Source organism: Platalea leucorodia (genome assembly GCF_965183815.1).
Source record: "Platalea leucorodia genome assembly, chromosome: 11".
NCBI lineage: Eukaryota > Metazoa > Chordata > Aves > Pelecaniformes > Threskiornithidae > Platalea > Platalea leucorodia.
Genome location: NC_138833.1, coordinates 24,198,603 through 24,486,960, shown reverse-complemented (window position 1 = coordinate 24,486,960; position 288,358 = coordinate 24,198,603). Strand labels below are relative to the sequence as shown.

The 288,358-nt window shown below is 44.2% G+C and overlaps 6 protein-coding genes across 18 annotated transcripts; 3 read left to right on the top strand and 3 right to left on the bottom strand.

Moving 5' to 3' along the window:
• Nucleotides 1-24,652: 24,652 nt before the first annotated feature.
• Nucleotides 24,653-31,961, top strand: IL12B (interleukin 12B; the record flags this gene model as incomplete). Its single annotated transcript, XM_082323686.1, has 6 exons — nt 24,653-24,734; nt 26,708-26,989; nt 28,157-28,274; nt 29,311-29,504; nt 30,326-30,471; nt 31,836-31,961. 6 exons carry the CDS (start codon nt 24,653-24,655, stop codon nt 31,959-31,961), a joined length of 948 nt encoding a protein of 315 aa, XP_082179812.1.
• A 9,772-nt stretch (nt 31,962-41,733) lies between these two features.
• LOC309596273 (ovomucoid-like) lies at nt 41,734-46,867 on the top strand (the record flags this gene model as incomplete). The annotated part of the gene is made up of 4 exons (XM_082324227.1): nt 41,734-41,838; nt 43,975-43,994; nt 46,176-46,303; nt 46,822-46,867. Exons 1-4 carry the CDS (start codon nt 41,775-41,777, stop codon nt 46,865-46,867), a joined length of 258 nt encoding a protein of 85 aa, XP_082180353.1. The 5' UTR covers nt 41,734-41,774.
• A 13,299-nt stretch (nt 46,868-60,166) lies between these two features.
• On the top strand, nt 60,167-111,708 carry FBXO38 (F-box protein 38). 13 transcript variants are annotated; one of them, XR_014229469.1, is made up of 34 exons: nt 60,167-60,264; nt 62,891-63,076; nt 63,962-64,095; nt 65,219-65,382; nt 65,760-65,925; nt 66,274-66,411; nt 66,719-66,856; nt 67,286-67,379; nt 67,806-67,936; nt 68,257-68,427; nt 68,683-68,825; nt 69,700-69,922; nt 70,618-70,737; nt 71,835-72,014; nt 73,841-74,560; nt 77,640-77,740; nt 79,429-79,531; nt 80,601-80,767; nt 81,973-82,118; nt 82,951-83,054; nt 83,324-83,437; nt 84,773-85,093; nt 86,368-86,521; nt 88,075-89,524; nt 95,724-96,032; nt 97,693-97,896; nt 99,753-99,890; nt 100,801-100,957; nt 101,697-101,736; nt 103,346-104,116; nt 105,118-105,339; nt 105,842-106,010; nt 110,600-110,725; nt 111,053-111,708. XR_014229469.1 is itself a non-coding variant. In XM_082324287.1 (22 exons), exons 2-22 carry the CDS (start codon nt 62,949-62,951, stop codon nt 84,949-84,951), a joined length of 3,564 nt encoding a protein of 1,187 aa, XP_082180413.1. In that variant the 5' UTR covers nt 60,167-60,264; nt 62,891-62,948; the 3' UTR covers nt 84,952-85,395. The 13 variants fall into 13 exon arrangements, 1 of the variants encoding a protein (XP_082180413.1); XR_014229476.1 differs by lacking the exon at nt 97,693-97,896 and having other exon boundaries at nt 88,075-89,032; nt 89,426-89,524; nt 111,053-111,705; XR_014229477.1 differs by lacking the exon at nt 97,693-97,896 and having other exon boundaries at nt 88,075-88,204; nt 88,790-89,524; nt 111,053-111,703.
• Nucleotides 96,736-194,124, bottom strand: HTR4 (5-hydroxytryptamine receptor 4). The gene is made up of 6 exons (XM_082324288.1): nt 194,053-194,124; nt 171,436-171,561; nt 170,249-170,449; nt 155,396-155,549; nt 152,799-153,367; nt 96,736-97,122 (listed from the first exon to the last, which is right to left on the bottom strand). The coding sequence occupies exons 1-6, from the start codon at nt 194,076-194,078 to the stop codon at nt 97,035-97,037; spliced, it is 1,164 nt and encodes a 387-aa protein (XP_082180414.1). The 5' UTR covers nt 194,079-194,124; the 3' UTR covers nt 96,736-97,034.
• Nucleotides 194,125-260,469: 66,345 nt separating this feature from the next.
• LOC309596238 (sulfate transporter-like) lies at nt 260,470-268,645 on the bottom strand. Its single transcript, XM_082324090.1, is given in 4 exon segments — nt 260,470-261,141; nt 261,143-261,246; nt 261,303-261,691; nt 261,694-268,645. Coding segments are annotated over 4 exon segments (1,260 nt in total). The 5' UTR covers nt 261,815-268,645; the 3' UTR covers nt 260,470-260,495.
• A 79-nt stretch (nt 268,646-268,724) lies between these two features.
• On the bottom strand, nt 268,725-286,423 carry LOC309596308 (sulfate transporter-like). Its single transcript, XM_082324351.1, has 6 exons — nt 286,339-286,423; nt 285,468-285,580; nt 285,228-285,275; nt 284,452-284,508; nt 279,439-280,092; nt 268,725-277,108 (listed from the first exon to the last, which is right to left on the bottom strand). The coding sequence occupies exons 3-6, from the start codon at nt 285,255-285,257 to the stop codon at nt 275,603-275,605; spliced, it is 2,247 nt and encodes a 748-aa protein (XP_082180477.1). The 5' UTR covers nt 285,258-285,275; nt 285,468-285,580; nt 286,339-286,423; the 3' UTR covers nt 268,725-275,602.
• Nucleotides 286,424-288,358: the final 1,935 nt, after the last annotated feature.

Below are 288,358 nucleotides of genomic sequence, written 5' to 3'. Positions count from 1 at the left end.
TCACATTTAATTTGCCTAACAGGTAGCATTATGTCACTGAGTAGTAGGAGAAAAAGTGTGATGCAGAGACCTGTGTAACTCTTAGTATAGACTACTGTGTGCCCTTTGCAGGGTTGTCCAAAGCGAATTCACTTGTTCAGGACAGGTTCCTGATTTTTGTTACACCAGTTTAATTTGCATTAGTTCTCTTGTTCTGAGGCTGGGCAAGCTTTCAGCTTGAACAATTCTTCATTTCCCATAATCAGATCTTTTTGTAAAAACCATCAGCAAGATTTGGTTTTGATATTATCTTATGTCACTGCTTACTTGCATTGGTCATATGGACTTTGTTGGCACACCAGAAGTGAGACTTGTAGTAACATTGGAAAATACATTAGTTGCCCAATTTGAATGTCACAAATACATTTGAAGTTTCTTACTCCAGCAGTCTGATGCCAGCAGCAGTCTCAAAAATGTTGATGAAGTCTGGGTTTAGTGAAAATGCTCACAAAGTTCAAATAAACTGCAGTTTCTGTTGGGCTCTTTTGAAAATCACTGAGCTTTGAGAATCAGGATCTGGTTTAAACACTGCAGATGACTCCTTGATAAAAAAGAGTGTGAACTAAAGCCTAGAATTAAACACAAGGAAAGGTTAAAGTTGGGTATAAAATGAAAACTGGAATGTATAAACTCTAGTCAGCATACATGATTCAAGTCAAGCATTTCATGCAACTTTATTTTTATTACCTTCAAAGCAGAAGAAGTTCTGCTGAAATGCACTTGAGGGAAGTGAGCATGAATGGAATGAAAAGGGATAAGATTTGATGTGGTTGGGAATTTCAGAAATTCATCAGTAAGTCTGGAGAATGAAACTCAGCTTGTCTGTGATGAGAAGGATGTGGAGGAGAGTGAGTAATAGGAACTAGCAGGTAAGGAAGGCAGCTGGAGCACTGCAGAGGAGAGAGGATGGGGACAGGGTGGAGAGTGTGGGGCAGAAGGCCGAGAGGGAATGATGCCAACCGTGGTCAACAGTTGTTAGAGCAGGTTCTTGGCAGAAGTAAACAAGGGACTTGGGGCTTCTGGCGCTGAATGTGACTCTACTGCCAGCAAACAGGGACAAAACCTATGACTCAAAGTGTGCGCCTCGTCCCATCCTGCTTGTGCAGATGATGGCCCTCCCTAGCTCTCGCCATGTCTGTCTTTACCTTGTTTGTGAGTGTCCAAAGGCTCCTGATGACCTATACAGTGGCAACATGACATAACACAGTGGGACTTCTGTATTTCCAGTTTGGTTTTGTTTTTTTGTAAGTACTGAAAAGTACTGACAGAATAGCTACAAAAAAAAATACTAAAATTGCAAGTCAATTACCAAGATATGTGTAAAAGCCCAAAAGAGTAACTTCCATTAGAAGGGTGGTGGTGTGGATACGGGAGGGGATGAAAAATCAAACACCTCTACAGCTGATGTAAGTGCTGCATAATAAACTTGTATCCGAGCATCTGTACTCTTCTGTCAAATCAGAAATTCTATTGAAAGAATAATCTTCAATTCTATTGAAAGAATAATCTTCATAGTTTATTCCAATGTTTTATTTTGCCAACAGCTAAGCACTGATTAGTATTTTTGAGATGTGTCCATTTAGCTTTTCTTATTTGGCAGTACCTGGAGTATGAAATTAAAATCCTCCTTGTTTGTATTTAATCTCCACTGAGCAATCTGAAATTCTTTAATTCCTATTGCCATTTCACAAGTCACACCTGTAAATACCAGGAGTGAAATCCTGACCCAGTGAAATGAACACTTTTTTTTTTTCATTCTGAGTTTAATATTCTGTTATTTAAATGGAACAGAGATATAACTTCAGTTCTTAAGCACCTAGAAACCATCAGCCAAATCCTGAGTTCAAAAAAAAAGTCAGTGTAAAGTCACCATTCATAGTTACAGGACTGTGTATTGACATGAAAAATATGTGGCACAAGAACTGATTGGCTGATGTCCAATATAACATGGTAGGATTTTATGTCAAAGAAAAGCATTAGAAATTCATATTTGAAAAATTCTCCTCAGAAAATCAGCTGCTTTATTGTTATTTTTAATTATGACACTGATTTTTCAGTGTGAGATTTTTTTTCTACGTAGAATATGGTAACTAAAACTCTAAAGAGCAACTGGTCAGCAGGACAAGATACGTACAAAATATTGGTATAGTGCCGTGGTTTAACCCCAGCCAGCAGCTAAGCACCACGCAGCCGCTCGCTCACTCCCCACCAGTGGGATGGGGGAGAGAATCGGAAGGGTAAAAGGGAGAAAACTCGTGGGTTGAGATAAGAACAGTTTAATAATTGAAGTAAAATAAATTAGAACAGTTAAATAAGCAAAACAAAAACCGTGCACGCAAACAAAGCAAAACAAGGAATTCATTCACTACCTCCCATCAGCAGGCAGGTGTTCAGCCATCCCCAGGAAAGCAGGGCTCCATCACGCGTAACGGTTACTTGGGAAGACAAACGCCATCGCGCCTAATGCCCTGCCCCTGCCCCTGCCCCTGCCCCTGCCCCTGCCCCTGCCCCTGCCCCTGCCCCTGCCCCTGCCCCTGCCCCTGCCCCTGCCCCTGCCCCTGCCCCTGCCCCTGCCCCTGCCCCTGCCCCTTCCTTCTTCTTCCCCCAGCTTATATACTGAGCATGACGTCATATGGTATGGAATAGCCCTTGGGCCAGTCTGGGCCAGCACTCCCCCTGGCTGTGCCCCCTCCCAGCTTCTTGTGCCCCCGGCAGAGCAGGGGAAGCTGAAAAGTCCTTGACCAGTGTGAGCGCCACTTAGCACCTATTTAGAGACAGCTTAGCCCTACTTAGCAAGAACCAAAGCATCAGCGTATCATCGACATTGTTCTCATCCTAAACCCAAAACACAGCCCCATACCGGCTACCAAAACGAAAATTAACTCTATCCCAGCTGAAACCAGAACATATAGTTAAAGAGAATTAGCATGTTCTGCGCTTTAAGGATGCTATCTCTTTAAATCTATTTACGTTGTCAGAAGGTGCTTGGGTTTCAGTGTTGTTTTTAAATAATACATAAGGTTTTTTTTGTAAGCAATGTTTAGTTTTTCCACTGAATTTTGAGTATGGCCTTCAGACCCACTAAAGAGATACAAATGAGACGCCACACAACCCTATTCCACGGGCAGGAGATAGTGACAACATGGTATCACTGCTGAGTTTCAGCACGTGAGTTTGCATCAGAGCTCACAGGTTCTTTCCCTAACATACAGAGAAATGAAGTTTGTAGAGCTGCGCTTACAGAGACAGGTAAAACCCTTCTCTGCCAACTTGCGGGCAGGCACACTTCCCCTGCCAGATGACTTTTGAAGATATTAATCACTGAAATCACAGGTTTTCTGGTCTTTATGTTTCACTGGATCAAATTACCCTCCTGTCTCCCGTGAATGTGTTTTCTTCCCTTTATTCACTGAATCTAAAGGTCTTGAAATTTCTTGCTTTCTCTCCATCCTCCAGCTGGAAGCTACGTGGAGATACCCCTCACTCCATCAGCTGGCCCACTGTGACAGCAGTGTCCATGGCTCAGTTTTCATGCTCTTGGGGTATGATCCTCTACAGACCTGTTACTTCTGGCTCTGGAGGTGATTTGGAAGTTGAAACACCGCTGACTCAAGTAAGAAAACCTGGCAAATTTCTCATACTTTTTCCCGTATGACAAAATTTCTGTCTGTCTGTGAGAGACGTGGCAGGTATATCAGAGGAACAGTTCAGGGCGAGAATTTCCAAGTTTCTTTGAGCTCTTCCTTTAGTTTGGGCGTTTGCATCACATAGACTTTATCAGAGATATTGGAGGGCAGGGGAAAACCTGTGTGTGCACACGCCTGTGTGTGCATGTGTGAACCCACCACTTTGCTCCTAAGTGTAACAACTGTGCTGCTCTTGATACTTGCATGACTGCTACGACAGCTCACTTTCCTGTGACAATAAGGAACCAGTTTCAGGCTTCTGGGTTTTGAGGTCAAGTTAAGTCTTACAGACAGTTCTGGGGGAAGTACTACAACAAATGCAGACTTACGTCTTCTTTGAAAGGCTTACTATTTTATTACATAATAAAGAGCTCCACTTCTGACTCATCATATTGTCTTATTTCCCCTAATATGTAAATGAAACCACAGAGTTGTTTTGACTGGAGCTGGTTATTACATCCCTAGATAACCAGTCAGCAACTGGAAGCTTTGCTAAAGCTGATGAGGCTATGCAAATTAGTGACTGCGTACTCCACCTCTGGCTGCTCTCAGAAGGAAACAGAAAAGTTTTTAACATAACAAAACTGTCCTAGTATTTCAAAACTGAAAATCAGAACTGTTGAGGGAGAGAAATTGTGAATGCATGAGAAAAAGTCACTATTTTGAAATAACATTCAGTGCATTGCAATGACTTCAAGTAACATACAGGTAGTCCTGAATGACTGGTTTTAATCTGAAGTGCTTTTATCTTGTGGTGAGTGAGAAGGTGGACATGAGCAGCACAAACCTATAGTATGCTCCTAGAGGAATTTGCAGTGAATACTCACAGTACTCTCGGTGGACAGAGATGCAATGTAACAACGGTTATTTCAAAATAATGACTTTTTTCTCATGCGGTGAAGGGGGAGGCTGTGGTCCCCACGTATTAGCTGAAGCATACGAAGGATACCGTTGGAGTGTCCCGCACCTTGCGATGAATGCACATGGGACACCCACATCCAGCCAGCATTGCTATCTGCTTCTGCAGTGAATGCCTCCTTAGACTTGCTCTCTCTATTGTTTTTTTGGGTTGTTTGTTTGGTTGGTTTTTTTTTCCTTTGACATGATTCGGCTTTGTTGGGCTTGATAAAACTCTTTGTAAGGAAAAGATTTCCTTTACTTTCTAAGGCAGAGAAATCACTGTCAGTGAAAACAGCCAACTTCTTGCAAGACAAGAGTTTCCAAGAAAGACAAAATGAATCAGAGGAACTAGCAGTTCACTCTGTCATTAGGTGGCTGTTTTCATATAGAGCCTTTTTCACTGAAGAGTGTGGAATACTCTGCCCTGTGAAAATGTCAAGTCAATGAGAAAAAAACAGGGAAAAAAAGGAGTCTGAGGGCTGCTTCTGTTTAGTAAATGTATGTCAGCCAAAGTCGTCGTTAGCCTATGCAAAAAGATCCAGAAAAAAGGTAAAATCTGTGCTTGCTCTGACTAAACCAATAGGCCTGGTGAGAAAGAAGCAGTGGCTGTTCTCAGAACTGTTACCTTGATGTTTCCTGCCAAGAAATCCCAAAGCCCTGATTAGATCTGTAGTGATACAGATGGGAAGACAAGCCTCTGCCTTTATGTGATTGCAACTGTGCTGGGGACTCCTACATGTTCTGCACCGAGAGATCAGAAACAGGGAGGACTGACTCCTGCTGGCGCGATGCAAGGTGGTGCCCGGGAGAGCAGTGCTGATGACGGGGTCTCATGCAAACAAATCCACAACGCTGTACACCATGAAGACCCCACACAGGTCCCTCATGCAGCAACATGTGTTTATTACTGCCACCTTTTACACTTCCAAGCCATAGACATCTTTCAGCTATTTCTTACTAAGAAAATGTTGGAATTACCTGGGAAATGTCCTGGCGTTCCTGTTTCCCTCTATGGTTTCACCACAATACTTAAATCTTTAACAGGTTTGTAAAAAAAACAAAGTGCACCCCAAACAATTTTAGTAAACAGAAGGTTTCCATCTCAGAGAAATTGTTGCCGAAACTCAAAGTGGTTTCTTTTCAGTGAAATTGTGAAGAAAAATTGAGTTTTCTTTTTTACCAAATGTTCCATTTTCTCAAAAAGCCATTGGTATGGAGAAAAGGGATCCAAAAATCTGGGAAGAATTTTTAATCAAAACTAATCAAGAAAGGCCAGAACCATGGGCAAAATGGACTTAGAGTGCTTTTTATTAGTACGTTTTTTTAAAAGTCCCTAACACTAAGATTCCCCAAAACTAGATTTTGAAATTGTTCTTTAAATGCTTCTACTTTTCTTTCCTTCTCTTCTTCTTTGTTTCTCTGATTGTCTCTCTCTGTTTCTTTTTCTCTTCTCCTTGCCCCCCCTGCGAAATCTATCAAGACAACTTGCTGAGTGCCTAATGTTTTCCTAATAATTATAGTCAGACTTTAAACTGATTCCGAAGAAATCTAAAGAGCTTCTTATCTCTGTATGGCCATTTCAGCTCTCACAAGCTGCCCAAACCTAAACTGATTTGAACAAATTTTAGCCCCTTTTTCCTTTTTGTATAGTACAAACCCTTATAAAGAACAGCTTTCTTGCAGATACTAATACATCCACCCTGCTGATTATCAATGGTTGCTAGAAACTTGCAAAATACAACAGCCTGAGCATCACTAGGAAGTTAAAACTATTTAATGGGATATTGCCTATTCTTCTGCCCTGTCCTGTGCTCCAGCCAGTGATCAATACCAGTGAAATCCTACAGGGATTTCAGGTTGGATTCTCAGCCTGTGGGAGTCATGCTGGCACAGCTCTGCAGTACCACTGTGCCTGTTCATCTCATGTAAGATTCTGGTCTTTTGTTTGCTTTTCTGCAAGTGGCAGTTTGTCCCAGCTGAGCTGACATGAGAGGAAGAGTCTTTGATTTATAATGACCAAGTAGCTACATCAAAGAGCAGCAGTAGCACCAGCTCGGATGGCTTTCATCATGATTGAGATTGACAGGAACTTGAACTTTTATGCCAGGACTGGGTAGGAGGTAGTCTCTGGTCTGAAGCTACTAGTAAAGCTCAACGGCTACCAGATGTTACTGGCAGTGCCTTGCACCAGCCTGGGGTTTCTGTTATATCTCAGATGCAGGAACATGGTTGTGGGGCAGGTCTAAGCCTCCAAATGAAAGACAGTGACAGGGAAGGGGAGCTGCCAGATGTTCTAACTTCACACTGAGTGATGGACATCGTCCCTTCTCCTATAGAGAGGATCTTTTATCACAGTTTCCTAAATTTAAGCAAAGAGGATTTTTTTTTTGCTTTAACTTTGAGCAGGATTCCCCTTTCAGCTGAAAAAATTGGTTCTTTTAAGAGGCGTGGCTTTGAATTTTCCCTCCGAAATGCAGATATGCTGAAGTTGTTTGTGGGGAATATTAAACATATTTGCATTCTTCTGGATTTCAACACTAATAATGCTTTTTTATATATATAAAATGAGAAATGGAGGTAAAGAGTCTCTAGGACAAACCTTCATGGCAAGTATTGGAACAATGAATAGTGATCACAGACATAACCTATATACAACTACACACAATGTTATCTACTGATGCCTTGTCTACATCACATGGTTTTATATGTGCTGTTAATGGAAATGTACCTATGTCTTTTCTACCACATTTCTGCCTTGCTTGTTAGGAATTCTGATTCAAGTTGTAGCAAAAACCTGAGCGCTACTGAACATGTCAAATGGGACCTTTCTCAACAAAGATGTCTCTGGCTCACCTATGAATGCAGACACAATGTACTACAGCAGTGCAGTGTGAGATAATGTAACCTTCACTGTCTTGACAAAAATCAAGGCTATTTAGTAGAATCTGCGTTTCCTTTTCCGTAGATTGGTTACATGTAAATAAAGCTGCAGCGCAAGTGAATGAAGTTCTATCTCACCTGCTCAGTCACAGGCATTCAAAAGAGACATTTGTATGTAAGACAGTATAATGTTTCTGGGGTTCTTTTGTCCTCATTTCTATTTCTTCCTTTTCAGGAACAATTAACTATAAGGAAAGAGCAATGCAAATGTAATCCCCTATAATGAAATGGTAATTATAGTATTGTCACAATGGAAATTCATAACTGCTAGGGATTTTAACTCTGACTCTGTTCTCAAACCCATGGCTGTGCCCAGTCACCTCCTATCTAGCAGTTGTGAATAAACTTTGCCCTCAGTTATTTATAACTCTACTGCAGATTGGAAGGTTCCTGTTTTCTTAAAACAACATACTGTTGCAGAGTTGACTTCTGCGGAAAGCTGTGTGGTGACTCCAGGAATATGGCTGTCTTCATACCACATCCTGCGTCTGTGGTGCTTCTGCCAGCTGGCTCGTGGAGCAGTGCCAGGCTCATGATGCTGACCACAACCTGCAGCGTGACTGGCCCTTTCAGCTAACATGAAGTTCCCTGCAGATCCAGATGGAAGTGTCCTTCCATGAGGATGCTCACAGTAGTTAAGCAGTATGTTCATTAAATTCAGCTGGTTGGAAAAAGTGGAAGGTAGCAGTTAATATATGAAGGATACTATTTGATATGTATTGTTCTACTGCAAAATTTCTATTCCATCCAATCTATCTACAACACTAAGCTACCTATACTGAACTGCATTCTGTGATAAAAGTGCTTTTTTGCTCAACTCTCTAAATATGATTGGTGTCTTATTTGCTTTGGGCAAACAACAGTTCCTTTGCCAAGGGAATTTATTGTTATGATTGTCAGACTAAAGCTCTCTGAAGTTATTCTTACTCTCAGATCTTAATTATAGGTGGAGGGAATTGAAACAGAACATCTAAAACTGATATTACTATTATTAAATATACAGACAAGCGTTGCATAGGAATATTAATGTTTAACTTCTGAGGTAGTCAGGCGTGTGCTTATGGAAGAGATTCCGCAATGCAGGGCTTTCTCCTGCTGTTTCTCACTTGCCTTAGAAATTCCATAACTAATTGGAAGATAGTACAGCTTTGCCTCACAATATTAGAGGAATTTACATTATGGAAAGTCACAAATGCAAGCAAACTCTTTGCTCAGTCAACAGAAGACAGAGAAATAAACAGTGAATGTTAGGTGTACTGTTTTCATATGGTGTTTTTTTGCAGTAGCTATTACCACGGAAAGGAAGTAATGTCATTTGTGGCTGAAACCCACATTTGATTGACTTTCTAGTGCCAGGGAAAGGTTTGGTGGAGGTAGGAAGAAACTCCATAGTGCGTTCATTACGTCAATATCTATTGTGTAACTTCATTTAGCTTTGCACGGATGAATTGAATTTTTGTTTTGAGTACTCTGAGGAGTGTCCTAGGGGATTTTGCCCATAGAAAGAGGCAACAGAAAAAGCCAACTAAAGATGTAAAGTTAAAAATGGAGTTACGCACTTTTGGCTCAAATAGCTTATAAAGTCAAGTGGAATTTGGGGGCCAATGAATCTTTATGCTCTGCAGCTCTGCACTGTGGGGTTGCAGACTAAGGTTAATTTCCATCCTGTTCATTCATTCTCCAGCTAGATAGAGTGAGGACTGCCCCCCAAAAAGCCACAGTTAAGCTTCAGGGAAGAGCAGAGTTAGAAAGCGACATAGGAGAGTCAACAATCACTGTGTGATAGCTGCAGGGGTTATTTATTTACTTAACAGGATAGCATCCTCTTCTCCCCGTAATCTAGAAGGTCCTGGTTTCATTACCTTCATACTTTCTGCCTATAATGAGAGCCAAACCCAGTAAAGACTCTCCTCTTCTGGCACAGGCTCAAATGAGCTCTCATATGTGCAAAGGGATCACCAAAAAAAAAAGGCACTGGATTACATTTTTGGCAAAAAACAACCCTATGTACAAATCCATGAACATTTTAAATGTGAAGCATTTCCTTTTCTTTTTTTCCTATGTGTCCTCAGACAAATTTAAGAGAGATCTCATTCCTGCTCAAGTCCAGGAATTTACTGGCATAGGTCAATGATTTCATCTATGTGACTGATGCTTTTTCTATGGACCTGTTGTGGTGCATTTACTCAGGATGATGTCAGAGCCAAGGGAGGAGCAAGTGAGCACAATTCCCAATATGAGCAACTCCAGGCACATCTTCATACTCCATGGCATGATGGTAAGCAGAAACCAATGTGTTCACTCCGTGTAAGCAGTTTCATCATTCTTTTGGGAAAGTACTTAGTGGAAGTTCCCTCATGCAAGCTTTCTCTTCACTTTGACCCTAAATTGTTTGCTGAATGACAGTTATTGACCAACTAGTAATCTCCCCTGAATAAGGAACAGTGGGTAAGTTCCCACCCAAAATCTCAAAAGATACCCCATAATGACATGAAAAGCTGTGTGCCTGCTTTTGCCTTGCTCAAAAAGAAATGTAAGCAGTCAGCTCCTTTCCTGTTTTGCTTCCTCTGTGCCCCAGTCCAATTATGTTGATGGAGGCAGTAAGAACTGAAGGAAAGTGATCACTCTCTCTGCTCCTCGTCTTTCTGCATCTGTGCAGCAAAGACCTGCTCCTTGGATGAAGCATCTTGATCTTAATGTCTTCACTCTCCTACTCTCTTCCTTGTATCTGAACACAGGGGCCGTACCAGCTGGCTCACTGTTCACCTTCTTAGCTCGTTGGTTGATGTCGTGCCCCCTAAAAGTAGCTTTTTAAAGAAGCTGCAGAACAATAGCAATAACAACAACACTGGAAGTATGTGACAATGTCTGTTAGTCCCATTGCCGTTAAGTCTTGAGACAAGGCATTGCAAAGCGCTTTGATGTGTCTTGTGCCATACATAGGCACAAAAGACACAGGACACTACAGTGGAACTATCCTCTTGGTTTTTTCCCCTGCTATAGTGTTTGGGGTCAGGTAGATGTTCAGATCTTTCAAGGTTAAAATTGGAAATAAACCCCAGGATTTCTCAGAATTTTTAGAAGTAGTACTTTAAAAAAAATTACATTCTTTTGTTTCTTTATTTCTTGTCACATTTCTATAATTTCTGTCATTCTAGCATCTGTATATGTAGCACTATTGAGTATGATTCTGGTCAGCATATGGACCAGTCAGCAGCTGAACATGAAAAAAACTTCCTTTAGGTACCAGTGTGTGCTTGGTCTTAACTAACCTAAAAGTCTTCCCTGTGTTCTCTGCTACTGTTTGAGAAAGGGTACTGAGCTCCAGGGGCCTTTGGCCTGATCTGGGCCATATATTCTTATTCTTTGCTTCCTACTTTAATTTTCTTTTTTAACTTAATTAGAAACCTAAGGGGACATCAGAACTGTTAAACCATGAACTAGTTATAAAACTGTTGCATGATACAACAAAATCTAGCAGCAAAAGAGTAACTTCTACAGTTACTCAGAAACTGCGTCAGAGATCAAGACTCTGTGTGTGTCCATATGCGCTCAAAAACCTGCCATTGCTGCATTCTCGTGATCACAAAGGCTGTCCATGCGCCTGTCCTCTGTAGTTGGTGTAACCTGTGTGCAAATGCGGTAGTGAATTTTTTCCGCACAAAATGAAATGAAAACCATAGGCCATATGGCACGCAACAGGGAAACGAAGCAGAGCGGTGAGCTACAATCAGCAACTGAGTCGCTTGCACCCAGTACAAAACCACTCTTCAGTTGGCATGAACAGAAACAACGTATTCCTGGTCAGGAATGGCGGTGGCAAACACTGGGAAAGCTCAGGACAGAGACCATACAGAGATGCAACTTCAGACTGTCATTGTTATTCTGTTCTTACAGCTGGCATATTGGCACTCACACCTCCACCTCTATCTTGAACAAGAAGCCTTCTGCAAATATTTAATTCAGAAATCTGTGGTGGCGAGGAATGGAGCTGCTGTGGTTAAGTATGAAACAACCCAATTCCCATTAACCTTGTAACAGTCTGTATGTCAATGCAGCTGGGAATGAGACAGACAAAATACAGTTAAAAACCAAAGGCTCTTTCTTATGTCTCTTTCCTCTGCCTGTTCCACTACTTTTGGCTGCAGAGACATCCTATTGGTGGTAAAAGAAATTTTTAAAAGACATACCCCTTTCAAATAAAAACAAGATAAATTCAGTTAACTGATTCGCATCATAAACATTGTAACAAGAAGGACTGTTCAGCAGTTTAAAAATTGACAAAGAAAACTGATACTGTTGAGAAGAGAAAAAAAATATATGGATCTCCTGTTTTATGGCTACAATTAATAACTCTGTAATAAAGGACAATTTTTCAGGGATGATAATTTTAAAAAGTAGAAAAGTACACTGAAAGAAGTGACACTGTAAAAATAACTTTTTGGGGCTTCCATTTTTTTTTTTTTTTTATTTTACAAAGAAATACATTGAGAAATTATTGAAATATTTGTATGCTCCCTATTAGAGTTCAGACCTACTCTGAACACCTTTTTAATGGACAAAGTTAAGGAACGTGAATTCTGTCGCACACTTCCAACTTAAACTCATGTGTTGCTGGTCTCCCTAGTGGTTTGCTGCATGATTAACTATATGAAACTAACTACACAGAGAACAGCATATATCAGTTTTCTGTCCTTGAAATTCCATGATATATGACTCAAGTGGATATTGAAAACCTGAGTTTCATATTTTGTCAAATTTTCCAGTGGAATTTCAAATGTCTGCTGAGAATTTTAGACTACTGTGGTGACCGTACTCTTTTACAAGCTCCTTTACAAGCATCTTAGAACAGGCTGTGGGCCAGTCTGCAAGCCCCTGTTGCACAGAATATATTTAAAAAGCCTAACACATGCATCCATTCCCTAAATAAACCAGAGGATAGACCTAGGTCTCCTGATCCACTCTTTGAGAAGGCAGGCAGCACACTTCAGGTCTGATCATGGTCCATTTAAAAACAGTGGAAGTTTTTCCTATCCTCAAGTTCAGTGGTTTCAGGTTGTTTCAGCCAAAGCCTGCACACATGGGGCAACCTTTCTGCAGGCACCTTGGTCGGATTCAGAGAAGTCTGAAATAAGTTTTCCCGTCTAAGCATTGTAGCTTTAGTACCCAAGAGGTTTTTTTATGAACGCTGGTGTAAAAGCTGTTTTCACTGATGTCTACACTAAAATACCCATTATATGTCTACTGGGGGCAGATAGGGTCCATCTGTCAGAGAAGGGGAAGAGCATTTTCAGTCACAGGCTTGCCAAGCTGGTGAAGAGGGCTTTAAAGTTGCCGGGGGAGGGGAACCTCAATCCATCCCACTCCTACCAGTTGGATGCCAGTGCCAGCTCCAGGGCCTGGAGAAGGATCACAGGTCAGCAAGAGTGCACCTGAAGAGCAGCACAAAGGAATTCCAACCAGTAAGTTGGCTTCATTGGCGGCCCAACTCAAATGCCTCTATGCAAATGCACGCAGCATGAGGAATAAACAAGAAGAGTTAGAGACATGCACATGCCTGCAGGGCTATGATCTTATCGGCATCATGGGGACGTGGTGGGATGGCTCCTGTGACTGAAGTGTTGGAATGGAAGGGTACAGGCTCTTTAGGAAGGACAGGCAGGGGAGATGAGGAGGAGGTGTTGCCCTCTATGTCAATGACCTGCTGGAGTGCATGGAGCTCCACCTTGGGATGGATGAGGAGCCGACTGAGAGCTTATGGGTCAGGATTAAAGGGAGGGCAGGGACAGGTGACATTATAGTGGGGGTCTGCTACAGGCCACCTGACCAGGAAGACCAAGCAGATGAGGCCCTCTATAGACAGATAGGAGCAGTCTTACATTCACAAGTCCTGGTCCTCATAGGGGACTTCAACCACCCTGACATCTGTTGGAGGGACAACACAGCAGGGCATAAGCAATCCAGGAGGTTCCTGGAATGCGTTGATGATAACTTCCTTCTCCAAATGATAGAGGAGCCAATGAGGAGAGGTGCTGTGCTGGACTTTGTTCTCACGAACAAGGACGGGCTGGTGGGGAATGTGAAGCTCAAGGGCAGCCTTGGCTGCACTGAGGAGGGCGCACAGAAAGCTCACTGCCCTGGATTTCAGGAGAGCAGACTTTGGCCTCTACAGGGATCTGCTTGGTAGAGTATCATAGGATAAAGCCCTGGAGGGAAGAGGGGCCCAAGAAAGCTGGTTAATATTCAAGGATCAGCTCCTCCAAGCTCAGGAGCAATGCATCCCAACAAAGAGGAAGTTAGGCAAAAATGCCAGGAGGCCTGCATGGATGAACAAGGAGCTCCTGGACAAACTCAGACTCAAAAAGGAAGCCTACAGAGGGTGGAAGCAATGACAGGTAGCCTGGGAGGAATACAGAGAATTTTTCTGAGCAGCCGGGGATCAGGTTAGGAAAGCTAAAGCCCTGACACAATTAAATCTGGCCAGGGATGTCAAGGGCAACAAGAAAAGCTTCTTTAAGTACGTCAGTGATAAAAGGAAGACTAGAGAGAACGTGGGTCCTCTCTGGAAGGAAATGAGAGACCTGGTTACCCAGGATATGGAGAAGGCTGAGGTACTCAATGACTTTTTGCCTCCATCTTCACTGGCAAGTGCTCTAGCCACACCGCCCAGGTTGCAGAACATAAAGGCAGGGACTGGGAGAATGAAACACCGCCCACTGCAGGACAAGATCAGGTTCAAGACCAGCTAAGGAACCTGAAGGTGCACAAGTCCATGGGACCTGATGAGATGCATCCGTGGGTCCTAAGGGAACTGGTGGATGAAGTTGCTAAGCCACTATCCATCATATCCGAGAAGCTGTGGCAGTCTGGTGAAGTTCCTGCTGACTGGAAAAGAGGAAACATAACCCTCATTTTTAAAAAGGGAAAAAAGGAAGATCCAGGGAACTACAGGCCAGTCAGCCTCGCCTCTGTGCCCAGCAAGATCATGGAGCAGATTCTCCTGGAAACTATGCTAAGGCACATGGAAAATAAGGAGGTGATTTGTGACAGCCAACATGGCTTCACTAAGGGCAAATCATGCCTGACAAATTTGGTGGCCTTCTATGATGGGGTTACAGTGTTGGTGGATAAGGGAAGAGCAAGAGATGTCATCTACCTGGACTCATGCAAAACATTTGACGCTGTCCCGCACGGCACCCTGGTCTCCAAATTGGAGAGACATGGATTTGACAGATGGACCACTCGATGGATAAGGAATTGGCTGGATGGTCACACTCAAAGAGTTGCGGTCAACAGCTCGATGTCCAAGTGGAGATCAGTGACAAGTGGCGTTCCTCAGGGGTCGGTATTGGGACTGGCACTGTTTAACATCTTTGTCCGTGACATGGACAGTGGGATTGAGTACACCCTCAGCAAGTTTTCTGATGACACCAAGCTATGTGGTGCAGTTGACACACCGGAGGGAAGGGATGTCATCCAGAGGGACCTTGACAGGCTCAAGAGGTGGGCCCATGCAAACCTTATGAAGTTCAACAAGGCCAACTGCAAGGTCCTGCACATGGTTTGGGGTAATCCCAAGCACAAATACAAGCTGGGCGGAGAATGGATTGAGAGCAGCTCTGAGGAGAAGGACTTGGGGGTGTTAGTTGATGAGAAACTCAACATGACCCAGCAATGTGTGCTTGCAGCCCAGAAGACCAACCATATCCTGGGCTGCATCAAAAGAAGCGTAGCCAGCAGGTCAAGGGAGGTGATTCTCCCCCTCTACTCTGCTCTCGTGAGGCCCCACCTGGAGTGCTGCGTTCAGCTCTGGGGCTCCCAACATAGGAAGGACATGGACCTGTTGGGTTGAGTCCAGAGGAGGGCCACAAAGATGACCAGAGGGCTGGAGCACCTCTCCTATGAGGACAGGCTGAGAGAGTTGGGGTGATTCAGCATGGAGAAGAGAGGGCTCCAGGGAGACCTTATAGCATCCTTCCAGTACCTGAAGGGGGCCTACAAGAAAGCTGGAGAGGGACTTTTTACAAGGGAGCATAGTGATAGGACAAGGGGTAATGGCTTTAAACTGAAAGAGCGTGGATTTAGATTCAATATAAGAAGTTCTTTACTATGAGGGTGGTGAGGCACTGGAACATGTTCCCCAGAGAAGTTGTGGATGCCCCATCCCTGGAAGTGTTCAAGGCCAGGTTGGATGGGGCTTTGAGCAACCTGGTCTAGTGAAAGGTGTCTCTGCCCATGGCAGGGTGGTTGGAACTAGATGATCTTTAAGGTCCCTTCCCACTCAAACCATTCTATGATTCTGTGATTCTATGATATTAGAGGGAGAAGGATTAAGCCTGTACTGTTTTCTCTTTAAACACGGAATGTTCCTTTTTCCACTCTACAAACTCTGTATAAATTTGCATGAATCCCAGTTTGTCTTCTATCAGGAATAGAAAATAAAAGCCAAAAAAAGGCTTTTCTTTCAGCTTGCTTTGAAGAGCGTGCTGCAAAGTTCCAGAAACCACTCACAGGTTACCTTCCCTTTTGCAGTTTATTGACATAAAAGCTATGTAAAGTTTTGAATTATGTAGTTTTAATTAGTCCTAGACTAGTACCAAACAACCTTATTATTTATTTAATTATAGTATTAATAACGCTCACAATTTTACAATGGACTCATCTTTTCTTAACATCATTTTTTTTAATCTTAAGGTTTCGATGTACATGACAACACATGAGATGATTGAATTCTCAGCTTACATGTTTTACTAAAATCAGCTTCTAGCTATTGTGGTTGCAAAGAACAGCTGATGAGTGTAACTTGGCTCCACCCTGAATCCTAAATACAATACCAGCAGAAGACAGAAAATACTGTTTAAAAAATAACTCCCTGGAGTAGATAATATCTGAAGACTGCGGAAGGCTAGCAGGGCTGTAGCCCCTCCTGGGCACATTTATTCCAAATGTTATGTGGTATATAATAGCAGGGAGGATTTGCCAGTCCACAGTCCCTCTCTTTTCCCCATTCCACTGTGGTTGCTAGAAACCATCACGTCAAAGCTCCTGAATTTTTAGCACTCAGGGTTGGTAGTACTGTAGTCCCACTTATTACAACATGACTTCAGCAAAGCTAACGTTCACAGAAGTTACAGAAGTGAATGTCATATCACAAAGCAACCACTGGAGTAATTTCAGAAATTTCCATTGACTTTCAGAAGTTGAGGAATGCTTCAGTGGTTCGTTTGTGAAACATCTTTGCTTTCCAAATAGGTCTTGTATGACCTCATTCATTAACAGTCATAGGAGGTGTTAAAGCTCTTATTGTGTAATTTAAAATATCTTTTCACCACCTCCAGAAACCTGGAATTTTCTGGCAGATAAAAAATGATGCAACAAGATGCCTAGATCATGACTGGGCACTGAATCTTACTATGAACTCCTAGTATCCCTTATAAGATGGGGTCCCATTCTCAGTTTGAGTCTCTAGGCTTTAGCATAAAATAAATATATGCACATTAATAATTACATAGCAAAATAGGAAGTTGTCATGACTTCCCTTTTCTTCCAGGTATATCCTTGAGTACTTTAATTTATGTCCATCTTCCCCTTCAAAATAGCAATAAAAGCAGCTAAGAAAGAGAAGTATTTTTCATAATGATTACATTTTGTACTGACATACATGCGCTCAGACTACAATTGAAATTCTGTCAATACAGTATTCCATACACAGATGTCAGCTTGCTCTGCTGGCATACTGAGCTTGATCAGAAGTTGCATGGCAGTAGTTAGCACAGTGCCAAGCCTGAACTATGTGCAGTCTTAAGAAGGGTTCAGATCTGCTTGTGAAATACCATGTAAAAGCAGACTTAGTCAATGGAACTACTAGCAAGAATAACTCCTCTGCTCTGCTCTACTTTGCTCTCGTCTCATTAATGCCATGATAACAGGCCAGTACCTGAGCAATGTGGATGTACATAGTACAGATTGTTTGTTTTCCCCAGAGGAGGAAGTGTGTGCAAATTAGAAGGGTAAGAAGGAGGGTTCATTTGTTCTTTATAGACACATTGCAGGCAGGGTAAAAAAAAAAAAAAAAAAAAAAAAAAAGGTGCATTTGGAGCAGAAGGCAATGATGTTTTCTGACTTCCTGGAACATTTCATTCAGAAGTCTTTGGCCATTTCTGGAGAAAGACCTGTTTTCCTCCCTTCTTCTCCCTTAAAGAAGCATTACCTTTATGTCCAGATTTCTTACTATTAAAAAAGGTGAGAATTTTTAACCACTATCATCCTCTTAACACTCCAACTGTTGTTTTAGATTTCCTGAGCCCAGCTCTGGAGCAGCTGGAAAAGAATGGCCATGAGGGTCCCAGAGAAAGCTGGAAACTTATGTGAGTTTTTTGCAATACAGTACCAAAAGGGTGAAGTGGTTCAAAATGTCTTTCAGTGCCTTTGACAATTTTCCCTTTCTCCCAAAAACGGGAGGAAATGAACAGCACTTTTTTCCCCAGCTCTTCCTTTCACCAAAGCTGCAGATGACTTAGCATGGGCTACGCTAGCCAGCACAAAAGCAGCAGTCCTTCATCTATGGTTCATGAGCAGCCTGTTCCTCATAAGGCCCTTTGATATTGCATGTGGCCGTAGGGATGTAACAAGCTCATACTGCATTAAAGGAGAACAATGTCTCATGTTGCCAGCAGCTTTGTCCTTGTTTCACCTCTGAGACATCAGACACCTCTGAGACTGCAAACCCAAGTGCCAAAACAAATTCTTACGGTTGCTGAAACAGAATATTAAAAAAAAAAGCAAACTGTCCTTCAAATACTCTGCTATTAAGTGATAGGTGAGTGGTTAAAAATAGAATATTCCATATAATTCCACAAAAATTACAACATAATGACTCCTGAAATATAAAAGATCTGCAAAAGGTGTTGTTATCATCAATTTCTGTCTCTCTTTGAGGCATGCTTAACCTTTGCAATTCTTTTCTACTCTGCTTCTATTTTGCTTAAAGTCACTCACTGAACACTTTGTCTTAAGTGCGGGCGTTAAAAGCATGTCACTTGCTGTACAAACTGAAATTTATCACAAAGTTAATTCCCATCTATCAACAAATACCTTTTGTAATGATATCTAATCAAACAGATGCATTTCGTATGAATCACATCCATGCAAAACTAGCCAGATGCTGAAGGAAATTCCATATAGAAGAATCATACTGATTATACAGTTCATATAAATCTTCCTTTTACTAATGTTACGCAGGTTTTTTCCTAGATTGTGGTTAAATAACTGTGTCATTCCACAAAACAAAAATCATCTGTCCTTCAAAAGAAAGGAAAACCATTTTCAAACAGGCCGTTTCTGCCAAAAAGGAGTATTTACATTGCATTACAGGAAGGCAAAACACGGACATAGAGTTTCCACCATTCTCTTTCAGTGTCATAGGGGAAGTAGGATAAAATGATGGGAGAGAAGCTGCTCTCCTCCAAATTTCCCCTTAAGAATATATGAGCTCATAATGGAAAACCAGACTGTCATCAAAAGATATTTTCACAATCTCTATGTTTTAATATTTAAAAATTCCTCTGATGGATCATAGCAAACTATCCCATCATGGAAGTTCCACACAGATGTGTCTGTGCTCCATAACTGGCATCTAGGATTCTTGACATAAAGCTTGCGTACCGTATTACTCCATTTGTCCTGTAACAATAACTGAGCTAAGGCAATGAGGTAGGCTTTATGCACATGTGCGCAAGCATACACTCTGAAAATGTGTATTTATTTATATTAAACATTAACTATTCATGTTTCAGAACTGAGCAGGCATTTAAAGACTACCATCAGGCTGGGCAGATGTTTAAGTTACGCATTAGTGACATTACAGTAAAAAAAAAAAAAAGCCATAATACATGGTTGACATAAGAAAACAGGCAAGCTAAGATGGGTTGAGAAAGTAGTAGGCAACATGTATGTAAAATTACTTGTGCCCTTATTTATCTGCTCAGTGACTGAATGCAGCTCTCAAGTTTTCCTGGTCATTGCTGCCTTGCTCTTAAACTTGTGTGTTATCACAGAAGTGAATTTTGGAAATTGGAAATTGTCTTAAACGGGAACAAATCATTGCCTAACCTTGATTCAGCCTGAGCTCTTTCTCATTTGTGAGAGGAGAGCTGCCCTAAGTGCTTCCCAGAGGCTGCAATTAGAACAGGCTGAGACTACAAGGGGAAAGGGGTGTCACTGTTCACTGAGGCTTCCTCCCTGCCCTTGTTACAAGGTTTCCCCTGGGAGGAGAAGCAGATGAATGGGAATATGGTGCGCAGCCCAGCCTCCTTCTGACATGCATTTCAAAGGTAGTCAGGGACCAGGATCAGAATGAGACAATTTTGTCACCTGGAACAGTCTGAATATCTTTCACTTGCCTGTGCCCCAGCTGCTTCTGTCACATCTTTCTCAACATGCTTTCTCAGACTGTCATTTTCTCTTTCTGAACAGTGAAACAAAAATGGCAGAAGTGTCAGTGTCTGCATGGCCCACCTTTAGCAAAATGGCCGGGATAACAACAACTGTTAAGATAGCAGTGGGAATATAAACAGTGTATGTGAATGGAGGACCCAAAACTGCTTGAGAAGACATTTGTCCCAAACGATCGTTTGAGAGGATCGTTTCTCTCGTAAGAGAGGAAGACAAGCATCAGCCAGATGCAAAGGTGGTACATGTGCTTGTAACCCACACGTCCTCTCAATGTGTGTGTGTAAGACCACATGTACGTGTGGGAGAGGGAGATTAGAGCTTTTTGGGATAAGTGGAGGGTGGAGATGTACAGGTATTAATTAACATTTTGGAAGTGTCCAGTACTCTGGCTTATCTGTTATATTATTGACATGGATCTCAAATGAATAGTTCACTGGTTGCTGGTCAATTCTGTGTCATGAATAAATCAATAAACACTTTGATCCAGATTCAGTATAGAGGATGTGAAGGGAGCAGTTTTTCTTTGTGACAGAGCCACCATTTCAAACCTGCTTCAGAAAGCTGTGCTCGCAGCCTGCAGCCCTCTCACTCTGCTCTTGCCCAGCTCTGGCTGCGAGCTCTAGCAAAGGGAAGTCTGGGGCTGACATCTGAGTAACAGGTTGGGTACACTGGACTCAGTAGGGAAGTTATTAGGCTCATCTGAGATTGCAATGCTCTAGTTTTGTGTTTTATCAGATGGGAGGGAGTTAAAGCTCAGCTGCCAAAGGTGTATGTGATCCTACTCAAGCAGCGTTTCTTTGAAGAGAATGGCTAAAGAGAGGAAAGGCAATACTGTACATTTGTGTAAAGCTTTCAGCACAGTTAATCCAGAATCCTGAAACCACCCTCTTTCAAATTAGAGCATGCCACCCTCCCTGCTGTTTGCCTTCCAAATGTGTGACAATAAACAGGAACCCCATGCACTGGGAACTGCTGGGGTTCACAGTAAGTTTATCTCACTGCTAATTTAGGTTGTTTCTCCTTTTGTTTTACGTTCTGCCATATTTGGGGGCACCAAATATGCAACATATTGCGGATGCTTGTGTTGTTTCATCTGTGTGAAGGACTTCTGAAAGACCATTGACTATAGCAGAAGGGACAGGCACCATCTTTTCATTGCTGGATTACTACATTATAGCTTTGATCTCTGGGAATGCTCCCATCACTAGGAAGCACACAGGATAGAGTTGTGTCTCTTTATGAATTCCTAAAGCATGTCAGGTTGAATTTCAAACAATTTTTTTTTTTTGCTTTTATAAGCAATGTATTTCTTCTTGCTTATAACTTTTCAATAATCTTATTCAGGTTTGGAACAGGGCTAGAACAGCAGCTCAGCTTTGGTTTGCTTGACAAATAAAGTGAATTGCTTTCTATTATGTCACAGGTAATAAAAAAAATCAACAGAAACTTCTTCCTTTTTTTCAAAGTATATGTTAAATATGGGGCTTTTCTTATGCTTGAGTACAGGTCTAAAAGGAACATCAGTTTATAAAGAAAAAACAATAGGTTATATTTAAAAATTGCAACATAAAATAATGTGACAATCTCAGGTTTTTATCTCTGAGCAAGAACTAATTGTTTATTTTTTGGTTGACCCAAGTCTCAATTTTTAGAATAAATACAATTTTAAAACAGCAATTAAAAATTAATTTTCCCTTAGCTTTACTTCTGATTGATGTGGTAGCTGGGATTTTATTTCATGTAATTATCTCTTTTGTGCTTACCAGGTAGAAATAGATTTAGTTTATTCAACTTTCTCTTTCTGTCTTCATAATATATTTCCCATCAGACAGTTTTGGAAGTTTAATTAGTCTGTATTTACTCTTCCTCAGATGATGAACAGGCAGTATGAGAGAGACAGAAAATCAGGCAGGAAAGGAAATGCCTCTGGCGTACCATAAAGGTCATTGTAACAATCTCATAATCTCATTTCCTCTTTAAAGTTTACCTGGGAGTCCCAAACTTTTTTTTTTTTGCTTTGGCTCTGCCACTATGTAAAAAAGGAACTCAAGCCACGTGTTGCAATTCTGTGGTATTGCGGTGAAACGGAGCATCCCTTTCCTTTCAGATTTAGAAGTATTTATAAGGGAGCCAGCACTTTGCTTCCTTCAGATCACAAAACCAACCTGCCTGGCAACTTCAGCTAACAGGCATCACAGGAAAAGGTGAGAATTCCTTTCTTCTCTAACACTGGGGCAACACAAGTCTGGTACCAGCTGCTTCAGATGAAACTAATGAAAACTTTAAATTATTTATTTGAAAGTGTATTTAAATAGTTGTGACATTCTTCTCAGGACAGTATTTATATGCTTATGTGCCTGAAGTTCAGCACATAAGGCATATAGGTATATAGCTCATAGAATTGTTATCTAACTTACAGAACAGCTAATGTTATAAGGTAATAATCTTTTGTATCTTACCAATATTCATGTTGCTGGGGTGTGTGCATTGATAAATATGTATTTATGGTCAGACTGTTCTGTGTTTTAAAAAACATGCAACACCATTGACTTGGCCCTGCCTTGAGCTGGGACTGGTCCAGATGATGTCCAGAGGTCCTTTCTGACGTAGATTATTCTGTGATTCTCAGTGAAGGAATCTGTGCTGATTTACAGAAGCTCATGCTCCAGATCACACGGAACATATGATGTTGGTACACTCTCCTCATCTGTGAAGCGTTTGGGCAACTGCACTGATTAGTGATGTTCAGAAACTGAGTTTATTTCTGATTAATTTTTCAATAAAATTTTGAGATGGGGGGAGGTAGTGTTCTCCCCCCCCGTCTCAAAAATGGAATAATTTTCCATTAAAATTGTTAACTTTTTTCATCAAAAACCTGAATCGTGAAGCTTCTCCCTAAAATCAGAAGAAACTTTTCTGTTTTCAAGGTTTCAATTTTGATGAAAGGTTGATACGGAGAAGAAGGCATGTTTTACACCCTTCTCCTCCAAGTTTTAACTGATATTTCAGATACTGATTTTATGAAGTATAGTGATGAATGCCATGTTACAATGAAAGAAATGAGCATCTTTCAGAAAGTTGCAAAATGTATTTTTCTTTTGCAAATTACAGATAATCCTGCCTGCAATAGAAAATCATCAGGAGCTAAGAATGTTTGCCTTTTAATGAAGCAATATACTGCTGATAGGCTGCCTGATAGTATCTGACTTTTCACTGAGGCTCATGCCTCTCTCTGAATACAGATGCAATGTGAACTGGTTCCTCTCCAGATACTATACTTGTAGCTTCTGGTCCCATTAATAGCTGTGCTTTGTGGTGTACAAAATCAGATGGCACGCTTTCTTGGCATTGGTCCAGACTTCTGATCAAGATTAAGGACTGCTAATAATAGCAGGAGCTGCCAGTGAGTAACAGGTTTGGTGCACACAGAAATACACACCTACTCTTCCTCCATAAACCCAGATGAAAATACTTTGTAGCACATGAGAAGAAATCAGGACTACTCCGCTTTCACTGAAAAAGATTGGTTTGGAAGGAAAACAAACCCAAACCACTTAATTTTGTGTTCTTCATGGGCATTCAGACTCCCACTGTAGTCAGAATAGACTTTGAATGATATATTCACCAGTCTCTTTTTCTAAGTCATACTCCTATTCATTTAGCTTAATCTCTAGTTGGAAAAGGTCTGAAAGTGTATCTAAATAACTGTCATCAAAGTTTTTTATGCACCCAGTAGTTACTACAATATTTGGCAAATATGTTTTGTGTTTCATAAAGAGCTCTAGCTGTATTTTGAATTCAGGACAAATATGCATTTATATATTGTATATACAGCTATATACTTATATATTCTCAAGTGAGATATATGTATATGTCTCAAATGAACAAAGCAACAATGATATATGTATCCAGCCATTTCTGCAAATATAGTTCTGGCACAGAATCCAGTAGGAATTTTGCCTGAAATTGCTTGCAAAATTAGTTAGACTATGCAACCTCAGGTGGATGCTAGAACTAGTACCACTTAGGCAAGTGTCAGTATTGATGCCAGCTCTACACTGCATTATTGACACTGCTGTCACTTGTTCTCACAGAGACGGTTAAGACCACAGTCCAGCAAAACACTTCAGCAGGTCCTTAATTTTATTCACAATCATTTGGTTTAATAAGACTACTGACATGCTTAAACCAAGGAATATACTTGTAAGCTTTGTATGACTGGAATTTAATGTCCATTGATCCTTTAGTCCAATGCCTTGTTCATGTAACTAGCCTCACTGACATCAGCAGGACTTTTCTTGCATGAGGAATATTTAACTGAGGGACCTGGGAATGTTTCTGAGCTCCTGACCATATAAGACCTACGCACACAACAATTTCCTCTAAGTTCTGTGATTTCTTCTCTAAACTGGTTTGCGGCGTGAATAACAAGTGCATCAAAATCTTGGCTTCAGCTCCAGTACAAACCTGATATTCAATTTTTATGCAGTCTAAGAGTTCTTAGAATGGGAGAATGTTTCTTAGTTCACAAGAACTGACTCTGTCTTCTTATTATCCTGTCCAGCATCGAGCTCGATTTCAGTACACACTCAACAATCCTCAATGAAGTTTAGTAATTTATTTTTTCCCTACAGATGTCTCACTTGATATTTGCCTTACTTTCATTATTTTCCTTTGCTGCCCTTCTGGAAGCGCAGTGGAAACTGAGGGAAAATGGTAAGCAGTCTTCACTTACTGAGACCTACCGCTGACTGTAGGACACAAGGGTATTTCAGAATTGTACTTGTGTCCACAAGCATAGAATTTGTTAACTATAGTATATTAGGCCCAGGTTCTTCCTATTTGTTTGTGAATAACTATCCAGCTAATTGGTATTAATGGAAGAAATACTTAGAAGTCCTAAAATGTCATACAACAGCCATTCTGAATATTTGCATTACAAACTGTCTTATATCCTACTCCCCGTTCTCTTGTTTCAAAAGTTTCAGTCATGCAGCCTGGAAGCAGAAACAGTATCTTGTGACTTAGATAACAGCCCACAAACAAACAAGTGAAGAATTAATTGTCAAAAAGAATATTTCACAGTAAAACCTAAAACCTAGAAATAGTTTATCCAACTTTTCTGGTAAATACCTTAAATATAAATACATGTGTAAAATACAGGGTCAGTAATAAACAAACAAATCTTTGGAATAACTTACCAGAAAATTGGGCTAAATTCAGATAATCAAAGTTGCTGTTCTTATTCACCCAGTGTAGCTCCATAATCCAGGCTGTCTTCAATGCGATTATCCAAAAAGAAGGACCCTAATCAACATGAGAAAAGCATTCTAAATCTGATTGTGTTTTATTTGTAAAAAGTAATTAAATTACTTTTCCCCGTATTTTTAAATTTAAAAATTACTTATCCTGTCAGTTGCCTGGGCAATACCATGGTGCGGGAAACTGCAAATACAGTTGTCAGCATTGAGAATAATCTTTGTGTTTGAAGTCTGTAAGATTTACCTTGCCTATGCTTCAAATATCCATAAACAGTTTGGTAAGCTTCCAAGCTTCCTAGAGTCGCATTTTTTCTGCTATTTTAGATTAAACATTTGACACGTATTTCTTAGTGTTTCTTCTTTGTGATAAAGTCTTACAGCTCTCATTTTGGTAGTGAAATGTTCTGGTGAAAAAGTCTTGGAGCTCACTGGAACTCTGATTTCCTGAGCTGAGTGCTTGCTGTGGTGTTCACACACCAAGAAACAATTTTTTGCCACTTCTTGCACGTAGAAGAGTCTCTGAGGGCACTGAACATGGTTGGGGAGCCTGTAACAGCAGTAGTATATCTGAGCAATGACAGTTAAATTTGAGAACTGTTGCCACACAGAAGCGTAGGTGAAGTTCTTCAGCCAACCACAGCAAAGAGACAAGAGAAGATAATGTTTCTTTAATGAAATTGTTGCAAGTTATTTTGTTATGTGGTGTGTCTTCTAATTTGGGAAGACCAGCAGGGCTCTTCAGAGTTACAAGATGGCATTTAGAAGACCACATTTCCCTGTGGTGGTCCACTTAACGCTGCTGTAGCTCAGCAATCCCCTGTCTCTTAGTAATTGCTCCACTGGGACCAGGGTGATAGGAGTACAGATTGTTCCCTGCAGAAAATGGAAAACAGCATCAGCTACAAGCAAATACAAACCACTTATCCAGATCTCCCCTCCTTCCCATTGCTCACCCACAGACCTTTGATGCTGAAGAGGGCAAAGCGTCATAGCTTTGTACCATAGCAAAGCACCATATTACAGAGTAGTTTTACATGCCATTCTGTGAGCAAAGGCCACAGGCCATGTGCAGGAGGAATACCTGGGCTCAGTGTGTCCTGGCATCCTCACCTTTAAAACAAAGGTACCTGCCTACTTCCCACAGTTATGAACCACTGTAAGATTCTCTGGGAACATGAAGAAGTGATTTTTTTTTTTTCCGTTAAAATGTCATCCCTATTGATCAGCAGGTTCTAGACACACTGTGAATTTCTAAGTTGAACCTCTTCTTGTAGTAAAGATTTCCAGGTGATGGTGAGGCCTTGGACAAGAAAGCCAGAGATTTGTTAGCAGTTTTCCTGGAGAGTAGAGCTGAAAAAAGGGCTCAGTTCAATCTTGACACTATTAAGTATGAGTAGCTGCTAACATGTCTTTCTCTGCAATGTCCAGTGTACGTCATAGAATCAGAGTGGACTGATGAGACACCAGCTAAAAGAGTGGAGCTCACCTGTAACACATCTGATGAAGCACTGCCAGTTTACTGGAATAAGGGCGCTGAACTGATAGGAACTGGAAAGACTCTGATTGCCGAAGTGAAAGAGTTCCCAGATGCTGGCAACTACACCTGTCTGACAGCTAAAACCCATGAAATCGTCAGCTATGATTTCTTCCTTATAACTAAAATAGACTCCAATGGGCAAATGATAAGGTCAATTCTGAAAAGCTTTAAAGGTACGGTCATAAGATGATGTGACATATCTTGTTCAGCTTTGTGCACTGGAGCTTTGTGAGGACCAGGGGAAGCTCTCTGGAGAAATGCATGAGAAATATCCACTTTAAAATGGGTCCTCTTCAAATGCTTTACTGAAAATGAAAGGCAAATGGTTACTTTTGTGGTTTTGTATATGGTGCAGCTGATGAGCAGCATAGGAATCAGTTGCCATGGCATTAATTTAGAACTCTCTAGACCTATAGGATGGAGTGACGGTAGGAATGATTAGATACAGGATAACATCAATACCATGCCACTGCTTTTCTGGCTGGGGAGCAACTGACTTGCTTTGCCTCCATCTCACAGACCCAGCACTCAGGAGAGGGTTTGCAAAACCAGGGCCACATGATTTGATAGAACCAGGGACTGACCTAGATTTTAAGTGCTGTCATTTGGGCTTCTCCATTCACGATTAACCCCCTGGGACAAGACTGTGATGTTTTGCATTTTCTGCATGAACCTCACTCATTTATGTCTCATATTGCACTACCTCACTGTAGTGCCAGGAACTTATGAATTTTCAAGGCTTTTTCCCTGTCTCCTGGACCCACATATCAGATGCAGTAGGCTGGTCTGCCAGTCAGCTACATCCAGGCTACAGTACAGAGTTGTTGAAAGTCTGCAGTGCTGGGCAGCAGAAATGAAACACAGGCCTATACTGAGGCCTCGTTCACTTCTCACACTGGGAACATTCCCCATCAAGTGTCCCAGTGTGTGAAGACGTGAGATTAAACACTGCATGCACTCTCATGAGCGGGGGGGTAACAAATACAGAGGTTTGCCAACTAAATAGCTGCAATACTTCTTTGTGAAAGGAGTGATGGATTTGTCTATATAAATCTCTTACTGACAGCTATCTGCAACAGCTTGGGTATGCTCTAGCTCCTGTCAATAGCCACGTACATGTGGTTAATGTGGCGCCATGTAAACCAGCCTTTCAGCCACTAACTGTGGTTATATGGCTAACTACAGGTGGCTGCCCAAGGGGCAGTATGAGGCTGTGTCTGCCTATGTACCCATTACCTGCCAAAGTAGATGGGAGTCTATTGAATTATTGTTTTCTCTCTGCTTTGACCATTTTGGCAAAAAGAGTAAATAAATAATGCTTTCTTTCTTTTTCCATCTAGAGCCAAACAGGACATTTTTAAAATGTGAGGCAAAGAACTACTCTGGAATTTTCATATGTTCATGGATGACAGAAAATGAGAGTCCAAATGTGAAGTTCACAATCAGAAGTCTAAAAGGGTAAAAGCTTGTACTTTCCTTAACAACCTCATAGTAAGGCCGGAACAGCCCTTTGTGTTACTCTGTGTAGGAGGTTCTGGATTTTAGGCTATTGATAACATGTAGAAGGCAAGGAATCCCACTTCCAGAGACTGAACATCTGTAAAATGTTTTAAGCCATCACTGGGACTAACAACTTATAAGGGCATGGAAGTTGCTCAGAAATTAATAAAGACTTGCAAATGGAGCAACCCCCACTGGACTGTTACAGCTGCTACAGTACAGCCACAGAATAACTTAAGCAATAGCAAAAACAGGTCATGCAGGGGAAAGAGAGGAAGTTGAGCCAAAAGCAGAAACAATCATAGCACTGAGTCCCTTCGCAGCAGATCCAGTGGAATTAAGGGAGTGGGAGGCTGCACCCACTACAAAAGCCACATGTCCACTGACAAGTCTCTGTTGAGGAACACTGCAGGAACCTGCAAGGGAAATATGTGAGGGGAACCTTGTGGGGATTTCCTACCTCCCACTACTCTTGGGGGTTTCTCCAAAACATGGAGTGCTTGAGCAAAGGTCACTTCAGTTTGTTAAAGAAGAAACAACTGCAAAGTGTTTTATTTTGCTGAATGCAAAAATAGAACCAGATTCAGGTAGTACTTTCTAGATGGCTTTTGCTATTTATTTCTCAATGCATACATTTTAACCTTCCCTTATTTCCTCCAGCAAGGTTTTGGAAAGGGCTAAGGAACAAAGTAAGATACTAGAGCTTGTCATGGGACAGTGGTAATAAGAAATGAGATACCTTGTTTTAGGTTTAAACACTAATTCCTTCTGCTAAGGCGGGGGGGCTTTTGGGATTTTACATTAATATGTAGTACAGCACAAAAAATGCAAGAATTCCCACTCAACTGTTTCTGAAGCTGTTGAAGCACAGCCATAAAATGATACAGGCAACAGCAAAACATTACCTTACCAACTACATGTCATCATGTCATCATGGCAAGAAATTCTCAGAACAAACCACCATTTCCAGTACTTTTCTCTGTTCTGTATTCAGCTCTCAAGGAGACATAACCTGCAGCAGCCCTGTAGCTCACACTGATAAATCAGTGACTGAATACACAGCCCAGTGCCAGAAAGAAAACTACTGTCCATTTGCTGAAGAGCACCAGCCAATTGAGATGTTCCTGGAGGTCATTGATGAGGTGGAATATGAGAACTACACTAGCAGCTTCTTCATCAGAGATATCAGTGAGTAGACCAGGAATCATGATTAATTTTTAGTTTTATTCTTGCTGCTGATAGTGGAACTAACAATGGTAGCTGATCAAACCAACCTTTGGAATACCTGCCCTATTCTACTGTAAATCTGTATCAAGCCCCCAGTTACAGGAACAGGGGAAAACAAATCTTTGCAGCAGTCCAGAAGAGGATGAGGAAGTGAAGAAGCAACATCTCCCTAGCTTGTGACCTCCAACCCTCTCACCCCCACATCTCCCAGAAGTTTCTGTAGCCTTGTCTATTAGATGGACTTGTTTTGGAAGGGGTACGTGGGAGAAGTCAGAGAATAACCAATAAACCAGCAGGCTCTTCTCTGAGAACTGCAGATTTACTTAGATAATGGTTAATGCTATGTATGCTTCCCTCCTGATCCATTCTTACAGATGGGCATCCAGGGCAGGTTAATAGAAACTGACAAGAAATAAGAGGACCAGTTGTGACCATGATGCCACAGGGCACGGGAAAATGAAGCAGCATCCTAAAGAAACAGATGTTTTGCTAAATGTCCTAATGGTCAGCAGGGGTTGAAGATATTCCTCTGTGTCCAACAGAGCCCTCTGCAACCCTTCAGGCAAAAAAAAAAAAAAGGATCTTACCCAGAGAGACTCTGAAAGCGTGCTTAATTTTCCATAAGAAGCATACAAGGCAGTTCTTATACATCATGCCTACTCCTCTCTTAATCTCATGGAGGCACCCAAAGCTGATTCCTATAAAACTATCAGCAGTAGTACACCAACATCTGGTATTATGCTGCTAATGTGAATTAATTCCTTCTATATTTTCTCTTGCAGTAAAACCTGACCCACCCCAATGTCAGTATGTGGCCGCAAACAGAACAGTGACCTGGACATATCCCAGAACATGGAGCACACCAAAGTCCTACTTCCCTTTGACTTTCAGGGTCAAAGTTGAAAGTACAAAGAAACGCAAAAGCCAGGTAGAGATACAACATTTGAAACACGTTTTTCTTGCTTGAACAGACAATAATATAAGCTTAGTATGCAAGAATCATGGACTAGAATAAAAAAAAAAAAAAAACAAAACAAAACAAACCAAACTAAAACAAAAGGGTGCTGAGACCCAAATGTGCATGGTTCTGCCTTGGCAGAAAAAGACCTCCTTCTCAGTTCTATGAGCAGTAAGATCCAAACAACACACTGTGGGGTGGATGCAACCCTGATGTAACTGGGGAGATAAAACTGTGCCCAGCATTGCATAGCTGTGCTAGCGTGAGAAAAGTATTTACTAATTCATTAGTAGGCTGTGTGGGTCCTAATGTGGGAAAATCCCAGTTTCCTAATCAAGAAGTCTAGGATCTGTTGCACTGATTTCCTTGTATGCTGTTTGTACCTGGGTAGCCCAGACTTTCTTTATAGGTGAATGGCAAATAAGGAATAAGTGACTCATTTGGTAGCATTTCTGTCGAGACTGGCGAAGACTACAGTCTTTCCCACTCACTTTCCAGTTATTAGTTAATAGTTAACTAAACATTGCTACTCTGTATTAGCTTTAAATCACAAAATGGTTTTGCTTCCTTTGCTAATGCTCATGGATACACTAAAGGGCACACAACAGCAGTATGGCAATTTGCCTAGGTTGGCAAAGAAATCAACAGCAGAACTGGAAAGAAATACACAAACCAGTTGACCACAGTGCAGGTCCTTAACTGCAGTGCTGCTCTTCCTTGATCCAGCAATCAGAAAAGTAAACAAATGTAATGATCATTCCAGTTTGTCAACTGATTAAACCAAAGACACTAGAGGATGTCTTTTTCGATGTGAAAAAAATAAGCAAGCCTGTACCAGCAGATGGGGCCATTCCCCTAGTGCTGACTCCTTGATTTTAGTAGGGTTGTCTTGTATAATCCCTTAGGTAGAGAGACTGGCGAGTCTACCGAGTGCATCTTCTATCAGCCACGAGTCCTCAGTGGAAATTTCAATGATACTTAAAATCAGCAACTTCTATCTTTTAGGGTTCCCACTCTGGGAGAAGAAGGAAAAAGAGAAAAACACAGATAAGCAAATAAACCCTTTGTTTCAATGACTGTTTCAGTTTGGGGTTTGCATCACTTTACAACTTTAACTTCAGTGGCAAGTGGGCTTTCTAGTTTCTTTTTACTGAGGCTCAAGTTCTCACAAATGCTCCTGACTGGTATCTGTGGGTGAAGACTGGTGCCTTTGAAACAACAGACTACCAGTGGGTTTTTTGAGTTACGTGTGCTTGTTGCAATCTCTCTGGCACTTTATTGTATGTTCTGCTTGACCTTTACAATCTGCTGATGGAGCTGTGCCCTGTTCCTAGGTCTATGATGCTGATGAGCAGACTATTCAGGTTGCAACAACTGGGCCAAAAGACAGGATCTCTGTGCAGGCCAGGGATCGCTATTACAGCTCATCCTGGAGTGAGTGGTCTTCACTTTGCAGGTAAGACTTGAACCATCTACTGAAGGAACAGGGATGATTCCTTACCTAGGAGATTAAGGAGTCTATGAACTTCTTCTGCTTCTTAAATACTCATTTATTTCACATTTCCTCATAATCATTTTTGTCTCCTGAACATTTTTTCATGAACTATCTGTAAGAGAATAAACATGTAAATGTATTGGGCTGTCTAAACAATGATTCTCTTAGAAAAAATTGAGGAAACAATTAGAATCCATTTAAATCAGAGAGGCAACAATGGATTTAGGTTCATGGGCATGGGTAGTGTTCCACCTAACTAGGCAATTATAAAATATTCTTTAAGAAATAGATGAGCATTTGGCTGTTGATAGTGTAACCCATGCTGATTTTTATCCTTTCTGTTCATTGATAGCTTATGAATCAACGTTGAGCATCCAAATACAGCAGACAATCCATATACAGCCAGGTTTTACTAGTGAAAAGAGACAGGGAGTGAGAGAGAGAGAGGAGATATTTGCTATTAGAAAGAAAAGCTACTAGCAGCTTCTGTTTGTCCTAGGAATGGCTGTTTTCTTATTCTGTGAATTGATTAGCATTCTCTGACAGCTCTAAATTACTTTCAGCCTAGCTTTCCAGGTCAGAACATATTTTTAAATATGGAAATAGCCTCCTTCAGATGAACACTAAAAAGAATTATGTAGATTTTTTTATCTTCTTCCTTTCTTCTGTTTTGTAATTTTGGGGTGGGTTTTTTTTCAATTAGATATAGATGCAAATTTCTCTGACCTCCAAGTTTCCCGAGTCACACTGTTGACAAGTAGTAAACTTGTAGCCCTATTGAAACACTTGAAATGAGATCACACTGTTCTGTGGATCCAGTCTTCATTGGTACAGGGGCATTTATAGATCCCAATGGGAACTGAAGGAAATTTTCAAAAGGGCCGTAGCTGGACAGGTGCCCAACTCTCATCAGTTGAAGCTGAACTCCTAATCCCCATCAGATACAGGAATGTCTGACCCTTGCATTATGTGGTCCTGAGTCCTTCAGAGAAATTGAGTGGTGGCATTTCACTAGATGGCTCCGACCAGCAAAGCTTTATTGAGAAATGGACTAAAAATCTAGGTCTGAGGAAAACAAAAACAATTCTTATGTAAATTTCCTTTCTCTTATTTTACAGATAACAAGTAAGAGATTCTAGGAGAATGGCTCAGTGGTCCTAAAGAAAGCAAAGAATGAATTAGCACAAGAACAGAAGCATAATTAGAAGAAAAATTTGCATTTGAGATTATTAAGAAGCCATAACACATCTTTTTTGTAATAGATTAATACGGTCCTGATTTTGGCAGCTCTTTTAAATTCCCCAGATTTGAGTAACACCTTTAGCATACATCATGTTATATTAACATGTACAGTATTTTGATACATTGCTGTCAGCTATTATGGTATGTTCTGCATATTACTGTATCACATTTATTTATTTATTTATTTATTTATTGTTATTTATTTGCGTGACATGACTTGCAATGCCAGATGATGGCAGTTGCTATTTAAACTGTTTCATGTGTTAATTTATTTGGAAAGTAACTTACTGAAAGAACTGTTTTAGTATTCCATTATTTAATTGTTTAATTATTTGATTATTTAATTATTTATTTTTATTTATTTCATTGAAATGTATCAGCATAGAAAGCCTTGGCTGCATGAGGCAGCTATGTACCATGTATCAGGGCCATCCTCATCTTCAAATCTGATGGCAGATGTTTTAGCAAAGGAAGGAATTGCAAGTCCAGAGTCCTAGAAATGCTAGCTGCTGCATTTTGTCAGCTGTCTGTGCTTACATCATGTTGATGCCCAGCTGGTGAACACTGCAAATGGTTGTTGCCTGAGAGATCAACCACTCCTAAAGCCCTACACTTGCAGCTGAACCCAAGCTGCAGCAGAAGGAATGGGAGTGCTGGTGTGAAGGTAGCTTTGAGGTGCTGTGGTTGAAACAGTCCTGTTGCCACCTCTCATGAACGTGAAAGGAAATGGGAGCCAATAGCTGAATATAACACCTCCTAAACAGAACTTTTATTTTTATTTTATGCTTGTGATCATTAGAGGCCCTTTATTCAGTGGCCCGTGTGTACCCAGTGCATCTCTTGCAGTGGAGTTTTCTGACAATAAAATTAATTCAGGCCTGCTCTGCCACAGGCAAAATCACAGGGCACAAGTAGTCAGGAATCTGCAACTGAAACAAAGGCAGTTTAAATTATTTAGAAGTTTAACTGTGGTGTATCTGATATTTCAGAGAGCAATTGGTAACTGGTTTTATATGTGGATGTTAAGCATCTAATTGAAGTTAGAATTTTAGAATACAGATTTTTATAGTTCATTTTGAAAGTATTTCCCTAGTACTGCAACATGTGCTAGGTGTCTTCACAGAACATTAGGAAAAAACCCTCAAGTCCTAGTTCTGAACTGCTTACAGTGTAAGTAAGTCCCCAGGTCTGGAAAGAAGCAGAAGCATGCATCGAAGCCTGTACATTTTTGTCACACCACCTAAGTCCTGACTTTCAGGAGGGCAAAATACATTAAAATATATTTGAGGATTTAGGCCTTAATCCCTGATACAGAATCACTGAAATTAAAGAAAGACTTCCATTGTGATCATGCTTCCTTTTCTTCCAGTCTTAGAAACGGGTGGTAATTTAAGATATTTAAACATTGAAATGTGGGAAGTATCTGATATTTCAGAAAACTGTTGATAATCTAGCTACAAGTGCTGTTAGTATTTATTAATATTAAGTGTATGCATCTTATTTCTGCTATAAATGCAATTTACTGTGCTTGCTTTACAAAGAAGCTAATAATAAATACATCTGAAAATAAGAAAATTTGATTTACTTGTGATCTTTTAAGAAGAGTGGTTAATATCACTCTTCATTTTCCTACCAGAATATTATACACTACTTCTGAGGCAATGTTTGTAGGGAGAAATAATATTACTGATTGATACTACCAAATTCATGGCCTGTGAAACTGTACAGGACAACACAGAAAAGTGATGTCTGTTAGTCAGCAGTCTCTTCTAAACCCTCTTCTACAGGCTAAGTAGTGATCGTTTCTTTTGCAGTCTAAGAGTACATTGACGTTCACTGGCCTTTGTGGTCAGGAGGTTTGCAACTGAAACCAGGCTGACATATATCTTGAGGTCTTTGAGGTTTCTCTCTAATACTGTTGGTACAGTGTTCAGAATTAGTAGGACCTTCCTGTTCTTCAGATATCTGGGTTGAAACCCTGGCACCATTGGAACCAGTCATTTAAACCTCTCATTAACTTTGATTCAGCCTCTCTCTCACTCTCAGAAATACTCAGGCTAAATTTACAAGTATCCTGACAAAGACTATATTGATATATTACCTTTAGAGGAATATGCCTTTCTGTGCCATGATCCCATAAGGTGAGTTAAACCTCCCTACAGGAAGCTTTTCTGGCTTCCTGGATCATGAGGTAATGAGGAGTTGGTAGCGAGAAAAGTCATTGTCTAAGATTCTTGAGAAAAATTACAAAGCACAGCTTGAAACTGCACCTTTTTCTGCAGAAATCAAGTCAATTGTAAGATCACTGCTCTCTAAGACATAAAGTTGGCCTCAGTCCTTGATTATCCATTTCCTGGGCCTTATATGGATCCAAGTGCCTCTGAATATCTGCTCTAGAAATTGTCAGTCAGTCTTCTGTCTCCAAGGAACTCTCTAGATTGTACAAAAATGTGTTAATCACAGCACAAATATTCACTAGGGTGGCTCCATACACTGGAGATAATACATACTCCATCTAGTCAAGAAAATAATGGTTGATGCGTCAGTTAATCCTTGTACTTCTCTTTCATAATTCCTCTCTCTGTTCTACTGCAAATAATCTGGAAACCTTCTTATAAATGTCACAATGCGTAGACTCAATCAGGCTGCAGAATGCCGCCCCCCCCCCCCCCCCCCTTAGATTGCAAAATCAAAGCGTCTGAAATAAAATAATAATAGAACTACGTTTATTCCTGAGGCCCCTGTGGTATGAGAGTCATTAGTCATATAGATACAAAATAGGTCTTCTATTGGCCCCTGTCTTACACGGTGACCCACCATTCTCTGGCAAGGGGCAGCTCCTCCAGCTTTCTATTCATACTCATCATTCAACGTGTGGCTTTAGGTTTTGCCTACCACACCTGCCTAAATCTGCACTGAACAGAGACTGACTAATTCCCTCCAGGGCTTTTTGTGGGTGCTCCTCATCTTAAAGAACGCTTTATAAATAGTTGGTGTACCTAATTAGGCGCTAATAGGTTGCAGTAGGAGCTTGCTATCCTCCAAGTGCTTCAGCCATTAGAGCTGGGTAAGCAGGCACTTGCTAACAGCAAAAGGAAAAAAAAAAAAAGGCTTGCAAAAGAAAAAAAAAGGCTTGTGTCTAATTAGGGGTTCTGTGAGAGAACACATATTAGATTTCAGTCCAAATGCTTCATATCCACGCCTCCTTCCCTGTTGACCTTGATCCTTTCCCAATTCTTCATAAGTTGTAGCTTCTCTTTTATAAGTTATAATATTTTTAATAGAGGCAAAACCAATGTATGTCCACTAACCTTGGTTTGAGACATGAAAAAACCTTAAAAGAAACCTAAACTCAAACACTTTAGTTTGACTGACTTTAGTGTGACAGAACTTCAAAGTGCTAAACACCTGGAAATTACATCTTAAAATACAAAATAGAAGGCAATTTAAGCCCTATTCAATGCTCACTGTCCAATTCATTCAGTGCTAAGTGTTAAGTTGTTAATGCCTGTTTTGCATATATCTGTGAAGAACCAAGTCATTCAGAGACACCAATGGTATGACACTAAGTAACTCAAAGGATTCAAAAGCTAGTTGCGCAATAGTAGGTATCACAGCCTTGTAATTTATCTTAAAAAGATCAGAAGACACAAAGAAAAACAATAAAGATCAGAGAGTCATGGTGTTGTTTTTTGGTTTTTTTTTTACTTTCTAAAATAACATACGGAACCTACAGATGGGACCTGTCCCAGCTTGATACCTGCAATTTTAAAGAAAGGTTCCTTTGATCTTAAGGTGTGGAAAACGGGAAACTCACCTTCCTTCAGGCAAATACCCAAATGTTTTGGCACAGTTTGTTGCCTTAAGAAATGCATCACTTGGTTCGCAGATCTTCCATTGAGCAAGACTTTAAAGTCTGATACATTAATTGCACATGGGTGGACAACCCTAACCACCCACACACAATAAAATTGAAGGAGCCTGCATACTGAGTTGCGTATAATCGTGCACTAGAATCACTAAGAGGTCTGAATTCCCACTCATGACCATATCAATATCTGTCTTGGCTTGCACATTCTTTCCAGGTATACCCGGTGTGCGAGCATACGTTTTTTAGCTATTCCATGTGCCATTTTTTCAGCACTGTTGATGTCCTCAATGTGAGGCACTCCATCATATGAATGGGAACAAGCTACTGCGCATCAATGCTTTCTGGAATGCAGCCAGATAACATCCTCCCATGCAGAATAAAGCAGGCACTTAACTAATGACGTGCTGCAGCAGCATATTTGGCATCACATTTGCGCTCCATTCAGGGCTCCAAAAATAAAAGCAATGTATCAATAATTGTGACAAATGTTCTCACTCTCAGAAAAATATGCACTAATATTTTATCAGACATAACAGACCCATTAAAGTGAATAAACATTTGTTCACCAAGTAATTACTTTTTCTTCTTCAAAATAACAGCTTGGAGAGGCAAGAAGTTGGGAAAAGACAAGATACAATGATAAAAGTAGAAAGCTATCAGAGGCCTACAATTAACATACATATATTCAAACAGTACCTCGCAGCTCAATGGAAACCAGTACAAGTTTGCTGATGAGGCCACAATTTCACTCACAATTTTTCAATCCAAACAGAGTATTTACCATGAATTTCAGAATTAGTTTTAGGCATGGTAAAGAGGCCTACTTATCTGACTCTGGGAAGCAGCTATTACTAAACAGATCTGAACACTAGTTTTCCAGCAAACATTTTTTTCCTGAGTAGCTAAAATCAATCCAGCTGCTCTATTGTCCGTGTCTGCTTTGTCAAATCTAGAAATGTTAACTTGTAAGGACAAATACAATAAGCCGCAAAGTCCCTAAGCAGCTGACAGCCAGCAACAGTTATCATTGACCTATCAGAATCACAGAATCAGTTCAGGTTGGAATGGACCATGCGGGTTGCCCGGTTCCCCACATCCCTGCCCCACCACCAGGCCATGGCCAGTTTAGAACATATTAATTTTTTAATGTCTCCAAGGATGGAGTTTCCATAATCTCTCTGGGCAACCCGTTCCAATGCTTGACTACTCTCATTGTGAAATTTGTTTTCTTCACATCTAATTGGAATGTCTCTTGCTGCAATTTGTACTATTCTCTCTCTCCCTTTCACTGTGCACCTCTGAGAAGAGTCTGGCTCTTGTCCTCTCTGTACACCTCTATAAAGTAGCTGAAGACAAGAATGAGACTTTGCCTTCTTTCTTTAAACTGAACAAACCACTTCTCTCAGTCTTTCACTAGTATGACATGTGCTTCATCCCTCTAAACATGTTGGTGGTCCTTCACTGGATTTGCTCTAGTATTTCAGTGTCTATCTTGTGCTGGGGAGCCCAGAACTGTGCACAGAACTCCAGGTGCAGCCTCACAAGTGCTGAACAGGGGGAAATGATTTTTTTTTTACTTGATAATTACATTCTTACTAATACAGCCCAGTATGCAGAGTTAGACTTGTTCACTATAGGCGCAAACCATTGAGTCATGTTCAACTTGTCCACCAAGAGAAGAACCGCTCTATTCTCCTCTGAATCTGCTGCTGAATGTTCCCAAAGACAGCATTCTGACCTAGGTGAACCTTTGGCCTACCTTAGGTTGACAGGTCTCAAGTTGTCAGACCAGCTCCGTATGAAGACTACCAGGGCAAACAACAAGCCTCTGCAAGTTTGGACAGAACGACAACTCAGACAAAGCATTTTTTCAGTCAAACAGTGACTATTTTCTCCAGTTCGTTAATGTGAATTCTGACCATTCTTAAAGCAAGGCATATAGATACTAAGATACTTCAGTACCCTTTTAAACTGGAGTTGCAATAAATGTTGTGGCATTACTTTTTACTGAATTTCATTTTGGGATTTTGCATATGAGTATTACCTCACTGCAGAAAGTGAAACGGACTGTTGCTTTCTGTGTATGGCATTTTTCTTCTCAAAGCTTCAAGACAGCTTTGATATTTCAAGACGCAAAAATCCAGAACTTTGACTGACCCCCTGCTGTGCCCTGCTTGTAGTGAGCTGCTATTTGCACACCCTACAATATGTCACAGCTACTCATCTGTATCCTTCCTATCTGAGTGGTCTGGGTGAGCCCTACAAAGTTTAAGGGCCACTGCTCAGAAAATGAATCTCAATTTGATTCAAAAGCCCTAATAAAAACACCTAAACATTACCAGAAAGAAACATTCACCCCATGGCTTTCCTGCTATGGGGCAAAGAATAAGCATCAGGAATCCTTTCAATAGCAAGTTAATTTTCAAATGCTAAGAAAAATCTGATCGAAAATCTGCATCCCTCATTAGCCCCCTCCAACCTCCAAAAGTCTTCTCTTCCTTTGTACACTAGTCCTCAGAAAATCTTCCTACATCAACTCAGAAGACTGCAAACAGATGTTTATATTCTTCTGCTAGAGGGACGGGATGATTCTAAGGTTGCATCAGACAGTACACTCTGTAGCACCATATTAAGCAAGACAGTGTAACCAAAATGGCAGATTTCCTCATACCAGTGTCAAGGAACCTGTGTGTTCTGTCAAGCTGCAGTTTTATAGTTTGAAGATACCCTCAAGAGTCTTGTTTGCTCAAAACTATTCAGACTAGGAGTACCTTCTGGGTTGTTTTGGGTTTTGCTCTTGTTGCCTAATGTTGGTAACTGTCCATCAACCAACAAACATGTCCTGAATATTCTCCATGAGTTTATACACACTCTATGCCAGGCTCTTCAGAAAAGTTTCGGACTTTCCAGAACAAAAATTTCGCTGACATCCCAAAGCAGCAAAATCCAGACCAACCCCAATTTAAATCACATCCTCGCTTTTGTGATCTCTGTCTCACAGGAATATGCACAGATGTCCAAGTTAAGAACAAAGAAATATTTAAAAAATCACTGAAGTAAGGGCATTTAAAAAAAAAACCAAACAAACATCTACAGGCCGCCACCTCAAACCAGATCTTTACCTATCCTGGAACCAGAATTTGATGGCATCTATTTTTTTATGTCGCATTAAGTGATGAGAAATTAACCAATTATTCATTACTTACATTCTTTAAAGACAAGATGATCCATATCCCTCTTGGAATGAGTTAGTGGGGCCCAAGGTCTACTTGACCTATTACAACCTTTTCTGTAAGAACTTTCAGTCCCTCTGAGGGACACGTGAGTTAGTGCAGCCCAAAGTCTACTTGACCTATTACAATCTTTTCTGTAAGAACTTTCAGTCCCTCTGTCTTAGTGAAATTAGCATATATGACCCTAACTCCTGCATGGGGAAAAAAACCCAGGCTATCTTGCAGTGTAGGGAAGGTGGTCATTGAAATACTGTGAATTGTAATGCTGTGCAGGGATCTTTCGTACTGAGACAATTTGCACATCTACATTGTAAATTGCTAAAGAGAAGGCCCTTCCGGAAGGATGGGTTCAAACAAAACTATAGGCTCAAAATTCCACATTACATTGAACTTTATGAAAATTAAGACTCGGATCTGAGTTTCCCATTGTGACTCTACTCCTGGTCTGTATTATAGAAGCCAGAAAATTACACCTATTGATTAAGTCACTAACACACTGGTATGTTGGATTTGTTTAAAGAATCCTACATGATATGGCACCTATTGTGCTGGAAATAGCAACAAAGGAGAAGATGGGCAGGCAGAGAGATCTTCTCCATATCTCCATGACAGCAAACTAGGCAGTAACTCAGCAGGATGCACAATAGCTGTGAACTCATCACTTCTCTTTGCTAGGCAGTGCAATGCAGTATCTTTGATCCTTCTGTCGCAAAGCATTGTTTCTGATCTCTAAAGTGGTGGAACTTTAAAGGCAGAAGAACACTGAAAGACTGGGGCATCTTCTGGGCTGTGTGTGAAGGTGAGGGTATTCACGTGAAATGTAGACTTTTCCAAGCAGCAACTACTACCACTGAGCAGTCTGAAAGGGCTCAGCGCGTGGCCATACTAACCAGCATCGCCTCTACCCACAGCTAGTGACAAGGGTGTCCAGAATTTCAAGAGAACAGGAATTAAGCATTTCAGCTCTACTGGTATGAATCTTTTGGAACGCACCCAGTAAGAGTTATTTTTTTTCCCCTGGGAATTATGTTCAGCTCTAAGGGTCAATATGGCAATAACAGAACAGCAATAAGTAACAACCTTACTGAGTCACTCCTTGAACTCGCTAATGGAGATGGAACAGTTAATTAGGCAAGGGGATTAGCCAAAGTACAATACATCTCCTTTATCAACACAATCCATGCTGTGACGCTCATCTTTCCCCTGTACTTATGACCTTCATGTTATACAGAAAACATTCTTATTGACACTACCCATGGGCAACACCTTCTTCTAATTACCTTCTCTACAACGGGTATTTCATCATCAGGGTTCCTGCTCTTTGTGCGTGGGTATATATATATCTGATCTCGCAGATACACGAATACACATTTAAGCTAAGTGTACTGGAATACTTGGAGCACAGATTGGCTGTGAAACAGGTCAAGAACCCATGTCTGCCATGAAGATAACATGTGCCTTTGTGCTCCTAACCCTGGCAGTTCTTTGCTTAGCAAGTGAGTAACCTTTTTTATTTCCTGATACATTATAGTTCTAATGTTCAAACACTGCAAGCTTCTCAGTCTACTGGGATAGTAAGCAATGGTTGCTGGACTTGGGTGGCAGAAAGCAAGTGAAATTTTATGCACTATGCTGGTGCATTATTTAGCAAGCAATATTACACCAGCTTTACAGTTGCCAACTTAAGTAGACGAAACCTATTCCTTGATGGTGGTGTGAATCAGAACTGCATTCTGCATTGTAACTAAAAAGTGAACTGAACTCAGAACTAAAGCAGGTTTTTACCTACTTATTTTTTTCTTCCACCTGAGCAGAGAGCTTGGACCTGATGAGGTTCTTGTCCTGCCAAACTGAGCAATCAGGAGACAGTTGATTATGCACAAGCCACATAATATGGCTGTGAATAACCTCTTTATGATGTTAGTTTGCCAGGCTGGAGGAAGCTTTGAGGCACACGTTGCTGTATGGTAAAATAGGGAGCTGAGTGTAATTTCTTGAGCCTTCACCTGGTAATTTTTTTTAAACTAAAATTTGCAATAAAAAGAAGTAAGATATAGAAAAATAAGTACATTTAGAATAACTGAAAGAGGAGAGTCCAAATCTTCTCTGCTAGTAGTATAGCAGTTCAATAGCATTATGAATGTTAGAGAAGCAAAACAATGAAAATGTTAAAACAAAACCAAAATTATGAAACAAAAAAATCTGTTTCCATTTTGAATAGCTCTGAAGTTTGCTTTGAAAATTGTCTGAAAATCAAAATTCTTATGAAAAATGTCAGTTTCAATGAAATGGCATGCTTTTGATGGAAACTGTTCTTTCAAAATGTTTTATTAACTGCAGATAAATAAATAAATATTGCTTTCATAAGAATTCCAGCAAATCCCTTCCTTGAACTTTCTAGTTTATCTTGTCTGCATTAAGACTTTATGGATCAATACTTTTTGAGCCACATCTTTTTCGCATTCACTCCCAAATACATAGTGGATACTAAAAGGTTATAGGAGAACAAATAACATCCTAACATTTTTGTGGAAGTGGGTTAAATCTGATCCAATTCCAGAATAATGAAAACTCAGTCAAACTTCTGGTGACATAGACTGAAATTTGACATGGAACATAATTTCTGCTAGTTTTCTTTACCTTGGACAACTTTATTTGATGAGAAGATGTAAGCAGCTCCATGAAAGGAAGTTTCAGTGGAAAGTTTAATGGCTTTAAAGATCAAAAAAGCTACATTTAGTCAGAAAGACAAGTGCTAGAGCTGTATTGCCTTTTAGATCATAATGCATTTTCTTCCTGCTCCTTCTGTACAGAAGCCTCTGCCTGATAACTTTTATCCCATGGAAGCCACAGAATGACAATTACAGGACAGGAGAAGAACAAAATACATTCCTAAAGAAAGTAACAAATGTGTCACCATAATGGAGACATGCCAATGTCACTTGATTACTTTCTGGGAGGCATAATTATAATTGTTGTGAAGGAGCTTTTTGAAGCCCCACCTGAGAACGGGGCTCCATTATATTAGATGCCATGTGTATACAAAATAGGAGCCAATCCTTCTGCCAAATACTTTAGAATCCATATTGACTGGCATGGGAAAACACTTTTTAAAGTGGTATTATGATCCAAATTACCTTATCATCATTATGTATATTTAGTATTATATTTTAATGAAGATACTATCCTCATTATTGACAGAAAATCAAAGTATAAAAGGACCATGTGATTTGCTTAGAGCCACATACAGGTTTTTTTTATAATCTTAGGAAGTAAAACCCAGTCATGCTCAACTAGTTCATCCTAAACGGGTTGGCCATTGAACATAATATTGACTCCTGGGTCTTCAGTCTTTCTCTGGTGAAAAGGGGCGATTACTGCCAACAACAAAGGCTGTTCTAGTTGCTGACACAAATTTCTAAGGTAAACAACACAATAAGGTCTACTTGTTTAATAGGTCCTGACACCTGTATCTTGTTAAACACTGAAAAACTATGTCAGTATTTACTTTCAAGGAGGTAAGAGACTTGGTGTTGCTGGAAGGGCTGGTACTAATGAAACCATCCCAGTTACAAACTGAATGTTCAACAGTGTTTTTTATTTTATCTTTTGTGATTCTGTTTATATTGCAGATGCTGCCAAAGAGAATGAGGTGAGTAATTTTCTCCTTTATTTCTGGATAAAAATATATAGTTTGTAACAACATGAGGTCCATGAGGTAAAAAACCCCAACACATAATAAACATTAATTAAATTCTGCCAAAGTATTTCAGAGAGAAATCCCTGAGTCTGAGATATGTGGTTTCCATACAGTTGCCCTGACAGCTTCCAGATGTTTTTACATGTAATGCAGTCTGGGCAAGAAATTGGGCAAGGCCAAATTTTAAGTCAGAGAAATCAAGGTTTTTTTAATATTTATCTGGTGATGACACTCTAAGGCTTTCTTGGTGACTTTCAGATCCTAAATCGTGTACCTAGAGATTTTAATTTCTCTTTGACTATGCTGGAGTGTCCATCCTGGGGTCAACCGCTGAAAGAAATGAGGCACCAAGCAATAAAATACCTTACTCAGATGAGCAGAGACAAGCCCTTTGGGAGTCCAGTGGACAGTAGCAGGGAGTGGAAATTCACACACACACAGAGCTGATCCCATACTAGCACAACATATACAGCCTCTGATGCCTAAAACTACACAAGACATACATACTTTTCCAGGAAGAGCCTGCTCCACTCTCCACAGCAAAGTATCTATCTTCTTCATTTTACCAGCTGTTACATATATATATATATATATATATATGGGGCAAATTCACCTAGTTTCTAGCTTTTTTATTTGCTGGGCCTTGCCTCTCATGAGTTGGTGGTTGACCAGTTTTAAAATGATAAGTTACAAGCTACAGAGATTCCTTCCCATGCCACTGTCTCTGTTGGGTTATGTTGTGGAAACCTGTCAGCTATGTCAGGTCTCTGACCTGCTTTTGCAGTTGGGGCTAGGTGTGCTGCCTCCTGCTTTCCAGCCACAGAGTTTGAAATGTGTGAGCCAGGGCTTTGGAGGAGAGGGAAAGGACAAAATGAAGGAAAAACCTGGGCAAACTAACATCCCATATGTTTGGTTGTTTGGGTTTTTTTTAAATGGGACACTGGATTTTAAGCCTGTAATACCCAAAAGAGTGATTGGCTAATAACTCTTTTTGCCAGTGGAGACCTCAGTCCGTGCTGCAGCCATGGCACAGGGGCTGGGCTGCTGAAGGGGATGAACACACAGAGCTCCTCATTTCACCCACCTGCAGACCCCAGGCAATGACTAGCATAAAACCAATCATATAATCTGTAATAAATTCCAGGGTTTGGCTGAAGTAATACTCCTGTCCTTCACTAAGAGTTGGATTGAAGGGGAAAAAAATCAGGCCATAACAAGAGAACAGCAAGGCTGGGTTCTGTTTTAAATATATATATTTATAATACATATTTTGGCTAGATCTTCAGAAAGGAAAAGCTCCAGTCATAGTGTCCCTCCAAAGACTAATATGCTTCAAACTGTCACTAGACTAGAAGTAAAAAGAGCTGAACAAGTTTTAGTTACAATAGCACCTATAAGGACAGGTGATTTCCTAGGCAAGCAAACCCTATGCTCTGGAGGATAACAAACAGCACATTAAATAGAATATGCGCACTGCAAAAGGAACTCCTTGCTTGTCAAATACCAGGAATGACATTCACCTGACAGGAGAAGATTGAGCTCCAAAACCAGGACAGGACCACTTTCAGTCATTTCTTTTATTAGTTTGTACTCCCATTTTCATATATAAGTCTGTAATGAATACAGTCCCACTATCAGATGGGGGCCTTTCAACAATTTCTTTTCATGCTTTACTTAATTCTGCCTGGGCAGATCCTTTCACCAGTGTAAAAAGCGTCAAGAGCTGATACTTGAGCAATAAAGACAGAAACCCTTCACATCCTTGAGAACTAATCTCACCTGAATTTACTGACAATTGCAATCAGGTAGAAAAAAATATTAAGCCTCAACTTTTCTGTAGATGGAAAAGGGGCTGTACTTTTCCCAGCGACTGTATTCTTATTCAGACAGACAGCAAAGTCCCTCAAGGTGCTCAGTGCCTGACATGGGTAGCATCACACACATCTCTGTCAGAAGGAATGTTTCTTTTTTGAGGCTTAGGCTCAGCTAATATAGATGGTGGAACCCCATTGACTGTGCTGCTCCAGAGCAGCTGACAAGCTTGTCCAAAAATTTCATATATTCATTATTTCTGTAGGTGAATGGAGAATGTGAGAAAGATGGATTTAAAGAAAAATTATAATGTATTTGCAGGTAGACTGCAGTGAATACAAGGGGTTAGAGAGAGGAAGACCTATTTACTGTGAAAGACTCTATCAACCTTTTTGTGGCTCTGATGGGAAAACATATAACAACAAATGTTCTTTCTGCAAAGCAGTCCTGTAAGTACAATATTACGTAATTACTCCTGAATAAGCCAAAATCTAAGATTAGCTGAGTTATCTGGTGTTTCTATTCCACCTAAGCGCTATAATTTTTCAGGGTTGCTACTCCTCTGCTTCCTTGCTTAATCTTTACAGACTAATTGCTTCTCCTACCAATAAGGTCCAAATGAGCTAAACAAATGACCTTGATATTTGTGTGAGCAACTTCCTATTCTAGCAGAAACTGTATAAGTCGGACAGTAAAGAGAAGAGTCCAATGAGCAACACAGGGCTAACAAGGCACCTGGACCCAAATCAGGTCATATAAGAATTCAAAAGTGGTACTGGAAATATCTTGCTTTTTTATGGATAAAATACATAATTTTTAAAAGAAAATTGTTCACAGATCAGTGCCTTCTTGTCTGCTACAAATGTTTATGGTGTCTGTTAGCAAGTTGTTGGCTGAGGACTTCAGAGAGATTTTAGTTTATGATGTTAAGCTTACTGTCTGTAATGTCTGTGTCCTCCCTTTGCAGGAGAAGTAGAGGTGCCTTACATATGAAGCAAGCAGGGGCATGCTGAATGAATTCTGCGTGACAGAGAAGAGGGCTGAGAACAGCTTTACACTGCCTTATCACAGTCTCTTAATTCAATTTCATTCATCCTGCCTGTTCTGATGATGGTGAACAAAGCACAAAGTAGGCTTTTCAGTTGTGCTCTGTCATTTGCTGCTTCTCTCTGCTCCTCAGTGTTGGGACTGACACTTCTGTTCTCCCTGCAAAGCATTTCCTTGGGATTCTCAGGAGCATTCCTGTTTCTGTAGCAAGTTGGTTTTCACATGAGCCCTTCATTATATATTTGTCTCCACAGTTAAAGTTCAAATCTTCTGACAATGCCACCTGATTTTAGTGGACACAGGTCAGTGCAGGCATTGCCTCTGCTTTCCTTGTTGGTGAAGTGTTTTCTTTCATTTACCCAGAAACTTTTGCGGATACTTCTTTTCAAAGGCTTCAGCTTTCCTAGGGAGTGCTTTGACACTTCCAGTTTTATAGCTAAATTTTAAATCCTCATTTTTCTTCTAACTTTGTACAATTCTGATTCATATGTATTGTCCAGCTACTTAGTTTGCATGTTTATTAAAATAAACGTTGACTCTTCTTTTGTCCACGGTGACCTTTCTAGAGAATAAGTTTATTGCATCCATTATTCACAAATGAGATATTTCCCGTTACAGAAAATAATCACAGAGCAGGAGCTAGGGCCAGAGGTAAAAAAAACAAAGCCTGGAAGACAGAAGTTGTAACACTGATAATATGCACTAGATGGCCTCATGTTACTGGAATTTACGCTACAATCTGGCTCTTTTTTTCCTTCAAATGAAACAAACCTAGTAAACTGTAACAGTGTATAAGCTTCATAAGAGTGTCTCTGTTAAATCCTGTCATTTAAATGTGATCATTAATGATTCTGTTCACTTCTGATAAATTGGCTGCTTTCAGACCTGAAGAAATTTCTGTTCTGATCTTACATCCTTATTATCTTCATTATTAAGCTAGTTTATGTCTTTTACACTTGAATAGTCAGTCAAGGGAATACATTTTCCCAGAATTAAAACTTACGAATGACTGACTTTACTAGGCTTACACATGAAGAAAATTTTGGAACTGGAATGTGGGTATCATTTCTGATCATTTCTGTCTGATACTCTTAATTACGCTGGAGTAAGACTCATACTTCACAAGAATGGAAAATGAGGAAAGAAGCTCATGTCCTTGCCTTTGAAGGCAAGACACCAAAAAGACTACCCATTCCACTACTGGCTGAATGTCGCTGTAGCATCAGGCAGACTGCATTCTGTAATGGAAGGACCAAGAGGATTTGTTGGTCCACGGTGTTAGTATGTGCTCGTTCTCCTGGCAGAGCTGAGAACATCACCCTCATTCCCTGTAGAGGAGAAGAGGCTGTTGGACTTTATGTGATGCTGACTAACAACCAAAGAGAAAGGCTTTCACAGGCTACTTCTTTACCAAGGAATTAAACAATGCCAGGACACAGCTGAGAGCACTGGAACTCCATCATCTTTACTTTGAATTTGTTAGCATGGCCCTGGCATGATCCTGTCTTGGACCAAAATTCTTCCCAACAGTTCTCAGGCACATCTTGGGAGGCTAGGGACCATTTCCAAATAAGAAACTGGATGAAGGCATCCTGTTTTGGAAGCTAAAATAATTTCATAGCAGAGATGTGACTAGACTCAACTAGCTGGCCTCTGGATGAGAGAGGCTCTGTTTAATTTGCCAGCACACACTGATGTAACCGTAGTCTCTAATTTGATTTATAATGTGAACTGGCTGAACTATTTTTATGCTAATTGCCTATTACACTCAGTACATCTGGAACATCTGGAAGAATGACAAAGCTGAAAACAACAAAAAATGAAAGGAAAAATTGAGGATTAATGAAATGCTAGATTAAGTATGTAAATGGATTGCTATTTCCCAACAAAGCAAACACCATAAAAAATAAATACCCTGCATTTCTATGTCAAATAATACTAAATAATGAGTGTATTTAACAAGGGACTTCTTTTTCCTGACTGTAAAGTTCCTAAATGCATTGCATTTCTGGGCAAAATAGCACTAGCTACCGAATGCTATGTAAATCTTGGCCAGATGGATTTCTTAACATTATTATATGCTGTTCCCAGGCACTGGTGTGTCCCATGAAACCACAGGTAGCAGAACAGGAGCCTAGGGACTGTTTTTGGGACGGAGTAGGGTTTATTCCCCACTGTGGGAGGCTTCAGACTCCTTTCTAAGGGATGCTGGTGCTCTTAGTACATTAAAAACCTGCTGAACACTCTGGATCATTCAAAGGCCGCTGAAACTGATGGGAGGCTACCTGTGACCTTGGCTTTAACTCTCATCTTTCAGAAAGGAGAAAATGGGCATGTTGTTTTCTAGGTGATGCATAAACAGATGATACTCACTTTGATGTTCTATTGAGGTTATCAGTTTAGAACAACGGTCTTAGCCAAGTGCCAGGATAAAATTGGAAACTTAAACATTGAGACTTATGAAGATGGATGAAGAGTTTCTGTACAGACCACAGCCCCCTTCTCTTTGTAACTGAAGTCAGGATTAATTAGCACCTGCATGTGTCAAAGGACAGACTACCGCTCTGAATGCCGGATTACACAAGTATGTGAGGAACAGAAAGCTCCTAGAGTGAGGACTGTGGTCGCTCTTGTCATGGTACCTCCCAGAGTGTGTTTCTGCTTCATGTATTTCTCTCAATAAAATCAGACTTCATGTGTGCTGTGGTTGGGGAGAAGTGGTGGAGGGGCTCATCTTCAGGGGCCATGTTCTTCATGAAACAGGAAAAGCACAGTTCATTAAGAGCAAGCTATAGTTCCCTACAATGCCAACTTATCGATGTTATTCCAGAAAAGCTGGCAGAACAAATCACATTTACATTCTTCATCTTTGCACTTTGTTAACAAAGACTTAGTTAATAAAGGCCATTTCCATGAAACCAAATGTTCATTTCATAGTTAAAAAAGAAAGCCTCAACAGACAGTAAGCAGGATTCTGTCACATATATTGCTTTATTTAGTCCCTCCATCATTAATATTTTCTGATTGTGGGAAGTTTACATTGCTATGAACTATGTTCTCATGGATATGTTTACAATAATTTTTTCATGAGACTGTTCCAACTGCTGAAGCAAGTTATCAGAATGACACATTTTCAAATGTAATTTACACTCACAGTTGCATTGGAAAGCAGACCTTCCTTCTACATTAGTGAAGAATGGATGCAACAAATCACAGATGATGAAGCTTGGCATCTTCAAGCATTTTCAGATTGTGGCAGTGACAGCACCATGGGCAGATGGGTGAATATCAAACAGAACCAAGGGCAAATGTTTTAATGTGATACAGGAATCTACCAAACAGAGATTAACACATATAGACTAGAGTTTAACATCCCATAAGATCTCTTGAATTTTGTTCATCTCTTCCTCTCCATTAGCCCCTACCTTGATGCCTAAAAGAGAAAGGCAAGACAGAAGGTACATAGATGATACCGGAGATGAGTATATCAAATGCTGAGAAGCAATGGAATTCAAGTCAAAGAGGATTATTTTTTATGGAAGGTAAAATACATTATCACAACAAGGGAAGCTAAAGGTGAAATGCAACAAATACTACAAATCTTAGGAAAAATGAGAGGAAACCTTCAGGAGAAAAAAGCTCAGGGAAGATTTTAAACCAGGAAGCTGGACAGCACTTGTCCATTCCTTCTCCTCATTATCTCCTCAGGCTTAGTTTAGTGCACAAACCAGAGCAATATAATCTTTCTTCTCCCATGACTGCTTAGTGGAGAAGACTCCACATGTTCAGCTAAGCCAGGTACTCAAGAATCCTGCAGGCTGACTGAAACACTAACAAAGGGTGAGGTGCAGATGGCATCTTTTTATCTTCTCTATGAAATAAAGAGGCTGGAAATCCTTGTAATTCTAACACAAACAAAGTCACATGGACTTTTTTAGGAGTTTATATGGTTATCTTCCCACTCTCTTTCATCCCAGCGTGAACTTCTGTGAATAAATGATGGAGAACACTAGAATGGTGGCACATATTATGAAAATACCAATGTAAACTGACTTTAGAGGTTTTTTCATTTTTCTCTGGCCCAAGAGAGTGATATTACATACCATTGAAATATTTTCTAAAAATCTTCGAGAGTCTAGTGAAGTTGCCATGTCTTGAAGTTGCAGGTAAGACATCTAACTCGAAAAGCAATGCAATAAACATCCTCCATTGGGTCACCAGACTATTTGGGTACTTTCAATGCATTTTTTCTTTCTTGTTTAGTTAGACTGCCCACATTAGTACCTCCAGCATTAATTAGATATGTTTCTGGTAAAGAGAGAAATTGTAAATCTGTGCTAAGGTAATAAGAAACTGTTGGTTAGAGCCACAAGTGCTCATGACCTCTGGCACAAGACCAGCAAGACTTAAGTGCTGTGTGCATGGACTGGTGAAAGAGGCTAGTCAGATGGCTCTGACTATCATATTTTGGATTAGGACATGTATAAAGCATGAGAATGTAGGCTGGTACTGAAACTAAAGCTAAATCAGTGGCAGCAAAAAATCTGCCAGTATGAAATGTTACTGCTCACCAGCTAGAGTTTTTTCCTGTTAAAAGAGATAAGCTGAGAAAGGTGAGGAACTTAGTATTGAGTAAGTGGAATTAACGGAGGACATTGGCAGAAAATTCTTCTCTCTATCCTAGGACACAGACTAAATCCACCACCACCATGAATTCTGTTTATCTGGAAACCAGGTCCCAGCAATTAGGCAGTAGGAATGCAAATGAGCAAGGTAATATTGTAAAAGTTTCTCATAGCTCAAAGGCTTGTGGCTCTGGACAGTCAACCTAAAAAGATACTCACAACAGGTCAACTTGCCCTGAATGTGTCTTGACTGACAAAGATCAAAATGAGAAAACAAAGATCAAACTGAGAAAACAAAGCCAAACGCTGATGTTTTATCATGATGTCAGAAAATCCAGCACACAAATTGGGGATATTTTCTGCCTTTTAGCTTGTCTTGTTATAGCCTAAGTGGATATTCACACCATCTGCTTTAATACATTGAGATACTTAACTGACTGTGTTTTTGGACCAAACCTAAGATACTAAGTTTCCTATGCAGCCAATGCACATCCACAAGGGTGATTCAGAGCCCTGTAAGTTAGAGGTCAAAAATAGTTCAGCACAGACCCCTGCATCTACCACAGACCCCTGGGACTCTAATTAGTTTCTGATAATTTCTGACATGAAAAAGTAGACAAGAGCAGCTGGAGAGCAGTATTCTCTAACATGGAGTGCTTGTGCTTTTTATCAGCTCCTGCTAGCATCATGTGCTGGCCCATAGCCGCAGATAACGCTGAGAAGCATACCAGTTTTTGCCACATACCAGAGCAAAGAACATGATCTGCCAATTGATGTAAATGACATCTGAAGAAAATGCTGAAGCAGCCAGACAATCTGGACAGTCAAGTTTGTGTGATGGAGCAACGACATAGAAATATGGGGAAGGAAAAATGTACCTAGCTTGAGTGAGCTGATGAAACATGCTCAGATCCTGTTTGCTAGAAAACAAATTAGAGGTAGCCAGATATTGGCATTGAATAGAAAAATAGAACAGATCTCCTTGCACTCATTGAGGATTAGAGTTTTTAAAACTCTGCACTGAAAAGGTACTCATATATCATTGATGTACCTATTTATATGTGGAAGAGAAGGAAGGGCTTTCACAGTAAGGTCTTACAGCATTTTATTTTTCACTTCTACGACAGGAGGTACTGAAATACAGGCCTGAAAATCAGATAGGTTGGATTTCCAAAAAAGAAAATGCCAGTGCTATAATAAAGCTACTTCATTTGTCCATAAAGCTCACACTGTGTTTTCTGATATTGTTGTTACTGTCATTGTTCTAGCATGTAAGTGCAGCAGATGAAGAGAACTGGTGCTAGGTCCTCTACGTGCTCAATTTTATTGATGGACTCTGCCCCTAAGACCTCAGAGATTGACCTGGAAAGCAAACTGTTTAGGGGGAACATAGCCACTTCAATCAAAGCCATGTATATATCAGACATGTATGGGTGAGCCAGAACGAACATCCAGGTCTCCTGACTCCTACACTAGCAATTACCTTCTTAAACACACCAAGGCCAACATGAAAAATTGCCAGCTGTGCTCTACAGCTGCTATTGCATAAAACATTCTTTAGATCAGACCACAATCCCATGTCTCTGGATTGAAGATAATACCAGGTGACTGACTGGTGAAATATAATGGAACATAATTCACATTCAACTGACCTCATTATGGTGTATCAGTGTCTGGTCAGCCTGGAGACCTGCATTCTAACCCTGCTCTAAAACCAGTGTGATACTGCTCAGGCTGTTTACATTCAACAGCTCAAAGGTTATCTCATGCTTGCTGAGTGTTTCCAGTTACTACAGTTATTTTGGTGTTTCTGAATCTTCTAATAATACTAAGTATTTGGAAAAAAACAGGCCCTCAGTGTCACAACTTAGAGAATGTACACAGAAGACATTTTCAACTATTTGATCTTAAGATCATAAGATCTTACTGCATAAGACTGTAACTTGTGGCTGCAAAGAGAACTGGTAAAAAAAAATGTCACCACCAAAATACCAGGGAAGTTCTCAACACTTAGCACTCTTTATTGCAGCCATTTGTCAAGAAGGAGACATCCTAAAAGTTCAAGTTTTTATTGAATTTGCATTTTCATGGCAATCTCTTGCTTTGGAACATTCTTCAGCTGGCTCCAATATAAAAAAAATAGATGGGAGAGGACTAAAAGCAAGTCTTGAGCTAAAGGAAAGGATGAACAACGAGGATACGGTGCTAAATTAACTCTGATCACATTGGCATTAAAAGCTTAGAAAAAGAGAGAAAAAAATCATTTTTCCTACCAGATTGACACCTCTAACAGTAAAGGAGATTGGAATTCTATCCTATTACTTTTGCACAAAACATGCAGACTCCCACATGCTCTGTTTAGAAAGATATGTTGCCCTCTCTCCCCAAAGCTTTAAAAATTACAATGCAGAACAGAATACCAAAGCTATGTATTTCAGTAACGAGCAATGATCAACACACATATAGCGTATTAATCAAGGAGCAGGAAAAGAAACTGGTGACTGAGGAAAGACAGATTTTTTTTTTTTTTTTTTACGAAAAAATGGTTATAGGATTCTACATATTCACTTAGAAGACAGAGGGTCCTCTTCTGAGTTTAACAAGCCATGTGGAGAAAGGTATGTATCTGTCATGAAAAACAAAGCAAAAAGTCATTATGATTGTCACAAAATGTGAGACACACAGACTTGCCTAGGAATCTTTCCCAAAAAGGCTATTCCAACCATTCTCTGTGGCATGGAGCTCATTATCTCCAGTTTTCTTCTGTTCTGTTTAGGCTTTCATACTTCATCTATCACTTTGACAACTCTAATCATTGTCTCACTTTTTTTTCTCCAATTCAACTGAGGTAACCATCAATGTAAAACAAAATAGACTAATACTAAAGTGAATTGAAATGAAATGAACTCTGATATTCTTCAGAGAACATTACTCAAACTTACTATCCTTACTTGTGCTAATGTACCTGATGACTTCTGTTTTTTTGGACTAACTTTCTTCCCCTTCCCTCAAATGTTACAGATTTCCTTGCAAAAATCAATAAAGAAGCAAAATTTCCTCTCTGTTTTGCAGAAGATAAATAGACCATAATCAAAACAACTAAAGTCCGATAACAGTTGGGTTCTGGGATTCAGTTCCTTGAGGAATTGGGAAACTGGGGCAGTAACAATCTCCCTCGGGAATCACTCAGAAGGAGACATGATCAAATTCAAATAGTAATCCAAACTGTGCATCTATCTGTCCTTGGACAACTCATAAGCATGTAACAAGATTTTCAACTTTTCTATTACAGAATATAAATTCTTTGGCAGTTCGGACAATTTCTAGTAATGCAGAGCTTTGTACACAAGTTACATACACTGTGAGTTACATGAATTAACTTATCAACTGTCCATAAAGGGATATTTTTCCAATTCTGTGGGACATGAGGTATGTCAAACCATTGAGACACAAGCAAACACATAGAGATACACATTTAAAATCTGAAAAACTGAAAAGATCTAAAAAATTTTCTTTCTCTTCTTAATTGGACTTTAAAATTCCAACATAAGATGGCCACAGGGATCACTAATTATGAAGATTTCCCCGTTAGGCCTAGATATTCTCAGATATAGCAGGAAATCAGAATACATCAGCTAGAAGAATGACAGCTCTAATATCTCATTCCCAAAGGTTAATGAGTCCTCAAAGAACAGCAGCCCCCCTAGACGGAGTAGTATGTCACATAAACCTTATGCTAATTTGGCCAAGCTATGACCATGTTCCTTCAGACCTCTCAGAAGCAGCACCTGAAGGTAGGCGAATGTGGGCATGGGGAAGGCTTGTTTGCCCATCCGTGCCACAGAGGTGCCACCTCCTGGGAGAAGCACAGCATACCTGCAGCTGCTGGCCTCCCACCAGCACACCTCTACCCATTCTGAGCACAGCTGGAAGGAAGATGATTTCATGTGCCACAGAGCATAACAAAAGAAGGATAGGTTTGTTTCTGCTGTTGTATCCACTCTTGTTGCTGGTTTCCACTCCTGCAGTGGACAAGCCCATCATTGCAAGGACTGAAGCTGCCATTACTTCCATAGACTACATTTCAGTGCGACTTTACAGGAGGGCCTGAGGATTTTGATAGGGAAGGACTCACACCCTTCCAAACCAGGGAATGACAAAACAAGGGAGTTCCCTCCCTGTTTCCAACAAGCATCGCACTATAGCCTGTCATGGCCCCAGCCCTCACCCGTCTCCCACAATGAGTAGAACCCCAGTTTAATTCCAGCTCTGAAAGCCCTCAGTTCCCTACCCCAATCCTAACCCTACCTAACCTGAACCAGAAGGCTGCAAATTTCTTTCCACCTCCCAACTCCAGATACACATTTAACTATAGCTCCCTTCTGAGTCCAATGCTTATCGTAGCTTTCCTGTCTGAGCAGGAAAAAAAATCAGAAGCTCAAGGGAGGACACAGTTTCTTTTGCTCCCTTCATAAATCTGTGAAATCACAGAATATCACTCCTGCACCTATTGCCTTTCAACCATGCCTGCCTGAGGGAAGAGTGCAGACACTGAGATGCTATACTATCTGATTTTTTGTTATATACAAGATGAAGAGTTGTATTTCTGGAAGCTGTTTTTATTTTTGAATTCTGACTTGCAGCACATCCTCTTAGGCCTGTTGTTTTAACAGACTCTGCACCCTCTTAAAGGAGAGGAGAGGTGCATATGGTGATTGCCAGCAGACCACACCTCTCAATGCCACTGGCACATTCTGCCACAAAGGGCTGCCTGGAATCCTCCCACAAAGTGACACAAACTGATGCTCCTTGTCACTTGTGTGAAATTAAGCAGCCAGTAGTTGATATGAATTTCTAAGCGATGCCTCCATGTTTTCAAGCAACCAAAGCATGCTACATGGCTATTTGAACGTGCCCACTGGGCAGCTGAACTGTCTCCTTCTCGCTGGAGGAATTCACAGCAGCTTCCATCAGCCAGGTCAACAGAAGACAGCCCTGGGTGGCTTATAGTCAGGGAAGACGAGACAGTTCCACTCAGTGCAACCAAAACACCTTGGCAGCAGAGGGACTTCCCATTTATGAAACTAGAAATATAATTCAGAAGGGTTCAAGTGCCACTAGACAGGTACTTTCTTCCGTGAATGAACTTACTTCAAGTTCACAGCACCAAATCTGTTTTACAAATGCATGCATCATGTTTTCCATAAATCCTTCCATAATTAAAGAATTAGTGAGAAGTGATTTCATGACTTTGCAAACCTCCATGACTGCCAAGAGCACTACGGATCTGGTAACTTTATGCTATTGCAAACACATATGTAATTGTCCAAGCTGAGACCACCTTCCCTAAAGGGAAAAGACATGTAGTCCCCAAATCCTCTATATTTAAAGTATGTGTCATGGCCAAACATATGGCCAGTGCAGATATGAGTCATAACATCCAGATATGGATACAGACAGTATGGTGGCATTTGAATGAAACAGGCAGACAACAGCAAGTATTAGCAATAAGAAGTAAATATTTTTACAATAATATCAGTGCTATGCTAATCCCAAAGTTTTTATAAAATGTTCTGGAGCTTTTTCAGGGTGAAGAGGGGCATGTGCATATCAGAAAATAGAAGTCATTCTTTCAAAGTTTAAGTTCGTTAAAGGAGAATATTTCTATGTGCAGAAGACACAAAAATGTGAGCGTAGATATTTAAACCTTGGTGAAAACACTACTGACATGTAAGAGGAACCCTGTATGTCAGAATCCCTTTGATTCATTTTTATCAAGTATCAGCTGTGGAGAGAGGAGCAAAATACTAACTGCTGACTCAGTGATGCAGGTGAGACACATTAGGTACCGATTTCTTATAAATACGGAGAGAATGACTTTTCTTGGAAGAAAATAGTGATATGTTGGGGTTTAGGGTATGCTAATATGTTGTCTAAGAATTATGTTGATGGGTTAGGAGCAGATACAAGAAAAGTGATACATAAATTGTTAATGAGGAGCTATAAGTATAGTAAATATGTTGGGTTTAGAAGATTTTCTCAGCTCAAAGTTTCTGTTTGGAGCTAGATGGGTATTTAACAATTTGTTTCCTTAAAAGCTTTAAGTTTTGAAATGTTGATGAGTTTTTGCTAGCCACTTCATATGTAGTTAGTGGCTAATTTTGTCAACAGTTGGGATGGAGAGCATTCATTGTCTCAGAAGACTAAAGTTTAGAAACATCTCTTTAGGAGACTGGTAAGTATTGAGAGTCTGTGGCTTGTAGACTTCTTTCTTTAAAGCATAAAGGAATGCATTCATTTCCTCAGGTCTTTTATTTTTGATTCAGTAATACTTGTATTACAGAAACAAATGAAACCTCCCTAAAATGTAAATTTGTAGTATGCATGTCCAAATAGCTTCCACTATCTCTACATGAGAGGTCTCAACACCCTGGAAGCAAGGCCAATGTTTTAAATTAGTTTAAGAAAGAATAGCCTCTTAACTTTGTAAACTTCTCAGTAGTGTGCTATATGTAATGTAGTTTGCTATTTCATTTCAAATTTGATCCAGACTAGAACAGTATTTTTACTGATGGCTCAGAATTTCTAGTTTCTAATTTGTTTTGATTTGGGTTTTAGCTTAGATATCCTTGAGTGCCTCAAACTCTAAACTTTCTCCTATGTAGCAGTGGGGAGTGAAAGAAATAGAACTATCAAATTACCTTCAAGATCCACGTATAAGTGATCTATGTTATAAGTTCCTGGGTTTCTGTTAAGAAAAAAAAGAGGGTGTGTTCGGCTTCTGCTGTCTATCTTGTAACCACCTAACCATTCATATACTCTGACTGTTTATACATAAGTTTAAATGACAGTTAAACCAAACTGCCCTGCCCAAATTCTTTAATTCAATTTAATCTCTCTTGTGTCCTTTTTGCACTCTTCTCTTATTGCCACTAAATGCGTGCCCCCCCCCCCGCATTTAGGGGAGTGGGGCAGGAACAAGCATTGCTAGACTTGAATCCTGCTATTGAATGAACTAGTTTTTCCTTTTTCTTGTTTTGTTTTTTGGAGGAGGCCTCACTTGCCTACTTTCCCCGTATTTTGGGGTCTAAATTTTTTGGATGCTGCTGTTGACGCATCTAAAATCCACACTCAATACCAAGAAGAGGGTTTGTCCCTGTTTTGCACAGCTGTTACCAACTGTTCTATGTTCAGGAATAGCATCAGTGGCACCAGTTCCTGTCATTTGCAACCCAGCTTAAATGTAGTCTATCCTGCATGCGTTCCTGTCACTGGGACATTCTTTTCCTGCTCTATGCTGCCTTCTCCTGCCTTTTTTTTTCCTGTACCGAAAGAATCTTACAGGAATGTAATGTGCCAGGGTCTGGGTAGGTTGTATGAGGTATTAGCCAATAGGTGTTCCTGCTGTCTTTGCTGTAGGTAGCAGTGATGATGTGAGAAGTTAGCTGAGGGATGAAGAGAAACAAGGTTTGGACAGAGCAGTTATCTGATTTTGTAGTCATGAGAATTGCCTCCAATATGCAAGAGGAAATGCTAAACAGGAACATTTCCTGAAGCCTGAGTAAGAGTAACATCAGACTAAATGTGAATGCTACTGCATGCATTTGCTCTATGATCCTTGAAAAGAGATGGTCTCAATGCATGCTGTACGTGTGAGTGTTCCTAATAGCTTCTCCGTGACTCACTCTGCTCATTCTGCAAAGTCAAAGTAAAAATTTATTATTTTGTATTTCACCACAGTGGTGTGGGTCACTCTGGGATGGTCATTAAACCACTAACTGACTCTTTGCATGTTGGCCTTCACAAAAAATAACCCACAAATAGTCTGCTCAGTAATAAATGAGCTTTGTTACTCAGTTCCTTGGGGCTTGCATGAAATGTGACTCCAATATATTTAGTAAATTGTGATTTCTACTGGGATCAATCCAAACACACTGATTAAAAGATGGCCTAAATACAGACCCACAAAATGCTGGAAATACACTTTGGCAAAGGCAACTAGCAGGACTTGGGGATGGGCTAAAGATTCTGCAGATAATGTACCACTATCACCTCTCAGTTCACACACAACTGTGGGCTGGGGTGTAATTCTTATAAATTACATTCCTCTCCGTATGTGTGCAAAGGGACCTCAGAGTCTCACTGTGGCCTGTGAGCTGTTTTACTCTACCTCACCGCAGAGGTACCCCACCAAATGCATACAGGTGCCGTTGTGGTGCTGTAAGTCTTTCAGGGGTTTCCTCAGTTCCTTCTCTTTCAACATACCCAATTTATGTCGCTGTACCTCAGCCGGCATTTAATGCTCTCAGGGCTTTGACGTGGGCATCTCGACCCTGTCACCGGGCCTGCAGACACACGTCCTGCTAGGAGCCTCAGGCTCGGGCCGCGGTGAGAGCAGGGCGGCCTAGGCTGCCAGGTCCCGGCAGGCCGCGCTGGGACCCCCTCCACGGGCTGCGAGGGGTCAGCCGCGGCGGCACCGTAGTCACCACCGACATGGCGGCCCCCGGGCGACGCATTGAAGATAGCGGACGCGACGCCGCACTCAAGATGTCGGCAGTAAAGCCCCGCCCCTCGCTGCCCCCAAGATGGCGGCGGGGCAACCCGGCTCCCGCCCCCGGCCGGCGCCGGAAGTGGGGCCGGAAGCACAGCGGCGCTGGCGGAAGGGGACGCGGCGGAAGCGGCTGCCGGGGTTAATCCTCCCCCCGCGGCCACAATAACAGGGCGGCGCTGAGGGGCAGGTAAGGAGCGACGGGCCGGCGGCGGGGGGCTGAGCCGGCGGGGCTCGGTGAGCCGGAGGCTGCCGCCCTCCGTCCTCTCGCGGCGGGCGGGCCTGGTGCGGCGGAGCGGTGCCGCTGTCCCCCTTCGCCGGCCGGGGCTGTCGTTGCCCGGCACCGGAGCCTCGGTGCGGCCCGGCCTGGGGCCGGTGAGGGCCGTTCCCCGGTGTGACAGGCCCTGAGGAAAACCGCTCTCCTTCCTGCTGCTGTGGGGGAGAAGGGGAAGCCCTGAGACGCCGCCCCCGCTGAGGGAACGGCGGCGTTTGGGCTGACTGCGGGGAAGAGGGCTATGGGGAAACCTGCTTTTATATTGCTTATCCATGCAAAAATAAATTTGTTCTTTTTTCTATACCTTCTCCCCATAAGGAAACACCTCTCTTAAATTAGTGCTTCCCAGACCATCCCTAGCTGTTGTCTCCGCGTTTTTGTCGAAAGCGATCGTTTCTGCCAGGCGGCGCGGGTCTCCCCGTGCTTTTTTAAGCTTTTTAAGTTCAGTGTAGTGGTTACTAATCGCGAAGATACCACATCAAGCTGTCGTTTCATACAAAGACTCTCGTGAATTAATTGAGCTGGGAGAGCAAAACTGTTTTATCAGCTTTATTAAATATCTGAAGAGGTTGGGGTTTTTTTTTTTTTTTTTTTTTGGAAATGGGGTAAGCTTCCTCATGTAGAGCGAGATGTTAAAGCTGCACATGTTAGCTCAAAATAGTATCAAAAAGAGAACGTATTTTGCAGAAAGTGCTGCCTCATAAGAGACTAGGTCATTCTTTCTCCCTTTTACTTAATGGCAGGAGCCAAACTAAACTACAGTCCAAGCTCAGAGGGTAGGTTGTGTTCCTTGCATTAAAATTTTACAGGTTTCTTTCAGACTTTTTCCCGATATGCTGGTCTGTTAATATCTTTCTTTCTTTTACTTTGTATCACAGTCTTTTTAATGCTGTCCTTTAAATACTGCTGTATTGTACTTCATCATGTGTCTGCATCAATCTAGAATTTTTTACGTTGTATCCTGCCCTCTGTTCAAATTGAGTCATCGGGTGACATTCACTAGGAATCTGTGTAATACTTGTTTTCATCAGAATCCAATCTCATAAGTAGTTCGAAGTCAGTTTTGGGCTTCGTGAAGTTGAACAACATTACAATGCAGTATTACGAGCATACTAAACCCTTCCAGTGTGCAGCAAAAAGAAGGATAGTATGTGTACAGGCAACAAACTCAGTGTCTTTAGCTTTGGCTGGAGAAGTCCCAGCCAATCCAAAAGAGTAGAAATATATTTCATGCTAATTTCTTTATTTTAATATCACCATTTTAAATAAAATTAATTATGACAACATACAGTTGTTCATTTAAAATGCATACGGAAACATGTGAAAGCACATGTTTTTCAATAATTAGACCACAAGCTATCAATAGAAGCTATCAATATTTCAAATTTTGTGCCAGCATATTAATCATTTGTGTTGGAGAAGGCAAAATTTTTCATTTCCATGAGGTAGTTTGGTTTTCTTCTTGGTTGCCACTTCCAGATAATGTAAAGCAAACACTGTGATATATTTACATCACAGTGAATGCTGTAATGGACTCTGATAAGTTTTCCAAAATCTGTCTTTTTTTTAAAGTTGTTTCTCCTCATCCTCTGAATTTTGGTATTCAACCTGTTAAACAGGTTTACTGAGTCAATGATGCTTTACCCTACTTACTGGAAAGCATTCCTCGGCTAAATCGCAGTAGTGAAAACATTTCTCATGCCGTTCATCTGCATGAAGTGTTAACTCAGTTATTCTAACGTTAACATTAAGTTAATATTTATTTTAGTTACTTTTTTGTTACTTCTTGTAGTCGATTTGTATGTTTTTAAATGAAACCTATACTGTTGTTATTTCAGTCCTCCTGTGCCCTGTATATGTGCTACAGGAACAATGCAGACATGAACACATTAATTTGGTAGAGGAAAAGAGGAGAGGATATCCTGCACATTGCTGCTGAGGCAAGGTCTTTCAGTTTTTCTGGAGCTTTGATCTTTAAGCAAACTGCATATTTTATTTGGTATTCTAACCTCTTAAGAAGAGCTAGTTTGAGGACCTTTATTAGGGCATTTTTTGGGAATGATCAGTAGGAGTCTGTTTTTTCTAAAAGGAAAAATATTTGTTTTTCTGCTAGACAGGGAATTTGGGCTTTCTGTTTCACTGGAACATGCCTAGTTGGTATTGGTAACCTAGCTTGGTAACCTCTGTAGTCTCCGCACTGCTTTCCTGTGATTTGTCGTGATCAAGTAGTGTGTGGATGGTATCTCTGAAGACATTTTATTCAAGCAAAAGAATTGATCTCTTATTAAACCTGTGGTGATCTCCCTCTTTGTCAGTTTCTCTTAGCTCAAAGGGACTTTCTAGTTTATCTAATAATTGTCAGGTTATGTCTGAGACCTCATGTATGGGGCAAACTATAACTTGTTGGAAGAATTTTTCTATTTCTTAATTAACTCATTTCAGCTGTATTGGAGCTTGTCTTTATTGGCAGATTTTCCTGGTTTTTTTGGTAAACGAAGCTTAACTGGTGTGTTCTCTACTCTCTGTTCCTTTTCTCTTTCAGTTGCACTGAATTTGCATGACATTGTGAACATTTCCTTTAATCAGAAATCGTTGCAAATATGGGTCCCCGGCGGAAAAATGTGAAACCATGCTCAGTGAACAGGGAAGGCTCTGAGTCTACCAAAGCTGATGAGCCAAAAGATTACATGAACCAACTCTCTCATGAAGTGCTTTGCCACATCTTTAGGTGAGCAGCCTGTCAGAAGTCAATTTATTGTTTATGATTCTGTTTTCTGGTTTTTTTTCCCAATCTTACCTGCATTGATGCTTGTGTCACATAGTATTCAGAAAGTGTAGATGTATCACGAGTGAACTGGTGAATAAAAACTGGATAAAAAGGGGTGAGAAATGTTTTTTCAGTCCCAGAATTCATTTGGATACTTGGAAAATTAATTTATGTGAATGTTATGAATGGTAGAAGAAGAAGAAGAAATGAATAAGTGATTTAATTCTGTTCACCACTGTGTGGTAACAAGTGTTTAAATATTGATTTCGGTGCAGAAATGTATCTTGGGAATGACATAGTTGAGGTGCATGTTTTGAAATTGTTGCAGCTGCTTCATAGTGTGTAGAAGGGAACTTGGATGAGTCTATAATCTTCCCTACAGCACACTCCTTCTCCCAAGATGTTTACTCATGCCTATTATATTCAAAACATAATGTCTTACTGACAAGTTCTTTAAAAACAATAGCTCTCCAAAATGTTTGCAAATTGAGCATGCTAATATGTACTAGAAAATGAAAGTACCTTTAATGAAACCATGTAGAAACTATTGTGGCAAATGGTTTGTTCAGCAGTATTTGTTGGAGAACTAAAGGATCTCTCCATTTTAATATTATATTTGTACCATAAATGTCCTATATTCATTGTCAAAAATTGGTGAGTCATTCTGCTTAGCAAAATTTCACACTTTATTAGAGTATGGTCTGAAAATTCTGTTTGAATTTATGTTATTAGGTGTTAGAAATATATGAAATTGTGTGGTCATGCTTGGGATGTTTTTTAGTTTGGAAAAAGTCGAAAAGGATCCACCTTTGATATATCAGAGGGGTGTTTTTTCCTCTCCCAAAGGTACCTTCCCTTGCAGGATATCATGTGCATGGAATGCCTGTCCAGGAAGCTGAAGGAAGCAGTCACTCTTTATCTGCGAGTAGTGAAGGTTGTGGATCTATGTGCAGGCCGTTGGTGGGAATACATGCCCACTGGTGAGTAATGCGCTCACTCAAGATATGGCATTAAAGTGGTATTGAGCAAAACTGTCTGTGCTATCCTGGTATTTATAATGATGTGTGCAGGGTGAATTTTCAAAAGCAGTAAAAGGAGTTAGATGTTTAATTCCTTTTGCCTTTTGTGAGATTTGGGTGGCTTCTTCAAGTATGTGGTTTGGAAAATTTATCTGTGTCTGTGTGTGTGTGTGTGTGTATATAACTGTACCAGAAACGGTGATTCTCTGTAGCAATCTGTAAATACAATCTGTGTTTGTCTGATTATTGTAAGGGAGTTAATCCAAGGGTTAATCCAAGAAGAGGCTGTTTGCATGCAGGCAGGAAAAAATACAATGGAATGAGAGAGCAACTCATCTGCCAACACTTAACAATGTAAGAATAAATAAGTTTTGATGTCACACGTCAAGCCATCTTCAGATCAATAGATAAATTTGGCAACCTAGGTCAACCCTGTGAGTATTAGGATTTCTGTTGGATTTAAATTACAGTGCTGGGATTTGTTGGGGGAGAGAGCTAAAATGAGTGAATTCTAAAAGTTAGATGATCTGCAAAGTTAGATTTATTAGGGCTAATATCAGGCAGATGGTTAGACCTAACCTAAGATAGATGTAAATACAGGTAATTTACTAGTTTAAAATCCTTTTTATGTGTTGTTTTATGTTAGAATAAAATAATCCTTTGCTTTACGAAACTGTTGGATTTCTTTGAGAATTGGGAGCTGTGGTGAATAGTGATGAACTGCATATAACCAATCCAGCTGGGCATTTTTGAGCCATGTAGTTGATAAACGGAATTCCAGGAAAGACAGAGACACAAAGGCTGACAGTCTGCAGATGTGCTTCATCTGAGAAGGGAGAAAGTATAGTTAACCCTGTAGCCATGAAGGAAACCTATAGCAAGCCTGCAAAATTCAAGGCAGAAGGGTATGTAGGTCATGATTTCTAGAATCTGGAAGTAGAAGATAAGCTATTGCTTCACCAAGTACATCTTTCGACATTGTAGAATTTATGCTACCATATAAAGAGAACGATGTATTTGGCTTTCCCTTTACAGCTAGGTGTCTGCTGTCACACAAATACCAAATCTGTTGTTGTCATCTTAGGTTTCACTGATTCCAGTTTCCTAACGCTGCTGAGGAAGATGCCAGACATTGAACAACTTTATGGTCTTCATCCCAGGTATCTTGAAAGACGCAGAGTCCGTGGCCATGAAGCTTTCAGCATTCCTGGAGTTTTAGAGGCTTTGCAGGCCTGTCCAAATCTGCTGGTGAGTGGTTAAGCTCAAGAGAGAACCTTGTTCAGCAGCTGAGATGATGCATGTTAACAGAGCAGAAGAAATGTGGCACAGGGCTTCGTGTTCAGACCTGGGCTTTGTATTTGGATCTAGCTGTACAGAGTAGCAGTTAATTGTGACCATATTTGCAAATGAGTACTATTTTCTGTTGCACCAGTGGGAATTACAGGTGCTCTTAAGTCCAGAAATGAGTTAAAACTCTGATCCGTCTGCTTTTAAAAAGACAAGTCTTGCTACAAATTTAAAGTGCAATAACACATTGCATTATGTATAGTGCGTTATTGAGAAGTTAAGAGGATATTGTTGCTTGAACTGGTGTTAGAGCATTTGCTTTGCTTCCTTTTATCCAGGGTGTTGAGACCTCTCATTTAGAGCTGGTGGAAGCTATTTGGACATATATGCCACAAGTTCACATTTTAGGGAAGTTTCGTAATCGTAATGGTGCTTTTCCAATTCCTCCTGAGAACAAGCTGAAAATTCCTATAGGAGCTAAAATTCAGACTTTGCACTTAGTAGGTAAGTGTGGTAATGGTGAAGTAGTTGGCTTCAACACAGGTGAATTTAAAGGGTTTGAAACTCTGCAAGATTGTAATTCTTTTTAAGAGAGGGAATTTGGCATGTGGCGTTTTTGAAATATTAGTTGTGATATATCTGATAGCAGGTCCAAAGGGCAAATTCTGAAAAACCTTGTTGACAAACTGTGATGCAGAACTGGTGTTTAAAATGTTTACAGCTTTTCTCACATGCCACATAGCAAAGAAAGGACTTCCTTTTTAAAGCGAGAATGTTAATCCAGAGAAATTTATCCTGGAGTTTATAGTTTAAAGCTTGTTTAAAATGTTTGTTTTCTTTATGTATTATTAGGGGTGAATGTCCCTGAGATTCCTTGTATCCCAATGCTGAGGCACCTTTATTTGAAGTGGGTGAGACTCACCAAACCACAGCCTTTTAAAGATTTCCTTTGTATCAGCTTGCGCACTTTTGTCATGAGGAACTGTGCCGGTAAGAGGGATTCATATATGGAGGGGATGTTTTAGTGTGTAGGAAATCTACTAATTCTGTTAAAGCTGCATAGGCACCAATTGTAAATGGAAATCTTAGAATACAAGATTCTGAAAACAGTTACTGTTTTATTCATGGTGTTGGATAGAAACGTATCCCTCTCCTGTATGTTATTTGGTGCTACGTTGTTCTGTTGACTTCCTGATCTAGATGGATATATGTGGACATTTTTAAATTCTTTAACGTGATATGTTCAGTGTTGTTAAGTGAACAACCTTCTTTGTCTGTATTGGTTTGTTCTATGTAGGACCCACAAATTCTTTGAAGTATGTTCCCCTAGTGACAGGCCTGGCTTCTGCTCGAAATTTGGAGCATTTAGAACTGGTTCGTGTTCCGTTTCTTGGAGGACTTATCCAGCATGTAGTAGAAGACAGTTGGAGATCAGGTATGAAACTTCTTATCTCTCATACTTAAACAAACAAAGAAATAAGAATATTAGCAAATACTGGAGGCATGTGAAGCTCGGCTTTTTTGTCTATAGCATATCCTTTCTTGATTATTACTTTAAAGGGATCGAGTTTGGAACTATGGTTATGGTGCTAAATATAGCTCTGTATTGAGTATTGTTTTGATCTTTTAACTGCAATTAACTCTTGACTGGTAAGCTAACCTTCCAGTTGCATTTGTTGGTAAGTAGCACTAGCAGGATTGGAGGGGAGTTGGGTGCAAATATGTGTCTTATTGATTTGCTAAAAAAAAAAAAAAAAAAAAAAAAAGTGTTGTATGAATTCACTTGTCAAAATGACACTGGTGTAGTATAAGACTTAAGGTTGTGATCTGTGACTGAAGTGAAAGAATGTTTTTTATTTGTCAGGTGGTTTTAGGAATTTGCACACTATAGTTCTGGGAGCTTGCAAGAACGCACTTGAAGTGGATCTTGGCTACCTCATCATAACCGCTGCACGAAGGTATGGGCCTTTAGATCTTTCTTTTCCCCCTTCTTCTTTTTCAAAAGAAGTGTCTTAGTAATGAAGTCCAAGAATGTGAAGAAGCAGAATAGCCTTCAAAAATGTAAGGAATAAACATTTAAACTTTACGTAACAGGACTATTCTGTGGCTAAAATAACTGGAGTTATGTCTGTTTCTGAATCACTTTGTGTCATAGGCCGCCTTCTCAGACCTATATCTGAAAAGTGTGGTGCTGTTAGTCTCACAACTATATTGCTATGTAACTGCCAAATACGGCCATAAAGATACAACAAATATCCTGTTAATCCTGCCATTGTTGAAAGAATATTTTTGTTTTATTACAAGAGGGCACCTTCTTGAGTGGTTTCTATGACAATTATGTTTTGGTGTGCCTTTTAATATGAACAATTCTTAATTGCATTCAGGTTGCATGAAGTGCGGATCCAGCCTTCCTTGACCAAAGATGGTGTTTTTTCTGCTTTGAAGATGGCTGAACTGGAATTTCCACAGTTTGAAACTCTTCATCTAGGATATGTTGATGAGTTTTTACTACAGTGTATGACATTTTTAATGTACATAAATTATTTGACAAATAGAAGGATTAAATAAGTTGATGTGTTTTCAATCATTTTCTAAGAGTGATTAAAAAGAATATTAACATACCCATATTGAGGCTGCTGATCTCATACAGCCAAATATGTTTTTCTTCACTTCCTGAAACTCTTACTGAAATTGGGAACGTCTTAGCTATATTGAACGGAAGTAATAATCTGGTTCATTTTGCCAAATTGGACTAAAATAGGGAGTTAGAAAATCATGCTATAAAGGGCAAGTTTCTGAAATTTACTGCTGTGTTTGCTACTATCTTTTTCATAGGTAAAATGACGAATGGAGACTTGGTGAAGTATGGCTTGGCTGATGTGGTTGAAAATCCAGGAATTATTACAGATATTGGTATGAAAGCTGTAAATGAAGTTTTTTCTTGCATCAAGTATCTGGTCATTTACAACTGCCCACATCTACATAACCCAAATAATTGGATCACAGGTATTGCACACCTTTGAAATTTTAGAAATATTATATGAATTGCTGTGATAATAAACCAGAATTTTTCTGCTGTTAGTACTGCTTGTTCTATTTCTTAGTAAGCACAGTAGATGATGCTTGGTTTGGAACCATAATGATGCTGGTAACAGTCAGAGTGGAGATACAGAAGATGCCTGCTCTCAAATCTGAAAAGGGTATAATGAAAAATAAGTGAGATAGGAATTCTTCAGGAAATGCATCTCTTCTTTTCTGCAGATCATTCAAGGTGGACCCGACTGGTTGATCTCACCCTGGTGCGATGCCATGCAATAAAGCTAGATTCTTTTAGTCAGTTCATTGAGTTATTGCCAAGCTTAGAATTTATTTCTCTGGACCAGATGTTCCGTGAACCTCCTAAGGTGAGTCTTTCAGGGAATGGTTGTGCTTTTTATTGTTGCCAGCTCATTTGAAATATGGTGAGCTCCAGCTGTTATGCATTATTTTAAAAGCTGTAATTAATTAAATAGCTTGGTAAATAAATGACTTTGGTTTGCAGTTGCTATTATCATGATATGTTAGGGAGAACGATGCTGCTTCTGCAGATGGGAGCAGTGGCAAGGTATGATGTTGTATGAGTATGTGACCAGGAAATAAGACTCGCGTTGATTCTGTGTTTCTGTTGAGGTCTCTGCTGCTACTTCATTTTGCTGATGCTTTTTATATGTTTTTTTTTTTTTTTTCACTCTTATGTATCTGTTTACAATTTTGTAGTGGGTGAAATGGGGGTACTGTTCCCCTGCTGGAGTGCTTTCAAAGCTTAGGAATTTTATTTCTTCATGTTGTCCCCTCTCCCACACTGTAACACAAATCTGTAACAGCTCTTGTAACGTAATGAAAACTGCCTACATAAAAAACTGCTTTCTTTGATCATTAATTCTATCTTGAGGCTACTGTGTTCTGGGAGGACTATATAATCTGCTATTTGTATTGATGTAATATGATCTCATAGCAAATGACATACAATATAATAAAGTAAGATTATATGCTTTGTGGAGTTCCCTTTCATTAGGAGTTTAACAAGAGTGTAACTTTTCTGGGTTGCCAAGTTTAAGATGGACATCTGCAACGTGTAGTGTAAGGAAATATTGGGGACAATTTCCCTGTTCTTCACATGCATATTGTTCTGCTGTCCCAGATACTAGTGACAGAATGCCTTTTCTGTTGGCATTATGATATGTTGTTGAGATAATGCGTCCGTGTTTTCCAATCGTAATACTTGCTCCTTTTTTTCAGGGTTGTGCTCGTGTGGGCCTAAGTGCAGGCACAGGAATTGGTGTCTCATCTGCCCTAGTCAGCAATCAGAACTCTAACAATGACAATGACAACAACAACAACCACCAGAATAACAATAATCCAAACATCCACCACAACAATCACCAACACCCAAATGACCAGAATGAGGAGAATGAGCTGCGGCAAGATGGTCAAGCTGAAGAGCAGCAGATTGCAGCTGAGGGTAATCTGTGATCTTTGTGAACCTTTGTAGGGAGAAATTTTATTTGCATTGCCACTCATGTAGTGTCCTAGAGATGATACGACTATACATTGAAAGCTTGTTGCTCTTTCAGTTCCTGGTATGTAACTTTTAATCTTTTCTGAGGGCTGTCTGCACCTCTCTGATACCTGTGTGATAAAAGCTGTCTTTGTATTGTATCTAATAGCCATTACAGGCACATTACAATACAATGATACACGTCAGTACAGATGTTAGCAATGTAGAGTTTCAGTGCGATACTCATCCGTGGAAGTGTAAAGTGTTTTCTAGGTTCCTCTGGTTAGAGCTGGGAGTACATCACAGTGTCAGATGGTATATTTTTAAACTTTCCCAGCAAAGGCAGAAGTCATGGGAGGGAAGGAACATGTAAATCCTCATTATGCTGCTCAGTGTAGTAGACCAAAACTTCTGAGGAGGAGTGGAAAATTTGGGAGAAGTAGACCCCAAAAGTTAGGCTGGGGCCTTGGCTAAAGAGATGTAGAACAAATCTGTGAGAGACTTTGTGCAACCTAGAGACTCACTGAAGGAATCAAGGCAGCTGTTACCTATTTCTTGAGGATTCTCTGACTCTCTGTGGGTGCCGGTTGAATGCCTCCTATACTTATGGGCTCTGTTCCTTCTGTTTCCTCTTCATGACCTCATCTTAATCTTTTCAGCACTGAATGAGATGGAGGAGGTGGCGCAGGAAGAAGGAATGGCTGCTGGGCAGGGCCAGAATGAGCTCCCGGCTCACAGCCAGGCTGTTGTTCCTATGGAGGTTGACGAAGAGCAAGCAGGTAACTCTGGTTTTGGAAAGAAATTACCTTTTGGTATCCCCTTCTTGAGGGGTTAAATTTTTCAGTATAAGTCTGTTTTTGGATGGTTTTCTTCAGCTGGGTTGTCTGGTGTGTTTGGAATGATGATGCTAGCACAGTTTACTGCTGTGAAGAAATTTAAAGTCTGTTTTACAGTCCCCAGTTTTCTTTTGCACATGGAGTAAAGTATCTTGATCTTAAAGTCTTGGTTTTGTGCCCAGTATAATAAAAGACTCAGAAGGCCTGAATGAGCTTGTCATGTTCCGATGTTGGTGTTAATGGCCTTACTTCTTTCACTTCTTTTTTGCTTTTTTTTTTCAAGCCAGAACAACTTGTTCCATGTTAATTTAATTTGTATTAGTGACATCATTAGTGATACACATTAGTGACATAAGGCAGTCTTGATTTCTTTTATAGCCACTATTTGCTGGACAACATAATTTTCTACTAAATATGCCAACAACATGAAGTAACATACACGTATGCTGGATCTGTTCACTTTTTCAAGATAACTCCTAAAAATGTTATTTAACTTCATGTTCCTGTTCATTTCTTGTGTTATTGACAGGCAGATAAGTCATTGTGATTGGCTAATGCTTTTGGTTAGTAGCCAGGAGAGGTAACTAACAAAGCACGTTTATGCTGAAGCTTGATAATTCATGCTTCTCCTTCCTACTTCTGCTGGCTAGATTTAGAAGGATAATTGCAGATGTTCTGACCGACATTTCTGTCTCTGTGGTGGAGGTTTCAGGGACTGATTACAATACGTAGTTGAGCAGTTACTGGTACTATTGTGGAAGAACATTTAAGCTGTTCTGAAGCAGAGAAACATTATAGAAAACCTGTGTTTTGTCTTACACTGTGACACTCTTCCTCTTCCAAACTAGAATGTTTTAATGCTGAAATGCAGTGTTTTGCTCTTCTCATATTTGGATTTTAATGAGAGCACCACAGAATGGGTGGCTGAATTGAAGCAAATTTATCTCTTGTCAATTTTTCAAGCAGTTCTAAAAGTTCTTCAGCCCTGTAACCCATGTTTATTTTTACATGAACTGTTGGCATTCTTCTTCTGTTTTCAGGACCAAGTGGCATTCAGCCTGTTGTAAAAGCAGCACCCATTACTGTCCATGATTCAGACAGTGAGGATGAGGAAGAAAACATGGGGACTTCAAGAGCCTGCATCTCTAATAGCATTGCACAGAATTACTCAGATGGAGAAGAGAAAAGCAGAGATCCAGTGGAAACCAGAGAACCTTCAGGTGTGGAACAAATGGGTTCCTGGCACTGTTAAGCAAAATTTATTCTTAAGCTTCAGTCTTTCCATCTTGTTCAGTTTTATTTTTAGCTTTATAAAAGGCATGTTCATTTGTTTGCCCCCTAGTCTTTTCTTCCTGTTATAAATCTAGAACGGAGGTGTAAGGACACATCTCTGAGCTCCAATCACATAGTCACTGTACAGAAACACAAAAATAGTGGTGCTGCACTGCTTTGGATACAGAAACCTGCAGCTCCTCTTTTGGATTTCCAAGTGCACAGAATTTCTCGTGTCTGTGAAGCCAAATTTGCAGCTATGTTGTCCGTATGATTCATCTGTCAACTGAAACAAAATGTGACCGTTGGGACAAATGCATGAGAGCTGTAGCCAGCTTTTGGTTCATGGGGGCCCTGTGGGAGTGTCCTGAAGGGGACACTTTAAGATCAACTTTACTTTGATGGGAGCTTTGGACGATAGTTAGAATTCTAGGGTGATGTTCAGTACTGTTGTCTTCACTTCCGGCCAACACTTACTATTATAGTGTGTGTGTATGTGTATACATATCAGTAGTAGTAGTAGTATATATATTATTATGATCCAGAGGCCTAGAACTTCATGGTAGTATGACAATTAGAGAGAGACACAGAAAAAGACATTCCCTGTCTTTTGAGTTTACAGCTATAAGCTGCACATCTATAAGCTGTTTACAGCTATAAGCTGTGGCACCAAGTCCGAGTCCTGGGTCCGATGCCATATGACGTACAGCCTTTCCAGCAACAGAGGTGACATGCTATTTTCTGTAGTTTGTATTCTAAGTGAAGTAGTTTCATATGTACACAAGAAAGGAGGAGGTTGAAGTCGAATTGTAATCTACAAGTCATTGACAGATGAAGTACATATGGTATTAAGCCTTAATGAATATTTAGCTAAGCAGTTAACATAAAAATCCTGCATTGTGAAGGACTGAGAAATGTACTGGTCTAGTACTGGTTTAATTTCTGCAAAGCCTAGGACATATCAAAGCTGTAATGGATCAAGTATCTTCCTGTTGTAACTAGCATACTCCCTACACATCAGCCCCCTGTCATTTTAGTATGTTTCAACAAGACTGGTAGTTTCAACTTGGAAATCTGTAGAGTGCTGTGCTTATAGCGCAGATGTCAGTTCTGGTTTGAGGGTTGAAATAACCTGCGTTTGGAGGCAATTTGCATAAACTTTTGTAGTGCCAATAATGTTTTTTTGGGCTTGGCTTAGTGTAATTAGCTGAGAGGATTAAGACAGTAGACATTAAGTTCCTATTGTGATTTGTACACTATTCGCTATGTTTTTTTATCCATCTGTAAACTGAGACTACTGCTACCTATTGACACCACTTCCTGTACCCAGGAGGGGGAGCTAAGGATTGCTATGGAGAGCATAAACTTTAGTCCTATCTATGGTACTATTTAATTCCTCAGATTTATTCCTCATATATAAGAAAATGGAAGCCTATTATCAGTGTGTTTTTCATGTTTTTGTGCTTTGGCCTTTTTAACCGGTTAGCTGCTTTGTGAAAATATTAGCCTCTCTGGCAAATATGCATCTCATTTACTGACAAACACTCCAGCACATCACTACAAGAATTGCTGCAAGACGTTCTAGAGGTTCAGCAACTGCTAGAAATATTATTAATTCTCACGTCATGTGAATAGCAGCATGGTCCTGACAAGATTTGTCATTGGCCTCTAGGCTGCCTTCTGTTTTAAGTAATCTCTAACAGAGTGGCACTTAGCATTTATTTAAACTGTGTATTAGGTTGTCTCACTGTTCTCTCTCGCTTAACTCTTCCAGTGAGTGGTAAAGGGAAGACACCACTGCGGAAGAGATGTAGTGCCAGCCAAGTGGGCCAGACAAAGCACTTCCATACCAAGGAAAGCAGCTGTGAGAAAGGTTGTCAAGTAACAAGTGAGCAGATTAAAGCAGACATGAAAGCAGCAAGTGACATGCCTGAAAGGAACAAAAGCAAAGATTCTTACCCAGGTTGCAGTAATGCTACAGGATCAACGGGAACATCCAGCTCCTGCCGTGCTATTTCTCCTAGCCCTGACTGTGCACAGACAGCTAATAGCCACTCTGCTGGCACCAGTCCAGCGATTGGAGATGAATCCAGGCAATGTGTCTGCTCGCCTTGTAAAAGTGAAGGTTCCAGCAAGAGAGAGACCGAGGAGAGCTCTGTTTGTTCCAGGTGTTCCTGCTACAAGCCACAGGATGCACAACAGAGGACTAGTGGGTATTGTGGTGGGGATTGCACATCCACGAGTCGGGCCTGCAGGAACGGACCAAATAGCGCTGGGTCAGATTTTGCACTTAGGACTCTGCCAAACTGTGGGCCTCCAGGAGAGACAAGTGATGAGAGGACTAGTGGGAGTGCCTGTGCGCCTGCCAGTGAGGAGGAGAGCAGGGGCTCCCAGAGAAGGAGCTGTGAGATGGAGTATAAGGAAGAGTATCCTCGCCGACCACTAACAAGAGCTAGAAGCAAGCTGTCCCATGTCCCTCTGGTGTCAGAGTCAGGTATGACCTATATGCATATGTTAATTTCTGAGTAAACTACTGTGCTTGCATGAGACAGTATTGAACAACAGCAACACCCACAGATAATACTGAAGTTAAACATTAAGTTTACTGGTTAAGAATTTAAAACTAAGTGGTTTGTCAAAGGGACAGAATATTGATGGAACAGAAATGGCTGACTTCACTGTCATAGCTGGGTAAAATAACAGATCTCTCTGAATGAGTGCCAGTGACGTTTTTCTCCGTGCAAGTATTTCTGTATGTTATCCGTACATGCTAAACAGCGTTTGATTTACTCATTTGAAAACCAAATGCAACTTCTTTTGACAGCTTCTCTCTTCCTGTGAAGGCTGTTATTCATTGAAACATAAGACTGTCTCCCCCATTAAAATTCTCCCTTTAAAAGGAAGAAGACAGCAGGTATGCTCAGATCTTAGCAAGAAGGCAAAAGTTAACAACTGATACTTAATCAGCCAATAAAGAAAGCCATAATTATAATGGAGCCAAGCTTGTGCACCTGCATATTGGATTCTACTTCCAAGTGTATAAGGCATGGTGATCAAACTCGTTGAAAATTGTCTTTTCATTAAATAGGTTCGTGCTTCACATCATGTAAAACAAACAAAATGATAAAATAAAACCAAAGTCCTGAAGGGCTGGCATGAAGCCAGGAATGTTGGGAGAAAAGAATAGATGTGAGGGGGGAACTTGCTGTTTCTTCCAAATGTACTTGCTTTCCAAAATAATAATCTTAGTCTGCCATGGCACACTTTATAATTACCTCATATATCCAGGATTCTTTGCTGAGAATATCTGGCAAGTAAAATGAAACTGAAAAATGAAACATGCCAGTTACTGGACTGTATGCGTTGGAGGTAGAAGAGGTTGATCGCAAATTCGTATCTCTGTTAACGTGGAATGATTCAAACACCATATGTCCTAGTGTCTTTCCAGTTTATCTTAATGTTCTCAAGCATTAATGAAACCTAAATCACCTAGGATATTGTTCTGTAGCTAGAGGCATCTCAGATTGAAGAAATGATCTTGCTATTAAATTTAAAATGTCTGTTTTCTACCTTGTTCCATTATGACTAGTACTTAGTCTACAAAAATAAAAAAAATATTTCCTCTCTATCCTCATCCGTTACCAAAACATGAAGTGAAGTCAGTCAGATCGAAGTATTAAATTAGGTTATCTTTCTGAAAGTATCTCTGTTTACATGATTCAGTTGTTAGTCAGGAAAAAGATCTGTTCTGCTTGTGGAGAAAAATATCTCAGTATTTCCTATATTTAGCTTAGTAACAGTCAGAACTGTTTTCCCAGCTCCATACAATTATATGTATGTCTTTATGCAGTTATTTTCCGCTTTGAAGCATCAGATATTAGCTGATGATTGAGGCAGAATATGAGACTTGATGTGTCATTTTTATCTTTTAAATCTGTATTTAATACACAGGGCAGTGAGACTTCTTCTGCCTGGCTGTTACAGTGCTTTTCTTCACTAGGGTAGGATATACAGCTCATTAGAGTATAACCTGAAAATGCTTTATTACAGAGTTGGAAATGTTTTTCCATAAATAGTCTAAAAATGTGCCTTGAATATGACTGCTTTCTATTATTCTAGCATAAATGACATTGTGGTTTTTGGCTTCTGTAACAAACCTATGTTTGACAGTAGAAATATTTTTTCCCCCTTTAAATTATTTACTCATATTAAACAGTGGAACAAGTCAAATATTAAAAGACAGTGACGTTTTAAAAGCCTTATCACCACAGACTACCTGGCTGAAGGACAACTCGTGTGTAATTTTGATTTTTGCTTTTGTAAAAATGTAAGCCACGCTTTTTCTTGTAATAAATGTGGTTTTTTAAACTTCTTTTAGTTTGCATTTGTAGTGAAGCAAGCTTTTCACATTTTAAAATGCATGTTATGTTAAACCTTCTGTAAAGATTTCTTATCCTTGGGCTGCACCGTGAACAATTCAACACAAAATTGAAAGTTTTTCCTATCATAAATCTAGGAAGTATCTCACTATCTGTAGATACTCTAGGAACTGTCAAAAAAATTCCCTGTGGATGATGATTCATGGCTGCCACAAGTTGAGTACTTAAGATTACATCTTTCAACCTGTGGTGCCCCTAAAGCAGTAGCCTGAATTCTGGAGCTCATGTGCCCATTGAATGTCACATGTTAATTAATAGTTTACATGTATTGGTGGAATCTGATGATGTTAAGTAGGAAAAGAGATATTTTTTAATGTTAATGGTAGTGTAGAATGGAGTAGTTCATGTATAGTCTCTAATATTTTGCACTTCTATCTTGAGTGTGAATCTTTGTGAACATGCCATATGTTTTAACAAAAAAGGCAAAGGAAGCTTAATTTTAGTAAAATAATTTCTCGTTTTGTTCTGTTAATCACAGAAAACTAATTCTGGGGCATTTTTTTTCTCTTACTGTAGGAAGTAAGGGTGGTCATCTATCATCATTTCTTTTCAAAGCCTCATCTTTTAAATCAAGCAGGAATTTGATGTCACTGGTACATGAAATGGAGTAAGAAGCAGCTTGGGAACATCGAAGTATTTTATATCTGGGCATCCTTTGCAATATTAGGAAAAACTTAGTGACAGTTATAAAGAGCAGACTTTCAAGTAGTTTGAGATTATTTCTACTATTTAAAGCATTAAAGCTATTTTGGTTCTTGTGTTTGTCAAGAATGTTCTGTTTGCTGCAGAGAACCAAGTGTAACCTAACAGTTCATCTTCTGTTCTTTTCTTGGCTCCACATCTTTATGTGATGTTGAACTTGTAGGTTCAGCATTCCTGTGTTTTCATCTATAAACAGCCCACCCCGTTGGCCCAAGTTATTTAGTATGAATGATTCTGAACAACAAACGTGAAAGTGGTTTTTGTGCAAGGAAAAGAGAGATAGTTGTTTTCAAGTCAGACAGGTATTTTGATCTGCTTATGTAAGAAACGTACATTCTTATTGGACGTTTGCCTCTAGCACTTCAGCTAATGCCTCTGTTGTTCTCCTGAAATGTAAACAGAAGAAAGATTTTTCTGGTTTTCTGTTTTCAGAGGTGGCCAAGCCAAAGCCACGGCAAACCACAAAGCGGAAAAGGACAGCTGACAAGTCCACAAGTACAAGTGACCCGGTTATTGAAGATGATCATGTTCAAGTAAGGTCTTTTTCCTCACCTGCTACAGGTTTATCAGCTGGGGATGCTCGTGAACAATGATGGAATTATACAAGCTTGTCTTCTCTGTAGAGCCAGATGAGTTATAACTGATGTTGCTGCTCTCTGGTCTTAACCATATACAGGAAATTTCTGTGTTATGTGCAGTGATACTCTGGCTGAGAAGAGCTAAGTATAAGCTAAAGCTAAACTTGAAGTTTGTCAGATGCTCATGGCTATAGTGCTGCATGAAGTCCTGCCTTCCCACGGTGTGCTTCTTGATATGCAGGGAAAAAATTTATTCTCTGGCATTTATTTTTGAAACAACAGCATAGGCTACTGCTGTTAAAAGAAACGTAGGATATGTAATTACCTCTGGACACAGCAACTCAGCTGTTACTTTGCAGGCTGGAGATTCTCTTAGTATATAAATAACATGAGTTAATTCTTCTGCAGTGAAGATCAGTCATGGAAGGAGAAATTGCAAGGTCAGGCTTACTGCACTGGGGCTGTTTACCCAAGGATCATACTCTAGCCGAGCATGAGACGGCTTCAGAGGGTGACTCTGAACAGCTAACTTAAGCTTCTCTTCTGACTTCTGCTGTAAAGGAATCTGCTTGCTTTTATTTTCCCCTCTCTGTCCAGTGAAGAACTTAGCCTCGCTAATTTAAGATAGCTTTTGTGAATGTGTCCCATAATATTTTTCTGGTTACTAGGATGCATTACAGCTTTTGTGATTAGCATAAAAGATATTTTTGGGTGCATGATTTTTCTTCTTAAAACATGCCATTTTGAAAGAACAGTATTGTGGTTTTAAAATTTTTTTTAACTATCTGTGGTTACAAGGAACAGCTTAAATTGCTGGAACTGGAAGAACCCATTGCAGAGTGCTTCTTTTTTCTCTTTACATGTGTTTACTTTGTTTTAATAGAACTCTCTAGTCGTCTTTGTGTAATTGGTCAGCTTCATCTTTGGGCTGCTAAATTTTGCTAGAATTTTGAGTGATAAAACTTTGAAAAATTCAGATAAAAACCCAAAAAGATCCTTTCTTATTACATTCTCCCTGTGCTCATGCTATTGGAAATGATTCTGCTTAGGTGTTTCTTGAGGTTGATGCATACTTTATTTTTCTAACGCTGATAGTGGACATAGAGGATTAAATAAGTTATGTATATAATGTTCAACCCTCCATGTGAGGTTTCCCTCTGAGATAGTCCTGGTAAAATACATTGGTATGGGAAGTTCAAATCGTGATTCTCTGCCATACCTTCTTCTGTGTTTAAACAAGGGCTACTGTCCAGAATTGCCTTTTTTTTCATTGTAGTTGGAAAATAGAAATTGAATAGTAGAGGGTTTGAAGTTCCTGAGAGATGATACTTTTTTTTTTTTTTTTCCTAATAGAAATTGTGCTTTCTGATATGACTCCTCTTTTAATCTTGTGAAGTTGTTCTTTGGCGGTTTGTGATGTTACTGATCAGCAGGAAGTCTTTTTTTTCTCATTTCCATCAGTAGCCTGGTCATCTCAAATACCTGTTGCGAACAGAAGCTGTAGTATATTGATTAGTATTGAGTTAATATCCTTCTGTATCTGGCAGTATCTTTTAAAATTCAGTTTATTTTATTTTTTTCTTTGTTTTTACCCTGTCATAGATTTTTTTTTTTTTTTTTTTTTTTTTTAAAATTTTCACCAGGTACTGACTTTGAAATCCAAAAACCTTGTTGGAATCACCTTGACCAATTGTGGAATAACAGACCTGGTTTTGAAAGACTGCCCCAAAATGATGTTCATACATGGTATGTAGTTAATGTCATGCGTACCTCCTCCATCTGGCATTATTAGAAATTTCTGAAAGATTTAGCCAGTCCGCTGCTTATTTTATGTTCATCGGCTGCTTTGCTACAAGTCAGATGGATGCTTAGAACACCAAATATTACTGCTTCTTAATTTGAATGCCTCTTTCCTTATAAGTCGTAACAGGTTTAATAAAGATTAATATCAGAAAATCAACAGATGAAATTATTTGACAGTTAGGAAGATGAGATGTTTATTGAAGAGTGATAATACAGTAATTGGAAGTTGATGAAATGAGTTTCAGAGTACCTTGTTTTTCCTCTCATTTCTTCCTGCTTCCATAGATTATTTAGCTGACATGATGATAACTTTCCTCCTTGACATGATAAAATTCTGTTTTAAATTGGGGCACTTAACCTGCATTAGATTCACATGCCAGGGTGTGTGACTAGTCCTGTATTGAAGCATTGGGTCATTTATTGTTTTCTGCAACATCTACACTAAATAACACATTTTCTTCTGAAATGAGGTATCTCTGCTTAACAGAGAATGAAGAATTTATTTATTTATTTATTTATTCCAGAATACTTCTCAGAACATACATTAATTTTAAACTAAATTTTAATTACATGAGCAGGGTTACTAGAAAGGAAATAGCTGTATTTTACATTGTGTGGCTTTACAATACTCTACATTTGCTCTGATTTTGAAGTTGGTGGTTTTCAATTGTGGCAGTCCACAGACCGTTTCAGGGGGCTTTGTGAAAGGAAACAAAGGGAAAAAAAGGTTAATGTTGGAATAGATTTGATATGGTCTTTTAAAAGGACTCTTCTTACAAGTTCACAAGTTAAAAGTTTGATCATAATGTGGAAGAAATGAACAGTTAGTCTATTTCTTCAATATGTGTAAGTTGCCAGCTCTCCAAACTACTTCAGTAATTGTCTGTTACTTACATTACTTGTTTGCCTTCTGTTGAAACAGTCGGTTTTGAAAATCTCTGACAGGAGGCTCCTAAGGCCTTTTCAGTATTATATTTCTTTTCTTTTAATAATTTTGTTTGCTGATTTATAGCTACAAGGTGCCGTGTATTGAAACACTTAAAAGTAGAAAATGCACCAGTTGTCAATCGGTTTGACTATGCCCAGTGCAAGAAGTTAAACATGGATCAGGTTCTGGATCAGATTCTCAGGATGCCACCGGAAAGAAACCGGATCATATATCTTCGTCCAATGCAGCAGGTACACAGCCAGCTTTCATTTCATCATGAACAGATCTGAAGTTCTGCCTGTATTCTTTCACCACTCTTGGCTTCATGTGTTTTTCAATTAATGCAAGAAATGTAAATGTTAAAATAACACAACTCTGAGAAACTTGTTTATTAAAACTTTATCCCATCAAGGCTTTTATTGCAGAATCTGGAGCTTGGATGATACTAAATTTTAAGACTTAATGTTACCATCTCCAGTATTCATTGCATTAGAAGATACTGTAAAAAATCACGAGGCTTGAACTCATTCCAAACTGAGTAACTAAAAGTAACTGTAAGAACTTAGATGCTACTAAGTTGGCTTGTAGTTACGTATAAGCAGAAGGATGACATAGGCATAGGTGTCTGAAATTTTTAACCCATATCCTATTGGATTTAGTAACAGCAGTCACTATTTTGAATACTGCTTTGCTGAAAGCTGCATCCTCTTTTGATGCTAAACAGTGTTGCAAGACAGTTGTGGTACTGGGAGCCAGCCTTTCCTCCCCCAGATTACTTGTAGGAGATGTAAGCACTGACATTTAGTGAGTTGTTGAAGTCATTTGGCAAGTAAATAGGTGAGCTTAATTTAAGATCTGTAATGGTTTTTTTACTTTATCACTCTAACCGGAGCATTCTATATTATGTGTTTATATAATATTCTGTATTATTCTATGTGATGCTGCTTCTCTCATGCAAAGTAATGTCTTTTCTGGCTCAGTTTGCCTGACCAACAAGGGAAGGCTGATTTGAAATAAAAGCCAGCTTTTCTTTGAAACCAGATCTCTTGCTTTAGCTCTTAGAGGACAGTGGTAAGACAATTAGGAAAAAAAAAAAGAAAAAAACCAAACAAACCACCAACCTAAAACCAACCCCTCCCCCCAAGCCAGAGACAAATTCTGAGAAAGTGAATGTAGTGTAGACCATTATGTAATTTTATGAAAGTTAACTTACATATTGGAGTTGCGAAACGCATCAGAAAATAGACATTTCCCATCAAATTCCACTACTGAAGAAGATTCATTGGCAAAGCTGCACTAGGAAAGTTTTACTTCACTTAATCATGTGTTTGATTATGTATGCTGTTAAAATCTCTTTTCACTGGACATATTCATTTGGTAGATGTCTGCTCTTGACTCTAGAATCACATCTCTCTCTCTCTCTCGGTTACAAGCCTTTGTTTGCTGCCTTTCACAGGTTGACACGTTGACTCTCGAGCAGAAGATATTTAGTGGCCCTTATCCATACCACATTTGCATAATTCATGAATTCAGTAACCCACCTAATGTCCGCAATAAGGTGCGCATTCGGAGCTGGATGGACACAATAGCAAATATCAACCAGTGAGTACTTGCCCTCCAGTAACTTTACAGAAAAGGTATTCAATCCCGATTCAGCAGCTACAGCTTCAGTCAAGCTGTAGACTTGCTGTATTCTGTTAGCCAAATTAAAAAAAAAAAGGCTTGTTGACTAGCAAAGGTTGAATTCGAGATGATGCAATGTAGAATTTCAATGTCAAGATGTATCTAATACAAAACGTAGATTAAATAAACCTAACCATATGAAAAATATTGTAGAATTCTCCAGTTCTATTCCATCCAGCAGCAATGCAATTGAACATTGAAGTAGTCAGGATGGCTGAGGAATATCTTTGAATCTGAAAACAAGTTTCTTTTATTAAAAAAGGGAAAGACTGACTTACTCCAAGAAATAATGTTAGCTTCTAGGGAAGATGATGTGCAATCAATATCAGCTCCTTACTGAGGAGTAAAAGTTTCCAGCAGCAGGGAATTGTATACAGTGGCTCTCATCCAACTGTTTTAAACCAGTGTTTTTGTTGTCCTGTTTTTTCACTAAAATGACTAAGAGAACAAATTTACTTTTGAAGTTTTGTTTAGTTGCAGCTATGTTGGATTGTTCCTTACAGATAGAAAGCTACATTTAAAAGGTGGCTTAATTGATTTCTCATCTAAACTGTACACATTCTCTGTGGTTACTCTCAAAAGCGAAGGGATTGTATACTGAGTTTGTGTGAGGGTCTTGAAGGAGTGTTTCTATGGATTCAGGCTCATTAAAGGAAAGGCTGTGTAATAGCATTTCCCATTTGGTTTTTCTCCCTCCCGCCTTCACATTTCCTATCACTACAGGCTGTAATCTCTTCTTCCTTCTCTCTAGAGAGCTTATTAAATATGAGTTCTTCCCTGAAGCTACACGAACTGATGAAGACCTGAAGAAATACACTAAGTACCCTTGGGGACGAGATATTTACACTCTAGAAGGTGAGTGTTTAGAGAGCGCTGAAAACTGATCATCAGACTTTTGCTAAGATAAGTAACTTTGCATCAAGTTACAAGAGACACGAATAATAATTCTTGTGAGGGAAGTGGAGGACCTTTGGCACAGAGCGGAGGAATTGAAGTGAGGAGGTGCTTTTCCTGCATCAGAGTGACCGATCTATGTGATATCAGTGAAGTTTACTTGAGGAAGAGTGCTGATGCTGCAGGATTGACATTGTCCTCTTTGTATCTGCATCCTGTCTGTCTTCTAGGTATTGTGGATGGTGCCCCTTATTCCATGATTACTGACTTCCCATGGTTGAGATCACTGAGAACAGCAGAGCCAAACAGCTATGCTAGATATGACTTTGAGGATGATGAGAGAAGTAAGTAATCTTTTTTGATGTGTTCAAAGAACTTTAATGTGTTGCTTGGTCGCAAGTTGGTAATGCATTCCTTTATTTTTCAGTTTTCTAATTCTTATGCTATTTTTGGTAGACTATAAATAATTGTAGCATTGTTGGGAGCTGGATGAGGAAGGGGTCCAGCAGAGGAGAGGGCCATAGTACTACAACAGTGTATTGACCAGCCGGAGACCCCTAATACTGACAAAATCAGAGAGCCAATCTGGTGCTTAGTCTAAAAACATGATGGGTTTGTCGTATCCAGAAGAATGAGTGCATTTAAAACACACACAAGACTAATGTTGTGATGTGTAGTCCCAGCAACTTGTGTTCTGTGGAGTTTACTGGCATTACTGCTGAAAGCTCAGCTGGACTACTGCCCGTGGCTTTGCTTTATGAAGGGCTGTTAAGGTAGTCTGAAGAGAGTCCAGCAGAGAGAAGTGCGACTCACAGAAACCTGGGAGAAAAGCGGAAAGAACTGGACTTGAAAACTCTGGAACAGGGATGGTGTGGGTTAGAGTTTAGGATAGATATGCCTCTTTCTATTTAGGAGCTTGTCTTATAAAATATTATAGTGGGCAGTTCCTAGGACTCTCAATTAAGAACCTTGCTTGGTAGCAGGGAAAAATATGTTCTTCCACTACTTAATTAGGAAAATCTTGGAATAGCCTTCATTAGAGGTATTTTTAATTGACATCATTTTGGATATTCTTATCTTGCTCCAGTTCAAGGGGATGAAGCTCAAGAGGATGAGGAAGAAGTCTTTTTTGGCTATACCTGTCTCAGATTTTTTTAAATTTTATTTTATTTTTATTTTATTTGAAACTGATTCATAGACTTAATGTTTGTAGTTCAGCATGTAGTCTGAATTATAAAAAAATGATACGTATTTGATTTAAAAGAGTAATTAGATTAAACGTGATGTTAAAGCCATAAAAAATAAAGAAAACACTGCTGACTTATCCTTAATTGCTCTTGTTTATAAAACATTTAAGTGATCATTGAAATGGATAACCTGAAAGCATGTCAGATAAGTCTCAGGGGGGAAGGCTTTGTTATGCACTGGGATTCCCTTCACTTGCAGACATATGGACTTTGCATACATGAAATGAGTATTGGAGCTATCAAAAGGTTTAAATATGGGGAAGGCAGAATACCTTTTCTGCTTGAATAATATTCCTTAAACGTGGTTGCTCAATGGAAGATTTTTCTGTTTGCTTTGTTTTCCAAGACTATCTCATGTAATGGAAAACAGATTCGCTTGTGAATTTCTTCATAGGAAAGATTCTAGTTTTTATTCTTATGTGCCTTCCATAGCTACTATTTATGCACCACGAAGGAAAGGACAATTGTCTGCAGACATCTGTATGGAAACAATAGGAGAAGAGATCTCTGAACTGCGCCAGATGAAAAAAGGTGTATTCCAGCGTGTGGTGGCTATCTTCATCCATTACTGTGATGTCAACGGTGAACCGGTAGAGGATGATTACATTTGAGTGGATACCCTCCCTGACCTGTCATCTCTTCCTAAATTCTGATTGGCACTGCCGGCCAAGAAAGCAGGTGGATTCTTTCCGAATGCAAAGCATTTTCTTGAAACACATACTTTGCAGTTGCTCTCTCACAGTTTGGAAAAAAGTATGTAGTAAATGTATAATGAAAAGTAAAAATTGTATACTAAGATTTGTACATAGAGGAAACAAAAGAAAAACTTCCTAATACTGAGACTTTATTTCATATGTTTATACACTTTAATTTAAATTCCATTTTAATGAAGGCCAATAATTAGGAACAGGGAAGAATATTTGAATTTTTCAGCCCATACAATTCATAGCAGTGTTTTATTTCTTATAAGCAAAATCCCATTTGCTGTGTTCAAAAGAGTCATCAGAATCTCTTTTAATCTGTGCCTTTTTCTTGAGCATTTAAGAGTCCAGTCTGAGTAAACCTGTTGAGCACAATCTGTGTGTCCTGTGTGCATTTTTCAAAGAGAATTATTCTACAGCTGTTGCAAAGAAGGCCAAAAGCAGAAAAAAAGTAGTGAAGTTGCTGATATGTGGTAGTTTCTAGAGTTCATTAAAAACATTTTTTGGGAAAGAAAAAAACTCCACATTTAGTGTCTTGGAAACAGAAGATATGTTCTAAAGTATTTTGTACCATTAGATTTCATTTTAGTAGTGTACTTGACTCTGTAATATGAAAAATAAGTTGCTAATTGTTGGTTCCACTCTCTTTAGCATAAAACTGCACATACTAACTGGCTGAAAGCTGAATTTTTCCTTAAGACAGACAGGAAAAGGGCTGTGTAATTGCTTAGTTGTAGCTGTGTCAGTACAGGATCCATCTGACTCAAACTGAGCTTTCAGGCTGATTCATGCTCACTCATGAATGCAGATTTTCCTTACAATCAGTAAATACTGCTGCTCTTTGCCCCCGAATACTTGTTTTTATTGTATATGGAAAATGCCTGTGGTTCGCACAGTATCCAGAGATGTTTTGTGTCTCTGTCCAAAATTTGCTGCAAGTCCAGTGTACAGGTATAAAAATGCACAAGTTAGTATTAAGCTAGCTGGCTTGTGTGCTGTTAGTAATGTGCCCTGTGGGGGTGGGAGACCTCGTAAAGGCTAATTTGCTGTGCCATGAAACAGCGTCTGCATGCATGCACATCTGTGACTGCCCAACTGCACCTTTAGATGAGCCATACGATCGACCATGGCCTGATCTGTCATTCATGCTTTTTTAAAGTTGCAGAGTTACCCACCTAACAAATGACAGTTCACTAACTTACTGTGGTAAAAGCCATAGAGCAGATTAGTTAATACCATTATACAATTTTACACTTTATTGTTAATGATTTTAATTCTTTGAACTTTGGTATAAATGTGACTAATGGGGATTTCTATGATGTTTAGCTCTGTAGAATTGAAGAGGCAAAACCGTTCAACACAGCAAAGCCAGTGTTAGTTTTCTCTGCATCTGTCCCTCTGTGGAAAGTCACGAGGTAATGTGGAACTAGAAATATAAAGAGGAAGAGAATGGCGCCTAATGGAAGCAGCAAGAGATTTGGTACAGTAGCATTTTCTCACACGTGCTCTCTATACTCTAACTGGAGGTGGAGTGCTAAATACCAGATAATGATGCGAATGCTGTTAAATTTGCTGTAATGCAAGATCAAAGTTAATGGTTTAGTTGTAACAAGTATATTTAACCATAGATAATATATTCAGTGGTATTGAGACAAAACGTAATTGTGACCTTTCCTAGAAGTGTTTCAAGTAAATCCGAGTCATCGATTCAGTCATGTTTACCATTTTAATACAGCATATACAGGAAAACGTTACTGTGTTTCTAGAGCATTGCACCAGATCTCCATCTGGTATCTCTAACTTTAGCCTTTTGAAGAAGTGTTTATACAAATAACGTACTTATATTCAGTATTTCTTTCTGTGAGCAATTGAACCTTGCAGCAGTTTTAACCTCTTAAACATTACACCCGTTTTACACATAGTGGTAATGTAGTGACTAAATTCATTATGTCCATCTCATGAGAGCTCTGGGTGATTGAGATTGTATTGAGATTGTATCTGGGATCTGGCCAGGGAACCTGTTCTCTTCACTAAATTCAGTATCTGAAATTGAGGAAAGGAGCAAAGCAGATGAAAAGGATTATTTTCCTGCTCAACCTTCATTAGTAAAAAAAAAAAAAAAAAAAAAAAAATCATTACTAGTACATGAATAGGAATAGTTCATGGAGCTGCTGTACAAGCAATAATTTGCTTGCCAGTCTCTGGCTTCAGTGGTGTTCTGCTAGTGGCGAGCATACGCATTCAGTACTGCATCAACTCCCAGTTGAAAAGCTGTCCCAGTTGTAAGGGCTGAAAGTGTCTTGATTTGTTTTCCACCATATAGAACAAAAAGTTGCAGTTGTCATTTAGGCTTCTAATTTCTTCCTTTGTGGATCCTTGAGTCACTGCACTAGGGGATGTGTGTTCACAGTAAAGATTGCTCTGACATCAGCCCAAACTTGCTGATGGGGGGTGTGCAGTAGTGTGCGCTCCCGTCCGTTGCTCGGCTTCCGTTGGCAACGGCTGGGCGTGGGGGTTGGAGGCGATAGGGCCGCCCCTCGCGGGTCTCCGGCATCGGCTCGGGGCGCGCAGCGCGACGCCGCCCTGCGCGGCGGGCGGCAGGGGGCGCTGCCCGGCAAGGCTGCGGGCGCGCGGCTCCGCGCGAGCTGCTCGCGCTGCCCGCGCCTCTCCTCCTCCTCCTCCTCCTCCTCCTCTGGCGAGGAGCTGGCAGGGACGGAGTTGCCTCGGCGGGCTGGGGTGGCGCTACGCGGTGTAAAAGCTGGCTTTCTCATACAAACTTGTCTTTTGCATCACTGGGCCCCAGCTTAAATCCAGTTTCTTGGAAGACAGGTTCACGTGCAAAGGGTCTTTCAGGAGCACTTTCTATATAAAGCAATATCTCTTGCAAAGTTTCAGACACCAGTTTTGTGAAATTCTGGCACAACTTTTTTGACCGCTTAGGGGAAACTAAGGCTTAGAATTAAGTAGTTTACGGTCAAGAATTGTTCTCTTGTTTTTACTTAAAATGGAACTTGACTTTTTTCTTTCTTTCAGAAACACTTTTTGCTTCTTTGTGTGAGATGCAACTTCTTTTCATGACATGGGTTCATAACCTCTTCTTGAGCTAAGATCAGCAAAGAACAGCTGATATAAATAAATAAATACGCTTTTATGAGAGCTCAAGGTAAACTAAGTAGAAATCAATCACTTCCTTTCCTTTTTTTGGTGCTTAAGCGACTTGATTCTGGGAGGTCACAAAAGGTACAATAGAGTATATTTAGATACTTAAAAGTATTATGTATTGTACCATGCCAAATCTCTTGCATGCTGCAGAGTTTTAACAATCTCTTTTAAGAGAGTTCAATGTAGTATCTAGAAAAGGGGATACTTTCTGTCCATTTCGTTTTCTTGAGTCCTGTGTATATCTCCAAAGGATCCTACATACCATTTGGAAAACTGTCACCACATTTATAGAAGCAGATGTAGAGATAGTAGGCTTTAGAAATTCTGGTTTGCAGCTTCTGGGTTGTAAAGGGATATGATCTTTTGTGTCTGAGCTTCCCCCTGCCTCCCCATTTTGTTTCCTTTTTGGGCAGTCTGTTATTCAATTGCCATGTCAAGCCCTGGAGGGCAAGAAAGGGTTTCCATTGGTCTGCCTAGTTGTTAAACTTTCCTCAGGAAGCAGCCCAGATGCCTTCTGTCTGTATGTGACAGGCTTCCCTCTTCACACTGAAGTTGGGTCTGACACCTCTCTTTTGGTCTCTGGCAGGAGGAGCAGGCTGCTGTCACTGCAAATAAGATGGCTGAGCGATCCTGCTCTGTTCATCTTTCTACAACAGAGAAAACTCCAGCTGGGGCTTTTAGCTTTACTGTGCTCATGTGTAGCAGCTTTGGAATGAACTATGAAATCCATTTACAGCCCACTTAACAAACAGTGATATTTGCATCTGGATAGCAAAGCAAGCTGTTTGCTGGAGTTCAAAGACAGCTTTGCAAACATTAAATCTGATAGGTAAGGAAAATGGCAAAGGAAACTCTGATATGATTGCATAATTTCTGTCCCCTGCTTCCTTCATGTGCTTTGCATGCGTGTGGCTTCAGGGAAGGAATTAAACAGGAAGGATTATCTTCCCTAGGTTAGCTCTGACTTAACAGTCCTTGCTCAACAATACATTTCCTGGGTGGATTATACCTTTGTTAGATTTATGTGCCTATAGTGCAGATGCAGTAGTCAGAGGGCTCTCCTCTTACAGTCAGTGAAGAGAAATACGCACCTCCAAGGCCTAATTCAGCTGGCCAAAGGCAGGTATTGACTAGCTGTCCACTAATTGGAAAGTGAGTCTGAGATGACTTGTGCCACTGCAGGCAAGTGCTTGAACTGCTTTGTGCCTCTTTTTCCCCACAGCAAGTAGGGGTAACAGCTCTTCCTGAAAGAGGACGCGGTGATCATGGCTGCGAGTTGCTCAAGTGCCTGAGAAATGTCATCTAATAGAGCGTACATAAGGTAAATAGATAAAGTAGAAAGCATGCTTGGGATGCGGGCACTGTGGAGAGAGGAGCACAAAACATCGTGTCTCAGAGATGGGCAGTATGCCGGTTCTTGCTTTTTTCTCTGATTTAGGAGAAAGACAAAATCAGTGTTGGCGTTTTGAAAAGAAAAGGATTTTGAAGGTATGTTTTTATTTGAGGAAAAGCTATAAGGAGTTGATGGAGACAGGAATTTTGCCTCTACCCTCACTCTAGTCTCTAAGCTCTTCAGTGCGTTAGAAGCAGCTGCAGACTCCTGCCCTTGCCTGTGATTTCTGCTCCAAGTTACTAGTTCAAGCAATTCAAGCTTAATCCCTTGTCAGGGGGAAGACAGGGCATTTTGTATGTACACATGTGCACTGCATGTGATAACAGGACAGCCAAAACTAGTGCCCTGTCAACTGGAGAGTTTCCATTAGCTCATTAGCAGTCATTAGGTGTTGAGATGAGATAAGCTTTCTCCATTGTAGACTTGTTACAGAGCAAAACCACCAGCTTTGTGTTTGCAGGAAAGAACTTCTGCTTTCTATGATATGATGTCTCCAAAGGAGTTATCTAAGCTGGAAACACACCATTTAGTATGAGACCGTGAGAGCTGTATGAATGCGTAGGTGTACGTTGTTTGTGACAAGGGTTAAGGAGACATTTCAGTGTTGGGAACTACCCAACCTGAACTGTGGATGCTGACCTTGGCTTAGTCAGTCCAGCTATATCACACACTTAAAAAGAAAGGTGAGGCAGGAAGATGAAACATCTTAGCAAAGCAGCTCAAGAAGTGCTTTTCCTCCTTTTCTGGAGGTATCGCCCCAAAACCTGGCTTCATCCCAGAAGAAAACCTTTGGCTGGGAGCTTTCAGTACAATGACTCTGTTTTGAAGTGCTTCATTTATGAAGACCCACAGCAACCCCCAAGTTTCAGGGACAGGCCATTCTGAAGAAGAGCTACCTGAGAAATGGAAGTATTTCTGGTAAGGAAGGTGCTTGCAGAACAGTCATTTGCAAGAAAATATTCAGGGTTGGGACAAGATGGGCTGATGAAAAAAATGTCCTTGCTTACACAGGACGACAGATGGATGAAAAGCAGAAGCAGAGGATAAGTCAGGTTTCTCCTTCAGCAAATATTTCCCATGATGGTCTGCAGTTTAGATGCGAGCCTTTACAAATAGAGCTGTAAAGGACATATGAAAAGCTGTACATTGGAGCTCTAGTATAGAAGAGGGAGGTGGCAGGGTTTATCTGCTGCATATGATTATGCTTTGTGGACAAGCTACCAAATCTGTGGCTGAACTGGAGGTCTGCAGACAAGAGTCCATGGGTAATACTGACAGCATAATGACAGTCCGGCTTGAGTTGCTGCTGTTTGTTTGCGGAGACAGGACAGGGGTCACCTTTTAGGGTTTATTAGATGAGGGCCACACTTATGCTGTAAAAACGAGCAGCAACATTTTCACTCAGTCTTTAAAACATAAGATCATGTTTCTTGGCGGTCTGTGCTGGCCCGTTCTGTAACTGAGGTGGATTTCTGCTTGAGAATGTTTCCCAATGTAGTTTGATCTCCTTATCTATCTCTCAATCTCTTTCTCCTTCAGGAGCAAAGACAGACAAAAATCACGGATTTTATGTTAAAGTTGGACTCTGGCTTTGCTGCACTCCTCTTTCCAACTTGTTGGGCAAGGAAGGGAGCAAGCAAGTGGAGGTTGTCGGTTTAAACATGCCTGGTCTAGCAAAGGGCAAAAAATCTGGCAGTTTGAAATGGGAAATGAGTTGTGCTCTGAGGTGAGACTGTCCACAGGGAGCCAGCACTGGCGACGCAGAACTTGGTGCAGGCTCTCAGGGGTAGGTAACTCCTCTCTCGGCTGCTCTAAGCCTATGCAAGAGGAGCACAGATGTTCACAGCTTGTATTTCTGTGTGAAGATGATTACCAATACTGGTCTTGGGACTGCTGTTGAGGGCTGTAAGGGTGGTAGCAAGTAAATTGATTCTTTCAAAGAGAGTAATGATCAAGTGTAATAGTGGGGCACAGTCATGGAAACTTGTATGGAGTAAACATAACTGTATTAATCTATGTAGTCCTTAAAGTAACACCTGGATTAATAGCTGTTCTTCAGTCACTGGCAGTAGTTAACTGCAATAATGCTCTAGACTCTCCTTTATGTTTTCTGGTTTTTACAGATAGAGAGGTTGAATAGGGCTGGATTTAGAGATTAGTGATATGAAGATGACCATTGATACAGTTTGACAGCCCTTTCAGATACTCATTATGTCAAGAACTCTGTTTGGTGGGTGGGATTCAGCTGTCAGGAATATGAAAACAGATTCGTTACTGAGGCTGCTGGAAAAGGATTTAGTTCCGATACTCTGTCTGGATCATTGCCTGACTGAAACACACCCCGTGGCAGCTGGAGGTCCTCATTTGGGGCCTCCCTAATCTTGACTTGGAAGAAAGATTCAAGGAAGTCAAGTGTGCTACTTACTCAGCAAGGAAATAAATTTTCCTCTTGTTCTGGAGGACTGAGAAGCCCTCTTCACAATATCTCGTAGAGAGTACAGACCTTGGCACTACAGCTGTTGTGCAAGGAACATCAGCTAGCATTGCATTCCCATTCTGTTGTGGTCCAGGAAAGATATTTAGGGTTTCTCTGGGTTTTTTTAACGATTGATTTCAAGAACTTCAGAAGATCAATGAAAATCATAAAAAAATGACAGAATTCTGTAAATTGTAAATAATGTATGCTAAAATAATGTTAAGCTCTTCTGCCAAATCTTTGAAATCCTTTATGTAATAAGCATATATTTGACAGGAAATCTACTAGATTTCCTAACAGCATAGGCAATTTCAGTTCAGTTTGACAGGAAGTAGTGGAACTCAGATATTGGGTAAATTCTAGTTAGATTATATCTTTTTTTTTAATTAGGTGAGAAAGTTCCTGTGATAAGGTAAGTCTTTATAAGATGCTGAGTGAATATGTGATTATTTTGGATTCAGAAAGATTTAAGCTATACAAAAATTGAAAGAGCTAAAAGCTTTTGTGTATTTGTATTGAGTTCATATTAGTAGAAAAAAACCAACAGATTTATTGCCTTTTGGCATGATAGTACTCAGAGATGGCTCAGGAAATCTAATGCAGAGAAAAAGATTGGATCCTAAGCTACTGAAGGATTTACAGTTGACAGTTACAGAATGAAAATGCTCTCCTTGGCTTTAGCGTTTATGAAGATGGGTGAGGAAGACTCTTCAGAATGACTCAGAGTCTGCCATATGCAGGCTGCCTGCTCCAAGAAACCATCATTTTACTGGCATTGTTATGTATTTTTCATCTGTGCTAGGAATTAAATGGACACAATTTGGACCCAATTGGTTAGTTCTGTTGCACGCTATTAGGTCAGGCTGACGCCAATAAATACCTTAAATACCTTTTGATTCTTCCTCATCTTTGCTGAGCAGAGCCATTTTTGAGTGTATTCCATTCTAAAAGCCACAATCCTTTGGTCAGATGATCTTTAGGTCGAAGCTATTTGTTAGTAATACCTAAATTGAGAGGTATTTTGAGAAGCACGAAAGCATTTAAGTACAACTAATACACTGTTACTGATTATTCACAGAGCTCTTGAGCCCGTTTAGGGGACAGTAGAAGGCAGGGTGAAATAAAAGCCATTTTGAAGTATGCTGAAGTCAAAGCACTGCCTCTGGAAGTAGTCAGCCTGTTGCTCTGCTTGCCTCTTTCAGCACAAGTAACCTCAATGCATCTTTGGATTTGCTTGTCTGGGCACATGCCCTGCTATCAAATGTCATGCAAGGTCTCAGAAATGCTTCTGGAGCCTAGAAAAATACAGAAATATGGAAATACAACTGTGTTGACAGATCAGCCTCCCGAAGACAGTTTAGCAAAGGCCCAGCCAGCCAATTTCTTATTAGCTAGCTGTTCTGCTAGCACATTACCTCTGGTGAGGAAAAGTGTAATCAGCTATAATCCAAGAAAACAGCTACAGCAGGCACCATGCTTAATGCTTCCGAGGCTTACTGCATTCAAAAAAATGTAAAGCGTTCCCAGACCATAAATGTGGTGGTGTGATAACTTGCTGATGAGTACTAGTATATTTATGTGAAGAAATATATGGTTATTAGAGTGAATCTGTGAGAGATGGCAGGAAAGAGATGGAAAAGAAGGAAGAAAGGAGCATCCTTTTTCAGTCAAATTCACTGGGAAACTCAGAGAAACAGAGCTGCAAAAAATTATATCTGACTCCCCATTTGCAAATGCTTGTCTTGAGCGTGATGTCCATAGCAGTGACATCTCAGTGTATATAGTGAGAGATGAGGTGGACACAGCACAGGTAAGGGAGAAAGAGGGCTCAGTAACAATCTAAGCAAAAATGTGGGGAGAAAGAGGGCTGGTGCACAAGAACTTGGAGCAGGAGGCAGGATTGTTCTGGTAGATAAACATTAGGAACTTGTATTATAACCCAAGAGTTCATCAGTTGTTTCAAAGCAATGGGGCCGGATTCTCCTTTGCTGTTATAGCAGTTTGAGTAAATTGTGAGGCAGGTGGAAAGCATTACTTGGTAGCATCTTATGTTTTGAGTGAAAATAGTACAACAACAAAACCAGCATCAGCTGCAGTTTACTGCAATGTACATGAAGGATTTTTTATTTTTAGAAACAGCCAATGCATTACACATTATTCAGCACAGGCGAAGACTCTGACACTGCTAGCCAAAATGGTCAATGGGAAGATGAACTCAGAGGCTACAGGAGCAGCTACCTGTAGCAAAGGAAATAAAGTACAGGTCCTTTCCATGAGACAGCTTCTTTTCCGTAGAAATTGTAACATTATTGATGATGGACAGTGTCATTTGCTGGGTTCACAGAAGCATTGCTGGGATTATTGACTTATTAAGCAGGAGCTGGCAGGTGGTTCATGACAGGTTTACTGAGTCCAACGAGCAGTTAGCCAGAGATGACACAGAACAAGGGCATTTTGTGTTTGGTATTTCATTCAAATATGGTGTTTGGAATTGGAGCCTGCTTTCCAAGGAGAGCTGTTGACCATTTTGGCTAGTGAGCTACTGATCCCATTGATAGAGCCTTCTGAACATTGCCCATGAGTAAAATTCAGTGTTGAGAAGTTCATTTTAAATTAATAAGAGATATATTACTAAAGCACATAAAAATATAGGAAAAAACAACACTTCAAGGACAACAGCGGAAACAAAGAACACCATCACTATAGCATCCCCATGCTGCTGGTTCCATATCACTCTGAGAAATTTCACACCGATATTTTGATGCCTTTTAATGGGGACAGAGAAAAGCTCTTCTAGGATTTCTTTAAGAAATTTGATACTTGAGATGAAACCAAGACAACCTGTTCTGCAGCCTTGCATACCCAAATCCAGACAAAAACCCACACGAACAGTTCCACAGAGGTATAGATCATAGGACTGAAGCAGCCCTGGATGGATTTTTTCCAAACTTTCAATAATGGCCTTTTTTTTTTTTTTTTTTTTTTTTTTTTTTAACCCACTGCTCTGTTTTGGTGTTAACAATAGAGTTGAACTGATAACAAGTTATTTTGGAAACACAACCCTGTAAAAACAGGTCATTGCCAAACTGTTCCTAATGATGAAGCGGGAATTGGCTCAAACTATCTCACCCTCTCTTTTCAAACAGCTCATGTTCTTTCTATCAGCACCTATCATCACAAACACCAATAGTTTGTCTCTTTCTAACTCCTAGCAATTTTCTACATTGGTAAGTGTCTGCCACCTTCTAATTAGGGCTTTTTCTGCCCAGTGTCCTTTTGAATCCTAAAGGAAAATTAGGTGAAGCTTTATCAGTGACTTTTATGTGGAAGAAGTATTTAAAGAAGTCAGACACCATGGCAAGGAAGCCAGTTGTTCTTATCATGCACAAGTTTTTTTTCCTACTAAGCAACATTTTCGTTTGTTCAGAGCAGGATTTGTTTGTTTGTTTACAGTAAATACCTGTCACATAGCAACAGAAATATTACTAAATAATAATACATATAATGTTAAGCTCCTGGGTCTAGAAGCTTTTAATGAAAGAAAACACATGTTGCTGATAAAAAATAATAAATAATGTCACCTTTTCTTTTTACATTAAAAATACCTGTACATGATTACATAATATAACAAAGTACAATTTTATTTTCTAGGCTCAGGGTGGCATCTCTGGGTTAGATCTTCATCTAAAAAGGGTAGAGGCTTGTAGTCTTGATCCTGCATATTTCCCACTGCATGAAAATCATTTTCCCAAAGTTGCGAAGTCTGCAGCCTTGCCTACCCTTTCCATGCAAAGGTGGAAGCAGCTCACAAGGAACATAGCAACATCTACATGCAGGAGTCAGCTAAGGACTGAGACCTTTGCAAACAGGGATGTGCATATGGTGATACTTGAAAGTCTTGAAACTTCTTGCCTCAACTGGAAGAGAACAGAAACAAATAGAAAAATAAAGATGCAAAATGTAAGTAGAAGTCTGTCTTCCTGATGTAGCTAGAAAAGTCTTTTAGATGGTATATTTTTCAAGATGGCACTTAGTGATCTATTACAGACTGACTTTGTCTCTTGGCCAACCTTTCTTGTGGTACGAATGCCCAAAGTTTGCTCAGGTGAGGACAGCACTGGCAGCTTGCCTGGGGTTTGAGGGCCACATCCCATCCATTGGCCTCCGAATGGCAGAGGATGGCCTCTGTCATTTAGCAATTGGGCTGGACTGAAACAGCACTTGCAGGGCCTTCTATTAGCAGTGAAATGTCTCTGTAGGTCCCACGCCAGCTTGTCAGGCATTATATACACCCTATGAGTCTTCTACCAATGAACTTGGCCAGGAAACACAATAAAAGCATTTACAAAGAAAGCTCTGTGGGGTAGGGTGAATCAGCAGCTCATGCTGACCTTTCACCAGTAACTATAATCAAAGGGCAAACAGTTCCTCTTATTTTGCTAAAGAAAACGTAGCGCTGTTTCTCTCCTGACAGCCTCCAGTCACTGGTGGGCAGGATCTTGCGCAGATAAAGCAGGCATTTAGTCCCACATCATGTTAGGGCTTTAGCCAGAACTTCTAATCTTTAAGATCATGATATCACAGGATAGAGAGGTGGCTTGTACACAGATGCCGGCTGGAAAGGAATAAGAGAAGTCCCTGCACTGGGTGTTTTGTATCTGTGTTATTTCCTTACATTGACAGAAAACGACTCACTCCTGGAGTAAGGCTCTGACGCAGTCATACAGTCCAGCTGTCCTTGCAGATACAGGGAAGTCTCCTCAGCCATTTTGCTCATGTACCTTCCCATGCCCCCATCAATCTACACACAAGCAGCGGGACATTCATATGAAGTCAGTGCAGGAGGCACTATGACAATACAGATTAATGCGTTTTCATAAACTCCTGCTGTCCGTGAATTCTTTGGGTATCCTAAAAGGAATCTGTTCCTTCAGCTGGGCCATTCCTCTTCTAGGACCGTGACTAGAAACAAGACTCTTGGGATTCAGGGTCATTGTGGATGGGAAGCTTCTCATGTTCCTGATGATGCCCGTTACGTAAAACAGTGTACCTGGGAGTGGAAAAACATAAAGAAAGATTTGTTAGTGCTAGTTAAAAGGACAAGCTTATGTAAAATGAGTTCTTGAAAACCCCGGAGTACATCTTAAAACAGTACATCTTCCAAATGTCGAGATCCCACATTAAGCAAACATGAATCCCTACTTTGCTCCATGACAGGAAACCACATCTTCAGTTTGATGCAGACAAAGCAATCCCTGAAAACCAATAACTTGTTGGTTTTCATGTACCTAAGGTGCAGCTGGTAACGAGAGGAAACCAGACCAAAAAACTAAGAAACACTGATCATCTGTGGGTGGACTAAGCTGAAGGCACTTCAGTTAATGTCTTCAATGCAAGCATTTAAAGAATCATTTGAGACTAGCTTGGGAAGTGAATGCTGTTTAAGATGAAACCAAGACCAACATTTCAGGGCATTGCCACTTACAAAAAGAAGTAGTCTGTCTATCCCAGAGTTGAGTTTAGTGCCAATTCTAGTATGTCTTACCAAACCAGTGCTGTTCAGGTTTTATGTCCTTTAGAGGTGTCATGTCACATATATACCTTTCTGATATTTTTCCAGGCTTTGGGCCAGATATGGAAAAGCAGAGTTCAGTTGCAAGGAATTCCACATTATCTCTTATGCTGTGCCTCATCTACCAGCTCATTTCCTGCTGCCCATCTCAACATGGCTTTCTAAACAGAACTGTTGATTTAGTTTGCTAATGACATGCAGCTCTTTTCCCTAAGTGGTGTGCAATGCTTAGAAGGAATAAGCAGATCTGAGGTAATAGCAAAAATGTTGGCTAATTGGAGTAAAACTGACTTAGCACATCTTTTAGCATTTCACGTCTAATCATTCTTGCTTGCAAACACCCTGAGGGTACAGAGCAAGCCAGGTATCTTCCCTTGACAGTCCATTTCATTTAAACTAAAGCTGAACGAAAGCATCCTTTGATGGAAGCTGCAAAAATAACTGTAAAAACATATTATTCCCTAGTCCAAATGCATATCGGGGAAATCAGGTCTCAGTTAAGACTTCCCTCTCCTGAGTGTTTAGAGATGTAGATATATTATTTCTCTGTAACAAACATCCAAGACATACCTGAAATATCCACATCCCAATAAAGATTAAAAAAAAGAAAAAAGCCTAAGAAAATAGAAGAATATATCAGTTCTCCTGCTGTTAGCAGAGGGAAAAGAAGTACTATAAGCCTCAGGATTTGTTTGAATAATCATTAAAATAAAGGTCAGGAACTTCTCATTGTCTTCATATCCAAAACCTGATACTATGGCATCAATTTACTTCTCATTATTAATCTGGATGCATCTCTTTCTCCATTGAGTATACTTGGGACTCAGGCTCATAATTAAGGTGCTTACAATGCCACTGAAATATCTGAAGTAGATGATCTGAATGTCCTACAAATGATGTTAGTTCCAGTAGATCAGCCATGGACTCAAAATGAAAGCCAGAGTATAAACTGTACTGCCTGTCTGAATTTGCCCTGGTGAATATTCCTGGAGGAATTTACCCTCTAATGTACTAGATGCTGTTTTTTCAAGATGGTCAGACTTGGTTGCCTTAATACAGGTCACTGTATGTGCAGATACATCCATCGAACATACTCCCTTAGTACTCCATCACTTTAAATAATGATCATAAATTTTAAAAAAATGTGCTAGTACTACCAACAAGATACAGACTTGATGTAAGAAACAAGAAAAGACATTTTGCATCTAACACTGAACAGACACTGATTAGATGACCATGAAGCATACGAGTCATAATGTAATTTTAATTTTATCTACCAAGTCAGACATGGCACATTGTGTGAGGCAATCCACCAAAGAGACCTCTAGCATGGCAAAGTCTGCTACAAATGGTGATACAGAGGATGAGAGCCAGGAGACCCTCCGCTCTGTGAACAAGGCAGACATAGCTCAGAGCAACTCAGGACTTGCTCAGAAGCACAACAGACAGGCACTGAAAGCTGACTTCATACAGGATATCCACAGAGCCAAACCTTTCTTCTTCTTCTTCTGCAGTAGTCAGAAAACAGTTGTGCAAGATCAGCAATTTAGCAGGTGATGCCGTTTGTTACAAAGATGCATTAAACTAAAGAGAAGTCGTTAAGGTGTCCAGGATCTCTTGTGGCACAAAGTGTCTGTCTGAAGCCTCTGGCAGTTAGCTCAACACTTCCAGCTGTTTACCCTGTGGGGAAAGAGGACCGGTAGGAGAGGAGGAAAGAGCATTCATATGCAGGGTGCAAAAGCTGCACTGCAGGGGTGATGGCTTGCTCTGGTACTGGCACATCATTCCTAAAAATCTTACCAACATCTCCAGGAAACTGTTAAAGGAGTCCTCCACTGGCGGGCTTTTGTGTTACCAGGATTGTTTTCACATACTGTAGTTTTTCCCTTCAAATGAAAGTTCAAAGCTACCTGCCAGTTACAGGGCACCAATTTAGTGTCAGATAAACGACAGGATTATAACAGCCCTGCCTTTTTTCACACCACCATGTCTTAACTGATGTGCTCTCTGAAAATACAATTAATTTTTCAAGCATCAGTATCTATGGGAAGCAAGTTTCAGAGAGAAAGCACAGCTGCACCTGAAACTCATTTTTGCCTCACCTACAGGAACACACACCATCCTTAATGTACCTCAGCTCTCACCCAGCTGAGAAGCCAAGCACCACGGGATTTATCTTACCCATCACAAGAGAACAACACGGACCCTGCATGTGTGGACTGAATATTTCAAGAGAAATTTATCAAGTAGGTTTGCGTAATGAATACATCTGAGGAAGCCATAATATGTGAGCAGGAAAAAAATTTAAAAAGTTTAAATGCATTAAATAAATTATCTGCAGCAAATTAGTTGCTCAGCTTTCCTGCCTATAATTAATTCTTTCGATGGGATTTGTATACCCTGGCACATTACACTACCAAGCTCAATTACAAATAGCATCCCAGGCTGCCTCTGCCCTCTGCATCTGACTCCTCCCAGAACTGGGGGTGCGTGTTACTGTCATTTCACCTGACAGCTTTACTCAGATCATAAACACCACCACCCAGCAATAAAGCCCAATAATGCAAAGGCATTACCACCTATAAAGGGACCCTGCTGCAGGCTACTCACATACTTGCCAAATGGTACTTTAATTGTGATGATGACCAATTTGGAGATAATTGCTTCTGCATCTCCTGCTGTTTCTGACAGTCCAATGGACTCTTTAATTAACTGGTTGGATTAGCTTTCAGCACAGTGGAGGGGAGCTGTGTGGTTTTACTCTCTGTAGGCCCATGACCAGAACAAGGAGCTCCAGTATTATTCTGGGAATTTGGCAAGAGCCGGGGAGAAAACAAGGGGATGCGGTGGTTGGTTGTAATCTTCCCACTTTCATTCCCTGCAGAGCTATCCCCCACACTAACTTGCACAATTTATTAAAGAAGTAAAGACAAAAAATTTCTGGTCTTTCGTTTCCCCAACTGTAACAAAAAACAGTCACTGTTTTCGCAGAGCCTGAGGTCCCTGCTTAGTCCTCTCCTGATGAGCAAAGCCCCGGCACCCAGCTCTGTCCCCCGGGATCATGCCTGTCTTGCTGAAAAGCAGAAAGCAGTGCGATTTCAGGGCAGGGCTCCTGGATCTGAACACAAAAGCTAACTGCATTCATTTCCTCGGCAGAGCATGACCCAGGAGGGGGGGAAGGAATATCCTGATGGTATATGTGCCACCCCTCTATTGGAGCTTGCAGCTACCGGTCCAGTTTCCAGAAGGGAGCCTCTGTCTGGAGATGGTGCTGGGGTCCTTTGGACAGCAGGGAACGGATGGGAATTGGAAGGTATCTGCTCTTTCCCAAAAATGCCTCCTACCAACCCTTCATGCTTGCAGTATCTGTGTAAAGCTGCCTACACTGGTTACACATACCCACGGCTCCTCTGCACCAGCAGAAGTGCCTGGGAAGCACAGCTTGCAGTTCTGCAGCTATTTTACCCGTGAATTACTCCCCTGTTTTTTAACCGTAGTCCTTGGTCTGAACACTCGTATCCATCCTTCTTCCCTAAACTCCCTGCAAACTCGAGTTCATCAGCCTGCAGGCAGTTAATCCTGGTGGCTGCTGCGACAGGCAAGGGGCCTCTCGCAGGTACAGAAACTCTGCAAGGGTTTGGATCACATTAGTAGATACTGCTCATTAATAACAAACTGACAGAGAGCAAAGACAGCCCTTCCCAGCTACAGCTTAATCACCAATGGGCTAACGGACTTACGCAGCAGCATCTCCTGCACTTTCCAAAGCCTCTGAACAAACACTGGGCTTAGTGTTCCCTCAGCAGCCTCTGTCCCTTTAACCCTGGCAGGAGAAATAGTTTTACCTAGAGGGTCATAATAAGAAAAAAAATAAATAAAATAAATGCCCACAACTGTCCAAGCACAGTGAAGCTTTCAGCTAGGCTGAAGGCAGATTAATGGAGGAAACCACATCCCGCTGCAGGTGCGTAGCTGTCTTTGCTCTCTGTTTAGTAATCCTTTCCCAATACACCCGTTTACTTTATTAATTGCTTCCATTTTTGAACTGGCAGAAGGTGGTTCCTGTTGTCCTGACATTCACTGGAGACCGAGGTGAGGTTTTGCTGCTGTCCCCGGACTGCGTTGGGAAGGGTTCACTTTTTTGCGGGGGGGGGGGATACCGGGAGCTGTTAACTCTCTGCTCCCCGGGACTTTTGCCACTTAAGTCCACTCCCCCTCTGCCAGGAAAATGAAGGACACATTATCACGAGGTAGAGAAGAGATTTTGCACACACATTCAGACACTGAGAGGTCAATGTTGCTGCGGAAGTAGGTGGATGGGTGCATTTATGGTATTTATGTCTGTTACTGGTGCTGCCAGGATAGCTCAGGTCTCAGCTGGGTACACAAATGGCCTCAAAGTCTGGGGATGTTTAGACATGAACTACACAAAAAGCTGATAATCACCAAGTTTCATTGTATTTTCAAATCTGTTTGATAATCTTTATATTATAAAAGCAGAATAGTTACTGCCAGAGTTTCTAAATACCCTCTGGTAATGCAAGAATAAAAGACAAAATCCTTGTATCAAATTCTTTGAAATAAGTGCTGTTCTTAGCTGTTCGCATTGAATTGTTTGAAGCCTGTAATATACTCCACCCCTGGCTGCAAGAGTGACCTTACAGATGTGCTAGCCTGTAAGAGTCTCCTACTGACCCCACACTCACACAGTTCAGGAAGATTACCCCTGACTGAAACGAAACTGTGGTCCTCGGACATCCCTGTACTGGGATTTGGGGTTTGTTGCCGGTGGTTCGTTAGTGACGCCCTACTGGACTGATGGAGGGAACTCAGGCATGGCAGAGTCAGGCAAGGAGCAAGTTTTAACTGTGACATTCTTAAAATTTGAAATAATAAGAAAAGAAATAGATCTGCAGGTTTTGTGGCACTGAAAGTTTTCCTGAGTTTGTGCCAGTTTCTATGAATTTGTCTTTAAAAAAAAAAATCAAAAAGCAAATAGTTCTGTAAAAATGACAAGTGAAATTTTTCATTTAAAGGCATTGCAATTTGTTGTTGTTTTTGGGAAGTGTCCTTTATTAATATTTTTATTTTAACTTTTTTTTGTCAACTGCTTGCATTCCAAATGAAAGATTTCAAATTAAATCAAGCATTAAATTTCAACAAAACCAAAACTCTGAAAAGTCTAAATCTACTCATGTTTTCCTGACAGTAGCATGCTGTAGTCCAAACTAAAGCAGAAATCTGTTGTGCTGAGCTCTGGCAAGCTCCTTTTGAAAACAAGCATGCCCTGAAAAAACGTACAGGTGAATTTACTTTACAACTAGGAGATTTAATAGGTTGGAGCGGATGTTTAAGGGAGGTCAGAACATCTGAGAAACATGCAATTATACAGACTTACTTGCTAGGTTAAAACCAATGAGTTTCAAGCTAAAATCAGAGTGGTATAGAAAATGCTTTTCCCATTCTCCAAAAGTTTTCACAGTTTCAAATATTTTCGCCAGTTTTGATAAGGAGCAAGTCTGCAACTTCTCATGAGACAGAAAAGAAAAAAAAAAAAAAGAAAAAAAGAGCAGGATCCAATTCATGTTCAAGGCCTTTTTCTGCCTTTTATCAAGGTGACTGATCTAACCACTGTGATATTGGCCATTTTGTATGAGTGAGCACTCATCTGCCTGTCTCTTTCATTTTCTCCTTTTTCCAGTTGTTGATTGCCAGCACTCCAAATGAAACATTTCAAAATACATTTCTTCCTATGCAACTAGAAACTCCCTCCAGGACCCCAGAAAACTTCTCAGTAACAGCTTTTGTACAGCCAATTTGCATCTTTGAAGGTTGTGACAATGGTTGCAGAGGCAACCCAGAAAACACAAATATTTCTGGTTATTCTTAGTGAACACAATCAACTTTTCCACTGCTTTCCCATTCCTCCCACCTTTGGTTCTGCTCTCAGTGGGCTCAGAGAGGCCGACAGGAGTCCTGCACCTTTGCATCTCATTCTCCACTATTTCCTCTGAGTTTTGCCTGCAAAATTCTGATGACCCCATGGTTGTACTACAGCTGTGGGATACAAGTGATGCCAATTGCTTTGGTGCAGAAGAGCAAAGCTCTCAGCCATAGGAGAGCTGTAAACTATGCTTCTGAGCAGCTCACCAGCAGCACAGTCCTCAGACTGCCCACTGAGTGAAGAAGATCTGCCACAAGTGGCATCTTGAGGTAGCCTGGGTAGGACATATGCACAAGGAGATGTGAGGACCTGGATAATGGCCAGAACTGGAGAAACGGAGACTTCTTCAATCTCAACAAAGAAACCTTGACACTGTGTCTTTGCTTTCACCCATGTTCAGACCAGATCCTGAAGTCTTGATGTGAAAATAGTGGGGCAGGAGATCTCAGAAATAAAACACTGCAAAAGAGTTGAAGTGCAAAGAATTGTCTCCAGATCTATCACACACCTTGCAAGATGATGAAGCTGGTAAAGTGACGCTGGTATAATAAGATTTCCAAGAAGGAAGGCAAATAGGTGATGATCACTCCCAGTTACATCACGAAACCTCTTGTTATTTTCAGAAACACCCGGTAAACACTTGTTGGGACTAGAGGAAGACAAGATGTTACTATATAAGATGCAATAAACTGTGAAGATTTACATTTTGCTTGAGCAGAGAGTCCCATTTTTAATAATGGAATCTACCATTATTGAACTCAACTACCTAAGACGGTAGACCATAGAAAGAATTTGCTCATAGGTAGAAGCTGGCTCTAGCCACATGTTAAGTGGAACTGAGCTTCCAAATTGAATAAAGAATTGAAACTTTTCTTAGATTTGAAAATTGTTTTGGTCCCCAATTTATCTTTCCCTGCATTTTTCTTTCTCTCACAGCTGCAAAACTCTCCAGTGGTTTCCCATCTGGAATATATGCAGCACCACTGTTGTAGCTTCACACTCAATATAGTGTCCATTTCTCAAAGCTCCATTTATTTCAGATGGACTTACAGAGAAAGAATAAATAACTCTCTTCAATATCAAATTGGGATTACAGTTAACAATCACTTGGCAGATCAGAGTAGGTTATTTTAATGAACACATCATTCTGAAATAAGCCTTCCACCATCTGTTCAGTCCCATAATTATAAATGCAAACAACATAATTCATAAATGCACTATAAAAGAGAAGGAAAGAGAGAACAGCTTAAGATGACTGTTTGTTAGTTATTTCAGACAGTGATGCATCTGCTTACTTTATTCCTGTTTCAGCAGCAGGTAGAAAACAGTCTTTTAATTCTGTATTTTATGGCAGTCACTAACCCACAGTAAATGATTGCCTGTAGATGATAGAGATGTCATTAAATGCAGTACAGTTCCTGGCTGGCATCACTATTTAGCCATGTCTATGATGGAAGCAGCCAAGAAAGATCACACAGACCATCCTGAATTCCAGTGGGTCAGGAATAAACTTTGAGCATGTTTTGCAGAACAGCAGGAAAGAGCCTGTGGCGTTGGAGTGCCCTCCAGGGTTACAGGAGCTAAGGGTAAAGATGACAATGCTATCGTCTCCCTGAAAAGACGCTTCTGACATTTTGGAAAACTGGGAAATCTTGGGAAACAGTCAGCAAGTTGACAAGAGTGTAAACATGAAATCCAAGAATATCTGGAATTTGCTATTTTATTCTGTGACATTTTTCATTTTGAAAAAGGTAAAAAAAATTTTTTTTATCTGAAACACACAAAATGTCCAAATGAAATGTGAACAAAATATGTTATTTCATTCCCATTTTCTGTTGAAAAAAAATGAATACACATAATCCAAATTAAATATATTTTCATGAAACATTTGATTTTAATACAGCTGCATATTTAATTTTCAAAAGGTCAGTGCAGAATTGTCCCTCTCTCACAATTACCAGGTTCATAGACTCCATAAAATTAAAAGCTTTCAGTAACTCTGTAATCTCTGGGCTGAATGACTCATGCTTCCAGCCACTAAAGTGAACCTCCGCATTGGCCGTCAGTAGAAAATCATTACAGCAGGATAAGAAAAATACCCCCTACCTACTCAACATGATTCCTGGGGCAACATGGAGCTAGAAATTACAAGCTCGTTCTGTCTTTTTGTTGATATGTATCAACATTGCAGAACAACGCAAATCGATTCCACATTCAATGTTGCAAAACTAGCAATATATCTAATATTTCTAGGATGAATAGTTCCTGTTGTTTCTCTGTGGGTTTCTCATTTCTTCCTGTTTCTGAGATGAGCAAGATACTTGCAAGATCTCCTAGCAATAAGGTTTAAGCTTATGGTGTATTGTCCTTGTGGTGCATCTGATTGACCTGCAACCCAGAGGAGACCAGCGTGTTATCAAAGGTCAGTTTACTAAAGGTAGGTCTTTCACTGCACCTGCGCATGACTACCTGTGATCTGCTTTGTCCAACAGAAGCCAATTCAGAGAGAATTTCTCTTATAAATGTATGGGAAACCAATGAATATAAAACAAGTGCATGAACTCAGAAAACACAACGAGAACTGCTCCAAGGCAACTCCCTCAAATATCAGATATATTCCTTGAACTCTGTAGAGTTACACTTAATGCTTGTCTCTCGTGCACTTTCAAGTGCAGGGCTCCCACCCACGTGGGCTGGAGGAAGCTGCATTTCAAACGAGATGAACCCAGGGGTGGGGATGGTGAAGCCATCATTATGTCTGGCTGCTTCTTCTGCTTGGGAGCTAAGTTGGTCTGGACAGCAAACGAATGTCTCCATCCCCTCCTCCTATGACTATTTCTCTGCATTGCAAGCTGACAGCCTGCAGAGCCCATAAAGATATGGTATGATTATCTGAGTAAAGTGGCTGGGGTAGATGATTTGCTAAATTGCCTGTTGGAGCTCTGCTGGAGAAACAGCCAAACAGACACAGTCGGTATCTGTCTGTCCCTTTGCAACCAGCACGAGGAAAGCACAGTAATGTGGCAAAGAAAATGAAATCCATCCTCTGCAACGAGCCTTACAACAGGGACCTTCCTTTGCCTTCACTGTCTTTTATATCCATCTTGGGGAGGGATCATCATTTATCTGTGTGTAAAACCCACCTAGTCAGTGGACTTGATGTCTCAAGCAGCATCAGCACCGAAGAGAAAATATTCCTAAATTCTTAAAATGTCCTAGCCAAATTTGAAGTCTGTCCTAGTCTTACTATTTAATTTTTTTTTTTAATGAAGAGGAGCAAATATCAGTGGACCATTCCTCCTTAGAGATGATGATGCAGTCCCTTGGGAAAACATGGGTGAAATCCACAGAAATGTCATCAAAAGTTCAATTTTCCCATTGCAGCTGAATGGTGAAAATCCAGATCTCATGAAAATATTTGGATTGCTAAATTATTTATATGGATATGACAGCAATGTTGATTTTAAAGTCCTTTGTAGTCAAATGTAAATACAAATTTGTCTCTATCTCATGACAAGTGTTTATTTTTTTCCACTCTTGAGCAGTTATGCTGAATATCTTAATTATCTTTAAATCAAATAATGTTGTTCAGACCTTGTGAGCTGGAATTAAGCACTCATCATTCTTTACTAAATTTCAGTTAGAGGTTTTAAAAACAGCTGTCTCCAGCCCACATAATCCAGCCTTCAGTACATTTTGTAAGACTTCTACATGCCTCCTCAGATTTAAAATTAGCAGACAGTTCTCCAAGTGAGCAAAGCCCTCAAGTGAGAGAAACATACCGCTGGAAAAAAACCCCTGACTTTCTTTGTACCTGACAAGTCACAGAAAACAAAGAAAGCATCTATCAATACGTTTGTTTCTCTCCTTTCTCTTTCCTTTGTTCCATCATTCCTGAAGGGTGTTTTCCTCAGCTGTAGCTCGCCTGGTCTCTCACTCTTACACGCCAGCTCCGGCTGCCGCTTGCTCTAATGACCTGCAGCTCCAGGACATGTTCCCAGACCATCTCAGTCAGACATGGGCCGTACAGTACCAGGAAAGTCACTGTAGCTACGCGAGGGATGTCCTCATCTCCAAAAGCGCAGATAATGCCTAGTGGATACGTGCCCACACCAGCACACAGGCTTTATGTTGATGTACAATAGAAATGTTTAATATTTTTTTCTGGCAAAACAAGACCAAAATCCCCTCCAGTTCATTTATTTTTGTGTTTACAGTAGAAGCATATCTTTTTTTAAGGAGGATGTTTAACTCCTTTTAAAAGTGCAGGCAAATAATAAACTGAAATATGATTTTGAAAATACAATGTCAAAACACTTCAGCATCTTGTTTCCTTTTTGTTTTCTCCTGCTGAAAACATTTGCTGAATTCGACCCAATTAGTTTGTTTCCCTGGAACTGCAAGTGCTCATTACATCTTCCTTTTTTTATTCTTTTTATTGCCAGGCTCTAGCAATGAATTTGGTCTAAGAAAAATTATAGGAACCCATTTAAGCTACTTTAACTTCAACAGCTAATCCCAGCACACTGCTCCTTTGCTCAGAAGACTCTTGTTCCATGAATGGAGGAAAATCATATTGGTCTCTCTGGTAGAGGGCTACACACAGACCTTCACTTGGCACAGGAAATAGATTGGATAGAGATTGCTTCATGAAGATATAACTAATTAGGAGCCTGGCCTGAGTCAGCCAAGGCATTTCATATAGAACAGCAAAGAAGCAAAGAGTCAAATTCAGTAAAAAATAGGGCTGAAGGAACACATTTTTGTAATCATTATCTCTGGGTACTGGCTAAAACCTTTTGCATTATGCTATAAAGTCTCATTGTTGAACTGAATAATAACCTCTTAAGATGATAATTGCATTCTTGATAGACACAAAAAGTTAAAAACAGGAACATGACTACAGATACTTTAATGCTAAGCAAATAGACATGCTAAACATGTGCTAATAAGAACAAAGATCAGCTAAGTTCTTCAGTGAGGTATTTTAAGAAATTGTTGACAGAAGATTACCAGGGACTCAGGACACCTCAAGGCTGCAGAGGTGTCTTTTCCAACAATTCCCATTTGATTGTAGGCAAACCATGCCATTTCTCTGACCCTTCTTTCATTGTGCATAAAACAGAGGCAATAATACTTCCTTTGTATGCTTTGTCTTTAGATTTTAGCCTCTTTGGAACAAACACTGTCATTTCAGATATGAATAGTGTCTGGTACAACTAAATCATAGTTTGGATCAGGGCTGTGGTGCTCCGGCAGCAGCAATTAATCACTTACATAAAAATAGTTTGTTTCAATTTTAAAATGTCAGAAATGCTTTCCAGGACAGAACAACCTACAGCTGTAGGAAAGGTGTATTATTTATTGAAGAACTTCTTTCCTCCACTGAATTCTTTACACCCTCAGAAGCTGGGAATATCCTGCCTCTGGGTCACTACCGGGATGATGCTCTCAGGCTGCTGAAATAGAAACAGGGAGATGACTGAGTTTGGTTTGGACCTCCTGTTTCTCATTGCACAGCCACAATAATTAGTTTCCACCTTTCCTCTGGTTCCTTTAGCAAAGCTTATGAAAAGGCGGAAGCGTCCCTGTGCTCTAAATGGTCACGCTGCAGCTCTGCAGCACTGTTCCTGTGATGCTGAGCTGGCACTGGGATGAGACACTCCCTTTGGCCCGGGCAGCACCCACCGGCAGCTGTCCTCTCTTCTGCTGACTATGTAATCCTGCTGTCCTCTTTTAAACTTCAGCATCTCAGTTTTACCTGACATAATTTCAGACAAGGGGAATGGTCGAGACTGGCCAGGCACTGTGCCAGTTGGCCCTGACCCACACTGAACAGGTTTATTTTCCATTGCCTCCAGTGGAGATTGCTCTGAAAGTCCATCTGATGTTTGTCACTGTTGGCCAGTTATGAATTGTAACATGGATGTTGCTAAGATATGCCTGAGATTTTTAATAACTTTTAAATATGAACAGCAAACAATCTCTGAGTGGGGCCTGGAAGAGGTGAGAAATACAGGATGTGATCCCTTGAGCATATGTGTTTGTCACTGTGTTTATATAGCTTGTGTATCTTCCTGCCTGCCCATTTCCTAGCTCTGGCCTTATGCAACCAAACCTTCAGTAGCAAGCAGCTGAACAGGTTACATTTTTTGGCATAAAGCAGTGTCGCCACTGAGAAACGTAATACTTTGGGAGATGGTTACCAGATCTCCTCCATGAGCCAGAATCACTGAGCTGCTGATGGCTTGGTGGCTTTTCAGACATGAGCCAACAGGGCTCAACTGGACCTTAAATAAACCAAATAACCACATACCCAAAACATGCCATCACTGTTGTCAAAGTTGTTCTCTGCTGTCAGCCTGACCCAAGCAACAATGCTCAACTGAGAATGAAGTTTCTGTTTCCCAGGGAGCTGATAAACTCTCATTGCTCTTGCCCCTGTGCTCCCGTGGCCTGATTGCATTTTCCCTTTCACACTCAAGCAGGTGCCTGTGCCTTACAGAGCTGTCAAATGTGGCAGCTTTCAAACAGCAAAACTAATTTTAAAAATAATCAGCCTCATTATACCATTAGCAGTTTTGATCCTGTCAGAACAATAGCTGCCACGTTTCTCCAGCACATCCCAAACGCATCTCATTCTCGCCTCGCTAGAAAGATTAGCAGTTTGTATCTCACCTCTTCCTGGGCGCAAGGATGAGAATCACAGGCACTCCTACATGGAAAAACACCCGACTCAGGATATGCGAGGGATGCTGCCTCTCTGCTCCCCTCCGCCCCGTTCATGGAGACCTGCTGGGGTGCTGGCACACCCAGCTCTCTTGCCTACAGCTCCGGGTGCTGAGCAGCACTGTGGATCTTAAACAGAAAGGTGATGCTAGCTAATGCCCCTTCTGATCCCGCTGGAGGAGTTGAAGACTCCCCTCACCTTGATTGCTGAACTTGACTATTGGAAAATATCAGCATGTGGTGCAATAGTTTAAAAATAAGCCTGCTTTGCTTTTTGTTTAGAGCTGCTGAGACAATGTCTGGCGACGCAGCCCTGGATCGCGTGGCAGAGTGAACCAGGGGATGAAGAAGGCATCACCAGGAAGGTCCCCAGGCACCTGGGCTGAAGGGTACTTTTTCATCATTCTAGTAAGTCCAGTGGAGGCATTAGACATATGACGGAGATTATCAGCTACTCCATGCCACCTCTCTGCTGATACAGGGCTCTACCACTTGCAATTACTTTATTCAGCCTGATTTTGGTCATGCAAAGGGTGTTTCCACAGTGGTTCCCTCAAGAGACTACTTCATGTGCTAATAGATGTCATCATTGACTGGCTTTGCTGATGGTCGTCTTAATTATGCTTGTCCTATCGCCTAGCTTGGAGTTTTTTCTTTTCCCAGCCTCCCTATGCTTATGTCTTTCAGCTGCTTGACCTCAATGATGCTTATAAGTTTCCCTATTTTCCACTGCAGGATATTCTGCTCCACTTTAGCAAAAGGCCTTGGACTTTGAATATTATGAATGTCAATGTGACAATGACTGGTGATGAAAAACATGGGATCCACACAGCAACCAAGATGATAGAGTCAGTCCAGAGATGTTGACTTCTTCCATCACAGATTTGCAACTTATTAATGTTATAATAGTTGATGTTTCCACAAGAGAAACAGAAACGTGGTCACTGAAGGACAGAAACTAAGCTAACTTTAAAATCAACAAAGGAGCTATTTGTTTTCAGTGATCTAAATCCATTTGCTAATTATAAACACCAGGGTAAACAAGTAAGCAAATGAGCGAGGCCACTCAATGCCATGATGCAGAAGACAGGCACTTTCCTCTTTTTCTCACATTAACTCTGTATTTCCATTTCTCTCTCATTAATGTTAAGTTTGGCACTACATTATATGTTCTAATTAACTGCATATTTTGGCCTACAGTTCATTTTTGCACCATAATTAATGCAACATTCATAAGAGGCCCAAATCTGATAATTAGGAGAGTATTTGGGAGTGCTCGCTTACATTAGAAATACACAGCATCATGTTAAGAGCAGTTTATAACTACCTGCAGATGGATAGCTCATAATAGGCTCTGTTTTTTAACTCAGGTGTTTCAATTACTGAACTACAAGCAGGATCAATTAAGAATATTCAAATGGAAGATAATGAATGTTTTTTTTTATAAATGGAGATCTCGCAACTGGCATAATGAGATCTTTCATCTGCTAGGAAAAAAACACAAGCCATTCGTCAAAGCTGTGGAACGAAATAGCGGCAAAACCACTTGGAGCTGTTGCCTTCTGCAATGGAGACACCACAATTTCCAAAAGTATTGCAGACCAGCAGCCATGAGCCCCAAGACTGGCTTTTCTTCAAACATGTGCCAGTGTTAGAATTGCAGCTGTCTGGGAAATGGGTGGCTCTTCTGCAGTGAAATATCCAGTGAAAAATGACAGTTGCAGTTTGTTGAAATCTTCTGGCAAAAAATTCTTCTTAATTTCTGTGTCTACTTTGTGTGTGCAATAGCAGAACTTTTTTGTGTCAAAACAAGACTTTCTATAAAGAATTATGTGTTTTATAACAAAAGTCTAGCATATGCACATTGTTAATGTCAGTCACTAGTTTAAGTTCCTTTCTGAATAGCAAACTATCACAAACTCCCTCACAGCATCTGGGGCTCACGCATGTTCCCTCCTACTCTACAGCCTGCTGGTAAGTTTTCTGGTCACCAGGGTACATATCATCCTTTCCTGCCTTTTGTAGGGCCAGTTCACACATGTGCCCATGCAATGTCTATCGTTTTGTATCCTGGTAACTTCTGGATATCCTGAAAGTGGTGTTGTGAAGCTGTACATATCTTAAGGCACCTAATGGTAAGATCTGAAAATTATATTTTCTGGTAATGGAAAAATGACACAAAAATTAAGTAACAAAAACCAGTATTAAGATCAAAATTAATAATAAAGATCCTTGTTGGTGCCTTTAACATCTCAACTAGTATCTACTTTGTTTTAGGTTAAGTTGTAGTAACTCTTACTAACTTAAGGTAAAGTTTCTTTGGCTACAGTAGCTGCTGCCTTTTCTCTGCTATCCATCCTCCTCCTGGGGAAGGACAGGTCAGATAGCAAACACCATGTTTCATCATGTTGTGTTGAATGGGAGTTGCCACTCCTCTTTCCTTCTTCCTCAAGGTTTTTCAGTTAATATTGCTATGATATGCATTAACTAGCACATTCCTGACTTTAGACCGCTTCTCTCTTACAGCCCACTGGGTATGAATTCATAAAACTTTATACATCATATTATGAAAAATATTAACATGGCAAACTTTTGAGCTGTGCTCATAACTAGTCTTATTTTGTAAGCATTTTATTAGGATTAAATGTCATACCACAGATGGTGACATTGGAAGTGGGTGCTTAATTTGAGTAAAATCTCCATATTCTCCTCCATACAGCCTTGGTTTGATAAATGCACACTGCGTTTTCCCTCAGTGCACTAAGGGCAGCAGCACACCCTCCGTGCTCCCCATCCTACTCTGTCCTCCTATATATGCCCCACTTGCAAACATTAATTCCCTGCATCACTTTCATAAACAGTTGCTCCTCATTTTTAGCTTGGTTAAAACCAATACCAAAATAAGCCAATAAGTACGTATTGCTTGGTGGCTGTGTTTTCATTCCCCTGTTGTTCTTCGGAAGGATGATGCTTCGTTTGCTCATTCGCCTTCCCTGCCAAGAGCTACTTCACAGCTAGGTTAGATCATCTTCAGGAGTGTGCTGGGGAGGACAGGAAGTGCCTTTGACAGCTTCTTCATTTCAATATGATTCAGAGGTTGCTAAGTCCCCATTTTCTGTTAGCTATATCCCCAAACATCCTGTGATGATAGCCTGTTATCTGACTTCAGCCTTTCCAGTCTCAACAGGAGTAGTTCCTGGACATCTGCTAGTGAGGATCTTGTATGAGTGATGCCAGCTACTGCTCCCCCCCCAGGCTCAGGGACCCTCTAAACTTCTGTGCGCAAGAAGGACCTAAGGAAAAAAATTTCTCATCTGAGCTTCATAACAAGCAGAACCTCATCTCTTCTGAAGATGTCCAAAAGAAAAATGTCAAGCTCAGTCTGAACATTTGAATACACCATGTCCAAGGACTCTTCTGCAAGTGTTAGGAGAGGCAAAAATCTGAAGAGGAAAGAGAATAGCTGTAAAGAGTTTATAATTTTTGGGAGGGTGAGGGGAATCTAAGAAACTAGGGAACATAGTCAAAGCAGGTATTTATTCTCTGGTGGGTTTCATAAAGTAAAAAGAGCCCTAGGCAATCCCTTTTGAGATCCTCCGTCACACAAATGCCTTGTAGACTGGGACATGACACTTAAGAGCTGTATTGATCAATGTACTGATTTTGATCACAGGAGGAGGTAACTAGTGCAATCAAAATATCTGGCAACCAGCTGGGAGAAACACACACAATAATCGCTGATAAAGTTATATTCCTTCCCCTGCTGACACAATTAAGTTTTCAGTTTCCTTGCAGAAATACAAGATGGGGAAATTAAGCTTCAGGTGAAACTAGTCATTTATTCTATTTGACATAAAGTGAAATGCTGGCAGAAAACAATCCAAAAATATTTTCTGAATGTTGAGTCTTTGGATTGACTCAGCCAAGTTTGAGTCCTTTAAGCATATGTGAAGCTCTGGAGTTTGTTGGAACGGGTCTGTGGAATATATATTTTCATTGGCATTCAAGTCAGATATCATAATTGCACCTGCAAATGACAGAGAGCAACCACAACAGTATGTGGTACCTAAATCTGAATGTTAACTGTCAAGACAGATCATAAATATACTTGTCATTTGTGCTGTGGCAATAGTCATCATATGTTTTAAATATCATACAGATTCAGAATCAAGAGACTGATTTGCTTCAGATGGGACAGATGATAAGCCCAACGTCACCAAATCTTGTGGCAAATTCTGTTCTGCAAGATCAGCTTTTCTAAAGTCTCATCACTTCTTAGCACAGGTACAATCATTCTCCACAGCAGTAGTAGTTCAGAAAGCACACGAACCCAAGCACAGGTGCCTGGGAAGAGTAGTGGGTGTCCCAGCAAGCCTCAGGTGCAACATCTCCCTTCGATCCACAAATGAAACTTCTGTCTACATGCAAATTGCCATTAGCTTACTTAAGGAATTTCTTTATCCAGCACAAGAAATATCAGTATCTTATTTAAACAAAGAATGTTTAAAATGTAAAACTGAAAACAGACATAAATAAGCAAAACCCCATCTGTGTTTTTCCTCAGTTTATGCTGTTTTAGGTCCTTTAGCTTGAGCCAACGAGGTTGTATTGGTCAGGTTTGCTTTACAGGGTGGGACCTTGACCATGTCCAGCGTTTTCCCTGAAGACATCTGCTTACCTGGCAGAGCTCTGTCCCATCTTTGTAACTAATGGCATTGCAGAGGCTGTTGCTGCCCGAGGGATTCCCAGACTGAAGGAGGATGTCTAAGAGAAAATGCTGCTCCGGCAGTCAAGCACAGCTAAGAAAACATACTGGGAACATTCAGATAAGGACTTAAACTTTTTTTGAGAGATCAGATTGTACCTTTTTGTGCTGTTTGCTGCTGCGGTGAGAACATCTGCACGTGCTGCCTTGGTGGTTGATTCCTTCAGGCAGAGCTGTTTTTCCTAAGCGAGGCTAACCACAGGGGTGATTTCTTTTGCCTCTCACATAATGAATCTCTCACTGGCAGCCCCAGCTCTTCAACCTATGGACCTGATGTCCAGAGCACCACAGTCCTATGCTGTACAGTAATTCACATGCATCATTGGACTCACCATACCGCAGCTTTTCTGAGCCTTGGCATAAGCTGGTGGGATATCACCCTCTGTCTGTGTCTCTTCATGTTTGTACCTGTGTCTGTAAATACTTTATTTGCATACACCTGCTGTTAACAGTAGGCTACTTTTGCTATTTTGCGATTTCTTTTAGTTCTGCAGATACGAGTATCTTTCAGGGCTCACAAAACTGGCAGACCCTATCCATCCATTGCTTTCTATATTGCCTTCAAATTTAAAGTGCAGAAGCAAAGAAGTTCAAACTTCTGAAGGCTGTGATATCCTCTTCCTTGGATGCTCCTGGGCCTCTGTATTTTCTGCTTCAGAGGAGATGACATAGTCTATAAATCTCTGCCTTAGCCTCTGCTTTGGTAAATAAATGTTGCTCAGATTTATGTTTGTTCCCCTTCTTGAGGAAAAGCAAAGCAATGATACATGTAGCAAATGGAACAGAAAATTGCATTTTAGCCAGCAAGTTCCAAATGTAACTGACAAGTTTTGGCTCAACTACAGCAATCACCAGTCCATCCTCTTATGAAATAAACTCAATTTTGTACCTACAATTATTTGTGTTACATTGAGGCAATCTAAGATGCACTTTGCCCAACAATTTAGCAAAAGATCACACACCTGCATGATTAGCTTGATACTTGCTACATGTATAAAATACAACAAGGTTTTGCCCTCTTTTTATGTAAACTCATCTCTGTTTCTATAACAATGCGAACGTGTATTAGTTCTTACAAGAGAAATAATAAGAGGTGTGCTGGACTTCGCAGGCATTTGTTCTTTCTTATTTTAGCAATGCTCATCCTAAATCCTTTCCTTGCACTTCTTAGAACAGTCTGACTGTACTAATTATTTTTAAAAGTGAAATGATTTATTCTAGAGCAGAGATCTCTAATTTGGCCAAAGCATATGGTTTTCACACACTGAGCCTTTAAGTGCTTTGCTTGTGTTAGTAATCACTTATAAATAAGTGAGCAAACCCAAATATTTACCTTTAGGTGTCTAAATCGTGGCACTGGTTTCCATCCAGAACTCTGCTATCTTAAAACTAATATCTGAGAACAGTATTATCTGGGGAGGACATTGTCACACCCTTGGGTAATGAGCACATTTAAGAAGTGTGATTTAAACCACACATAGCAATGAAATTAAACATTTCCAAACATCCCCTGTGATGTTGAGAATATCAACACCGAGCTCCTGGTTAAATGTTCCTGTTTCAAAGCTAGATGTGACCCTGAGAGCTCTGAGTTTCTACTCCTGCTGCTCACACTAAAAGAATAGAACAGAACAGAACAGAATAGAATAGAATAAATATTTTCCCTTCCAACTGAAAATATTCTATTCTATTTTCCCTTCCAACTGAAAATATTCTATTCATTCTGTTCTATTCTGTTCTGTTCTGTTCTGTTCTGTTCCATTCTTTTCGTGTGAAAGGTGAAAGGGAGGCATGAGACCTCAAGTGACTGCAGTGTGAGAAAAGGGGAAGGAAATATTTTGGTTAGATTTGAACATAGGATTAACACAGAGAAAATAAAAATTAATTATTACTCTGCAGAGCAAGAAAATAAAGGAACACGTACTGTTTTGGAGGCACTAACAAAATACAGAGCAGAGAGTTATGCATGCTAATGCCGGTCTGAAGAAGGAGATGCACCTAGCCTATCCCTCTCTATGTTCTAGTATTCTCTAAAGAAAAGTAAATAAATGCAATTAAACTGACAAGAAAGAAGGGACCTTGGGGATTGGAAGTTGTTGAGAGGCAGCATGACAAGAGCTGAATACCTGTCGCAGAGTTCACTACACCTATTTTCATGACATATATCTTGTTGACTCAAGCTCGCAGACAGGTGAGCTCACCTAAAACCTCCGGGCTGAGTACACCACAGTAAAGTAATGGTAAAACAACAAGTAAAAGAACCTCAGGAGCTCACTGCTGTCTCTCCCTTACAATTCACCAACATGGAAAGACAGAAGACTGTGAAGGACTTGGAATGCTGAAGACACTGGCCCAAGGTGGCAGCTTCTCCTGCCACCTTGTCCAAGCAGCCAACCTTGACTTTCTTGCTTTCTCTGGAAGCCATAGAGCAACCAGCCCCCAGGACACCTCAGTAATTAGCTGCATGGTCATGGGAAGGATTAGAAGGAGACAGTTGATCACAAAACTCACAGTTTTCAGTGCACAATCACACCAATTATGTCAGGGAGACACAAGATTTTTAGGATTGGACACCCCAAAATGACAAGGAATTTTTTCAATCACAAAGGTCATTCATGTAACAACCAGCTCATCTCCTTACTTCACCCCCAGACCATTTGCTATTGCAGACTCATCGAATGGGTTTACACATCATGATCTCCACACTGAGCTTGCAGTCAAATCTCTCAGTGTTTTCCCTAATAGTGTAGCAGAGGAGTCTAGGATATGTTACCTGAAAAATAAGCCTTATTTAGTATGTGGAGATGGCAATTGTACTGTCCCTGTGTTTCTAATGTGGTCAGGAAATTACTTTCAAACAGGACCACAGATCTGGTGGCTCCAGATGATAGACTCATCACCTCGTATATCATCCAAAAAAGCAGTTCAGTTACCAACACGGAAGTAATTTCAGCTGACTATATTGGTGTAAAGAATGTTTTTCTTGCTGAGCTTTACAGCTTTTGAGTGATGGAAAAGCACGAAGCAAGATGTCACAGTGATCAACAACAGTCTGAAAAACATGGTTTCTGCTACAAAATTTGGTAATATACTGCCACTCAACTCTGGTGGGAATTCCCAAACTGGCTGTGAACACGCCATCAGGACGCAAAACCACGACATTGTGGTACTGAGACGTCAGACTATTTAGGGGGATGCATGGCTTAACAAAACAGCTATTTTGAAAAAATGAAGCTGCCATGGCTGAGAAATAAAATATGGAGAGAGGCTATCTATTGAGATCATCTATTATATAGGCATGAAGTTTGCAGAACCAGAAGCTGAGAAAAAAAAATGTATCAGAAGACCCAAGAATAGCTGCAGATTTCTGCCTGGGACATGGGCATGCCCTGAGCACATGTATAGCAAGAGAACATCACAGGCACAAAAGATGTGACACTGTAATAGGTCAAATGGGGATTTCTGGGAAGGGATTCCCCAGTTCTTGTAAAAAATTAATCTCTAGCTTGCTTTTACTTTTTTTTTTTTTCCTAATTTGACCCAGAACAACTAAGCTTCTCGCTTTCTTTTTATGGGAGAAACAACTTAGGATTCCCCTCCTGAAGTAAGAACTGATGACACCGATTACTGGAATTATCCTTTCGTTCTGAGTAGGCTAAGAAATACTAATTTCTCACAACCATTTCATACAGCTGGTGTGCCTGGAGTGCGATATTCCTGTTACACAGATAAACTGTGTTGCTATCAGAGTAAAAGATCAGAGAAATTAAGAACACACTAATCTAGCCGCTGTCTCAGACAAGGCTTGTTAAGGAATTCTTGCATACATTTTGGCAGCGCTTTAGCTGTGCTACCAAGCCTCCAGCTGCCAGGGTCTTAACTCCTAGCTGTTTAACAGGCATGTCTGTGTTTGGCCAAAAAAATGGGTGTGTTCCAGGGGCTAAACACAACCTCATTAAGTAAACTTGGTTGGTGAGGCTGCCATAGCAGTGGTATTGAACAACATGTTCCTGGTATGTGCTTCCATGAATTCAGCATGTCACAGCCGCTTTGTCTAGCCAGTTTTGAATTGCTCAGTTTCATCTTCTCCAGCTGTAAATCATGCTGTTTAATTAATCTTAATTAAGTGTTGCGGGCATCTCTCGAGCTCAGTTATCTCTTTATTTAATTACAGTAACATACCATATAATGTTCTCTGTTTGATGGGATGTTTTACACAATAGTTTAATCCAGAAACTGAAAGTATTAATTAGTTCTTTGAATATGTCTCTAAACGGATGGCCAAGTAAAATGCATGTTTGTCACAAATGCCTGGACTTGTTAGTCATCGTAATCTATTGCTGATATTATATACACAGAATCACAAACACATTGACTGGTTCCATGGCTCTGATCTCTGTAGGTTCTTCTGAAGTAGGAATCAGATTAATGTTAAACAAACAGAGATATCTGCCATTTGTCAGCTGAAAGGCTTGGCCACAGCCCAGGAAAGTGTACAGTTTTGCTCTTGTTCCATAAACATTTACTCCTTGTGAACTGGCCGCTCTCTGCATCCCCAGCTACATTGTGCTACGGTCTGAGCCATCTCTCAAAAGGGACCGACTGCCCGGGGAAGTCTGGTACACCAGCACGAACTTGTGCCAGAGCAGAACCAATGCAACGCAGCACCACTGCTCCCGGAAAAGCATCTCAGTGTTTGCAATGGCTTCATGGTGAACAGGACATTGCCTGCCCTACCACCTGCCTGTGTATCTTTACAGGGCCATACTAATTTCTTTTTTCAACAAAGCCCAGAGCTGCTGGCCTCTCTCTTTTCTTTGCCAAAAAGAAGCTGGGTCAGCAAAAAATGGAACATTACAGCAAGGACAAAGCTGAGCAAAGGCAGGGAACTCCCCCAAGCAGAGCATAGCCCCCAAGCTCCCGGAGCAGCGTGGCCCTCACACTGCTGCACCACTAGGCTCTGCTCTGCTCGTCAACTTGACTTGTGGCACCCTTTGCCATCATGCTTTTCTCACTCTGCTGCACACAGCTGTTATTCGTTCAGCAATCCAAATGGAGGGGAGCACAATGCAAACTGCACTGGCAACCAGGTGAGGTACACAGCCCCTGAAGACTGATTATTTAAGGTCAGCGCTTTCTCTGCACTCACCCACCCAGACATATACACTCAGTCAAATACACTTTACCGTAAAAGTACAATACTTGCTAAAGAAAAACACGCAGAGCCTGACTGGTTTGCTACCAAAATTTCCATGAACTTTCTGCTTCTTCTTGAGCCAAGCAGGGAGGTTTAGATGCATCAGCAATTTCTCCACATGCAGGATGCTTGGATTTTGCGGGTTAGGAGGCTGATGTGAATGTGATGATCCTTGGAGACTCAAAAATAAGGACTGAGGGGGAATTACTCCAAAGCAGCATGCAGCTCTCATTCATACTTCAGGAATCGGCTTCATCCAAATGGGGAGAAAATCCAGCTGGCCCAAAGCCCTTACAAGCATAAATGCTGTTTTTCCGGTACATATGGCAGTACCATTCAAAGAGCTATGACAATGATACTGTTTATAGCTCTGAAAATGGCGCTGCCATCTGCACCATGGTGCAGCGGCTCTCATCCCCAGGACGCGACTCTGCAGCAGGACTCATCCTGTGCCCTGCTCTTCTACCTGCTCAGGTGTCCTGCTAAAACACAGTGCAACTCCTGGGTCATTAGTTGAAATAAATGAGAATGGAGGCACGATTTCAGCTGAGAAATCCCTGACATCTTAAAGAAAATCACCCTTGAAGTTCCTGTTGTGGTTGTCTGGAGGAAAAGACAAGGAGGTGCTGGCTGCACAGTTGTCTTCTGCTGTTGCTACAGTTGGCAGTGGGGGAAGCACCGGCTCCCTGCACGCTGTTCCCTGCAAATGCTAAGGAGGCTATTGCAGTGGTGCGAGTGGAATATAGTGACACAAGCACACGTGCACACGCATACAAACGTGCGAGTTTCCTCTTTTACCATGCAGTTTAACAGGAAAAAAAGGGAAAGCCTTCCTCTTTTTCTTGATTCCCCCCATAAACTGGCACATTTTCTTTCCTTCACTTTTGATTAAAGTCAAGATGTTGCAGTGGAAGCGTACTGCACTCCCCTCCTGGAGTAGTTAGTAAATGCTGCACAACATTGGATGTTAATTTCTCCTGGAGAACAAGCACGTGGCATTCGCAGGGCACGATACGCATGCTGCACCTACCAAGCAAATTGCCAGATATCCACTTTCCAATTAATCCCAGGGTGCTGCTTGCAGCTCTAGGCTGGGTATTTCCAGTTGCTCTTTGACAGCAGTCTTCAAAACTGAAAGATTTATGCTTTGGAAAGTTGTGCAGCCCCTCATTTGTGTTGCTGAAACATCTTTCCAAGACGACTGTTCTATGACTACAGCCATAACTCCCACCAGAGATTAGCCATAACTCCCACCAGAGATTATCTTTATCATGCTAATGCATTGTTAAAGTAGGAAGAAAGACAAAAAGGAGCTTTTCCTTCTCCTTGGCAGTGGCATCCTACCTGCAGTCTCCAAGGATGATTGTGGGAAAAGGTTTGTGTTACAAGTTGAAAATACTTTTTCTGATGTCTGAAGTGTTTAAATTAGCTGTGTTCCTATGACAGGCACTGACAGCTTTCCTCTCAGTGCTTTTAAACCTCAAAAAAAAACCCAGCAGGATCTCAAGTAACTTTTCTGCAGCCTCACTGAGCATCTCATCAATAAGAACCGTGACAAAATCAACTGGGGGACATAAATAAGGACAAAAAGAGAAGCAGAAGACCCAGAGGCAGTTTTATCATCCCAGTTCTGTCTCTAGCCCATGCTAAACTGGCCCAGAGCTGATATAACCTGTGGGGGTGACAGTGGTTCATGGGGCTGGCCAGAAGACTACTGCCACGCTCTGGCATTGCTGCCTGTGCCATGGCCATGAGAAGGAAAGCAAAGGCGCTCACTGGTTGGGACAGCCTTCTGGGTATTGACTTTGACTTTCAGGCTAGCTGGGATGGGCACGACAGCTCCAGCATGGCTCTGAGGCACACCCTACGTCAGCCTTAGGGATCGACTGCAGGACCCCACTGCCTCTTATGCGCTTCATTAGCAGCAGCTGCTTGCGCTCCCTAAGCTCTGCATCCTCGCCTACACAGAGCACCCCTACTATGTACATGTTTTACCTTCAGTTTAACAATTCAGGATGGCATCATGAATAACTTGGGTTTTTCGAGCAAGGTTGATGCAAGGGCTAAGATAGCATTTAGGGAGTCCATTTATCTTATAGAAATATAAACAACTTAATTTTCTATTCACATTATAATACAAAAGGCTCTAAAGGACAACACTATCTCAGAGAAAACATCTGCATAGGTTTGAGCATGGATTTTCTAAGTGGCAATTTCATTTGAAAGACTTGGCAATACTTCGAATTTATTTGGCCCATGAAGGGAATATATCTAAGCAAGGTGCTGTGTTGTTTTATGAAATCATTGTTCAGAAGCACAGTCAATCCTCCTTTCTGACTACATTTTTTTGGGCGCTATAGATCTGCTTTCTTTAGTATTTCAGGAAATGTATGCTGTCAAAACTTTGTAAAGAATTGTTTGAGGGACCAGGAATGTAGGATTCTGTTTGTGTTGCTCTGACTCTGTACGTAATCATCAAAGCTCAGCAACAGCTTAATGAATCTGTTGGAAAACTTCTCCCTTTGACCATCCCTGTGGAGTTCCATTTGGGGACCCCATAAAGTTTAGCTTCCTGGCCAAAGGAGATAGCAGGATTTTTTTAACAGCAATTACTTGTACCAAAATATTGTAGTGCAGGTTCCTTCTGCCCCAATGCTCCAGCTCTCTGCGCTGATTCACAAAGTGAACCTCTCACTGTCTTTCACCAGTGACACCAAGGCAGTCACCCACCTCCTTAACAAAAGAAACGGAGCAATCCACATTAAACAGGGAGGCAGCCCCAACCAAAGTACTGTTCTTAACTAACGCTATCATTGCAGCCTGCCAGGGCTTCTCATTTCATCACAATTCCATGTTTTGGAACTGCTAAATTCACTTCCGAATGAATCATGCGGTTCAGAGACTGCCTTGGCAGCCTGCACGGGCTTTTTGCAGACCCTAATCAAAGTAGTGGTGACTTTAAAGACTGTGATAAATAAGGACTGGTCTTATCAACATCAAATTGTGAAATACAGCTCTGTAAATCTCACAACAGGGATAGCAGGTGTCCGTCCTGTGAAGGAGCCTGCCAAGCCATGGGGTCAGATCCCCGATTGCTGCTAGTTAGGTAGAGCAGTGTAAGAGACAATGGACTGTGCTGGTTTACATAAGCATGAACTGGCTTGTGCCAGCAGCATTTTGCTTTTTTCATCCTTGCTCCTTGTTGTGTCCCAAAACTGAGCTACTTCTGCTGTTGTCCTGACCTCTAGGGAGGTATTTTTCACTCTGACCAGGAAAGTGTAAAATCCTACCAGACCAAACTGGTAAGGTTTTGTGACTATTTAGCATAGATACAACTGACTACACTATGGAAAATCAAGATTTTCCTCTCTGTGACTAGCAGAGCAAGTGGAAAGGTGTTATGTTCAAGTGTTAGTGGGTCACAGGATTTGGCAGCACCTCAGTTAGCTTGGATTGTTCCAGGCAGAGTTAATTATTTCACCGTAAAGCAGAGAGAGCAGCACACAGAGCTGGAGACTGTAGATCACCTTTTGCTTACTCTTTTAAGTTGAGCTTTTTGGAAGAACTGCAACCAAGACGGATTACAATTAAGTCATGAACATGCTGAGTGATGTTTGTGTAGGGATAAGAGCATGTGGCCATATGATGGGAAATGACAGTGGAGAAATTGCCAGAGGGAGGCAAGCAGACACAAAAACTCACGAGGGCATTTCACAAACACCTGACACAAAGAACTGAAGGAATAACAGACACATTAGACATCTACATCTGAAATTTAGACCTTTGAACTCTGTGCTCAACCCCCATCTAATTATGAGCGCCCAGTAAAGTCTTTTACATCCTGAAATGCGAAGAACCCAGAAGAGCTATGAACCTGCCTCATGCAAAAACTGCAGGAGCCTCCTAACCTAGGTCTGAGTGAGTCTCAGCTTTCCAGCCCCATCCCGTCAGCTCAGACAGGCTGGCACTGGTGACAGCAGCTTAGTGAGCAGAAAGCAATTTGGAGTTCAGCCTTCAGGTCTCTTTTTTTCCCAGAGAGAGTCAAATTTGTTTCTCACCCAACCTACAGTGACCCACCACCTCCAGACTAGTAACTGCTTTTGGATACTGATTCCTGTTCGTGTTTTCTGTTGGAGTTTTTCTGTTCTGCACAAGTATTTAAATACACATGTAGTGTAGGATGACTTTTTACCTTTTGTGTAAGCCCCTGCTTGGGAGAAGGAAGAGGAGATGAGTGCCATCTCCTAAGGCAATGACTGCTTAAATGCGACAATACCAAGTAGCACATCAGCAACTGAGAAGAACCAGGACGACCTGCCCTCTGCACCTCATTCCAAAAAAACATCTCAAAGGAGTCCAGCCAGCAGAGTGAGGTGTTTCTTGCACCCCACCTTGCTCTTATTGCCCTGTGGGCCAGCACAGCTCGTGTCCCACCCACGAAGGAGCCCAGGGGCCTTCCAGAAGGTGACAGGACATGGTGAAAGAGTCCGATGGCCTGAGACTGCACTTCCACTCTGTGCATGCTTATTAACAGACATGCAAAAATGAGTTGAAGAAGACAGTCAGCTGGTCCTAGGCAGTGGCTTAGGTAAAGGAGTAAATTGCAAAATTGTAATCCTCGGTGAGAGAGTTCGCAGGCAATGGAGCTCTTCCTGAACTGAGATACTGCCTGTTTATGGTGCCCTTCAATGCTGTAGAATAGTGTCTTTTTCATAGCTGAAATGTGGCTGCAGGGTGCTTGTGTAGAGAGCCTGGCAGGGAGAGGGTTACCAGAGACAGCTGTCCCTGCAGAGCAGGGAGATAGGTAGGGCTGCAGGAAGCCTAACGAGCCTCATTAGCACCAAGTGCCTTGGTGGAGATGAGGAAATAAATGAGCAAGGGTGGGAGACCATCACTTCTGGGTGCTGGAGTGGGTGTGGTGATCAAAGGAGCTTTGTTAGTGCTCAGTTATCCTGGAGAGCATTGAAAAGGTGAGGGAAAGATATTATGAAAGATAGCTATGAGAGGGAGTGATAGTTGTGCTAATCCTGTTCTCACTGACAGTTATTTCAGCTGAGGAAATCTTTGTGGGTTGGGAGTTATGGGGTTTGTACCTGAGCTCTTCCAAGTGCTTCCCTTTGTCTTTTCTCTCTCCTAAGTGAGACATGATGCTCCCTCTCCTCTCTGCTTGTCTAGCAGTAAATGGCTGTGGTGGCTGCGGGGCTGGGGAAAGATGTGAATATTGCTGAAAACCAGAGCTGCTTGTCATAGCCTCTGAGGTGCAGGAACCAAGTCCATCAGGGATGAAGTGGTGTGGGGCGGTGCTGGCAGTTATTGCTGGGAGACTGCTCTCCCTGTCTTGGACACTGCAAAGAGTGAGAAGATCTCTCCTTTGAGGAGATCCGCTTCATGGGTGCTTTTGTACCTGCAAGTGTATCCAGGGGATGCTCCAACTGGCTCTGAAACACCCTGGAGTCTCCTAATCCTTCAGGTTTCAGTGATGGCCAGGAACTGGGGGATGCTGGAAGTTACTGACGTTTTTCTTCTCTTCTAGTAATGTGCTCTCTGAGAAGTGCTCAGCATTCCCTTCCTGTTTAGTCAGGGATGCTCTCTCTGTGCTTGAGGTCCCTACTTTGCGTTAGTCTACTTTAAATTAGCAGCTTATGCAGCTTCCACTGGCTGCTTTCAAAAAGGCATTTTGGCAACCCCTTGTTGCTGAGGAATGTCCTTTATTTCTTACAGCCTTTGAAGGGATGGTGTCAGTTCTCCATCAGTGGTTGGGAGTTCTGCAGTGCAAAACTTCAAAAACAGATAGAGCGCTGATACAGGGAGCAGATTGCGGCCTGATCACAGCTCTGACTCTGTGTATGCTGTGTCCTAGCCAGGGAAACTGGCTATGGAAAGTTACAGATGGCAGAAACAGAAACTGTGTTCTCTGCTTTGAACAATGCTGTCTTAAAGCAACTGTTGAAGTCTGCTGCCTCTCTTCAATATCTGAGTGTCCTAATGAGGAATAAACAAATGCATTGAAGGCAAAAAGGAGAAAAACCCCTTGCCTGCCACAAATCTGTTGGGATAACTGGAGGTTTTGTGGGTACTGGGAGGTGCAATTTCCCCAGGGTCTGTGGCTTCATCAGCTGGATGCAGAGGGCATGGTCTGGAGAGCAGGTGGAGGGATTGGACCATTTCTTGGTCCCAAAATGAGCTCTGCTCCTTTTCCCTACCCTCTTTCCAGAAACATCTTGAGCAGGAAGCCAATTTCACACTTATTCCCTTTCTCTTTTTAATGTTGAGCTAATTGGAGCTGTGTGTCTGGAAGTGCCTGGCCCCTGGAGCGTTCCTACGATGCTTGTCCCACTCTGGCAGGAACCCAGCTGGAACCCTACACACCATCTGAGGGAAGAGGAAGCCTCAGAGCTGTCAGAAGGTTTAACTGACTTAAGACAGGTACTGGAGTTACTGGAATTTTCCACATCCCTATGAGAACCTCTCATGGCTGTGTCTAAACTCCAGGAATTATTAAAAGTCCTGTGTGCTTTATGCATGGGTCAGGCTTGGTCCAGCCAAGGGCCACAGAGAGCTCTTCTGTCCTTGCCACAGTCTGTGATATAAGGTGTTGTGCAGCTCTAATATGAAATTAATCCCAGCTCGTTACTCTCCTCTATGTCTTGTTCACCTCCTTTGTGTGGTACCTACTGGTGAGACCCTGCACTATTGTAACACAGTTCTTTGAGTGAGAGCAACCATCACCAAAAGGCAGTGTTCCTGCTGAGTGCTGTCCTCAACACCCTGCAGCCAGGAGCCCGCCCTCAATGTCCTGGGGTGAAACATCCCCATTCAGCTGGGGTTTCTGCCTCTACCCCACAAATCTTAAGCTATACATCAAATGAGGCTTTAAATTGTGTTACAATAAGTACTGAACAGACCCACGCACAGAGCTGCAGTAATAAAAGAAAGGACTTACGGAGCATGTTCATGGTTAGACAGGAGCTGGTCTACTGCAGAAGAGCAGGAGGAGCTTGGAGTCAGAGGAACAGCCACTTTTAGTGCAGAAAGGAGTAAAGACAGACACAGTGAGGTAGTAAGGGGAGAAAGGAAAAAACACAGAGGTAGTTAATAGGAAAATGCTTTCCAGCTAGCCTGACATTAAACATCAAGAACTTATATTCTAATAGTGTCAAAGTTAGAGCTAGATCCCCAAACCTCCCACTAAAGGGGAAACTTGATTTTTATAGTAGTGGTGGTAACTGGGTTAGAACTGTATGAGCCATCAGGTGGGGTCCTTCTTTTCATAAACCATTTTGGGAATCCTTCAGCTTTTCAAGAATATCCTTTTCCTGTCTCACTGATACAATTTTAGGCAGGAACACTCTGCTGAGCCCATTTTCCTAGAGCAATGCTGAAGAGCTTTTGGAGGGGATTTGATAGCTACATATTGTCTTCCTCCTGCTAATTTAATGAGTACTACCATCCCATTTGGTCTGACTGAGGATCCTCTTTTGAGGAAGCCACCTTTATCTCTTAAACAAAAGTCTAGGGAATAGTAACTAGGTCACTTAATTTCTACCCATGATAACTGACATGTTCGCTGCTAAGAAATTTGATTTATGGAGGCAATGTGGACCTGCCATAGATCCCTGGCTGGTGATAGTTGAGCCTTTTGACAGCTCTAGTATGCTGGAAATGTTGGTCTGTTTTTTTAAGTATGGGCGGGGGAGTTAACAGTTGTCAGACTGCAGTGCAGGAATATGGCAGTTACTATTTAATTTTTAGTAAAGTTATAATTATACCTGGCTGCTAGCCAGCCCCCAGTACTAACTTTAAAAATGTACTGCTCTTGGCTGTGAACAAGGTACTACTGGTCTCTCACCAATCCTCTGAAGTGTAGCAGTGCCTCTTAATGCACTTAACAGCTGTAACTCCTGTTCCTAATCTTGCATTTTTCTCCTGACCAGCTGACAAGAGCCTGATAAAGTGCAAATGGAGAAGAAAAATTTCCTATATAAACAGCAGCGGTTCTGATGCAGAGAAGTTGAGAGCTTCTTAGACCTTTTCATAAGCAGTGATTTCCTTGGATTTGATGAATTTGTTCGTGCTTTTCCGCATTGGCAAGGTGCCTGGCAATTTACAGGCAGACCTTGGTCCCTGTTGTAGATTTTGATGTCAGTGTTCTCTTCACCTGGGCTGCCCTAGGGATAAAAAAACCACCCTATTGCCTGTGTATAGCACAGGACCTTGCCAAATGTTTCAACCAGTTGTATCCTTGGGGGGGGGGGGGAGGAGGGGAATCTTTAATTTCTTAAGATATAAGTAAAAGAAAAGCCATGATGCAGTTGTTAATTTTCTCTATCGAATAACTACCCTCACTGTTAGAAATTTGTGCCTTATGTACAAATGTTCTAGTTTCAGCTTTCAGTCACAGTATCCTCTTCACTGCCTTTTATACTAAAGATTGTCTTTGATTGTCTTCTGGAAGCTTTGATTAAAGACCAGCTTCCCCTTTAGGCATAATCTGTGAATTTCTCACTGTAAGGCAGGCTTTCAAATATTTCAGTTACTTTGTGCTTCGATCCCCCTGAATTTTCTGATTTTTTTTTTTTTTGACATGTTCCTGATCTGGGCACATCAGAACAGGCTACAGCATAGCCTGTGACCACGCCATGTCAAATAAAGGGGTCACTTCTTTATTTCTACTTGATATTACTTTTATTTCCTCATTTGTGGACAAAAGAGAACCTTTTGTCCTCCTGACCCACGGGTGTGCTGAGCTGCCAGATTTGCATTCAGCTGCCCATCCTCGGTTACACACAAGCCTCATCATCTGCAGACCTGTCCCTTCCCCTGATAGACCCCCCACTTACAAACAATTCATGGGGATCAGAAAAGGGGACTCTGATCCTCCAACACTTTCCCAAAAAGGGAGTTTTGGGGAATTAAGAGAAGCAGGTAGCTGAAGTCTAGCTGTAGTGGAATGAAGACTACCTATGTTTGCCTTTCCAGCCTTGGGGGGATTATCTCCACCCATATATTCAGGTCATTATAGGTGCACTTCCAAGAACCTGAGCAGAAAGTCATGAGATGAGAAGGTGGATTTTTTTTCATCCCATACTTATTAAAAAATATAAGCATCAGCTGTAGGCCTTATTTCTCTGAGGCATAGCAGATCTAGATGTTATTCTGCAACGATCATAAAAAATAAAAATACAATGATAAATAAAGCAGCATATATGGAAAGAGGAGTGTGCAGTAGAAACTATTGGCCAAACAGAAAAGGACAGAGCAAGTCAGGAAACACGAGGTACTTTGCAGTTTTGAAGAAGGTTTCACAAGCTGTGGAGGACATAGAGGTTAGTGCAAAACACAAGTGACTTAGCAGCTCCACTGAATGACAAAGAAAAGAATTACACATTAGGGCCAACTATGAGAAGAAGAAAAAGCTTTGCACAAAGAGTTAATAGACCTGGATTATTTTCTGCATTTCCTTGCTTTTTATTGACATCTCTAGTTTAATAAGAGCTTTTTCCTTTCAGCCCAACAATACCCTTGTACTTCTGCATCTGTCTATCAAGTATTTTGAGAGCATCATACTGGGAGTTGCATGATGTTTAGATCAGGGTTTTATTCTCCTTCTGCTGACTTAAAATGGGGTTGGAGGGGAGACACCTGTGTGATACACTTGCTTGCAGAGGTGGAGTAGCCACAGAGCCCAGCCTCAGGCATTTCGGTGCCCTGAATTACCTTCTGGAGGAGCTTGTCTTCACTGATGTCTCTGGGGCAAGAGGGATGTCCCAGCTCAGGTGCCTCACCGGGGTAGAGGGCCTACCCGCCCCAGGTAACTGCAGGCTCAAGGCCATCTCAGACCTCTGCCTGTCTCTGAAGAAGATACATGTTTCTGACACCCGAACACCTGGATATTGATTGAGCTGCTTGTTTGTCCTCCCCTAAAAGCCACTGAATTGGCTTAAGAGGCTGCAGTAGTGGTGTAAGTAGCATCAGTGGCAGTGACAACATAATTAACAGCTGAACATTATCCTGTTTGGGCACGAAAGCTTTGTAAGACTAATTTAACCACAAGGGATGTCTCTCTGAGCTTGTGTTATATGTGTCATAGTTCGACAAAAACTGTGGCAACAAGAGCTGAGAATTTGGATTGGTGAAGAAACCAAATTTCAGGTATCTAAAAATTCATCTGAATTAGACAACTTTCCTTATGTCATGAGAGTGTAATTAATGTATGTCTGATGTTCTGAGTGATATTCCAAAGACCAGTCTCTGTCCAACTGCCTCTCTGCTGCTTCCCAATATATGCATTTTTTACTTAAAGGCATGTATGGATTTTGCAGATCACTAAGGATCTAATTGCTTCCAAACACTCAGCACCCAGGTCTGTAATGGAAGCCAAAGGGAGAAGCACTGCTGAAAATCAAAGGCTTTTGTTCAGGTGCTCTGAAATATTTGCTTGTAAAAGTCTGTGACTGTGCCTCCTGACTTCAAACAAGATGTGCAGGCGAGGCAGGACAGCTCCAGAGGAGCACGACAGCCCGTATTGCTCAACCGTTAATTAAGCTGACAATAAGAAGCCCAAGGTAAGCACACACCTTTTTACAGCCAAATCTTCCAAGGCAAACCCATGTGAACCTGTGCATAGGGGAAAGAGATTTTTAAGGAAATTAATTTAGTCTACAGCTTATTTTAAAGGATTTCTATGGGCTTGTTTTAAAATTTATTAAGAACAAAGATTCTTTCAAAAACAGAAAAAGAAATGGTGTCTAACTGAAGCATTTCCCTAAGTTCTTTGAACATTTCCCTAAGTTCTTTGAGCTGTTTTTTTATGGACTCCTCTCTTGCATCCCGTTTTCTTCACTCCCATACGATCACAGAAGCTGAAAGGGGCTGTGCCTAACGAGGGGGCTTCAGGGATGCTGAGGCGCTGCAGAAGGTGCATCTCCTCGCTGGGGAGTTGGATGTGACACTCCTGCTGGGGTGTTCCCATCCTCTGTGCTGACAGTGCTGTGCTATGGCTGGGTGCTCTGTTGTCAATGGTATGAAACTGAGATCTTTGAAGATCTCTCGGTAACACTTCTTGAAGTGTCATTCGTAATTGCTTTCTTGCCTCTGAAGTAGTTGCTTTGTGCAGTTCTTGTCTCAAATATTGTATCGAAGTGTTATAAAGTGCTTTCACTGCTAATAAACACTAACTATGGTGCTATAAAAACTTGTCAAAAAAGCACCATAGGGCATGAATCTCACTGAATAAATTATATGTGCCTTTAATACGTTAATGTAAACTGTTACTGTTTCTGTGCGCTACCAGGCAGCTTACAGGTCAATCAATGATAAAATTATTCATACCTAACACTAACATAAGATACCACCAGTTTATTGATTTTTCTTTTCTTTGGTACAAATACTTGAGTTTGCCTGTTTGGCTATGCTCCATTTCATGTAGCAATGCTGCACCCTTCCGTTCTTTCCAAAGTGAGAAGTCCATATCATGTTTCCTTCACTTCTTAAAAAAATGGTGTATTACTGTGGTTTGCACTTAAACATCTGTTACATGTCTTTCCAGAGGTGGCTTCACTTCGGTGGTAGAAAAAGTGCTGCCAAGACTCAGACCTTTGGGAGACTTTGAGGCTGAAGGAATTGCTATACTTCATTTTGAGAGAGGTAAGGATTTCAAAGCAGTACAACGCTCCTGCGAGGATGTCACATTATATGATGTGTGACGTAATACCAAGGCAAAGCACAAAAATGGAGAAAAAAATATGATGGGATGTAAGGGGATGTGAACTACCTTTTTGTTTTTCCCTTCATACAAGTGGGCGTATGTGAAGATAAGCTAAATTCAGTCTAACGTTCACATATTTGTGTTGGATGATTTGGAAAGCAGTCCAGAAAGGGTTGTTCTTTACCATGGTGTTTCCCAAGCTATTTTGGCCTGCCTCCTTCTTCCAGGAGAGTGCAAAATGCAGGCTGATGCCCTTGCAAATGCCATGCCAATGCCTGGCTGATGCTATGGGTCATGCGAGTCCCTGCCTGTTTACAGGTATAGGCAAGGTAATGTCCAGGTTAGTGGCCAACGGGTCAGTGATCCTTTGCAATGCTGAATCCTCCTGGGACTGAATAAACTCACTGACAAAACTCTTATTGGCTTCAAGAGGATCAACAGCTGACCTGGAAGAGCATCTCTGTGAACTAGAATGAAGTTAATGGTCTTGAAAGCAAATGCATCCAGCTGCACTTGGATCCACAGTAGAGGTAGCAGCATTTGCAGGTGGTCCAACTGCCTGCATGAGTCTCAGAGTGCATTCCCACTGTGCAGGTGCATTTCATGTTTCTATTTAAGGAGGCTGCTGCATGCAGCGATGGCTGCTGCCACAACATCTAACAAATACTGGCTTATACCTGACATTCTTCCCAGGTAATAAATAGCACTTTATAGATAAAGCTAATTGCTCTTTAGTACTGTGTGCCTCTTTAGTTACTGAAGTGCTGTGCTGTGTTTGATGGGCCTATGGAATAACACAAATCAACAGCCTAATTAACATCCCTTCTGTTAAGTCTGCAAGAACATCTCTTCAAAGACGGTTAGTGACAGTGACACTTAACAAGTGTCAGACAGAATCAACACGCTTCCTTAAGGGACATGATTGACTTTGAAACTACTGGCTTAGTCACTGCCAAGAAAGGTTTAACAAAGCAAGATGGTTATTTTGACTTCTGTGAGGGAAAGCAGCATCAGAGAAAAGGAAGAATGCAGGATGGACCACAGCAATGTTCTTCCTTTCCAGCACAGTGCTGTTCAAGCAAGGAAAACTAATACAGCTCAGCTGTATCCTAAGGATTGCTCTGTTGTGCAAAATCCATTTCAAAATCTGTGCCTGTAACATGTCTGTGTTTTCTGGAATTAAACTTTTTAAAAGTCCAGCTGAAGACCCTGTGACAGGAGTCCCTGACTCTGCTATATGTGGAAGCACACAGAGCTAAACTGAGCTTCTGCTAGAGCTAACATGTCTTCCTCCCCTGATGAAAGACAAAGAGGAAAAATATCAGTGAGTCTATCTGCTAGTTAACTCCTCACTCTATCTATAGGATAAACTTTCCGCAGGAAGAAGGGAAAACTGTTGGAGCTGTCCTCTCAGAAATCCCCACATTTTCTGCAGTGAAAGTATGAGACTGAGGCAATTTCATCTGCATCTGACGGTGCCTATACCACTTCTCCTCCAGGTCAGAATGTCTCTGTGCTTGACAGTTAATTTATAGACATTTTACACAGAAAATGCTGAAGCTCACTTTGATCCAAGTATATGAAATCTGTGGAGGAAGTCGCCTGCCTCTTTATGACCAGATGTTTACATGTTATCACTACCTCGGAATAATCTTTGAGAAAAAAAAAGGCACATTTCTCCACATACAGTGGTGGTTCAGTCCCACTGTGGATTTATCGGTTACCATTGACATCAGGGATACCAGCAGAGACCTCTTAAGCTTCCAGAAGATATTATTTCTTCAAATCCAAACAAATCAGTCCACCCTCAAACTTCTTTGCTGGTGGTCTGGAGCCCAGCAACAGAGCCCTGCCAGGGCACAGTTACAACCTCCCAGCATTGCTCAGGAAAGCGCTGAGCTTTTCATGTAGATCAGCACCTCGAAATACCCTTCATGCTTGGATCTGGTATGCTGTTCCTGCTCACCTGTTGCCTCTGGTCCATAAGAAGTTAAATTAATACAAAATAGCAGACATTACTAGAAAAGTTAGCTCTAGCTGCACAGAGATTACAGCCAGTCTTTCCCCCTTCTGGCATCTCACAGTGCAATTAATTACACTCGATGTGGAGTGGGCTAGTTACATTTTCTATGCTTCAGCCACCTCTTGGGGAGTTCATAGGTTATGAATTTGAAATAGTGTTTATAGGTCAAATTCATATTTGAATTTGTAAAATAGAGGGTGGTTAATTTGATTTGTACTAACTACTTACGTAGACCTTGGGTATAAGATGCCAAGGATACGAACATAAAAAGAGAGGAATTTTTACTAAATGAATTAACTGGATGGAACAGGAGAAATTAAAGACAGGCATATTTTTAAAGAAGAAACAGAACTTAAAAAACACCTAATAGTGAAAGCTATTAGAAATCATGAAAGTGTTCCCTACAGAGGGTGTGGAATCTCCTTTGTCTCTGGAAATTTGAAAACAGACTTCGGACTCTGACACGTGTCAGTCACAGGTTCCCCCAGCCAGGAGTTACTAATCTTGCATGTTAAGATATGACTACTCTTCTGACTATAACACATGCAAAATACAAAGGTTCATAGTGAAACTAGTCTTCAGATTATAGAATTTCAAATGATTTGACATCAGTAGTAAGAAATTACATCCAGGTATATCCCTGCAATGTAAGAAAAAGATTCCGATATTAAGGACCTTGTGCATCTCAAAGGAGGACTACACTTTGTCAACAGTAAGAGAAAGGCAACATGTTGTTCAACGAGCTCTTCAAGCAAGAGAAAACATATAACTTAATCAGGATTAAATGAAGACACAGGGTCAAAGGGAGAATCCAGAAAAATCCCCCATTGATAAGGTTGTGATCAATGAAGGCCTCATATGCCAGGTATAAATCTCATTGATAAAGATGCAACCATAAAGCAAAACATAGCAACGACAACAAAGGCGAGTTCCAAAACTGCCTCCTAAGTGTAGGAACCTGAATTTTAACAATGCTGTCTGCTGTGATGGATGATAGCAGTGCTGAAGTAGCCTGTGACAGCCAAAGAACAGAAAGTAATGCAGAAGTAAGGACTGGAAATCATCAGCTAATGCAGAAATAGCCTGACTCGGCTGTATGTAATGGCTGATGTAGTATTTGCAAGACATTACGTACTCCCAAAGGCATACATAAAGAAATATTGCATCTTTACTGGTGACAAAACCAAAACAAAACCACATCTGTATCAATTCACAGGTCAGGTCATCTCTTCAAGATGCAAATGCGTACTGAGCAGCAGATGTTAGCAGCAACTATAATCTTTGCTATGCCTAATATATAAAAACAAAACCCTCAAAATGGCCAATTTACTGTTTTGAAATGTGCAGTTTAAGATGGAAGATGCTTACAGCTGATGAAGAACTGAAATCACAGGTGGATGAGCACTGCAGAGAGACTCACAGCAGGTTAAGCAGGTACCTGAATTTGATGAAACATGAACCAGGCAGCTGCCCAGCAATCGGTAGTATAGGCAATGGTTAAGGATCCAAAAAGTGGCAAAATGGTAAAAGGCAATCAAATCACAGCAGACGTAGTGAAAGTCCTTGACATCTTCTTGGAGATATCAAAGAGCTGGCCAAAATGTCTTGCAAATAGTGGGGCTCTTCTCTCTCACCAAAGGCTTTAGAAGCAGTTTGAACTACAGCATTGGGGAAGCTTTTCCACAGTGTGAGTTTACAGAGAAAGAGGCAGTGCATACAATGCTTAAATAAACTGTCCTACAGCAATCAGAAAGGGAGTTATTTAAAAATGAAAAAGAAAAAAGAAGTTAACCTAAAATTAAAATGCACTTAAACAATTAGCCCTGAGCTTGAGAGATGTCTGCTGTCACAATGAAAAATAGAATATAACAGTAATTGCTTAGATTTATATAGCATTTCTAGCCCTACAGCATGTGGAGCTCTTTGCAAATGCTGAAATGCATTGTCTAAAGTCACTTTGACTGATAAAACGTATTAATCTCTGGAGAGGAGGGAAACAGCCCAACACATTCAGCACAGCTGTGCAAAGGTCTCAGTTAGGAGCTCTGCAGTTGAAACAGAAGGGAAGTAGGTGGATAGTAAATTGCTATCCATAACAGAATTTATTCAGGTACCAAAATTAGTTTTAAACCCTGTCTTGGCCCTCTGGAATGAAAGGAGAGAGTCCCAAAGGACTCCGAATCAGATTCAGTATGTCAGTATGTATTATGAGGGATGTATGTGTTTACCTAAAGTAATTGTTTAAGTTACATTCAGCTACTTAAGTGATATGTTTTCAATAGGTCTGGGCCTTGCCACGTAACAGGAGATGTTAAGCGGTCCAGCTGCAGGGAGCACAGTGCTGTGTCCAGCAGCGCTCCTCTCTGGGCAACAGGTCCCTGCTCCCAGTGCGACAGGCACGGGACTCCTAATCGCAGCTGGAAGGCAGAAAATCTGCACACATCTTTGTCCACCTCATCGCACCATTCTCAGCACCAGCTATTCAGCCTGCCCTGTATTCTCAACACAGGACACATTGCTGTTGAGAAGCTCCGCTAAATATCATTACAAGAGAGAGAATTCATTTTTCAGCAGAAGCTTTCCACTTTAGGTGTATGAACCTGAATAAATATCTAGCATGGTATCATTGATTCAGGAAGCAGAGCTGGGATTAAATTAGGCAGTCCAATAACGGTGCTCCATATTGGTAAAGACTCAAGTGAAATCAGATTAGAGCTTTTCCCAACAGATAATGTCCTGCTTTTTCATCAAGGCCTCCAAACCAATTAAAATTACCATTCAAATCACTTTGTGCATAATGGGAGCTGCTTGCTTTTACTGTCAGGAGACCTAGAAGGATGAAACAGTAAATGTGTGAAAATCTAGCCCATCTTTACTGAGTGAGTCCCAGCAGACACATGACTTTCCTATTTTTGTCATGCACTCCCTTGCTGTTTCCTTGCACCATCTTTTGCAGGAGAGAGGAAAAGAAACTTTGAGGAAAGCTGCAGATGCTGGACAGGAGGGAAGCAGATGGGAGAATGGCAGTAGGTGCTGAGGCTTTGCAGCGAGGGAGGTGTTTCTGAAGCCCTTGGGAGAGCTGTTAGAGCTCTCCAGGGCTCCATGTGGAAATTGTGTTCCTGTTCCCGGCCAGCGATTGCAAAATGATGGGGACACACTGTTCATTATGCAAACTGGCTGTGCAAAGCAGAGAGAAATAAGAAACAGTCATGCATGTCAAAGATCAGAGAGGTTTAATTGGAAGAGACAACAATTAATGCAAGTTATTTAAAGTTTCCATTTGAATCAGAGAGACAGTGAAGTGAAACCCAACAATAATTGCACAGAGAAGAAATGTTGACCTGCAGCAGGACTAGCCATCCCTGTGGCTTCTTCCCCTCTTCTTTTCCTAACGGCACCTTTCCTTCCAGCACTGTCCTCCGACAGCACTAGAGGGGCTACTGTGAGCTGGATTGCCGCAAACTGCTGTAAACCAAGTTAGTTTCCACTTTTCATAAACAATAAACAGATTAAGAGAGGCTTTGCACAGATTAACGGGGCTGAGCCAGGGGTTTGGTTATGTAGGCTTTGCTGGTGATATACAGAAAGACTGAGCAGGACGCAGGATGGCGTGGCCAGGCAGCTCCTGGAGTTACTGGACTGAGCCCAGCTTCCCTGGATGGCCCATGGAGTACAAAATCCCCACTGTTTCCTGTGGAAAGGGCTCTCCCAGAAACCTCCAAATTACATGGGTCATACCACAAATGGGGAGCTACTGAACCAGGGGTTAGGCATTCCCTAGGGAGATATAAACCAGGGCAATGCACAGCAAAAGTAAATCTCAGACCAGAAAGAAAGCCTTAACTGGGATCCTGCCCCACCAGAATACATCAATTCCCTTAATTATCCAAAGCACAAGTCATGCAATTAAAAATAGACAAAAATGAGCTGATACTTCAGTCGCTTCCAAGCTCAAGGTGCCCTTCGGTGCCTTGGCTTCCCTACAGAAACAAACTGACACAGAAGTTCTGATCTTGAATCTTGCATTAGGCCAAATAACAAAAAGGGGTTTATCTTGGCTCTAATCTCTTTTTCCAATATACAGACATATTGAAAGAAATTACCTTACTAAAACTGAGGGAAACTGTGGTACTTTAAAACCCTTATCCTCTCTTTCCTCTGTAGGAAATAAGATAAATATCTTGATTTCACTCGGTACAATTACAAGAAGCTTTTCTCTTATCTAAAGTTCTCAGTTTCCTCTGGGGAGGCATTTTTGAGCTGTGTAGCATGCTTCAGCAGTGTCCTGATGATTGGCAAGCCAAGTGGTTTTTGGGTGAAGGAAGGTACCAGCCACCTCTGACACGGGGTGCAGCGCAGATGCCAGCATCAGCTTACCCGAGGGCAGGAGTCACTGTGGGAGCTGGTTTGTACTGGGACAGGCAGTTTGCTTTGGCAGCGGGTTTGGCGGGGCTCGGCTGGCACGTGGGACTGGTGTGCAGTCAGCGAGGGCCAGGGAAGGGGCCGTGCACACACACGCTGCCCGCACAGCCCAGTGTGATGCCGGCAGCGCTTCATTGTCCCAGGGAGCTGGTGTGATGCTGAGCAAGGGCAGGGAGCCAAGGTCACCCCACGCCCTTTTCCTAGATTTTAACCTTTTTGCAGAAGCATTTTGAAGTGTCAAAAGAAAAAAAGTCTTAAAACTGTTCCGCTTTTAAATTTAGCACAGATCCCTAGGAAAGAAAAAGCAGGGAAGGGGTGGGAGGAGGAACCTTACCCCAGACTTCACAGATGACGGCTGAGAAGAGAAATTAGTGTCTCGTCTTCCTAGCCTGGGGTAACCCAACCTCAATAAAAAGCCTATTGCATTTACAAATACAAAGAAAGGCTTCAGCAATAACTTTAGAAAACACCCACAATAAAAAATAAGTCCACCCCCACGCAAGCTGGAGTTACACTGCATGCGATAATGCTGGTGGTTGCTTCAGTAAGTGCAGACATGCTTTGGCTTCCCAAAACCACGACAGGGGCAGGGCAGGGGCTGTATCTTAGACAGTGAGCACAGCTTCGGAGAGGCTTCCAACTACCATGTCTTATCATAAGCTCCCACCCCCACACAGCTTTTCTAGCTTCAATTAATGGTGCAAATCCTGTTTTTTATTTTCCAGACTGTGCTGGAGTCTCCCTTCCTCTTTCACAAGTCTTGGTCTTTGGGATTCTTTTTTTCTGATGTTTGGATCTTAAATGACGTGGGAAAGTGGCTGGCACCCTCGACTGCAGTGCTGCCTGCTCGGGGGGGTGTTTGTGCAGCAGGAGCCCAAAGGCAACGCCATGCCAAACAGCCCGACAGCTCTCAGCAGCTCTCAGCGGCTCCCGCTCCCTGCCGCTCAGGGTGATGTTACAGTACGACAGAAAAAGCCTGGAGGTGTGTCTCTGTCACTAAGCGAAAGGGGCCAAAACCTCTGCTGGCACTGGCTCCTGTTTATGCACAGCTGCCAGTGCGTGGGCATTTTTCACTAGCTGAAGCAATCAGCCAGGCTGTAGCGCTGGCCTTGGCTCTCTGCCCTTTCTCCCCAGTTTTCCTTTTTAACCCTTGCACTTCAACAGTGAGAATAAAGCTGCTGGAGAAGAGCTGAGAACGCTGAGTGGTCCAGGGCTCGGTGATGGGAGCATCAGTGGGAGGTGTGCGCAGGTGACCGGCATGGGGAAGCAGCCAGACAGTAATGGGAAGGGAAGGAGGCCTTGCTGCTGCTTCCCACCAGCCCAGCTGCGGCTGCGGCTCCTTTGCCCTCCGCGCATCCCCATGTGCGCTGCTGTGCTGGATGTATGTCCTGGCCATTGCAAATGCTTTTGCCCAGAGTGGATTCGGCCTCTGTGGGCAGCACATCAGCTGCCTGGAGGAGCTTTGTGTGCCACCAGCTGCCACAGGGTGCCCTGTGCGTTCACCTACTTGTAGAAGTCAGGAGATACAGAAATACACACACCTTTCTTCAGATGAGGGAGAGGGGAAAGGAGGGACAAGACTGTTGTGCAGTTGATGATGCACAGCATCAGAACAACAAAAACAATCTTTTCGTTTGTAGGTTGTTTGATGCTGCACAGAACGACACATGGCCAAGCCCTCTGCAATGTGTGCAACTCTATTTTTATGGTGATAACTTCTGCTGTTGTGGAACATCCAAATTCCCAGACCTGAGGGTTTCTCTGCTCTTGCATCCTGCATAGCAGAGTGTATCATCTCACCCTGCACTTCCTGACTCGGCCCGTATCTCCTGTGGGAGCTGTCATGTACCTCCTGGTATTTATAGCTCGCTCTGGCCTGCTTGTGGGCCTTCACAACTCCCAGTCACAGTATTTGTGACTGTTACACTAGAAGGCTGTTACTGTGGAGAAGACTGATGCCAAGTTGTAAAATCATGCCAGGGAAGCTGGAACATAAGTTTGATTGTAAATATTGGCAAAGTTTCATAAAAAATTACAAGAAATCTCCTCCAAGAAATTGCAAAACTCTTTTGTTAGTTGTTATTGACTCTAATGATCTCCTGTATTTTTACAGAATACCTTTTCATGCTAGCAGCTAATGAAATTTTAGTGAAAACCAAATTATTGCTTCACTAAGATTAACAATATTAGCAAAGGGGAAGACCTAATACGTGCTATACTCTAATTCCCCAGTCTGAACCTTTTCCCTGGTACAAGATTGTCCCCCTGTACTATTTTTAACTACTTTGTCCAGTCTATCTTTAAATGGCAGAATGAGATGAGACGTCTGTACGTACTGTACATGCCATCACATAGTCACTCTGAAGAAGAAACTGGGAAATAAGAGCAAAGGCACAAAAGACACGTATTTAGAGAAGTAACGGAGGTTATTGCAAGGTCACTGAGAGCCCTTGTGCTGAACCGAATGCAAACCAATACACTTGTGCTGCCTCTGCTAATACTTCAGGGACAGAGGTGGAAGTTGTTTCCTCCTTTCTTGCACTCATCATCACCCCCACCAGGGTGCAATAAAATACTCTGGCTACTTACAAAGCCACACACTGCTGAGAGCTGATCGGCTTAGGCCGTGGTCCAGCCTGCCAGCTCAGCGCCTCGCGGTGTCCTGCTGCTCGCCAGCTGCCACCACCTGTCCCTTGCTTGTCCTAGGCACAGCTGCCAGGGCTTCGGGCTGCCTTTTCGCTCTGAAATTGTGTGGCACCCAGCAAAATGGTGAACTTGCTTCTGTCTGGGTGCCCTCAGTGCTAGTACAACAAAGCAATGGCTTGAAAGCAAAGGGGCTGAGGACATGCCTGTCCTGGAGACCAGGTGACTCAACCAGCAGAGACCCTTGTCACTACCCAGTACGTCCTGAACGAAACAGGCTGTGGGTCTTCCCTGAGTGCGCTCATGCTTTGTGTTGACTACCCGTTTGTGAACTAGAGAGGTTATTACAAAGAAAGCCAATCTTCAGTCTTAAATTTCTAGTGGCAGAAAACTGCATATGATAATCTGTTGTCACAGATTACAATTTTCACTGTTAAAAACGACCACTGTGTTTCTAAAGCAAGTCTGTGCATTTTAAAGTTCCAGGTCTTTCCCTTGCTACACATCTGTGCATTAGGCTTCTGTACCCAGACACTGACCTCTCTATGCTCTCTAGTACAAGATAAATAGTTCATGTGCCAGGACTACAGCTTCTTTTTGAAACCTTTAATCCCACTTCATTTTTTCCAGCCTCCCTCCGGAGCGTGGTACCCCACTGCCAGCCCTGCCTGCGCTGGGTACATGGGCAGCACTGGCTCCGCGTCTGTGGGAATGGCTACCTTCACCCTTCAGGCTCAGTATCAAGTGGGAGCTGATGTTCAGAATCAAAGCCTGTTTCACACTGGCTGTTTATTAGATAAGCCTGTGACCTGAGGTTATGTTCAGCACACCACGAGGCATAACCATAAAGACCATGTTTCTGTAACTCTGTAGAAACACTTCCCTTCTGCTCAGTTAACCCAATAATTCAGAGCACAGAGTAGCCCTGCGCTGCTCACTCTTATTACTGTTAGTCCTCTAATCTTGTACTATCTGCAGATGTCATCAGCAATTATTTGTTTTTCACCAGAGAGGAGAGTAAAAGTAAACAGCTTATGGCCAAGACCTGTTCCTTAAGAATCCTGCCTATAAAGACACCCACTAGAAGATGGTAATTTTATTATGATTTACAAACTATGGGGGTGATCTAGTTAATACATGCCATGCTGATGTAGGTACCAAGTCAAATGTGTCACACTTCTTGCAAATTGCACCCTCGTAAAATTAGTTTGGAGAATTGAGATCTACTTTTCATAATCTTGTGTTTACCAGTGGTTTGGCTATTACCCTGTCTTCTCAGATTTTTTTTTTTTTTTGTATCATGGTCTGTATCAAACAGTCTGAACACTATCACTTAAGGACATCATTGTTCTTCCTTCCCATTTATCTTTGGGTGCAATTCTGTGCCAAACCCAGATTCTGGGAACGAGACAGAGGCAACCTCAGGATACCAAGCTGCTGATCCACAGCGTTATGGTCTTGAAAAGCCCACTCACCAGCTGGTGGGAAATACTGCACTGCAGCCGCTGCCCAGAGACGAAAGGTGAGGTAGGAAGCACAGGAGCCTGGCCCATGAGGTCTTTTGGGAAATGGGGACAATTTCTGTTTCTCTTGATATTCCCTGATGGATGCAAAATCAGGCAGTGTGGTCAGGTATCAAGACGACCTGAAGCAGTTCAGCTTCTGGTTTCCACTGGGGTCAGAATTAAGGCCAAAGTGGGGCTTTGTGGGGTCCTGAGGCAGTTTCCTGCTATCATAGTCATACCATATAATGCGATGATTTTTGTAAACTCATGAAGCGTCATCTTATTAAAAATTAGATGTTTTCCCCCACTAGTCTTACTAAGAGGTTGTCGTAAACCATCACTGCCATGATGGCTGGAAACTTTCATCTAATTCCATGCTTAAATTTATTTCTGGCCACCTTATATCCATTTGTTCTTGTGACAGCATTATTCCTTAGTTTAAATAACTCTTCTCCTTTCCCAGTCTTTACCCCCCTGATGTATTTACAGACAGCAATCGGATCCCCTCTCGGCCTCCATCTTGCTAGGTGAAACAAGCCAGCCACGCTCGGGCTGTGGTACAGAGCCGCACGGTGCCGCTGCTGCCAGCACAGGGAACTGATACTTAAACTGGAACTATCAGAGTGGAAAATACATCTTGAGCAATCTCTGGTTGCATTGCCCAGAGGGCTTAGCCCTGGGGCTGTGCTAAAATGGAGGAAATACTCTTTGTCACTCCTGAAGTCACAATTTTTGTTTCAGTTGATATAGTATTTCATGCCTTGGGACAGAGAGCTCTCACGAAGTTTCTCTCCTTGTCATGGCTCTATACCACGGTGGGAAGAGCAGCCTCCAGAGTGACTCACGGGACCACCTGCTCGATATCCTTCCAGCAGTGCTCATGCTCTACGGGGTACGCTTTTGGCAATGCCTAATGCTGTGCTTGCACACTTGTAATGGGGGAAGTGTACAAGACTGGTCAAAAAGTCTGCCAGACAGCACCCAAGGATGTCAGCATGGCTTATCCAGGTACCTGCAGCTGATGAAAAATGACACTACTGCAATTTAAAGTCAAGTCCGCCAACAGATTTATGTCTACTAAATGCAAAATTTCATTAGCTTATCTTGTGCCTCTTGCTAAGCACTGGAGGGTCCCTAAGGACAAAGCCCTCCCAGGCGCAGAAGAGGACGTTCCTTCAGGTCCTCCAGCCACCATGGAGCAATGCGATAATGTGCCTGCAGGGTACAGTCAGCTGAGGGCGGCTGCCCACAGGCCCGCTAATCAGAGTAATTTAATCACAGAAGCACGATGGTTTGCATGCAAACATAATGTCTGCATCTATTTGCTAAGATGAAGCAAAATAAATCCCTACCGTCAAGGACAAAAATCAAAATCCCAGCCCAAGCATACACAAAGATATTAGCTGCACCCTAGCAGTATTTCATCGGCTTCTCTGGAAACAAAAATTATTTGTGTCTTTCAACAGGGAGTTTCTGCTAAACTGTCAAAAAGAGGAATTACATAAAAAAGCAGAACTTGCAGGGGATGGAGATGTGAGGGGGATGTAATAATTTGTTGTGTTTCTCAAGCTTTTGCTCAGAAACTTCCTAAAAAGAACTTAGTGGGAATGTGCTTTATCAGCACATTCACAAAGGGCTGAAGTTCTTGCCTATATCGGACCCATTAATAGGGCGACTGCTGGAGAAATTACAACACGTCCTAAAGCTTAGCAGCCTGTAATTGCTCCAAGTCTCACAAGCACAGCAAAATATATGCTGCTTACATTGTGCCTCTAAAGTGACCTATGGAAATCCAGTGTGAAACAGTGAGCAATGAGGCAATGAAGGAAAGAGCAGACCAAGTCCGAATGATCCATCCTGGGGCTAATGAACTTCTAGTGAAGAAGATGATAACATACATCAAAGCCCTGCTCCATCGTGCAGGATCATTATAATTCCCAGGCAGTTCCTGCCAGTTAGAAATTTAACCCTAATGGCCTGATTTTGTTCTAAATAACTGTATAGCTTTGGGCAGTAGTATCCTGCCGCTGGCATTCTTTTCCAAATGATACTTTAGTGATAAGAAAAAAAATCACAAAACATCTACAGAAAAATCTGTTCAGTTTGTGTAAAGGGAAAGAAAACCTTTTAGAAGGGTATTCATGTTGTCATTAGTGCTAAAATAAAAAAAAAGATTAAATCAAAGATGTGCATCCTTTGTGTTTAAAAACTGAGTCACAGTGAAGATTCACTTCCACATCAATTTCAAATTTGGTCATACCAAGCTAAACTAGCTTGTTTGTTATTCATGTTTTCTGTTCCCTTGCCGGGTCTGTTTGTGAGTTTTGTACACCCAGGTGCCTACCTGCTGCTTGCCTATTTCGCCTTAAGAGCAAGAACAAAAAAAGACCTTTCAGAAACTCTGGAAGAACCAATAAATATTGGATTTTACCCTTTCAACTAATTTGGTGGAGCCCTCCGGCAGCCTAGCAGAGTGAATGAGGAATGCAAATAGCTGGCTTTGAAGCTGAGGGCAGTCAGGCCACCCTGAGTTTGAACCCAAACTTTCATCTTTCACCTCTGGGCCAGCTGATCAGAGCCTTTGATCAGAGCCTTTTGCGAGTTTGTCCAAGAGAAGTTGTGCATGTACCCACATATCTCATTTTCTTTCATTTGTTGTTTTTTTTAAAGCAGCACTGAAGACCTTCCTTGCCCAGCCTGGTCGGTTGCTGCTGCAGCCTCGAGTTGAATTCCAGGTTCTCGCTGTAGCCCACGTACTCTTTCCAACATCACAAACAGAGCAGGGTGTAACACCTCCCTGAAAACACAGCCGATAAACATCTCCTTTCCAGAAATAACTTCCCTCTCGTTTACATAATTAGTCACTTCCATGAATGCGTGCACGTGTGAGAGAGAAAGAGAGAAAACAGAGGGGAGACAAATATTTAGCATCATGTAGCAGCAGCAGACCTGGGCTTAGATTCCTCTCTGCTGCTACTGAAATGGTTTTAAGGGACTTTGGCAGGGAGGACTGAAATATTGTCCTGGCCATGCCCGACCTGTCCGAGCCGCGCTCGCTGCCGCGGTCCCTCCTTCCTCCAAAACGCCTCTGCCGGTGCCAGCAGCCACCACTCTGTCCCGTGGGAAAATGTGATAATGAAGGCGCGCGTCCCCCATGTCTGAGGCTAAATGCACCTTTGCTGACGAAGCACCCGGCTTGCCAAACGCCAAGGGACAGCTCTGCCCTGCGCAAGCTGGAGAGGAGGCACGCACGCAGAGGACGGGGGGGCTGTGCTGGCCAGGCTGTTGGCTGGAGGCTCGGCTGGGCTGGTGCGGGAAAGCCCCGCTGCTGGCGCCAGCCCACGGCTGCTGCTGCTGCGGAGCGGCAGGAGCTGCCAGGGCTTTCCGACCCCCGGCAGCAAGTGTGTTATTCTGCCTCGGGAAGCTCTGTGGTCTCTGCGGCTGTCTTAGTGCCTGCGGAAGGATAAGAGATAAGAGGAACAGAAGGCGGCAGAACGGGAGATTTTTTAATTGTAAACCCAGATCCTTGAGAGAGACCTGACAGTTTCATCAGAAAGCACCTCTGAGTAACTGACCTCTGTGTTTTCTGAGTCAAGCCACAACTGCCGCCCACAAAATCCCACCATCGCAGGTGGGACGGGATTGCCGCTCCATCCACGCCCTATAAACACAAGGAAAATGACCCACACCGGGCACTGAATCTGCTGTGTGATTCGGCCCACACCCATGCCTGGGTGCACAGCGAAACCAGAGCACTCTTTAACCCATCTTGTGAAACCATTTCTGAGCCTGGGAGCTCGGAAACAGACAGAGGATTTGTAACGCCACAGCCACCAAATGTGAAGGGGACAGTGCACGGTGGCACAGGCACACCTCGCCAGCCAGGACTTGACCTGTCAGGAGGTGACGGAGCACTGATGGAGTTAATGACCTTGTGAAATTAAAGCTCTCAAAAAGGCACGGTCATTCAAAATCATCTTTGAAAAGACGCAAATTGCTTTGATTCCACAGCAGTGGGCATCTGGGCATCCTGATGTGTATTTGCTGCAGGCAGCACCCAGGCTGCCACTCAGGCAGGGGGGTCCTCCATGTCAGGGTGTTGGGGAGACCCCCAGGAGCAAGGGGAGACAGGGCTGTGAGCTGGCAGCCTTGCAAAGCCACGAGGGTTTCAGGATCGCTGCTTGTCTTTGTGAAAAGCTACCTCGTAAACAGAGGGGGAAAGTCTCTTTAACTTATTCTCTGTTTTAAACCTGCATAAAGTAATGCAATGCCAGAAGGCCATCCATCCCGCCTGTACATAGTGGCCTCCAGCCCAAAGCCTCCTCTGCTCCTGGCCGGGAAAAGGCAAGGAGAAAGGAAGAGCTTCTACCTTTGCCTTTACGGACTGAAAGTGGCAACACAAAGCTAAACCCAGATGCAAATTCCTCCTCAAGCCCTGACCCTCCTGCCAATCCCACATGTCAAACCCCTGCAACAGGAGGGTCTGGCTGTGCAGAGCGGGGGCAGTGGGTGCACTGGGCACCCGTGGAGCTCCCCTCACTGTGCAGACACCGCTGGCAGCACTACGGGTCTCCCCTCAAATTACAGCAGACATTTCACAGTATGCATGTGCTGTGACAGGCTTCCAGCTCAGAGCTGGGGCAGCTCCGTGGGAGGAATGTGTAGGGGACGGAGCCATGGGGCAGGATCACTCCTGTGCGCTCCCGTTGGGGAAGCATCGCTGATAGGCACACATCACTTCTTCCTTCGCACCATGGCAGCTCTGACCTTCTCTTCCCTACAGCCGGCGTGGATTTATTTTTATTCCAACAGATCTGTAAGCTGTGGAGTTGCTAAACTTCTAGAAACTGGAGACCTGAGTTGCTGTGTTGCCCGTTCCAACAGCAGCAAGGAAGCACCGGGGCTCGCTGCAGTTCAGGAGATTTACTGGCACAATTACTCCTGTTCCCTACAGGGACCAGTAAGACTCCACAGCAGTGCTCTGGCATTGAGTGGGCTGCCCGCAATGATTTACTGCACACTTCTCCCAGCATTTTGTGCACCTTCAGAGTGCTGACATGAGTGTGGGCTGATTGGGTTATTTATCTAATTTTGTATTTATGAAGACAATGAACTTCCAGCTCCCCAAGTTGCATGCTTCTTTTTTTCACTTTGTTTCTCTTGGCTCGTCTAAAAGGAAAATCAGGATGTGTATTACTTTGGAGAAATAAAAGTGGCATCAGCCCTGTCTGAGAAGACCTCTTTATGATGGAAAAATGAGTAAATAAACCACTCAGTATAGCTTTCCCCAAAGAGACTAATAGACTGTACTGTGCTGAACGGGGCACTTCTGAGAGGAAATGGGGAACATACCAAAGCGACCGCCTTGACCCGAACATTCCAGAGTTTATCTACTCTGATCATTGCTCACTTATATTTTATGCAAAGTCATCTTCTTCGCTGTGGCAAAATTTCAGAACTTCTTTTATCCAAGAATTCAGGCAATGCTGATCTGGGTTCCCATCCACTTGTGCAGTACAAGGGTTTAATGAGTCACGAAGGCATGAGTTTGTTATTTTGTGTTGAATAAATATCTATGCATGACAAAAGATATGCAAGCAATATGTTTAAAGGGGAAGACCACATTTTTCAGATGATTATGGCATTTTGCTTTCAGTCTCGTGGTGCACAGAACTCCTGAACACATGCTACAGCTATCCAGAAACCCGTATCTATTGCAGTTAATTATTGTACTAATTTTTGCCATACGTTAGTTGAGTGCTCATTGTAAATTCTCCTATCCACTCATTATTCAGAATGATTCCCAAGTCCTTTCAATGAATGATATTCCAAACCATAGGTTATTAGAACTATGAATTGCAAGTATTTATAATGAATTACACAATTTGTGCTGCAAGCAGAGAAACAAACCTTTGTATATGACATGTGAGTTGCAATCTCAGCCATTGAAAAATGAATAGGGCATGAATTTCAGACTGTAGCCACAGCTGCAGGTTTCAATTCACTATTTGCATGTGTCCTGCCTGAATTTTCCAGTTGATGGTACACATCAGAATTGAAATAGGTGAATATCCAGGGGTAAAAAAAAGGGTTCTGGCAATTCCTACACTTGCAGAAAGCAAACTTGGAAAACAGGCAAGTCAAACTTTTCTTTCAAAGCTGAATGTTTAATTCCAGTACTCTTTCCCCTCGTACACATAGATCCAGCTCTAACCAAATCCTATCTCCGGCTGTTCACGACATCTTCAAAGCACGTTTTGCGCCATGTCTCACCCCACCCAAGGGATGGGTGTCTCTCACACCAGCTGATGGAGAGTTCAAGAACAAAATGGGTGACAGGAAATCCTTTCCCCATATTCTGGTTCATGATTTAAGGATAAAGTGGGGTGGTTGCCAGGGGATTAAGAAAGCTGTTGTCACCCTCATATCATGGTCGAGCCACTGTGCAGTCTGCTCCCTCGCCCCATCGCCACTGTGGTTGTGTCTGGCCCCAAGTGTGCTGTAAAAGGTCTCTCCCTGCCTGGGTCACCCAGAGCACCACAATCTTCACAGATCACTTGAAAAATAAATAAGAAAAAAAGAAAGAATGAGAACTGTGTCCCCAGCAGTCTCTCAGTCTGTGTGTGGTGAGGGTGTCTGCCTCTTCTCACTGCCGTGTTTTACCGCACTCTGCTCCTTGTTCTTCTTTTTTTCCCATTCCTAATATAAATGTGAAAAATCCCAAAATGGGAATGTCAGAACATTTTCATGCTAAAGTTACCAGAAGAAAAAAAGAAGAAATGTCTTCCCTCCCTGCAAGGTACTCTCACAGGTCAGACACATCCAAGAGCAAAAGCCTGAATTTTAACCATGACAAGCATATTCTTTGCACTTGCAAACACCCCAGTGAGATGATTGCGAGCAAGGACAGAATGGTTTGGACAGGTAGAGCTGAAGGAAAGTTCAGATCTTCTCAAGATTGGAAGTAGAGAGGAGATAGATAGAAATCCCAGTCCTACTGTCAACCACTCCTGACTCCTTTTGAGGCTAAAAGTGACTCACATCAGCTTAATACAAAATTGCAAATCTCTGCAGTTTTGGGGGGAGGAACTCTGCCCTAGACTCAGCACAAGGTCCGTCCTGCTCTTCACTGCTCTCCCTGCCAGGGTACAAAAAGCAGCTGTAAAATCCCACTTGCACAACTTCCCCATTTGCAGAAGCTCTTGGTTGGGAAGAAACAACTTTGAGGTTGGAAAAGAAGTGTGCGAACCAGGTCCAGCCCCTACGCAGCTTTTCAGTTGGGCTGGTATGAAGCCAAGCCATACAAGAATGTTTCAATATTTCAGCTGCTGGGCACAAGACCCTTGTATTTCCATGCTAGTAAAGCAAATGTATGTTATACCTCGAGAGAACCTGCATCACCAAATTTCTCTTCCACTCATGCTGAGTCCAACCTTTTTTGCATTTAAGAGAGAAGCACTGAAGAAATACACATACCTCAAGTGGTTAACTGTCCAAAGACTACAGTTTGTTGGTTTTCCTTTAATCCCCACACCTCTATTATCATCAGTGCATAATCTGCACCAGGAAAAGAAGTCACTCTTTTCTCATCAGTTACAAAGCTGAGGAAAACAGAAAATAATTGCCCTCTGAAGTGCTGATGTGCAGAGCCACATCCCTCCAGCATGTGGAGAGAGGAGGGGATGCAGCAGCAGGAAGCAAGTGCCTTCTGCAGAGCTGGAGTGATATGGAAAGGCGGGAGATAATCTGACTTGCGCTTGTAGCATGTCGAAGAGAGGCAAACGTGCTCTTATCCATACAAGTACTCATAAAAGCTAGAAGTGGACAAGATGCCCTGTGCAGGTTTGGTTCTTATGGGGCCTTTTGCAATGGTTGTCACATCTAGATTGACAGGATTGTTATACATTTCCATGGATAATTTGTATGTGGAAGCAGAGTGGTACCAGTGGGAGGAAGAAGCTGGAAATGAGGAAAGCCTGATCTCAGCTCCATGGGGGGATCTACCATTCACTGCAGCCCACCAGAGCCTCCCCAGTTGGCCAGGGCGGCCGAGACCATGGCTACCCCTAGCTTTGGAGGGGAGGTGACTCTTCACATTTGCTTTGGCCATCGCAGGGACATTGATATGTTTAAAAAGAGATTCAAAATGAGGAGTTTGTCAGCTCAGGGACACTGAGCACAGAATGAAGAAAACCCCCAGCAGCTCAGTCCTCCCGGAGGTGTGCTGAGCCTCCCCGGCTGCTCGCTCTCTTGGGAGCCTGTCTCTACCGCCCAGCGTCTCCAGGGCAGCGCTGGCCTCAGCCTGCCTGTTCCACAGGGCATAGGCAGGACAATCAGGTCTCACAGCAAGATAACTTAGTGCAAAAGCAGCGAGACAACCTGGAGACATGAGGAGGCACCAGCATTGCCATCTGCAACACTTGGAGGTCAAACGTCGACACGGACTGAAGCAATTCACCTTCTGCATTGATGTGCTGCTCCCTGCCCTCCACATCTCAAACCCACACCTAAGAGAGGCTCCCTGTCGCCTCTCTGCCTTGTATACTTAACAAAAGGTATCTTGTTGCTGTGCTCACTAGCTGAAACAGATGCCACTCTCTCTTTGTCTTTATGCCACTGGGCTGGCCCCATAGTGAAAGCATGGAGCCGCCCCGGTTAATCAGGGACAGGAGTGAGCCCTCTCTCCCCTTCTCCTCATGCAGGGACACCTTCCCAGTGTTCGCCCCTGCAGCTCCCCAGCCAGAGGTACCGGCTCGCTCGCTGCCGGATGGCGTGCTGCGTCCAGCAAGGGCTGCTCTCTCAATCCTCCTAACCACAGCAGAGAAGCATCTGGCTTGTACCCAGGAGCACACCTCTGATAAAAATACAGGCTGAGCGTGGCACGCATCCATCGCAGACAGAGTGCTCTGGGACCATAGCCCCCAAACAGTTTTTAATCAGCAGAAGATAAATACATTTGTAATGTCCTTCATGACTTAAAAAGCTTGAGAAGTCTGTCTCAAGTTTGTGACAAGCCCTGCCCTGTCTCCCATCCATTATACGGCTCAGGACTCTTTCCAAAACTTCAGAGATCATTGCAGAAGGGAGCTTGGGGCAAACCAGCAGATCAGACTCAGCTGGGTAGTGCTCAGTGTGTGATTTACTCTCCAGATGGGTTCAGCTCTGAACACAAATATGGTTACCAAGTCCTCACCTGCATGTGAAGAGCCATGAATCCATCTACCAAAAGAACCAAATCTCCTCTAGACACTTGCATAGAAACACTTACGGGTTTTTTTTTTTCAGAAATTGCAGTTTGTTCTGATATTATGGGAGATGATAACTTTTTCCCTGCCTTCCTCCCATGCTCTGCCTCCCACCTCTCCGCTCAGTGAGGAGAAGACTGCAGAGGGTGCCTCATCCCACAGAGCCCTCTGTACGCCTCTGTACCCCCACAGCGCACAGCCCACACGCTCTCTCTTGCAATGAACACATTGTGGTACTCAGTGAAGGGTGCGGTATGTGAGGTGTGGGGTTCAAATTCACTGGGATCCCAAACTGCCAACCAGCAGGACTATGTCCTGCAGCCCGTGTGAGGCACGCTCAGCTCCCAGAACTCCCACAGAGCTGGGTGCTGCTGCCTTGCACAGGGGCAGGCTTTGACTGGGTTATAGTAAAAGGCAGGCACCCCAGCGTTTTCTGAGCTGCTAAAACACAATGGCAAGTATCCCCCCTCCCAGTGCGCCATGGAAGTGCCCCAGCAGGGTCAAGACGTTTGGGGAAATTCATCCTTTGCCTTTCATTAGTTCAGACGATGCAGCAGCAGCTGGTGGGGCTACAAAGACGGAACCTGAGAAGGGGCAATGGGGTTCATGATCCCTTTGCTAGAGAAGACGGAGTAGGCAGCCTCCCTCAAGGTGCTCCCCATGGGGTCAAGTTGTTCCCCTCCCAAACAGCAGGGCTTGCCAAAAATGCATACATGACTTCTGCATTCTCCCAACTCTTTCCTGAACACACCTCTGGAGAAACTGCGCATGCCAACACTTATCTGTTCTCTACAAACCCAGTTTTTGTGAGCACCCTAAGGATTTCTGGATGCTTCTCTTGCCCCCCACCCTTTTTAAACAGTTAATCCATCAGACATTTCAAATGTAAAGTGAAACCAATCCTTTACAAAAATTCTAGAGAAGTACTCTTCCTAATGACTCCAGGCACTTTGCAGCATCCGAGAAACACTCACCTTAGTACATGAGTCGATCCATTTATTGTGGTAGTGGAACAGGGGACCGTCTGCCCCAAGATGGAAGGCCTTCGGTATCGCTCATCACCACAGCACAGGATGATGAGGAAGGCACGTCTGAAAGACTTGTTCAGGAAGGCGTAGAGGAAAGGGTTCAACCCTGAATTGATGTAGCCCAGCCACAGAAAAGCCGTCCACAGCTTCCCCGGCACTGTGTAGTTTATGAAAGGGTCCACTATGTTTGTGATAAAGAAGGGGGCCCAGCACAGGCAGAAGCACCCCATGATGATGCACAGGGTCTTGGCAGCTTTGGTCTCAGTCTTCATGCGGTGCGTGCTGTGCTGGTCCGGGTGGTGCTGCCGGCCGTCGGTGGGGGCCCCCGCGCGCTGCAGCACCCGGATCTGGCGGGCGTGCTCCCTGGCTGTGACGTAGATGCGGTAGTAGGCCAGCACCATCAGGAGGAAGGGAATGTAGAAGGCCACCACGGAGCAGGTAATGGCGTATGGCTTGTTGACCATGAATATGCAGTAAGTGGAGTTGGAAGCCTTGTTGAACTGCCTTTGCTGAATCTGGAGCAGGGGGAGGAAGGACAAGGAAGGAAAGAAGTTCAGCACTGCTCCTCTGATACCAGCAGTCTGTTTGCCAGGACACCTCTCCACTGCTTTCCAATTCTCTCTCCTCCCTCCTCTCTCCCATCCACAGTACCTGCCTTACCCACTGCTGCCTCTCCTGCCTGTGCTCACACCATGGGCTCTCTGGCCGTGCTGGTCCCCAGGTCTGCAGGACCAGTCCATGCTGCAGCTCTGCTGTCCTAGAGCATGCTTCAACCTGGGCAGTGAAAATCAGCCTAAAACTAACTCCCCAGTTCAGACACAGTGAAAGGGAATAACTTCACTTTGTGCCATGTTTTTTGCAGTGCTTACTCCTCTGTTCAGCAGCGCGTGGTTTTACACCAAGGATGCACAAGTTTCACCCAGCCGAGTCCCACAGGGGTATTAGAGAAGGACCAGATGGACAGGGAAGGGACTGGGCTGCAGCATCTGGGGGGCAGCTCCAGGCTGGGGGTGACACTGAGCTTCCCAGGCACAGGGTAAGCTTCCCAGGCAGCAGCCCAGGCAGGAAAAGTCTGCAGGTTGAGTCTGTGGGCTGAGATCTGGTCAATGACTTGTGATGGAAACAGAGACAGCAGAGAAGTAAGGGGTCTTGCATGTGAGTTTGGGGAGCAGGGGGCATAAGTGAGACAGACAGGATTTCTCTGAGGTTCTTCCTGGCACAAAACAATGTCACTTCAGGTCCATTGGGCCCATAATTTCTGCTGTTTAGTCCAACAAGAGAATAACCCTGTCTCCTATTTAAAACTATAACATCAAAATTATTTATTAAATTACTTAAATGATTTATTTAAATTTATTCATTTAAATTCATTTATTTAAATAATTTATTTCATTATTTATGAATTGGGCAAGTAAGGAGGTTTTCCTCTAAAATAAACTACGAAGCATTTTCACTAGGTGGTGTTTGAACCTTGCACTACCTCTCACCATGCAGCTACTGGAATCTGCACGGTGAATGCCAGCAAGTTACAAGGAAGGGCAGGGCTTGCACTGGTGTTTAGAAAGTCCAATACAGACAGCTGGGTGTTGAGTCCTTTCTGAAAAGGTGGGGGCAAAACATAAGTGGAAGAAATCAGATACATGACATGGTTTGTTAAAAAAACAAAATGCAGGTCTCTTTTTCTACCAGCTGCATGTCCTAAAGATGCTTGTCTGGAAGCAATTTTGGCTTTATCGCCTTGTCTAGAGGCTTGGCAGCTTGCACCTGGTACTCTCCATGAGCCAAAAGTATTCATAGCTCCTTGACTGAGCCTTGACTGAGGCTATGACTGTGGCATAGAAGATGCCACATCTCTTTAAACAAGCTCTTCTAAATAAGGTGTTTTCACAGTTTGCCATTTTTTTTTCCTGCATCTCCAGACTGGAAGGAGAGCAGATTTGCAGCTCTTAACTCCTTCCCCTGCAAACCGGATCCCGCAAGTGAAGCCAGACTGTAGCGGGGAAAACTGCTGAAATGACTTGCACTGGGGGAAACTTCATCTTCTCCCCTACCTTCAAGGCTCACACCAAGACAGGTGTTATTGATGGGAATGGCCCAAAGCATCATCCCTTCCGGGGAAGTCTTGGTTTCCCAGCTCTCCAAATATCGCTAGCATGGCAAGGAATCTCGGGCTCAGGCAGCAGTGGCCAGCACTCCCCAAGAGCTGCAGAGGCCAAGAGGAACCAAGGACTCCCGAGGTGCCTGTTGGGAGCCAGCTGGGGCTTGGCGTGTTTTCAAAGGACTACTCACTGAACTGAATAGTAGACACAGGTAAAATCTCCCAGAGCCACCACTGTCTTTGTGACAGTCCTTCCAGGACAGAGTCGTTTCAAACCCCCTTAAAGACACCCTCCAGAAATTCAGCAGCCCCTGTGCATCAATAACAAAGAAGTTTCTCCTTCAGCCTCTCTTGCCTTCTTTTCTCTGAATATTGCTTTTTGAAGAAGAATGTACAGCACCGAATGTATTTGATACCAGGCTGGTGTACCTCCTTAGCTACTCACCAGATCAATGATGCCAATGCTGTTCCAGCCTTGCATGATAGGGAGGAAAGATATAAATGTCGGGATTACCCAGCACCCTCCAAGCATTACAGCGATGCGCAATGGAGTCATCTTGTTCCTGTAAACCAGAGGCTGGCAGCAGATAGCATAGTACCTGCAAGGAGAAAAGTGAGAGAACAACCATCATCAAAGGAGACTTCAAAATTGTTTTGAATTTTGTGTGTATTGCATTTTGTATTAGCTGTGCCACTGTGCACTGTCTGCAGACATGAAAGGGTCAAATGCGTTATAAAGGCAATATAGTTAATATTATAATACAAAAGAATACTTAATACAATGTGTTATAAAGGCAATAGAGTTAATATTATAATACAAAATAATACTTAATACAAAATACTCCAAAGGAGTCTTCACAAAATAAAACTGTAAAGCATTTTCTCCAGCTTGTTTCTCCTGCCTTCAAAATAAGAGAAAAAAAAAGAGTCTATTTCCATTGACTGCCTCTTACACAAGGAGCTCAGGATATTTTCACAGCATGAGTAAATAAGGTTTCATAGTGCCTTGCAGGGGAAAGCCAGTATTTTCTGTTTTCCAGCTAGGGAAAATGAGGCACAGATTAATGCTGCGGTCTGTCTGAGGTCGCAGAGCAAGGGAGTGACTTAATACTCAGCCCTCCTCTCCCTCTGCATTTAGTCACAAAGCTGTCTGCACCCTCCTTACCACGAGGAATGAATCCACCTTCCTTCCATTCTGCCCTAACTGAGTAAATGTTGGGGTTTTCCTAACTGCAATGGACATTTATTTTGACAAGACTGCAAAAGCTGTTATTGCAAATTAACAAAGTGTTTCAAAGCTGTGAGAATGTCAGTAAAATGAAGTGTGTTTTTCCGTAACCAAGCTCCCTTTCTACCTCCCAGGAATCAGCCTCTTGTCTGGCTGGGCTTTAACCTTCTGCAACAAGGACAAGGCAAATGTCTGCACAGGGCTTCTAGGCTTTTCACCATCAAGGGGACGTGCCCTGCGCTCTCCTTTCTCCTCCTGATCCATCCAACAAATTCATAGTACAACAGGTCCCTGCTCTTAAAATAACAACCAGCTATGAACCAAAAATATGTTCTCAAAGAGATACCAAATCAACTCTTCTGTCTGTTTGGTCCCTGTGCTACCCACCTGCTAGCAGATTTCTACATCAGGAAGGTGCATCAAAGCTAAAACTGGAAATCTCCTTGCTCTGAAATTAATGTAGGCCCATAAGCATAGCAGATCAGCAACCATATAATCCTGTTGCAGATTTTTGGTGGTCCTGACCTGTCAGTCTGTCTCAGGTTCCCAATGAAATGTTTTCGATCTTTATAGAGTTTTGGATTTCAGCACACGTTGTGGAGACAGGCCAGCACTGACGTCCCTACTGCTGCGACAGGGAACTGGGGTCTAGAGACACAAGAAGTGCCCATAAATTCTCGGCTCTTCTAAATAATGAAATATATAATTCAGCTATGTGCCCGATTAATATATTTTCTTAGTGAATTAATAATGGTCATCTAGTAGATGTAGTTTCCAGATTTGGTAAGCACAGAAATTATGCAATATGGTGTCCCATAGCATATGAGCAGTGCGTTGAAGAAGTGGCCACAATTTCAAAAACTATTTATAAAGGGAACGAATGACCTCTGTCAGAGATTTTTTTTGAGTCAAGCCTCACATCAAGGCATAATGTGTACGTAGAGAGAGCCTCACTGCTGAATGCCTATAAAAGTCAATTTTATGAGGTCAGTAGAACCATGGATTAGAGACTTTAAATTAGCAAACACATGCTAAAGCTGGACCACTAACCTGAGATGCCTGCAGCACATTAAAATAAGACATATGTGAATGCACATATACACACGCTTTATGTGTGTGTATTAGAGAGATGTCCTTGAGGTACACAATTTATTTCATCAAGATATGAGTGGGAACCAAAAGTTTTGTGCTAAACAGGCACAAAAATCTAAGAATTTCCAAATTTTCTTAAGACTTTTTTTTTAAAAGTCATGTGGAGTCAACTGAATTGTGTTATTTTGATAAAATCAGATTATATATTCCACACAAAGGGTTGAAATAATATCAAAGTGTCAAAAGAAAACATTTTTAAAAAGTCTCTTTGAAACAAGATTCAAAATGTCACAGCGGAAAAATGTTGAAACAAGCATTCAACTATTTCAATTTCATCATTTCTACATTCTCCTCTGGTTTTGTGTATGCATGAAAATCAGCCTGTTCCTCTGAAGAGTTTCACTTTCAAGGAAATGGCATATTTGACAGTAATGTGCTTGTACAGCATTGGGTGAAATGTTCCTCTCGTGGAGCTAACAGCCATGGCAGTCAGTGGGTCCGATTCCTGTCCCCACTAACACAGCCCTCGCATCCCTCCCACGAGGGAGAAGGAGAAGCTGAATCATTTACAGGAACAGAATTTACTTGGTTTTGGAGCTTGCCTTCATTGGATCACGAGTTTAACAAGCAAGGGTATCCAGACTCAAAGATACGCAAAACTCAACTGGCTAAGGCCCTGAGTGACCTAATTAAAGGAAAAGAGCTTTAAGTTTGAGTTTGGCCCTGTTTTGAGAGGAGGGCTGGATCAGAGACCTCCAGAGGTCCTTTCCAACCTACATTTTTCTGAGTCTATCAGACAATGAGGACCATCACAGTCAGATTTCCATATCTTAATGATTTCAGAGGACAGAACAAATATTTCCTTTGTTCCTAGGATAACTACCCTCCTCACGACAGCCACAATGTGTTTGTGTAACCTTCTCCTGTGTTGCTAGAGCTTATTGCGTTTGGATTTTCCCCTGTTCTCCAGATTTCCTTCCCCCAGGAAATAAACTGACCTTTGAATCAAACAGGTATTTTCAGTAACGTTATTGACTCCTCCTAGGACAGATGGTGCTTCTCTTGGCATTACATGCTCTTCTGACTCTAAACACAAGGGAGATCTCTCTGGCATATTTAATTGTTTATTATCTGAGAGGCACCTACTGGAAAGGGCTACCCAGTGCTGGACAGCAAAGGATTCCTGTGACATGCCTGACGGCAAGTTACTGCAAGTCACAAGAGACTACATTTATTTGCAGAAAGGGCAAAAGAAGAAATTCAATAAATAAATGGGAAAGAACAGCCAAGACACCAGCTACCATTTCACAAGTTGAATAAGCAAACAGAAAAGGAAAACCATGATACATTGGTAATTAACTACAGCAGGAAAACAATTCTTCCAAGCAGTTTGAGTTATTACATTTCTGTACTTCTCTCTCTGCTGCAGCTGACAGCATTACACTGACTTGTACATGCTATTAAAGGCCATTAGAGTAAAAATTATGCCTGTAAAAATGACATCTTAAGCTCTCATATTTCTTCCCTCCCAGTGATTCAGCAGCAATTTTCTTCCACTTACATGTCAGAAGATTATATATATATATATATTTTTGCTAACTGCTACTACCATGACTTCCCTTGTGTTCAGAAAGTCGAGCTGGGTTCCTCCTGCCCTACACTGTTATTGGTAACAAGGTTCCGCAATCAGAGTGTAGGTGACAATTTTGCTGATGGCGAGGAAGGGAGAGAAGCACACCGTCCACTTTTCCATAGCTCAGCAGGATTTTCATTCAATGGCCCAGAGAGTCAAATAGAAATCTGTGTATGTTAACAGAAGTTGTTGAAGTCACACCAATTTTTGCAGTAGCTGGTGATTTGATGTATGTCATGGCTTGGGCATTTAAGCAGCTATTTATTCACTGAGAGAAAAGTAATTATATCTCTAAGATTATCAATAGTTTTAGTCAAAAGCTGAAATAAAGACATTTTCTTATTCTACATTCCTGCTTCCTTTCAAGCTGGAGCTGTTTTCCTGTGCTCATAAAGAATATCTATTATGTACTGGTGTGACACTGTGATGGATGAATATAAAATGTAATACATGCACATGATTAATACCATGTCCAAGTTTAATTAAATATTAATTCTTACTATTATCAGCCAAGACCTGTGTTTCTGCAGTTCCTTGAAAACGTTAACTTCCCCGTTACCTACAGCAGAGCAAATGATGTGAAACACATCCTCTCCTCCGCCTCTGTTATGACATTCTTTGCTGAAGGGGAAATACAAGAATCCCTTCCTGGAGCTGTAGATCTTCCAAGTAGCTCCATAAAGCAAAGGTTATTATAATACTTTTCCTTTCCCATATCAGACATTTGCCACATGAATGAATTGTGCTAACACTTTACAGATGGCTCAAAAGAACAAATCCATAACTCTTATGGCCACTGCAGATATGTCCGGCTACCAAGGATTTGTGACCTGCCCAGCATCACTTGGTGGCTCCAAGAAACACTGCAGTGGCCAGACCCTGTCTTGAGGAACACCAATGTGATGCTCCCTGGTCTTCCAGTGGAAGTTCCAGTGATATGGGTGTGGGGAGGACCGATTAGTGCCACGTGCATCAATTCCCAGAGACCTCATGTGTTACGAACACTGACCCAGCATCTCCAAGGGGATGCAGGTGCACCTCTATTATGGTCATGAAACCTATAAAAAACGCTCAAGGTTCAATGATTCAGTGCCCCAGTCTGGGGGGCAATTTTTCCTCTGTATTCCTACATTCATCACCAGCAGGATCTGCCACAGTCACACAGAGGAGCCTCATATACACAGTGTCCACAAGCTGTAAGAGGAAAATGTTTTATCCTTTCCCGACAGGACTTGTGCTTTGCCTGCTGGCGAGCTCCTCTTTACAGTCAGTGCTACACGTAAAACCAGAAAGCAGATATAAATGCCTTATGAACAGTACATCAGCAACACATTCGTACATAACAGCCTTCAGCACTTTGGGTAGAGAAGACATAATATCACATTCCTCAGCAGCAGGATCATGGACAGCTTGCCTAATGTTAAACTGGTGTATATGTGAAGACAGGAGATGGCAGATAGGAGGGAAGCTGTGAATCCAAAGAGAAAATAGACAGAAAATGAACCTCAGTTATATCCTTGCCTTGTACGACCGAATGCTGAATCTGCCGTGCTGGTCCAAGGCTTTCGTGGAAATTTAAGTGTTGTAAATCATGGGTGTTTGCTGTTGCCGTTTTGCCTGTGTGAAAAATCCTACACGTACATGCACACGCATGTATGCATGCTCCTTGTATCATACCCTGCCTTTCCTCCAGGAAAAAAACAGAAAAAGAAACAATTCTTGAAAAGCACATCAACTTTTAAGTGATGACACCTGTAGTTATTACAAGTTTACAGCTTCTAGGTTCTTGGGGGTGAGAAAGGAAAGTGGAGGGACTGAGAAACAGCGCTGCATTTCAACACACCACTGACCTAGATCTGACAGCAACATAAGTTAGCTGTGGCCCATGGCAAGGACGGCTATTTGTGGTAGTGATTATCCGCATACTCATCAAGCACCAACACGATGAGACTCCAGTTGTGACTGGGATCTGTGGTCAAGACTGAAATCAAGGGTCCAAGAATCTAGATAACCAGCTGGGCCTGTAACGTTAACATACACTAGTTTCTGTGGTTAAAGAGAAGCAAGCAGTGATACAGCAGCCAGCACATCTGGCCACCCGTCAGCCTGGACATCCAGCTGCCTCCTCAAGCCCGTGGTGGGGTAAAAGCTGCCCTGGGAACATCTCTGGAGAGCAGTCCCGGAGTCCACAGCTCCTGCCTCAGGGTCAGTGATGCTCTAACCACACCACTGCTCTTTCCTTGCCTTCTGGGCATTACAGAAGTATAATTACTTAGCTGCATTAGATAATTCCTTGCCCTCGGAGAAAAATTAAAGTATCCTCCTGTTTGCAATACAATGTTATTTAAGCTACGGGCATGGTAGACACTAGCCTGGAAGAAGCTCCTTAGATATCACAGACAGACAAATACACCCCCACCTTTACTAAACAGACTGGTTCTGTGGGTGGCCCACATTTAAAACCATTTGGTGTCATGTGCATATATAAAATTATATACATACCATATGTTTTATCATCACTGGGGCCAAAATGAGCTAAGGAAAATTTACTGAATACTAATACTGAATAATTTTTTACCCCCCTTAAAGAATCTAGAAAAAACAAGACAAGAGGGTGGGAAAACTGTGGCTGCTATTAGCTCTCTCCTAACGTTAGGGTGTAACAACCGTGCCCACACAGGCTCTGCGCCTGTACGTGTCTGCTGAACTGTGCCTCAAACACCAAAGTGGGAATGATTCATATCTGATTTCCTGAGAAAAGAGAGGCCAAAAGACACAACAGGAGAGAGCCAGACTCCACCAGCTGCCACCACAGGGGCCTCTGCTCGTACCCCGGCACCCAGGAGGAGGCTAAGCCCGGCAGAGGGGCTCCCGGGGGCTGCCTCCCCAGGCAGCCAGCTCAGATGCTGAAGATACTGAACTGTATTGACGGAAAACTCTTGCGGGCGACAAGGACATTTATTTCAGAAGCTGCTGCTTCTCACAGGACACAAGTTAGATACAAGCATTTGGCTAGCTTGGAAAATCCCATTCTTTGTCTTTTTGGAGCTCTATGCTGGTGCGCTCCACAAAACCCCAATCTGAGCATGGTTTTGCACACTCCTCCTCTCCCTCAGTTAATCCAGAGTGGGCCAGAGTCTTCCGCTGAACCCTGACCAAGCAACAAAGCCTAAGGAGCCAGGATTTCAGTGTATTTGTGCCTGTGTAAAATTAAAACGGCGCTACTGGATTTGCTGATATTTCAGTGAAACCAGATTCTGGCCTCCACATAACCAGATTTTTACTTTGTTTTTGAGAGAACAGCTCTTTCTCTTTTCCTTTTTCCCAATGAGCAAATAAACTATGGTCTCTGACTGTGCCAAATAAAACAAAGTTATGCATCGCTGGTCCAGAAAAAAAATGTCCTAAAATGATTACATCTAACAAAATTAAATTCTTATTAGAAAAACAACGGCCTGCTGGTGTTGAGATAATTACACTGAGAAAAATGCTAAAGAGAACAGTTAATTGGAACTGGATAAATTTAGCTAGTAATACAAACAAATGTATGATGCCAGAGATAGAGGACTGCTTCATGGTCCCCATGCAGGTCAGTGTGTGTGGAGGGTTATTGGCAGCAACAGTGGCAAAATAAATTACCATATTTCTAGAGGGTTTGTAAAGATTAATAAAGGACAGTGCATCCCCCAGGCTGTTCCATGACCATCTGCTCCGTTAGTTTTCTTAATGCTCTCGGACCTGAATTCTGCAAATCCCATGTTAGTTTTCTTGCCGAGCTGAGCGCCGACAGGGATAACTCTGCACTTAGGTGTTGCGTCTCGCAGCCCTCATGGAGGGTCTCCATTTGCCCTTGCTCAGCTCCTTCCCGTGCTGCCTCTCTGTTCCTCCACCTAAGCACATGGGACCTGTACGAGATCAGACAACTTTCCAACTGAAAAGGGCACAGGGGATTTATTGCTGGGTTCAAAACTATAGTTGGAATTTGTTCCATATAATCAGATTGCTGACTGCCTAATCATTACTTACTGACAGCTATTTAAAACCTAGTAAGTCTCCCCACAAATAACCTCCCCCTGCCCCTGGCCAGCCAGCAGATGTTTCACAGAGCACAGCTGGGCGCAGCTGCTTTCTCCCTGTCCTTGAGAAAGACATCATGGTCCCGACCTCAAGCCCCACCATGGCCCAAGCATCCTTTGGCAAGCCAGTCAATCCCCCTGTGCCTCGGCTGCGTTGGTGGTAACACCAAGCAAAAAAGACGAGCATGGAGACTGATGTGATGCAGAATCCCGAAACATGGGGCAGCAGGCAGGGCGGGCAGAGCTGGCGACCACCCGAACCAAGCCACTCCTGTGCCCCCTGCATGTGCTCTCAAACCTGCGCGCCTTCCCACCCCACGCAGGGAGAGGGCTGCTTCTGCAGACGGACTGCCACTGCAGAGCACTGGCGTTTGGGAATCTCTAAAACATTGTCTCTCTCAAGGGATTGTGCTAATTTGATGTCTGAACAGTACATTAATGTTAATTAATGTTTGTAAATGGTGCAACGAGCATCTGTCACTCTGGTGCTCCAACACTCTTCAGATACATCTGCTTTGCTTTAGCCTTTATTTAGCAGTCATTATGTGGTATGTTTGAATTCCAGTAAGATTAGTGTTGAATATACAAACACAGAGTTAGGTCTGTTTTGTTGCATGTTACATAGCAAATCTGCAAATGTTTTGAACACGCCAGGCAAACAGTGTACCTAGTGCCCAGCAGAGACGTAGACTTGGAGGAATGCTTCATGGGCTGGGATGCAGACAGGAGAGCTGGAGGAAGCGGAGAGAGGGTGCAGGATGCTCTGGCTGCATGAAGAGCAGAGGTGCCAGGTGTGCATCTAAGCCCAAGAATACAGACATTTCGAACCTGTTTGTTTCTCTGCTGTTTTTTTTTTTTTTCCCCCAAGACTTTGAGAAATAATTGTATTGCAAATTGTACTGCAAATACTGGAAAAGAAAATTGCCTTTCCTGACAGGTTAACTGTATCTGGAGACTCTATCATAGCCACTTGGTCTATTTACATGCAGTGCAATTAGTTTTATTGCACAGGCACAAAGAATGGATAGAGATGCATAAAACATGCAATAAATAAATAATTCAAGGCTAAATCTTTATTTTATATTAGAATACCAAAGAGATGATGAAAAAGCATAACCCAGTGACAGCAAAATTTGGATTCGGTGAGCCCTGAGGTACCTCTGATACCTTGGAAAAACACTTTTTCAGATAAGACTGAGAATGTCTCTAAGTCTCTGCAGTACTTTGCTCCCTGTGTCTGACTCGTAAGATCAGTTTATCCTGTGGCGATTTCTCCAGATTTTCTCAAATGCCTTTGAGAATTAAAGCCTGAATGTTTTTTTTTTCCCCAGAGGCAGTAATGGAAATAGATACAAGATATTATCAGATAAAAGTATTTTCAAGCAACACTTTCTGAGAATGTTGAACAGAATGACTTTCCAAACTGAGTCCTGAAGATTAGATTAACCACCTAGTTTCTTTAAAAAAAACCCACAGTTGTGTGCCCTGAAATAAAATAGAAGGCAGAAAATATATGAATCACAGAAAAAACACCAGCTAGAAAAAGCATACTCCCATAAAGTCTGAATGAACGGAAGGGCAACAGCTAGCAAAAATTAAATAAAACACTGTGAAGGAAGCAGTGCTGCCAGTGCTCCTCCAACCCAGCCGCCAGGACGCGTGAAGCAGCGGTGACGGAGAACAGCTCCACCACGGGCTGCGTCATCCTTCCCTGCACAGACCCAGGCATTCATCTACCTGCTCTGATCTTCCCAGGGCCATCCACCACTATCTCCTCATCCCTTCTGTCCTCTTAGCATGGTTTGGGAGTCAGTTCTCGCTGTGGAAAAAAACAACCCCAAACCAATCACAAATTGTTACAGAAATTCAAGCTTCTGCCAGCAACCTTTAAAGCCTAGGTCTGAGGCTTTGCAGGCGAGAGGGGAAAAGGAAGACACTTTGCTTTTACTCATGTCAGAGTGAGTACTTTGAGCTGACCTGAGAGTTGCTTGGACATGACTGCAGAATACGACAAAAAATAAACTGTCTGGAAGTCTTTTCAAATCTCAACTAATGTTTGCACAGGACAAGATATGCTTTGAAAGTCTGTAGTCCAAGTCCCAAAAGGAAAATTTGGTGCAGTAGATGGAAATTAGGAGGCTTTGCTAGCACGTTAAATCCTTGCTGTGAAGAGCATGTGTTGGGTACACTGCTCATTTGGGTTAGAGGATGGTTACTCTGTCAAGTCATTAATCTCTATTAGACTGCGCTGTCAGGTACCCACATTTTAACTAATATGCACCAGGAACATCACAACTTTTTGAGTTTAGTCTGCAAAAGGAAGAGGATTTTAAAAATTGGCGAAGTGCTCAAGAAATAGGTGGAATTTAGAAAATTTTTGTACTCGTATCTATTCAAATGTGACTGACGTCTGGATATTTTCACTTTTCATCTCCAGCACAGATGTGAAGTGAGGTCAAAATTTTTTCCTTGCCCTTCTCACGATGATCACAGACCAAAACACACCTGGAAGTGATGCTCCCAGGACAGTCACAGCAAGGGGCTGGCACATTGGGAAGGAGAAAAGGGCAGATTTAAAAGCTGAGGTTTAGCCTTCTTTTGGCAGGGAAAACGGATCTATCATTCTGTATCCACCACTCCACCCAAGCTGTGTTGAAAATCCCTGTTGTCCTGCTTGCCGAGGAGGTTTGGAACAGCAGCCAACTTCATGGCAGCAAAAGTCAATTAATCTCTGCAAAAAGGACACAGGAGTGAAGTGGGACTGTCACTAGCACCAGGTGACCTGCGGCAGGACATGGCACAAGTGTAATATCCCCCACAACGCAGCAAGGAAGAGACCATGGCACGTCCTTACGGATGTGGTAAGGGCCAAAACCAAAATGTCTATGTTCTCGCTGTCTTCTTCCACCCAAATACCACCTCTGAGAGATGGAGGGAAAGACCTCATGCTTCATTTCAATCAGAAAATGGTTTATTAAACAGGCCCAATATGAAAAAAAGATAATGTCCTTGGTCTTTGTTAATGTTTAGACCTGACAGTGCTGACAGGTAAGGAGTATCGGGTTTTGGATCTGCAGGCATCAGAGTCTGCTGCGTGTGTGGTGGAAAGCAATCCTTTTATTCTGATTTACCTAATCAGGCTGCCAGACCATGCCAGTGAGCAAGCACTGCAGAAATGCAAAATAACATATACAGTGGTAATTCAGGAAGAAAGAAAGTCTTTTTAATAGACTCTTTGGGACACGAAAGAGCTCATGAATTAGCACAGAAATTCCTGGTCAGGTTAGGACTGTTTCTGTGCTCAAGGATGATGTCCATGTGGATGTTAAACCACTTCAGTGATGGCTACAGTACCCTACTGGAGTCCTACTAAGTTGTATTTTTAAAATCATGTTAATCAGTCAGTCAATCAATCAGAGGAAGAAATACAGCTTTAAGAGAGGAGGATGATTAGGGACTGACCCACCTCCATAATATTTTAATTTACAGCAGTTCAGGAGAGCTAGTCCACTGCTACAGGAGGCACCTTGGTCTGTCTCAAGCACGATGGTGGGTAGTCTGAACTTGACATTTGGTGCTGGGAGAACCCAGAAGCCCGTAGTCTTGGGACTCTATCAGATTAATACTGAGGTGTCTGATTAAACAGAAGGTGATGAAAGCCATGCAGTTGACTTGGAATTCTCTTTACATGAGACAGAGAGATCTTGGGCTTTCTCTTTCAGCTGACACTTTCAGCAAACACAGACATAATTATGCCTTCTTGTACTGGGAGAAGAAATATACGTTTTGAAATGTCTAAGATGAAATCCTGGCTTTTTTCATGCCAGTGGCAAAGCTCCAAATGATTACCCATGGAGTCAAAATAGCATCCAAGATGAACTTCTACACCAAGACTGAATGGCTAGGAGAGCTCTATATGCCCTGCAGAGATTAGACGATAGAGAAGAGTTTCTATGGCAAATTCAAGTGCCTTTGGAGAGGAGCAGCCTGTCTCAGGGATGTTGCTGTTAGTGCTCTGCTAATGGTGGTGTGTGTGGTGGTCGCTGCTCTAATAAGCACTCAATAAAGCCATTTTGAGAAGAGAAACGAGAAAAAAACAGCACCAGAGAATTACCTAAAATTTAGATCAGCTCTGCCGCTATTCTGCAGAGGCGTCATTCTTCAGCATGAATGCACCAAGCAAACGATAAAGGCTGCGATAATTATCCATGTCAGCCTGCATCCAGCCACCAGCTTGGAAAACCTTTTCTCTTCCCCTTGCTCTGCCTGAAGGCAAAGAACAGCACATGTATGGTAATCACATGCGAAAGAGAAAAGAGCATTTGTGTGTCCTGAAATAATTCCCTGACATCTGGCAACTTCAGGTTTGTCAGCTGTCAAAAATTGCTGCTGTGTTTCTGTATCCCAGACAGTGCAGCTCTGCTCCCTCACCCCTGAACTTGCAGAGGAGTTCAGCACACCCATCACTCAGTAATGAATTCACCCTCAGCTTCTTTTCAAGCAATTTGACTGCTGTTTAGTCTAACATGGCAAATACTGGGGGGATGGCAAATATTGGGGGATTTCTCTCTCTCAATGCATTCATAAGGAAGAAGTTTATAGGCATTTTCTGAAAAAAACTTTTTGCTGTGACACTTAAGATGATCTCCAGCTCCTTCAAATTCAGAGCCATAAACACTTTTTTCCAATCAGTTTGGCACCAAGATTGGTGGATGTTGGATTTTTTTAGCCTCTGTGTGTGTGTGTGTCTATTTTTCCTTCTACTTTAAAGAATCTTTCTAATCCTGAAGAAACAGGAAGAATGTTTCTGGACAAGCAACAGGTTCAAATACACAGTCAGTAAGCAGAAATCTTTAAAAGTAGGATAATTTTATCACAGAAGGCTGAACCACTTAAATGGAGTGACGCTGATATGGGACTCATTCAAGCGCAGTGCCTGTCACCCGCAGACCCCAGTGCAGGGGGTGCTGCACCTTCCCAAAACCTTCTCAGAAGACACATGGAAGAAGCTTAGAGAATTAGTCTCCTCCAAAACACAGCTATAGCTCCTGCTTTCTTTCAAGACAGCTGTTCTCCTCTTTGTGTAGTATTCCAGTGTTTAAAGCATTGGCTTGGGATCGGGGGGTGGACTGGGGGTCCCCATTTCCCTCTGTCCACAATAAGGGGAACCATCTATGCGTTACTGTAGGCAGCAACGCTCACCCTTTGCTACGGCAGCTCTGCATCTGGCAGAGAAAATTCAAGACTCCCTGGGACAGAGGATAAAAGAGCATAGAAAGAAGAGCAGAGCTCTAGTCCTCTCCAGGTGTTCACACTCTGCTCTTAATGTTTCATTTAGTACAGAATAATCTAACCCATCTCGGTTTAGGGGGGTTTTGTTTGTTGGTTTTTTTTTTTTCCATTTCCAGTTCCTTCTACCAAGATGGGTGCTTGCAAACTCTGCCTCAGGTCTGTTTACATAAAGAAAACTTCCTGTACAAAACTGTGATCTCTGTTCTGGATCCCTAAAAAATTAACTCTGAGCCACGCATTTTGACAGCCATAGTCCCAAGGCTGCCCTCAACCCCTTTGCCACCCCCAGGTGAGGCTGTCCCAGAAGCATGGGACTGACGGGGACAGACAGCAGGAGCAAGAGCTCATAACATGGCAAAGGGTGGCATAGGCAGGAGAAAGGGGGGAGTTTCCCTCCTGTGTACGCCATATGGGGGGTCCCCATCCTCTGCGGGTGTCAGAGATCAGGGCATGAAGGGGAGGGGGGAAAACAATACTTTCCCTTCCTGTCCCCTTCTCTACATGACCCCCATGTTTAATTAAGAGCCTGGAGAATCAAATCCCAACATTTTATATAACAAGGCCACATCCAGAGCGCAGTGCCTAACATCTGCTTTACTAGTAATTGGCTCAAAGTGGCAATTTGTCAGCATTTTTAAGATAATGAGCTTCCTATTTGTGTTCCAGCCATTTAAACTTCCAGATAAGGAAACGCGCTGTAGCTGTTGCACATCAGCTTCTCCCTGGATACAATAGTGCATGTGCCGGTGCCCCACTCTCATGCAGAAAAGGAGTGCTGCCCATCAATGGAGACATTAATCACGTATCTTTTGAAGTCTGGCTGGGTATAGACTCTTTGGATGAAAGATGCTATTTATGTATCAATTGTGATGATGATGATGTCATTATTTTGGCCATATTAGTAATACTAAGTAATAGCATTTTTAAAAGTATTGAAACCTCTGCACAGAACTCAAATGAAAGCTCTAAATATTGCTTATTAGAATAGCTGGTCAAAATGTTTTCTTCTAAGTATTTATCCTGTTACAAATTCTTGCGATTCTGTATGGAAAGTTCTGCCATTTACCCTGAAAAACTGCAGACAACAGTAAAACAATATTTTGCCATAAATTATTTAGGATTTTGGCTTAATTTTAATTTTGCAAGAAAAGTTTGAAAGAAAAGAAAGTTTTTAGGATCTCCCACAAAGCCTATGCACCTTTTTCGCCGGCTTTATTTGCCTCCTTGTTAGCAGTCACTAGTGGAGATGTGCAAATGGATGCTTTAGAAAAACAGCCCATAAAATATGGGGGAGGGGTTTCTCTTTTTGCTCTTTCTCCATGTGATCTAGTAATATATGCCAAAATGTGTCATTTAGTAGTATTGGTTTTCATCTGCCTGTATGGCTGCTAGCAGCAGGAAGAGCAGTTCTGATAGCACTTGAAAGATATGTCACATATTTTTTTTACAAGAGAGAGAAAGGCAGATTAATTCAGTGTTTCAGTCCCTGGGAAGACGGGGCTCAGCACAACGCATCAAGCCTTACACTAGCCAAGCCTCCCCTGCAGCCCCTGGCAGCGAGCAAGCAACACCTGACATTGTAACGGAGAGCAAGGTCCCTGCTAAAACAACACGCTGTGCACGATGCACCTCCGTCTGTGACAGCTGCAGGCCTTTCCTTTGGATACACCTTTAAGGTGTCTTCTCTTTACTTGAAAGAAGAAACTGTGCCACATCCAATCAGTAATGCAAACAGTGCTGCACTGCAGAGCAGCTGAGAACTTGGCTTGCTCTATCGATATAAATCTCATTCCTTTCAAAGTTTTTCTACACTGATGAGGATTCAGACAGATCTCTCCAAAATCACCTACTGAGAGAGATTTATTGCTCTACCGTTCCCAGCAGGTTCATATTTGTGCTTTGGCTACTGCTGACAGGCAACAACACCAAAGAAACTTAAAGCAACTATAATTATTCTCTATGCTCTTCTGTTCATACCTGTCCAGCGAGATACAGCACAGGTGCAGGATTGACGCTGTGGTGAGCAGGACATCGAGGGACGTTCGGACCAGGCAGAACATCTCTCCATAGATCCAGTTGTCCTGAACCAACTCAATGGCTCCAAATGGCATCACCAGCACTGACACCAGCAGGTCCGCAAAGGCAAGGGAAACAATGAAATAATTGGTCTTGATTTTCCTGCAAGACAGATCACAAAATTAGGGTGGAATACTTTCAGTGCAGCATCCTCTACATGTGGACAGAGATTTCAGCTTGTGATTGGGTCTAATTTGCTCCATCACACTGAAAGGTCCTCTCTAATGCACTCCTCACTTTATATGGTCACGTCTAGCTCGTTCCTGGTTTCTACAGCTACATATCCACTGTGTTCTCCGCATGAACACATCTTTCTGCTCATACAGAAGAGGCAAATAGATGCTCACAGGTCTCTGCATGTGGCTCAGCCTCACCGCTTGCCTTGGAGAGTTTGGGGTGGAAGAGGGGGATTTTGTTTTAACTTGTAAATTGAGAAAATCCTTCCAGAAAGCACTGAGAGGAATCTAGACTGAAGCTGTAATTTTAACTTGAAGAGTACTTTTAAAATCATAACAATAAAACAGAATTAAATCCATTAAAAATCCCACGCAGAATATGAATAGAGGCTGTTGAATTTCTCACTCTGCTCCTGAGGCTGGTCTGACAACTCCCAGGGGCAGCTGCAAGCCTCGAGACAGGAGTTTTGCCTGTGACCCCCCCAAATCACTGGCAGCATTTGCCAAGCTGTGGGAGTGCAGCACAACTGCAACAGGACCTTGATCTGCATGGTTTTCTGATGGGCTTGTTAGGAAATTTGAGATGGAAAAGGGGTAGAGGCCAACCTGCTTCTCCAAGGAATTGCTGCTTAGCTCTGGTTTTCACAGATTTATCTGTTTTTTTGACATCGGGAGTGCTAAAAATGTAGAGGATGGATACTAAAATGATCCCACCGCCACGGTGTAAATCCAAGTGGGGATGCACAGAGGCCAGTGTGAGAGTCTGACATCACTGTGATGCAATGCATGGCAAGAGACATCCTTCATTGCAGCGGTTTATGCCCTCGGCTGCAGGCATGGGTTTTTTTGGCAGGGATTTTCCCCTGTGCCTCCCTGCAGAAGGGCAGGCAGTGGCCAGCTGGGTGGGCTCACCTGAGCTGCCTGTCCCGGCACACGGCCACCATCACCAGCAGGTTCCCCAGGATGGCCATCAGTATAACGGCAGAGATGAAGGTGAGCAGCACGATCTTCTCCGGTACGCCAAAGCCCTCACTCGAACTGGGGAGCACACAAAAAGAAAAGAAAAGAAGCTGCAGCAGCGCTGGGAGGGGATTGTCTGGGCAGCACCGCGGTGCTAGGCATGAGCACTCGTTTTGGCAAGTGTGAGCAGCATCCCCACGCCCGCTGCAGCGAGGCAGCCTTCCCACCAAGACCTCGGCACCGTTTCACAAAGAACATTTCATATTTATGGGGAAAGCGGCGACGTTTATGTTCATCAGCAGAAAGGCTACAGGCGGAGGACACCTGCAATGCCCGCGGCTGCCCATGTCTCCCAGGAGTGGATAAGCCGAGACCTACAGCAGAGAGCTGAAGTGCGCTGTGTCTGATTTCAACGTCGCTTCCAATTCAGAGCCTCTGGGTAAAAATGTTTTCATTCACTTTTCACCTCAATAAATAATGTTATTTTCTATGCAGAAGTATTTTGGTTTTCTTTCCTTTTGTATTTTGATTTTTTCCCAAGATTTTCCTCAAGATGAGCATTTTACATCTCGAATTTTGAAATCTTCTACATAATCTTTTCCCTTGTTCTCTCGTCCCTTCACTCTGTGCCACAGAACAAGAGGCAGTCTGGCATATTTTTTTTCCACTTGGTAATTTTTCCAGAATTAGGGAAAAAAAAATAAAAATTTTTTAAAAGGAAGTGCCCAATTTCCCCTTACCCTGACATCAATAATTTCTTTCAGTTAATGAAGAGAAAGAAAAGAAGGATGAAGAATAACATGAAAACATAATGTTGGACATATTTAAGTCTGCATTTCTACAAATACCTTGTTAAATGTTTCAAAAAAAGTTGTTGGGGTTTTTTTTGGAGCCTGCAAAGCAGGAAGGTAATGCACAGCATGCCATAAATACTGTTCAATTTCTCAGAAAATTGGTTTTATTACAAAATCTTGAGCCACTTTTCCTTTAAAGCTATTTCTAATTATGTATCCAGAAGAAAACACATCCTAAACCTTTGCCTGCTTGTGTAACTTTCCCTATTACATTACACAGGTGAGAACGGGTGTTTGTTCACGGTATCAAGTGTGGCTAGAAATAAACTGGCATGAAGAGCAGCACTTGACACTAATTCAGCAAGGAAATTTCTTCACAGCGTACAGAGCTGGTATCGGGCACCCAGGATGAATGTTGTGAGATTGTTCAGGTAATTGAAAAATTGAACTGTTATTCTGTTTGACTTCCTCTGGGGCCACTTTTTATTTACTAAATACGTTCCAGACTTTTACACTTTATCTCATTGAATTCTCCTGATTTTGGCAAAGCTAAAAAAGATTAGAGACTGCCGAGGTCCTGCCGCCACTACCTGTGCTATTTTAATAAGCTTCTAGCAACTGACTTCACCCTGAGCCTGCACTGCAGAACACCCACTTAATCACAATCTCCATTTTTGTCCCTAAAAGCAATGCCACTTTGAGTATGACTTTTTTGCCCACTGCCAGATGCACCAGTGGGTCAGACGGCAGCCTGCTCAAGTTGGACTCTTCACATTGGGTATGAACAATATCTTAGGAATTCCTTGATTTTCAGTGTTTTACAAGGAAACACATCACTGGGTATAGGTTCATCCAGATGGGTGAGGATGTTTATGATCAAATAAAGAAGAGGAAAGGAGATGCCCTGGCCTCACACTAGTTTCATAGAAAAACACAGCAAGAGGCAGATACATGCAGGCTCAAAACCAAGTGCAATTATATGGCTATAATAAGAAAGAGGTCCAAGGCAACTGCGTATCTTAGCTTCATAAATGGATGTCTCTGTGCCAAGCAGTGCTTTCTCACCTGTGAGAGCACAGGTAGCTTTTAATTCCAGATAATCTCCTGTGTTAAAACTAAGAGATGAATAAATGTCACGTAGAGTGAAGAGCTGGCTGTATCCCTCCTCTCTACAAGGTTTTCAGGCAGAAAGTCCCTGAGCACTGCCAGGCATGTGTCCTTCTGGAGGTGGGTTGTTGGGGTACCAGTGTACCAGGAGAGGGGGTAGGGGTGGCTCAGGGCGAAGGGTACCCTGTAAGGAAGCGGGTTTTGTCTTGCGTTGGAATGAATGATCCCAGCCCAGAGGCAAAGGCAAGAGTGCTTCTTTTGCCCTGCCAGTTTTCAGTGCTGTCAGTAAATCCACTCCTGCTTAACGGAGGAAGGTCTCTGGTGTTATGCTGAAGGGGTCAGGCGAGCCATGGGTTCGCATCCAGCAAGGCAATTATTTTTGTGCAAGCCAATTATCGATGCTAAGATAGGAGAAAGGCAAAGTCAGGATGTGTTTTGACTCAGCATCTGAAAGAGTTTGCACTTAATTAGAAAGAGTTGTCTACTGAACTTAGCACAACTTCAGTGAGGGCAATTAAGGCTCCAAGAAGCTGGTAGCTCTGGGCAAATCCTTCGGTGCATTCAGAAATGTTGACAAGGTTCTGTCTGAACTGAATGTGGCTTTCCCAGTTTTTACTGGAGAGCGTTGCTTCCTGATGCCTTGGGTCATTAGTTCTTGGACAACTCTTGTAACGAGTGGGGTTTGTGTCTGCAGTTCTTGCAATTACATTGCAATTGTTGCCTGGAATTTGCCTACATTGGTCCAGTCGTACTTCCTCCCATATGACAGAATAAAATCCCTATCGGTCAAAAGGATCTGCCTCACGCATCATCCTGTCTCTGACAGTGGCCTGTAGCAGATGAAATGCCTACATGCATACAGGAGTGCCTCCCTTGCATGCTCTCTCATGCCACAAATGTCTGTGTCACAGTGGGCTTGTGTTTAATAGCTCTTGGCGGATTCCTTTGCCTTCCCTCTCTCTGGCCTGTCTTTTGAACTCTCAATATATGGTGAACACTATCTCCAGTCAGCTTTCCTCCTTGGTCTCATAGTAACAAGCTAAATGCAAAATAAAGCAAACGGCATCAGTTTCTGTGTTTCTCAATCATCAGTGACCACCTCAAATTGCGTACAGAGACTCCTTCCTCAAAACTAAAGGCAATTGGCATCTAATTCCTTATCCAAACACTAAAATCCCAAGAACTGGTCACTGGCCACACGGCTGCTCCTAGAATTTCCCCGCATCTAGAAATCACTCTCTCCCTCTACCACCCATCTCGACGTACTTCTGATCTGAAAGACCTCATTTTCCCCAGGAGCAAAGTCCTGTGTTGGAGATTTTGGGAGGCAGGAAGCTGGGAGCTGCTGACACATGAACCTGCACTGCAGTGACGTGCTTTGGAAAAGGATGAGCAGCTGGGATCGGGTCCTTCCCTGTGGGCACCACGCACAGCGGGATGCACAAGGCGATTCTCTTCTGCTGGAGCTGCACAGACTGCCCGGGGCCCACTACTTGCCCTCTTCCTGCAGATGGCTGCTGCACAGCTGGGGAAGGTCAGACTCTTGCCAGGCATCAGTGTTTTGAGCACAACCGAATGCCAGAGCCTTCATTAATAATGTTCGTCAGCGGAAGAAGACACCATGAAAATTAAAGGGCAATGGAAAAGAAACAACTTCAAAGGCAGGTCTCAGCCACAGGCCTTCTAGCTGGGTACTGGGTGGGATGAAAAGCCTCAGGAACAATGGGGATGCCGGGATCAAAGGCACCTTCGCTGCCGAGTGTAATTGTACCTGTCTAAATAAGCCTTCACAATAGGCCAACATTGCTCTGTGGCTGGATCTGCGAAACAAAATGTCAAACTACACTGAATAGCACCATACAAAAGATGTTCCTTTTCCGCACAAGTGAGCATGGCAGCACATATGTGATGGAACAGTGGTAAAGAGGATGATGATGGTTTAGTTTGTACAGAGCCAGGCAGAGAGTTAGATTTATATTTTGTCTTATCTAGCTTTGCCCATCCTTCTGCTGTTCCTAAACAGTTCTCATCACTGTGTTATTTGAGCACCTTGCATCTGCACTCCACAGTGTGTACAGAGGGGGAGAGACACCTCCCTCTTCCCTGAGCCCTGCCGGTGGGGTGACCTGGCCACGGGCTGTGGACGGGGCTTCTCACTCCACCATGCAGTGCCTTGGGAGGGGGGCTGGTAACCGAGCCTGCTGGCTCTTTTTTGGGGGAAGCCCCAGGGTTTTGAGGCTGCCTGCTGAGAGATCCCTGTCCCCTTCCCGCAGCGAGGATGCTGGCTCTCAGGCTGGCAGCTGAAGGCACTTGGTGTCAGGATGCCCTGGGGCCTCATCCCACAGAGGGAGGTAGAGAGAAGGAGTGAAGCATTTTGATTTGAACTGTTCCTTGAATGAGCTACTCTGATGCTAATGGCAATGGGTTTACATTTGGACATAAACATTTCACAATAATCAAGACAACATGTAATAAATGCATGGGTGAACTTAACTGCCCACTCACCTCCCTCTGGAAAGCTGCTGTGCCTATACAGGAAACCCCGACAAACGTCAACGCTACTGCCTGCTATTGCCACCGAAAGGATGGCCCTGTCCCCAGGCACCAGAGCAGTCTCTTCACATCGTGTCCACTCCTCGGGAGCACTGCATCCCTTCTGTCGAGGCGTACCCTCCACTGCTGCCTCCCCGGCAGTGACAGCATCCATGTGCCGCACAGATGGGCGAGGTGGTGCAGCAGGGGCGAGCCGGGTGCCCCGACATGCTGCTGCCTGCTCAGTGCACCCTGCTCCCCTCCAGATGGGCACAGGAGGTTCTGCAGGACCAAGGCAGGGAGGGAGCTTGAGGGACGCCAGAGAAAAGGGGTCTGGAGGTGGAGAGAAATTACGATTTTCACCGTGCAGCTAGGACAGAAATAGCTGGCGGCACCTCTATGCTCTTTCTTTCTTAGCAGCAGGATTTTCTGCGTTGAAGATAAAACTCCAACAGCTGCAAGGAAGTTATAATTCTGAAGTTATAACTGGCCAAGTTTGGTGCTTTGGGGCGGAAGACTGGCACTGAATTTCAGCTGGGTTTTGCTAAGCAATGACACCTTGAGTGCAGGGATGTGGGTTTGGGTGGAAGAGATGTGTCCTTGCAAGGCAGGTATTGGCCGTCTCCTTGTGTAAGAATCCCAGATGTTTTCCTCTAATTTTGGCTCACAAAGAAGGACAAGGACCATAATAGCAGGTGAAGACTTAGATCTGCTCTGTGCTCCCAGACGTCCTCCTGAGGGAACAAGCTTATTGCCCAGGACAGAGACCTCCATGCCCTCCAGCCTCATCAGCTGCAGAGAGCTGTGCAAGTGAATGGACACTGAAAAGAATTCCCCACCACAGGTCTTCTTTGGTGCACAGAGATTTTGAGTTTTAGTCATCAAAACAATCTCTGGAAATGCCAAAGGAGGCTAGCACTGAGCCACATTTCACCAGATGTTGCCCTGCTTGAAGACTGAGGGATGCCTCAGCTTCAGCCAGGAAGGAGGGCAACGTTTTAAGCCCATGTTTCCCACCCAGTGTACACAGGCAACCCTGCCCTGAAGGCGGTGGCATCCTGGTCTGCACCATTTGACTTGGCTGGCCACAGCCCAGGGCTCTGAATGGAGACCGGCTGGTCAGAAGCACACGCTGGCGCACTTGTCTATGGAGCATTTGCTATGATAATAGTTTCAGAAGCATTTGGGAGATCGCTCCAAAGAGTATTTCTCTCATGCCGTGTTGTATTGCTCCCCTGGGGAACATTAAATAGGGATATACATCACTGGAGGTGCAGGAAGGATGTTCATCTGGGCTATGTTTCCGTACCTCTGCCTTTTGAATAATCTATCATTGAGCAGGAATATTTGTTAATTATTCAGTCTTAGTAATTCAAAGCTGTTAATAACAGAAGAAGCGGATATTGCCGTAAATTAAAATCAATGGTTTGCATAACATCTTTGATCAAATCTGAGTGCTCTGGCTTCCAAGCATGCTTCCCTGTTTAATAAAGCAGAGATGGATGGGTTTGCTATTATAAAGAAATGAGACTCAGACAAAACGATTGCTGGTTAGTAGGAATATAGAAATCACTTAAGGAAAAAGGTGAAATACTGATGTGGAATGAATGCTTAAAACCCATATATGGATACATTTAAAAGGCTCTTCTGTATAGTCATTAATGTGGAAAAAAAAAAAGTGTAATTATTTTTTCAAGCTCAATTTCTACTTTCCTGTAAACACCTCAACTTTTCTAAATGACCTCAAGTGCTTTTGCATATTTTAGGCAGCAATTAAACTGCATAGATTGGTCATGTTGGTAAGACCACGCGCATTGCTCCTCTGGTTTTCGTTACACATGTCACACCCTGACCTCCCTGCCACGGCAGTGGGAAAAAAACACTAATAAATAGCTCAGTGCTGAGAGCACCTCGGGCACTGCACAGACACTCCGGCGGGAGTGAGAGAGATGGAAAAGAGGATTGAATAAATAAGACTTTTCTTTTGGGGGCAGAGGAGGGCAGCTGATAAAAAGGAGGCTGGACGGCCCATTTCCAAACTGGAGAGGAATAGCTCTGCTTGCAGAGGTAACCTGGAGCATCTCCTGGAGGTAGCCAGGGACCGCGCTGAGCACTTCATGACAAGGGACATGTGTGATTCTCACTGAAGACGATTAAAAGCTCAGAGCAGTGAGTTTTACCAGGGCAGCCTAGAAAAGAGCTTTCTTCTTGATTTAACAATGTCCTCAAAGTGGATGGGGAATACATGGAGGAGTCAATCTGCTTTGTTTTCAACCAAGCCATGGCTTTTCACTCTGTAACTCCAGCTGACATATTTCATGTAGGTCTTTAACTACAAATAAGCTGTCATTTGCCTCTCCTCCTTTCTACTCCCCTGATTATTCCTAGGCATAAAATCAGAGGCTGAGTATTAAACACTTAAAAATTAAGACATGTTATTTTATGAGTAAACCTAACAACGCGTGTCTCAGTATAGAAACATGACAATAGGGAAGATATTATTTGATCTATGGCTTTCCAGCTGTTACCATATTCTTTTCTACTGCCACCTAAAAATATTAATCAGAAGTCAGCATTAATCCAGAAGCATATAACTTCTTTTAATGCCTTCCAATGCTACACTGCCTGTGCTGCTTCGCTTCAGACTGTGCAGATGGCAGGACTTCTGACAGATTCAATCCAATTATGTACTTCACTTCTGTTTTAGAAACAGATTGAAATTATTTAAAGTATTGACAAGCCACAAATAAACAGCATTCTGCAAATCAAAATAACTCAGTCATACGATTAGTTTATTTGAGTGCCCTTTTTTTTTTTTAACCAAATAAATTGTGGCGGTGGGGCAGGTGGGAGGGGATGAGGTTTCCTCCTTTTATGCTGGTTTGAACCTCAGAAACATTCTGCAAACTGACTTGCTTCCACTCATGGCGTGGGGCTGAAAACGCACCACACTACTGCAAACAGCAGCAGCTCAAGTGGGACCGTGAATGATGAAATGAGGACTTCAGACCTCCTCCTCCTGAAGAAAACTACCGATAACATCACTGATCCTGCACCTCCACTCCACATATCTCCTGGAGGCTGAATGGTATAGTGCTTCAGAGAATTAAGTGTTTTAAGCAGCTGATAATACTGATTAAAATCAATTGTCAAGATGAAGCAAAGAAGACAGGCTATTTAAATGTTTTAAAAATTGTCATGTGTGGGCTGCACAGTCAATCAGTACGTGCTAGGAGATTGCTCCCATTTGGGAGCGGGTGCGTGCTGGAGCTGCCAGACACTGCGGGACCTCAGGAGACATCGGGTCCAGAGCAACGGCTCCAGCTCTGCACACACCTCGGGCTTTGAGACTGCCCACGTTCGGGCTTACAGGCAAGGCATGAGGGGCTCCAAGTAACAAACCCAGAAAAAACGAGTTTTCGGCTCGTCCATGCAATTTCCTTAGCTTATACCAGCAGAAGCACCTGCGTTTTCTGGATGGATATTGGATCTGGGGCTGAAAATGGATCCTGAACAATGTGATCCTTTACCATGATCTTCATGCAGATGAAGGTCTGAGACCTCGAGAGAGGGACAGCAGTTTGCACAGTTATATGGGAAATGTGCGACAGAGGTAGGAGACAAACCCAGACCCTGTGAGTCTCCGGGCGCTGCCGAAGCCTTAGGGCCTCTCCCCTTGCGGGGAAGTCAGGCGGGAGTCCAGCAACCGCGTCTGTCTCTATTTTTCATACAATGAAGGGTGAAACCCTGGCTCTGCTCTTTCCCAGGCAGCAGATCAAGTGTTATGTAATTTACACCCACGTATGAACGGATATTGCTGCAAGGCTGATGTGTGTAAGTACAATCCTTAAAAACCATTAGACTGTCACCTAAAATATAAGCTAAAACTAGCTTATGAAACTAGCATTATATTAAGATCATGGTATTTACATGGAGGATGGGCAGCTGCTGTAATTGCTTTGTTTGGGATCCACTAACAACTACCACAAGAGAGCTCTTGTGCAAAGCCCTGTGCTATCACAAATTGCAATCTTGCACATCTACCTGGAGTTTGCAAGACCTTGGCACTATGTTTTGTTTCTTATAATATACTTTCAAGTCTTTAAATCTTATTCCCAATGCCCCCTTCACATGCTGAATATTCCCCTTTTATTTTCACATAAACATAACAATACTTTTCAGATATGCAGGGTCTACTTATTTTAATGAGGTTACCAAATACTCTACAACTATCAAAAAACCAAATCTTTGCCATAGGTAGGAATTTAGGCACACTACAAAGGGCAGCAGAGGTTTTGTAACAATCATTTCTCCTTTGTAAATGCTGAATAAAACCAAAGATCAAATGTGCCTTTAATCAGAAACGTCTTGATCAGTTCCTAAGTAGAATTGTTCCTCAGAAGTAAGCCCACTGCATCTACCGAACTACATGTCAGTTTAATAAAGAACAGAAGATGATGAAAGCAGCACAAAAATAAACCTGACTTTTGGTATACATTCCATATTAATGATGTGATTATCCCCTGTTTTCCAGATAAGTGGCTCTTGCCTATCTTGTGTCATACGTAAGTCTTAAACAGAGCAAGCTGTATGTTCAAATGACAAACACAACATAGCTATGCTCAGGAGATCTGATTTAATGAAGCACCTTATTGCCCAGCAGCATTCCCATTAATTGTCATTCATTTCACTTCCATATTCTATAAATGTTGCCGACAGAGTCTAGTATGTACTTGCAAACAACAGTTGTAATTCAGTTATTGTACAAAAGAACTTTACTTTACAGAGAAATAAGCAACATCACCGTTACACATACACTACAACTATCTCAAGCATTAGCTCAGTAGTTTAGAAACACAGAGTAACTTGATGCAGATATGTGATGTAACCTCTTCTGGCACAGGAGTGAGCTGGAAAAATCGAGGTTTAGACTCATGCTAAACATACCTTGAGTGCCCAGATTTCTCACAGAAATCTGTGTGATGCCTTCTGCCATAACCAGGTGCAAAACTGGGGCGCACTAACACTGATCGAGCAGAGCCCACTACTCTTCAGGGGTGAGCTGCTGCTCCTGGGATAAAAGCATTTGTTTCCCTGTCTTATAACTTTTCCCATAAAAACCGACAATTAAGTCCTGCCCTATCCCCACACATTTGTTTCCCCAAAGATAACTCTTTATCAAAACACCGTAATGGCAGTTTTTAGTCTTTATTGGCATTCTCATACCGAGTTCTCATTTTCAAACCAGGGAAAACCTTTGTTCCCATCTTTGCCGAAAGCCTGGAAGTTGCAAGACTTCCAAATCAAGAAGCACGAAGGTCCTGCTCTCCTTTTGCAGGCAGTATTTGCAGTCAGGGAAATATTGTTAAATGAGAGGCATTCAGTCAAGACTGGTGGAAGAGTCCTGGCATCAGGTGGTATATTAAAATATCCAGGCTGTGTACTTTGCCTGCTGCTTGTTTACACCTTGGACAATAAAAGACAAATACACCTATAGGCTGTCTAACTTCTAATATTTCCTGGATAGTTTCCCAGTTTCAAGAATCTAGAGGAATGAAAGAGTTTCTTGTTGTTACCCCTGCTAATGGAAGACTTGGCACAGACAAGATAATACATGGGTTTCTGGAATACTTTTTATTTGAGACACCCCCAGGACACCCCATGCGGCTCTGAGCCACACAAAACAGGTTCCCAGCTCGTTCATTACCAGACAATAGCAGGAGGTACTTTCTCTTGTTTTTTGAAGACACCATAGGACTGTATGTCCCAATGAGTTTTTTTAAGGCACAGCATGGTGGAGTTCATCTGTTCGGCTCCCAAGGTGTGTGCCCCTTGAAGTATCTGACTGAGTGATTGCTTTGTGTCCCCAGGGAATGATGTTTCTCCTTAGTCCCTTTTCCAGTGCCACAATTTCTGAACTGCCTAACCAGTTCACTGTACCCTGACACAAAACACATCAGTCAAGCGGGATAAAAGTCATCTTTGAGATGTCATGCATTTCCAACTCTGCTACCTCAATTTGAGCTTTTACCATAGAGACCAGAGTTTGGTAAAGCTAATTCCAGAGGTGGCAGCCAGAAACCTTCCACCCCCAGAGTACGTGTTCATCAGTTCATTTTGTATGAACCTCACTCTTGTATTTAGGCTCCAGATAGGTGTCCTTTCTAAGCAAAGACATGGAAAGTCCTTGATTCAAGAACAGAGCACTTAAATTTCATGTGAGGGACACTGTTAGCTAAATCAGTTCACAGCTTTGAGCTCCAGTGAAAACTTCCGTTTTACAGCATGTTACCAAGAGTAATTCTAAACAGATCCTCATGTTGCTGCAAGGAGACAGCATCAACAAGGGCTTTGAGCGTGGCTTACAGGGAAAAGTGTAAGCAATATAAAAACACTAGGTGCCTGCATTGGACTAGACCCAGATCTGCTGGGCTCAGGAAAGCATACTGAACAGTAGCAGAATTGCAAGAAATAAAACCCCCATGTTTCATTGTAGCTGCCAGCTCTGCCTGAGAATCACATCCCCATTATGGCCCATAAAAATGGAAATTGCAAACAATGGCAGTAATGGGACCAAATCTACTCCAGCTGCTTGGGAATGGAGAAAAAAAAAAAAATGCATTCTTTCACTCCAGCATGACCCAAAATACCACAAAAGCAGTTTAATTCCTAAAGTAGTAAGGCAGTCTATTAATTTTCCAGGGATGTCTACCAGTGAAGAGAAGGTTCGTATCTTAATGCACAAGCCCCAAAGAAGCTTCTCTGGCAGAGGCTGCAAAGGGAATGGCTCGTGCCTCCCACCGTCTCCTTTCCACAGAGTACCTCAAAATCTGTCTGGACTCCTGTGACATCCTCTACTTGCCCTAGTCCTCCAAATACCCGAGCCCCTGGTTGACTCTGCTCAGAAACATGTCACAGCTCTTGGGCAGCTTCCTCACCACTCAGCGCTCGGTCCTGAGAACTTCCTGACTACATTGACATGAACCAGGTCCTTCCTGCCTACCTTCTTTTGTTGGATTTATTTATTCTCCTACTACACTCCCTGTTGAGTACACAACAGCCTGTTCTCAGATAAATCCTCAGAGCTCTCAGGAAGTTAATGAGAAAAGCAAGCCCTGGACAGGTCTCCAGACTAGTCTACTGACAGTGAGCAATGAGCTGGCCCATCACCACAGCCCTATGGTCTGACTGTGGAAAGGAGGCTTTGGAAACAAGTAGACTTTGTATTTTCAGGTCCTGGCCTTTAAGGCATAGTTGAACAGAACTTAAATGCCAATAGATATAACTCTGGAGATACAGAGATGGAAAAAAAAAAAATCTGAGCTCTAGGAGCCAACTGGGAGCTCGGGTGATTTTCCAGATTAGGCTAAGGAACTGGGGACTAAGTGAAGTAAACTGTTTACATACACTGGACATCTGGAACTGACTTCTTTTAAAAGAACTCGGAGCCATCAGGACATGCTCTTGCCCAGCACTATAACCACTGGAGTCTGCTTTTACCTCTATCTGGTACCCTGCTGGAGCAGTGACCCAGTATTCCCACAGGGAGGGTGCTTGGACTGGGAAAGTCACATAACAAATAAACAAGCAGATACTGGGTGCATTAAAGCTTTGGGGGCATTGGAAAAGCAAGGAAAATGTCTGTGCCTACTGTTAGGTAGAAATACTCTGTGCTTACACACAGAGCCACAGTTAGAGATGAGCTATGCGACAAGTGCCCAACCTAGGGAGGGGTGACAGGAGACAGATATGACCTCAAACAGCCATGACGCGTTTCCTCTGCTCTCATGTAGGCATGAGCTCACATGCCCCAGGAAGGGAAAGGCCCTGCTCGATTCACTCTCTCTGTTCCCCTCTGACCCATCAGCAGATGGATAGCCAGATACTTAACAGCATCCTGCTCACCCCCATCCCATCCCTCACTAGCAGCAAGCAGAGCTCTTTTCTTTCTCCTTCACTCCTCTCTGAGCTTACAGCAATGCCAATGTGCAGTCGAAAGGTCAGCTGCTGGTCCATTTATCACAGGTATAACAGCACAGAGCCAGAAACCCGGTTTCTGTCCCCAGTAGCCCTCTCCAACGTTGACATTCTGTTTCTAATGCTTTTTTCTGCAAGGATTTTTTTTTTTTTTTTTTAAAAGTTTCCAGATTTACTGTTCCTCAAATGTGAGAAATAGAGGGGCATCTGGCAAGTGTGAGATCAAACCCCCCTGCAGTCCAGGCATGATATTCCAGGAAGGACCTGAGTTGCATAAGGCCATACTAAGCTTCCAACGATTCAACAGAGAGCAGAAACTGCATCAACTGCAAAAAGTCACCTGCAACAGGCAGACCCTTCACCTCTCTACCTCCTACGCATGTGCTTAAAGGTAGAGTAGTTTGGCCTCCGGTTACCTGGTTTGTATTGAGGTATACAAGCACAAGAGCTGAAATTGCCTCTTTGGAAGTCCTCTTGCAAACGTCAGCCCAGCAGTTCACACCACTAATGGCACTTTGTCCATGCCTCAAGTTGGGGTTTCTCTTTTTGCCTTTTTTTTTTTTTTTAATTAACCTGCCCTACAATGGATTCACCCCCAAACAGCCAAAGACTCCCTGAAAGCTTAGTCTCCACAGGGTTCCTGTGCATCAGATGGCAAAGCTTGTGTTCAGACAACAGGCACTTTTACTTAGTGTTCTGACTTTGGGAGGCAGAGACTGCTGCTCAGAGGACACGTGATGGCAAGTCCTCGGCTAACAGATGGGGCAAGCCAGTAAGTTCAGCCAGCAACTGAGGTTCAGACCTCTGACCATTTGCCAGACCAGGGAGTCATGTCGTTGGTGATTCCTTGCCACAGTACAGTAAGGGCAAAATGAACAGTGAGGTAGGTAACAGTAGGTAAGAAGAGGAGCACACTTCTTATCTGCATCATAGATGCACTCTGCTCCAGGGTAATAGTCTATCAACAGTCACGTATACTACCTGATAGCAGGTCCTGGACACATGGCAAATAGCACAAAATGTTTTGCTGTGGCATCTTTCATATCTGAGATAGTAGAAATGCTCTTTCCCAAGCAGTGAATGGCTCATTCTGCAATTGCACACACTATTGCAGCAGGATCTGGAGTAGGTAACAGCTCACCGCAGCTCTCAGCATCGCAGCCCTATTCCCAAGACAGCATTACCAGAAGAGATGTCTACCCAGGACCCCATGACTGTCTTTCTGCACTTCTCCAAAAGCAACACATGGAATTTTAACTCACTGAGGGGAGAGCAAAAGCCATTAGATTTCCACCTACAGCCAATACCCTTTGGTTCTGAGATACAACACCATGTCTGTTCTATAAGGAAACACTGCTCTGTCAATATGACTCACAGTGCCCATTAACCCTTACACAGCTAGTCTGGTCTCATGTCTCCTGCACAACTCCAGTTTTGCAGCAGTCCTGTCTCTCCAGACACCCTAATACCCCCTCCCAGCTTCCTTACCCACAACCTCTGAACATGGCTGGCTCAAGAAATCCCAAACATGGAGACAAACTGAATTTTGCCAGCCTAATGCTGAGCATCGGCCCTGAAAAGTCAAGGAGGGTGTCCTGGAGAGCCCTTGGCACCGCAGCTGCCAGCCTTGCCCTTCCAGGCAGCCAGCGTGGGCAAAAGCTGGCAACAAGGTCCAGCCCATTTTCTGGCTCTGGACAATCTGCTGCTTTCTAGGCCAGCTGCCCATTTTTGCCAAGCCCTAGAGCCAGGTCTGCCCCAGGATATCCCAGGCTTTGGGACTGTTTTAACAGCCTTCCACAGCCTCTTCCAGATCTTCACCAGCTGCCACTCTGTGCAGAGACAGTGAAGCTAAAGAATGGACGTGCTGAAAGACACCAAAAAGTTAATTTTTATGGCCCAGCTCTTTGTCAAGGGCATTTTCATCTGCACAGATTCCTCAGGGCACACTAATAAAAGCAGAGTGAAACATCGCAGAAGTGCATGACAGCCGTACCTCCCTGGGGGGGCTCAGCACATGCAGACAAATGGCGGAGCTGCCCCTCTGCCTCTGCACCCGCTAACTTATTTCAGAGAGTATATATGTCTCGCTTGCTCCACAGCTGCCATACGGGAGCACACTATTAATTTGCAGAACCTGGAGCCAGGCTTAAAAATTCCATTAATTAAGTGTTGGTGGAGGTGTTTGGAAAGACGTTCCGATAAATATAGTGCTATAAAGTGTTCCCCTAGAAACCGAGAAAAAAGTTGAATACGAAAAGTACCCAGGCTGATAACAGCTATCGCTCCTGCTGAGCAGTGCCTAGGGAGCATTCAGCAGAGAGAACTTCTTTTGCAAGGCTTTTTTGGCTACCCAAGGTTTTTGGTTGGTAGCACAAAAATATGGAAGTGAACCTCTGCACCATGCCTTGCTTCCCTGTGCCCTCCTGCTTCACCCCTCTTCTTGCACCTGGTGTTGGCAGATGGGAAATGCTCTGCAAAGTCTATGGCTGCAGATTCAGAAATGCCCCACGCGTTTTAGTGCTCCCAGCTTGTGGACTCCTTCCTAGGCGCCCCTGCTGTGCCCATCACCCCAGCACCCCCAGGCATGCAGAGGCTAAACTCTACAAACCCAGCAATCGGCCATCTTTCACATGGCTACTTATAAAAGGGTTCATTTTGTTCAACAGCGTAACTTCTATATGGTCTTATCTACAGCTGATGTAAATCAATACTGTTAAGTTTTGCCTCATAAGGAATCTGTAGGGTTTTACTTCGCCCTTTTCTGGCACTGTGTGTTCTGCCTGTCATTAGCCTCAGGAGAAAACGCACTCATCCACATCAGCTCAGCAAGCAGAACAGGACATTATACGACTCGAATATCACAGGATAGAAACACTCAGCTCTCATCTACGTGATCCTGATCGCTACACCATTCCTGCCTGGGGGACACAGGCGGAGAAGACAGGGCTCTGTAGAAAAATCTTCTCAATCAGTATGTCTGTCTCCACAGAAATGCGTGAGCAAATACCTTTCTGGATGGATGCTGCAGGTATTACAGGAGGATTAGAGCTGATCTTCCCTTAGAAAGGGGACTAGGAAAGGAAGAGTGCTCTAGGCTGATTCTGGCCTGTTAAGTGACATTCTAGCCTGGTATTTCTCACCTAAACAGAAATGTGATCAAAGAAGTTGAGATAAACAATGATTTAATGACTCGAAGTGTAGAAGCTGGAGAGGTTTTGAAAAGAGCTTGTGTATATATAAGAATAAACACTTACATTGCAACCTGTTGAAGGAATCTTAAGCCATTTGCTTGCCACAAATTCCCACTGTCAGGGCGCTCAGAGTACACAAGCTCTTTCCTTCTGTTTTCTATGCTTAGGGTCATTAAATCAGATGCTTATTTTGTTCCAACCACTCAGCACGCCCTCCCACCACCACCTCTGCTTTCAGCCCAGTTTTCTACCTCCCAGCTCAGTTCTTGGCCCCCTCAGTCCTCACTGCTGGCTGCCAGTGTCCTAAGCAAGGGGAGCACAGGGACCAAGGGCACACACTGACTCCTCTCCTAAGACACCCCTTAGCTACTTCTGGGGCTTCAGGGACGGAGCTCTTTGAGTGCCTCTCTCTCCCACTACTGACTATTGCTCCTGCTTCCCCCCAGGTTTGGATGGGGAGAGGAGACCTAAGACCTTCTCTGCCTCTTTCTGCAGTCAGCCATCCTGCCAGTGTACCTGCTTTAGGTAACGAACCTGTCTTAGAGCCATCCATCAACAGCACTGTTTCTTGCGGTCCATGGAGAAAGTAGCCTCTTGGGCCAACGCAGCGGGGGTCCAGATTTGGGACTCACTCAAACATACAACTTGACTCAAGAGGGCATATCAGCAAGACAGCCTGTTGTCAGAAATAATGTTCACTATGCCTCTATATGAGGACTTTGGGAACCGCAGCTGGGTTAAATAATGGAATCTTTGCTTTGCTTCCAAACAAACACAACTAATTCAGCCAATTTGATTCCTTGTTCCCTCACCTTGCTTCTCATTTCTCAAAGTCAAGACAAGATTAATGAACCCCACACAGTAATGCTGGAGGGCTCTGCGTTTTTTTGGAGTACTTCAAGCCACAAAAATACCTTCAGCAACAAACTGAGAAAACTAAAGCTGATAAAGCCAAGTTTGGAAGCAATTAACATCAATCTAAAATTCAGCTGTTTTGGGGGCTCAGCTTAAAAATAAAAAGCAATTACTGTTGTGACAAAGTCAAATAATACATCGCTTCTCCATAGTTGATTTAGCAAAGGAAGTCTGCCTTCACCAACAGCTACAATTAAAAGGCTTATATAAACGCTACTTACTTGCACCGAACGTTCTGCAATTTTTTTTTCAAAAGCTTATTTCTCAAGAGCATAACAGCCTCTCCCCAACACCTGAGGAAGCAAGAAACCTTTATACAGTGTGAAGTACACAGAACAGCTCTGACCACACTCAGAAACACCCATTCAAATAGCAGAGGTTTCTCCTTGTTGCCCAAGAGCATGAGAAGAGCTCCGGCCAGCAGAACCACAGCTCTGCTCACCCAGTCCTGGCTGTAAATGCCAGGTAGCTGCTCTTCCACTTCTCCCCTATCAGCTATGGACTTGAAAAGCCACAAGGGCTGATAGTGCTGGAGCTTGTATAGGACTCCAGTTGTCACACTGGGGAGAATCAATCAGTCTTGAAGATTTGCCCAAGGACCTACAAAGAGTTTGGTGTGAGAACTGGAAAACAACCTAGTTCTCAAAGCTCAGAGCACAGCCTCTTGGGTTAAAATGCTAACAAATATTTAAAAAGCTGCCTGAAACACAATTGTGTGGTCAATATTTAGCATGCAATAGTAGGGTGCTTGCCCAATAGAAACATCAGCCAGCACATGAAAATCAGTTTGCAGCTTTTGAGAAATGTTCAGATTGCCTCTCATTAGTAACTACAATTTCCCTACCTGTTGCACTGTTGTAAACCACACCAAAGCCTGCGGGTACCAAAAGTTCTTTCAAAAAGCTTGAGCCAATGGTTTTCAAACTGCCAGCAGAGCATCTCCATGCAATTAACTGAATAAAGCATTTCAGGACCCTGCAGCTCTAGGGTGGTGGGAGATTTGCAGAGCTGCATCATGAAGAGTCCCCTGTGGTGCCTGGTCAGCTAAAATTGAGGCAGCCCAGGAGCTAGAAATGCTAGGCTTGTCATGCAGCACCCATAGGAATGGGATGAATGAATGAATGATGAGTACTGGAGCTCAAAGAAGGGAAAATGCACAAGAATGACCAACCACGCCATTCAGAACTGGCATAGATTTGAGTCACCTGTGCTCCCAGCAATGTAAAGGAGTCAGATTTAGCTGCTACAAGATAAGGAGGGACTGGCATGCCAACAGGAAGCTTTACTACTACATTCCTCGCTACAGGGAATACTCTGTAGTGAGATGATGAAAGTCTTACTAAAGGTCTAGTAAGGCTTTAATAGCCTTTAATAAGGCCATTGCTCACCCCCTGTGCATGGCACATTTGCAACCTACGCTGGCAAGTAGCCAAGAGAAGCAGAGTCCTCCCTGTTCAGGCCTCTCCAGATTGCTCAGCGAGGTCTGCAGGTGACATTCTTGGTTCACGGAAGCTCCTCTCACAGTTTTCATGGGCAGAGTTATTAGGTACCTACCCCTGCTCTGTAAGAGCCAACTGCCTAGTTTGCACACAGAAAAACAAGAGTCCGTGGACTCCCAGGTGACTTCTGTACACACAAACTGTGTCTATTTTAGCTGGTAATTCGGTGCAATGGGAGCAGATCAAAGCAGTTGGACCTGTGGCCCCTACATCTCCACTCTATGCAGGACATGGGGGGATATTTTGGATCAGATTTAGCCCAGTCTCCCTGCCTGAATGTCCCCACCACACCTGAATGTGGAAGCTGCATGGTTTCAGCCATGCTTCAAAACCTTTAGTCCTCGTTGTGAACTGCAGAGTACGTGGTGCAGAACTGTGGGTTTAATGTCTTCCAAGAGAAATGTAATTCACAATTTCCCTTGCTAAGTGCTATGTGATCTGAACTGATACACCACGTGTGGGGATGACCAGGGGATGACCTTACTGCTGTTCTGCATCGAAATGCAAGCATAGGCACAGTAAAACAAACTGTAGCAAAGCCATCTCTCTGCGTATTTTCCTTTTGTGCCCAAAGGGATTCAGCCTTTTTCCACTTTCTCCAAGGCTGTCAAAATCATCGTGTTAGTATGAAAGTGAAATTGTCTAATGCACCAAACCCAGAAAAACTGAAAAAGAGAAGTGCAAATGTGTTTTGAAGGTTTGTACAAATTTACAAGAACCATGGGCGAACACCTTGTCACGAGCCGGCAGGGCAGCAGCCTGCTTGCTAAAACCCTTGCACCAGCTCTGGCTCCAAACAGGAGATTCAAAGTGGTACATCACAACCTTCAGATGGAGGGAGAGGTTTGTGCCACTGAGGGTAGCAGTGAAGGCATTTGCAGGAGCTCCTGCCCTTTGGCCGGAGGGCATCAGCAGCAAACACCTATGGTTCACTACATGCCTGCTGTGCTACCGCGAGTCAGTGGGAAGGACTGCTGTACTCTTGTTTGTGGTGTGCCCAACTAATATTTTTATAAAGTTGTTGGAAATGAAGAGAATAAAGGGAACAGCTTTTTTTCTCCGTACTCTAACCAATTCAAGGGTTTGAGTTTTCATTCCAAACCACTTGACAGTATCTCATTAACCTACTGCCTATAATAAATGTGTTCAATAACAATCACCAAGTCACACAAAATTAAAAAATTCTATTAAATATAAATCAGAAATACTTGTGAGGTCATTTATTTTTCTACGCTAGAATTAGAGAAAATGAGGTCTGCCACCCCCCTCGGCTGTGACAAATACAAGTCCCAAAGCAGACTGTGTAAACTTTCCAGGAATGTCTCTCTAACCTCACACTGCAGCCTTTGTAAAATTCATAATCAATTTTTTCCACAGAAAAAAAAAAAACAAACCACATTTACACATTTGTACAGTTGAATCTGCCTGCAGTGCTTCAGGTAGCTACGAAGATGTAAAGCTGCTCATCACCTGGCAGCCTCTGGGGCACTTGGTCAAAACCTGTCGAGGGTAGGAGCCCTGCACACACAGCCATCCCAGCTGGCTGGAGCAGGACAACTGCGGCACTTGGTGCTCTGAACCAAAGAGCAACACGCTGTTTCCACAGGGCTCAGCTCTAAACAAAGTCAACCTGTCCCTCTCTCCTCCCATCCCGCTGTTGTCCCCATGTTGTCAAAGCATCTCCCATTTCCCAAAGCTTTGCTCCCCTTCTCGTGCTGACTTCCGACTGGAGCATCCCTGAGCACCGCAGGGATGGGGAGGGGGGACCCAACAGCTCCCACCTCTCAGGCTCACCACGTGCAGCTCTGGAACACAACACATGGATCCCCTGGCTTCGACAGAAAACATTCAGTATTTCACATCTCAGCAAAAAAAGCTGAAATCAGGGCAGATAAAGGAGAAACATTAGCTACTTACTGGTAGCTGACAAGCAAAGCTCTCAAAACCAAAAATGCATGGTTTAGGAAAGTGTGGAGTCAAAATAAAATCATGTGCATACCACAAAGTCTGTTTATGCAACCAATCACACAAAATGAAGGACTGCCTTAGTCCAGCTCAGAAAGAGCCCCTAGGAAAAGAATAAAATCATTCCTGAAGCATAACGAAGTGAGATCTGACCACAGTGTTTGATCAGAACAGCTGGGGAACGGTGAATCAACATGGATTCAGGAGACCTTTCAAATTCCCATGGATTTTCATTCATCAGATCCCCAGGAATACCTTGTGTTGCCTCTTTTAACATCTAAATAGGAAGTCAGATGAAATAATTCACTAAATGAGAATTTTCCCCTTAGAGATCCTTCCACTGCCCTGCCAGGGTCAGACCAAACCAGCCGGCCACACTAAAGTCTCCAGGAGAAAGCAGTCTCTTGAGGGACTCCTTCCAAAAAGCCTTTCCACAGGACTGTGCAATGGGCTTTTTCCGCAGCAAGCTGACCGAAGGAGACCCCCCCAGCTCTGCCCACGCTCCGACACCCCCTGAGCACCCAAAGCCCCTTCCTCCCAAGCACTTCTCATTGCATTCAGGCTACATCATATATTGGAAAGTATCACAAGTAGAAAGAGAAAGCCTAATTCTGATAGGAGTCAGTTTTATTTGGGTTTGGTTTTGGGGGGTTGGGGGAAGGGTAGGGTTTTGGCTGGGGTTTTTTGGACCAAGATTAGGGCTAATTTGAATTATAGTAAAATTCAAAAATAGGAAGAACCAGATCATGATCTGTTGGTTCCTATAAATAGTGAACTACAAAACTCCAGTAGATCACTTCAAAACATCCATGCTTGGTCAGACCTACTCAGTGTCTGTCTCCACCAGTGGCAAACAGCACATTACTGAAAAAAATATATGGGTAAGATAAATATGTCACACTTCCCTCCCTGTATAGCCTCCCTGCCCCCAGGCACTTGTGGTTCAGGCACTCACTGAGCCAGTTTCTCTGTGCCCCTCGGTGTTTATGAACTGAGAGATTTTCCTTGTACGAATGTTGAAAAGCATAGTGGGGAATTTTTTCCACCATAGTGAGAAATAGAAGATTTTTTCCTAGTGTCTTTAGAGGAAGGAAAAGATTATAGGGAAAATTGCCTGGTGTCAGCACCTTAATTCCCGTTACAGAGAAACAGCAGTAGCCTACACATTTAACTACACTTCTGGTATTAAAAAGGCAATACAAATTTCATTAAGCAAAACACATTACTCCTCAGCATTGATTACTAGGTTATAAATGCGACCTGCTAAGCGTGTATCAAAGCAGCAACCTGGAGTTGCCGGTGACTTTCCCGACACTTGAGTAGGTGAACAAAGACCAGAGATGTTCTCTCTGATAATATAGCACTTTGAGAAGGCTCATTAAGAACAGAAATTGCCTTTGAATGTATTATCTTGCTCTGTGCATGCAACTGGAGAGAGTGGATTGTGGCTTGCACAGGGGCACATCCCAACCTGAAAGCACAAGAGCTACAAAGCTGTGAGGACAGGATGGCACAACAGGATCCCCTTTGAGCTCTAAGACCCTGTTCCCCCGTCTTCTGTACTGCGTTTCCTCCTGATCTCTGTTCAGTAACTCCTTAGGGAAAGGTTTCCCGGAAGACCAGCGTACATACATTTGATCTGTCTCTGTCAGAGCAATTTCCTCTAAGACATTTCCCCACGTACTTGCCACTTGAGTGTCCAGGTAGGGGAAGGGTGAAGAATTACTCCCTGAAATAAAAACCCGAGACATCAAAAAGATACTCAGAGTGGATTTTAAGAAAACTCTTTGTGGAAACACACACCCTTTTATTGCAACTGGAATACAGCTTCCTCCTGTGCCTGGGCCAGCAACATCGGCCTGGTCAGAAGTTTGATGTCCTTGTGTGAAGTGGGTTTGGTGGGTCTCAGTTCAGCTCCCCACACAGTTCAGCATCACCAGCAGCCTGGCCAGCCAAAAGGCCAAGAAACAAAAGGGACAAATCCTAGTCCTACAGAAAGACCCTGCAGATCACACCTGAGGGAGAATGGCAGAGCCAATGCCAGCCCTGTGTCCTGGGGACAGCTGCAAACAGGATCTCCAGCCTTTTTGAACAATTTCTGTTGGCATCACACTTCCAGGATCAAAATGATCCATACTGAAATTTGTCTCTCACTGATACCAGTAGTGTGCCCAGGGGTTTGAAATGACTTCAGAAATGTCAGTTTCTTGCTTGCCCCAGTATAAAGCAGCAGAGATGAGGTGCTAAGTTTTCAGACCATTGCACCAAAAAGAAAAAAACCTAGGATCAGACTTCCAGCAGGCACAGATAGGCTTGTGCCTGGTCTTTGATGGGGCCCTATCCATCCTACTGCAAGGAAGTCCTTGACTTGGCTACGCCACATCCGACATTTACACAAATAACAGGGCGACACTACACCCTCACAGAAGGTCCAGGAAACCCCAAACCAGACATTGCTGCATGAGCAGAAACCTTTATCTACAGGCAAACCTTTATCTACTTTGCAAACACACCGTGTGGCTGCTGCCGCCCTGCAGCTCACCAGCTGGATAAGACACAGTATAGGAGGAGCCGTGTAGTTTATCCTACCTCACATTAACATCAAGTTCTTCCATCACAGGCAATAGGCATAGGTAGCTGGGAGTTCAATGTCCATAGAAGAGACCTCGTCCTGCAGTGGAGAGAGTTAGAAAGGACAGTCATAAGTTACAGGATCTTTCACAGACGCACATTTACCCCAGTGAAGACACCCATATGCTGCATTTTGCCCCTCCGGCTTGTCTTCTCTTGAAAACAGAAGTTACGTAGACATGTCAAGATGAAGTCATACTATTGCATAGAGCTGTCATAACATAATTTTCTGTTATCTACCCTGACGTATTTGTATCCCACAACACTAAAGTGCATGCCTGGAGGCACGAAACAAAGCTCAAGTGATAGATAACCCTTTGTGGTTGTGTGTACACCACCCATTCATGCATAACCTCGGACTAACAGAGGGCTTCAAGGTCCCAGGGGAACACTGGCTCTACCGAAAATAACAAAAAAATTCCCCATTTTATGAGCGAAGTCAGGTGTTCACCTGGAAACTAAGATCAACCTTTAATACACTCCGTGATCATCTCTTCTCCTGGGGACTTCTTGGATTTAGATTCCCAGAGGATTGTTTCAACAGCAGCAAGGTAGTAAAATACTGTAAGGACTGCTGCACTGGCACAGAGAAAATGCTCTTCTGGCCAAATATTCAGTTTCCATAGGGGCGAGAAGCTGCATAGGCAGAAGTCATAAGAAACAATGCACGGGATACAGATCACATCCAAGACTGTACCTGTCACCGTCCTCTGCAGACATCTCGTGTCACTTGTTGAAAAATCCCATTCTGTGTAGTGTCTCCTCAAATGCTAACAGCTCCTTCCCTCTAATTACCACAAATGAGTTAGTAGGGAAATAATTTCAAAAGACACGAACCCAGAGCATTACACCAGTACGCAGAGCATACCATGCTGTACCCAGTGAGTTCTGGTGTGGAAACGGGCACACACAAAAATACCCTGGGTCAATCTGCCCTGTCCTTCTGCAAGTGGAACCCCCAATGACCTCAGAGAAATCCAGCTATATATTTTGTCAAAGACTCTCACAGCGGAAATAGTCTTATTTCTAGAAATAAATGCAAGCAACATAAATTACTAATACAGGTACCGTTCTTGAGACTTGTTCTCCAAGACCAACTTTTTACGAAGTTTATGTTGCAATTCTGGTGACACCGAGGAGCTGAGCACTGTGATATAAGTGACCTCTTCCAGCCTATGCTTACATTCAAACTCACATGCGACAGCATGCATACATGTAAGCTGCCGTGGACCTAAGGCTTTTCATGGTAACTTCCAAACTTTCAAAGCTACAGAAAAGTATTTTAAATACAATCAACTGAAGAAGATTTGCAGAACCTGGCTGGGAAAACACAAGCAAGAATGCTTGGTAAATTAGTTTCTGTTTTTACACAAAATTAAAACATTGACTTACCACTAAATTAAAATATTAAATTTAAAATATAAAATTAAATTTCCTGTGACACGATACTGTACAGCCTTATGAATACTTAATAGCAGTACTGTAATTACAAAGAACTAAATGATTTGCAGATCAAGTTAAAATAAATGTACTTACTTCCAGTAACACTAAGTGATATAAATATTAATGGGATTTTTTGATTCTATCAAAACTCCATCATGACTCCAAAGAAATGAATGCACCATCTTAACAAAGAGTTTGTGTATTTGCTGCTGTTAATCCAGCAGAAAAAAATATGATAAGTTTCTGATTGCCCCTTGTGTTATATCTGTAGAGAGCCAAGGATAATGCCACACCATAGCGCTATTAGTGATAACTCAAATGCAAATAATGCCATTATGGTTACTTGGCTTCAAAGAAAAGATTTAATAGTACTGACTCAGGCTTCCTAGATGCGATGCCAGGTTTGCACTGCAAATGAACACCCACTATCCAGGCCTGGTTCAGTGTTTACCAGAATTAGTACTTCAGTAGGTATAGACTATACATAGTTTTGCAAGCAAAACTTACTCAAGGCAAAAGGGTGTTTTTATCCGAGGGTGGAAACCTCCAGAATTTGGCCACTATTTACAGCTTAAGCCTTCAACTGGTGTTTCTAAGGGCACTCTGGAATTTGGTGACTTAAGGACTACTGCGGCATTTTGCAAATATAAGGGCGAGAGGTCTAGAGTTTCTGATCAAGTCACCTCTGTGTCCCTAAGACCTGACCTCCAGCTTTGACTGGGGGGAGGGAGGGAAGCTCTCCTGTGCTCCTGCTCTGGAGTTCTTCCATAGAACAAAATGCCTCGCAAGCTGCCGAGACAGCTGCCCGTCAAAGATGCAGGAAGAACATCCTGGAAGACGGTCTTGGGGATGTAAAAACAGAAACAATAGTCTCTGAGCTCAAACGGACAAAGAGAAACCTAATTAATAAATCTCCAGCAAGGTTTAAGCAACCACTTACTTCGAGTCATTCGTTTGGCATATAGGTTAAATTAATTTCAGTTAATTCAGATGCAAATACATCAGAGTAGGTCTGAAACGGTGCTTTGTTTCAATGGGGACAGAAATGCAATCTTCCCTGTCCTGTCATTTCAAAAAGGATAAATATGAACCAGAGAACACTCTATAAACTGCAGTCAAAGCACACGAGATCTTGACCCATCTCCTCTGCCTGCCAGCACAGTTTGTGAGCACTGGTTAATTCTGCCTCACAGCACCTTTCAAAAGCAAGTTGTCATCTCCGTTTACCTTGGAGGCACAAAGAGGTTGACTGAACCCCACCAAGAGGATTCAGAGCACGGCAGAAGCAGCCCCTGGACGTAAGATATAGATATTAAACTGATCTTAGTGTTGAGACAGCACAGATATGCCACAAGGAAAATCCGGTCAAATTTTGTTGACACTGATTCAGAGGAAATTGTTCCTTTGCTACGCAGAAGAGAAGAAGCTTTAGTACTTATAGCTACAGTGGGAAGTTATGAAACTGCTTTGCTGCAGTTCATGCCTGTTACAAAGGAAACGTGTGTGTGTGTGTGTGTGCGCGCGCGTGTGTGCCAGCAGGAGCGGAGGGTAGGAGAAAGAGAAGACAGAAAAAATGTCACCTATCTGCACTACCCCAGTCCCTCATGCTCCCTTTGGTTTCGGGGTTTAAGAGGTACCTTGGGAAACTTTCTAAAACCAGCAAAACTCACAATTTCAGTACAATCAGAATTGTTGTCTTACCTATTCATCAACATGTACTTTTCTGCGCAGGCACCAGCATTACTGGTCCTTCAGTCCCAGCAAGTGTGACACATTTAAAAACACAGGAAAACTTTTTTGTTTTCATTAGTATTTTCTTCACTTTTGTGTTTATTTATACAGTAGAAATAACATTTTTGGTACATAATAGGAAAAAAAAGAAGGTTTTAAGGATTTTGATAAAACTCGGAATTCTCTATACAAACACCCGGCTACATCTCACTGTGCTGTTAGGTGTGTTGCTGGCAGCCATCCCATACACTGTATGACAGCCAGCAACCACATTTCTTATATTGCACCTCACATACAATTTATTTTTTCTTATAATTCTTTACATATTCCTAAGCTCTGCAGCCCTGAGAACATTTTTTCCCCATAAACATGTTATCTTTTTCCCCACAAATATAGAAACAAGCAACATTTGGGTCTGAACGCGCAATGCATTTAAAGCATCACACTCTACGGCCCTCCAGGATTGGAAACTTCCCACCACTGTGCAGGAGACCTGCAGTGTTTTAAGGGCTGTTAGTACTTTCGTCTTTCCCCATATGATGAAGCATATAATGAAAGGACACTAAACCAATGACATTATTTAGCTTTTGTCAGCTTTTCCGTAACACATTTTAAAATTAGACCTTCCTTCCCTTTTGCCTCTCCCCATGACACCGCAGTGGTTAGACTTGTAGTCGCTGGAGTCCCAACAAAGAAAGAAAAATGACGTCAATACCATGTCATAAAAAAAAACTCAACAAGTTATTCTGTAAACATATCTGGCTCACACAGAGGGCCTGGTGCTGTTCTTTGTTATTAAAGTGATTACTCATACTCAATTAGGAAGCTGTTCTCTGTCTCTGAAAGATAACACTGACCTCCTAACTCAACTCTTACACCATCCAGCCCATCATATATATATATATATGTATATATATGTGACATTATATATATAGATTATATATATCTATATATAGATATATAGATATATATTCCCTTCAGCACAGAAGAGCTTCTCTGCTGTTGTGCATGATGGTGATTACAGGCACACAGAACCACGCACATCACTGCAGTCAGGTCGTATTTTCCTGAACGTGAACGTCCAGCTTCCAACAGCTCATGAGCAGTCCCTGCTCTACAGCATAGGCTGAGGGCAACGGTCCTGCAAACCCATGGTCTTCCTCTCCTGGGCTCCAGAGCCTCTCCCTCCTGGGCTTGCTGAGAGCAGCCCCACTTACAACCTGCCAGGGAACCCGAATGGGGCTCCAGGTCTGGCTTCTCATAAAAATCTGGTTCCCAGCTTCTAGCACAGGCTCCTGCTCAGACATGGGTCTGCTCTGCTGGCCAGACAGGAGAGTCAGGCTGAGCCTCTGCACCCCAGATACGTCTCAAAATGAGTCTTCTTGTATGTCTTCTCTTCAGATTTGGTACCAGGGACTGCAATGAAAAGCTCACCCCATTAATCTACTTAAGGACTCTGGTTACTATGAGGGGCTAAATTCAGGCAGTGAAGTGAAATGGTTTCACTCTTTCAGGTGTCAGCACAAAATTAATTTTGATAACTCCCGTAAAATGGAAGAAAAACTTTTCAGTGAGTTTGTATGTCAAAATTCCATTTTGGGGTCATCTTGTTTGCCTTATTTTTCTGCAAAATTTTGTAATTTTCATGTGCACTGAAGTTACAAAATATGCATACTATCATGCTATCATGGAGACCTCTACAATAACTGAAACTGTCTATATTAGAACAAAAACCACCAACAACAAAAAAATCAAACATGGAATTCTTAAACAAAAAAGCCAAACCAAGCAAACAAAAAAAGGCCTTCACAAAAAACTGTTTACACAGAGAAACTTAACTGAAGTCAATACTCTTGGAAGTATTTTCACTTCAGTAAAGCACAACATTTTTTAATGCACAGCATCTCCAGCAGGCTTGACATGACAGCTCCATAGGCTTCCCTTGTGAGGCAAGAACTCCTCATCTTATTTTATTCTCCACTAATCACTTCCACCAAGAGCAAGACAGATGTACCATAACCAGCCCTAGTCATCACTGCACAGGAGACTGGCTCTGACTTGGGAAAGGCAATCCAGTAATAAGCCTCGGCAAGACTGCACTAATGGTATTCAGGGAAATCAGAAGTCATCCATCTGTCAAGATGAGATCAGCTGCATGCTGGTGCCTCACTTCACCTGATGCACCACCAAGTCACCTTAGCAGATGCTCCCCTACCTCTGGCCCTTCTCCTCCTCACCTCCACAGTGGTGGGGGGGTAGGAAAGGGAAAACCCAACGAGGAGATGGATAACCGACGTATCTTCCTAACCAAGCTGTAGGGACTCTTGGGGAAACTTTACTCAGCGGTTTTAAGGTTTTAACAAAGAATTAACTTCTTGGAGACCTTAAGGAATTAGCTGGTGGCCAACAGCTAATCCGGGCTCTTAAGTGACTACAAACTCGCCTGCTCTATGTGGGGGCCTTGGTCTGCCCGGTAGAGATGAAAATGTCCCACCAGATGACAGCAATAGCCATGCCAGTCTTGCAAGACATCTTCCTTGCAAGGCACTGATTAACTGAGACACTGACACATTCTTCATCCAATTTATTTCCATCCCACTCAAGCCCCATCTAGTTCCACTTTCTGTCACTGCTGAGCGGATGACAACAGAAGAGTTGAGTCATTCTGAAAAACTTACACCCCCATCCTCCTGCAGTGCTGGATTGTGCTGCTTCATCATTTGTGACACCTTAAATGAAGCTGCGTCTAGGGTGGACTGAGCAGCCTGAAAAGCCCATCTCATTTTACCTACAGACAAATATCGTACCGTTCCTTCTGCTCTACTGCACGACAGAGGAGGGAGAGGGATATAAAAAAACCCCTAAATTCAGTTTCTGAGTGTCTCATGCTCTCTGCAAAGAATTGGACTTATCACTACAGTGTTCCACCTGCACTGTTTTCTTTATAAATGTAAGGTTAAAAATGCCCTTTTCCCCCATCCTTTGGCAGCTTTGTCTTTTTAGACCGGAGCGTGGTGTGCAGTGACGATGACCTGATGCAGCCTCTGACTTCAGCGTAGATGTCCTGCAGACACCCGTTGCTACTGGGTAACTCACAGCAGCGGACTGATAAAAAAGGATGTCGCAGATGTTTGGAAAGCCTTTTAGCCTTCCCCTAGAAATTGCTGTCCTCCACATCTCAGAGTATAAGTTCTTGGAAGTACAGGGAGTCATTTAGGCTTCATCCAGTATTTATGATTCCTGACTGAGGCCAGAGGAATCACTCAAACGTAAGTAAAAACTACTACTACTATCTGAATCTGTGACTTCAAGAGGCTCCTCGCTTTCTGTAGTGAACATCTGCCAAATTAAATCTGTGATTGAATAAAAAAGTTGTTGCTTGATTCCCACCACATTTCACATTTGGGGTTGTGGTTTTTATCGTAGCTCCATCTTCATCATTATCAGAGAAAGAGAAGTTGTTAGCAGAGGTAACTGGACAAGATCTTCCCAGGCCCCATTAAACTGATGCTGTGGAGTGCCAGTCACCTCAATCCAAAGATAATTCCTTGCTCATCCCTGCAGAGCAGTTCAACACCCTTCAAGTGTTGCAAGAGAATATCTTGCCCATGACAACAGTTGAGGAGTAGGAAATAGCAGAGTGATCCAACTTGTTCGCTCCCAAATAAAATAGCTCCATTTCCACCACCCATTTCTGATAAAGGCACTGCCCCCTCCCACAGCACTTCTTGCCTTCTCCGTCACTGCTGTCTCTTTTCTCCCCACGAAAGACAAAACTGATAAGAAGCCCCTCAGTTGTCAGCAGAGACAGATTGCTGGACTGGTTCTAAACAAATGTCATTCCAGCAGGTTAAAATGCAGCACTTTGCTTAAACGGAGAAAAATAAAAAGATAGACATGACATGTCACCTAAAAAAGAAAATGGAGTCCAGCCTTAAATAGAAAAAGACACAAGAAATGTCTTTTCATGGAAGGGTTATTTTTCAAAACAGCTCTTTAAACTCACAGAGAGAGCCTCTGGCTTGACAACCCAAACCACAGGCGCTGAGTTTAACAGGCTCGTGTTCCTGAGGGGTGCCCGAGTCGCAGGCGGCACACGGGTCACGGCGGAAGCCAGCACCTTGTGCTCCCCTGTTTGCAGACAGGCAGGCTTTTCTTCATGTCAGTCCAGCCTCCACGGCCTCTCAGCTGTAACCTCTGTGCCTTTTCAACCTTACACCAACGTACTCTGCACTTTCAAAAATGAAAGTTTAAATTCCACGTTTGAGTACTAACAAAATACTAACAGACAGCACAATATAAGGGCTGTTCCCTTGGAAAGGGCACGTGGAAGCAATTCTGGCTACCTGTTCTCTTGAACCAAATATTTACAGCAGTAAGGTTTCTATGGGCTGTTCGAGGGTGACTTTGTTCCAATGCAGAGACATCTGTACGAGATACTTGTCTATACCATGCTGCGTTTGTATAAGAAGTCTGAGGAGAGAAAGCAGCTATAAAACCTGAGGGGTTATTTACTATGACAGTAGCATTATGAAATTTCACAACTCGCTGCTCTCACCTTTAGCAATTACTATCAGTTGGTAACCAAAACACTCTGAGTCTTTGACTGCAATATCAAACCCTCAGCATAGGAAGCTACGAGAAACATCCAGCACGAGACCATGGGTCTCTTAAAAAGACCAAGATGCAGTAAGAGATATCAATCAACAAATGAAGGCAAGAAGGGTGGCTGAGTTCAGCGAGTGCATCAGAAGCGTGGGTGGAAACATAGATGGGCATGATTTCCATGAGACTGTCACAAACGGGTTTGTGTTTATAAGGACAAGCCACAACGTTAGCTCCTCGTCACCACAAAGGACTAGAAACCATACGTATCTTTGATGGGGATTTGCACAGGGCTACCACGTTTCCTTCTTGCTCATGTCAGAAAACTTCCCCATAATTCACTGTAAATTTTCCCTCCCTAGAAAACACACTTTCCAGCTGCTTTTGTTCTCACACCAGCACAGACCCAGGGTATGGAAACCACTGCCCCAGAAGGGCACTGGCTGTGCTTTCTGTGCCTGCAGTCAGGTAAACTTACCTTGTTTACACAGCAAAGAAATGTACACTATAAATGCTAGGAAATATGCGAATCCTTCAGCTTTGACACAGTGTGATGGTACTGAAGGTAACTCGCAGCTCGCCAGACGAGCGACAGGACGCCCAGCACCGTCACTAGCTCAGCTCTGCCTCTATAGACAGCTGCACGCACACAGTGACCTGGTGCTCACTGCAGTTCAGAGCAGCTCTACACTTTACCCAAGATCCTTGCTTTTACCAATTCTCTAATAAATTACTAGCCAGTATAGTGCCTTCCTACTGCAAATGAACTTTAGAGACAGGTGCTGGTGGTCTCGTGGCAGAGGTTAGCTCACACCCCAAGAAGAACATCGCAGGCAGCGATGGGCAGTGACCGCCTGACTCAATGGCAACACTCTGGTTTACAGCAGCCTAAGGCTCCGGCCTCTTGTTTAAAAAGCTACCCTGCTCCAAAGCAAACAGAAAATAACCCGTGGAAAACACACATTACCATGGGCACTCATCGTATCCCAGAGATACACTGCTGCACTGTTCTGAGGTCTGCTAATGAGTACGTGCCGGCAGTTCCCACCTTGAGACAGCCGAGGGAAAGAGCAGCAAAGGCACTGTCTCCCTCCTGCCACCGAGTGCTGAAATGTCACAGGGAGAGCCTGGAGTCACTCCCAGCTACCGCGTTTCAATACATGATACTATGCTTTGCTTTGCCAGCTGTGCAGGCAAGCCTTTTTCACCTGTTTCTGTTCCTTGTTTCAATTGCCGCCCTGCCTGCAAACCCACTTGGGTAGCACTGCGTCACCCAGGCCAAGGAGGGGAACCGTGACTCAAAGCAGATGAGCAAGCCAGGAAAGATTCCTCATCGTGCTCTGCAGAGAGGAGCCCTCCGAGGCTGCCACCGCACTGCAGGCTCCGTGATTCATTCGTAGCACAACGAAAGAGACTCGAGCATAACTCGTCTTTTGCACTACCTTCAACTCCTGCCCGATTTCCTAAATGGGTCATTGCGTGGTGGACATGTTCCACTCCCCGTCTGGAGATCGTGCACGACTGTTACTTTATTGTGTTGGAATAAAATTCCTCTGCTTTATTGCTGCCATAAGATGGTTTTGTAGCCTGTGAAATGCAAGCAGGCAATAACCTCCTGCTTTGAAGCCCAGCGCCGAGACATGCCAGTCGCTGTGTTTATGGTTCTGCAACCCCTGGACTTCAGCAGAAACAAGAGTATTTCCTGGCCTAAGTATCTTTGTTGTAATTACTCTTGTGTAACTATGACTAAGAAATCAGCAGGGTTGTGCTGAATTACATTTTCTGTGATTTCAGCTGTGCAAAGGGTTTAGGTGAAGCTTTAAATCTCAAGCGTTAAAGATTCCCTGTTACTTCTATCTGACCAAACTGACTATTGATAGGAAGTTTTGGGGTGCACCTGTCTGAATACCTTTGCAGCAGAGGACATCTCACAGAGGCTTAGCTGGAAATTTATAACCCAAAGCGTAAAAGCCTACAGGCACGGACCTTACCCCCTCCTGCCCAAGGCTGCCAACAGACCTACTCTGACATAAGCCCTGTCCTTGCTAAAAAGACCAAACAAAAACCTCCAAAACTCTCTACACATGCAGGGTTAAGACAAATAAACTAATGCAAGCATGAAGCTGTTGCCAACAGACACATCTCTGTGAGCAAGGGCGCTGATCCCACGCAGTTTAACTCATTGCATCACATTCACACTTTCTCAGCAACTTTCTTGATTGCCACAGGCAGACCAGAGCCAAATTTCTGCTGCCCCTGTGCTGGGGTGGAAATGCCACGACTCCACGGGACATTTTAGAAAATGAAGCAGAGACAAAATTCCCAGAGCTCTGAGCTGCAGATATATGTAACCAACGCAACTAACTCATGCCTCTGCTGCCACTTCTTCACACTCCATTAAAGGATGACAGCTTCTAGAAAGAAAACTAGCTGAGTATGTTCATCTTAAACCTGATCTGCCTCTGGCTCACTTCAAAAAATTAGCTGGTTGAGCAGCAAGCTAAAATAATCACAGTCCCCAAGAGACCAAGTGATTCTCCAGATCTGTACAAAACATATAAAGTACACAGCCATCATCTTTTCTGGTTAAGAAACTGATACCACCAGGGAAAGTCAAAAGGTTAATTAATTAATTACTTTTGTAAAAGATGGAGATGATGCAAGAGCAAATATGCTATAATACATTCTCAGCACACAGGCTCTGATGTTACCGACAGAAGAGTTTGCTCCAAATACTTGATAGCAGTAACAGAACTACTTTGAGATGACTGTAGGTACTTACATACTGCAGTAGTAAAGCAGTGACCTTCTCTGGTGGCGGTGGTCAGAGGAGAACAACCGGAGTATGCAATTTTTCTTGAGAGAAAGCAGTTAAAACAATCCCTGTGGGCTCAGTATCTACCCAGGCTGTGCTGGCAGTCGTACCACCACCCTTGCACTGCTAGCAGCAGTCCAGAGCAAGGGGCCTCAAACAACAGCCTGTGTCCCAGCTGCAGGCTTTACCAGCTCATCACCACAGGTGGAAGCAATAGGTGATCCCATCACAGAGCAGATACTTGTAAGTCAGGCCCAGCCCTGCTGGGCTATAAAGGGCAGCATGGGGCCAAGGGCTGTGTTGGCTGGGCTTGAGCAGTGGGTCTGTTATGCCCCTGTTTAGGAAGCATGGATGTGGAGGAAGTGTCTTTACCTTACAAGCTATGCAGAACTCGGCATCTTCCAAGATGCTGCTGATGTTTTCAACTTCTTTTAAAATAAATTACTGAATCCTTCTCAGGTCATTAAAAGTAAAGAAACCAAAATAAACTTGGCTCTCTAGGACCTGGAGGGTTGACCCTGAAGGTCATTTTTTTGGTGGGCTAAAGCTGCGAGCCTTATGGCACTCCTGATGGGAAGGGGGAAAAGGATAACTGAGCTCATAGGGCAAGCTGCTTTAAAATGGTTATTTCCAAAGTAAGGATGACAGGACATGCTTTAGGTGGGCTGTGAGTTCTCATCAGCCAGACTCTCCAGGTAAAACAAGCTGTCCAGACACTAATTGTGTCTGGCACCAGATACCTGGCAGCTATGAGATGTCATGTGGCTCATTTTCAATGGTTTCACAGAGAACAGTTATTTCTACCAGCACACATACTTTGAACAAGTGCATTTTTCAAATTCTGCTCATTTCAGGCTGCTATTCCCTGAAAAACGTCCTCAGGCTGGTTTCTGTCAGGCTCTCTACAATGTACCCCATGCTATTGCTTCCCTTGTGGGGGAAGCGTGGTAATGGCATCTCGCTTTGCATTGCTAGTGAAGTGCAGGCTTCCCAATCCCCTGCTTACTTTAGCTCTGCAGGGAATCAGCAGATCCCCAAAGGAAGGAAGGAAGGAACTGAAAATTTGGCAGGACTTGAATGCAGAAGGCTTCACCCCTCATTTCTGGTGATACTGGAGGGACTCCTGGATGTGCATCCCACTGAGGATGAGATGGGCTGAAGCAGCAGACAGTTACCACGGACCAGGCATCAACTCCACAGAGACGGCTCTGTGGGTTATTGCCTCATCCTGATGTATCACATAGAAGAAAGGATGAGCATGACTGCATTTGCCCAAGGCTTCTACGTGGGACGTCATGGTGCTACATAAGAGGAGATATTTAGTGGATTAAGAAATGGTGATCGTGGCAGCTCCTTATGCTTCTGAGAACCAAACAGAAAAAAAGCCAAAGCAGGAATATATGAAGAGACAGACGTGTGCATTAAAGAGTTTAGACAATACCTAATGTTTTTAACACAGCTGAAAACAGTGAGCTAAAACAGAAGGAAGGATGTAAACAGAAGAGAGCGATAACCACCAGGTCACAGACCTGCAGCAGAGAGAAGCCTCCAGGCCAACCGCCCCGTAGGGAGGCATGGGTCGGATGTCACAGCTGTGTAGCGTTTCCAAAAAATACTGCAATGAGAAGAAAGGGGAAGCTAGTAGCTGTGGATACATAATAAAAACTTGGGAATGGTCAGAAAGCAGTAACAGTTGTAGACAAATCTGTAGGCTGCAGAAGAGGTTGATTTTGAGCATATTGGGAAGAAAAGAAATATTAAAACTTTGGCTGATCAGCTGGAAAATGGTAGAGTTGTTGACCATGATTCAGGAAAAGCAGACACCGCCAATAAATACTTCTGTTCTATTTTTGGGAGCCATATTATGTGGTGATGAACTTTTCCATCCCCACAGATATTAAACAAAATGTTAAACAGCAGTTACTAATGCTAGACACTTCAAACTTAGCAAGTCCAGATAATGGCATCTTTTTCTTTAAAAAGACTTTTTAGAGAGCTGGGTATGGAACGTCACACATGGTTGATCGTGATTTCCAGTAAACTTGGACAATCACAGTTAACAAAAAAATGTACCAATATTTTGAAAGAATAAAGTGGATAATCTAGGTAATTATAAGCCTATCAATCCTATTGCTCTCCAGCACAATAATAAAATGGCTCATAAAGAATACAATTCATCAAGAATTAAAGATGGGGAATAGCATTTGGCAAATCAGTGTGGATTACAGGAGAATAAATTTGCCATCTTTATATTTTCAGTCATAATCAACAACAATGCTGCTGTAATAAGTTGCTGTATTCTCTGATTTCAGAAAAGCGTTTGATTTGGTATTACATGAGGTTCTGATAAAGAAGCAAGGACAATACCAACAGCGTACAGGACTCTTATGCAAAGGTAAACCCAGTATAGCAAGAGGTCTCAAATGTACCTGCAAACATGGAAATGCTGCCTAACAATTCTGGTTTTAGCATGGTCCCCTGGGAATCTGTTGTAAGTTGTCCGCTACTCAGTTTTTTACCCATGTCAAGGAAAAATCCCTTGAAATCATCACTTAAGAGTTTGCTGGTGACCAACATCAGGGGGATTGATAAATTTAACAGGTAGCATACTGATACAGAGCAATTGGATACATTTTGCAAGAAAACAATATTCATTTGAGTATAGCCAAGGTGAGCTATATATATTTGGAAGCCAAAATAACTGCAGTATTTACAGGTCAGGGATAATTTGGCCTTGGAAGGAGATGACTCTGAAAAGGAAATGAGGTCCGTGCCCACCGTCAGCTCAATGCAAGTGCCTACTGCCATTTGTTGTGGCTAACGTAATTCTCAGGAGGATCTTGCAATGAGAAAGCAGGTATGAGGCTTCTATGGTACCTTACTCCATGCTGATGCTGACATATAAGAAAGATGTTGGATAGCTGGAAATACATAGGAGAAAAGCCATGAGCCTTATGAAAGAACCAGAAGACATGGTATTACCACAGGATGCTTCTGGAGAGTAATCTATTTAGTTTATCTCAGAAGAGGCTGAAGAAGGACTTGTGTATGTCCTGCAAGTACATAAACACATACATACATACTGGTGACAGGACAATCCCGGTAGCAAAGATGTTCTGGGGGCTGAAAGCTGAAACCAGGCAAATTCAGAGAAGGAAGAAGATGCACATGTTTGACTTGTACTGATGGCCACTGCCGCAGTCAGGCAGCGCAGCACGACCAAAGAGGCTCCTATCGGGAGGCAAATCTCTGCAGATAATGGCAATGCAAAATCTGTGAGCCGATCTGATGAACAGAGAGCAGAAATGGGAGCTGCTCTGGACAGTCGGAGGGGAAAGCTATGACTGAAAAGATGAAATTGCAATGTGAAGGCACTGCAGGAGCACCCAAGGGTGTGAAGATTGAGTAATGCATCCAGACTGGTGCGCGTGGCAGTTACCTAGCAGTTCTTTGCCACCTCGAGTCACGGATTTCAGCCCTTCATTCTTTAAACACAGCAAATCATTCAGTGGAAGGAAGAGTCAGCAAAAACCCATGAACGCAGTTAACTGATTGAGGTATTTTCTTTCCTTTCACATATGAGGCGCCAGAATCTCACTGCCTGTCTAAGCAAGAGAAACTTCTGATGTTCAGACAATAGACTTGTGGAAACTTGATTCTTAAAATAGCAAGAAGAAGGAAAAAAAAAAAAAGACATGTAAAATATAAACCTGTGCTTGAGGAGCAGAACTTTCCTTTCTCCCCTTCTGTAAAAGGAGAGAAAAGAATTACTCCTTTGTACACACACACACACACACACACACACACACACCCCCCCCCCGAGACTTCCAGCTCTTTCAGATGAGATTTAATCACTCGAGAGAGCTGTTTGGAGCTTTTGTTCAAGATTTCACGCAACTAAGAGAGAAGCAAATGCCACTTCAGAGCCTTGTGTTATGTTAATTGCTAGGATAAAGGGAGGCAAAGGAAAAGATCTGCGTGTTCCCGAACAGTCCTGACTGTGCCTGAAAGCACTTGCTTCCAAACTAACCCCCGACTTTCCCCGCGTACTTGAGGACTTACTGGCGGCATTCAGTGAGAAGCAGCCAACTGCAACAGGCTCTAATTACAGCGCGACCTGTTGCTAATTACCGTTTGACTAACCCACCGCTGTCGTATTCTCGCAGTAAATACATGATGTCCACTCCCCCGGCAGCGCTCACAGGACGGGTTTCCCCTTCAGCCTCCGCTCCAAGCTGCGACCAGCCGCCAGCGCCACCCGCCGCTCCAGTCAGAGCCGCGGGCGGGAGCCCCGCCGCCGGCCCGGGCGGCGAGGGGCGGGCAGCAGCGCCGGGGCCCAGCGGCCGGGGCCGGGGCCCGCAAGCCGCCAGCTCCGCTGCGCTCCTCGGAGCTGGAAGCACGGAGAGACCCGGCCGGGAGGGAGGTGCGGAGGGCCCCGCGCCCCAGAGGCCTGCGAGCAGGCTGGGGGCTTCTCAACGCCATGTTCGCGAGGCAATGGGCCAATACTGCCAAACACCAGACGTTTCATCCCACCGTACGCATTTTGGGAAGACTGTTGGTCAAATCCGGCTGGCGGGTCCAGCCCTGCATGCTTCCCAGCCGCTGTCCCTGGTGACCTGCTCAGACTGAGGGATCGCACCTTTCCGGACTCTCTCCTGCGGAGGCTGGAAGGTCCAGCTCACATCCAGCCTCGGAAGCGACGGCTGCCTGGAGTCTTTCAAACCCTGGCTCCACTTGGCCACCACTTCTCGATGCCCAACCTCCCACCCGTTCACCGCCCAAGCAGGGATGACTGTCGCACTCCATTTCATTTTGAAATTTTCAAAAAGAAACTTCTAAAAATCCTATTTAAAGCATTTTGCAATTCTCATGTTGCTCATGAGAAGATCTGAAATTTCCACTTTTTATTCCCAAGTACAAAGAATCTCTGACTTTCTGGTAGTTATAGCCACTATTGTAAATATTCTAGCAAATAAATTAACTGGTAAGAAAGCTCATGGGAGCAGCAGATTTTTAACTGAATATTGTGCACTACTTAATAATAAGTTCTGAATTTGCATGGCAAGGACTAGCAATGAAAACCTGGTTTACTCACTAAGATAATCCAACGGGGCAAAGGAATCATCAGTGTGGGACTCGTATGTCCCATGCAACTTAACAAAAATAGCTGCAATATCAGCAACTAAAAAATTGCAATGAATGGCCCACAAATGGAAAATAAGTATAGGAAAGAATCTGCATGTTGTCAGCAAAGTTTATCGATCATATTTCTTCATCTAAAATTAATCTACGTATAAAATTATCCAGTATAAACACAGGTATTCAATCATATAGCCTCCGTAGTTATTGGGAGTGAAATATTCCTTATTCTTGAGCTCACCTGGACTCATGGTGTGTTCCTCCTGTGCTAAATTAGTTTGGAGGTTGCAACATGCTCAGACTGCAAGGATACATGGATGGGATGGTCTGTGATACTGGAAAGGGAGTTTGGCATCAGGGCACAAGCAGCATCAATAAAGGTGATGAATTTTGAAATTCTGTAGTTTTAAACAAGAAAAAGGTTTGGTCACAACCAGATAAACCAGCTTAAGAAAGACCTGAAACTTCCCAGCTTTTGTCTCTGAAAAATATGATATACAACATGTCCTTCGTGGATTCGTTTTGAGGCAGAGGTCTGATGCAGGGAAAGAGCTTCTGCTGGCCATGGAGGTTGTAAATCCACTTAATTTACAAGCTACCTTTTGTCATGTTTCACTAATATTCCCTTACTGTCACCCAACTGTTTAAGCTTCATTCTTTCATGGTCTCAGTACTTATGCCAAACCCTTGTTGTATTGAATACACATCAGCTGGGGTCTAAGTGTGACCAGCTCTGAACAACTGCAGAGACTCTGAATTGTGCCATAGGAACAGGAAAGCAAAAGTCGGCAAGTTTCCCTCAAGAAGATGCAGAGGGGAACTCACACCTTGCCCATCTGTAAGACGCTCCAGCCTGTATAATTTCCTCCTTGTTTCCAGGCACATACATGGCAATACAGCAAGTATAGCAATGCACGGGGACAATACAGCACTGCTCTGCAAATTGTGTAGCTATTTATAAAAACACAAAAAGTGGCTTTAAAAGTTGCTATTGTGATTTCCTGTCATTTTGTACTCCCTTTATGGAGTACAGGGATACACGGTGGTGGAGGAGTAGCTGCAGCCTACCCATGCAGTTTAGTATTTTGAGGCTGCTTTTAAAAACTTGTGTGGGCATTTGCCAAAGGATCTTTTTTTATATTTTCTTCACTGCTAGTGAAACAGCCAACTTTTACTCATACTTACATAGTCCATCATAAAGTAAATTAAAAAATCTACTTGTCCTAAGAAGTTGCAAAGTACTAAATTAGCCAAAAATAAATGTTCTTGTTGGGAAACAAGTTCCAGATGTGTCTGCCAGACTCCTTCCACCCAAAGCTGCAGTATTTAAGGGTCCACAACACAGCCTGGATACAAGGAAATAAATTTCACTGTTGCTGAAACAAAAACAGATAATTGCTTGAGAAGCATTTGTATCCACGCTCCCTGGACATGTTTCCCAGGGCTGGAAGGGAAAGTCAGCGGGGGCTTGGTTCACGTGATGTTAATGGGAAATCTGGAGGCCCTGCCAGGACTTCTTTAGGACATGGGTGTGAGCAGAGTTGGGACGCTAGAGGAAGAGCCACGGGGAAGGAATGAAAATGGAGGGTTTGCATGTGCACCTTCCTCATGCACGGCTAAGAACTGCTGCTGGCAAAAGGTGGCTACACCACCAGATGGGCGATTCCTTCAGAAGTTCTCCTCCTCCCTCCATCACATCCCTGCTATTACAAGGACAGGTTTATCACAATATATCTATCGTATGGGTCTCCTGCACCCTTAGGAAAGTAATTTATGCATTTGGTGCCTATTTCCCCTCCATCTTTTTTATCCATTTGAAACAAAACCTGTTAGGGATGGGGCAGTGTTTAATGCAGTCTTGGCATCCTTGAAGCACCAGAAACCAAACAGGCCAGACAGTGGATCCGTCAGACCTGAGAAGGGCTGAGGAGAGTTACCAATGGGGTCTACATGGAGGAGGGAGGCTGTGGGGCACCTGAGCCAACCAACACCATGCTGGGCACAGAGAAGGCATGTCTCCTGGCGGGGGATCTAAGCGCTGCTAGCCCCCAGAAGTGATCTGGCAGCAGATACAAATCCTTCCCACACTTGGTTCTGACTTGAAACTTGGCAGTGGCTGACCCAAATTTTCTTGCCAGCTCCTGTCCAGGTCCTGCACGGACCAAGTTTCCATCTCACGGTTTGTGGCATAGGTCATGAAAGCTGCCACTGAGTGTGAGATGCCCCAGGGTCTGCATTGCAATGTCGCCAGTACAGTGGCTGGAGCTCCCTGAGCCTGCCGAGGTGGAGGTGTGCTCAGTTCGGAGGGGAGCTGTTGGCAGCGTGTTGCAGCTGCTGCCCAGAGGTCATCAGGGTGCATCTGTCTGCAAGCCCCAGAGATGCCAGGATGAGCCCCTTTATGCTCAGTACAAAAGCTTTTTGCTTTGCCATTTCGAGTAGAGTTTCTTTCCCGGAGGTATCCCCCATTATCCTGGAGATAAGTCATTCCTGTGGTTCTGTGAGCTTGTTTGCAGATGGGCATCTGGGCAGCACAACCTATCCTCTGAAGTGACTGCATTGTTAGCACCATTAATTCCACCTTCAGTCAGCTTAAATACAGAGAGCTTAAACAAGTGTTATTATAAAGTGAATTTTAAAAACCTATTTCCTTGTTTTGTATAATGTACAAGATGGGAAAGTTATGGATCTGTCTGCAAGGAGAAGTGTTGTTTATAGCATGAAAAGCCCAGCGATGTCAGTGCAAGAGAAGCATCTGCACGTGCTGCCCTGTCTGTGCTCTGAACTTCCCTGGGTGCACATTCAGGTGCCCTGGGTGCACACTGAGCTGCTGCGGGTGAGCCCAGGGCTGTCCTGGGCGCACACTGAGCTGCCCTGGGCGTGCTCTGTTTGCTCCAAGATGTACATCTGGGCATGACCTGGCACAGCATCTACTCCAGCTACATCTCCAGCTCCCCCTGTCTCCTTCCACAACTGCTTCGCTGCCCACACAGCTAAGTGCAGAACGCAAAGTACTAGCATGACTCTGTTAGCTCTGGCGATGCTTCAAGCCCATGGGTTTACGTCAATCCAGTCCTGAAGCTTTTGGAAGTGTTCTCCCAAGACCACCCTCCCAGGTGTGTTCGTGCTAGTACAGTGAGGCAGCTTTGGGACCACACACATCTCATGCCCGACTGCCCTGCAGCCAACCTATGCCAGCCATCTCCACTCAATGGCTGAAATCTTTTTCTCATGTGTCTGGATAAATTAGCTGAGAGGAAACCACAGTGTTTAAAAGAAATGAAGAAAAGGAAGAATAGCTTCAAAAGTATAAACAAAAGCAATGCTCTCCTGAAGAGCTGTAGAGGCAAACCAGGTACAGCTCCTCTCCAGACTGTCCTCCCCATCCTGCCTGTCTCATAACTAAGTTTTTCTAGTCTAAGTAGGAAGAAGGGATTACACCCTCTCCCATCTCCAGCACCACACAAAGTGTAATGACAGTCATAAAGATGATTTTAAACAAATGTCAGGATTACAGACAGGAACTTCTCCACACAATTAGCAAGTGAAGGAAGTTAACAGTACTGCATTCATGTGGACTACGGGAAACCCAGACACAGGGAGGTTGAAGGCCATGACCAGGACTACAAAATCAAACTAGTAGTGGAGCTGGGATTAGAAATCAGCTTTTCCCTACTCCGAGCCTGCACATCTGCATTACCAACAGGTAACGTCTTCTCCTTTCATGAGTATGAAACAGGACTCCAGATTCTGGAGTGCCTTTAAGTCACCCGCTAGGCCTTACTCTCTTCTGATGAAGATAATCAACCATGAAAAATGGGATGCCATGGTTCCAGAACAGTTTTATTAACACCCTCTGGATCAGCTGAGTTTAACATTTGGCTCCTGGGCAGCTCAGATGTGGTTCCCACGTCACGGCTATGCCACGTGAAAGGCAGCAGAGCTGTGCCGACAGGAGCCTGGCAGCTAATGCAGCCTGTGGCTGGCTCTGTGTGGCCCTGGCAGCGCTGCTCTGGGAGCCACAGGCTCCCTCTCTGTAGCTCTCGTGGCTTTCGCTGTCCAAGGCTGCGATGTGCAGCTCCTCCATGAGGTGAGCTGGCTGCTCTTCTTCCAGAGACGCCACAAAAGATGCTCCCTGATGGACTCACCTGCCCAGAGCTTCACCTCCATTGACCCAACTGGTAGATACTTGAAGCTTGAAGGTAGTTTTTGTCCCCCAAAATTATAAGCCTGGAAGGTTGTGCATGGGTCCGTCACTGACCCAAAATAACACAAGATCGGAACCTTTCTCTCCTGCAATGCAGAGGTGTGGCAGTAAATCTCTGTGTTAAATTGCCACCCAGTGTTAGAGCATGGGATGCCAGAATAAACTACCAGAGCCTTTTCACACTGTACAACTGGAATTTCTAATTCTCGTTTTGCTGTCTGATTGCCATACAGCTCATGCCCTCGGGTCACGTGGTGGCCATAACTTACCCTGCCGCACCAAGCAAAGTCTTTCCAAATTCAACACCATCTGATCAAATGACTGTAAAGAAACTAAATACCAGCACAGCTCTTGATGGCTACGACTGTTAAAAAGTTTATGCACCCTGTGAGCAAATGAACTTGTGCTTTCGAACGGTTATGGCTACTAACACTTGTCTAATGTTAAGAAGCTTTTCTAAGACTTTGTAAACTTCTGTTATTAAATATAATTTAACTTCTGTCTTCTGGACAGCAACATTTTTTTTGGAGGAGGATTGCTCTAAAACAACTGCATAGCAGGCTTTTAACTAAGATTTATTTCCTGTTTAAGCAAAAGTAAATCATTACACTAAGCAATGGAGTTGTATTTGTCCAAATCCAGGAGGGGAGAAAAGTATAAATCTTTTTGACTTTTCTTGTGTTCTTGGGAAATCTTATGGGAAACAAAACCATGAAGAAAATACTTTAACTTAAAAGCTATGGCAGCTTAGAACTTCACCTGAGCTTCAGGTAAGACCAAGTCTCTCCCCATCGGTCCAAACAGGGCAGCAGACCATGGTGCTAGAAGTACCATTCCTATCAGGAGAGTGCCTCAGCAGTCTACGCTAACTGTATTTGGTGGTCTCAGCTCAGAGATACCATGAGTCTGCTTCTATGCACGCACTCCTACACACCTGGAGCCTGGTGGACATGCATGTGAGTGGCAGCATGACAAATTAAGTTCATAAGCACTTGGCAGTGTCCTCAGCTTCCTGTGCCCTAAAGACCTGCCAAAACTCATGGATGGAGAAACCAAAAAATGCAGAAGAAAGGTGTTTCCTTGCGACAGCATGTGTAAAGGGGAAAAAGTTTAATCCTCCTCTTCTGTAACAAACCCCATCATTTTCTTGAAGTCCACCATACTTCCAGTAGCTCCACTACAGATGCAGGCCGGTGTGGAAGGAATCACACTGCATTTGGAAGAGATGAAGTTGCATAAAAAGCCTCAAGGAGATTGCCTTCATGAACAATTCCGTCAAGCATAGATTATCAAATATGGTTTAGTTTTATATTTCATAGCTAAAAAGCTTGCTGAATCTCTCCTACTGTTCAGTGTTTTGTGTTCTGGTGCAACAACACCTGAAAAGCTGGTAAATCCTGATGCTAAGGTACACCCTTCGACTGCTTGTTTGCAGTATGTGACCAGACCCTTCTCGGGCCTCACTAGCTGCTTCCCAGAGTCTAAGTTCACAAGATCGTTTCACCTTGGGTTGTACCATTCATTGCAAAGCCAGCAAGACCAGCCAAGCTGGCGGAAACACTGCCATCAGCTTCCACAAGTTGGCTTGGTCCCTGCTAGAGAACACAGAACACCAGACCTCGCAGAAGGGTTTTTGAGGGTCAAGAAACAGATATCCCCTATGGCAGATTTGCCAAGTGCAGTGGGAGATGGCAGTCCTCCAATGACTGTGCTCTTGTTCATCTCACATCTTACTACTAGATACCAGTTCAAAAACTGCCACCTCTTCCCTACCATACAAAGTCAAAAAAAAGAGGAGAAGGTCATGTAAGGCTTCTTATATGATCACGACACAAGTTAATGGTCTCTCAATGGGAAACATAGACAAAATTACCATCTGTAAAAATGAGTTCCAAGCCAAGCAAGCCTTCATGGTCACTCAAAACTAATAATTTGTCATTTTGGTCTTTTCTTCCTTCCTATTTGTCATTCCTGGGAAAACTCTTCAGGATGAGACTTGTCATTTTCTCCAGATGGATCCAAAGAAAGTCTGATTTATGCTTCTCTGGAATCTTCTCCTATCACCTCTGTCCCCGAGCAGCGCATGAGCTGTTTGCTCTCAGCAATCCTTTAAGATCCTTCCATACACATGTATTTATCACCACAGACTTTTCTGGTTAGAGTTTATTTTATCCTAAAATCTCTTGGCTCCAGCAATACTGTACTTTTTCAGTGGGTCCTAACTTGCCTTTTCAAGAAATTATTCCTTTGGCGAAAAAAATCAACTATAGAGTTGATTCTCCCACTACATCAATTAATTCTATTTCCTTCCTTAGAATTAAATATGATCTCCACGAGCACAAGAGATCCAGCTCTATGGCCATAACCTCTCTGTAAATCCCTTAGGAATTAATTGTAGCTCACAGATCTTCGAGTGCTGGTATCAATTTATTGATTTTTATCATAATTGTGGATGTTAATATTATGTATTCATCACAAAAGGTTTATGTGAATACAAAGCACTACATATTCACTTTAACGTTGATATTCATCATTTCTCATTCTTCAGTTTCTCAGGTTGGGTTGTGTCTGTTCTCTGTGCTCAGCAGCATGGAAGGGGTAAAGACAAAAGAATCCATGAATCCTAACAAGCCACTACTGCTCAGGAGCTTAAAACAGTTTAACAGTAACTACACTGGTTGCCTCAAACTTTTTTCTTTTAATTTCCAGAAAATAAATAAATAGTAAAACAGTAAAGCTATGCAGGTAAACTAGACAGAATGCATAAATACTGTTCTTTCCCATGTTATTTTTTCAGATACACAATCGGTTCATACTAATGCATGAAACTTCCAGATTTTTGGAAGATGCTCATCAATAACAGCCTCCTTAAGTTACAGCGAACTGAATCCGATGCTTCAGTTTATTGTATTGGCAAAATTGTTCTTCACTGACTTTCAGGACAAGGAAAAGACAGGAATGTTGTTCTCAGCTGCATTAGGGACACCTCTCCGGCACAGCTTTTAGCCCTTTGCCCCCTCAGAGGAAGTGCTGCCTGCTGTGCCCACCAGCCATCTCCTGCCCACGTACAGCAAACCGCATGTCCTGACACTTTGGTGCACAATGGAGCTGCCTTTAAACAATCACACCACTCTCATCTAGCTCAGGAAGCTCCTACAGACGCAGTATGATTTAAAACAACTGTGATAAAAGACAAATAACAATAAAAAAGACTGAAGAGCATATGGTCTACAGCAGAGGCTGGGAAGGGACGGGGAAGGTCACACTGCAGTTTGCTGTTAAAGTTACATGTGGATTTATAACTGATTGCATCTTCTGTAATAAACCTTCCTGCACACCTGACTTCCCTGAGATCTTTTCTAACACTCCTACTGATGCATGAAAGCATTTTTGTAGGATTTGTTAAAACTTACTATAATGGGTCATCAAGGTTACCACATTACTTGCAGTGCAGCTTGTTATGGGTAGGGCTTTTGCATGTGACTAAGAGCCACATGGACTGTGAATTTATTAATATCATGATCTGTGCATGTGTCTCATTGGGATTTTGGACCTTAGCCCGCATGCTTCCTTCCCTTGACCTTGGAGATCCCAAATGTGTTGGCACCAACTGAACTAACTTCCCCAAACTAGTTTCATTTCTGCACCCTCTCTGGATGTACCTGTGGCTCGTGGTCACGTGCAAAAGCCGTACAGGTAACAAGCTTTAGGTAGTTACTCTCCCAGTCTTTACATGGGGATCACGAGACATAGGCCATAAGACCCATAAAGCATTCATACACAGGTAAGTTATCCAGAAATATGGCGATATGGCTGTTTTACAGCTGCAGACCAAAGGTTTTCAAAGGCACGAATGGTCTGAGCTTTGGCATTCTGGAGTGTCTTTTTTTAAACCCATTTATGTCTTTTTTCATTCAGCTACTCCAATTACAAGAACACAAACTGTTGATTTGGTGGAGGGTTGGGAACATGCCTGGGGAATGACACCCTTCTCAGGCGGTCCCGCCTGGACCTGTTACAGGTCAGAAAAAAGACAAAGCTCTAGCCAAGACAACCCTGTTGAACAGCCACCAGTGATAAGAGAACAGCTAATCAAAATGCCTATCTATTTGCATTTCTATAACAAAGGTAATATTCTTTTGGAAGGGTTTTGGTCAGCTGTAAGTGATAACAGCAACCCTAACTGTCAGTGTACACTTCAGAGCACTCTGCCAGACTGGCCAAACAGCCAGGAGAAGGGTGGTCAGGAGTGTATGTGTTTCAGAGATGGAGGCTGAGAGAGTTGGGAGGGTAAACCAGAGCTGCTTAACTCCAAATTGCATATTTCGTTCAGAAAAACAACTCTTCCCCCTCTCCCTGCCTTGGGAATAAGGATCTAGCCTTCTTCATGTCTAAAGGCAAATCTAAAATGAGCAAGGAGAGGGGGAAGGAGGTAAAGACGACTCCAGTTATGGGCTGAAGCACTGGTGGGCTGTGCTCCAGGCAGCGCATCATGCTTTCATAGCTTTTTTTTTTTTTTCCTATATGCCTCTGAGTCCAATAGAGAGAAGACATTTTGAGCTGATGCTCTCCTCTGTTCAGCAGAGACAGCCAGAGGTGCCTTTCTGAATTACAAGCATGGTCCCAATTTTCCCCCAGAAGCCCTCCGGTGCCAGCCTGCAGCCCTGCTCTCGTGCAGCCCTGTGCGTGGTGCAGCCCTGCTCCTCCTCCTCCTGCTTCTCCTCCTGCTCCTGCTCCAGCCTGGCCTCCGGCTGAGGAGTGAAGGCGCTGGAGGGGAAGGAGGGCAGGCTGAAGGCCAGGAAGGGGAGAGCCCTCTGAGCCTTTCAGTTCTCCAGAGCCGGCTTAAAGCTTTTCAGCAACACAGACATCTTCCTCCCCATCCCCTTTGTTTCCTGAAAGCAGGGGAAGGTGCTCCCTCAGGCGTAACTCCGTGACTGCACAGACCTCTGAACTGTTTGTTCGACTGTGCCGAGCATCAAAAGGAAATGTCAGTGAGATCTCCGAGATCTCTTTTCTGTGAGGCCAGGTTTTGATGTCTGTGCTCACAGCAGAGAGTACTTTATTCCTGAAGCAGTGATGTTTAAGGCTCTGTTAAAGAGGGAGATACCGGTCGATACAGCAGACACCAGCTCGCTTCGCCCTCTCCATCAATCTGCTGCCTCCCCCTGCCTCAACCAGTCCCTCTGCTGCTGCACCGTATCCCACCCCCATTGCTAAAAACCTTCCTTATTAAAAGCAATAGATTGGCCATTTAATTTTCTCTTTGCATGGAAGGAAATTACATCAGGTCCTGCTATGAATGATCCAGAAGTGAAGTTTCAGCTCACTTAGTACAAGTCACTGGCTAATGCAGGAAGGGACACTATCAGCCCCAAGTGCTGATTGAGAATAGCTCAGCTTTTGTCACGCTAGTTACCTCTGAAACTCGAGGAATTCATGGGCAGCAATCGGATGTTTTCCTGCCTGCTTTTCATCACAGCTCATCAGAAATTGGGACACAGTTGGGGAAAGAGCAAGGGAGAAAGGGTCTGAGATGTGATGAGAGAACTAATCCATCCTCAGAAGAGGAATTGATTTTGCATTTTTTTCCTGCTTATTTTACAGTAAATAAAGAATTAAAGAAGATCACTGAAAATGTGTCCATTCAGGCAGCAGCTGAATTCCTGCTAATTGCTTTGGGATGGTGAGGGAGGAGGGAAAGCATTGGGACATTAGAATAAGCAGTAAGTGGTGTGACTGGTGACTACCCAAAACCTTGCGTCTGCACATATGTTGCTAATGATAGAAATTAGAGACGTGTTCTTATAAAAGCCTGCTATTTAGTGAATGATGGTGAACATCAAAAAAAATTCCATCTTACAGGGAGAGAGAGAAGTGGAAAATCATTTATCATGGCATTTATCTTGGCTGAACAAATAGTGCCCAGGCTCCGCTTCCCAGCTTTCCCCTGCACCAGTCTCATGTGCAGTGCAGCTCCGGCAGCCCCCAGCTCTCCCCAGCCACCTGCTCGCCGAGGGAGCCAGCGTCTCCCACCCGCCTTGGGACAGGAGCCAGCTGAGGGCAGAATGAAGAATGGCTTTGCCAAAGCCCACCATGAAAAGGAGCGACACAAATAAGATTAACCCTTGTCACACACTAAGTCTGTCTTTGTTTCTCTACCTCCCGGGTAGGTCTGGGTCCACAGGGAGGGGGAAGCTGCTAGGAAACGCGTGCTGCGCGAGCACCAAGAGGTGTCTGGATATGCATCCTGGATGCACTCAGGAAGAGGGCAGGAGTACCTGTGGTTACAAGGTACCCTTTAAAAACACCCGTGGCAACAAGCGTAAAGTGCCTCTGTACAGGGAAGCAGGAAACACTGAACTGAGACAATCTCCTCCCCTGTTACCTGCATCTTTGGTTTATTATATTTAACCGTGCTTTTGATTTGAAGGAAGAACATCCTAATGGAAAACAGCATCAAATCTTTCGTCAGCACCAACTTAGCAGATCCAATAAAACCTCTGACCACTATCAAGTCAGCAGATCCAGTAATTAAACAGTTTTTCCCCATGAGTTTTCTTTGTGATCTTGGCTTTTTCACAAAAAAAACAGATTACACTGAAAACAGACTTTTCCCACAGGAAGTTTCCATTTGTCACTTAAAAAAGAAAAACACCACCAAGAAAATCTGCTAGGTCTGTCATTTAGTTGTCTCAGCTCCGTATTTCTCTTCAGACAGACTGTAAAACAGATTCTTAGGCCATGGAGAGAAAAATCAGATGGAGAAAAAGGACTGGGAGAGACCCTGAGGAGCTGTTTAATCAGAACCAACTATATTTTAACCTGCTGTAGATGACATTTGGGGATGGAGATTGCACATTCTCCTTATGCAGTCTCGCAGGGGGAAGTACACATAGGGATTATTCTAGGGTCTATCCTAAATCTTTCCTGCTGCATTTTATTGCTGTGACTTCTTTTCCTACCCCCAACAAACACTGAGATCTGTTTATTACTCTCCTTTCTGCAGCCACTCCTGCATCTGAAGAGCAGGACCACGAATCCGCCCCTGGCCACGCTGACACCGACACAGAGCCCAGCCTGCCCCAGCTCTGCTCTTCTCTCCTGCTGATTTCTGAGAGCTCTCCCTGATCTCTCCCATACCTTTCCTGAAGTGCAATTTCGAAACCTGAAAAGAGCGCTGAGAGGAAGGACTCCTTCCCCTGCCATGCACATCACATTCCTCTGTATGAGTGCTGCTACCGTGTTTGCTCCTTTTCAGCATTAATTGGTTTTTGTTGATTCCCTGCTTTCTGTGTATAACTTTCATGTCCTTTCCCATGCAATACCTTCCTAACCGATCATCCTCCATCCACTTCTTGTGCAGTCAGTGATTCCTGCCTACGCGCAGCTCATTGTGATCAGGTCCATCAATCTTCCTGTGAAGATCCTTCCCCAACAGTTATTTTGTGATGAATACAGCGTGAGTCGTAGAGAAAGTCCCAGGAGAGAGATTTCTGAGCTTTGCACTTGATCCATCTTCATAACCTCTCCGTCAGGAGATGTGGGCACTCGGGTGTGATAAGGTTGACCCCCACCAGGGGCTGATAGGAAGCAGCCTCTGCACCCGGTTCCTGACATGAGACATATACATCTCTGCCACGTAGGGTATGAAAACGTGCACCAAAAGCTACATGCTCATAGTGACCTCCTGCGAATGTTCATGGTTCGTGACTGAATTCAAGCAGAGTGGACCACACTGCAGAGGCCATCACATGCCCAACATGCCAGTGGAAGTGGCAGATTTCTGCAGACACAGTTGATTCCCCAGAGGGAAGCCTGCCACATGCTAGGGAAAGCTCAGCAGAAACCCTGACACAGTGCAATCTTAAAATCTGTTTAGGAAAACTGTCTGTATTTATAATCAAACCTGGATGTATGACTGTGGCTTCATGTTCATTCATGAGAGATGTGTGCACTCCTGGCAATGAAAAGGGCATCTTGATGTTGAGATAGGAGCCCATGTTCTCATCCTCCTTACGTGGCCAAGCACATGACACCATGTTTACGCCAGCCTTGTACTTCATCCCCAACGCTGTGCTGGCTGGAGGACACGCAATACCTGATCCAGCACAGAGCCTGCCAGGACAAAACCCACTCCATTTAAGAGTGTTTTGACAGACTTAGATGACTGAGAGAGGGCATGCAACAACTTGGTGCTCCGTGTTTCTGACGAGGCACTTGGTGTCGTCAGCCTGAATTTGTCCTCACGTGGGAGCACGGCTTTACCATAAGTAACTATGTTAAGACGTAAGTTCACATACAGCTGTTTACTGTAGAATTTGGAAGACAGCGTTCCCTGGACCACCCTCGTCCCTCAACTGCTCTGAGCACCGCTAACGGCTTCCGTTATGGCTTAGCACCGCTCGCAAAGGACAGATAGGCGAGGAGACAAGTTTAGAGAGAAGAGGCTCCAGACAGTCTGGCAGTGCCTCCCCTGTTAACAACAGAGCAGCACAGCTGATAAGGAGCCCCTGCCTTCCTTTAGCCAAGTAGCATAGAAATCCTAATTCACTCGTTGTTTAAAAAGTGCAGGGGGGCAAAGGAATTTAAACTCTAGGTAGGTTTTTACCATCTAAGTAATGCGCTCGTAGAGGGCCAGAGGAAAGCTGAAGGGATGAACACCTTTCCTCATGAAGTCTCCACAAGCGATGTGGATAATCTCACTGCCATCAAAGGAGGGAACTAGTGTTGCTCCATGCTCCACAGCAATCCCTACAAATTCTCTGGGATTTAAATCATAAATCCTTTTTGGTGCTGCCCACCCATCTCTTATTTCCCTATTTAATGGGGAGAAGAAAATATCCTTTAAAAGCAGGTCCTCCATGTCCACCACACAGTGCACACCCTTTGCCGAGCTGGGATGGTCTCCCTGGGACACGGAGGACGGCGGGTGCTTCATGGAGGCACGAAGGGCTGCCTGTCATGGGCTGGACACGAACTCCTGGAGGAAAACAGCCTCTTGTGGCTGGCAGGCCAGTGGCCAGGGCAGACCTCTGCATGTGCAGGCTGTGACAAAGGGGAGGGAGAGTGGCAGAAAGCCTCCTGCATGCCTCTCCCTGCGCCACAGCTCTCTGGGGAGAGGAAACGCATCTTCCCATCTTGCCTCTCTGCACCCTCGCTCGGCTGTGCTGCAGCGACTGCCACCCGTCCTGGGAGCGCCTCGCGTCTGGCCCCAGCTGCCATCACGGGGTGCCGAGGGTCAGGGCTGTCACCGCATGGCCCCACCAAGGGACACTTTCTCTGGAGGAGCAAGGCGGGAGGCGCTGGCAGTGATGTGGAGCCGGGACGGTCTGCCCCGCGCCGTCACGCTGTGCTGGCTGCTTGATGCAGTGCTATCTATGTTGCGTGGTGTCCCATGCCTGACACTATTTTTGCCTGGGGTTTGAACTTCAGTGAAAGATGATAATCAGCGTGCACTGTGTTTGCCATTTTTCTTTGCAGAAAGCAAGTCTTTGGGCTGCTTTTCTTGCTGTTGTTGCTTTTAGCCAGGCTTTTTTAAGTAAGTCTTCATCACCTAAAAATGTTTTCATGTGCCAAGATTAGAGCTTTCAGTCTCTCTTGGGTTCCCTATTTTTGGATCCTTGAACTGGGCTCTTGTTGCTAATTTTTTTTGTGTGTTTGTTTTTAAATAAACAAAAGCTGTAATAATAAATGTCCGGGGACCCAAAGAGTAGCAAAGGATCAGATGTTTGCTAAAGAAGAGGGATGTGGCTGTGGAAGAGAGAAGAATTGACTGGGAAACACTGCAGAGCCAAACATCCCAGAATACCTCACAGCTCATCTGTCAGATGGCGATGCTGAGAGGGGAAGGCAGGGAGTTCTCGGGATGCGGATAAACGCGGATGAGCCAAAGAGGCAGAGAGGCAGTCAATCTGCTGCCACTGTTACCATTCCTGCTAATAACAAACAATGGAGCGTGCTCACAGACCACAGCCCTTCTCATCTCCAAAGTGCCGTGCAGCAGGAATGCTTGGCTACTGATAACACTTCATCTGCTCCAAGCCTTTCCCTTGCCCTTCTGCCTGGCCAGGTGAACCCTGGTGCAGTGCTGGCTCTGGCAGTGCAGTGCAGCACAGGGATTCGCAGAGCAAGACAGGAGGACGTGGACTGTGGCCCCTCACCCTCCGCAGCAACCACCCACCAGGGCAAGGGCTCCAAAATCCTCCCCGGGGGGGCCACCAAGTGTAGGTGCAAGACAGGAAAGGTCTGGGACTATGTTACCTCAAATGCAAAATGTGCAATTATCCAATTTACCCAAGAACTACAAAGTATCCCGAAATATAAATTAGCTTTCAAAGCCTGTTTCATTCCTCACCAAGCAAATTTCACCATCCCTGGCTTGCAGGCTTGGCTCAGAGTGATTACTGAACACGCACCCTGACACACAACCAGTGCTGCAAATGGGAGGAACCTGGAAACACATGAGATGCCAGCTGGGTCCCCAGTGCTGTCCTTTGGAGAAGACAACCCTAAAGCCTGTCCTGGAATTAAAAGCTCTTCCCCCAAACGGGGTTAAAGCAAAGTTGAAGACTCTTCCTTGAAGACAAAGCTGTCAGCCTTGTCCAAACCCCTGAGACTGAGCAGGGAAGCCAAACTTGGCACCATCTGGTTCAGGCCATACTGTACCCTGTCCACCTCTCATCCTCCACCTCACAAAGCTTTCAGCACTGCTAGGCAAAAAACGTTTCAGAAACCCTCTTCTGACCAGGACATTTTCCCTGAGATAATTTAGGAAGTGTGAGAGATGCTAAGAAAGCTGCTGTGTGTTCAAGAAGAACAGCTTTGCAGACCACACTGAGGATCTCCTCTGCTACGTCCCAGCACTTACCCATCCCTCCAGGAGGTTTCAGAGCTTTCTGCACATCCATACGCAGCCCATGCTCTGCACAACGTCCTCCTCACCTTTTAATTTTTGCCTTTTCCTAGAACTACTCAGCAATGCCTGCACTTGTTGCAGAAAACCCCAGCAAACCAGAGCTCCTTAACCTTCTGCCTTCAGCACTTCAGCCCAGGAAGAACTAGCAAAGGGAGACCTAGAGCAATCCAGACCCATGTCTGCACTGCCATAAATCTGCCTTTGTGAGGGGCTGACTGTTCCTCTGGCACACCTGCTATTACTATAGTCATCACCGTGTGCTACTATTACCAGCGGCTTCCTCCCCAGTAATAGATGTGAGCACACAAAACACAGACACTGAAGAGCGAGGCTGGTGTGAACAGAAGGGCAGGGGGAGAGGAGATCAAGCAGTCAGTCCTGTGCAACAGCATCATCACAGCAAGGCAAAACATCTGTGGAGACGGCTGTTAGTCGCTGGTGTTCAATAAAGGCCTGAAGTAGATTGTTGCACATGGCAAAACTGAACAATAAAATAATAAAGCATCAGAAAGCTGGGATTTGGGATGGACCACATTTTAAGGTGGTCTGTCTATTAGTTTCTGCAGCGTTCACCAAAGATTATGTTTTAAAGACAGGAAAATATGATTCCTGAGCAATACCCGAAAATGGAAGACATTGGGTTTCCCAGAGCAGAATTAACCAAACCTTTTTCAACACAGAATAAATTTCTGCTACATCATGGTTAAGTTCAACTCTTTCCCTATTTACCCAGTCTCCTGCTTAGACTGCAGTAAGAATCCATCCCTGACCAGGCCTGCAGACACTTGAGATTTGTTCATCACCTCTGCAGTTTATAAACTAGGCTGAAAACTTCCTGAGATGGGTCTTCTGGCAAAATCTCAAGGCACTGCCTGAGGGCTGGTGTAAGAGCTGAAATCCAATTTATTTGCCAAATGTTATTTTCCTTCACTTACTATCTTGAAGGATAATAGCCCAGATCAAAAACCACATGCAACACCCTTGCTTCTACCTATTTTTTTTCGGTATTAATAGTGTCCATCTCCTGGCACCGAGGTGCAGCATTTGCTCTTTCACTGCCATTTCCCTGCCAATATTTGCTATCGGAGTTATTTCATTTACCACTTTTCCTAGTTATTGTGATGTCCATCATTCTGGTGAAGTATAAATGATATCAGGGAGCACACTGGAGCTTTCCCTGCCTCATCTCCTTAGCCCAAGATCCTTTCCTCTCCTAAAGGCAGCTCAAGTGCCTTTGTGGTCCCTGCAACCTTATCAGCTTTAAAGCAAAACCAGGACAATGTCCTGGCTGAGCAAAGTAAACCCTGGGGTTAATATAGCCCTAATTCCCTTTGATGTCTCCCCTGTAATTCACTGGAAGCACAATTTCCTGGGTAGGAGATTTTTTTCATGTAATATGTATTTACCAACCAGCTTTTATACACCAAACAATGATACTATGGTGAATTTAATGGCAGTTTATTGGCATCCCATTGTCATGGCATTGTAACGTAAAACATCACTGTGGGCCCCCTACTGTGATAATTTCAGAATAAAAACTTTAAAGTCACTGTTGAGGAAGCTATCAACAATTCCAGGCAAAACCAACCCAAATCCCAAGGTCAGCATTTCTAATGTGCCTGTATAAATCAAAATTAGACACCTCAGCAAAGCACAAGATTATGACCCCAAAAACTTTGCAGGCAAGATATGTGTTGCATTGAATTGCAAAATCCCCAGAGACCAGAGACCTTGTTCCTCCTTCTGCTGTCCCTGTATGCCTGACCTAAAACTGAACTGACAGTCTCATACCCATCAAAGGCCAATACAGTTTAACAGAGAGGTGGACAAGAGCTGATGCTCTAGGGCGCCATGGAGCAAGGAGATATTCCCTGTTGGAATTATTGGAGATATCCCCATTGGATATTCCCTGTTTACTTTAATATGTACAAAGGAGGATGCAAAGAGAAACTGGCCTGGTGCATGCACGGCGTTTAGGAAGGGCGTTCCAGCAGCTGCGCAGTGAAGGGTGCTGGAAGCCGAGGACAATCACAGCTATGGACACAGGAGGGTCTCAGGGGTCAGTGACCATCTTCAGTTACGGAAAGACAGAACTGGAGTCTCTGCTCTGCCCTAGGTATCTTTGGGTGCCCTGGGCAAATTGCTTCACTTGGTTTCCTCCACAGCACAACAACTGCCCCTATTTCAAGGGATTGCTGCAAGTATTAAGGGGAGTTTAGTCAAGGCTCTGTGATGCCAATGGGTGCAAGAAAGGAGAGAGATGGGGACAAAGAAGAAGAGAGCCAAAGCTCAGTGCTGGCTGCCTGGCATGCTTTTCTTCTGTGAGCTAATAATTTACCTTCCACGTAGGTGTTCACAGATATTTGCACTTACCTTGCCCTGACTTCATGACAGACTGTCACCCACAGGTCTCACACACCATGGTGTCTCATGAAAAGCCCATCTTTCTCCTCTCTTTTAGCAGTTAATTCCTTCAGTGGTAGTGGTTACTCAATGGATCAGGGAAATCCCGAACTGAATGGGCAGAAGAAAGGAAATTCCCTTCTTCCCCTGATATCCTACTTTCCTGGTTATTTCTTAATCATCATTGTGCAAGTAACACTTGCTTTATTTTATTAACTGTAAATAGAAGTGCAGATAGGGCAGGTTGTTTTCTTTCATGAGTTATAATAGAAGGGATCCGATCAATAAGATAATGCAGCCAAGCAGAGTGCACAGAAAATCATGCACTCATAAAAGGCATCTTTGCAATTAGTTTTTAATCAGCTCCTGTGACTTTCCCCTGACCAGCAAGGCTCTTAAACTCATATCAGCAACAAGATGCTTACTTTGCACTTCTCTGACATGCCCCTATGGTAAAAGACAGGGTGGATTATTTAGCCTGGCTCCCCGTGAAAGACTTTTGAAGTTGCAGATGCTGAATTGCCTGTGTCTCTGAGAGCAGGTCCATGTGCAACGTGACCTGAAAATCAGATCCAAGAACATGGATAACTCCAGAATGGAAAGTGGATGAAGGCAAAGAGAGGAGGGAAAGGGAACTTCACAAGAAGGGTTGGAAGGAGGATCCTGGGAACTACAGGCCTGTCAGCCTGACCTCGGTGCCGGGGAAGGTCATGGAGCAGATCATCTTGAGTGCCATTACACAGCACATGCGGGACAACCGGGGGATCAGGCTCAGCCAGCATGGGTTTATGAAAGGGAGGTCCTGCTTCACTAACCTGCTCTCCTTCTACGATAAGGTGACCTGCTTAGTGGATGAGGGGAAGGCTGTGGATGTTGTCTACTTGGACTTTAGTAGGCCTTTGACACTGTCTCCCACAGCATTCTCCTGGAGAAGCTGGCTGCTCACGGCTTGGATAAGTGCACTCTGCGCTGGGTTAAAAACTGGCTGGACAGCTGAACCCAGAGTGGTGGTAAATGGAGTCAAATCCAGTTGGCAGCTGGTCATGAGTGGTGTTCCCCAGGGCTCAGTGTTGGGGCCGGTCCTGTTCAATATCTTCATTGATGATCTGGATGAGGGGATTGAATGCACCCTCAGTAAGTTTGCAGATGACACCAAGCTGGGTGGAAGTGTCGATCTGCTGGAGGGTAGGAAGGCCCTACAGAGGGACCTGGACAGGCTGGACCGATGGGCCAGGGCCAGCTGTATGAGATTCAACAAGGCTCAGTGCCGGGTCCTGCACTTGGGTCATGACAACCCCATGCAACGCTACAGGCATGGGGAGGAGTGGCTGGGAGCTGCCCGGTGGGAAAGGACCTGGGGGTGTTGGCTGACAGCCACCTGAACATGAGCCAGCAGTGTGCCCGGGTGGCCAAGAAGGCCAATGGCATCCTGGCTTCTATCAGGAATAGTGTGGCCAGCAGGAGCAGGGAGGTGATGGTGCCCCTGTACTCGGCACTGGTGAGGCCGCACCTCAAGTACTGTATTCAGTTTTGGGCCCCTCACTAGAAGAAGGACATGGAGGGGCTGGAGCATGTCCAAAGAAGGCAACGACGCTGGTGAAGGGTCTAGAGCACAAGTCTTACGAGGAGCGGCTGAGGGAGCTGGGGTTGTTTAGTCTGGAGAAGAGGAGGCTGAGGGGAGACCTTATTGCTCTCTACAGCTACCTGAAAGGAGGTTGTAGCGAGGTGGGGGTCGGTCTCTTCTCCCTAGTAACAAGCGATAGGACGAGAGGGAACAGCCTCAAGCTGTGCCAGGGGAAGTTTAGGTTGGATATTAGGAAAAACTTCTTCACTGAAAGGGCTGTCAGGCATTGGAACAGGCTGCCCAGGGAAGTGGTTGAGTCCCCATCCCTGGGGGTATTTAAAAGAAGGGTAGATGTGGTGCTCGAGGACATGGTTTAGTGGTAGACTTGGCAGTGATAGGTTAACGGTTGGACTCGATGATCTTAAGGGTCTTTTCGAACCTTAATGATTCTATGATCTTCCACCAGCAGCAACTGGGTTCAAGCAACTGGCTCTTACATGCTTGCACAGTGGGTCTCTCTGCCACAGCTCCTGTTTTACTTTCACCAAGTCCTCACCCACCCTCCTCGGAGTGAGGGCAGAGGGGTGACATCCAGACACACAGCACTGCATATCATAAGCAAATCCAGCCCCAAAGAGTCTCCTGTACCTTAGAAGTGTCCCACCGTGTGTTGACTATATTTTCCCTTCTCAAAAAAAAAAAAAAAAAAACAAAACACCCAAACCTTCTCTTTTTCTAGAAAATATTTCTTTTTCTAGAAATCTCCTAAAATTAAGAAGGGCACTACAAACCCCAAATATTCAGTCACCTGCTACCAGCCCCATCCAGCCTCTGACTTCCTCCTTCTTCTGCCCCTCCAGGCACAAAGGCTGTGCACATCAGAGTATTTACTGATCTATGCAGCCTGTGGAAGCCAAGAAAACTTTGTATCCCATGCATGCTCTGGGGCTTTATGGCATAACACAACGCTGTCAGGTGAACCTGGCTGCCCCACCTTTGCCGGCTGTTGGCGTGGGCATGCAGAGCACTGTCCTGCGGGACAAGGAGCACCCACTGCTCTTGGGGAGCTGCTGTGCTCTTCCTGCCACATTTCAAGTGAGAAGCTGAAGCATCGAAGTTCTATTTATTCCTGCCAGCAGTAGTGGGACACCAGTTATTTGCCTAAGGTTAGGCAGGACAGACCTACACTATCCTCCTAAGACATTAAGCAGGTCACGTCTCCAGCGGACAGCATCCCCATGGCAATGAGTTAACTCTCCTGGTTTCATCCCAGAAAACACTGGCTTCAGAGTAAGTCCTAGAATCCATTCAATACAAACCGTTTTTTCTTTAATTGTCCATCAGGACCTTTTGGTTTCTAATGCTTAGCATATGCACATTTGTACTAAATTTTGTGTAAAAGTCAGCTCAGCCCCACATGAACGATGGCACAAAGTGCACCAGGGTGGCAGTGAAGGAAAGGAGCTGCCCAGCTGGCAGGGAGGACAGCATCACCGCCCAAGAGGGTGGCTCTGAAGGCTGGCTCCTCTCTGGGAGCTGACCCATGCCAGAGAGGCAGCTCCTCTGCAGCGCGCTCAGCCTCCAGCACCCTGCCCGCCCCCGGGGATGCTGCAGTGCCAGTGTCCCCTTTCCTTCTTCCCGCGGGTCCCTATTCATCTTCTGCCCAGTAAAAAGGACCTCACTTCCCAAGGTGCCCTGCTAATTCGAATGGCCATGCTCACAGAGTGAGGCACAATGCAGCATGCCAGGTCTGGTCTCCAGCAGCAAGCCCTGACTCTCTTCTCTCCCCATACACACTCCACCTGGCATTGCAGCAACCAGAAGACCATGTGTCTTCTCACAGAACAAAACTCCCAGAACAGCCTGGAGTTTGCCCCAAGAAGGCAAAGAAGGGGTCAAACCACTGCCTGAAATAATTTCCTTTCATTCTGTCCTTCCAGACACTGTTATATGGACTGTTTGAAAATCCTCACAGTCAAGTGAGGATTTAAACATGGTTTGGCATTTTTTTTGTCTTCTGTTATTATTAAAGAAAACAACTGGTTTATTTCTTTTTTATTATTCCCCATCTGATATTCTGGAATTAATCATGAAGACATTTCCTTAGCTACGGTTTTTCTTTTGTTTGTGTCTTTCTTTTGTAGGTAGGAGAGCAGACAAGACAATGAGAGAAGTCCTTTTCTGACTTCAAAAATCCACAGATTAAATTAGTGATAATATTGCTGTCAGCTTCAGGGTGGGCAAGATTTTCAACTTTGGAATCTGTTTTACCATTCATGAGCCCCTTTTCACTGGCATAAATCAGTGCAGTACCACAGTAGTGTGAAGTATATCACCTGTGCCATGGACACTGCTAGACCAGGGGCAAGTGGCTGGGGCTCTGCAGAACAGGGCTTTATACCTGGTGCTGCTGCTAATCACCAGCACTGATTTAGACAAGTCCCCTTTTCTCTCAGCATCCTTTCTAAAAGAATGAAATAACAGCATTGCTGTCCTCAGTAAAGCGTACAGAGTAAAAAATGCGCTATGTTAAGACGAAGGTATTATTGTAACGACAATTTATGCTCCTTGAATACCTGGCCAATACTTTTTCTCACCTGGAAGTTTAGTGATGGCAACGGCAGATGGTACTTCTCGCCAGGGGAAAGGGTGATTTAGAGAACAACCCATGTGCTGGAGTTTAATCTAATGCTCTCTTTTCCTATTATGACTCCACCATTTGAACCCAGCAAAGGAGTTACGCTGGACATAGCATTCTGTTGATTCCTAATGTTCTTGGAAGATGCTTTCTCTTAATCTTTAACCCTCCTGCTCATTACTATTTCACTGATTCCTTTAGCCTCCCTTATCAGACAGCTACATGTTCTAACTTCTAATTTATATTCATTGCTATTACCTTCCCTTATTTTTCTGGGTACAATGTTGATTGGTTTGGGGTTTTATTTTATTTCCTTTTTTCCCTTCTCTGCTGAATGCTAAAAATTTTTCTAGGTAGTTTTTCTTCTTAGGGAAAACACGTTTTTGTAACGTCGCCAGGAAGCACGTTCCACTGCTTCGACTCATCTACAATCAGCTGCAGTCCTCTCAGGCAGACCTCTGAGAAGGGCTTTAATGGTGGCAGCTTTGACTTCACTAATGTTAAAGCAGCCATGGCACACCATAAAAGAGGCCAGCACTTCAGCAGATTGCCACAAACATTCTCCTCCAACTTTTCTGGTCCATATGAAACCAGCCTGGATCTCACCCTGCCAATCACTTCACTACAAGGGCCCAGTCGTACACACTCCTGTTCAGCCGAGGTGCCCCACTAGAGTCAGGACCCCTCAGGACACCTTCCTGCCTGATGAGCAAGGACTCATGCATGCAAGAGTTCATTTGTTGGATCCAAACATTCAGCTGCATCCTTCAAGTCCTCTCAGGGAGACCTCTGAGAAAGGCTTTAATGATGGCATCTGTGAGCTTCCTAGTGTTAAAGCAGCCATGGTACACCATAAAAGAGATGGATTCATTTGTTGCCATCCATCAGTCCAAATTAACCCTTCTGCGTTTGAAGACAGTATTGTGAGCTTTTCATGGATGCTATGAGAGTGGCTGCTCAGATGCTGAAAGGGATAATGTTGAAGTTTACTCATTTCAAGGACTTTTAAGCATAAAGGTGGAAACCTTCAGGCAGGACTAGCCACAGTGTAGGTGTCCCCAGGGGCACCAGAGCCCAACGGCATCAAAAGTCAGATACTCCTGCTGTGCCTCATGCACGAAGAATAAGAGAGGAGGACATGGTTTAGGGTTTTGTTTCTGAAGACAAAGAACCTGACAAGGACCCTGAGTCCGGGTTCCCGCTGGGAGAGATGCTGTGCAAATAAATGGGGGGAACTGCTGGTCCAGGCGAGAGCTGACTGTGCCTCACCCCCCTTTAATGTACAGCATCTAACCTGTCTCCATGGGAACTATAACAAGGGCAGAACTTGTCTGTGCCATCTTAAACCGAAAGCAGGGGAAAAAAAGTCAAAGAAAATAACGAGCCTCACAGCAATGTGATTCTGAGGAAACAGAGCCTGAGCAGATGGCTGAGCAAGTGCCCCGTCGTCACCCCACGCCGGCCCTTTGCTTCGCCTGCTCTAAGCTGGGATGAAGTCCTTACCCTGCTGCTCTGCCACACAGAGCAGCTCTGGTGCTTGCGGCTGTAAGCCGTGCCGCTCGATGCAAACGCTGAACAGTAGCCACCGACTGCAACTTCAGCTTTGCAGCGTGTGGCTGAGCACGACTCCTGCCCAGCCAGGGATCAGAAGGCAAGCACCGAGGCAGGGAGGGAGGCAGAGGGAGCGTGGGGATGCAGCCGGGAATGGGTGCATGTGTGAGTGGGACCACGCAGGCCTGATTTTCGGAGGTGTTGAGCCTACGCAGAGCTCACTGACGTTAAACAATACTGTGGGTGTGAGTACCTTTACAGATGGAGGAGATGAGGGCAGGGTGGAGTAGGTGGGGATGAGATGAAGGCAGGGCACTGAACTCCTGCCTGAAATACAGATCTAGGGATCTCGGCAGCAAAGGGGAGAACCCAGAAGAAAATGCTCTCCCTGCTTAACTTTGTGCAACAGGTCCAGATCCAACCCCTGCTGCACCAGACGAAACCAAGTCTGGCTCTGTAAAACCCACATCATCTGTGAATAAGCAAACCTTCCCGTCTGCATCAGGACACGGGAAAAACAACACCCCAGCACCACCAGCGCAGAAGGTCAGCAAGCGGCTTTTCACCATTATCTTCCCATCCCAGTCTGGAGACAGGACTCGGGTGGGCTGTTGCTGCACCCCGGCACCACCGTGCCCTGTGCTCAGGGATGAGTCTCGCCCTGGAGAGCAGCTGCCACCCCACCACCCATCTCCACCAGCGCACGAACCACTGGGCGAGTGCACCACCAGCTATTTTCTCTAATTGTTCCCCTAATCACATAAAATTGTCAAAGTTCAATTTGTCTTCTTACAGAGTAATTTGCTTTCTACCATGCATTGCTGGCTGTGTCTCTTGCTGTAACCCATGTGTCTGCAGCCACTCAAACGCATTAGGGTTGAGGAGGGGCCCAAATTAGATTATTTGTTCTAATAAAAATAAGTCTAATGGAATTACACAACAAGACAAGATTAAAGTCAGCTGCTTTAAAAATACTGGTTTCGGTTTCACGTTAGCCAAGAGAGCAAGCATATGGCTGATACCTCTCCCATCTCCTGACCCACAGTAAGGCTCCTGTGGGAGGTAATCCACCCTCTGCACCAGCTGAGGCAAAGGTTAGATCATGCTGACAACCACCAGCTTTTTCAGAAAAAAGGCAGCCCCACAACAAAACGCGCCAGGGAGAACAGGGAACCCCAGGGAACAGAAGTGCAAGGAGACTGAATGCGAAAGCCACTAAGCACTTTCTCCCTCTTCTCCATAAATTGCACCACAACGAGGTTCTTCACAACTAAATGCAGCCTGCCCAGCTAAATACCAGCGGTCCCATGTGCCCACATGGCAGCAGCCTCAGAACTGCAGCTGGCCCTAAGCTAAATGTGTGTTTTACCTTTCCTATGGCTTTATTCCCACACACACGCAGGAGGCAGGAGCAGAAGATATGCTGGTGTTCAGCCCTCTGGAGACCCGAAGGAATCGCCCTGCCTTCCTACCCTAGATGTCATTCATGCATGGTGAGAAATGATGCCACACTGGTTTTTTCCTACATCAGTGCAGAGGAGGAATGAGATGATAAGACAGCTGAGTGCAAGTGCAGGCCACAAGTGCAGGCCCGAAGGTAGAAATTGCCATCACCAGCTGAGGCCAGTAGGGCGAAATCAGTGCAGGGCAAGCAGAAAGGGTCCTCCTGCTCCTCAGCATCCTTATAGTCAGCTCAGAGTGAAAAACTCTGCTTCCTAGAGCAATCAACTCGGCTTACAAAGAAAGATCTATACCATTTAATTTGGTGTATTGGTCTTCTTAGACTTGGAGATTTTTTTGAGAGACCACCTAAGGAATGAAGCACAGGAATGACAACATCAGAACAGAGGACAGTCTCTAACTTGGCACTCATCACCGCCTTTTTTAGCAAATGGGCTAGGGAAGCTGTAAGTGGATAATTAATTAGTAGTCTTCCCATGAGAGAAGATTTTCTTTAACCCTCAGGAGCTTAGTGATCATCATGCCCTGACACAGGAGGCTCTATTGACTTGGCACACTGTCACCCCAGATATTCAGCCGCAGAATTCTCAGTACTCATACCAACATGCACTGTAGTCTTTGTGCTAGATCCCCAGGCAGCTTAAGTCAGTGTGGCTCCTCAATGAAACTACTGAGATTACTTCCATTTACACAAGCTGGGCATCTGCATCTGTGAACCAACCCAAGCACGGGGCAATCCTACCCTGCTTCTCCACTCTTGTACACCAGCAAGTGTTGGAAGGACGGCACTCCCCTGCTTTTCACTCAAATGACAGCTTTGGTTTCAAACACAAACCCACAACGAATATTTCCGTATGGTGTAGTGTCACAGTTGGATGTGCAAGGCAAGATGTTGCCTCCTCGCACCTTCTTGGCATACACTCCATACCCTCCACTTGCTGCTCCTACAGTGTGGGAGACAGTAGGGAGCGTGGTGCGTCCCCGCAGGGGACACCATGGTCCTCACCTCAAGGTGCTCAGCGCCTTCCTCCGGCCCAGTGCACCTCGGCACCAGGATCCGGATTCCCCCTTGTCCTCCACATCCCCCCGAGCACTGCCTCCTGCTGTCTCCAGCCCAGGAGCAGAGGAGTGTGGAAAGCAGGAGAGACCCGAGGTGTCTTCAAAGGAGAGGTGGGGAATTCCCACCTCCTCCTCTTCAGCAGCCCTCTCACCACACGCTGCCTGCAGCCCCCTGTCCCATGTCAAGCTGCATCTCCCTTGCATTCATCTGGCAACCCCTTCCACCAGGTCCAAACAGACAGTTCTCACCCGAAGGACTCAGACCCATGCTGGCAGGCACCCTTACCTGGAGGAGCACCTTGCTCTTTGTCCTGCCTCAGATTTCCTGGAGATAGGGACTACTTGGAAAAGGGGAGCAAACGTGGAAAACGTGGAAAACCAGGCGTGTCAGCTGGCTCCAGAGGACGGGGAGGAGGAGGTGGGGGAGAACCACTGATGGCACTCGCAGGAACACGGCTGGCGCAGAGGAGCTGCATGTACGATTTGGAGACTTCCTAGAGGGCTTTAATGAGCTAACAAGCGCAGTCAGTGCACTTGCTCCTCATACTTTTAAATCAGTGTTTACAAAGTCCCGGGGAAATTAAACTATTTATGTCTATCCCCAGTAGGGGACTGTTTAAGGAAATAAGATAAACAGACCTTAGTGTGTAAGTACTTATTATGTAAGCAAACACACAGGTTCACTCATATGTTTGTTTTTCAACGGCATTACTGGACAGTATTGACAGTGCCAAGGTCAGGCCGGGAGAGGAGAAAGGAAGCCGTGAAGATCTTTTCAGAGGAGAGGAAGGCTGCCGCTGCTCCTTGCACATCGCAGGAGTTCCCCCTCCTGGAGGGAACGCCGCGGGGAGCCGGGTCCCCCCTGCCCGGGAGCAGGGGTGGGCGCACCTGCGGCTCCCGCACCCTGGGTCTTCCTGCCAAGAGGGGTACTGCACAGGCTGCTGCGGCACCCCGAGCTGCCTGCGCCGGGGACTGACCTCAGCCGGCTGCCCCTCATCCACTGCCACAAAGACAAAATCCAAGTAATCTAAAAAACTCTACCTTGCCTTTGCTATCCCAAGCAAAAATAGTCAACTGCTGTAACACGGGACAGACAAAATCATTCTCCTTCCAGAAACACGGGGCAATATTCCCATTAAAAGGAAAGTATTTTATTTTTAAAAAGAAATGAAGTAATAATGACATCACACACTTCAAAGGAGAGTCCAGGCCAACTGCCACTGCTGTCTGGGAGCTTAAAGCTGGCAAACCAGGACCTCGCTCCTTCCTTGCTGCCCTGAAGCAGCAGAAACTTGCAGCTGTGTAATGTTTTAATTACTCACCCTTCTATGAAGTTTCCAGGGGGGAAGTTTGCTTTGGAGCTGGGAAAGATGCCTCGGGGGGGGGGGGGAAACGACACGAGTTTTTCACTCACAGACACAGCTCTGTCTCTCTGGGCATCAGATCCACAAACTGGCTCCACTCTCGGTACCCGATTCAAAGCACTTAGACACGAGCAGGACTCCGCTAACCTTCCTCGGCTTCAGAGTAAGGCTGAACAAGGTTGGTGTTCAGCAGCCACGAAACGCTTAGCCTCAGCGACACGAGCTTGCAACGGATACGGAGCTCGGATAGCTCGGATGTGAGAGGGAAAGCTCTGCACTATGGACCCTGGGACACGCCTGTCAGAGCACAGAGCTGTCCGAATTCCCATACCTCCGTTCCTGGAAAACACCTTCCTTCAGCATCTTCACTTACGCGAAGTTTCCCGCTCCCGCAGAGCCCGGAGAGCCGCTCTGCCCTGTGGCACCGGGCTCCGGCTCTGTCCCAGCCGCGATAGTGTCTCTCGCCTCCCCGCAGATCACCACCGACAGCCCCAGCGGTCCGCCCAGCGCCGCGACTCGAGCAGCCGCAGCGGCACGGAAGCCGGCGGGCGCACGTGCCGACAGCGAGCACCCGCACAAAGCCCCCCACCGCGCCGGCGCCCGCTGCGACCCCCGCGCCGGCGCCGCAGGCAACCGCGCGAGCCCGCGCCAGAGCCGTGGGCACTTACGGGCGCCCGCGCCATCCCGCGCGCACGCGGGGCGAGGCTCCGCTCCACCGGGACGCCCGGTTCCCGCGCCGGCCGTTCACAACCGCCCCGGGCACGTGCGCTTCCCGCAGGCGCAGCCCCGCAGCGCTCGGGGCGGGCACGGGGCGGGCGCGGACGGCAGCAAGGCGGCAAAACCAAGTCAGCTCGGGGCAGCCCCGCGGCTCCCGGCGCGGCCGGGCGCGGTGCCCGCCGAGGCGCAGGGGGGCCGCGGGCGCGGCCGGGAGCGCAGCTCGGCCGCCGCCGGAGCCCCCCCGCGCTGCCGGGCCGCCCGGCCGGGCAAGGTGCGCTCCGCCTCCCCCGCCGCCCCTCCCGGCCCGCCCCGCGGGCGCCGCTGCCTTACCATCGCCGTGCCAGAGCCCCGCGGCGCCCGGCGCGGCTCCCCCGGCGCGGCTCCTCATCGCGGCGGCGGGGCAGGACGGGGCCGCCCGGGCCGGGCGCGGCGCGGTGCCGGGGGGCCGCGCGCTCCGCCCGCGGGGCTGCGGCGCTGCCCGCCCAGGCGCGGCGGCAGCGCAGGGCGCGCTGCCCCCGCCCCGCCCCGCCGCTCCGCGGCCGCGGGGAGCGCCCGCCCCCGCCCCGCCCCGCCCCGGCAGCGGAGGGGCCGCCCGGCTCCGCACCCCCGCCGGGGAAAGTGGGGTCCGTCCCGCCGCGGTGCGGCCGGGCCGGGCCACGGGGCTGGGCGCCTGCCCTCCGTTCCCCCGGCGGGGGCGGCTCTGCCGGCCCCCGGCCCCCGGCCCCCTCCCGGGGCGCTCGCACACAGCCCCCAAGCTCCTGCCTGAGCGCTTCGGGGAGGGCAAGTCTGCCTTAATCCCGGGAAAGACTTTCTGATGCCTCTCTCTCCCTGTCGGCTTTTAAAGCCAACTTCGGGGATTTGTCTGTCAGTTTATTTGTGTGCGGAAACAGCAGAGGGGAAGCGGAGCCCAGTGAAACGCTGGGAGTGCGCTTTTCACGTGCAGTCAGCCCGGTTCCTTTGACGTTATTAGAGCTTTGGCAGCTGAAAATCTGGCCCTGTGACCCTTACAAACCTCGGTCTTGGCAGAGGTGGTCACCACAACTAGCTCATCGTCTGAATTTTTAAAATGCCTATTGCAATATCAGACTAGCCATAAAAGCAGGATCTGAGCAGCTCCATCTCCAGGTGTGCTCACCTTCCACATCTGGATCTGCATTTGGTGTTTCTGAGGTTTCAAGCGACAGAGCCTTTGTGCTGTTTCTCCTTTGGAAAGTGCCTGTCAACATCTCACGTAAATATGAGGCTCAATACCGACTGCTGCAGGGAGGATTTCTAACCAGACCTGCTTTTGGAAATGAAGCAATATTTTTCCAACCGGCGGCACTTGGCTTCAGCCGCCGCTCCAGGGTCTAGCTGGGCTCCCTCTATCACCGGTACCTCCAGGTCTGCATGAGACCAGGGTCCTCCGTTCCCTCTGTGTAACTGTGTGGGCTCCAGGCTGTGCCCCAACAAACATGCACAGCAGCCACTGCTGGTATGGATAACTCACAAACTGAAACCCAATCCACAGGGCAGGCCCTTCGGCTTGGCCTCTCCAGCTTGATGCAACTTCTGGCTACGAACGTCGGCAGATCTGACTCCAAGAGACTGAGTCTGTTGAGTGAGATCCATGGCATGGATTCTGGCAGACCACTGCACTCGTACAGTGCCTAGGGCTGCGTGGGTCACGCCGAGGGACATCACTGGGAGCTCTTCAGGCTGTTGTTTCTCAGAGCAGAACTGCACTGGGACGGGGTGATCCAGAGTGCACAGGAGTTCAGAGAAGTAATTTGGTTTGTAGCCATCCGTTTCATGCCCTTTAATCACAGTTTCGGTCCTTGCACCTGGAAAAGGGCTTCTTCGATGGTGTGTGGATGCAGGAGAAACCAGAGCACCCAACAAATTGCAATATATGTTGCTTGCTGACAAGATACATAAAGTTTCAAAAAACAAGTGTATATTAAACACAACTTATTATCAGCTTTTTTGATAGGACCCATTTTTTAAAGATTGGAGGGTTTTGGGCAAAGATCTTTCAACTGATTTATCACAAAATTTGGTGGTATTTTCAGCCATTGCAGGCAAACATGCCTTCCCAGGCTGCCAGGCCTCCTGTTTGTTGCATGCATTTGTTCATCACTATAGTAACTGAAAGACAGACAAAGAATAACATTAAGAAAAGTAAAACTGAGATCAAATCCATGAAGAAACACCTTGTCATAGTTTGGATTTTCTCCGACTTGCACCACTGAGGACAAGCAGGATGAGGCTGGTCTGGGTGGAGCAGAGCTGGGTCATTTTAAAACTGGAAGTTAAAGCGTTCCTGAAACAATTTTGGTTTGCCTTCATTTTCTTCTCCATAGTACTAACGTGAGCTTTCTGGACAACTCATTATTATAGCCTCTAGTTTTAATACTGAATCCGTATTTATGTGGCCTGATCTCTGTTCATGGAGCAAGAACTTGTAGCTCTTCCTTCACAATCTGAGTCCTCAGAGCAGCTTCTCACTTGCCTTCGCCGTTGTTCTGAGTCAGGATCTCCAGCAGCAGCTGCTAATGAGCCTGACAGCATAGAAGGGAAAACATCACAGCCCTAAGCCAAGCACATGCTGCAGTTCGCACGAGTAGGCAAACTGAAGTCAAACAGGTTTATGTGCCTTCCTAGCAGGTGTTTAAATGCTTCACTAGATCAAAGATGGGCAGCACTGTGGGTCAGGATTAAAGCTGTTCATCCACATCCATCAAGTTGGAGAGTGATGGAAAAGGGAACTGAGCAGTCCCCTTCCCGATGGCACTGCAGTAAACTCCTGCCCAGCCTTGCTGTGCTTGCAGCAGTTTTAGAGAAATGCACTGAAAACCTGAACGCTAGAAGGCAGATTCAAAACTTGCAGCTGGAGGAGGGTCTTGACATCTTAGGCCCCATCTCCCCAGCTCCAGAGGTTAGAGCCAGGGATAAACCACGCTGTGCCGGTAGGAGTTTGGTTATGTCCTGCTGGAGGATGGGGCAGCAATCCCAGCCTGTGCCCAGCCACTGCACGAGCACTGGGTCCTGGTCGGTCTGTCTCTGCCACCTAACTCCTCACCTCCCGACCCTTTGGTGGGCCCATATTGCCAATATTGGGAGGACAGCAATATTCTACACTGTGAGTACCAGGTGTACGCAGAGCCGTCTCTCCATCCAGGCAAAGCCTACAGCAGCAAAGTGTTTTGCTGTCTGCGGAGCGGACTGGGCGGATCAAGAGCCAAGGGAGTCATTCGCAGAAGCTCGAACAAAACGGAGCCCCTCACGTAAAGACACCTGAACGTGAGCAGTGCCCGAGCGGAGTGAGGTTGCCTGCCGCGGCTCCTCTGCAGTCCTGGCCTCGGGATCCTGGCACTCTCTTTGCTTTACCAGGTGCAAACCGTGAAGCGGGGAATAGATTATGATGCATGAAGGAGGCAGAGTGCAAGACCCTTCCATCGCTGCGTGTTTCTGAACCCCAAGAACAGGTCATGCTGAACCCCAATGCCGTCATCACTTTTGGCCATATTACATCACACCTCCTTTTAATGCAGATTCCCCTTCAGGATTATCAAAGAGTTTATTCAGCCTGAATGGGATGCCTACAAAAATTTAATTAAATTTTTTAAAAGAAAAATTGGAAAGGATTAGAGAGGAAGATAAGGCAGTGGCTTTTGCTTCTTTTTTCCCCTCCTCCTTTTTTCCTTCAGTAACAATAATAAAGCCAAAGATCTAGTTGAGAAAAAACGTGGCTGAGTGATTCATCGGGACTGAATCACAGTCACCATGCAGTGGAATTCACTGCCTTCGCTCCTGCAGTAGTAACTCCGTCGCTGCTTTAGATCACTGGCTGCGCTTTCAGGCACAGATATAAGACAGAGAGAGGGAGATAAAACCAACTTAACAGAGAGGCTTTTTGGTGCACACGGCGTGTTCCTTTTGAACACAGCATGGTCCCCTTTGCCCAGTTGTGTGGGATGGATTTTATTAAAAAAGAGAGCTTGAATAAATTAAGTTTCTTAGGGTTATACCTGCCATTAGATCATGCAATCCTCCCACACTGCTGGGGAAGAACTTCTTTATTTCTATGCCATTTTAAATGCAAGCTTCCCTGCTCTCTGAAGTAAGCACTCTGCCTGGGCCACAGCACCTATTGGTACCCAGAGCTAAGATGGATAGTCGGGATGCGGTAGCTGAACACCTCGGATTTCTCAGTGGTTTGGATCCCAGTCCATTTTGTGAGGGAAACCATTGTGAAGAGGTCAGGCAGGAGGAAAATTCTGGTCTACATCTGATTCACTGCACCAGCTGATTAGGTGCTCATCCTTACTTAGAATTATGCCTCACTGTTGTTGCCACCTCCTTGCTTTACATTATTTGGTGCAGGGAGCACTCTGGGTGCTACAGCATTGCCACGCAGCCAGGTTCCCGCACTCAGGATAAAAGCGCTCAGCCTGAGCTAAGGTGGGAAGCAGTTCAAAAACTGAAGTGATCAAAAAGAAGAGGGTCACACCAGTGATACCTAAACAGACAGGCCTTTAAATAATCAAACTCCGACATCTATGGTACGAAATCTCACTGTTTGCAGAGCACTTTAATTTATTCACCATACTTTATTTATAACACTACCTGGATCTATGAATCTAAAATCCAGTTTAAGGCAGGTCTGACTTTCAGCTTTAAAGGAGAACATTTGCATTCATTTTTAACTGTGTAACTACCACTGTTCATAATACAGACATCGTTAATTCAGGTTTCATCTGAGGGTCACAAAATTATTTTGCAAGTCTTAAAATGCCCTCTCAGAGTGACGCTTTGAGGTATTTGTTATCTCGAGACCAAAGAAGAAACCAAAGCAAGGGACAACCCTGTCAGCACCAGCCGGAGAGTTAGAGCTGGAGCAGGGCCAGGCAGCTGCCTGCGGGACGGGGGCTCCCCTCCGGAGCGGGGGCAGCCCCTCCACGACGGGTGGCTCAAGCTGTCTTTTGCAAAAACCTCTTTCTCCATCAACAGCCCCAATTTTTAAATGGCCGAAGGTATGTAAGACCACCTACCGTTTTCCTGGTTCTAGTCATGTGAGGTAGAATATTAAATTTAAGTCTGATATCAGGGGACAAGTTTGTCTTTCTTTTTTATGGGAGACATTGTTTTTGGAGACAAATTCTCCATTTACAGTCCATGAGCTGGAAACTACTAAACAATCTGTAAGAAATGTAAGGACAACAGAGGGTCAAATGACAGCTGAGAGTAAAGCATCCGCAGCCTGAGCAGGTACCTGGAGAAGCGCTGGCGCTGCTGTAGCTCCGCTGGGGCGGACGGGAGGCAGCGCCTGTGGCAGGGCTGCCTCTTCTCCTCCCTCCAGCAATGCCTGTCCCCACGGGCTTGTCCTCGCAGGCTGGCACTGCTGTTGGCTCTGTGGAAGTTTTGGATTTTCCTCTGGAGCGCACACACCCACGGTGCTCCCCAAGCCGGAGCAGCGTCTGACGGGGTTGTGTCCTCCGCTCCTCAGCATCCTCTGGGGTTTCCTCTGACTCCTCCTGGGAGAGGCTTTCGGAGTGCTGGGCTACCTCAGTCCTCTCTCTGCAGGCCACGGAAGCGTGACAGAAATGTCATCATTTTCTTTTAACTGTTTTTTAAAAATCCTATTTCTAATGAAAATTTTCCACTTTGTTCTTTTCTCCTGCAAAGAAGTTTTGGAAGAAAAAGAGCTACTTGGGAGGTAGTAATACATCTCCTGCCACCCGCCCAGTGCTGCGAGGAGCCAGCTTCCCGGCTCACAGCACCATGGGGAGGTGAAACCAGAGGAAAGATTCTGGTATAAACTGGCAAAGGGGGGAAGCCTCAAGGCAGGGGAGGTATGTGGAGGCAGCTGAGGGCTGGGGACACCGGTGCCACCTCTCCCAGCAGGCAGCATGGAGCACGCCGGGCACTGGGCCATGCTGGCTTTATAGCCCTTCTTCCTAGAAGTCCCCCCTGCCAGGAGGGAGGGCCACACAGACCCTTTGCCTTCCTCATCCCTGCTAGAGCACATGGATGAACTTGCTGTGAAAATGCAAGCAGTAAGGACCAAGCCCTGGCACGCGTCTGTGCAGAAACCTCCTGAAGCTCCAAAGAGCCTGGAGGCTGCTCAGCAACCCGTGCTCAGCCCGGCAGGAGCGAGGTCCCTGCAGCCGTGTACGATGTGCGAGCTACGCTGAGCTGTAACCCCGGCTGTGCAGGAGCCCTCGCTGGGCTTCATAATTGTGGTGGGTTGACCTTGGCTGGACGCCGGGTGCCCATCAAGCCACTCTATCACTCCCCTCCTCAGCTGGACAGGGAAGAGAAAATATAACAAAAGGCTCGTGGGTCGAGATAAGGACAGGGAGATCACTCAGCGATTACCATCATGGGCAAAACAGACAACTTGGGGAAATTAATTTAATTTATTGCCAATCAAATCACAGTAGGGTAATGAGAAATAAAACAAAATCTTAAAACACCTTCCCTCCACCCCTCCCTTCTTCCCAGGCTTAGCTTTACTCCCGATTTCTCTACCTCCTTCCCCCCAGCAGCACAGGGGGACGGGGAATGGGGGTTGCGGTCAGTTCATCACACACTCTCTCTGCCACTCTTTCCTCCTCAGGGGGAGGACTCCTCACACTCTGCCCCTGCTCCAGCCTGGGGTCCCTCCCACGGCAGACAGTCCTCCACCAACTTCTCCAACGTGAGTCCTTCCCACGGGCTACAGTTCTTCAAGAACTGCTCCAGCGTGGGTCCCCCACGGGGTCACCAGTCCTGCCAGCAAACCTGCTCCAGCCTGGGCTCCTCTCTCCACGGGGCCACAGCTCCTGCAAGAAGCCTGCTCCAGCGCAAGCTTCCCACGGGGTCATAGCCTCCTTCAGGCATCCCCCTGCTCCAGCATGGGGTCCTCCACAGGCTGCAGGTGGATCTCTGCTCCATTGTTAACCTCCACGGGCTGCAGGTGGATACCTGCTCCCCCATTAACCTCCATGGGCTGCAGGTGGATCTCTGCACCACCGTGGACCTCCCTGGGCTGCAGGGCACAGCCTGCCTCACCATGGCCTTCACCAGGAGCTGCAGGGCAATCTCTGCTCTGGTGCCTGGAGCACCTCCTCCCCTCCTTCTTCACTGGCCTTGGTGTCTGCAGCGCTGTTCCTCTCGCATATTCTCACTCCTTTCTCTGGCTCCAGTTGCTGTTCTGCAGCAACTTTTTCCCCTTCTTAAATACGTTATCCCAGAGGTGCTACCACCGTTGCTGATGGGCTCAGCCTTGGCCAGCGGCGGGTCCGTCTTGGAGCCGGCTGGCGTTGGCTCTATCAGACACGGGGGAAGCTTCTAGCAGCTTCTCACAGAAGTCGCCCCTGTAGCCCCCCGCTATCAAAACCTTGCCACGCAAACCCAATACAATAATTTATATGCATATGAATCTGTATGCATTTCCATGAGTACTGCATCTCTGAGTGAATAAGGATAACTATGTGCAACTGTGAATAAAAGAGCTGAGTGAATCATTCATCATGGATTATTGATAGGATTAATTTTACCTCTTTTTCTGCTTTCAGGATGCCCACAAGCCCCCCTGAATTTATTTTCCCTCTTTTATTAAATATTTTTGAAGACGAAGTAGATTAAAACCAAGTAATCTTTCCCTCTTTGCTTGGCTGAATGAGGTGTTTGCAGTCACGTTAACCACTGCAAATTCTCCCAGAAAGCGAGTGTCTTCTCTTCTGGCATCTGAGCCTAGAAGCTTCAAAACCTTGCCCCCTCAACGTTGACACATGTAAAGTGCAGTCATGGTGATCTAAGAGGAAAATGAGCTCAAATCAGTGGAACAAGCAGAAATGAAGGGGTTTCACAAGCTAGCTTGAATAAACGACTGCCAGCTGTGTCAGGCAGGGCTCAGGCAGGGCTGTGCTCCGCTGCCATGGTGGTGAGGGAAGGACTGAGGGTGTGCAAGCTCAGCCGGGCAGGTTCAATGCACACGTCTTAGGAGGCTGCTTGAGCTCCTCTTTCTGCCAACGAGGAGAAATCAGCTCCTCCACAGACTCTTCAGGCAAAGTCCCGAGCCTCTACGCCATCCATGCTGGCCTTCCAGGCAGAACGCAAGGATGAAGAAACCCAAGTCTGCCCAGGGCTGGGTACCGATGGTGCTGAAGGACCTCTGAAGGGTGGAGGGCAGAGCCAGCCTCTGCCGGCAGCCAGCAGGTCTCACCCTCACCCATTCCTAGCGGGGGAAGGACACCTTCCTCTGGCAGGGCGCTCCGGTGGCTTTCCACGTGGCGTCAGCGTGAGGTCTCAGCGACATGCACTCATGACATCAGAGCGTGTCCCAGCACATTTAGGTCATGAGCCAGCAGAGCAGTCCCAGGCTCAGCAGTCCTGCCCCCGCAGGGAGAGTTAGTGTGGATCAGGTGATTCTCTGCCACATGCATTTCTTTTTCATGTGCATCTCTTTTCAGGTAGGGCAACTGCCTGGGAGCAGAACCTGCTCTTCACAGATTTGAAGCCCAGCACATAGTTGACTAAAGCCAGGAGTTGGTTTCCCAGCAGTTTTGGCAAATGCTGGCTGACGCTTAGTCTTTTGCACATGCTTCATACCAAGAGCTTTGTAAGCCCGGTCCGTTCAGTCGAACCATTCATATGCAGAAAGTTAACCTGGCTCTGTTGCTCACCCCGGAGCAGCCAAAATTCAGCTTCACAGGAGCAGCAGCCTGCTAGGCGCTCCCACACCATTGCCTCTCAGAAGACTTTTTTCTTTGCACACACAGACCGCTGCTTGCACTGAGATCCCAGCGTTCACACAAACCAAAAAGCCAGCAGCGTGAATGCCCGTGAGCATCACATGCAAAGTGCTGCAGCCCTGGGAATCAAACGCTCATTCAAACCAATTTGATTCACACTGGTTTTGCACGTCAGCTCTTCTCCAGACAGGACGTTGCCGATCCTGTCTCCAGGCATCTGTGCATCCCATTATTCAGCGTGACAAGCACGTCCTGTCGTGTCTCAGTGTGGCTTCCCCTTGGCCAGCCGCACGCCGCCCGGCACCACCCCGGATGGCTTTACACAAACAGGCCAACAATTGTTCCCTTGCAGATGGCTGCGAACTGCGCTGGGGACCAAGGCTGCTGTTTCCATGGCAGCACATAGACGATTCCACTTGTGAGCAGCCCTACTATTAAAATACAAACAAAAATAAACGCGGAGAGTGACTTTTTCCTTCCCACTCCTTGGCCTTTGAGGAGCCTTCAGCCTCTGCTCCGTGCTGGAAACCTCGGGCTGCCGCTGTGGCTTTTCCCACCGAGTTTCCCTGGAGCTGCTGCAGCTGCGTGAACAGCGGCAGCGGTGTTTGGGGCATTGCACACCGATGCCACACGGCACAGCCTCCGAAACACAGCCAGGTTGGCTCAGGTCAGCCCTGAGGTGGGAGTCACGGCCATTTAGCAAGCGGGAGGCCGGTCCCAGCGGAGCGGGGAGCCAGCAGCCCGGCTCTGCCCTGGGGTGCCCTCAGCTACCCAGGAAGGAAAACTGAGGTCCCTCTCGGAGATGGAAAACCTATTTCCTAAGTCCTTTACTTGCTTAGTGGAGCAATGTTATTTCTGACCCATCAAAAGTGGAGCAATGTTATTTCAGTTCCCCATCAAAAATCCTCAAAAACAAAAGAAAAAAGAAGGAGACTTCTTTATTCAGAGCTGTTCAAAGAGAGGAGAACAGACTGGAGCCTGCAGGTGGTTTGCAAACCCTTTCTGGCAACTGCCCGCTGGATTAGCACGCAGTTACAGCCAGTGTTCGCCCAAGTGCAGTAAGTGCCTGAGCCCACGGCCAGGCTCCTGCGCCCCAGCAGCCGCGATGGCTGGCACTTCCCAGAATGTTTTTTCCAAACACGGTGGTGATTGCTTTTATGTTTCCAGGATGACACTCGGTGATTTGCAGCAGCTCAGCACAACAAAAGTTAAACTAGAGCTGCCCATCTCAGAGCTGTGATACCTATATGTTTTAGCTGGGCTTTGACAAGACAGACACAGGGCTAGTCTTCCTCCATGGCTAGGACTGAGAGCCACAGCTGGGATTTGTAGAACTAGCCTGGGGTCTAATAGATGCAGAAGACAATTAAGTATTTTCACTTCCAAGAAACAAACACCAGAAATTTCCCACCCAAATTTAACTCACCTGTTGTGCCATGTTTAACCTTCAGCCATTTTCACTTCTCCTTTCTGCAGTTTCCATGCTGGTTTTGGCAAAATACACCGCAACATTCGCATAGCCTTGAAGGGAAATTCATTATGCAGCTTCCCGAGCACAGCAGATGTTTTAAGCTAAATAACGGGCACGGTAGGCCAGGCTGGGCACAGGGTGGAAGGGCTCGGCAAGATGAAATCACCTTTCACCAGCGGCAGGTGCTGTGCTTCCTCTTCGAGGACACACACAGTGAATTATTTATGTGAACACAGCTTCTAGGGTGAAAAAAAAAAAGAAAAAATAGAAGAAACGAAAGAAATGACTGCCTGTGGTCTAGCCACAGCAGCCCAAAGCCTCCCAGCAGTATTCAGCCCAGTTATTCTAGTGCTTGGGGAATACAAGTGGTCCATCTAATCCCGTATCCTATCTCTATAGTGGCTACTAGTGGATACCTAAGGAAGAGGTTAAGAGGCAGTGGGGCATGTAGGCTCAGGCAAGCACACTGCGTCCCCAGGACACTCTCTAAACCTCCGGTGATCTGTGGTTAAACAAGTCCCTCAGCCAGACAGGACACTGCTGCCTCAATTAATTGTTCTTCCATTAATAACTCCCACCGCATTACGAATACATTTTTGGCATCTGGCAGCAATGGGTTCCTGCGTTAACTACTTGTGTGAAGAGCCCTTTTGTGTATCTGGAGTGTACCACACGCCTCTTCCAGCTGGTGCTTTCTGCTCCTTGCCTGTAAAGAATCAGGGAACAGTCCTTCCCTGCTCACATCAACGCGCAGGCAGTCCCAGGGGCTTCTCCTGAAGCTGATGCGTTAATATGCACTAATGTCCCTGTTTCCTTCAGCAGTGCTTGCACTAGATGTGGAGAGCTTGACAGCTCTAAGAGCCTATAAACAGGTACAGGTCTTAGTCGGAGAGGCAGGAGCTGCTTATGCAGGTGGTTAAAAAGCAGTACTAGTAGCAGGGCTGCCTACATGCTCCAAGGAAGTGCTCTTAGGAGCTCATCCCACCAACAAAGCGTCAAGCCCGCCAGTCTAACATTTTCTTTTCAGATACTCATTTCTCCCAGTCTGCACATGAAGGTGTGAAAGCAGCGTCTCCGTTCCCTCAAACGTTGCCTGCTCAGCATCATCTGCTGCAGGGACCTTCCCACCCGCTGGGCTCTTCCCTCTGCACTGGCTGAGCTGCCTCTTCCCCACGGCAAAGGGTGAGATGTTCCTTTCCCACGAGTGGATGATGGGGAGGAATGATCCCACTGCCTTCAAGGCGTGGTGGCCTGGATGGGTAGGGGTGGAAGGATGGGTGGTATGAGGTGAGTACAGGACCTGGGTAAACACAGAGGGGCTCCAGTGTGTCTGCAACATCTCATGTGAACTCCACCAGCCCCTAACCTTTGACTGACCTAAGCCATGGCTGCTCACCTCCCAAATCCCAACTCCTCCCTCTTCCCAAATGCACCATACGGAGGGTACTGCAGCAGCGGCGTTAGCTCCCTATGGTCTGCGCCAGGATAGCAAAGGGCACACACGAAGGCTGCACCCTCTGTCGCCCATGGCTGCCCCGCTGCAGGGCAACCCCCGCGCAGTGCCCCTGGCCAGGGCAGGCTGAGCTCGGCCTCCAGCTGCTCCCTGTGGGCAGGGAGCTGAAGCCAGCCTGGCCGCAGAGGTGGCACCCATGGGACAGCCGAGCATGGTGCAGCCCAGGCTTCTCCCGACGCCCTCTGCCCTGCAATGGCGGACCCGCCAACGCGCGCTGTCACTCCGACCACGACCACCTTCATAGCATGCTTAGAGGGACCACGGAGTCTCCCGAAAATTGGCGCCCAGCCTCCTGCAGCGGCTCCAGGCCACGGGCTAGGGCGGCCTCGGCAGCTTGTATCCGTGTGAAACAACAATGCCATCCAGTGGCTGGCGAGCCTGTGCCCGGCTGCCCTCGGCACGCCACTGCAACCGGGCCATTCACCTGCCTTGATTTTGGGTTTTGAATTTATTTTTGGCATACTACCGCATCTCAGAATAAGCACTCCCCGGACTTAAACACCCACAGTAAATCTTCTGTGCCCAGGCGCCCTCCCACCAGCACAGACCAACTGGGGCAGCCCCGTCCCTGCGCGGCCCCGTCCCCCACCAGCTGCCCTACCCGCTGACGCACAGAGCAGAGCAGCGGTGGCAGGGGACACTTGGCACTACCAGCTCTGGCATTTAGAGTGAATGTTGGATTAGAAGAAAGGGCCAGCATTTGTTGGAAGTTCAAAGATTCAATTAAACGTTTCTTTAAAAAAAAAACAGCTTAACATAGAAGAAAAGTGATGAAGAGATTCCTTGGCAAGGATGGTTTGAAATGGAAACAACTTTGAGTTGTCAGCATTCACCACTGTTATTTCTCCTTTGCTTTATTGAACTTTAGTATCTATTAGCCATTACCTGCTTTGTGAGTCTCAGCTGCTGTCTGGCTTGGCATGTATTTTACAATACATTTAATCTTGTCTCTACTTTATAAAGAAACCACAATCGTACCTGCTGAAACACACTTCTCAGTCAGTGAAGAAAGAAAGAAAATAAAAGAAAGATTTTCTTCTTTTTGTACTCTCTTTTTGCAGCCTTTAGGCTGAAAAAAGCACCTTTTCTGTGCTTTTTTCCCTAACTATGTGGGCTATATACTTTTTTTTAAAAATGCAACAGCTATCTTCACAGACTTTACTGATTCCTGGAAGCCGGGGCTGTTCAGACACCCACCAAAGAGCCTCAAAACTGCAAGACCTGACAAAACTGCAGGATTTTGCCGTAGATGCCAAGGGCAGCAGATGACCGGACTGCTCCAGTGCAGCTGAACGGGAGTCCAGCTCAACGCTCACCCTCTAAGTTCACTTCCTCCATGTCTCGGGTTTTTTTAGACCAAGCAAATGAAGCTCATTTCAGTTCCTCTCCCTGCCTTGCCAGCGCTCTCTCTTTACCATCTTCCTGCCCTGCTTTGAGCTTTTTCTTACTTTCCCGAAGGCCAGGAATCTCAGGTTTTCCTTGCTGTCAGACAGATGGACCCAAAGCTCTCTCTGCTCCTGTTTTGCCCATCACAATAACTCCATGTCACCTCCTGCCCACCCGAGCTGAGACCCTGCCCTCGCCATCCCTGTGCCGTGTGCCTGACGGCTGCTAGAAACTGGGATTACAGCCTGTCAGGGGTGTGTGGAAAACCAATTTATCCTCCTCATTTTTCAGTGATGACAGCACCAAGGAAAAGAGCTTCCCTCCAAGTTTCTGAGACCTAGATTATTGATAGATAAAAAAATTCAGAAACCCCATCATTTAGCTGTGCTCACACCACCAGCCTCTGCCTTAGGCCCTCTGTGGAACATCATTTCCCTCCACAGCTTGATTTGATACCAGCTGCAGATTATTTGGGCCATCATTCACCTCTTCCGATATCCCCCGCTTTGTGCCAGTGAGGGACGTCTGCCGCCCCCACGGATGATGGCAAGCTGTCACCTACTGATTGCCACACTCGGAGGAAGCAGAGCTACCAGTACCGAGGTGCTCACTGGCTTCTCCAGCCCCAGTAATAAGGTGCCCACGGTCAGGAGTCTGCTTGTCAACACTCCTCTGCTGTCTTTTCACTGAAATTGAGGTATTCTTGGGCAAGCAGCCTGCAAAGGAGGAGACGATAACAATATATCAGAGATAGAAGGTTTGGTGGCGCTTCTGAAATCTCTCCAAATCCTTGTCCTGCTCAGGTGGACCATGACCACCTCCTTGTAACATCGGCCTTGTCCCCGGGGAAGGACCCTGGGGGAGTCCCCGGGGTTATCCATGCAGTTGAGCATCCAATCTCCTCTACGGTTTGCTTCCTTAATTATTTTTAGTCTTGACTGTTATCATTGTTGTTATTATTACTAACAAGTACTTCAAACTCTCAAAGGGCATGATAACGTGCACTAATTAGCGAGCCAGATCGCAGCTGCCAAGAAGGCAGTGCGGAGCCTGGCTCTCCCCGGGCTGCGGTGTGTGTCCGTGTCTGTGTCCGTGTCCGCCCCCCTCCCCTCCTGCCTGCTCCTTGCTTTCCTCAGTCCCACCGGCACAGGGTTCCCCGCTTGGACTGTTCAAATCGTAATCGCCAGCAGCTGAGCCAGTTCATTAGCTAATAGCTGGGGTGCCTTGGGTGGCCAGCCAGCGCGTGTCCCCTCCTCAGGAGCTGCTCCGGCTGTGCTAGACCAGCAGAGCTCTGCTCTTTACTTTTCCAACCTCCCGTCACATTGATGGTTTTCCTTGGTGGGTTACTCTTCTCCTAACACACCATATCTAACCAGGACCTGGCCCGTGGCCATCATGACGAACCCACACCACGGTCTGGCAACACTACTTTCCTCTTTGCTAAACAATCCCCGGGGAAGTGGTGACATTTGATGACTCGAGTCAGGACAGCGTACGCACGGAGGTGGTGTGGATGCCATGCATGCACTGGCACCAGCGCTGCTGCTCCCGGGCCTCCAAAAATCTCCCGCAAGGGGTTTGCTGTGCCAGGCTTGCCCGTGGTGGTGGAGGGCAGGGCTGGGTGGTCCTGCACCTTGTGCCTCCCTTATCTACCTGGGTCCTCAGGGGATGCTTGTTGCCAAACCGAGATGCCTCCCAAGGCCAGCCCAGACCCAGCGCCTTGTGCCGGTGTTGCGGTATCCCCAGCTGAGGTGTTCAGCAGAGCAGTGCCTGCAGCTCAGCCTGCCGGGGCAGCGAGCAGTGCATGCACTTACCTCAGCAGTCCCCGCAGGTCAGGCTGCAGCCCAGGGAACTGCCTTCTTTAAAAGAAGCTGCGAGACTGTTTTTAGCCAGAGTCATCTTTCCTGCATGGAGCTGGAAGAACTACAGAGCTGTTTTCCCCAGTGCGGTCTCCTAAGAACTAGAGAGATGTGAGCCTCTAAGTGACTAATGGCACGTCAAGAAGCAGAGCACCCGCTTACAACTAGGAGGGAGCATCACCAGGTGAGCGGAGCGGATTGTTGTTTCCTGGGCAATGACTGAGGGCAGCGTCATTTGTTACTAAAGAGCCTTGGCTGGGCAGCACGGGGCCCTGGGCTTGCACTGGTGAGTAAAATGGAGGCACTTTGATCTGCCTGCCCTCCCTGATGGACTTTCTGATTAAAAGGCAGAAAATGATCAGATGTGGAGCAAATTGACCGATTCCTCTCCAGGCAAGGATGGAAAAAAGGGAAAGAGCAGAGCTATTTCAATAGCAAAATGGCAATTGCAGAAAGATTTCCCAATCACTGGGCTGACTTCGCTATTTTGTAGGAGATCACAGAGACCAGCAACTACTGCTACTTGTGAGTATCCTGGACACTGCAAGAATTTTGCTCTGAGAAATTTTCCTCTTCAGCTCATTCCATCTCTGACCTTCCTCCTGTTTCTTCCCTCCGCGATACCTGACAGGTTCTCCCTTTGGAGTGGCATTGGCCCCTATGGGACGCAGGATGTGACGGTTACCGGTGGAGCGGCGTGGGTGGTGGGGTGACGGCACAGCTTTCCCTTTCAGGGATGTACAAGGACACCCTCTCCCTACCTGCAGGCAGCCTGGGCTGTGCAACGAGCTGGGATCCCCAGGACATGTCCAGCCATGAGCTATCCGCTCTGCTTTTGACACTTGCCTCAGGCAGGATGAAGCTCCTGTCCTCTCTCTTCATCAGTGCCACAGGATCCTACCATTCCCATTTACTTCTACATAGCCTGAGTGAGGCGAGATGATTCTCCCCATGTCTATCTTTCCAAAGTGGCCATCTCCCAATTTGTAAGTGCAATTACCTGCATGCATCAGCTGCTAATTTGTCCAGGCAAATGGTTGTTGAGTGCTCAGGAAAGCATCTAGCACGGGGTGTGTAACGCAGAGGTTGTTGTTATACCTGCGGGAGAGTGGGCAGGCTCTTTGCGCTACTTACTCCCTAGATACCTGCTGGGGATGTCTAAATTAGACTTGTCCCCCTGGACCCCCTCTACAGCCATGGGAAAAGACAGGCTCCCTCCAAGGGCTCTGAATTCCTCTCTCAAGAAACATCTCAATTTCTGGAGAAACATCTCTGTCTCGATCAGCACGGTCTGAAAAGATGAATTTCCATTGTCTGTCTAAAATTGGAGGATGTGGCTGCACCCCAGATGTCGTCGCAGCCTCAGCGCTGCTGCCCAGCCTGACACTGCCAGGACACGGGAAGCGGGAACCTGCCGCCGGAGCCGGCACCCCGGCAGACACGAGGAAGCATTTCTCAGCCTCTCCAGGAAGCTGCTCTGCTTCTTTAGACATTAATGTTAATCACTCATGCAACTGCCCTTATCGCTCCAGGTGCTGCCGAGATAAGAGGTGCCACTCATGCTGTTAATGTAAATCTGCCCTCCTTTGGAGGAGAGGCTGTTTGTAAGCAGGGGAGAAGAGGATTGCTGGGAGCCCGGCGGCTGCTGACGGACAGCTGTCACCCCTGCTTCTCTAATGCTCCCAGGGGTGCTGGGCGGCTGATTGAACTGAGGATACGGAGCTGTATCATTAAAAAAAGACCAAAACATCCTCTTTTCAGAAGAACACCACAGGGAAAAGCCCCATCTCTTACATTTACTGTGGAAAAAACAAACTGAGCACATTCCCAGTCAAATAATGTGGGGGATTTTGCATCTCAAAAGCTGCTGTGTCTCTTCCCCTTGCTGTTCCTGGCCATTCAAAATCTGGAAATGCTACCAAAAATGTCGCTTGCAAAGCTGTCTCGTTTGACCCCGGCAGCTCCCTTCAGGGATGTGAATCTCATTGCTTCTATTTTACAGGAGGTGGAGGGAGGGAAGGAACTCAAGGCAAAGAGGGTTTGGATGCTCAGCGACTTGCCAAGGATGGAGCAGGGAACAGTGTGCTGTGGTCCTGTCCCCCCTCCCCAGGCTCTCACCTTCAGGCTGCACCACCTGTGCAGGGGCCAAACGTCACGGAGGGACTTGGAGACACGGGGGCTGGTGGCTCTTTTCCATGTGACTGTCGCAGGAAAAGACCCCAGGCTTTGCTGGCAAATTGTCACAGCCTGGCCCTGCTGAAAGCCCTGCACAGGGAACCCGAGTCGAAGAGCTGGGTCTTGGAAGTGGTGCAGCAGCGTTGTGCCTGGGTGACCACCTACAAGGCTGGGCATGTAATGCACGTGCATGAGTGTGTACGCGGGCTGGCGTGCCTGGGTCGCCTCACCTGCACACGCTGCCAGCTCGGTGAAGGCAGCGTCATCTGCCAGCAACACCATTTATTTGATTGCACAACAGAAATCACACTCAGCCTTTGGCCTGCAGTCATCGCGGTTGGAAGGAGACTATGTCCAGGAGGAAGTATCTCTGAAAGCAGACTATTGTTTATGACAAGGACTTTACAGTGCTTTACAGTGCCCCAGAGCAATCTTCTGAGGAGAATAAGTGTGGAAAGCACATCTTAAGCAGTCATGTGGAGCTCAGGTTAGTAGTAAACTTGGTGCATGTAATAAAAACTTGGCACAGCTCGTGCAACAGCCAGGACCGAAGAAAACCTGTCCTCCTACCTCTCCCTGTCTTTCCCTTGAGCACACAGCTCGAACAGGGTGCCTGGGCCCAAGCCCTGCAGCTCCGGGCCTGGCTCTGCCCCAGCTCTGCAGACAGCTTTGGAGACACCTGCCCGCAATCACCATCCGATGTCTGCAGCTTGGATTTTTCTTTCATATTGCCAGGGTGTCATCCAGCATTCATGATGATACCTCTACACAGGGCACCCACACAGCACCCAGGGCACTTTGTACTAGAGGGTAGGGGTGAGTGGCAGAAAAAGAAAGGGATTTTTATCCGGTGGCTTAGGAAGGGTTTCTGATGCGGCTATCCTATGACTTTGAATGTTTTAGACCAGAATTTAAGCTGAGGGGTGCATGCCCCTCACTCAGTGGCAGAATTTGGAAGCTGCCATGAATGTGTCGGAGCAAAGCCTTTCTTCTGAGAAACACAAGTAGAAATATGGCACAGCAAAGCCATAAAGCACCCCAGCGCAGCAAGCTTGTAGATGAAGATGCAGACACCCACACAGCTCAGCCTGGCAAGCTCCCAGGGAGTCAGGGGAGAAGGGGGCCCAGCAGAGTCCCTGGATTGTGCTGAACCCCTCAGCAGCTTTTCACCCGCAGCTGGACTATGTTAGCCCAAGCCACTGTCCGCTGATTCCTTCATCACCAGGCTATCTCCAGTGAGGCATAAATGCTGGCCCAAACCTTTATTTTTTTCCCAGAAAATCCAGTGCCATCACCTGCAGCTCACTGCTTTCTCTTTCCAACTCAGTTTTGTCTGCTAGGGAAAGCTTAACTCTATGCACGTGCTGGCAGCACGCTAACTGCTTTATTGCAGCTATAGATCTGCAGAAGCAACTTCTTGCCATTATACAGAGCGTGTGCTTCCAGGAACAGGCAACGGGAGCGAGGAGAACAGCCCTCCATGCAGCAATCAGTGTCTCGTATGCTTTCTAGAAGGGGAAGCAAACACCCATCAGCCACGACAACCTTTATTCCTTAAACTTCCCCAGAGGGAGCATTTCAAAGCATCAAAAGGATTTAAACCTGTCCGGCTGCTGCTGAGGCATAATTAACAGTTGCACAGTCAGCTCCAGCTGCAGCTGACAAAGCCTTAGCAGCAATCCTCTATTTATCACACTCCTGGAGTATTTATAGATCCACAGCAAGGCAGGGGGGAGAGGGAAGGAGAATAACAGGTGAGCTACTCACCAGGAGGGGTAACATTTGCTTTCAGCTGCATGGCATTTCCTCTGCACCTGGTGAAGCCTTAGGGGACAGGCATGCGAGATGCCCTGGGGTGCAGCCTGTTGGCAGCGGGATGCAGCAGCAGCTCCTCTTGGGTGGGAGATGCGGTGGGTCAGCCCCCAGCTGGGATGTTGAGGCCCTTTGGCAAATGGGGAGACTCGGGCTGTTGCAGCTGGGTGCTGGGGGCAGACGAGCGCCTGTGCCCTCGCCAGGAGCCGGGAATTGGCCCACAGTTGTTGTGGTCCCTTCCTGCTCACATCTGCCTCCACCAGGAGATGTAGGTGGTGAGAGGCCAGCCTGATCTCCCATGACACTGATTATAAGCAGACCTTGGACTGTGTCATTTGTCCTTCCTCGTCTCTCCTCTGTCACTTACAACCCAGGGCCTCTTCATAGGAACTGATATAAAAATAGCAATTATCCTTGAGCTACCTTGGCGATCTGTGGAGAACAGAGGAACACTGGGTCACTGGGACGTTCGACTTGTGGGTTGGAAGGCAGTGCTGGAGCTGATGGGCTGGGAGATCTGGGCAAGCAGCCTGTCCAAGGACTGCCAGCGAGATCCCAGCTGCTCAGGGCTGCAGAGGAGAGGGAAAGAGGTTGCCACCTTGGTTCTCCTTTGCAAGGGAAGGCATCCCATAAAAACTGCTGGGTATCTCTTTGGCACTTTCACAGCTCTCCCAGCTCTGAGCAGAAACTGCTTACATACACAGCCACTTCCCATTGCAGAGGGCTGTGGGAACCACGCTCTGGCAGTAATCTCATCTGCGCTATCTTGCACCAGGCTGTGCCTGGGTATTATCTACACTGGTTTTATTTCCTGCTGTGGCTTTATGACCCCTCTGAGATCATAAATACATCTAAAGTCTAACTAAAACAATTTAATTTTCTCCATAAACTGTCTTATAAAGAAAATTATGGCAATGCTATTCCAAAGGGGAAGGAAGGTCATAATACTTGCAGGTAACAAGACTTTTCTTCTCTACTGGCTTGCTGTTCAGACACAAAACTGCCCTATTACTCACTGCTCCATGGCTGATGCAACCTCCCTGGGGAGTTGCCTCATGCTGCGATGGCCTGCGAGGACCCTTGGAGAGAGGTGCTGCAGCTCCTGCGAGCTGCACCCCGCTCGCACGCACACCCGGGGCATGCTGAGCACGCCTGTCCATCCAGCCCTGCAAGGCTTGTACTGGCCTCTTCAGTCAATTTAGCTTCATCTGACACTTACAACCTTGCTCCAAGGACCTGCAAGCAGCTGGGCATAGCGTGCTCTTCAGTCCATTTGAAACTTTTGCCCACAAGAAGACATTTTCCTGAGCAAAGCCAGTAGGATTCCTTTTCCACGCACTTTATTTACAACAGTCTCCTGTCCCTGGGCTCCCGAGTGGCTGCCAAAGGTAGAGTTCCCTTCAGTGGGATATCTTTGGTGCTGCGTTTCTTGGATGAGGCCAGGGGAATAGTCACATATTAAATATGCAACATAGAAGGTGTTTTTACAGATGGAGTTCATGGAAGAAAAGCTATTCTGGTACCTGGCAATGCTGCAGAGCCTTCATGGCTTCGAGCAAGGCCGCCCCGGGACGCAGAAGCAGAGCCAGCAGGATGCCGCCTGTCCCAGCCCAGCAGAAAGGACAGGTCCCCGTGTCCACTTCGGAGCCGAGGCTCCCTGCCGCTGCACGCCTCCGGCGGTGCTGCAGTGCGAGGCAGCCTGGCCCCACTGCTACAAGCGACAGCACTGCGTCCCCAGCTGCAGCCAGGATGCAGCCACGCATGTGGAAGGTAGCACAGATTCTGCCAAACACTGGGAGAACTGTGGCCATTGCAAGCTGTGGCACAGGTGTTCCTGATTTACAGTTTATGAAGAGCAGCTGGTGATCTCAGATACCTTTTTGGAGGAGGAAATCTGTAATTTCAGCCATGGAAGTCAGGCAAACCCTAGCCTGTAAATAACAGCAGGGGAAAGCGCCTCTCCCCTCCTGCAGCAGACTGTCCCGAGCCACGCACAGGGCGTGAGCGAGAACCGTCAGCTGAACAAACTCCCAGCAGTTTTCTGAAACTTGTTTGTTTGTTTTTAAGGGAAGTGCTTTGCTGTTGCAGGGTTTGTTGCTGTCATTTGAGGGGCTGTTAAACTCTGTGCGGTAGGGTGTTTGGAAAATAAACGAGCCTCTACAATCCATTTCCCGCATTGACTCAGAGTGGCTGTGGGGGAAGAGAAGGGCAGTCCAAAATAAAGGTGGCAAAGATGAATATACATTAGTGAGTGAAGGAGTGAGTGGGACTGGTGGTTCTCATCCCCGGTGCAATCAGGCCGTAGCCCCCAGCGCTGCACGTCTCATGATGTGACCACTCAAGGGTGAGTGGCCTTGCTGTCTGGTACCCACAGATGCCTTGGGGTGTGCATTTCTCCACAATGCAATTTTCAAGGGACTGCACCACAAGAGAGGATGCTGGCATCCTCTCTTTCCCCAGTTATTCTGCATTGGGCCAGCATACGGGCACTGAAGTTGCATACAGAAGGAAACTCCACATAACAAACTCCAGGTCCATTTGTGAACCTTCCTGGTGGGTCCGAGCTGGCTGCAGCCCCTTTCCCGTCTGGGGGTGCACACCTCGAGCTGCACAGCCAAGAGGCACAGCACAGGGGCCTGCTGACCTTCACGCCTGGCCTCGGAGGCTGGGGCGGGGGCTGTGCCTCCCCGTGGGGCGGTGGAAGCATCAGCAGGGCTCCTCGGAGAAGCAGATGCCAGACCTTGCCTACAGCTCCTCTTCCCTTCGCCTTAAGTGTCCCACCTCGACCCTCCCTCTCCCCCAAAAGCAATCAGAGGGTGGTTAATGCCAGGGTGCCACAGGGAATGGGATTTTCAGGCATAAAGCTTGGGTCACTCACAGACCTCTGGGAATAACCCCCTGCGAAGCCTCCTCCTGTGACTGCCGTTGCAGCAGAGCGATGCCCGCTGCTGCCCCACGGACCGCGGGGGCGGCTGTAACACGAGGGCGGGGCTGGCCCCTGCCGCTGGCCCCTACAGCCAGCGCAGCGCCCAAGCCACTTCCAACGCCGCCCGGTCCGCGAGGGCCCCGGCCCCGGGCGGCCCCGGCCCCGGGCGGCCCCGCCTCACCGCCTGCTTTTGCCCATCCCGGCAGTCGATTGGTCGCCTGAGGGCGGGAGAGCACCCAGCGGCTCCCCAGCCTCAGCAGCGGGTGCCCCGGCCGGCCGGCGGCACCCGGCGGCACCCTCCGAGCCAGCCCCGACCCAGCCCGCCCTGCCCGGGGCGGGGGGCCGGGATGCAGCGCTTCAGCCGCGCCCCCAGAGAAAGCAGCGGCCGCGAACCCTCCCGTCTCTCCTCCCGTCCCTCCCCCCGGAGGCGCGTAGCTCCCGCGGGCAGCAGGGCCCGGCCCGGGGGGCGGCGGGGGCCCGGCCCGGGGGGGCGGCGGGGGCCCGGCCGCGCAGCGCGGCCCGCTCGCGCCCCCCAGCGCCCAGGCGGGGCCGGCGGCGGCCGCGGCCCTGGGAAGCGGCGCGGCGGGGGGCGGCAGCGGGCGAGGCGCTGGCGGGGTCTCGCCGGGGGAGGCCCGGCGTCCCAGCGCCCTGCTCGGCGCCTCTTGCCGTCACCGCCCTTTCTGAAAGGGAGACGGGTTAAAAGCCGTGCGGGCTCTTCACCGACGTGACAGGCCCCGAACTGCCTCTCGGGTTATTCACCTGTTGGCAATCTCTCCTGAAATCCACGCCTTCCCCAATCCTTTTGCCCCATGCCTCCTGCTGACAGTTCATCAAAGTCTTTTTTGCATGCTCTGACTGCACAAAGACTGAAACTGCTCTCAGGGACATACCAATCCTACCCCCATCAGAAATCGCTCCTCACGCACAGGTCTACAAAGACGCCTGGAAGTCTTCGGGGTCCAGGAGCGCGTCCTTATTCCCCTTGCTCTCCTCCTGCTGCACGTGGTACCACTGCTCGGCAAACTGCACTGCGTCGTGGACACTGTGGAAAGCCAGCTGACCGCCACCGTCTGTCTCACCAGCCCAGCCTCCCTCCCGGAGCCGGTGGCGGATGGAAGGGTTGCAGCTGGCCAGGAGCACCTGGATGCCAATCATCTCCTGATAGTCATGATGTGTCTCCTTTAGCACAGAGAGACCCACGGTATCTATAAACTGCATTGCCCCACAGTCAAGGATTAAGGTGTGCATATCTATGGAGGGAGGACAGGCATCTGCTGGAGGCTTCTCAGCCCTTTTCTTGGCCTGTCTCAGGCAGTCAAACCTGGTGCCGAAAAAGCTCTTGCTGTTGCCTGTGTCTGCATTTGCCTGGCTCTCCACCCTTTGATGCTTAGCATCCAACAGGATAGGATTTACCCCAGTTTTCTGGTAGAGAACAGTCTTGAAATAGTCCTTGTTGGCATAGCAGAGGGATGACTCAAAGCAGAAAATTTTGATGTTGGCAATACTGCTGAGCTGCTTGTAAGTGGACTGGTCCTCATAGATTTCTGTGTTGCTCACCTTGCCCAGGAGTGTGGCAGAAGATGATACACAGCAGAGCGAAGCAGACACCCACAAGGAGCCCAGTCTCCGTGGTGATCAGCATGGAGCACAGCATGGTTGTCCACCACACCACCGCGTCCAGCTGGAGGTGGAGTTGCCCACCAGCGAAGAGCCAGTGCTGTCACCGCTGTACCCTGCTGGCTGGAGGTGCCGGTTCACAGACTGCCCAGTCATCAGGCACAGGACGCTGAAGGAGCCCACGAAGTTATGGCGCGAAGTGGCCATAGCAAGGTAGATGATATTGCAGAAGTTTGTGTAGATTCCGTAGACGGGATCCTGCTTGGCTAAGAGGGAGTAGGAGATGGACCGAGGGATGGCACCTATCCCCACCAGGAGCCCAGATATGACATCCCCAAGCAACTGTGTCTTGACGTTGTAACAGGGAAGCCAGTCCAGCACTAGGAATAGCCGACAGAAGAAGGTGATGATGGTTTGATGACTGCATGTGCAGACCTCTCTGGCTTTCTTTAGGATGAGTTCCTCGGTGCTGAAGTCTGCAGGCTCATAATCCTCCAATTTGACAGTGTAAAATTGGCAGGACTCTCTTCTGATGTGTCTTTGCTCTGTCCTGACTTCTGGCTTGATGTGTCCTCCATTGCAGCAGGAGAGCTAAGGCAGGAGAGCAGGCAGCCATGAAGCGTTGCAGTCATGTACAAAATGTGCTTTGCTTAGCTCCAGGGCTCATGCAGATTGCATGGATAAATAAATAAAGGAAAATAACCTCAGAGAAATCAAACAGAAAAGCACTTTCCCGTGGTACCAGATGATTTGTTTATTTTCGGTTATGGACCTGATCAACCACAACCCTGCAACCATGGTTTATATTGCATTCACACTGGCACAGGTGCCCACGTCAGGGACAGAGCTACAGACCCCTGTGCTCCTTCCTAACATACCTCTTGTTCTGAAACAGAGCAGCAGGATGGGGTAAGATCAGACAATATTATTTCACTGAAACTTCTTCAGGAAGCCTGCATTTCTTGATGACACTTCCACTTAAGCAAAAACTTAACTTGAAAATGTTGAGATATTCCAAGTGATGCTTCAGGAATGTAACACGTGCGTAAGGGAGGTAATTTGCAAACTAATTTTTCTGCTAACATTTCAAAATTTTAAATTACATTGCTGGCTTGCATCAAACAGGCCCATCGCAGAGGCTCCTATCTGCAGAATGAAAGCATCCTACTTTTTCAGTCTGGTTAAGTAAGTAACATACTCACTTTCCAGAGCTACTCCAAGTTTTTCAGTCAAAATGCAGCTGCAACAAAACATACCTTTTTGTCAAAACTGAACAACACACACAGAGAAAAATTCTCCTGAGAGGAGACCTGAAGTGGGTGCAGTTCAGAAATTGAACTGGGATGATGAGAAATACCATTCCCCTGCCCTACGGGTTCGTTTCACATCACTAGTCCCAACCCAAATCTCTTACCTCTGGCTGCGGGGAGATACACGGGGTGTTTTCTCACTACCTGGAGCTTCTCCCCGGCAGGCAGACCTGTCTCCTCACCTCGCAGGGCGCACTGACCAGAGAAAGCGTGAGGCTAACTGCAAACCTGCTTCCTTTGCCTTCCTTCTGCGCCGTGCGCCGCTTCCCTTGAGAAGAGAGCTGAGTTATTCAGCCAAGCAATCGGCCCTTTTATTTTGCTCCAGATGATGAAGACAGTGCATCCGGCCAAACAGAGCTGTATTTTGAAAACAAACATCATTCTGGGAGAGCATTTTTGATGAAAACTTGTTCTGGCCATTAAGAATGACTGAAGGGGTTTAGAGAAGTGCTCCTGCCAGATAACAGTATTGCTGGTATCTGGAGATGTGTTTGCTAAACAAGGGGAATGGTGCAAAGAAATCTTCCTGCGTGTGCTATTGCTCTGCCCTTCCCTGAACTGAGAGCATCGCTGCCTGAGTCCTGCTGGGCTTCTCTGCTCAGGTTTTCATCTATTCGGGACAAGCTTTTGTTCCAAAAAACAATCAAAAAGCAAAACTTGTTCCAGAATGACTTTTCTTTCCTAGTAGTTTTTCCACCAGCGTGCTGCCACCAGCCCCCTGCGCTCTGCTCAGCCGCCTGCCCGGCTACTGCCCGCGCGCCTCCACCTCTGCTCGGCCACGCTGCGCCCGCCGCTGCCACAGAGCCGGCGACGCCAGGCTTCGCTGAGGCTTCGTAAAACAGAGGTCTGCACAGACAGCAAAGGTGTGATGACACAGATTATTTCTAGGTAGATAGAAGAACTCAATATGCGTCAAATCTGCACAATCCACGTTTTGCACGTGCCATTTAGAGACCAGCACAATTTTTTTTAGCACAAATAACAAGGGATTTTGCTTTTCAGAAGTAAGCACAATTCAGTAAAGTGCAGGGTTGCATTTCTTTTGTAGGTAAAGGTGAACAATTGCATTAGTGGCCAGGAAAAAAGGTAATGTCTCATCATCCTGAATTGAAACAGCAGCCTTATAAATACCAGCTCTAACTGTTCTGCCCTTGTGATCCCTGCCAACAACCTCCATCAGATGTCTCAGCACATACTCCCACTCACCTCATTCTCCACTCTTTCTCTTCCATCGACCTAGCCTCTAAGATTTTGCTGGATGTGCCATTGCCCTGTGGAGCAGGACAAATGCCTGGCAGCCAGGCAGCTTGGCCCTTGCCTCTGCTCCTGGCGCTGTGTTCTGGGCTTGGGGAGGGGGCTGAGAGCCCACGGTGTTTGGAGAGATGGTGTGGGGTATGGAGAGATGACGTTTTCACAAGGCTTTGATTTAGATGCTGGGGAGACACCCTGAGGGAAGAGCTACATTTATCTCATCAGTGGAAGGCTGTATCTCAGTAATTAGAAGTAAATAAATAAGAAACATCAGTGCTCTCTGGCAGCAAGGAAAAATGAGAGCACATGGTAGGGGAGACAGCTGCTCAATATATTTATCTATTTATATGAATTCTTTATTCTCTGCCATTCCTCTGCAGCTCACATATTTTCAGGTACATCTGTTGATCGCTCCCCTTTCCCTTCCCCTTCTTTCAGTAATGGACTCTATCTTTCCTTAGCCTTGTCATTCCTCCTGTCCTTAAAAGACGATCCCTTCATATGCTTTATAATCCTTCCTAGTTATAGCTCATTTTGTGTCTTGGCCTGTCTGATGTTGTCTCTTCTCACTCATTTTCCTTTTCCATCTTCTTCCTTAGCAAATGACCCAAATTTCCATTTTCTGTATGATTCCTTCATCTTGAAATTCAGTCACTGAAGAACTGGTGAGTCAGTCATTGAAGAGCTGGCCAGGCTGGTCTTTTAAGTTGGCTTGTTTGCTGGGATGAAACACATCTGAGCACAACCCGTCTTTGGGTTTCGATGTTATTTAGGAAGCATTCATTTCCAGTTCTGGGTCTCTGATCTGTCCACCATGGAAACGGGACAAAGCACTTTTTCCATTTGTGACCGTATCTAGGCTACCTTTAACCTCCGCCCTGCCTTCACTGCCTGCTGCTGCTTTTCCTTCCAACTTCCATCTTCACATATATTCTGGAACTCTCTTGTTTGTTATGCTTTCCTTTACCACCTGATACAGCTTGGTAAGCCTTGATATAGCCATGCTCTTCCACCTCTCTGAGGCATAGGTTTTGGTAAGCAGTTCTTTTTTCCATTCCTTCTGTCTCCGTGCCTCCCCTGCCATCCTTCCCTACAAATTTTTCCCCCCTTTCTTGTGAGCAAATTCCCAGTTGCTTTTGTATACTCAACTTTACAATATTCCATACCTTCCCTGTAATTACATTCTCAAGCTCCTTGTCGCAGCTGGCTTCCCCATGCGTTCGGTTCTCTGCGCTGACCAATTTGAAACGCCGAGCCTTCGCGCTAGGGCAGCTTCTGCGTCGTCCTCTCTGTGCTGGAAATTCAGGCTGTGGGCACTGCGAAGAGGCTGCTTTTTGTTCTCCATCCTGACAGAGAGGATGCAAGAACATACTTGGTTACGCTGAACACTGTGTACGTCGCTGAAATCACTTTTACACTATGAGGAGAGACAAGGGCAGAAACTGCAAGCATTTCACATTTGCTCTAGAAAATGTATAGCAGACAGCTTAAAAAAAGAAACCCACAGCGGAACCTCATGTGACCTTGAGCGGGCTAAGGCTGCGCTGCCTTCCGAATGCAGGGTCACTACAGCTCACTGCTGAAACTGTTTGTTTTCAAATGCATCTTCAAGGGTTCTTACTGCCACTACAAACGCAGTTAACTGTGTGGCTCCATTCTGGGCAAGGCTGGGTTGGACAGATGGTATTAGCTCGAACAATGCAAGTGTAGACAGGATGTTGCCTGCCAGTAACATGGCACCCTCTGTTCTTAAGACAAGTAGAAAGCATGAAATCCAAATTTTTCAGTTATGGCATGGTATGTGAGCAATGTAACATCCATCTATGCAACAGCCATTGCAGCCAGCTAGAAACAGAGCAGCAGGAAACCCAGGCCCCAGGTACAAGGAAAAGGCAGCAGTGGGCTGTTTTGGTTTTCTATCCTAAAGCAGAAAAAAATCATTAAATCGTCTGAGTCCATGATTGTTACCCAGGCATTTTGCAGCAGGTAAGTGTAGCGAATTCGAGTCTCTGCTGCTGTGTCGATGCATCGCTTTTGTTTTAACAGGACGAGCTGGCATCTCCAGTTTTCTTTGGAACAGAGCTAACTGCACTACACAAGGATTTTTGATTTGCATTAAGGCTTGTGAATACACTTATGACTATTTGGCTTCCAGAAGCCTTTCAAGTAGCATCCCACATGTGTTGGCTCCGTAAATGGGCCAGCCTGGCTTAGCACATGGCTGCACCCCACTGCTCCGCAGTTACTGAGATCACATGCAACTTCATAAAGAAAAAGGCAAGCGAGCCAGGTAATGGTGCCGGCTATCTAAGAGAGATGCTTTTCCTTCCCTTCAGATTTGGGACTTGACAGTCTTTTCGGATGGATGCTGGTTCAGTTCCACTTGGAAATGAATTTTCAATATGTAGACATCTGCAAAATATCATCTGTTTTTAAGGAAAAAACAAGGAAAAGGAGACAAGCCCAGAATTGGTCCCACTGCTGAGATATGGCAAAATGCAGCAAAAGCGCCCAAGGACAAAAAAGCTGAACAGAACCCCTCCTGTGGTTTCTTGGAAAGCAATTATTCACATTTCTGCAAGAGAGAACACCAGTGAATGTGGAAGCAGTACACTAGGCCATCCCAGACAATAAAAGTTTTTGCAGCCTCCTGTTATTTTGCAGGGCAGTTTATGCTAACGTGCAAGGCAGAAGTGCCACTCACCCTGTGACTGCACACGGTCATGCAGTCGCACCACTCTGAAGTTTGAGAGGGACAAGGAACCTACAAATAAATGATGATAAAGAGCATCTATCTAAGCTGCTGCTCACTCCCAGCAATTAACCATGAAGACAGACATGCGAGGAATGTTTTCTAATATATTTTGAAAGATGTGAGATGGAGCGTATGTCCTCGGAAAGAGACTCAGTGCAGAGGGAGCAGATCTATAAGGACGTGGAAGAGCATCTTTGGCCACAGAGCTCACACACCGCACATCAGCCGTCCAGCATCAAGGACACGGCACGCTGGGCCCACCCTGCTAACGCCCTGCTACAAGCCCTTCCCCCAGCACTGACGCCCACTCGTAGAAGATGAAAAAAAAGAGCACTTCTGAGCACATCAGCTAGAGGATTTGGGGAGCATTCCCAATTTATATAAGGAGGGCGAAAATAATTCCTTGCCAACTTTTGTGGCACTTTGTTGCTGTTTTCATGTTTTTCCCTGCATGAAAAATGTCCAGTGCTTATGACCCTTTTCCAAATTATCAAGCTTATAATTGGAAATGCTATAATGGCTCTGTAAACAGATTAAACTGATTACAGATGAATACAGTGGAATAAAAATGGGGAGACACGTTTCTATTTCATACTGGACTGGCATCCAGCCCAGGCTACTTGGCATCATTTCAGGCTTGACCTGTGTGTGCTGCCTACGGGCCCTTCACAGGGCTGAGGCCATGCTGGGGGGATGCTGCTTCCCCCTGTAGCTGTTGGCTGGCTGACAGGGACACCCTGTTTGCAGTTAACACACCTTGCCCCCACCGCAGCCCAGCAGGCACCGTGTCTGTGGCTGGCTCCCGAGCTCTCCCAGCAGCCATCCCACACCAGCTCCCCGGGCACCGAGACAGTGGAGAGGGATCCTACAGAGGTCACAGTTCAACGCTACAGGACAGGCAGACGGGTAAGAAGCCCAGAAACCGCAGCACATCTCCAAGTACCTGCCATATGACAAGATTGGATCTGCTATTAGATTTTAAACAGAAGGGGCAGCTTTTTCACACAGCACAAACGGTGGGATGGACTGTCACAGGGTGTGGTGGGAGCCAACAGGTTCGAGAAAAGGCATTAGGAAGCTTCACGGAGAAGTGCTGCAAAAAGCTGTAACAAAGGTCCAAGTGCTCAGGAAGCTCCCAGCCTGCTGCTTACCAGGTGCTGGGAGGGCTCTGCATGGGCTGGACCCCTGGGACACCTTTCCCAAGCAGCCTCCACCAAGCTGTGACCCAGGAGATGGGGCTGGGGGGGTCTCACCTAGTACAGGAGCGTGTATGGCAAGAATTAGTTGTCCGCAGGTAAGGCAGCGACTGGAGTAGCACAGGTAAAGGGTGCTGCTGATTGAAGTCCATTATCTCAGCTCTGTATCGGCAGGAATCAGAGTCACTCTGCTGAAGGCAATGGCTGTCCTATGCTTTTGAAGAGAGCAGAAAGCTCCTGCTGGCATTCTCCGTAATTGAGTGCTCCTACCACTCTGTTGGCACCAACACAAAAATTACAGCATGTGCGCTGAGGTCTCCTAAGGTAAAAGGCATCCTCAGGTAAAAGCTGAGCCGTGCTGGACCGATAAAATCTTTTGCGTAACTCAAGGACATGTATGCAGAGGTAATGCTCACAGTAACTGCCCAGAACTGCACCCAGAGCTGCTCTAATTTTTGCTCTGACTCTTACTGGCCACGACCTGACCAAGTCATATAACCTGTTATGACAAATAACACTGAAATACATGGCAGCAATTTTGTAAGGCTGAATATGGAATACCATGTGCTGTAACTACACGTATTGTAAAGTACAAGTAGCACCAAACCTGACCAAATCTGTCTTTTCTTTCATCTTAGGAATATGGACCTGGCCCACAGGAGGGTGCTGCTCACCGGCACATCATCGTCACCACGTTGCTTATTACTTGTTATTATTCATGAGACAAACTGCAGCCTGGCCGCACAGAGCACCGAAGTCAGAGCAAGGTGAAAGCCTGCTGCTGGCCACATACCGTCAGCCAGTGCCCTGGTTTATGTTGGCAGGAAACTTCCACGCGCGGCATGCGCCGTGCGGGAGAACACCGCGCACAGCGCTGTGTACACTGCGCTTTGTAACGGGGACTGGGCACAGCTGTCTGGAGAAAGAGGGACTGGGGACTCACTGCTCAAACGTGTGGCTTTTCTTTTTAAAATTTATAGCTGCAGCATCTTCTAAGGTATCAAGCATATGTCCAACAACAGAAAAAACATAAATATCATCTTTTAATGGTGATAAAGAAATCCCAAAGATTTTGCCATATTTGATAGAAAATTCTTGTGCTAACAAATCTTCTACAACGACAACAAGGCACATTAGCATTTAAAAATGACAATTGATACAGATCTAACAGACAGAGACAGTGTAAAGGAGAGTCAACAACACGCAGAGGCTATATCGCATAGCTGACGGTAGGACATAAGAAGACAACTGACAAAATACAACTTTGACCACAAACGTCTGGTTGGTGAGCACGGCACTCAATGAGGAACTGATGGCAACACATCCCTCCCCGCGCTGGGGGCACGGCAAGGTCCGTGTCAGCAAACACCCACCCAGCACGGACTGATGCCAGGGAGCGAGACGGCTCCCGCCGCACCCGGGATTCTGCCGCCCAACTGGGGGAAACGTTATACCTTATTTTTCCTGCACAGGTAAGTCACAGTAAAAAGTAAGGTGGTCTTTTATACATACTATACAACTTTTTCACATTTTATTCAAATAAACTATTTTGTAAACTGGTTAGGTCAGCTGACCGATGTGATCTATTCCATTCCTGAGGTCCTGTTTGGTTAAACTGATTGTCCAACTTGAAAAAGCTACTCCAGGCAAAATTTGCCATTTTGTTTATTCTGCAAAACATTGTGTCACAAATATCTAAAATTATTCTGAATGTAAAATAATTCAAAAGTCATACCCCAGAACATACCACGGTACCAGAGATGATGGTCAGAGACTCAAGAGGCTGATGAACTCAAAGCATCATGTGCTTACCAAAAAAAGCGAGGCTTTACCTCTCTCTAACCATGTTTCAACTGCATTTCAAATACACATACAATTTACTTCCTTAAGTCAAAAATTAGACATAAAAAACTTGGACCCAAGTCCAGCAAAATGTTTAGTTTCCTATCTTCCCGTGGAGTCCTGAAATCATTTGGGAGCCAGGCTAAGAGCTAAGTGCTTTCAGAGCTAGAGGGAGCTGGCAGTAAATTTACTCAATGGAGATTTGATTCTCCATCCAATGTTTTATATTTTGTGTATTTGCACATTAGAGAAACAGCAATATGCCTTAGCTTATATCATCTCTAGAAAATAAAACAGGAAGATACTAATTACACTAAAAACTAAATATATATATATTAAATATTTGCCATTTTACCTAACCAGAGGCCTCACTTTTAGCATTGTAATGATCTCAAAAGAAAATGCAAGACTCAGAATTATTTCCACTTCAGGTGGAATTTGATTGAACTAGTAAAGATCAAGTAGTTTTTCACATGAGCAGCTGATCCTACAAAGGCTTACAAACATGATAACCAAGTGCAAGTAATTCTTGGGAGTTAAGGTCATTCACAGTGCAGAGTCTGCACTAAAGACATTGCTCCTTTTATCTACGCCAGCATAGTGGAAGTGCAAAACCCTGCTAGCGTGGACGGTTACATCAGCATTGAAGTCTCACAACGGCATCCCACATTGAGACTCAGCAAAGCAAAATAAGCTACACAGACACAAAGCACCTTGTATGGCGTTAGCAGTAGATGACTGCTATCCGTGTCACAGCTGCATTAGCTTAGCTATGTTGGTGAAAGAAATTGAAAAAAATGTAGATCACCTCAATCATTTAATCACCTTTCCAGAGCATGTGGAAAAAAAACCGCAACAGACATTAATGCCCTGAAACAAACTATTTGCCTGAAGAGTTTCACCCTCAACTCAAAGGGTTTCCTTGTGTTCCAGTTTCTATGACCTTCTTCTAGACCAGCAGTCTCCTGCGGCCCAGCCGTGCACCTCGCTGCGCTGGGAGCACAGGGAGGTTAAGGTCAGTGCCGAGCCCTGCGCCTGCCTGCGTGCCCGGCTGCAGGGCCAGCTCGGGGGCTCCTCCACTGTTTCTGGAACGGAGGCGTGCGAGTGACATGACTTCAACGTTGCTTAAAAGCTCTTTGCACTGGCAGCACTGGAGATGATAGCAGGCAGCGAAGAGTGATGGAGAACAGGGAGTGAGCACAGCCCTTGGGTGAAAGATGCAGGGAACCGGACCCAGGGAGATGCGCAGTGTTGCTGGTCCTCTCAAGGGAGGACTGGCCACAAAAAGACTGGACTCCACCAGGTAAGCCTCGATCTAGGACCTGGCCCAGGCAGAGTTCACGGCCAACCTCAGCACAAGGCTGTTGGAAGCAGCTGGGTATCGACTGGCTTAAAACCCTGGTGGGGCAGCCAGGATGCTTTCACCTCTGCACTTCAGACCCATCAGCAGTGGATTTTAATGTCTCTTGGCACAAGCCAGCAAAAAGAGTGGAGACAAAGGAATTGCTGTGTTTTTTCCCAAGAGAGAGCACCTTTCTGTTCACCACCGCAGCCTGACGGGGAAGGAGCGCAGTAGTCATGGCAGCTTTGCTGCCCTGGCTGCAAGAGCCACATGTGGACTTGGATTAAAATTAGATAAAAATAAATAAGCATGAAAACAGAAACCCTTATGTATGCAGCTCAGGACAGTGACTCATGCAGCAACACTGAGCAGGACCTAGGTCCTGTGTTGTTATTCCACTTGTTATGGAGAAAGGCACATGGCTGTGTAACACAGCGCTGCAGTAGCCTCATAATAAGGACACCTGCAGGTTACGCCATCATTCCTGGGCAGCACCGTTACTCCTGCAGCTGCACAAACCCTCGCACAGCCCCACACCGGGCTAAGGCTCCAGCGTGCTCCTGGGGGGACACGCACAGTGGTGCTGCCCTGCCAGCTGCCCCCAGACCCAGCACCCAGGGGACTGGTGGGGTTTGGGGGCTGTTTTACGCTCTCTGTTCAGGAGCTAAAGCTCCTTATCAAAAGATCTGGCATGAAAACTGAGTAGCAGGTCACACGTAATAGCAACATACACAAAGGCAAGGATTCTTCTATTTACAGTCAATCATATGCAATGTCTTACAGCAAAACACAGAAAGAAGTGTCAAGGAGGTGGGTCTCGCAGTGCATTAGAGAGGAGCAGATGGAGCTGCAATGGCTTACAAGGAAATCAGGATCACTAAATCGCACAAGACTAAGGTTGGCAACGTCATTATAAATCCAAAAATAAGCACCATGTGCCCCACTGCAGTACCTTTCCCTGTTTTATGAAGTGGACTGAAAATTGTTTCCGTGTCAAAACATTCACACAAATGAAACATTTATTAGTGCAAATGCCACATTAGGAGGAACTGACACTACTATTTATAGCAGCAATAAACGTAAAAAAAGAGCCTGACATTTAGCAGGAGACTACTAAAGACATTTCCAGGAGTCTTTAGTATAACTGCAACTGTGAGTGTTAATTTCCATAATGCTGTGTTGTTGTCATTAATGAATGTGCTAATGATCTCTTAATTCTTCATTTAGACAGATAATTGCTGATTAGTACATTTGGGAATGGAGATCAACTGATTTATACCATCCTCCAGTCTGGCCTGGGGTTCTGAAGGTTGCACCTGGGATGAACGTTCCTGTTCCGGACAGATGCATAAACCCCAAACCAATCATTCTGAGATTCCCTCTTCCTATAGATCACAAACTAAGCTGCGAGGCAGGGATAAGAGAAGGCGTAGAAGGCAGTGGGTATAGCAGATTTCCCCTTATAAAATCTGGTACATTATCTGGACGTTATCTTAAATAAGAACATTAAACGTTGTTCTTTTGGTTGGCTGGCTGCTTTTGCTGTTGCATTTTAATACGGTTTCTTATGTTTTACTTGACACGGAATTTGGAGGCTATATTGCTAGTTGTGGCTGCACAAACAGCACTAAGGCCAAATATGATGGGCTCTAGCTAAACGTAAAACACTTCAGTGTATCTTTTAGCTGTAATCTAAATTAATTCTTTGAAAATCAATTTATGGCTGTTTTATTGTGCTTTTATGTAAACAAATACCCAGGAGCTACAAATATGCATCCTGCTAGCTTTGAAAAGTGCATACTTCTTGGAAGTAACATTGCTATTTCTCCCTTCCTGGCACAGGCAGAAATGGATTTGAAAAAACATCTTTTAATAAATAATTACTCTTTTCCCCGTCTCAGTTAGAATTTGGCTACGCAAACCTGTGCATAGTCACAGGTCAAAAAATCTCACCTGGACAGTATGGAAAGAGTAAGGGAGAGAGGAGTTGTGAGCGTAAAGAGGAAAGAATCATCCAGAGCAATTTCTCCTTTACTTCTATCCCATCCGTGGCTGACCTGCCTTAGAGGAAGTCTCCTGGCCGGCTGCGCATTCCTTCTCTCCCTCTCAGCTGCCCACGCCCGAGGGGCAAAGGGATGAGAGTAAGTAGCTGCGGGTACGCAAGAACATTTGCAATAACAACGTACACTGCTTCTTGTTTGCTGTGCTGCAATTTTTCATCAGGGCTTTGAGAAGGCGGCACTGCTCCCAGCACTGTTCTGCTCTCTTGAAAAATATTAGTTAAAATCAGCGTTTAAAAATGGTATCGAGGCTTTTGTTCAAAGTTCTAGAGATGCTTTCTAATAACGTGAACAAACTGTTGAAAAGGGACTCCCCCAGGCCATGGCACTGCCATCAGCTGAATGAACGTGCACGGGCCCGCACCGCTCTCCTGCCACCAGCCCGGCACAACGCCCTGCGGCGACAAGCCTTCCCAGGCTGGCACCCAGCTGCCGGAGCTGCCGCAGGCGTGCCAGCTCTCCCTCGACACCAACCCAGGGGCTCTGAATGGGAACTCGACACAGAACACATATGGCGAGGAATTAAAACATAATTTCCATCCTGCACTCACTCCCTATGTAGGCGTTAACCCCACTCACTGCTTTTATACGGTTTAGGCTAATCCACTCTGGTAATACCAATTCAGTAATTAAGATTATCCAAACTGCATAAGGGATTCTTAGACCAGAATAAAAAAGTTCAGGCAGGAGGTTACTGCAGAAAAGAAAAAATTCAGCAGTAGCTATTTGGGATTTGTCTCCTTGTATAAACACGCCTTAAGGCCGAGAAAGAACAATATTTGTGGTTTTTGAATACTGCAGAAGCTTTAGCATTATCTCTGATATTTGGAGACTTCTTTCCTTAACGATGCTAGTTCTAGAACACATAATGCATGGATCTCAGTTATGCACTCCTTTTCAATATATGCTACAGCCACCCCCTACCTCCCCCAGTATTTCTATACACTGCTATGATGTCCTATAAAAAGGTAGTAAGTTCAGTTAACATATAAACGTTGCCAGGTCCTGGGACTCATCTTTCTGCTATCTAGTCCTTCTCTTCAGGCACCAGCTCCTAGAGTGAAGCGATACATGACATTTCAGCTTTCATAGAAAGAAGGGGATAGTTACTGGTCTTAGCTCAGTAAAAAAGAAAACAATCCTAAACTCAAAATATATTTCTATTTAGAAAACGTTTCACGATTCATATTGCATTTTATTCCTTTTTTGACTCCTGACTCATTAAATGATTAAGGATGAGAATATTGTCTGTATACAACACCTTTTCCCCTTTAAAAGCTGGGAAGAACCTGCAATTCAGACTGTAAACTCCCCTGGGAGAAACCACCATCTTCCAAGGCTGTGCTGTGTGCAATGTACAGCTGGTACTCAGTAAAAACGGTTAACCTCTCAGTTCTGCCTTCATAATTGTATTCTATTAGTGTAAGAAAAGACAACCTCTTCCTACACGGTGCTTGTATTTTAGCATGAAGAGGCACTCTTCACTGTTCTGCATAATTTAAAATCAAAGTACAAAGTTTTATTTACGCTAACACAGTGAAATAACATTCAGCAAAATTTCTCTGCGTCCTTTTCTAATGGCTGAATTTCTTGGCCTGTCCATCTCCATTCCATGAAGTCCATGACAGAGCATGCATGAAGGGTCAATAAAACCTGCATTCACACATGAAGTCTGTGTGACATGGACAAATTCAGACAGATGTTGGATAATCTATCTGGCCCTTTTCATTTTGGTGCCTGTGACTGTGTCTGCCTGTATATAAAACTGGCTATAAGGGACTGTTTTCTGTTGAAACTCAAGAATTAAGGATTTTCCATATCTAATGCCCACAATTCTAAAGAGCTCCTAAGTATTAGGAAAACAAACAACTGACCTTAAGCATGAATCAGACTTCTAAACAGTCACCTCCAAATAAAAATCATTCCAAAAAATTCAAGATAAAGAGGCAAACTTTCCTGGCACGTAAATGCCAGCGTAGAAATGAGATAACCATGCCCCCATTGCCTGGCTACATTAGGCTCTCAGGAGACAACGACAAAGCCTTTAGAGGTGATCGGTGGTTAGAAGCTATTCATTAAGACCTTTTCATGCATGTTTAGATTTTATTTCTCTATCTGTCTCAAATTCAGGGAGGTTACAAAATCACCAACCAATCACTCCACAGTAAAGACCAGAGCAAACAGTCTCCGTCAGTCATTCCTTAGAAAATATAAGGGTGTGACGATATGGAAAAGCAATGCCAGAACGAGGGACAAGAAATGAGTTGCCTCGTATTATTCAGCTGGACAGGATGCCCAGACTACTTCAAAATCCCATCCCACCCATAAAGACAGGGTTGCAATAAAGACTTCAATGCTGATGATCAAAACTCAGAGGGGAACTGAGACATAGAAAGTTCAAGAGAGAAAAGAAAAAAGATGAACAACCATATGAAAACTCTTAGATTCACAGATTGGACATAATCAAGTTAAGAACTGCCTTCATTTAGTACCACCTATTGAATCACTATACTAGGTAAATTTAAAGCATCAAACCAGACTGCATAGTAACCAGTGTGTTAAAAACAACTCTGCCTCTTTTTATCTGAGTGCAGATATATTGCATAGGCATACAGACCCACAGCCATTTTTTTCCCCAGGCTTTGTTCCAGCTTGCTCCCTTTCTTAGTTCTTAGAAGCACTGGTCCCACTGTGCCCCTGTGCACCCAATGCGAAGTCCACAGCCTGGTGCACGCTGTGGAAGAGAAGGTGGTCCTCCCCCTCTTTAAAGAATTCTCCTCGGACCAGGGAACTCCTCACTGAAGGATTGCACTGGGCCAGTAGCACCTGGACATCTATCTCCCTGTAGTCCTTGCAGACCTCTTTGAGCGTGCGTATTCCTGCTGTGTCCAGAAACTGTACCGCACAACAGTCAATCACTATTGTGTGAAACCCCAGAGGTTCAGAGACAAAATCCATGGAGATGCTGGTTTGGTTGTCACCAGAATCCACCTCTTTCTCTCTAAGCATTTTTTTTGCTGCTTTTTTCTTTGCTGCCTTCACCCAGACTGGGTTGACCCCAGTTTGCTTGTACAGGGTGGATTTAAAGCACTCTTTGTTGATGTAGTAAAGGGGTGCTTCGAAACGGAACACCACGATTCCTGGCTTGGTTTGCAAGTTCTTGTAAGCTGACAGGGATTCATACGTTTCAGACTCTGCCACCCAGCCAAGCAGTGGTGCCTCTGGTCTCTGAGTTCGGAAAATGACGCAGAGCATAGAGAAGCAAACGCCAACCAAAAGACCAATCTCAGTGCTGATGAGTGCTGAGGCGGCCATAGTAACTAGCCAGATCACCGTGTCCACTCTGCTCAAATGCCACATTTTTGGCAGGTCCTTGAACTTCCGCAGGGCTCCTCTGAGGTTTACAATGGTTATGACAGCGAGGACACATTTCTGAAGGGAATAAAATAAAGGTGCAATGACAAGGAGGACTAATAGGATTAGCAAACTAGTCACCATGCCAGACATTTGTGTCCTACAGCCTGTGGACTCTTTGACAAGAGTCTTGGCAAGAGCTGCGCTTGTTATGAAGCAATGGAAGAAAGAAGGAATGATGTTGCAGAAGCCAATGGCATACATTTCCTGGTTGGCCTTCACGGAGTAACCATGCTTCTTGGCAAACATCTCTGAGAGGGAGACAGTGATGGCAAAGCCAATAATAGCTATGGGGATAGCATCCAAAGCCACATTAGGAATCAGGTTCCAGTCTGGAGGGCGGGGTGGCAGAAACCCAGTTGGGATGTGTCCAGCAATACTCGAGCCGTAAGTCTCTCTCAGCTTCCCAAAGTGAGACGCCAGAGTAGCTGCCACAATCACAACTAGTTCAACGGGTATTGGAGCCTTGAGCCTGGATTTAAAACGTTCATTAAGCTCTTTGGTTGGGATAAGTACAAGAAAGCACAAGAAGCTGGTGATGAGATCACAGATGTTGGTCTTGTGTATGTTTCTGAAGATGTTTATCCACGTGGTTACAAGGGAGCCGATGCCACTGCTCCGTGGAATGTCTAGGCCCAGGAGATACTTGGCTTGTGAGGTTAGGATGGTAAAGGAGGCACCCGTGACAAATCCACTCAGCAATGAATCGGAGAGGTACACTGAGACAAAGCCCACTTGAAAGAAACCCATGGCCACCTGGAAGGAATCAACAACACACAACAAATTAGGATGCAAATCTTACAGATGGCATCACTGTGGGACTCTGGAGGGAGATGGAACAAAAAACCCACTGTGCATGGCCCTGGAGGACAAAGCATGGTCTGAGCATGGAGGAAACAGTCTGCAGCATTCAGCTGCTCCCGGTACACCGCACTTAAATGAAATGCATTTCTAACACAGAGCAGGCTTTCTTGGGGGTATTCGTACTCTGAACCTGTGTTTGTTGTTTGCTCACTGGTTCAGTTGCAACTTCTAGTTGCCCTAGCGGGCAAAGAAACCTAGGGAAAAAAAAAGCATTTGAAATACTGGCTACTTCTGCCATTTCCTTCTCAAGTTCTTATAATCTCTATGAACTTTGCAGGGATCCAAAACCTTTTTCGTTGTCTTTGTCTGTCTTACACTTCAGCTCACAACCTGTAATAAACATATAGCTTATGGCATAACAGCTGTCCCTTGCATTGCATAAAGTTTGGTGCATCTGATTCATAAAGTATATGAGCTGCAAACTCTTGTGATGCAGATTATATAGAGATAATTTTTTAAAGTGCCTTGTCATTCATTTTTATTAATGTCAGCTGAATGGGCAAATCCTTGGTGCTCTCTCACAGGAATGACTGGGTTTATGGATACCTACGCTACACGTGTCTTCGCACCTGGTAAATGTTCCTTTCTCCCCATCAACCTTCATGCCAAATGGAGCATGGACCTTCTCACCGAAGTTTGCTAGGAACCTTTGAATTCCCTGAGCTGGACAACAGGGCTGTCTACACTGTTATCTGAAAACTGCAGGCCAGAACTTACAGGTATTAAACTTTAAGCAGTGTCAATTTGATACATCCTATTAGGTAGTTAAGGCAAAATAAAGAAGGCTAGGACCATGTCTGGAAACTTCATAAGAACCGCAAAGCATTACTGAACAGAAGGCAGGTTTGGGAGCTGGACTGACTGGCCATTGGCTCAGAGCCAAGCTCTAAAAAAGGCTGCCTCACCACCTCAGTAATGAAGTCAATTCAAGGTTTTTCTAGTTGTAAAACATTAGCAATAATTGTCTTACCTAGTTATGCTGTAGGCAACTGGTGTAAGCAGGCTTGCTTTTTGCAACTTGATTGTAAAGTTTCTGATACAAAGAATATGTGATTTTGGTTGGAGCTTCCAATAAAAAAAAAAAATACCTGAGGGTGTGAAGACCTATTGATTAGCAGGCAGAGAGCCAGCAAGTAGAATATGCCTAACATTCAGAGGGACTAAAGATAAAGTAATCTGACCTCTTCATATAAAGAAACTTAACTGTACTTGTACTTGCAAAGAATATTAAGTGCAATTCGTAACTCCCAAACTGCGTCCATCCTACAGTGATGAAACACAAAATCCAGTGTACCTCAGGAATCCCAGAATATTTCTGAAATTACTCAACACTAACTTGCAGTACAAGAAGTCGTCCCAGCTTGTGTCTAAAACCAGTGTTTTAGAGTATCACAGGTATGCTTCCTTTTCCGCTCCTCTACAGTTTGATTAGCTATCACCCTGGAGGTCACTGTAGGAACAAATGAACGTGAACTCACAAACTGAAATTCCACAGCTCTGCAGTACTGTTAAAACTAAATCCATTCTGGTTAATGCATGACACTCTAAAAACAAAGATATCTGCTTTAATTTAAGCAAGCAGTGAATTCTAGGAAGTAAGTAGAGACAGAGTGGTAAAATATTGTTAAGTAATATATTTTAATATGGTAATAATTAAAAAGTTTTATTTCAAATATATTTTATCACCTCAGTAGCGTCCTTTTCATACAGTGGCATTGTTTTGGCTTTGAATGGGCAAACAGCAAAGTTTTACAAGCACAGTGACAAATAAAAAGAAACTGGAAATACTTTTACTGTCCAGATTATTTTTTGATAAAAGAAAAGGCAAATGACTGAAGTCTGGAATTAAAAGCTGCCACACTACATTTTGGCCAAATGAAATTGAGGCCTAAGCTATAAGCCAGCAAAAAAAAAAAAAAGCTTCAGGCCACAGCAAGGAAGGTGGTGAGCAGATTGTGTGAGAGCAGCAGGTGGTTACGTGCAGGTCCTTACAGTCCCCATCAGATTAGCAATGCAAGCATGAGATGCTATTAAAAAAAAGGAGAGGGCACAGAAGAGTTTCTTGCACCATAGTAACTGGAGACCTCCAGTCCTCCCTGTGTCCGCTCCCCTGGGATGTGGATTGAGGAGACGTGCAAGTCCAGCAGGCTGTTCGTGTGGACAATCACAAAGAAGAATTAAAACTGTTTCAACAGAATACCTGTTTGTCCACCTCCTCTTACCTGATAAACTCCAGCTATGAAGGTCATGGTGGCTCCCACTGTAATTGCATAGCAGCTTTTATCACAGAGCAGCTCCTGCGATGTCTGATTCACAGGCGAAACGGTGGCATTAACGTACGCTGCTGTATCTGTGAGGACAGTGAGCGCAGCTGGCTCTAAGTCATAGCCAGCTCTCTGTAATTCACGATCCACCACTTGTCCCACCATCAGGCAAATCACACCGAAGATGCCAACTGAGATGTGGCGGGAGGTTCCAAATATGAAATAAATAATGCTAGCAAAAAAGGATGTATAAAGGCCATAAATAGGCTCCTGCCCAGCCAAAAGAGAATAGGCAATTGACTGTGGGACAAGCAAGACCCCCACAATCACACCAGACATTATGTCTCCCAGTAGGTACTCTCTTAGCTTGTATTTAGGAAGCCACTGCAAGACAGGAAAGAAACTGAAAACATAGTCTTTAACTTTGGCTGGAGTGCAGCTGCAAGTTTTCTTTGCTTGCTTAACCACCAGAGCCTTCATGCTCCTCTTCTTCTCTTGGGGCTCCAAGAACATTCTGTGATGGAAACTGTGTTTAGCATCATCTCCTTCTGGCATTTCAGTCACTGAACGGCCGTTGTTGAATTCTGCCATTGCTGCCATCTCGAGAACTCCCTAAAAACACAAAGAAGGACCATTTTCATTAAATGATAAATGAATGCGCTACATGAGACTTTTTAATGGAGTGAATACAGGATTTCTGAAAAGCAGGGGCTAAAAGTCTTAATTAAGCACAGAGAAAGCAACTTCCAAGCAAACTTGGAAAGAGCCTCCCCATTATATTCCTGTTAAGCAAGGAATCACCCTCCCTAGGAGGGAAGCTGATAGCCTATAGCATAAACCTGCTGCTGGCAATGTTGTGAAATGGAAAAGAATGCAGCAGCACTGTCTCTTGGGGAGGCTTCCTTGATAAAATCGCTATCTGCAGCCTGTTCCACCATGCCAAGAGAGACACAGGGTTTATTGTAGTCCAACAGCCACTTAAATTCAGTTGCTGAAAATTAACTACAATGAGTATATCTCTAACATTGCACAGCTTGGTCTAAATCTCATTTATATATATATTTTTTTAAATGCAGTGATTACACCTGCCAAATATTGTAAAGATTTTTTACCTAAGAAGATGCAATCTTTACACAGTGGCTTTATTTCAGCCAATGACACATTGCAAGGAATGCTCTTCACACTTTTTAAAAGCTGGTTTTCAAGTAAATTACACCTGACCAAAACAATATGCACAAGTGGAAAACATATTAATGGACATAATGGAAGGTAGGCAGAGCACTTCTGCCAGAACACTTGAACTAGTACAGGCTGCCTGCAAACAGTAAAACAAGGTGATTATATCAAAGCACATTTAATACTGGAAACACATTGCCTGAATGTGAAAGAGCAAAGTCTTGCCGAGACAAGCCCTAATGAAACTTGAGAATACCAGCAGTGATTGCCGGCATTCATACAGCACTCCCGCTTTCCAGAAAACATCCAGAATCCTCCAGAAAACCCTCTTTTAGCCGCAATACCCGCTACTACTAGTATGCTGAAGTTGTGAAATTTCAGCCAGAAACCCATTCGCCTGGTGCTACAGTGGAGTCAAGGCCAGAGACAGCAGCAGAACCCTGAAAAAAATCTAACTCCCAGGCTTCCCCTTCAAACACTGCCTTGAAGTCCTGGTGTGCTAATAACAACATACCCCCTTACGTGCTAACTACACCTCTGTGCAGTGCAAACATCAACAAACCTAATGTTCTCTGTAATGTTTATGACTGAATTAATTACCAGACCAGTATTGGAGCTAGCCGTGCTGAGGATGCCACTGAAAAGTCCGTCTCAAAATTTATTCACTTAATCAACGTTTCACAAGTAGCTATAAAACATGCACTGCTACTATCACTTCAGGACGAGTCTCTCAAAAACACGTGAGGGGAGAAGTGAGAGAAGTGAATTCAAGTGTGGTGCTTAAACTACCTGTTTCCCCTGCCGTCAGCCCACTACAGGGCACTGATCCTAGAGCTGGGCAGAAAGGAAATGCCTTCTTTTAGACCTCGGCCTAGCTGGCTGAAGCGCACGATTTCCATTCTTCCATTCCAGGTTTGACACTGTCATGTGTAGGTATCCAAAGTGCCGTGCGTCAGCCCCATATGATGGTTTACACACAGCCATGCCTCCGGCAGTCTGCTAGCTCAGAGATGAACTGCCTTCAGTTCTTCTAGCTAGAAAGACAACACCAACCCAAGTACCTACTGTCTTAAAACAGCCTAAGCAAATAATCCTAACCGTATCAAAGGAGCCCACATGAGAGTAGAGGCAGCTACAATACTTCATGTTTAGACTGGCTTCTCTTTCCAGATAAAAATATTCAGATATTTCTAGAAAAGCCTTCCAATTAGAAAGCAATTCAACCTAAGTAATCCAACCCTTCCACCTTACACCGTAGCATACTTCCCCCCAAGAGCTGCCAAGCTACAGCATGCAGAGGGCTATCTAAAGTCAACACACAGGACAGATGCCAACAGAGAGCCAACAGAAACTACCAGAGGCAGGGGTTCGCATTTTATCTTCTGCTCGACGCCAGGACTCCTAAAAGGTGTTTTCATTCACTACAGATGCAGAAACAGCGAGTGCCTCTCTGGTGGGTACGCTCCTGCATCCTTTCAAATACCCGAACACAGCTCACTCTTTGCTAGCCTGCCACTGAAAGGGAGCTGTGTTTCTAACAGAGACCTCCCTGGCTCCAAAACTGCGAACAGCATGATGGCATCAGCAGGGATGGATTTTCTGTGTAAGACGGGGGACGTACCCCTTCCTGTTATCATACCTATACAACTCATGCTCTGTCACATGCCGGGGCAGCCTAAACAGCATTGCCAGGTCTCATGCTCTGTGTGAGACACTTTACTAATACCTACCTCTCGTTCTCCATGCCCACCAGGTGTTTTTAGCAAGGTATCAATGCTTTTCTCCAGCTCCTGCCCTGTTCCACACTCCCACACCTCCAACTCTATGCCTAATCCATCTGAACCACGCACGGGGTCTGCAGGGTGGCCTGCAAACCAGAAAGATGACATAGCTCTAAGCACAGCTGGGGAGAACACGCCTCTTTGTGGCTGCTGTTCTGAGCACAGGCAGAGGAGCTGCTTAGGGAAAAATCACACTCCAAAAAAAAAAGGAAAAATGAAGCTTTAATGCACTGCTGGGTTAGGTGAGACCTAAGTGGAAAATTCCATAGTTTGAACTCAACTCCTATTTCTGGTATCTATGTCCTGCTTTCGGTCCTGGTCCTTATAACTGGAGAACCGAGAGTTCTGGATCCAAAGATTAGTCCACCCAGAACTTTAATACATATATATGTTTAGGGCTAAAGTTTCAAATGTATTTGTCTCCATATTTGCTCTTGTTACACATAGTCAATCCCTTAGCACACTGGAAGGAAAGAGAAGAAAGCTTCAGTTTTGCCTACCTGCCTTCTTGATTATTCCAAACTTCTATCTTACAGTCTCCTGGCCATGCATAATTACTGTATCACATACCTATATACACCTTATAATGACAAACTTCCCTTGCTTAATGCCTTCCAGTTCAGTATCTTTATTGTGTTTTAGAATAATTATAGGTTCAGAAGAGCCGTATGAAGAATTAGGATCTTTACGATGAGGAAAGGTGCACTGCAAGAAGCAACATACTCAAGATTACACAATGATCATGCATGGAGGAGAACCCATCCCTACATTCCAGATATCTAATCTCACCCACCCGTACAGTATTTCAAAGTCCACTCAGGGATTATATATAGCGCTTACCAAAAAAGCGAATACTACATAGTGAGAATTACATGAATATAGCGTACAAAAGCATGTGTCTGCAGTACTCTGCATAAGCACATTCTGTAGCTGTATTTGCTCAAGCAGTTTTATTCATTTCACAAGCACAGAGTTGCAAATCAAGAAGCTTTTCACCCAAAGCCCAGCAAATCAATACTGTAAAAGCTGGGGGAAAAAATTCACCCCCAGCCTGCCTTTTATGTATAGCAAATTACTTTAATGAATTTGTTTTCTGAGATTTTAGTAATGAAAATCCTTCTGATTATCCTCTCCCTCATCCAGGACTTCCAGACAGCTCACTCAAACCTGGGAGTTTTTCTTAACGTGCCAGGGAACTCCAACACGAAACCCAGATAGTTCAATTTAGTTCTGCACAGTGCAGTAAAACATCTGCATAGTAGACGACACGTGGGTTTTTAGGTTGTGTCTAGACAGTAGAGAAATGTTCTAAGTAAAAATCTTTTTGGCTACTAAACTCTGGGCATATACTGGATCTTTGTGTTGACCTGCATGACAGCTTTCTCTATGTGGCATGAAAGGGGCCTTTCATCACACAGTCACTGCCTCTCGTGATGTCAGGACACTAGGAAATGACACAATTTCCAACACTCATTTCACCCTTTTCTGCCTGAAAGCATTGCTCTGTATTATTTTTGTAACCGTTTAGCCCAAGCTTGCCTAGTAAAACTGGATTTTGTTCTTAAAAAAAAAAAAAAAAAAAAAAGAACGACAAACAAAAAAACCCACTCTCTGGTTCACTATACTGAAAGATATTTTGTATATTTAACTGGGAAAGGAAGCTACTGTGCTTTTTGTTTTCAAAGCTGCTATTTACATACAACTGAATTTGTATGCCTCAAATTCACTTTTATCAGCTCCTTTTGCCCTGAACAAGATCTTCAGGGGGTGTCTGATTGCCACGTAGCTTTACTTAAGATACAAAGACTACAACAGAGAACTGAGGACATTTCCAGTACCTCTCTGTTATCAAGTGACTGTTGTAAAATAAAGATAGGGGGAGGTACTGCATTCTTGAGATCTGATGACTTTTACAGACTGTTTCTGGATCCCATCTGGGCCTTTCTTACCGATCCCAAGACACAGCAGAGGTAAGCTAGCATCTGCCTAGCATCTGTCTTTGGGGAAACACTACCTGCAGCACAGGGCCTTGCTGGTCGGACTTCATTTCTCTGTTGCAGATCACAGTCACCTTGACAGTAAGAGAATAATGGATGGTAAAGCTCACTCACTTGCTGAAATAACGTACTACAAGCTTAAACTTAAGATGCGAGCATTTAAGAGTAGAAACTAAAAAGTGTTCTTTCTATGACACCGAGCTCGGTTTTCTAGATTATTTTTCTAGATTTCATGTGAATGAGTTTTCACTGTATGCGATCACTACCCACCCTGATGTGCCCACTTGCTAGACATAAGAAGTTGCATCCACTTAAAAACTAATGCATAAACACGTAATCTAAAGAGACATGAACAATTTTTGCAGAGATGTAAAGGATGTAAGCTCCCAACTGAACCAGAGTTGGGCTTCTACCTCTGGGTCCTTGAAAAATCTCACCCTAAGAGTATAAAAGGAAAGCATATCACAACATTTTGATAACAAAATCTTTGCCCTGACTCTTGTTGAACAACAGCCTTTTCTAAATAATCTCTTAACTGCTGTGGAGCAACAAGGAAATTCAATATTGCCATGATAACACCGAGATAGGCACTGGAATAGCACTGCATGTACCTTGGAAGAAAATTCAGATTTTTTGATAAAATCCTTAACATTCTCCAACAAAACATTCAAGCTACAAACATTTATTTCAACAAGAGACTTAAAATCATATGAATACCGAAATCTTACTAAGAACTGTAAAACGACACACCACATTTACCACGTTTAAGGAACACATTTGGGAACAGAGCTACCTTACTTTCAGCACAGTAACCACCAGTCATTAACTCAAGCGGGAAAACCTGCAAACCCGGAGAATAAAGAATAATTGAGTGAAATATTCCATCTCCTCCTCCTCCAAACGTTAGCTCTCCCGAGCACAGCAGCAGCAAAGCTGCCCACTGGCCTCGCACAGCCCCCAGCCTCTTCGGGCAAGGTCCCGCAGAAGCCGGCGGCCGCACTTGCGGCCAGCCCTTCCAGGAAAGCTGGCTCACCTCCGAGAAAGCAACTGTCCATCGAGTGCGACGGCTACACTGCCCTGCCCTGTCTGAAGCGGATCCCGCTTGAAGACAGCCGGCTGCGGCCTCACGCAGTGCTCCAGCGGTTCCTATCCGAACCGGATTTGTTACAGAGCGTTTGCTAAGCGGTATTTTCAGCAAGTCACTTCCCCGCTAGGACCCTCCCTCCTCCCGCCCCTACCGCTGCCGAGCGAAGGCGCCTCCTCGGGCAGCGGCCGCCCGCCCGCCCCGGCCCGCAGCAGCCCCCGGCGAGCAGCGGGGCTCGGCGGCGGGGCTGTGCGAGAGACCCCGCCGGCGCCGAAGGCACGGCCACGCTCAGGGTTTGCACGTCAAAAATTGGTTTTTCAAAACATTAAAATCTTCAAGAAGAACAAACAGCAATAAGAAATCCACACGCTTTCCATGCTCCTGAAATCGGGGATTTTTGCCGAGAGCCCGTACGCCGCTTTGGAAGCCGACCCACACCTAAGCTCCCCGGACAGCGAAGGGGCAGCTACAACGTCTTCACCTCAACGTTCAGTCTCATCCTCCCGGTCTCAACACCGCTCCCCTGCACCCAGCCCCTGCGGCGGGAAGACGCCCCCACCTCAGCAGCGAGCACCCTCCCCCGGCCCCCGGCTTTCATTTTCTATTTTCCTGCTCTCGTTCTGAGGCGCCGCCTTGCGAGCCGCCCCGCCGAGCGGGGCCGGGAGCAGCAGCCCCCGCGCCGAGCCGCCGCGGGCCCAAGGAGACCCCGCTGCCGGCCCGCGCCCCGCCGCCCTGCCCGTCCCTTCCCCCGCCCCCGAGGCCCGCCCGTTCCCCCGCGCCGCCCGCCTCCCCTCACGGCGCCGCTGAGGCGCCCACTCACCGCGGGGCCGCCGGCCGCTCCGGGCAGACCTCGGGCGGGCGGGACCCGCCAACCGACCGACCTCTGCGCCTGCGGGCGGCTCGGCAGCGCCCGCCCGGCCCGGCCCGGCCCGGCCCGGCCCTGCGCCTCGCCCCCGCCCGCCTACCCCGCGAGGGGGCCGGGAGCGGCGGGCAGGGGAGGGCGGGCAGAGCCGCCCCCGCCGCGCCCCTCGGCGCAGCACGGAGCCCGCCCACCGCCGACCGCCCGGCCGCCCCAGAGGGCCGCGGCGGTGCCGGCCGCCGGCCCAGTGCGGTGGGCCAGAGCGGGCCTCACCTGGCCTGGCCCGGCCCGCAGGGCCGCCCGCGCCCGTCCCCCGCCCCTGAGCTTCGGGTTTTACTTTCTAATGAATTCCAAGTGTGTTCTGAATTATGAGCGGCCTGAAAAGGCTGGTGCAGAGTGACTCACTTGTTCTGCTCCTTACCCCAGGAAAACAACCATCCTGAAACGAAAAACAAACCAGGGGAACTCTAGTGAAGAATCCACCTTTCAGTTAATGAAGTTGCACTCACGCTTTTAAGTTGAAAGATTAATTATGTGTTGGTAACTTGAGGTAAAGTGACCTTAAACTTTACATGGCTGTCACAGGTAAAAATACCGGAGCAATTTCTGACAGAGAAAATGGCCTCGATTTGCTTTGGGGTACAACTAGTATTCATAAAAAATAGTCTTTTAAAATCCCTCAGTGGTGTTTGCTCCAGTGTCCAGATCTGTCTGGGAGGTGCTTCCAACTGGGAAGGACAGAGGATCTTTGACAATGTCGGTATTGAAAAACACCATTTTTTTGTTCAGCACTCTTTCTTTATCTCTGAACTGGAGCTTCAAGGTTGGAGGGGCCATACCCAGCCCCGTCTGCCTTACCTTCATCGTTTGCACAGAAAAGCAGACATTCCCTGAAATCAAACATTGCCTAATACTTGCATTTCCAGCGCAACCTCGAGCTGCCAAAAAGCCCATCAATATGTGGTCAGAGAAAGTGAGACCAACTTCAAGCCTGCAGAATCCATGCTTGTGTCTTTTGGTCTTAGGCAAATGCTATAAATCTCGCTGTAGAAATACGGAATATTTCCAATAGTAAACATTTACCCTCTCCACAAGGTTTTACCTAGACGTGATGGTAGCTAGAACCTGCAAGTCGCAAAGGAAATAGAAGAGGTCCCTCCCTCTCCCCTGGCTACCCGCCGTCAAAAGCATCAGTGGCTCTGACTTCCCAGTCCTCTTAGGGACTTCCACAGGAGTTTTAATTGAGTTTGAAGTATATGGTGACTACAAGAGCGAATCCTTGTGAGGAGTGACATCTGTGACTAAAGCATTAAGAGGAGCCTTTTGTGTAGGGACTCTGCAGAAACCTAATAAGAAACCACAAAACCAAGCTACAGGCGTTACAGCATTTTCGTCGTTGTTCTAGAGGCATTGGCTGCGGAGCAGCTTGCATCACCAAATACATCATGTCTTCATGGAAGAAACAGGGAAATAATAACTTCTTGGAGCACAGATAAAGAACGTGATATTAGAAAAATTCCTAAGCATTATTTTTTTTCTGAATCACTGCTATTATTAGTGTTTTTTTTCTTTTTACTGTACACTGGTTTTCTAAAAAGTGGGGGGAAAAATCCAAGTAAATATTTAAGATAAGTAAATCATTTAACCTTCAACTGCTTTCCTCTTCTCAAGGTATATTAACTTTTATGGTTAATATATTTCTGTGCTAAGGGAACCTTTGGTGTTGGAGAAATGTGCTTCTGGGTTCCTCACGCTCCAGGATCTCCTGCCAAGGAATGGTGAGCTGAGGCTTGCTGACACAAACGCTGGCGTATGCCACCTGCCCGTCCCACTCAGTCTGCCTGTCAACCCGCTGCCTCCGGTTCTCCAGATTGCCCCATCATCTTTATATCAAATCTCCAGAGACCTGTTTCTCAGACACAAAATAATCTTGAAAAACACTCCATTTTGTTCCAGTGGGCACATACTCCTGGGCAGCCCT

Excerpts from the sequence above, each read along its gene's own strand:
- FBXO38 (XM_082324287.1), top strand. The coding sequence starts at position 62,949 with ATGGGTCCCCGGCGGAAAAATGTGAAACCATGCTCAGTGAACAGGGAA. Across the intron at positions 70,738-71,834 it reads GGTTGACGAAGAGCAAGCAG|GACCAAGTGGCATTCAGCCT; the intron begins GTAACTCTGGTT and ends TTCTGTTTTCAG. Across the intron at positions 83,055-83,323 it reads AGATATTTACACTCTAGAAG|GTATTGTGGATGGTGCCCCT; the intron begins GTGAGTGTTTAG and ends TCTGTCTTCTAG.
- HTR4 (XM_082324288.1), bottom strand. The coding sequence starts at position 194,078 with ATGGAAGAACTTGATGTTAATGTGAG. Across the intron at positions 170,450-171,435 it reads TGCCGGGACAGGCAGCTCAG|GAAAATCAAGACCAATTATT; the intron begins GTGAGCCCACCC and ends TCTGTCTTGCAG. Across the intron at positions 153,368-155,395 it reads GCATTGGCATCATTGATCTG|ATTCAGCAAAGGCAGTTCAA; the intron begins GTGAGTAGCTAA and ends CCCCTGCTCCAG.
- LOC309596308 (XM_082324351.1), bottom strand. The coding sequence starts at position 285,257 with ATGACTGGTGGTTACTGTGCTGAAAGTAAG. Across the intron at positions 284,509-285,227 it reads GTTACTGTGCTGAAAGTAAG|GTGACTGTGATCTGCAACAG; the intron begins GTAGCTCTGTTC and ends CTTACTGTCAAG. Across the intron at positions 277,109-279,438 it reads TCATAGCTGGAGTTTATCAG|GTGGCCATGGGTTTCTTTCA; the intron begins GTAAGAGGAGGT and ends GATTCCTTCCAG.